Below are 212,243 nucleotides of genomic sequence, written 5' to 3' on the forward strand. Positions count from 1 at the left end.
CAGAACAAAAAATTAACTGAATAAAGATGCACGTTCCATTGAAGCAACTGTTATAAGGCGTGGCTGTTTATTAGGTCAGACACATGGATTTTTCTTCTTTATTACAGAAAACAGACTTTTCAAGGATTGAAAGAGGAAAACCAAAATATGTCTTACCAGGAGCAACATGTAAATATTACAGTGTTTAATAGGATGGGCATCCTGAAATTGTGTTTTAATTAGCATCATAGCAGTTACTGCAATAGAACAGGTTGTAGCTACTTTGTATTTCTTTCTTCTGATTTCTCTGTTTCGTATCTATGCTACAGGTACTCCATGACTTATAGCAGACACTGTGGCATTGTCATTTATAGAGGCTGATTAATACATCATTTACAATTGACTAGATTTAGGAACCAAGTATTAAACCAGTGATTTCAGTATTTGGATATAATAGTATCATATTTGAAGCGTGTAAAGAAAGAGTTTAAAAAATTTTAACATGCCAAGTACTAAATTTAAATTTTATAAATTGATGAAAAACTATGAATGCAGTGTTCTTGTATAATTATGTTTCTTTATAAACCAGTACTTTAATACTTAAATATTCACTGATTTAGATTGGGGTTTTTTTTTGTTCTAGAACTATATATCAATATGCTGGAAACATTCAGTGATTGTTGATCTTCAGGTAAAAGAAGCCATAAGCCATATATATTCCTTCCTCTTTGCGATTATTTATTTTTAGGATAATAACAAATACAAATTTTACTATGTGCATAAAATACTATACTAAATAAATGAACAGAAAGTATATTTTTGGGTAATATAAGTTTATTCCCAATATATGGCCCTGTAAGAGCCTCTATAGAAAGATCTATTGCAGATATCACAAGTGAACAACATATTTTTTATTACTGTAATATGCAAATAACATTGCTTTTGACAAAAGACAAAATGAAGATCTATATATGAAGGATACATATCTTTCAACAAAGAAGGCAAATGAAGGAAATCATCACTACAATATATATTTCACCAGTAAAAGATATCTCTGTTCAAATGAGCCATCAGCAGCATTCCCACCAAGAAGACATTTAATCTGTAACAAAGAACTGATCTGAACATTTGCATGCACATTTTCTCCAAGAACAAAAGCTGATTTTAGGAAGTTACTGTGTGTTCACACTGTGTGTTGCAGTTCAGTGCCACCTCAGTTGTCTTACGTGAATTTTAAAGGCCATACATAACTACCCTATATGACTGCACTGATGTAAATCTTAAAGTAATTCAGGGTTTCTTAAGGTTATATTTTTTAACTTGGCTCATTTCAGTGATCTTTAAGGAATACTTTAAATTATGTCCCTGACAACAGGTGTAAAAGTGCAACACTAAGAAGCTGGTGAATTGCAATATAGACCAATGCACATTCAGAACATTTTGTTACCCAGCCTTGCAGCTATAAAGAAGATAAGAATATTGATATTGTTGCATACTGAACTGCTTCCTAATACTTCTTCAATATAATTGAATAGTTTCAATTGCTTTTTAAGGAATTTCAGCAGCACATAGAAATATTAAACTAAGAACCTGATTTGTCATGCAAAGAACTTTCATAAAGCTAAGAGGATGAAAACTTACAGTGGTTCTTGTTTGATAGGAAAATTAGCATCAAACTCACCTCTCAAAGCTGAAAAAAATATGCCCTCAACCACCATACATCACCTTCTGCACTGGTTACCAGACCCTTAATGTTAAGAAAATTTATTTGAATATTTTAAATGCTCTTTAGCTATTCCATGTTCTGCAGTATCTAATTTTCTAGTAAATAAATTTCTCAAACATGATGAATCTTAGTCAGTTCATGGTGTACATTACAAGAAGCAACATGACTGTTCATATGTAACAGAGTTTGTGAACAATTAAATTAAATTAAATTATAATAAAATTTAGTGTGCTGTAGTAGAGTTCATTCCCATGGAAAGAGTCAGTGGCAATTATTAAATTCTACACTAACTCTAATTAGGTAAAGGGGCGAAAGAACTCAGACTGTTTCTGGAAACATTTTCCAGTCACAATGATAGTTTCCATATGTTTCCTGTTTCTGCATTTATGGGTTTTTTACTTCAGGTGCATTAAGTATTACAGCATTAAAATGCAACCTATGTATTGAGGATGGCTGCTTTAGATGCAGTTGATACTGTAAAAAAATAAAATTAAAAATCATTGAAGTAGAATCACAGAATATACTGGGTTAGGAGGGACCTATTGACTCCAACTGAATCATTTCAGAAATATACGAGAACTTTTCTTTAGATCTGCATCACAGAAATAGTAATTTTAGTGCACTGAATTAATGGACTAATGGAATTATTATAGTAGCATTTCTACAGTACTTGACTAGCTAGGCAAGTAACACAATCATTTTCTAAAACCCAGTAACTAATCTTTCATCAGAGTGAATACATAGTAGAAAGGACTTCTATAAATCATTCATGTCCTGACCAAATTCTCTCATAGGACTAGTGTAAATCAGAGTAACTGCACTGCAGTCAGTGGATTTTCACCAATGGTTAATGGTGAAATATTAAAAGAGAAGAAAAGGTAAGTGTTCTTAGCATTGTTCTAATATTGAAATACTAGCAGTGTGCTTTTAATCGCTGTATTTGGTAGTTCTAAAGTAAAATATCTTAAATAATTTTAAAAGGTAATTTTCAATAATTTATAAGCCTTATGGAGCACATTTGCTTTTCACTTAAGTGCAGCTAAATGGGTTGGTTCTATAAGAAAAACATCTCCATACTGTCACACAAGAGAAAGACAAAACCAAAAAAGTTCTGTAAAAAAATTCTGGAATTTGTTCTATACTTGTGCTTCTTCTGTAGATTTTTCTCTTGACTGTTTCTTTTGAATACAAGGTTGTATAAGTAAAAAAATTATTCCCACCATGTATAGCAATCCAGCTATGTAAAAAGAAAAATCATATTTTTGTGTGATGTCATAGATCCAACCTGGAAAATAAGGACAGAATATGTTTGTTACAAAGTTTGCCAAAAAGGTACATTTCCTAAGAAAATACAAAAAATACTTCACACTTGTTTAATAACATTTCTGTCAAATCCACAGATGCTTTTTGGAAAAACACTATTTTTCAAAGAAGATATCACAGGTTTAATTTTAAAATCAACACTTTAAATCCCAAACCAATTAGTTCTTCCTCCCTATCACTGCCTCTGTAAAATGTCCAGTACTGGGTATTTCAAATGCTGTGCCTTGTGCAAGCAAACACATTCCCCATAGCTGTCTCCAAGCCCCACATACCACTAGAAGACTGTTCAAGAGATACAATCTCAATACTGCAATGACTCTCATTCCAGCCTCAATTCCTTTGCAAAAGCACATTAAAATTACTTATTCATTACTTTGGGAAGGTTTGAGAACCCAAATGAGCAAAACTCCCTCACTCCCTGCTGGCTGCATTGCGATGCAATATCAGAAGCTCTCTTTACATCAGTTACTTGCATCCAATTTGCTTCCTAACCAAAGACCAAATACAGAGACAGGTTTAGCAGAGTAAAACTGCTGCTTTCAAGGGGCACTGAGTGAGCTTTCTTCTCGCTCATGTTGCTCACCCAGTGGTGGGGAGAGAAAGGGCTCTCACTTTCCTGGGCTGCTCATGCTGCTGCTGGTTTCCCTTCAGCCTGGAGCTGCCCCTGGCTGACAAGGCCATGACTCCCAAGATTTCTCACAGCTTTCTTCTCAGCAGCACTCTGTAAAAGAGAGCTGGAGTCTGATGTAGTACTGACAATCAGTACCCGTAGCTCTTCTGTACTCCCCTACCTCTTTCTATGAGGAAATTTATAATGAATGTCTGTTTAAACCTAAGTAACTCTAGGGATAGTAGACATACACGTCTCCCTTCTGCTGGGGATGGCAGTAGAGGTTATGAGCACTGCAGTCCCCAAAGTAGGTCAGCTTCTGGCTGAAGGAAGGCAAAGCAAAGTTAGTTAAATCAACACATCAGCTGGTAGTTTGGAGTGTGGACACCCAAACACACAGCACAGTCCTTGGGGTAATACTGTGATACAAACAGCTGCCTACCCTGACAACTAATTACCATTTCTTCATGTGGGTAAAGGAATGAGGATGTATAGTGCATATAGTATACAAAACAAAAAAAAAAAAATAGGTTACACCTTTCTCATTAAAAAAAAAAGTGTATGATAACTATTTTAAGGAAACATAAAAATTGTAAGGATAGGTTGTAATAGATTTGGGGATATGTCCAAGAACTGTAATTTGCAAAGTGAGGGTAGTGAGCTGGAACCCAGCAGATGTGACCTGTAAATCTGTACAATGTAAAGCTCGATGTTATGCCCATTCTGGAGCAGCTGTGATTATGTTAACTACACATGCTCATAGCATAAGAAAGTTTAATAATATAGAGAGTCACACAGTCATTACACAAACATCAGTTGGTTAGCAACTTGAACTTTTTACCTGCAAAGGGTGGTCCAAACAAAGCAGATATTCCATTGGCACAAATGATGATGCCATAGGCATTTGCAAGGTGTTTAGTTCCAACTAAATCTTCAGTCACAACAGGCATTAGAGAAAAATAGCCACTAGAAAATCCTATTAGAGCACAAACCACAGCCAGGCCAATGTATGTCTGCATTAGTGGCAAAGTAAGAATGCAGGTGACCAGGGTAAAGTTAGCCATGAGGAAGACATTCCATGTGCTGATACACGGGAGATCAGAGATGATTCCAAGGATCACTTTACCAAAAATATGAACAATGGCTATAATGGATGTCAAAGGAAATACATTGTCCTGCCTAGATAAGTTGTACTGCTTGACTATTTCTGGAAGGTGAATAAAGGGAATGACAAAGCTGCTATAGGCAAACAAAGCCCAAATGATAAAGGCCACGAATACTCTATTGGTAAACAGTGATGCAGCTCCAAAGTAGCTGGAGTACCAGAGTGCAAAGCCCTTCCTGACTGTAACTGTCAGCTGGCTCACTGTCTTAAAGAGGCGCAGTCCATACATACTCCTTCCACTTCCAGATTTACCTCCAATTTCTGTGTGCTGCACACTGCCAAGCACTTCTTCATTTGCTGCCTCTTCTTTTTTCTCTGGTTCTTCACCAAGGACTCCATTAGATTTTATAGTCTCGGTCGAATGGGACAGAGCTTTTGCCTGATTTTCTTCACTTTCATTTCTCACCATGTATTTTTCACGGAGGTCTTTGGGAGACAGTGGTCTCATAAGTGCCCCACAGACACAAAGGTTCAGGGAGATGGCCCCCTGGATGAACATGGCATTCCTCCACCCAAATTCAGTGCAGAGGTACTTCAGTAAGGCAGTCATTAGGAAAGCTCCAAACCCCGTACCTGTGGTACTGAGCCCTTGTGCAAGTGCTCTTCTGTTCTGAAAATACTGCCCTACCATGACCACTGCAGGCAGATAAACCATGCCACTTCCAATGCCTATAAAAAAATAAAATAAATCTGAGCTTGTTGCCAACAATGTAAAAAGCAGTGAAAAAAATCAGTTTTATTCCTAACTTTCGTGTAAGCATAGTAGTAACACCAATAATAAATATTCAATTCTGATGTTAGCTTTCATTTCTGTCTTGTAGTGTTTTCCAAAACCTGCACTACTCATTCCAGTGAGAATGCAATACTGATATTTATTGCTGGAAAAACTAAACACACAGAATATAAAACCTTTATCTCAGGTCAGCATGACAATACTGAAAAGTTATAAGTGTCCCACAACCAGTGACAGTTACTATGGGAACAAACATAGACACAGCCTATTTTGAAATATCTGCAATTATAATACCCACATCTGATGGTATCAGTGACCAGAACTGCTTAGTGAGCACATCTTGTTGCTTTCACCTAAGTTCCCCAGCAATGAAGATTCACACAGAGTCCCTGTCCTTGTTCCGTAACTGTGGAGCCACTGTGACTGTGACATGTATTTGAGGAGTCAGCACATGGGGTTCGTGCATGGTGGGACCTCAGGTGGCTTCCAGGTTGGTTCTCTTTGGGCAGTCCAGAGAGGGCCACACAGTAGCTGCTCAGTCTTACACGGCAGATCTCTAAATCTACTGAAAACTCTTCACCTGTAGTTAAAAACCAGGCTGGGTATACTCATGGCATATACTTCAAGCAGAAAGCAATGAGCTGTGCAAACACATCATTAGAGGTAACAGTTTGGCACTTTTTCTCACAGCCAATTCTTCATAGAGGGATTTGGATTGGAACAGGTATATGAAGAAAATGCTTCCCAACTCACTGTGATTGTAATTCAGAAGAGTTTTGTGACTTAGAAGTTTTCCTAAATAGGTGCTAACATAGCTGCATGCAGCTGCAGCATGATCTAGCTGCATCTAGGCCAGAGAAAGCCGTGATTCTAGAAAAGCATGAAAAAAGCCCTTCAACATCACAGCAGTGACCCTGGCCAGAGCTGACCCATTTTGCTTGTTAGAAGCATTTCTTTCCTAGGAAATACACGGATGGGCTTTTATTTCTGGGCTTTTATTTTGCACCAGTGTTGCTCCCCACGCCCAGCCACAGGCTCGGGGAGGCCTCTCTGCCCCGCTCCTGGATTCGCAGGGAGCCGGCTGCGAGGGGCTGCGGGTGGAAGATGAGGCTGGGATCGCAGGGATGAACTGAAGGCAGCAGCCATGAGCAGGCCCACAAGCACAGCGCGGAGGCCCTGAGGTGGCCATTGCAATGGAAAAGCAGCTTTCCAGGAGCAGCCATGAGAACAGGGAGAGACTTCCCTGGGTGGGCCGGGACTGAGGGGATGGGACTGAGCGGGCAGGGCTGAGGGTCAGTGAGAGATCCTGAGGCAGGGCACAGGGAGCAGAGGTCTCGTGGAGCTGGGAGGAACCTCTCAGGCATCTCTACACTGTTCTTCTGGACAGTTACTCCTGCAACATCTCGCTTCTCCATATCACATAAAAATTTGTCTCTTATTTTCTCCCCCACTCCTCCCCACCCCAGAAAATATGGTTTTCACCCCTCCCTAATTTCTCTATTGAAACTCTGCCATTTATTGTTTTGTGCTCTTTCAGAAAAGCAGCAGGGGCTGAAGAAGAACTTTGTAGATTCCTGGCTGCTTGATTATATTCAACATATATGAAAACAGAAATTCTGAAAAAGGCAGGATACCTTCTGTGATCAGGGTTCTTTGTTCAGGAATTTACAACATTACTGAAATCTATGGTATGGTGGTATAAAGGGTCATCAGAGTGATCTTTGCTAAGCTGAGTATTTCTCCATCCAAAAAGCTGGATAAAATTTTATGTCTAGAAATTCTGTAGATTTCTATGAAATTCTATGAAAGGACAGTTTAAGAGAATGCAGAGTACTGAAGCTATTACTGGTATTGCAAACAGTCCCTATTTTCCATAATGTTGCCTGCTGGCAAATGCAACATAGACAGTGCTTCATTTGCAAACAACTGTTATCTGTGGGGTGAGTAACGTTTCAAAGCCCCTTGAACTGCTCAGTGTTGTTCAGATAGTAATTAAAGCCCAAATTCTGCATTTCTTACATGGATAACTTTCACCTTCTTGTTTCATATCTATTAACAGTATCTATTTTCAGAAATGAGCAGCAAACAAAATGGAGTAGTGCTTTAAGTACTTAATACTGGGTTTCTCTGCATAACTTACTTCATATAACTGAATTTTTTCACAAGAAACATTGCTAGAAACTGAACATTCAGGCACTAAGGATCTGTTGGTTTTGAAAGAAGATGCCTAAACCCACATAATTTTTGTATTTTGATTGGGCTGTTGCACATGTCAAAAGGTTTTCTAGACATCTAATTTCATTAAAATGACAAAACATTACTTCAGTCATTTTAATTTTGAAAATAGTAGCAATATTAGTTGCTCTAAGTGGTTGTTGATACAATATGAATAACCATTATTAGGAACTGCATATGAAATACAGCCCCATGTATTATCCTAAGCGAGGCTGGGATAGGGTTAATTTGCTTCCTAGCAGCTCACCTGGTGCTGTGTTTTTGACTTGTGACCCAATCCCTGCTGCTAACCACAGACATGGTTTAGCTGTTGCTGGACAGTGCTTACACAGCATCAATTCCTTTTCTGTTTCTCACCCACTGTGAGTGGCAGAGCACCAGAAGCTGGGAGGAGATGCAGTGGGACAGGGGACCCCAGCTGACTGAAGGGACATCCCACACCAGGAGATGCTGTACTCAGCAATAAAACAGGAGGAAGGGAGGAGGAAGGGAGGATGCTTGGAGTTGTGGCAATGTCTTCCCAGGTAATAGTTACACAGGACCAAGCCCTGCTTTACTGGAAACAGCTGAGTGCCTGCCTGCCCGTGGGAAGTAGTGGATTAATTCCTTATCTTTGTTTTACTTATGCATTCAGCTTTTGCTTTATCTACCAAACTCTCTTTACCTTATTTTTACCTTTCTGATTCTTTCCCCATCCCACTGTGGGAGAGTGAGTGAGGAGCTGTGTACAGCTTAGCTGCCTACTAGCTGTAACACACTTCACCCTTTAAAATGGGTTTTGAAACAGTGCTGAATTATCACAATCCAGTATTTTATTAATGTGGAGCAACTTCTGGAGAAAACATTTGTTATTCTTTCCTGTGACATGGAGAGGAGTTAGCTAGATAGATATTAAATTAATCTTTTAAGTTTTACTTGTCAGAATTTGGGTTACAGTAACTTCCCTAATTAAAAATGTCCTCAATGTATTCATTTAGGTGAAACTGATAGAACTACGTGGCAAATTTAAACAACAACAGAAGTCACTGGGCCTAATCCACTGAGTAAATAAGTTTCCTAAAAAGATAACATGCTGTAAAAAGTGTGAAAGTGAGCTGGAATAACTTTACAGTCTACCTTCCTTATTTACTCACTCAAATAAGCTTCAAAGGAATCTAAAATAATTTAAAGAACCTTCAAACATTAGTGCAGCTCTCACCAGCTGTCACTCCAAAGGTGAGGAAGAGGTAGTGCACATTTGAGGCATAGGCACTCAGTATCCAACCCAGGGCATTCAGTATCCCTCCAATTATGGCTGTCGTGCGGCACCCACACATGCTGATGAATAAACCAATAAAAGGACCTGTTAAAAAACATGAAAGAACTTATAAACTATTTATTTAATTCTTTATGCTCTAATGATTTTTCGCCTTAAGTTTCTTAATGTTTTAAATAAAATGTTAAAACATCAGACAACTCATGCAATTCAGTTTATTTCTAATATTACTTCTTAAAATAATGGAAAGAGAAATACAACCAAGTGATAAAATACTTAACAAATACCTGCAAGACCTACAATCAAAGCTGCCCCATGAAGAAGGGACAATTTAAAGAGAGAAATAAGCTGAAACACTTGTTCCCAATGCTGATGCTGTGTGAGCGTCAGACTTTTTCACAAGTAACCAGAAGTTAAGCATTTTATCTTGTTTTCAGTAGAATAATTTAGGCGGATATAAACATAACTTTTTCAGTCTTCATTTAGGGAGTCATACAGTGTGTATGTACATATATACACAAACATTTCCTCCAGATACTATTTTGGGTTGATTCAACTACAACTAAAAAAATACATTTTCATTCAGCTGCCAAACTGAAATATAAACTGTGTGAATTCAACATTTTCTCCTCACACACAGAGCATGGTGAGGACTCCAAGTTTCACAGATCATGTTTCCCTAAATCTAGTCAGACCTGGAAGTCACAGGCTTCCTTTCCTGCTCATGCAGTCTTCTGGGCTGTCTTCCCTATCATCTTCCCTCTTATTCTCTTTCTCCACCTACATTGTAAAATTTGTCCTGGTGACTTTAAAAAGTCAGCTTGGGTCAACCATAGGAAAATACTTTATGGATGAATGACAAACATATTCTAAAAATATATATAGTTTCAAAATATGTGATGCTGGCACATACCTACAATAAGCGTGATTCCCATGCTGAGGGAGCTAACCCACGCTGTTAAGCCACGACTTTGATTAAACTCTTCAAGCCATTCCATGTTGAGTATTCCAAGGGCCATTTGGGAACCCATGATGAGAATGTGCACAAGGAAAGAGGAAAGTACAATCATCCAAGCCCATCCTCCATCGATGTTTGGATTAGGCTTAATTGGCTTATTTCCAACTTTTGAGTCATCTCCAAAATCATATCCAATATCCTCTCGACTAGCATACATTTTCTCCACAGGATTCTGAAACAAATGCAGTAAATACCTAAAAATACATACAAAATATTCACATTTTGTGGTTTGGTTATGGTAAATGCCATAAATTACTATCATATTTCACCACCATAGTTAGTGCAGTTGTAGTCAATCCTGTGACTTCCTTGTTTAAATGTAAAATGCTTAGAAAATGGTCCAATTAATTTAGTTCTTTGTGTAACTTTTTATCATGGCTGTCTATGCAGGAGTATTTACAGGCTGACAGTAGGCTGCATTATTTCCATTATTATATGTCGCTATAGGACACGTGAAAGCACAACGCGGGCCACCTGCTATTTGCAAGGTAAAGAAGGTTTATTTTCTGACTCCAACTTTTATACTTTTCCAAAGGTGACAGTGGATTGGAGAGTGAATGGGCCACCTCTCCAAAGACATTGGACAAACCACTAGTTTATCAAGTTTCTCCACCCCCATGAAGGAATGCAAAACAATACACTGTTTATAGAAATTGTGTGGGAAAGTTTTCTAACAGAATGTAAACTCAGAAAGCTTTAGAAAATCTTAAGAATTGGGGCGACAATTATATATTTTACTTACTTTTAGGTGGCTGAGAGCCCTCACTCTTCATGGGTTGACTGTAGTCACAAAAAAGATTGGTCTCTCTCTCAATCTTACTTCTCTGTGTCACCTTCTGCTGTCCCAGTAAGATGATGTGCCTTTGTGTTCAAGCTCAGAAAGCCTGGAGTGAAGAAGTGAAGTCCTGAAGCAGCAGGTAGATGAAGTTACCACATCTTTTCAGAGGAAACCAGTTTGGGGATGTAGTTCTTCCTTAGCAGTGGAAGAACAAGAATGAAGACAGCAAAAGATAAGGAATTCAGATTCTTAATTTTCAAAATGTTTTGCTTACATAAATCACAACGAGGCAATTGTTACAGCTTCTCTGGAAAGCTTTTTAATAGAGTCAATATGACAACAGTTTGTTATTATGTGTTCAGTTTCCATAGTACTAATCCTTATAATCCTAGTAAAAATAAAGAATTCTTCCAAGTCAATGTCAATGCCTATCAAAATCAAACTGAGTGACAGTTACATGCACAGGTGTAGATAGGTCACATTAACTTAGTTTGATTACTTTGATTTATTCTGTTGTTACTTTAAGTGAAGATTGCAACACAAGGTAAAAATAATGTCAAAACCACTTTTAATTGATTACCAGTCAAGATGCATAATCCAGTCTTTCCTCCATCTAATTTCTGCTGCAACAGATTCAAATCTTATCCAACTGTGGAGCACCACATAGGTTTCCATGGAGACTAGAAATGCAATGCTACGAATTACCAGAGATGGTAATTTCTTACCTTCTTTTCTTCTCCAGAGAAATTAAAAAGAAACATTGGCTTCACAACAGTGGAAAGGGAAAAAAGTTATCAAAAATTGTTTTTAAAAGCTCCTTATGTCTCCTGTGATCTCTCAGAATGTGTGCCTCTGGGCCAGCTCCTCACTGCTGCAAACAGGCAGTGAACAGATAAAACCAGATTCTGTACCAACTCAAAATTTGTCTTTTAATACGTGAGTACATTTTACTTCTCAAGTACTACCTTTACTAGCTTTCCAAACTGTTTTACTTTTTTTTCTTATTGCTAGATAAAACACAGAGAAGGCCCTGGGGCATTCCACAGTAATCCATATCTGGAGTCAGAGCTGGCCAGCCCAGTGAACACCTGTTGATACGTGCAGCCCGTCCAACCTGGCTGCTGCCTAAGTTCCCTTTCTACTCAAGTGCCACCTGAGCCTTCCTGGCAGTGCAGGTTATCATATGTAACTAATGAGCGTGTAGGTTCTTCTGAGCGTGCACTGATCTGCCTCATAAGTGAGCTGCAGCTAAAATATGTTGCACTCTTGGTAGTAAATCTTTCACAGATGGATGTTCTACAGTGACTAAGTTGTCATTAGCCCTAACTTGGCCATGGGAGATATGGATGATACAGTGAGGAAGAACAAGAACTGTGCACATTTAACACTTGCTGCACAGACAGATAAGCTGGGATCAATTGATGAGCTGCCAGTGGAAACAGAGACTGAAATGCCTTCCAGGCTGTTCCTTTCCAAACTGGGAAACAGAGAATGGGGATAGTGCTTAGAGGTCCTTCTAGAGGTCCTGCAGGGTGTTAGAGGCAGGACAAGCAGCAGGGGAACAAGTCAGAGCCATGCAGTGGTACAGGCTGGTATTTTTTGACCATAAAAGGACAGCCTGGTCACAATTATTGAATTATATTATTAATTAAAGAGGACAGCCTTAGTCATAATTATATCTCACCCTTCCTCTGCAAAAGATCGATCTTAAAGATGACATTTCAAACCTTTCCTAATAATGTCCTTGGAGCCAGATCCTCTGTTGCTGTAGGTTACAGGACTACTTACAGAGGATTCAGCCCACTCACAAGGCAGAGAGACTAGGTGCAAAAAGGTGATAAACACAGTGAATAATCATGCTAATGGGAAATAATAAGAGGCAGAATGAAGGAAAATCACAAGCTGTTGCACATGCTCTGCATAAGATTAATGAAAATGTATGAGGGATATTACAGTGTATCTTAGATAAAGGAATACAAAATTATGTAACTGGAGATTCAGAGTCAAGATTAAATGTAAAGCCTCACCTTTCTCTCTTATACTTTTGACTGGTTTTGTGCACACCTGAATCCTGAATACAAAAAATTTCTTCTTTGGACAGGAAATAGGCACATCTTTTACATATTTTAAATTATTTGAAGCTAAATAATTGATATTGAGCTGCAAAGTTATGACACTCCTCTTTGCAGTGCTGACAGAACTAGCTCAGATTGAGTAGATGCAAGTTAATGTCATGCTTGTATCAACCCCCACAAATCTTCAGAAAATGCATATATTTTCCATTTGAACTGAATTCTTGCTTATTATTACTTTTGTGCTATTAACTTTTCACTACGGTGAACAAGTTGAGAGTAAATACACTCAAAAGCAGAGGAGGTCATCTCCAATAACTGCACAAACTCTTGGTCTCTGGATAAAGGATTGGATGCCTGGATCCCCTCCCCAGGACAGCCTGATCATCCCATGGCCTGTTGCACCCAGGAGAAAGGCACATACCTGCCTTCAACATTCTTCAAAGCACTGCCAAGAACAGGCTCATGAAAGGCAGAGGAGCCAAATGTACTCTTTGCAATTGTGAAATCCTAGAGAAACTAAAGTGAAAATGACAGCAGCTGATGAAGCCAGTCAGCTTCCCCAACAAGCAAGACAGGGAAAGACCCACTCACAGTAACAGTGTTTGAGTACAGCCCCTCAAAAATAATTTGATTTAAAGGCAGGGGAATCTGGATTCTCATCTGGTCACCTGTAAAAAAATGAGATTATTTTTTTTTCCAGAAAAGCTTTTTAGACTATATACACACAAAGTATGCAGAGCTCTTAGAAAAAATGGCCCAAGCATTAGTGCCTGCAAAGATGCTGAGCTTTTTTGAAAACCTGACTCATGAGCTATTTTAGGGACAAATGCAGGTGCTGTAATAAGACCAAAGTTAGCAGCAAAACACCCAAGTTCCATGTACCGTCAGTGGAGCTATGGCTCTCTAGCTCGTAGCTCAACTAGATCACTGCAAAACATCTGCTCTTGCTATAAAAAGTCCATACAATGAATAATTTACATATATTTGGTCAGCTACCTCCAACATTTGGCTGCCTTAGTGTTAAAAATTATAGAATAAAATTGTACTTTAAAGAGAGTTCCAATGGATAACTCATAAATCTATTATAACTAGTAATGAGTTTTATTTTGTAATATTCCCAGTCAACATGCCACATGTAATGATTTGGTTGCTGAAGGCATAAAGAGGAAACATTGCTAAAAACATGGTTTATTTTGGTTGTCATATGTTCCAGTAGTCTGACTTCACCTTGCTAACATGCTGAGCACTTCAGCTGTCAGCAAGTTCACGGAGATGTGGACACCGGCCACCTCTGTCAGTCAGAGCCCCGGTGCATAAAAATGCATGCCCAGAAAGGAACACAGAATCAGGGAAATTCAATGCTTAAAAGGCTAAATTAATTGCCAGGATCACAAGTTTGCATAAAGTCGGCAGCAGCTCCGTTTCCAGCCCGGGGGCGCTGCCCTGCTGCCCCTCCCTGCGGGATGTTTCCCTGCTCAGGCGGCGTCCCCGAGACCCCTCGGTGCTGCTGTGCCCGGTGTGACCCACGCGTGGTGCCCCGTCCGCGGGCACCGCAGAACTGGCTTGGACAGCGGACAGTTTTCTCCCCTCGGTCCCAAGGGCGTGGGCAGCTCGCATCAGGCGTGCACCTCTATTTTGTACAGGCTTACAGCCTGTTTCGGGAGCAGCCCGAAGGCAGGGGATGTACTTATTTCTCCCAAGAGAACAGCTTTGGGAGCTTCACACGCGATACCTTCCCGGCACTCCAGCTCGGTCCACCTGTGCGAAGCAGAGCCGGGGCGGGGACGGCCGCCACGGCCGGGCCGCGGGGCTGCCGCGGGGACGGCTCAGCAGCGGCGGTCCCGCCGCCCGGGGCCGGGCCGGGGCCGCGGGCTCGCCCGGGGCTGTGGCGGGGCCGGGCCGGGGGCGGCGATCCGGAGGCGCCGCGGCCGCGGCACCGCCCGCCCGCCGAGCACAAAGGATGACCGCGAGTTACCCCGCTGCGGCAGCCGCGCTCCCGCTCCGCCGCGCCTCCGAGGGGCCGCGGGCCCCGGGAGCTCCGCGCCGGGACAGCCCGGGAGAACCCGGGACAGCACAGCCCCGCACAGCCCCGCACAGCCCCGCACAGCCCCGCACAGCCCGGCGCGCCTCTGCCGCAGGCGGCGCGGCCGCTCCGCGTTCCCCTCCCGCTCCGCTGCCGCTGCCGTGTGGTGGCTCCCGGTCCTCCCGAGGTACTCACCGCGTCGATTTCCACCAACGCCGCCGTCCCTGAGCGCCTTGGCACCGAGTCCCGCTGCCAGCCCGACCCGCGGCGCCGCTCCGCGCCCGGGACCCCGGCGGCTGCCGCGGGCTCCGCTGTCCACCTGCGCCCGGCTCCGCTCAGCGCCCGCGCCGGCTCAGCCTCGCCCTGCTCACCGCCCTGGGGCTTATTTTCCACAGGAGTGTGGCACCGCTCTGGGGCCTCCTGCTCCCCAGGCAGCTCGTCCTCTGCACCGCCGTGTCTCCATTCTCTGCAATTTCAAATCTCCACGCTCTTTCATTCCTGCGATACCGGCTAATTCTGGTTTGGCGGAGCAGATTTGCAATCTTCTCACATGCACACTCTTGTGGCTGAACGAAGTTTATTGCTGCACAGGTTATGGCCGGAAATTTACATCCCAGAGAGCTGGAGGATATGATCCAATAAAATCAGCCACTATCGAGATTTTAACGGCCATTGAATGTGTTGATTTCAGCGTGGCTGGTTGAATTTATGTATCCAAACTACCCTGACAATGCAGTTTGGGAAGTTTCACTGTATGGTACCTTATTTGCACTATAAATAATTTCAAAAATGTTCCACCCTTTTTACATTACTTTTTCAGAGCAGTATCTGCTCCTCAGTTGGATCTTTCTAAGTAACCTGACTAATGAGGTTTACATTCTGCAATTTGTTGCTCTATTTGCAATGAATATACCCAGGCTAAGGTATATTCCCTTATGCCACCACACATAACTTTCATTCTCAGAGATTCTTGATGTCCTAGCAGTGCACTGAGTAGTAGAAATTAAGGCTGTTCAAGAAAATATAAGAAATATCTTGAGAGAAGACAAAATGAGGAGAGGCCAACAGGAATGTTTTGTGTTACACATACTGCCTACGTGCAAAACGTGGCCCAGAATCTGTTAGAGAAGAAATGGTCAGAAGAGGGTTAAAAATATTCATTTGGGGCTTTTGAAATACTTTTTTCTGCATTTTTGCTTGACTCTTTCCTCCATCTACTGATAAATGCAAGTCTGAACTGTTTTTTTCATTAAAAATGTGCTGATCCATTATGGATCTAGTTTATCAAATATATGAATATGAAACACTTCTATCTGGGTTGGGTTTGAGTGTGTGGCAGACTATGAACCATTGCTAGGATTTCAATCTTTACATAAAATTTACACTACCTTGTATTGTAGTCTTCAAAAAGAAATCCTTTTACAGAATAAATAACTAGATTAGGATTAGTGTCAGAGACTTGTGATTAAGTTTATTTGTCTTCTTCATAAACAAAACTAGATTTCCATTTAAAAAGACTGTGATAGTTCCTTGCAATATGTGTCATTCTACAGTACACATGTTCCCTGATGATTTCATCTTTTACAATAATACCTTGCCCAACAGTGTATCCCAGAATTTAATTCATAATTTGACATTAGCTTTTTGACCGGAGTCTAGTTTCTTAAAAGGCTTAATGCTAGGGGCTTGGCACTTGAAATTTGCTGTTTATCAACTAGTGTTATTACTCAAGCTTGAGACACATACTCTTGGATTTATTAATTATCTAACATGCTAACATCCTTTATTAAGTCTGCTGCAGAAACAGATTTGACTGGATGTCAACCCAGTGCCTCCAGTACCTGAGTGCCACCTATGTGCCTAAATCCTTATGCCAACAGAGATTTGATCTGATGGAGAAATCACTCAGCTGTGTCATACTGCTTCAGCAGTTTTGGTTCTTACACCACAGTGATTCTGGGCTATTGTTTTGGATTTATGTTGTTCCTTGGGAAGACAAATGTGTAAATTGTAACCACTAAACTGTGCATGTCTAATAGCAAGAATAGAAATTATGTTCAGTAAGGAAAAAAGTCAATTTTGTAAGAATGGAGAGGACAATCCTATGGTATCAGAAAAAGTCTGCTGTTTTTAGCTAAGAATAAGGTGCCTGATCCAGTAAAATAAGAGGTAAACAAAGTGTGACAGACTCTGCTGCCTTAGAAATCTCTACTGTGTAAAATGCTTGGATGGCAAGCAGAGTAACCCCAACTGACAAGGAAGGATGTTTTACTAGTCCCTTAAACATAAAGGTAATTAGATGTCATAATATAACTTAGAGGGAAAGAGGAATGGAGGGAGAGAGGGAAGAAGGCAGAAGTAGGAAGAGCTGATAATTCAATTTCCTTTACTATCTGGGGGTCACCGGGCAGCATAGTCCCAGAAGCGGTGGTTGGAAGGAATCTCTGGGATCCATCCTGTCCAGCCTTCCAATTGAAGCAGGACTGTGACCTGTAGTGTTGCATGTCAGTCATGGCCTTGCTTAAGCTGCCCTTGAATACCTTCAAGGATAGAGACTGGCCAGCCTTTCTGGGCAGTATGTTCCTGTCTAGCACCAGCCATGCACAATCACATGCATCCTGTCACAACTCCAAGGACTCAGATTGTGACTTTTCCTTCTGGTTTTGCCATTTGCTACTACTGAGAAGAGTCCAGCTCAATAATCTTTGCCATTCCCCTTCGAGTAGTTTCAGGTTGTTGTCATATATCCCTTTATTTTCTTCTCTGCCAGGCAAACCTAGCCAAATTTATTCTAAATCTCTTCACAAGTTGTATATGATAGGCCATTTACCATCTCATCAGCCCTCTGGATGTCCCTCTCCTGTTTCTTTACATCCTTCTTGAACTAGGGAACCCCAAACTGGACACATTATCCCAGATGTGGACTCACTGTCACTAAATAAGGAGGGATAATAATCTCCATTCTTCTGCTGTCCGTGCTCCCTTCCTAATGTAGCTCAGGTGGTGGTTCACTTTATTCACAGTGAAAACACCCTGCTGGCTCATGTTCAGTTTAGCATCCACTGTGACCCCACATGCTCTTCAGCTGCTGCTCTGGCAGCTTGCACTGGTTCCTGGCACTATTCGACCACATGTGTTCCCATTGCACTCCTCATTTCACTTTGTAAGGTTTCTCTTGCCTCAGTTTTTACGTTTCCCAAAGATCCAACTGGATCTCCACTATTTGATTTGGAAATCACCCCTTCTAAGTTAGTATTATCTGAAAATCTGCTGCAGGTGCATCCTATATAATTATTCAAGCTAAAATCAAGGTAATGAACAATTCTGGCACCAGTATTGACCCTGCGTGTTCTGCTTGTACTGGTCACTAACTAAACACCCCATTGATTCCTATTCTTCAAGCCCAGGATTCCATGCAGTTTTAACCCATCTCACAGTTCATTCATTCAGACCATACTCTTCAGCTTCAACCACTGCTTAATCCCCTATGCTCAAAAGGGTAGCTGTGCTGTAGATCTCATAGACCATTCAGCCCTCTGGAAATGCGTACTTATACAAATATAAAGTGATATTTATCTTCCCAGCACTTTTCCTCTACTATTGCTGTAGTGCTGATCACTCCTCCCTAAAGCTCTCATTAAGCTGACACCCTGCTTCTCATGAAGTCACAGTGCTGTAGTGATTGATGAGGAAGGAAAGGTTTGAAATAGGAGCTTGGTTGCTGCAGCACCAAGATACAGAACAGAAAAAGAAATCCTTTTCCCAGTTTTGTTGAACCACTGAACCTTTAACCAGTACAAAGTATCACCAAATGACCCGGCCAATTCTTCATTACACAAGTTGCTGTTAAAAGAAAGATAATTTATGGTATTTACAGATTTTGCCTCCTCTTTCTTCCATAAGCTTCTTCGGGTGATAGAAGAATTCTGTATATTTTTAAGGGCATGCTACATTGGTGCTGGGTAAAAAGGCAAAAAGGAAAGAAACCTAATATTATCATTTGGCATAGAGACTGCACAGTAGTACAAATATCTTACAACACCTTAAAAGCTTGTGCCCTCTCTTCATTTTGGTGGGTCCAGACTCCCAAACAGAAATTATGCATATTTTCTTCTTTTCCCACTGCCTGTCTGCAGAGAATCCTTGGTCTCTTTGGTGGATTCAACCCCAAAACAACATTATCAAACAATACTCAGAGCAAGTATGAACATTTTCAGTAATTCCCCTGCCTACTCCCATGATAGCTGCAGAGTCTTACTCAAATGGGAAAGAATGAACTAATTTGCTATCTTCAAGTTCACCCAATAGTGAGGATAGGCCATGGGAATGGAATTCAAAAGTAGAGGAAAAAGCAACATTTTTATCATTGCTGGCATGGAGATTTCTTTCTGGAGAATAACTACTTGTCTTTTCTCTCTTCTCTCTCCAAGAGCGGATGAATTACATCAGCTACAGATATAGAAGGTCCTGTTCAACTTCCTTAGATCCTTTAGGAGGACAGTGCAGAATCATAGAATGGTTTGTGTTGCAAAGGACCTTAGAGGTCATGTAGTTTCAAACCCCCTCCTGTGGTTAGAAACACCATTCACTAGACTGAGTTGCTCAAAGCCCCATCCAGCCTTTCTTGAGCATTCAGGGATGATGCAGCCACAGCCTTTCTGGGCAACCTCTGCCCGTGCCTCACCACCCTCAGGGAAGAATTTCTTTGCACCATTTAATCTAAGGCTACTCTCTTTCAATTAAGTTGTGTAAAAAACACTCTGTGTATGTGGTGAAAAATGTGAGTTTCCTGGACTGTATTAAAAGAACCAAAGAATGTTTCTCAGCAGCTAGGGATGCTGCAGAGTAGTAACAGTCCTGCCTCAGAGTGGAGAGGCTATTTTATCAGTGACTTGTCAAGATTCATATTAGAAGTTCTCACAGCAAAATTGAGTATTGCCTCACATGAGAGGTTGGAGGCTCATCCTTCCACAATAAGTGCAGCAAGAATGAAGGGAGGAAGTGAGCAGTTACAGGATACTGAGTTGCAGAAGTCTAAAGAGCTGGCAGGGTACATTGTATGGGTAGGAGTATGTATGGTGACTGCTGCTTCAGAACTGAACTGCTGCCACCCACACACTTTTAAGTTCTTCAGTGGCAGCAGCACCAGCAAACCTACATTTCCACATTATAGATAAAGACATCCACAGGAAAATGTTTGTTCTGCAACTCATTATAGTTATTTCCCTAATTCAGAAAGTCACAGCACAGGAGGAATGACACTCGCTCACAAAACAAAAGAAGAGGCGATAAAACAGTCCCTTTATGTGGTGTTATTTAACTTCAGCTTTCTACTTTAGCAATCGAAGTCGCATATTGAGAAGGAAGATAAACTATCTTATCAGGAAAAATCCTAACTGCAATTGTAACTAACATGTTTTGCACATGGTGATATCTCGCTTTTCTGGTTTAAAACGTGTGAGCTTAAGGGTGTGGTTGCAGCTGGCTGAACATCTGAAGTACCGTGAGGACAGAGAGCTTGGGGCCTCCAACATGACTCACACTGGCACTGCAGTCACTTCCTCTGGGTCAGACTTGGGCATGTAAGAGATCTCAGAGAATGCAATGCATGAGTTGGTTGTGGGTTGCAAATATACCAAATTAACTGCAAATTCCTGCAAGGTCAAATTAGCACTGAACTAGTAAATATAAATTAAAGTATTTATTTCAGTGGTACCAAAGCTATCTTTGACTTTATGGAATTCAAATCACAGTGTTAATCTGTGTGCAGTAGCTTTCTAAATTTTTCCTCTTGAAATGTTTTACTATAGTGGGTATGAACTGAATGTTTTGCATGTGTCTAGTGCAAACCAATAAATTTGGGGTTGCTGCAGATTACACATAAAGTTTAGAATATATAACTTTGTTCTGTAGTTTTCTTCATGCTTATCTTGACAGACATTTTGGTAAAAATGTCTTCTGATTTCTAAACATTTTAAAAACATAATACAAAACAGCATTTGTTCTTTGTAAATATTGAATTTTTCTGAGATTAATTTGAACTGTGTTATCTTCCTTTCTGTTTCTATTTGCTGTAGCACCACTGTCATAGTATTACATTCTTTATAAACAGTTTGTGAAATATCGAAAATTTCATTAAATCCTAACACAACATTTTAATAGCTTGATTTGGGTAAAATCCCAAAGTAGCATATTTCCAGAAAATGTATTTTTTAAACACCAGAACAGCAATGGTGTTCCAATTCATGAGAACAGAGCAGGTAAACACTGATTAGAGACAGAAGGAGACACATACACTGTCGTCCATTGAATTGAAAGCTGTAAATGTTTCAGCCAAGTTACAGCAGGTGACTTCCTCAGCTCACAGCTAAGTTGCAGTGTGCCATTAGTGGCTCATATCTCATAAGGTCATCTGCAGCAGTACCTGAACCAGGGATTCTCACATTGTGTGAAGCTGCCAGGGTGTGCTGAGTGTTCTGCTGCTGTCCTGCTCTCCACAGCTGCATGTGCTGTTTTGGAGAGCTGGAGTGTGACTGATCTCTATTAGGCCAAAAAATCCCAGAGATCCTGCAACAGAGATCTCTGTGACAACTCAGCCAGAGCTGTTTGTACAAAAGCTGCCATTATGTGTCTAAGATAGAGCCATTCCTTCCTTCTCAGTAAGTGTTCCCATATCATTTGCCTGTTTCACTGGGGTTTTTTCAATCTCTCCATAGTGCTCATACTGTCAATAACTACAATTTTCCTTAAACAGAGAAAGAGAAAATGAATGTATTATTAACCTGCCTCTAGTTCCTTAGAAAACTTAAATAAATATAAACAGGACTGCAGAATAGAAATATATTTAATGGGATTTTTTTATCTGTGAGCATTTTATAAACTTCAGAATTAAATTCAAACATTGTTTTACAGTCTGGTTTGTGCTTCCTTGTTAAGTTTTTGATGTTCTTGAACCATAAACAGAGGCCTTCCTTTGAAATCTATATGAACACAAACCAAACAGTTGTTGCCTTGTGCTTAGTTTGTCCATGTCACAGTATATAAAGAAATATTTACAACTTTTCAAGGTCACTTAAACTTCCAGTGCTAGATTATTACTTTGACAATTGACATATTAACCATTCCCAGCCTTTCTTCTGTACTCTTTCTGCAGTGGATTTTAAATGAAAGTAGCATTTCAGCTTTTGATTACATGGCTGTCCTTTAGGTACTGTGCATCCTGTGCCCACTGTCCAAATGACCTTACAAATGCATCAGAAACTTGGTCCTGCTCAGTACTCTGAGCTAAACCAAGTGTCTCGTGTTTCTGTGGGCTGGGGCAGGTCCCACCCGTTCTGTGACACAGACAGCAGCTCTTGTTTTCTTACCCTACCTCAGACTGCAAACCAGCAGGGCAACAAGTCCAGAGGACTGAAAGTGACGGACACTTGTGTGGATATCATGGACTGGATCATCAGGTTATTTAGGTGAAATGGAAACATCGGCAGTCTGAAAAGTTGCTGTCAAATTGTCTCTGGGGAGGTGAGACTTCTCTGAGCTTCTGAGATAGAGGGTGACCTCTTGGGTGGAAGAAATCATGCTTTGATTTCTAAGGAAGAAGTGAAAACGATGCACTACCTGCAGGAATGTTCCTTATCCAATACGGAATGGAAAATACAATATAGGTAATTTTGTTTTGATATCAAATTAGTAACTATTATAATTTCTGTTACTTTTGCTATTTATTTCAGATGTTTTAATAAATATGTTAACATAGATGTCTAAAGAAATAAAGTTGGTGTAGTATTGATTCCAGAAAGTAACCTAGCAGCAAGGAAATTTTAGATTTCATGTCTTCAGTATTTTAGGAGTTACTTTGTATTTGATAATATAATGAACTAAATTGCTCGGGTTTTTTCCCCCCAAAACTTGACATCATTGCTTTAAATGGTGCAGAATGAAAGTGTTTGCAGAATCTGCCCAGCAACAAGAGCTGCTCTCTCTCCCTCTAGTGGAGGATAATAAAATAATTTTCTTTCCGTTTTTCCATATGTAAGCCATCAAATAATGCTGACAGAACTTGAAAGCTTTTCTGAACAAAAATATACGGTAATTTGTATTTAATGTATAACATAAATATTATATGACTAGCATTTTAATATATGTTTTCATGCTAATATTTTTCTGCAAGTGCACTGTTTTTAAAATTATTATATGGATTGTAAAATATTTATGTGTGTGAATATTTACATATATCTACACACTATTTAAAACAACAATAAAGCAGTAAAGATTATAAATAGCTCGATCTCAGAAGTACAATACAACATGCTGAACAGGACCAGCTTGCTTATTGGTATTTGCTAGAAGGATCCTCAGTGTAAAAAACATGCACTTAAATTATAAACTTTTTATTTTAATCCAAATGTTTTCAGCATTTGTGGTGTTCACCTTAAAAGAAGGAGAGTGCCACATTACTTGGATGTGATGTGTATCCTCTTTTTCGTAATGAGATGCTACAATCTACTTCTTTGTTTCAGTCTCCTAATAAACAAATTTTTAAAGCATGGCATAAACATCTTCCAAGTATTTAGTACTCATTGCATGTACAAACTTCTTACGCAAGTAAAGATTTATAGGACTAAATCCATAGTTAGGACGCTAGAAAATATTCCTTATGTATTACTGATTAAATAAGATATGCTTCCAATTATTCTACTTCTAGTTTCCAAAGTATACCAAGACCATTGCTTCTTGGCTAGATTCCTGTTGCTGTTTTCAGGGAAAGTTTTATTTCTAATTCTGCTGCTGAGCTTCTTTTTAGTGTATTTTTCTATGTTATGCTTTTGTTATCTCACTTTCTCTATTAGTACTTTTCTTTCCCTTCATTGTTGCCATATAAAACTTCCTACAGGTAGGTGGGGGAGCTGTCAGCTCAAGGGAATCTGAAAGACGATGCACATGTAGGTAACTTCAGAGTCTTCATCTTCCAGGGAGAGGCGCTTTCCCACCTGCAAGTCACTGTCTGCCACTGTGTCACTGGGAGCATTCCAGTTCCATTTCATTTGAGTTTGTGTATTTGTTGTTCCTACCAAGTCACAAAGGGGTAAAAAGCTACTTGAGAAGAAGTGTTGGATGACAGTTCTGTCTGGGTTGGCACCATCTCACTCAAATATCAGCAGAAAGTTGATCTCGTAGAAAAGAGGGAGAGCTTTTATTTTCTTGTATGGGGGAGTGACTCCAAGATTGTGGTGTATTGAGTCACTCGAGTTGTAATTGCTTTAAGTAGCACAGAGAGAGGGGGACGGAACGGTGTGCAGGGAGATGACACGGGAGAGATGGCAGAGATGTCAGTATGGACTCCTATCCGTAGCCATAATTCTCCCAGCGTGAGAGGAGCCACAGGGATGTATGGGACCTCTCGTGCTTTTGTGGCTGCTGCAGCAGCTCTGCGCTTCCGTTCAGATAGAAATGGGCTGATGAAAATGCATTCCAGAGTCTGGAATCTGACAAACTATTACCGGCTCAGTTTGTGTTGTTTTAGGGAGGGTGACGGAGAACAAAAAGCAGAGGAGCAAAGTGTGAAAGGGACATTTGTTCAACCATTGTTTTTATTATCAAATGTAGAGAGAGAAGTAAGAGATTGCTGCACAGGATAACATCGTAATGTCCTCCCACACACCAGCCTGTAGATGTGGTTTTCCCAAATGCTTATTGCTTTCCTTTCAGTGTAATAAGAATGCAACAAACATTGTTATTTGAGGAACAGAGAGGGTGTGGGCTCCCAGGCGTTCATTCGAGCCAGCTGTTCACTGCGCCCTGGTTCCAAAATGGTCTCGAGCTCCAGTGGCTGGTGCTGCCAGTGGCCAGGCAGATTTTGGAGTGCTGGTCCTGCTGTTCCGGCGGCTGCAACACAAAAAACAAACTAGTAAATGTTCTTTAGTCCAAATCAGCTGGTCGTCTGCAGAGTTGCTTTAATAAAAAAATCAAATATTATTTTACTACGACTTTATTATCTGTTAAAGATGGAAATTATTGTTAACCTCTACAATAATTTTAGAAGCAGTTCTTGTTTGTAGTCTGAAATGTTAATATGCTCCTGACACTGGGATGATGATGATTTCTGTCAACCAGGTGCACTACCTTTTAGGTTAAATATTGCAGACCCTCTTCTGAAGGTTTTATTCACAAATGGAAAGTTTATTCAGCTTATATTCTTAATGGCCGGACTTTTCTGCCACTTTTTATCTTTTCATGTATTTCTTAACAGAACTGTAATGCGGCTCTAATGAGGACCAATAATTAGTTTTTAATAAGGCTTCCTGCAAGGGGCAGTGACCACAACGTTTTAGTGTCCCTAAAAATAACAATGTTCCGCCGCCCTTTCCCGGCCACGCGGGTGTGAGGCGGTGCTCTGCGGGGCCGCGCTCGCCCCATCCCGCGCTGGGCCCGCCGCTCCCTCAGGGCGCGGGCCCGGGGGCGCCGCGGCGGGCCCGCCACGCCAGGGGGCGCCGTGCGGCGGCGGCCGGGCCGCCTGAGGCGGGGCTGCCGCCGGGGCGCCGCGGCACGGGCGGCTCCGGCCGCGCCGCGCGGAGCTGCGCCGGGAGCCGGCCGCGCCCGGGCCGGCAGCAGCCGCGGCTCCGCAGGGTTCCGCAGGTGCTGATGGGACACCTGTGGAACCCTGCGGACACCGGGATGGGACACCCCGGGCAGGCGCTCCCGGCGGTGCCGGCCGGGAATGACGCCGGTAGCGCCAGCACAGTGGCAGCGGGTCACGCTGGGGTCAGACCCCTTGTGGGTTCTGAAAGTTTAATTATTTGGCAAGTATACATTGAGGTTTTTTAATATTTATTTTATGTACTTTAACTAAGATCCATCTGAAAATACTGCTCCGTCAGATGTAGCAAATTAGATTAAAAATATTTTTGAATCCTGTATTAATTTCACTCACGCTATTGCCAATTTATTGAAGTCTTGATGGGCTATTTAATTAGGCCCGCTATAATGGGGGCGTATTGTTCAACACATAACTAGTCTATATCCTTGAAATTCTATAAAACTTTGCTGCACTAAATAACAGCTGTTAATGCTTTCTGAGTATCTTTAATATGCACGATTCATAGTACTTTGCAAATCATTAAAACATGACATTGTTTCACAAACAATGCCACGTTCGTCACAGAGGAGCCAAGAAGCATTGGGAGCAGACTGCCGAGAAGAGAGGAAATAATGAGCTCGTCCTCTGACCCCATTTTGATGCCTCTTTGACCCAAAAAGCGAGTAGCGCTTGATAGGCAGGCAAGGCTGATCATCTGGGCCTCTAAGGAGGTTATAAATCGCATACAGGAAATCTTAGAATCTCTGTTTTCACATCAGGCTCAGAAAGCTATCCATGGTTTCGATATTTACTGAAATACACCTGACATCTGTTAGAAAGGAGGGATCCTAGCTGTCAGCTGCACTATTCTGAGACTAGAGAATACTGTACAGCAAGTACATAGAAAGTCTGACCTCTGTGTCAAATTACCCTGGTGTCTCTTCGTGCAGTTCCTCTGGAGAGGTGGAGAAGCTGGGTCTCACCACTGACCTTATCCTCACCTTTTAAGAAAAAAATGTTGTGGGCTAACTACGAACACTACTAAATGGTGATGTCTTCATTTTCTGGAGTTACAACAGCCTTACAGAACCAAATCTAATCTTACTTTGCCAATAGCCAACTGCAAACCCCAATTACTTTTTGCAGGGTTAGCATCAAGGCCCTTGGCCTGATTCTGCCAGAGCTCCAGGCAGTTTTAGATAACTGCTCTCACAATATACTTTGTCAGACTAAGGTTTTGGCTTGCACAAGATCAAAAGGAAAAACAGTTATCAAATGCATTGCCAAGTCATGGTTCCAATGGGAGAATGCAGGGAAATAAAACTTGTTACTAAATCTTTCCAATTTTACATTATTTTAAGTCATTTCACCCTCTGTGTTCGTCACAAATTACTAAAGTTAATTTATAAACAGAAGGAAAAAACATTGTACCCATTAGTAAGAAATGGTTTTTGAAATACTTTAATTATAGTAAGTAATTAAATAAATTGGAAAGAAGCCTGTATTCTGTAAATGTGTGCACTGACCATGAAAAGTGCCAGTGTGTATATATAAAGTCTTGTGAAAGAGAGAGGTTTCAGTATTGCCCAGGACCAAGGTCATACCAAGTTAACACAGGACACTGATCCTGCAGTGTTAGACAAGTATGTGCTGAGGCAGTGGGCAGGACTTTTCACAGCATAGTGCATTTGGGACGTGCAGTAATTTGGGACATCTGGGGCCAAAACCATACAGGGCATTTTTCTAGGCCTTTTTTTCATATGTTTAGAGAGCTAGATTTGCATTTAAAGTTGCTGCCTATTTTAAGTTTCTTGGCTTTTAATATGTTAGAGGTCTTATGTCCATCTGCTTTGTTCTTTCTGAACCTCTGGCCTCTTTCAGGTGTTTCAAATTTGACACCTAAGCATTGAGATGCTAATGACTTCTGATGCGGTGTGTTGTGCTGTTAAATGTATCTTATTTGTGTGTTTCTCATGTAGTTAATAATTTTGCTTACAGGTACCTGGAGTGGCCTGCAGCTGCTCCCCTGAAATCTGTGGGAGTCTTTTAGCTTTGACGCCAGCATGAGCTGACTCTAACCTAGAGGCCATGCAGCTGACTTTTACCATACTTAGCTGGGTATAAAATCACTGTATTAGTCAGAACAATGAGAAGGCAGCAGCAAAGCTGAAATTGAAGCTTCAAGGATCTGACTCATTCTGTTTCTGGCGCAAAGAGGTGCAAATTGCACTTCCTGAATTTGCCGCACACCTACCGAACCCCAATTACAGCACACCCCAAATGGGCTGTGCTGTGAAAAGCCCTGCTCACTGCCTCAGCACAGAGCCATCAACTAATTTGCTGTTGGCAGCTGCTGTTTGTAGGATGTTAGTTGAAAGATAACTGTGTGTTGCTGCAGCTCTCCTTACCAGATCGGCAGTCTTAGCTCACTGTCACCCAGAGAGCTTGGCCTGTTGTAATGGTACCCTGAGAAGCTTCAGTTGGACAATAACATGACAGAGCAGGGCCCCCATCCTCTCTGCTGGCCATAAGCAGCATATTGTCTACTTGGTTTTTTCCCTCAGAACTAGCAATAATACAGCTTCTAAGATGTGTTCTATCCATCTCTATGCGTTCTATAGAATCAGAATAATTTTATTACCTCTAGTTCATGAAGTTATATATATTAAAAAAAAGGCCCAAAGCCTGCAAGCCCACTGTGGTCTTGCTGAAAGCATGTTGCAGCCTCTTCTAAGTCACAAGCCCTGTCTGAGAAGTATCAACAAAATGCAGTGGGTTGTAGCTATGTCAGTCTGATTCAGTAGATACTTGTGCATGGAGACAGCCACAAGGTACACTCAATATGAAGAACCAGCCAAAGGAAATTCTGCCTGCTAATTTCTGGTGGTTGGAGGAAAGGAGGAGCTTTCACGGACAAGTCAGAGAAGATGGGAGACATGTTTTTCCCAGTGCCATTACACAAAATGTACTGGTGCAGATATCCCTGGTTGCTACTGTTTTCTACCTAGGATACCTATTTAGGAATTATTGACAGCTAGTTTAGGGGAAAGGCGGTTGTCATTCTAAGGCTTGGGACCAAAATTTGCATGAAAAACATGAAGGGTTTTTGATTGGTTAACCCATTTTTCCAGGCCACTTATGTTTTGTTTCCACAGTTAAAATTCACTATATAAGTGAATTAGTTAATTAATATACATTAGAGATACTCAAAAGTGAAGAAGAGAGTCCCAGGAATGATTTTTCATTAAAGGTGAGTTCATTTTTCAGTTACATAATTATTTATATGTATTTATTTCTACAGCACATTGAAGATGCTCTCTTGACCCTCCCTGGTCTGGAAGACTATAGGACTCCATAAAAACAGCAGTGATTCAATCTGAGATGCAGAATTGAGTAATAAGCAGTGAGAATGGGTAGTGCTGATGCAGAAGGAGGGATGTTCTCTCAATCACACCCTTCATCTTGCTCGTCTATACTTACCAGGTATTGTTTTCATAAGAATCAATCTATTTCCTGTGGGCTATTATAGTCCCTATTTCTCATATTGCTTCTAATATTCCATTATTAAAGCATTTTAAAATATTTTATTTCTGAAATATTTTTAGGCATTTCTTTAAAAAATTTGAAACAATTTTGAAGTCTTGCCTTTGAGCTGTTTAAGTTGGCTGAAGTGACCTACATGCAATTAAATAGTTTGTACAGTTCATGCCTCAAGAAAAACATCAAAAGATCTTAACTTTTCTTCCTATTTTACCTGAGTGGAAGAAGGATTTTTGTAATGCTTTCAGAGAGGAATGCTAGAAAACATGTTGAGAACCCAAAGAATAAAATATCAGTGATCATAAATAACAGTGATGATAAATATCAGTGATAATAAAATAACAGTGATAAAATATCATTCCAAATAACAACAACAAAAAGACAATGACGATATATGTTCCTTTTTCTGTGAATCAGAGCAGCTAAATTGTGCACCATATGTCTTAGGCTATTAACAGGTATTCTCTTTACCACAGCTAATTAATTAGGAGAATTACATTCTAAGTAAGGGGAGCTGAGATTTGCTACTTTTTATGTTTCTGTAAAATTTTAGGCCACATTAAATCTATGGTTGCTGTGAGTTTATTGTATTTATTACAATATTTATATCTCTTGCTATTACTTTTTGAGTCTTTGATGGCGTAAAAAACTGTAAATGCCTCTAGAATGACTCACATTCTGAGTATATAATGACATTGTAGACATTTTGGTTTCCAAGTAACTTCTCTATTTTTGATTTTCTTTAATTTCTCTTGCTTCTTCTTTTACAATGTACAATGTTTTAGCAACACAGAGAAGGAAACATGCAAAAAGTATTCCAATTTGAACAAAGACAAAATACAAGGTAAGTTAACTTTCTTTGAAGACACAGTCAAGTTACATAATATTCCTTTAATTATCAGGGTTTGATAGGCATGAGTGTACTGCTGAAATGGATGTTTTATCTGTGTTTAAAATTTGTCTTTTCCAAATAAAAGTCTGGGTGTTCCTTACATGAAACTCTTATCAGTAAAGGGATGTATTTAAGACTACATGTTGTGTTACACTCAAAGAATAAAACTATACCCAGTAGTTAAACATCAAAAAAGTGGGGATACACCAGATTATTCTTCTCAGTAGTAAGAAAAAACTATTTCTAGAAAATACGCTTTCATATTTAAACTCTGCAAGACATATTTGAAAATCTTGATATTATTCAGTGAGGCTGTACACTAAGATTTGAGTCATATATGTCTCTAAATATTGCCTCAGTTCAAACTTATAAAATTTTCCTACTTCTGAATTCTTTTTAGTTCATCATTCTCATCCTTTAAGTTCCCCATGTTCCTATACTCTTTTTGTATTGCAAAATTTCTCCAAATGATATTTCTTAAATTTTGGAATAGATTATTGGTACAAAATCAAAATACATTTGAATATGTCCTATCTTCTTAACATTTCACCTATAGCTAACAACATTCTTTCTCATGAGTCTGAATAAAACTGCAACACACTAGAAAGCATTCAGCATCAGTTCCCACACTTCCACCTTAAACCAGTCCTGTCCAATCGAAACTAGCAGTACCCTTTGGCTTCAGTGGAAGAGAGCCCATTATTTTAGCTAGAATTGCACATAATTTTCTGTCATCATGTGGATATTTTTTTCAGAATAGATTCAGTCAGCTTTGTGGTGTTACAGACAGTTTAGAAATACCTTATCTGAACATCAGTCTGACCTGTTAGCAAGTGATGCCTTCCTAGCATCTCACACTGTAATCCACATTTTTCCTTGAAGTCTCTCTTATATCAGGATTACAGTTAGAAGCAGGCCAGAATCAGAGCAGCAGGCTGCTCATGCGGTGATATTTGAGGTGAAATTCAATTTCCTCAATGGAGGCTTCTAGTGCATTTTAAAACGCCCTGAGTTACCTAAGACTTCCATACGGGGCTATTGGATGGGATGGGGCTGTGAGAATAAGGAGACCCTCATTCTTCTGGAGTACAAAGGGGTTGAGGCATGTGACACCCTGGAGCTGCCATGTTTTAGGCACTGCCAGCAGACAGTGCAGAGTCAGTGCTGTCACAGCTACCACCTGCTGAATGCCACACAGCAGCAGCCCTGGCTGCAGGATGGGCCAGCCAGGCTCCTGAGACAGGGACACCAGGGCACAGCCTGAGCAGCTGGTGAACACGAGGTCCTGGATGCCAGATCCAACTGCCCCTCTTGATCAGGGGGAGTTTACTTCTGCTGGGTGTGTATTCTTTTTGATTTACATTACCAGACCACTTCAATCACTAAATATTTAAGTATTAAAAATCCTTTTGTTTTAGCAGTGACAAAATACTGCTTTCAGATTATTAAATATTTCTATAAATATTTAGTCAAAAATAGCTTGGAGTTTTGAAAGATAATGAATGTAGCAATGATAGAAGATAGTATAAGACATGTTAGAGTGGCAATCTGATTTTGATTTCCTTTAAATGTCTGCTAATTTATTTATCAATATATTATCATTGTAATGTCCATGGGCAGTGCCTGAAATAATACAACTGATATATTGTGGGTTTATTATTTTGTGTAAATGCTAAAATGAAAGAATTTTTCTTCCATGCAGTCTAAATAAAAACTCTAAGTCTGTGGTGCTTTTAAAATGAAACTTTAGCTCCATGTAGAAACATTGCTGATGTACAAACAATCTTCACTTCCTATCAAACATTCTTTAAGCTTTTGTAATATTGGAAAATCTGAAAGATGAAGACTTCAATGTGTTGTGAGTAAAGACTTAAGTGAACAGGCCCCATGACTCTGTTACAAGAACTGTAAAAATTCATAAATTGAAATTTTACCACATCTTGCACACTAACCTTAATCAGCATACAGATCTAAACTGCAGAGAAGACCCTTTAAGCACGTTATTTTTTGCCCATACATAGGAAACAACCACTGATAGGGGAATGACTAAGCAAAGCTGTCCTTGTTTATGCACATATAAAATTGACTTTCTAGAGCCCCTGACAACCACAGGACTCAGTGGTTTAATTCTACATTTAATTCTACAATGTCTATTCTGAGAATTCTAACAAAACCAATAACAGTTTTCTGCTTATTTAATGCATCCTTTCAATGAGTTCATCATTCTGCACAATAAATGGAAGACTGAGTGCCTACCATGCATATATATATATATATATAAAGTGGCTGAAGTAGCTAAATGCGCCATTTGCTAAACAGATTACAGTAGGAGACCAGAAGGCTGATTCATGATAATGCAGTGCACTTCAAAAATAGCTCCAGACACCATTATTGACACTGCTGAACTGCAGCTCAGTGACTGCACTGTACAAACAGAAGCTGGCCTGTGTGCAGCAGTTTAAAGCTTTGGAGCTGGAGCTCTGAAGTGATGTGTTAGTGCTAACAAGCTGACAGGAAGTGGTGATTCAGGCCCTTGGAGGGAAGCTGCAGTCACTGGCCCCTTTTGTTTAAACAAAAGAAAAATAATAGCATTTCTCTCTTTTATGTAAAGTTTGTACACATGCAATACCTGTGTCTGACACTTTCATAAAAATAAACTTCATATACTCTGTATTTTTCCACAGACTTTTTGCAGCCCATGTAATAATTTTAAATGCTTATTTCTTCTCCATGTGCTCAAAGGCTACACATGTCCATGGAGACTCTGTCACCTTTTTGAACCGTGCAGAGTCAGTAAGATACTGACTCTCCCCCATCCATATGTTGTTTGTATTCAGAAGTATTCTGGAAGAAGATGACTGTAGGTGAACTATGGAAAATCTGCTCTAGGGTTTTGCTAAGACAAATTAAGAAATGATATGTAGTACCTTCATTGTGGCTTGCTGTTACCCAACAGCCCAGCACAGGCTGGTTTTTGGTGTAATAAAAATGAGGTCACCAGGCTCTCCAAAGCAGCCTGGACACTTTGTCAGGAGGAATCCTATGGCTAACAGCTGAGTGACAGCTGGCCATGAGCAAAGTGAAAGCTTCCACCAAGGCTGTTATATGACTTTTGAAAAAAGGACTTATGCTCTGAAATTACCCAACTGCTTTGGAAGTGCTTAAACTGCAGTATTTGTGTACATAAGTACTTTCTTAATTGATGGTCACACAGACAAACCTGAGACTCTATAGATTATTTACAGCACCCTCCTTGCCTCTGAAATATCTTCTTTCGTTTTGGGGTTTTTTTGGGTGCTTGTCTCTGTTCTCAAGTATTACATTTCGTCTTTGAAGTAATGTGTACTTTAGTTAAATGCAGGGAGCATCTAAAGATGTCTGAAAATCACATAAAAATAAATTAAAAGTTACCTCAAGTAAACTCAGCATTTAAGACCACATTTAAAAGATTCTGCATTTATATAAAAATATGAAAATATTAGATGTTGGGGAGACATTGAAATATCAGAAATACAAGTTCCTGAGACAGCTAAACTTTAATGGAGAACTGATACAATAGAATAGTTCCAGAGATTTTGCGTACATAATATTTATACTTAAATTTTTTTTATATGTGAGTTTTTTAATTTGCTAGTGACAACTGGCAAATTCAATTTGTCTTTAAATAAAAAATCATATCCTGCTGACTAAAATTTTACTTCAAATACTGTTCAGAACTGACATCTGTTTGGATAGTTGAAAGCAAACATTCAGCACAGATTATGTCATACTAAGTGGAGATAGATACAATCAGGAATATACCTTGTTTTTCTACTAAATGTAATTCTACTTGTGAAAGATTCTGGAGTACTTTTGTAGGCTGATATATTTTAGACATTAGAGTTATTGTGTTGCAAGTTATTTCTCTGCACTACCCGTCTTGCCAGTTGAGAGACCATCAGGAGGGCTTGGTGAGCAGCTTAATCTCTTCATTTGTTCTTGCTTTGCCCCATGAAATAGCATGAAATGAATTGAGAACTGGTTAAATAGCAGATGTCAGACAGCCGTAATCAGTGGCACAGGGTCTAGTTGGAGGCCTGGCACTAGTGGTGTCCCCCAAGGTTCGATGCAGGACCCAGTATTGTTTAACTTATTGACAGTATTGTTTAGTTATTCATCAATGACTTGGATAGATGCCTCCTCAGCATGTTCACTGATGACACAAAGCTGGGAGGAATGGCCAGAGTCTTGTGCAGCCATTCAGAAGAACCTTGACAGGTTGGAGATGAAGAGGTAGGCAGAGGACCATCTGGTGTTCAACAAGGGCAAATGCAGGATCCTACACCTGGAGAAGAATAACCCCTGGCACTGAGCAAGGTGGGAGCCAGCCTGCTGGAAAGTGGCTCTGTATAGAAGGACTTGGGGTCCTGGAAGACAACAAACTGTCCATGAGCCAGAAGTGAGCCCTTGTGGCCAAGATGGCAATGAGATTCTAGGGTGCACTAGGAAGAGCATTTCTAGCAACTCAAGGGAAGTGATCCTGCCCCTTGACTCAGCCCTGGTGAGGCACATCTGGAGTGCTGTGTCCAGTTCTGGGCTCCTCAGCACAAGAGAGACATGGAGCTCCTGGAGCAGGTCCAGCAGAGGCTGCAAAGATGATGAAGGGGCTGGAGCATCTCTCTTCTGAGCAAGGCTGAGGGAGCTGGGCCTGCTCAGCCTCAGGAAGAGATGACTCAGAGGGGACCTCACCCGTGTACACAAGTCTGCAGGGAGGGCTCAGAGGAAGGACCAGGCTCTGCTCAGGGGAAGGACCAGAGGTGCTGAGCAATAGCACAAGATGCAACGGGCAGAAACTGATACCCAGGAAGTTCCATGTGAACATGAGGAAGAACTTTACTGTGCAGGAGACCATGCACTGGAATAGAATGCCCAGAGAGGGTGTGGAGTCTCCCTCACTGGAGATATTCCACAACCATCGAGATGTAATTCTGTGCCATGTGCTCTGGGATGAACCAGCTAGAGCAGGGAGGTGGGACCAGATGGCCTGCTGAGGTGCCTTCCAACTGTATCCATTCCAAGACTCTGTGAATCAATTTACCTATCAAAATGCTTTGCAAACAATCCTTATTATAAGGACACTTTTCATTTTCGTACTTTCTCATTTAATGGCCATCAAAAGGAGAAAGTTAAAGACATGCTTTAGAGGTTCTAGTATGATACTCTTTCAGCCATGAAAACCAATATATTACATGTTGCAGCAAAATCAGCTACTTGTGTGCAGGAAAGCTTGTCTTATTGTAAATAGCTGCTAAGCATGCTTAATACTTGGTTGTGGTAAAAAATAGCATCAAGCTACATGTACAAATTATGATACCTTTGGGTTTTTCTTTTTTTTACAGGACCTGGGAGCTCCCTTTAAACATCATGAACATGTTTAGTAATTCATCTGAGGGAAAATGCTCAGTATCAGTGCATATAGAAAATGTACTAAACCATTCCTTTAAACAGATGATTACATTGTTATTATTTCATTTAGGTTGCTAATACCAGAGATAGTTTGAGAATGCTTTCAAATGAAGAAATAAGTGCAGTATTTTCTCCTGTGCCATCACCTGTTCTGTTGTTCCCTCCTCTGTGACCATGGTGCAATCTGTTAAACAGTACAAGTACTTAATGTAATACCTCCAGAAGTTGTAACATGGACAATGTTTGGAGTACAAGGATCAAGTGGCAGAAGGCCTCTTGTTTTGATGGCACTTCACCAGTATCTTGCTGCATATACTGATCTCTGCAGTATTTACCACAGTGCACTCAGTGAATCATCATTTGTGCTTGGATTATAACAAAGCTTAAAGCTATTTGCCTATTACTTCCAGAAGGCAGAAAAGAAACACCTCAAGGTATACTCAAAACAGAACCTCATGCCCAACTCTGCCTGAAGCTACTTTTGTCAGAGCAGCTAGAATTGTTTTAATTGTAGTTTATATAATCATCATTGTAATTGACTACTGCCTCTTCTGCAGAGAAGAAAAACATGATGGCTATTCAAATATATAAAATAAAAAGCCCAGAAAAACTATCATTATGCATGGACTGCAACTGTATTTGCACCTTCTACTACTTCTTATGACACCTATTGGAAGACACCATAAAAGCACTGTTTTACAACCTTTCTTACTTTGTTATTTGCACTATGTTTTAACCCTGTGGTTTATGGTCAGTGAAACAAAGAGCTGCAAACCAAGCTATTCAAGAGGCAAAGACTTGGTGCAATTACTCACCACATGGCAAACATTATTGACACAGCAGCTATTTAGTTTGCTGAGGTAGGTCTTACATGTAAAATTTTAACTTTCCATGTTCTAAGAAATTAAGATCATCAGGACTGTAAAAAGAAGAAAATCTTGGATACTCCTGCACAAAGTGTTTTTACAACACTGACTGGAACTTAAGGGAAGTCGACCTGCTTAAATTCTTTAACAATTTTCATATTCTTGTTATTATGACCTTACTACTATGAAGCTGGCTATGAAACAAGATCAAGCAGAAGACAGTACAATTTGGAATGTGAGAATACTGCAGGTTTGCCAAATTAAATCTAAACCAGGATTTATTTTAAAATAAATGAAAACCTACTTTCACTGGCAGAGAAAAATTATGATTACAAAGAGTACAATGGATCTATCTGAAGGTAACTATTATTAGATAGGCAAGTAACAGCAGTAAAGTAAGTTCCACTTAACAGTCTTTCCAAATGGCAAATCAACTTGCAGAATCAAGTTTCAGAATAGGTTTTAATATCTGAAAAGATGTACACTATTTTTTCTTTACTCATTACATTTAGACCAATGAAGTTTTATTACAATTTTAGTGAACTACCTTTTTTTGGTGAATTTGTCCCTTTTACTGTTGAATTCTGAAATATATCAAAAAATAGGAACACAAATTCTTTTTGTTTATGTATTTAAAGCAATGAGTTCTTGATCTAACAATGCTGATACATTGTTCTTGTAGGACCACTAAAATTGCTATACATGAGGAAAGGACATGTGTATTTTCTCACTTCTTGCTTCCTTACGTTCACTGTATGCTCTGGAAAGTCTAGAGGTTGCCTTTTGAAGTAAGGTAAAGCTAATTAAATCCTTGGGGATTTATTTTGACAGAGGTTACCTAGACATAGAAATCCGAAAAACTAGAATAATTTTTAATTGAAAGTTTTTCCAGCATTGTCAACTCCAAGAGATCATGAATGCACACATAAGTACGAAATGCACACCAGAAAATTAATTGTCAGCTTTTAAATGATTATAAAACTGAAGGAAAGCAAACCTGGTGTTCACTTGCCTTTTAATGTTTAACTTTACAGGGTATGTTTGCTTTTAGCTTTGATATAGATCTGTGAAGCTAGAAGTTATTTTAAAATAAATGCTAATACACTTCCTACTAATTGAATCCCCAAATCCTATCCCATAATGCTGCAATGAGGAAAAAAATTACATTGTACTTCAGGGTAAATTTCAGTAGCTGCTGCATTACTGTGCCATTCACTACAAATTGACATTCACAACTTGTGACATTTAAATTTGAAAGCAGTGGCCTTATGTACATGGTCTTACTTTTGCAGGTGTGACAAGCAGATAAAAAAGGAGTAAAAACTTGCTTATTTAGCAGTGAGTTCAGATGAGCCAATGAGATCCCTCTTTGTAACCTGAAGAAAAAAAAAAAAAAAAGAAAGAAAGAAAAAAAAAAGAGGAAGTATGAGCCCAACCACTTGCCAATTTCTTCTGTGGTCAGGCAGCAGATAAGCTGTTTTCAGCTTAGTCTTTATTTTAGCTTATTACCATTGTCATACGTACAGCAGAGTTTGCACAGATACTAAAGCCGATCGTGAGTTCCACTTTGGAATGAGCCCTGAATTTTAGGCACGATGGGGGTGAAGGTTTCCTGCGTCGCAGTGTAGCAGAGAGAAGGTAACGATTTGGGAAGCAGAAGCAGCCCGAGCTCTGTGTGCGAGCCGAGCCCCGCCGCTGCCGGAGCCGCCGCCGCGGGCTGGGGCTGGGCCCGCCCGGGCCCGCCGCCCCTCCGGGGCCGCCTCGCCCGAGCGCTTCTTTAAGCCAAGAGCTCCGTGAAGAAAACGTCACAGGATGTCAAAAACAACACAGGATGTCTGATCTGTACAGTCACAACTCCTGAACGGGTCTTTTAGAAATGCACGCATTTCAACATCACTGACTTGCTATGTAAAAATAAGGAAACAAACTATATAATACCATAGCTGCATATTAGCAATGGAATCTAAAAATTACTCCAGACAAATACTGGAAAATAAAACAACTTGGAATTATTAATAGTTTTTTCACCATAAGTAATTTGAAATCTTGCTGCTTCTCGTATTTTACCTTGTTATTCCCAGGTTTGAATCAGAGCAGGAGAGATTGGAAGAGTCCTGCTACAGGGAGGTGGGGGAAAGTCCAAGCTGACAGGTGGAAAAAAGTGCTGTCTGTGTGAAGACTGGAGTAACATGGCCTGTTCTGAGTATCACTTAACTGCATTGCAAGTACAGGACCAGATTTAGAATAACTGCAAACTGAAACCTGAATAGTGGTGGAAACAGTCATCTCTACAGAATTCTGGTAACACAACTTGAGTGATCAATGGGGTATCTCTTCTGAGTGTCTTGTTCACAAGCACTTGTCCTGGCAAAAAGCCCTAGGTCCTGGATATCAGGAAACTGTTTGTGGTTTTTCCTGTCTATGACTTCTTTGGGGTTATAGCCCCAGGAGCAGATGGTCTTAAGTTCAGTCACTAATGCAGATTGATGGTGGCTGTTTTAACAGTAGTAATTTCGATATCTTTTAATGGCAGAGTTTGCAGTGGAATTAAATTCCAATTGATAAACCTTTAGATAATACCATATTTTTTGCAGTTTAATCATTGTAAGATGATTGTAGACCACAAGCTAAGGCAGCCACAGACTTTCTCAAACAAGTATGCTCAGCATGTTATATTTAACAAGACACTAAACATCCCAGAATCATCAAATTCTTTTCTCCAATACAGCTCTTTCTTACAAAAGTAAGAGAAAAGGCCAGTAGAATCTTTGTCAGGTAGGCATAAGCTAATGAGGGATGTAGCTAATTTCTGACTTTCTCCTTATCCCTTATGACAGCTCTAAAATGCTCTCTTAAGCTACTTTTGCTTTGTTATGTTTTTATGTTTTAAATGCATAGCATAAGATACACTATTTTGTCCCTGCTTTTCCTCTGCATTTGTAAAATTACATTGGTCCATTTTATAGTGGCACAGAACCTCAAAAAGCAGCAGCAGCCAACCTGCTCATCCACAATGAGTAACCACAGGCTGAAAATGGCTGAGAACTGCGTGCTGTGTAGAAAAGACACACAGAAACCAATTGTCCTTGTGGTGATCCTTCTCCCTTCAGTGGATTATGACTGGTATTGCTTGCTAATTTGAATATTCACCACTGTTAATGGAGAGGATATCTTCTGATGATTTATACAGAGGATTTCAGAGTGGTGACAGCTGTTGGTGGTTATCATTTCAGAGAATGTAGACAGAAACACCTTTGGAGTTTATCTTCAAGGTTGCCTTCTGTGGTGGTACATCCTCCCCCACTCCTTGGGCTGCACTGTCATCTCAAAAACACCCATTAAGCCTCGGCCTTGATGAACAGCACCTGACTAAGCTCTTGCACTTATCAGAAACTCTGTCAGCTCCTGTTTTTCAAAGAATAGCCTTGGAAAATTAGTTTTCAAGACTGAATAACAACTTGAGTGGAACAACATTTTATTATCAGACTTTCAAAGAAAGTTACTGACTCTCATTGTGGCCAGGGTGGAAAATTACTATGACTAAAGCCAACTCGTCTGCAGCCCTATAAACAGTTGTCCTAAGTGAGACCCTTTGAGCTGTCCTGGACCACAGCAGGCTGTGCCCAGCCTCTCCCCTGGAGTGGGATATGCTTGGAGCAGGTGAACTCTCAAGTTGCTATACTTGGAGTACCTCTGCCAAACGCTGCATGTGTACCAGTCATTTGTGACATCTTCATGACAGATGTTCTACAGTCCTGCAAAGCTTTTCAACACCTTCCAGGAAGGCCTCTCAAGCCATGTGTTTCTGCCCGCATGTAAAGATAGGTTGGGATATTTTATGTGGGTTGAAAGCAGTAATTGGGCCTAAATAGAGATTACACAGAAATTTAATAGGGCAGCAGATAAATTCTTTTCTACAGGAGCTGACATCTGCCAGCAGTAACTGCAGTCGTGTGATTAGTTTTCCAAATTTTAAATTTTTTCAGGAGAAAGCATGCTTTTACATGTATTTTTACCTTTTAGTGTTCCTACTCAGAAGTAAAGCTGGCATCAAGTATCATGAATATTCTCTCTCAGTGTCTTCAACTCAAAAGGTGATAGGTTTAGGTGATACATTCCATTTTCTGTATTTGCAAGCACAGTGAGTGGTCAGGTCTCTGTAAAGCACTGTGCTTATCAGTGCATTTTTCATTGATAACAAAAATTCTGGAAATTAAGTTATGCCATTGCTTATATCTGCTCAGCCTGGCTGCCTAGACCTAGAGCCTAGGATCATACTGACTTCATGGAATTTGCAGTGATGTAACAGTTTGAAATTCAGCTTGAGAAAAAAATGAAATATATTCTCCACTGAGTAAAGAGAAGTTGGACTTCCAACTTCTCTTTCTTATTACTTTCCAAAATAGATTCCCTCACAGTTAGATGTTTCTAACAAAACTGTTTTGCACATTGCTGGAAAATGATTCTGTGATCGTGTTCTTTTAGTATTGTTCTGTTTCGTCAGTGTGGTTCAGAACACAAAGGCTATTGTTTAAAAAAACCATGAATGTTAATTTGCATTCCATTGCTGGGTTATTACACAGAGTATGGTAAGAAAAAACAAGCTCTGATTTAAAAAAAAAAAAAAAAAAAGGATATTGTTTCCTTTTCCCTTTCTTCTTCCTTGTGACTGGTTCTCCTTTATTTTAATGTTTCTAGCCCATACTATGCTCTTAGAGACACTGACTCTCTTCTAATACTTTTAGGCAAATATAAGTTTATCCACAACTGTGTCTATAGAATACAATATTTCAGCTGGGAAGGACCCACAACAGCCATCTAGTCCAGTTGCATATAGATCATCAAGTAGAGCTATATAAATTTAAAAATTAATTCTATAATAATGTTTTTGAGCAGTGACACTTGCAATACACAATTCTTACATTAGAAGGTAATTGTAATCTGAAAATTCATATCTGTACTATTCCAGAAGATTCTGAGTGTAGTTTCGCAAGTGGCAGTGACCCCACTTAGACCACTGCCACATCTACCACTGTCTGTTGATTCTCAGCCCTGAGCACATGTTCCAGCCAACGCCACAGCACCAGTTCTGCTGTTCACACAGCAGTGTGGGGAAATAACCTCACCAAGAGGATTGGTTTCCTCCTGAGCTGCTCTGACTCCACATGCAGCCTCACAAGCGCTAAGCTAGAATGAGGAGGGTGGGAGGAACATGACACAAGAAGAGGAATGAGTAGAACTGTCTGGACCCTGATGACACTAATAAGCCTTTATTGGCCTGCCTCACAGCCCTACCCATGGGCCCAGAGGCTCTGTTTACATTCAATACCTATTTCTACCCTGTACAGCCATACCTGTGCCTGTATCTGTGCCTGTTGATCTGGGCATTGTGGATTGTTCTGGCCTCAGACCTATGACTGACTTCCCAGCCTGACCTTGGCTCTCTCCTCTCTCTTGTCCTGACTGGGGATCACAAGGCTGGACCACTCCTGGCTTGACCTCAGCTCTGCTCTGGCATCACAGACCTGCCTGTCAGTCACAGGGCTGTATCTGACCCAGACTGACTTCTCAGCCTGACTTGGACCTGCCTCATTGTCATGAACTTGCTTGATGACCTCTTTTGACCATGGCTACCACCCCTAGCTTGCCCTGTCCTTACTTCAGGACAGGTGGAGGGTGTCTGGTGAGCCACCTGCTCTGCTTGCTGCCATCTATTTCCCTGTCCCTAGGGAGCAGCCAGCCTTCATAAGGACCAGGCACTGGGAGCAGTGGGATCTCTGCCTGGCTCCTACCAGTTTAAACAAATTACAAGGCTGTGTTAAGAGGTGGCAGGCACAGAAGGTGGTTCCAGTTCTTCCAGGAGCTGCTTTCGAAAAGGGGCAGTCACACCACTTCCCCAGGCACAGGTATTTGTTCCTACCCCTTTCCCCTGGGCCAGCACAAGTGTTTGCACAGCAAGGCAGTGAAACAGAGCAAACAAAAGTGACGCAGTTGGTTCTTGGAAGAATGAATTTAACCCTTTACCTGGAATAAGAACAAACACCTCATGTTGAGAAGAGTGACACAGATTCAGCCTCAAGTGTTTGTGGAAACTTGGAAGATCAACAAAATTAGGGATTTTACTGATTCCACTAGGTCTGGGATCCCAGGAATTTGTGTGATTGGCCTAGGCTGAAGTGAGAAATTGTGTATCTTCCTTTCTGTCACTACTCAAATTAGCTCAGGTATTAGGGTGCTGCTGCAATTACATTCTGCAACTGACAATGTAGATGAATCTGTGGTTGTTTAGACCTTTCTTATATAAGTAAACAAAGCAACAAAATTATTCATCTCAACCCAAAGATCCTGGGCTCAGGGTTTACTTTCAGTCCATATTGAACACGGAGGGGGTCAAAACAGAAGTGTTCTTTGTCTGACCCTGCTTGTTCAGTTGTGTGAGGTTGAGCCACTTTAGTCCTGATTGCCTGGTTTGGGCTCTTCACTGCCCATCATTTTGACTGTTCTTTCCAAATGTCAACTTCTGTCAGAATCAGCATGGAAGTAATGTCATGACTGGTGTCATGACTGTCATATCTGCAGTGTTCAGAAGATGTTAATTTATGGAATCCTTAAGCACTAAGTGAAATCTCCTGGATAAAGCTCCCACCATTGACCATTTTGCTGGCAGGGAAGCTTGGGGTTAGATGGAAATGGAGACTAAGCTGGTGCTGCAGTTGATTTGCTTATGTCTGTACTGTTCAGCTTCCATGTTACAGTAATTTAATTTTTATGAAATGGGGAAGAAGGGAAATCTTTCATATAAAGTGATAGAGCCAGAACTGCTCAGCAAATAAAAGGCATATTCAGCATAAGCAGGTAAGAAACCTAATGAAAAGAGAAAATGGTAATCACCAATAATTTCTTCACTATGTTGTAGAGGAAAATACCTTTCATGAATTACTAGTTACTCCCTGTTGGATATTCATAAGAGAGCATTTCCTTTCTTCTGCTATTAACAATGGCAAGTATGTTAAGGACTTAATTAAAATGATTTTTCGGGGACTAAGAAGACACATTTGCATAAATATTCTAGAAACTGATAGTGTTTCAAAATGTATCAAATATAATGGAAATTAGGAATCATTTAAAAGGCAGTCTAAAACTAGAAAACCAAGCAGGCACATGAAACAAACTACCAGTGTTAAATAAGTAGAAAATTATGAATGGTACAAAGGGTGGAAGAAAGGCAAAGGATTATTTTTGTCTGAAATAAAGTCTCTGATGCTTGGCAAAGATGCAGCTTTGTCGTAGCTCTTATTGTGAGATACATTAAATCAGACTAAGATTAATGAGTGACAGACTAAGTGTTTTCCAGGACATTCAATAAGAAGAGGATGCCAAAACAGCTTTTAAATGTTTGGTTGTTGTTGTTTGTTTTTTTTTTTCCCAAGAGCTAAAAATATTGGAGGATACTGGAATGGAACTTGGAGAGATTTTTTATTATTTTAACTGTTTTGTCCTGATGACTGCTTCAGGCCTCATGACCATTATTCAAAATATTCTCCTACTTTTAGATATGTATCAGACTAAACAGTAAGAAATTCTTGGTGCTTATGAATGATCTTGCAAAGATCCAGTGAGAGTTTCACAGTAAATGAACAAGCCAAAGAAATTTACCTGCTGTACATCCACAGCAACACTTTGCCCTTGCTGGTGATCACTTCCTCAGAGCAATTGCATCATGATTTTGGGAGTGCTTTATAATGTTTGTATCTGACATTCCACTTGGATTAGTCTGTCAACAATTCTTGGTTGGGATAACCCCCTTGTGCACGTGGTGCTGGGTTCTATTCCTGAGTAAATCACTTAACCTCTCTGTCTTTTTCTCTTTCCATCCATAAAATTAGCATAATAATGCTAATTCATCACAGGCTATAGTTAGGCTCAATTAATGTTTGTAATGATCTCTGAGATTGTTGGATAAAGCATGCTGTAAAAGTGTATTATTATTGTTAATAGAGCCTTTTGTACTTCAGCACTCCAACAAAGCATTACCATTGCTCACCAGCTCCTAAAATTTCATTGAAACTCTGAAGGACTTAATGGGATACAGCTTTCTGTTAGTGTGTCCATTTATCTTCCTGGCTTATTCAAACCATCACAACAGTTTCAGTTCTGCAAATGGAAGAGCTGTGGAATTTGTGCAGAGAGAAATTATGTAATTTATTTTGTAAGTGATCTAGGACTGAAAGCTCTTTAAACAGGCCCTCATTTACACTGACCTCAGTTCTGGCTGAACTAGTTCAGACTGTAGAGAGCTGTGATTTGTAGAACAACTTTTTTTAAAATGAGGTACCTGTCTGATCAGGACAATAAATAGTCATAGCTGTGGAAATTATGGCAGTAGAAGAGAGTGGGAGTAGACAAATCTCACTCTGCTGTTGGAGGAAATTATCTGGGGTTCATTGTTAATGCTCTTGGGTGTTGGTTAAATATACCAGTTTAAAAGTTGGAAGATAAATGCTATGTCAGGAGCAGAGGAAGAAATGAAGGAACAAGCTTCACAACTTAACTAATTAGGAGAAATGGTTTGAGATCTACTGGCCTCAAAGAGCAGCCCACATTTAGCAGCATTTTGGACAGCTAAGCATGAGCATGTGAGCCTGAAATGGATTTCTTGATTGCATTGGTTCTACATTTGTAAGATTATTTGGAGCTGTGAGGCAGTAATCTCTACACATGGGTTTTAGGCAGTGAGATTACTCTGTCCTGTTATGTGGCATTTTATTTTATCAAATGCTAAACAGCTTTTGTGGGACTTCAATTATTTTCTCTCCTGCTGCCATATATCAGCTTCCTACCCCTACTTGTTTCAGTACTTGCATTATTCACAAGTGACTTCTTACTATTTTTAATAATGAGAAATGTGTGTTATTCTCATCTTGTTTGTTCTTTAAAATAGGTAGACAGTCCCTACTAAAGCTTTATGGAAAAAGAAAACCAACAATAATATTCACAGACTGGTTCTTCTGAAAGTCTTACATTCCAGAAGTATCTTTAATCATGTGTTATGTAAAATAGCTGAATGGATTTTATGTTGGCTTCTTTGAGCAACTTCCTTTTTTTCCAACCTATTTTTTCCAACCTAATTTTTATTGCCCTTCTTGTCTCTACTGTCTAGTATTACCAAGGATGATTCAGATAAAATTACTGTAATCTCTCTGCAGGATTTTATGTGACTCAGTGAAGACTCTTTCCATATCAAATCTTTAAGTCTTACTCTCTAAAAGAAAGGTTTGCTCCTTGAAACTGGAAGAAATAGGTGATGTGAACATGGTTGAGCTGATCAACACAAGCAAGTTGTGCTGATTTCTACACAGAAAAAAAAGTGGCAAGGACATAGTAAATTTGATAAAAATACAATACCTGCATTCACTAATCATGTGAATTAGCCAGGAGTGAGAAGAGACAGAAATTTGAGACCTTTGTCATAGTGTCTGGCATCAGTTTCGAAAGCAAGTAGTGCCTTAGGAGATAGAATTAGATGGAGAGACCATGCTCATCAGTACTTAAAGGACTATTCAGAGAAAAATCAAAACAAAGCCACTTGTTATTGCTAATTACTGTGAGTGTCATATTATATAGAAATATAACTTATAAAGGTGAGTGCAAATATATGTAAAGGTATCATTTTCTTGAGATTCCATGGATGATTCTACAGTGGTTTAAAACCTTCTCTTTGCCATTTGTTTACAGTGAATCTCAGGTGTTCTATCCTTAAAAAACTTATGGATTGTAGAGTACTAGACTGTAAGTAGCTCTTAGAAGCATTTAATGAAAAACCATCCAGCATCTCAGTGTATCTTAATACATGACTTGTCTGGGATCCTTCAGTGTAGGAAAGCCTATGCTTTTTCCTAATGCATATTCATAACACATTAATACAAGGGAATATCTGAATACATTTCATAATATTCAGGTACTTGCTATTTTTCTAGATTGTCAGTACTTGCCTTTTATAAAAGGAATTGCCTTTAATTCTCTCTTTAATTTCTCTCTTTTAAAACTGCTCTTTTAATTCAGCTAGAAAAGTTCTATCTGACAGGAACTGAAAAAGTCTAAAATTGCATCTTAGAGCACTTAGATATTATTTTGGTGTTCTGTTCATATGAGTGTGACAATTAAAAGTGAAGCTGTATAAATCATTCATAGGAATAACAAAGAACAACTGTTTTCAGTCCCAGCAAATAATGGAAGACTTCGTAGCCACACAGAGACACAGAAGGAATTGTGGGAAAGTCTGGGAAAACTGTCAGCATTCAACTGAGTTAGTCTGTATTCTTGGGGCAATTTAAACTGATGTGTACACAAAAGGAAGTCCAGGGTATGTTGGCTGGATCAGGCATAAATGTGCTTTACTTTGGCTCTAGCAAGGCAAACTCTGGAGTGGAGGTTCTACCATCAGTCCTTTTTTTTCCTCCCCCTGCCTTGCTTTCTACATCCCAACAACAACTAGTGAAGGTTTCAGTACTGAAGAAGGCAGCTTCTTCATGTAGGTTGTAGCAGCAGGAGTTTGGATGGAAGGCAGCTGAGCAGCAGGTTAATTACTAGGCTCAGTGTCTGGGTACTTGGATGCTTTCCTGAGTGTGTTAGGTCAGAGAATTTTAGTTCATGATAAAGGGTGTGGGTTTTTTGTTCTCCAAAATAACTCTGAATTTCAAACTAAGTGCTCATCAATAATGTGTTTTATGCAATAGCACTAGTGAAATGAAGAGACAAACATAATTAATGCAGCTAAATTCAGAGGCTGAAGGAGTCGTTCCAAGAGCAGGTTTGCTGATAGGCTGTAGCCAGTTCTGGAATGCCCTTTTAGAAACACCCACCCTGGATTCCCAGCTGTCCTTCATGTCCCCTTGTCATTGCTTTGCAGGGATTATATCACCAAACAGTTGACTACAGTTTCTTGAGGGTTGGAGCTGATTCTGTCCCTTGATTGCTATATGCTGCTCATTTATCTGACGAACAATTTTAAAAACAAAAGAAACAAAAGTACAAGTACTAAGGTGGGAATGAACCCAAGTGTGTGTGTTTGTTCATTTGTTCATTCACTTATTAAATCTGTTCACTACTATTAAGCAGAAGTCCTACATGCAGCATGTCTTCTGTATAGAAGGAGGCACAATTGGGCTTGGGCCACTGTCAAAGAAAGACAGAAGCAAGCTTTATATGACAGACACATATAAAATTAAAAGTGTTTGTCACTTTTTTCTCAAAGTCTCCTAGTCTTCCTCCGGATATTTACAAGGTTAGTGCTTGTAGAATTCCCAGACTATTAAACTGCCCATAGTATTTCCTTCTTAGGAAGACAAGGTGTGGCAATATTTTGAGATAAAAATCAGTACAGTTTAGGGACTTCAAGTGAGTCTTTGTTTCCACACTCTACCTCCTTTTGCCAAATGATTGATGTGGAGGACTAGGACATTTCCTCTAAAAAAACATATATCATGAGGAGAATGCTCAATATGAAGTGATGCTGCAACTCTTCGTTCCTCACCAGTTTTGATAAGCAATAGTATGTGAGAAGCGATAAGATGTTGTTGCACTCGAGTGGTGATAAATAAAGGAAGAGGAAGTGTGTTTACAAGTAGGATGCTTGAAAGTGAGAAAGGCTGCAGCACAAATAGCCTGTGAGATCCAGTGTGGATACTTGAAATAGGCTCACTTTAAGCTGATTGAATACAGAACCAATACAAGCCTATAGCATGGATAGAGGTAGTCCTGACCTTGCAGACGCAGGGAATTTGGACGTAAGGATTCAAGTGAGACTGTGCCTTGGGACTGTAAGTTTTGGCACAAATCATGTTAGACTTAAATCCAAGTTGCTGACTGAGAAGTAACATACAGTATTCATATATGTCAACCTTGAAAAATTGGACTTACTTTGTGCAACATACAAGTGCACTTTTTAAAATGTATTTATTTACTATGGCATGTATTGTGTAATTATAGAAGGATTTAGAGACTGATTTCTGAGCTGAAATGATGCTGAGTCTGAAGCAAAATCATTGCAAATCTAAGCCTACAAAACTATTACTAAGCACTGAAAGTGGCCCATTCAGGCAAGAGATACGCATAAAGATTTGGACAAAGTCACTTCCCTGTTCAGTGTGGAATGTTTATTCCTCTGCTGTGTTCACTTCCAGCAGGGTTTTAATGTTTCCTAAATCACACAACCCAGATCACCTTGTTGTGTCTGTCCCAGAGCACTTCTTATCTGAGTGAATGAGAATGCTGACTTCAAGAATGCAGCAACAGATATATTTATTGTGAGACTCCACTGAAATCGGTCTTTTGCTGGAAATCATTGTCTTTAAATAAAACTACCACTTGCTTCTGAAATAATAATATCATACTTTAACAAATGGCTCCATATAGCCCAAATCTTCTGTTTTTGAAATCTATAGGAACTTTGCCATGGTTTTAAACTAACATGACAATATACATTTGACTAAGAGATGAACATTAAACACCCTCAAAATTAATCCATATTTAACATTCTTAAATTTGATATATTTTATATATTTGATATATGGTGGCATCTATATAATCAGACAGCTCATACTTTAAAACCCTCAGAACAAACAAAAAAATCTAAATAAAGGCTTGCTAAAATCCAAACTTATTTCGTAATCATGCATTGGAATAGCAGTTGTTTTTGCTGGTCTGATCTGCCTTTCTGTTGGCTGGATTCCCTTTCTGTGACAGATGTGCTATTTATGGAAGGGGATTCTGAATATTTTAAAGCACTGACTGTTAGGAACATCTCATTCCCAGCCTTTAAAATGAAAGAGAGCAAAATGCCAAATAATTTCCCAAAGAAAAACATCCAAATTAAACAGATACCTATTTAATAATTTTTTAAAAAAGGTGTAGAAAAGCAAAATAATATTTTCTATTTTTTGAAAATAAGTGAATCATATGTACATCAGCCTAGTCTTTGCTGTGCAACATTTTCTGATTTAATACAATACTTGGTATTAGTCTCCCCTTTCAAAAAGAGGTGATTTTATGGAGAAAAAAAAAAATCATCATGTACACAGGTTCCTAGGGAAAAAAATATGTGTTTGAAATTTGGCTGCTTTCTTCCTCAGCCGTACTGGCAGGTCAAATGAAAGCTAGTGCTTCTCTGTACAAATCTGGCCTCACAAAGAGCTGCTTATTTCTGCAATTGCTCAGAAACCATCTAGATTTACTTATACATGTGGTAAACAATGGTTACCCAAGGAAATCTTTCAGTGGAATATTTTTAGAGCTAACACATTAATCTTCACAGTTCTGTTCTTGTGCTAGATATCATCTTGCGGTATTTGCAGGTAGAGAGATAAAGAGCTGAGAGAAGTCACCGACATAGTGGGGGGGACTTTACTCTCTAAACAGGTATATCATATGGTTTGTTTTACCTCACCTGATGGTTTAGACTTCTGGGAAGGTAACTCAGGTTACAATAAACTGCAGCATGGTTCTCTCATTCTCCTTCTGGAGACAGCAACAATGAAAATTTTGATTATTAGGCGTTTTTTTTTTAAAAAATCAGATTGGCAGTTTTTGATGCTTTTCTCGTTGCATATTTTTCATTATACATGCAAAATATTTTGTTGTATTTTTAAGTTTTCCAGATGAAAACCCTTTTTTTGACATTTACAAAAATCTAATTCCTACAATTACTCTTGCAGTCTCTGCAGAGGGTGATACCAATTTAACGTATGCGGCTGAAAAACGTATGTGCTATTAATCTCAGAGAGTAATAGAAAGACATTAAGTAGGTGATGTGAAATTTTTTATTATTATTATTATTATTATTATTATTATTATTATTATTATTATTATTATCTTTGCAGCTATGGTTTTATATTTCAATTTTTTTTCTTCAAGACGACAGCACTTTAGTATCTGCATTGACCTCCATGATGTCAGAATGTCATTGTGCAAACGTAGCTAAGAAAAGCTGCCGAGAAAAAAAAAACAAAGGAGCTTTGCGCCTTCCAATAACATGAGATGTGCATATACAGTACGTAGCATTTTGGAATTTATACTGTGCTAGTGAGTTGTTGCTTTCAGTTTGATTAGACAATCATTGTTTCGTTTTCCTTGCTTTGACAGTGAGTATGCTTGCACGCTGCTTAAGTCTTCTTAGTGTTATCTAGGTCAGTGTACTTAGGATAGCTTTTATGTTCTGTAGGTCTGACAGATACCATGCTTGACAGAGATCGGCAGCAAATTTTGTTTTATTTGTTATATCTGAGGATAGAAAAATATCTTAAAACTAATCAGAATTGTATACCACATAGCACCTACTGTTTCTGCATTGCAGATATATTTAGCTCTAACACTGCTTGTGGTTAACAGGGTGTAGCGTAGACACAGACAGCTGATCATGCAGTCAGACCCGGTGCTCGTGTGGTTTGTCAATACTGCTCAGGATTTTGATGGACTGTAAAAGAGAGAAAACAGAAAGGAGAGAAAAATGAATGTTTTATTTGTCTGAACATTAGATATTTAGCTATATTATTTTTGCTATCATTGGCTTTTAATTTTATTTTTAAATACTGGAACTTAAAAATTAAGAAAGCACAGCAAATGCATTCAGGATTTAATATGTGCGACGTGAAATCTTTCTGCATCAAGAGGATGTTGCTGTAGTGGATGCAGCGTTTCTCCAATAAGCAAGAAGACTGTTTTGTTTTCCTCGGCAGGCGACTCAGCCATTGCACAAGCAGATTTTGATAAGAGTTTGAAATGCCTACTACTGTATCGTTGTAGAATTTGGAGTTTGCTAACAGTGTTAGTGACTGGAGCTCATCTTGCATCACCAGTTGATGACAATTTTCTTTGTTCCCTCCCACCCAGTTGAACCAAGACTCTGTAGCTGATACGCAATGTCACTTACAACATTAATCAGATACTGCATTTAAGGTGAGCTGTCCCCTGCCTCCTCCCTTACCAGAGCTGTGCTGCAGTATGTATCTTACTCCTGCAAGCCTAAAATGGCAGGCAGGATTAACGTTGCTTGTGCTGTGTGCATGCTGTGTATTGAATTCATTATACTGTGCCTAGTATCTCAAATGTGAGTATGTAAATGGTCTGTGTGCCATGTCATGCAGTAGTGAAGACTGGTTTTTGCTTCATTACAGGCTTAGATATTTGAGCATCACCTTAAGAATTCTTTTTTCATTTGCAATGTGGTGAGCTGTTAGCTTGTCATCACATTCAAACTACATTATTAGCCCTTGGAAAGGGAAAAAAAAAGCAAACTGTGCTTCCAGATGGTGTCACCCTTTTTCTTCTTGCATTTACTGTAGTTTAAATAATGTATATTGTATTGTTAATTAATGTGAATATCGAATTAAAGCACTTGAAACTTACATATTTATTATGCAGGTAGGAGGCACGTCAAATCTATTTTTAACTCTTACGCAGTCCACGTTGTGCAATGGGCTTTGGTTGTCGAGTTTATATTTTCAGCTGTGATATCAATAGGTTGATTTTCAGTAAATGTGACAAGTGGCCTTTGCAGTGGTCAGCTTCAAGCTTTGAACCCTCTAAGGAGGAGAAAAAAAAAAGCCAACCTTGTTTTGCAGTTTTGGAAAACCTTGGATGAGGACTTTTTTTTCCCACTCCTGCTTTCCCTGTTGATAAACTCAGTTCTTCTGCTCACGGTCTATTCAAGCTGCTTCCCATGTGAATTTTGACAACTGCTGCTAAAAAATTATCAAGAAGACCACGAACAGAACTTATCTCCATCGTTTTACATAAAAATGGCTGGGTGCATTGCCATGTTAACACTGCTCTAAGTGGTACATGCAGGTAGGTTGAGATTTGCATGTTTTACTGTTTTCTTGGTCAGTGTTGCAAGAACATGAAATGGGCTTTGGAATGTGGCTTTCAGTTTTAAAATTCACTAAACTGTTAATGAAAACAACCTATATTAAATTGTTGGCTTCACATGTTGGCATGGCAATTACTCGTATCTGTTTTTTTTAAATCTGTTGTGAAAGTGGAGCAATCATGTCTGTTAAAATAATCATATGTACAAAGGGCGTGGCAACGCTTATGCAACAAAAGAATTTTTGAAAACCTTATTGATTCCATTACATTTTAAAGCTGACTATAAGCACTACTAAACTTGCAGCTAAAAGGCAGAAATAAAAATTGAGGAAGATTAGAAAAAAGAAAAATATTTAAATTCTGTCATAAGCGGTTTTGTGTTTTGTGCGAAATATTAAATAAAGAATAATATGCTTTAATGTTTATATTTTCAGTATTGGCTACAAACATAAAACTGCAGTATTTCTTGTTATTTAAAGGTAGGAGAACTTTAAAGAGAGAGATTGATATAGATGGCCCTGTCAGCTTAAACTGAGTATCAGTTCACTGAAATGTGTTTTACTACACACAAAAAAAAATTATTAAATAAAAACTTAACAGCCTTAAGTACAAAACCTTGAATTTGAGTATAAAGAATAACAATCATTATGAGTACTGTATTACTTACACCAACTCATAATATATTTCTTTCAGATTAATACTGGGCCAGAACCAGTTTCCTTGGCAACCAAATCCTTTAAAAAGGTTCAATGGTAGAGATGTAGAAAGATGTTATTCTCTTTAGTAGCAATATCACAATGCAAATGGAAATGTCGCAGTTGTTTCCTCTTAGTTCTAACTGAGAATGTGATCTCACTTTGTGTTTCCATGCGGCTATCAGTTCTTAAATGATGCCATGTTTATAAAGCTGTACACACAAAAACCTGTTTTATTTCTGGTTTGCATTGGTTGTTCTCAGAAACGTACCCTGGTTTCTTTTTTAATTTATCCCAGTCTTGCATATAGGTCAAGTTTGTACTGTGTGTATATAAAGTAACAGTTTTATTATCATCACAAGTATAAAAATATGACTAAAACATTTATCAGCTGACAAATGTAGAGAATCAGAAGCTTTAAACCTCCTTTCAACTTTGCTGAATTCAGCCACAGTAATGCTAATAAACCTTTCTTTAAATAGTGGAGCCAGTCTGAAGTTAAGGTAAAGAACTATGTTTAAGAATACTGCAAAAGAACTCCTGTCAGACCTTAAACAAGCCTTTAGAGAATAAGCTCACTTGTGGTTTGCGGTAACTTGCAGACCTTGTAGATTTTGCAAAATTTAAGAATTATAATTCTGTATTTTTATTTTTAGCTAATATTTTTTACTATGCCAGTAAAGTTAAACCACAGGTAACTGCCTATACAGATCAGATGTTACCGAATGTCTCCACTGAGCTTATAATGTAGTGTATCTCCTCGTCCATGCCCTTTGTACGTGACTTGAGAAATTCTCACTACTGCAATGAGACTTTTGCAGCAGGGAAGCCATTTTCCTTTCATGTCCTTGACTTTAAAATGACTGAGTATATTTTGTGTGGAAGAAGACTCAGCACTGAAAGTGAACACAGAGGAGGTATTTAGAAGCACAGCCAATTATCAATAATAGCCTTGACAGTATGAGTAATATTAAACTAATTCTCATTTACTTCTAAATATACCAGTTCAGTGCATTCCAAATGAGAAGAGTACAACTGTTCAGGAATATGACTTGTCATGTGTCATAATAGGCAAAGCCTTAATGATGACAATAAAACCATTAGATTCATAATTATAAAAATAATTTAATGCACTCCAGTATTCCTCTGTTCCACCTAAAGAAACAGAAGTGAAAATGTAACAGACAGCATCTCTCAAGTGATGTATTAAAGCCTGCATTTTTGTAATTTGATTTATCTCCAGTAGCTTGCCTCTGCAGATTATTTTCCTGTCTAAAGTTTTAATATGGAGGGCACCATTAAATGTAGTAAGAAAGTACATTTCTTTATTTATTTCTTGTGTGGTTATTTTTAAAGGAAATGCTGAGCAAATGATATGTCTAATCTATTTATTGCCTCTGATACTTATCTTTAGAAAATATGGGGCACTTAGCAATAAACTGTTTTTATTATATCTTTGTGTTTAAACATACCCACTCAAACAATTTTTAAAAAGCAGCTCCATTACATGAGCACATTTCCCTATGGTTGTTTTAAACCCATTTGCTGATTTGCTCTTTTTTAAGGGGTGCAAGTCCTCTTGTAATAAATACTGAACTCAAGTGCTTTCATGAGTCTGGAAAAACTCATTGGCAGCCATGAATGGTAATTTCTTCTAGCGAAAGAAACCAAGTTCTTTATTTAGGAGGAGTCCAGTAATTAGCAAGCTGTTTCCAGTTTTGACTGTTATATGTGGGTTGCTGTATGTATTTCAGTGGCACTTACATCCACCTAATGCACAGTGTCAGAATGTTGTAGACAGAGATGCCATAAAAAATCTTTTTTAAACTTCATCCATTTTATTCTTTTGCTAAGGGGGCTAACCAGGGCATGGAGGAGCAGGTGCAGTTTTTCCCACCTCCAGCACAGCCTGCAAATGCTATTGTCAGGGGGGCCTGTTCGGGCTTTTGGGTTTATTTTGTTGAGGGTTGGGGGAGGGGGTGTTTAGTTTTACCATAGAAGTCGGGTTGTTGATACTGAACCACCCTTTTTATAATTGGAATTTGTTCCTTTATCCATGCAAATTCCATTTCTGCCTAACAGAAAATCTAAACAAAGCATGAGTAAAAATTAAATCAAACAAAAAAAAATATTCACTTGGACACTGTCCTACTTGTTTTTCAATGGTCTTTCTAATCAAGGTTACTTCTGCCTCTAAACTTCATTCTGATTTGAAAGTGCAGGTCTCTCAGTGGGAAATCACCTGTGTTCAGATAATATTTGCCAGACTATTAAATAGATTCTGGTAGTAATGAATAGGTACCAATTAACCCTTTTGAGGTATCTAGTATCTGTTGTGCTTTATCACATAAATGTCTTCACTAAGTATTAAAAAGGATTTATTATGAATAATGTATTTGAATTCCACTATTATCAAATTTGGGAAATCTTTAACTTTGGTAAGATCTTTAACTGTTGGATTCCTCCAAACATAATGTTTAAGCTTCCCATTTATCCTATTTTGGTCATTTATGAATATGCCTTTATTGGAATTTGAGGTAATAATAATGACTTACTGCATTTTTTTTCATTCTGGCAGATGTGAGTTACAGATTTCTTATTCAAATTAACATATACTAAAAATGTACAAGGCTAAACCAACAACAACAAAAAATAATTAGCTCACCTTCTTACCTTTTCAAGTCAAAGTAATGGATCCTGTATTTCCTGTACGATGTTATTGCTAAGAGCATATGGTGTATTTGCAAATGGAGGATGGAACTATGTATTTTTAATTGCTGCTCCATATTTGCTGCTGTATGAATGCCTATCAGCTGAGTCATAAAGCCTTATCTGCATGATTTTGCAATTTCTCTATGGAACAATTTCATTTTTTTCAGTATCTTTGAAACAAAACCCTATTCCGCTTAATTTTTATACTGTTACAAGAAAATCTTTTTAGAATGTTTGATACATAATAATAAAATCAGGATGTTTGACAGTGATGAATAATCATTTAAGCAGAGAAATACAGGAAGTGTATTCCAGAGAACAAGAGCTGCCTAGAAATGTCATTATCACAAATACTGTGGTGATATCTGTGACAAGAGAGATCAAAAGAAAAGTGGTGGAAGAGAAAGAGAAGAAAGAAAATGTCTTTCAAAATAATTACTTTAAACTTGAAAACATCCTTGCATTTCTGTCTAGAACATATCATAATGTCCAGTATGCACAACACAGGATAAACCATAATAAAACAATGCAGCAGAAGTTTGGTTAATGCTACTGGTTTATTGCGAGTGTGTTCTAAAATTCCCAGATGTAGATTTGGAGCCCTATAGCACCCCAGGGAAAAATCTGATGAATTACACAATGTATGTGGAAATTAGTACTCATCTAATAATCAGTCATTAAATTTGGACTTTTTCCCTTTGCAGGCTGATACACTGTAGCCACACAGTTCACAAAATTACTGAGATGGTTTTGCTGAAAATACCTGTCAATACCACTTTTAAAAGACTCTAACAGAAGAACAACCTGATTTTAGGTGGGTAAGTTTATGGGGTGATCTCACACAGAAATAGAACTAAATTATTTAACACCATCACCAATTCATTACCTGAGTATATTTTCTGCTAATTTCTAATTTATTACAATAATTTAAGATTTGTTCTCACTATGGTACCACATTGCTCTATTCTAATGTCAATATTGTTGGATTTTTCCAGTTCCTACTGGATTTCTATTCCCATAGAGATTGGACAAACAGAATCAGACAGAACAGTTTTTGAAACAGGTTGTTAGAGCTTCCAGTGATCTGCACAAACCAAACATACTGGTATGCACACAAACCTCCTGAGCATGCCAGAATGTTAGCTCTGAATCCCAGTCACGAGTGTTCATTACAAACCTGTGCCACACAGGAAAGGCAGAGGAACTCTCAGTGCCACTGCCTGTTTCTGACACTCTTGTGTTGGTTAAGCTGGGTACAGTTCACAGAATCTCTACCTTTATACATTACTTTAATCAGGGACAGTAAAAAGACTCTTGATTCATGAGCTGGAAAGAGCAGTTTGTAGATTCAGGTATGGTATTGTGATAAATAATCACTAAGGATATTTCAAAATAACAGTTCACATTTTGCACGGTTTTTCCAAATATTAGCAGTTTCCTTTTATCTTGTTGTGAATGTCCAATAATAACCTTGGTTAGTATAAGTATGCCTGGTATCTGTGCTTTAGATTTAAGATATACTTGTATCGAATGAAAGAATCAGTGAAAGTCTGATTAATTCATTAATTTTTAATGTGGTCCTTGGTACCAAAGGGTATAAGAAAGGGAGAATCCCACTGATTTCAGGGACACTAGTTGCACAAATTTTGGTAGGAAATGCTTGGTTGCATTGAAGTCATTCTTGCTGTGGAATCTTTAAACTGAAATAAGTAATTAAGGTTACTAGGCAGAATGTATGGTAAGGAATCAAATTTTTAAAAAACCCAAAAAACCACAACCCCACAAGTCAAAAAGGCCTCTTCAATTCCTAGAATATCTCAAAATGTTTTCTGTAATTAAATTTACTTTTAATAAGCAATGTTGTGTGACACAGAAAATGTAAAGGATTTTCAGAGGCAATAAAATGGCATTGGTGGTTTAGACTAATCAGTGAAACATTACAATTAGATAAATTCAGGTTACCTGCATTTACAGAAGCAATGAGCCACAAAACCCAAGTTGTACCTATTTTAAGTAAATTATCATAGAACACTTGCTTAATACATTTTAGACAGAATACTGGGCCATAACCTGTTTCCTTGACAACCACATAGGAATAAAAGGTACATTAGCAAAGCTGCAGATGTGTGTCACTGAATGCTTATTAAGCAGCCCAATGCATTTACATACCATGTGCTCACAATAATGCATGCATCTTGAAAATCACCATATAAAAAGATTTCTGGGCATGGCCTAGTGTGGTTTCTTAATACTCAAAGATTTTAACCAAAACCCTTCATGTTTTCAATGGAAATATCTCTTGTGAATTTTTATTATTGCACTTTCAATTTGGCTTGCAGTAGCTGGATAAAATTGGCATGGTAGGCTTGGTCTGCAAATGGAAACTTTCCTCTAGGATTCTGAATACTTACAGGACTGCTGTAAGTATGGATGGAAATCATGGGTAATGGTGTCTTTTAGAAATGCTCAGGCACTCTCAATTTGAATCTTGTACCAGCATTCAGAAGCAAGCGTGATCACATTGCTTTACACAGTGACAAACTAAAGCCACCAAATAAGAATGAAGCTGGTGTTGCGTGTAGCACTCTGGTTCTATCTAACGTAGCCAGGCAAAGAGATACGACACAAGTGTTGTCTTCTGCCAGACAAGAGGAGAAGACAGGGGTCAAGAAACAGTTGTGGAAGTAAAAATAACAATTGATCATGGACTTTTGGAATAATATCTGGATGTAGCATTTAGGCAGCACTTACACTTTCTGTGCAAGTGTTCAGTCCCGGATTAAAAAGAAGCTTAGATAAGTAAGATCAGTTCTGAGAAATTTGTCTGCTGACTTCGGCAAGTTTATGTACAGGTTATTTTTGGCCTTTCTTCTTAAAGTATTAATTTATATATAAAATGAAAAGTGTGTCCAACCCTTTGGATTACCCCAAATTATATATTTTAGAGAAATAAGTCTAAAATCCTATTAATTAAAAAGATGGGGAAAATGGGAATCTGCAAATTTTGCGTTTAAATTCAGTGGGTGTAACCTGTGAAGTTGATTAGGTGACAAGTAGCCTCAATAAATTTGCCTTGAAATCAATGAAAACATTCCCATTTTCTTTTTTGGAGTACTTAGTAAGAGAGTAGACTTCATATATAACAATCAGATTTAGGAAATTGAGATTATCCTGACAATGTTCAACATTTCCCTTACTCTCAACAGCCAAGTTGAGAATCAGTACCAGAACCTATTAATTTCAGATAGTTTAAACACTGCCACATGAATCTTTTCATGATCTTGAATCATAAACAATGTGGATATGTACTAACACATGCTACTATTAAGGCTTCTAAGTGAACAAGAGTTTGGGAAATTATTATGGAGAGGCAAGCCAACTGCTGGTGTTTTTGTAGTAGTAGTAGTAGTAGTAGTAGTAGTAATAGTAGTAGTAGTAGTAGTAATAGTAGCAGTAGTAGTAGTTGTTGTTGCTGTTGCTGTTGCCCCCCACCTGAGCTGAGCTCAGATCTGAGCAGTTCACATTGGTGGCAGAGCAAGCAGCACAAACCAGAGCTGGAGCCATCAAGGTTTTCTTTGTACTGCTTTTGCTACAGTCCTTCTCCACTGCATGAGCAGAGGCCCTGCTTCAGCTTTTATCTTGGAAACATGCAGTAGATGGAAAAGGATGAGCAGGGTTTGGACTGGGCCCTTTGGTCAGCACAAAACAGAGCATAAGAATATTTAAGAGCATATGAAGTTCTTGCGTGTATGCTAAGTTGTCATAATATTGGCCACACTGAAGTGATAACTGAGAGCAATAGCTATCATTTGTATGTTGGTTTTGGTTTACCAAAAGAACAGCAAAACCAAAAATATTTTATTTTGCAAAATTTTAAGGAATATTGGAGGCTAGTGGTGGTGAATTAACAGCTTGAAGACCAGTTCTGATTTCCAAAATGGGTGTGTCCAGCCAGCTGGCACACCAACTGAACGAGGTGTTTGCAGGTGCAGATTGAACTCTATCTCCAGTCCATCGTGATTTGCTATATCAGCTGTAGTAAAGGGCAAGAACAAATGCACTGGCCTGGCCCCCCACATACCTCATCCAGAAGAACAGCAGCCTCAAGCCTGCGTTGTGGATGCTGGCTCCCATATTCATATGATGCTTCCTCTGAAAATTGGAAAATGGAGGCTGAACTCTAGTTAACTACTTTTATTTTACATTTCTGATAACAGAACAAGCAACAGAATACCACATAGTAATTGTTCTGAATTAAAAAAAACTAAATGTTTTGTTTGCTTCTTTTGTTTAAAGCTATTCAAATATATTAATTACTACATTTGACAAGAGTCATCAACAGAAGAATGTCTGTTGTTGTCACTCTGCCTGTAAACATACCTTCATGTTTGCAACTGATTTCTGTTCGCTAAGGACTGATATGTCCTACAAGTGTAGGCAGCTAGAAAATGGCTTGCCAGCAGCACATAAAAAAAGAAAGACTTAAATGGAAAATATTAATAATAAGATTGTTCAGAGATCGCAAGATGTAATGTCAGCTGATTCTTAGCAGCAGAACAACATAAACTTTTGTATTTTGTGCAAGAGAATATTAGATTTATGTTATTGTTGTTGCTTCATTTTCTTTTTTAGACTGGTGAAAGGTAAAAAGATGTAGTTACATCTTTAAAAATTGCTTGTATGTGTCCTGTTTAGTGTTAATGGGACTTTGATTAGGCCATGCCTAAATTTTAAGAAGGCATCATTTCTTGGAGAAAGACTTAGTTTGGTGCATGTGCAGAGCTCACACAGTTTGAGAAAAAGTGAGTTGTCCCAGGTTTCTCTCCTCTCCACCAGACTTGGAAGGGCAGAGGACTGCTGCAGGTGCTGTACCTGGACTCCTTCTCCCTCCACTTGATGCTGAGTAAGAGGAAAAGGGTTGCACATGAACTCTTTTCCTTGCTCATGGACCACAAAGGGGAACTGAAGTCTCTCTGGGCTGCTGGGTCTTTGCTGTGCCCCACTCCTGAGTGAAGGGTTGGCCTGCCTGAGGGTGCAGAGGAGCTGTTTCCTTCTCAGCAGCAGCCCTGGATGCTCTCCCCTCAGCAGGGAGAGCAATGAAGATGACAGTCTATCCTAGCACTTTTCTCATGGATAGGCTGGTCTAGACACTGAGACAGAAACCAGTCAAATCCTGGCCGAACTCCTGTTGCTTATGAGGAATTTGCAAGACTGAGTAATGCTCTATATGTTGTTTTCTGCTGTTGCTTAAGAACTGAAACTGCTTGGCTAGAGAGGAGTATTGGCACATTTTTTTCATTAAAAAGTCTTACAGAAAGAATACCATATGCCACAAGTTGCAGAAGTGAAATTATTCAGCAAAGCATCCCAACACCACCATTTCAGTAACCTTGGAACTGTTTTATACATTTTAAAGAGATTTTCTGAAAATTTTCACTAGATCTTGCAGATTTACCATATGAGTAATATTCCAATGCTAAACTACTTGGACTTCCTTCTAAAAGGAACACAGTATTTGTGTGCTGTGATGCACAAATATTTATGTTTAATAGGAATTGGTACACATACTCTAGCAAGATCACTGTTTCTAAGGTACATCATTAGTGTTGGGGATTACAACCTGGAATCAGGGCTGCAGAGCAAATGCATCTTGTCCAACTTCTCCCAGATATCACTGTTAGTGCTTTTACAGGTCTGGCTGTAGCACCAGTGCCTCCATTTTCTTTGCTTGCAGTTGGTTTTCCATGAAACATTATAATGATTATGTAAAATCTTGGATGAGGTCAAGACAGCTTTAAAATTACTTTTTCTGAAAAATATTTTTAACACACAATGAGCTGATGGGACTGTGAATTCCCAATAGATCCAATTTTATATATATATATATATATATATATATATACATACATACATATATATATATATATATATACACATACATAAATATATGTATATGGAAATTAGTACCTTCAATTGCACTACTAGTCACAGAAAAGGTGATTCTTTTTTTAGTGGATGAGCTAAAGTTACCTTAAGAAAACACCCTTTAAAAATGAGAAATCTTGATTCTTTTTTGCGTTCTCCATATCAATTATATTGTCCATAGATATTAAGACTCCCAGAGCATCCAATGTTTAAGTACAAATAAATTATTGTCACCAAGTTGGACGTATCAGCTATACAAATGATGGTTATGCATCTGATTTTCAAAACAATTTAAAATAACAAATTTTAATTAAGATTTAGGGGTAATTAATAACCTTCCTTAAATTTGTTTCAAGATGCTTGTTCAGTAAGGCATTTATTTTCTTTAAGGGATAATGACAGGTTTAATTTAATCCATTTTATTGTGTTGTTACTGACAACACATTTGTCACAAATACTTTTTATGGTACTTGTGTAAAAAATCTTCATTAATACATTTGATTATGTATATACATATCTAAAACAGTAATAAATGGAAGAAACAGCAAATAAGCAATAGGCAAAGTTCAATATTAAGAGTAGCCTACATGTAAGCATGAAATTTTGCTTATCCATTATATAGGTTGCAATAAAAATGAATGTTGGGAAAACGTTGGGACACATTCTGCCATCAAAACCACTGCGTTCTTCAATTGTTTGTTCCCATTCCCACAGCTCTTGGTGAACAGCTACTGGTCATCTCATCACTCAATTTGCCATGAGATTAAAGAAATCATTTTTTGGTGGCAGAGAGCCCTAAGGTAAAAACATATTCATTGCTTCAGTAGGTGAACTTGTAGGTAAGAATTCCAGTGATCCAGAATTACAGAAGGAATTAACTCTACACAGAAATGTTCAGTATTTCTAAGATGACTGTATAAGTTAATGAAAAATGTATGTATAGATAAATCATTGAAATTGTTACAATTTCCTGACAGGAAAAAATGTCTTTCCATAGTTTTTAACCAATTGAGAAAGCACTGATAGTTCCTAGACAGAATGCTGGGAAAAAAACCCCAAAAAAACAACAACGAACAAACAAACAAACACACCTCCCCCTCTTTATAGTAGATTTTGTACATTATGTTGATATTAACCAGTTTCCTGCAATGATAAGCAGCATTTATCATGAAAAGGCTCTACCAAAATTCTAACTTCCAGGCCCATCAAGTGTGACAATGATGAAATAGTTCATGCTTCTGGTTTGGTTGTGGTTTTTTTTGTTTTTTTGGTTTTTTTTTTTTTGGGGGGGGGGGGGGGGGGCTGGTTTTGTTTGTTTTTTTTTTTTTTTCTCTAAAATGAACCAGTTCCTATTATTCAGTGCTTTTAATGTGTAGGTTTAATATTTGAAAATAAAGATTCTGTCCTGTGAAGCCTTATACAGAATACTTTGAAAAAATAAACATAGGTTAGTTAGCCTTGGACAAAAGCAAGCTTTAAGACAAAACCCAAACTGTTCATTTACTAACAATGTTTTTCATCTGTCTCAAAGCCCAGATTTTCTCTAAGCTTTCTGATTTCTGGTTCTGAGAAAACGGACTTTGCTGACTATTTGCAGTGAGAGGCTGAGACAGTATCCGGGAGAACTGTACCAAATGTGTTGGAGCATCTGGACAGATGAAACCAAGTTCTGTCCTTCTTTATCTAAGGGAGCATTTGTTACTGCTTATGAAGCACTAATGGTAATGTTGTGCTTGTTTCCTGAGGCAGTTAAAGTATCAAGAAACCTAAATTATATTTTAGAATACGGCTTAAAACAAAGCCGTTATTTGAGTCTCTATATATGCTTTAAAAAAAAAAAAAAAAAACCATGATCAGATAATGAAAAGGGTAAATGTTACTATAATTCACTACTTAAATGTCATTTATTTCAGGTTTGGTTTTTTTTCAAGTATATGTTTCATCTCTGCTTTCTGGAGGGAAGTGGCAGAAGGTAGCACAGCGCAATCTATGCTCAGAAACACTTTCTTCCTGGCCGAAAGGCCTGGAAGGACGGTCAGGCATTGAAGTGCTGTGTTAGGTCATGAGGAATTCTCAGGGACGCGCTCAGCACTGCACTGATGGCCGAGGAGCAGGCGCCGGGCGCTGGGAGCGCGGCGCTCCCGCATCGCTGTGCGCTGACAGCGGCTGCCTGCGAACAGCGCGGCGCGAGGCGCCGGCCCCGCCGGCCGCGGAGCAGGGCCAGGGAACGCGCGGCGGCGGCGGAGGGCGCGGGCCCGGCCCTGCCCGGCAGACCTCGGGCGATCCCATTGCCGGGATCGGCACAGCAAAATGGCGGCCGCGCCGTCCGGCCGCCGCCGGGCCGGGATCGCGGCCCCGGCCGCAGCCCCCGCCCGCCCGCCGCCCGCGGAGAGCCCGCGGGCCCGGTGTTAATGGGGACGGGGCGCTGCTGCGCGTGGGCCGAGGCTGCGCCGGCGGGCACGGAGCGGCGGCAGGTCAGTGGCGGCTCCCGCGGGAGGGGCCGCGCGGGCACCGCGGCACCGCCATCAGCGGGCGCGATGCGGGGCCCGCGCGGGGGGGGCCGCTCGCAGACGCGCGAACAGCGCGAGGCCGCCGCGCCGGGGCCCGCGGGCGCGCAGCCGGCGCGGCAGGAGGCGGCAGGAGGCGGCGGCAGGCGCGCCCGCGGGCCGCGCGTTCCCGGGGCTGCGCAGGGCAGAGCCCGCACCGCGCTGCGCGGCACGGCCGGGCCGGCACTGCGCGGGGCCAGCGCCCCCCCGCGGGCGGCGGCGGCCGGGCCGGGCCGGGGGCGGACGGGAGCCCCGGGGCCGGGGGGAGGCCGCCCGCGGCGGGACGGGCCGCGGTGCCGGGAACGGAGCAGCCACGGAGCGCCCGGGTACGGGCTCGTCCTGCGTGTCCGAGCGAGGCGCTGCCGAGGCCGCACGGGGCGGTGGGAGAGGTCGTGGGACGCGTGAAGCGGGGAGTGAGAGAATTGAGGTGGGGATGCTAATAGTGGGGAAAAGTACCAGCTCTGAAAGAATGCTTCGTCGCGAGGCATCAGTGGTCTGTTAAGACTGACATACTCCTACGGTACATTCCACCACCCCATCCCAGCCCCCCCAGCTGTCTCAATTAAAAGAGGAAAGCGTGAGGCTGAAAAAAAACCATTTACAGTAATGCTCTTCTATAGCAACAGGGAAGGAAGGATGTGAGTAGCGAGATTCCAAAGAGAAAGTCTCTCAGTGCAGTTGAAGAAGTAACTTGTAGGTCTGTAGAGCGAGCACTGAGCTACGCACTCCTGCGAGCTATTGAAGGTGATTAGCCATCACTGACGTCGTTAGACACCGGGAACACGGCCCTGCATGCCCAAGGCTGCAGGGAGGCTGCAGCACCCTGGTCCAGGCAGCCCTGCTGCCGACACAGGACTGGTGAAATGATTCCATAAAAAACTGGGCAGTCACCGTAGCAGTGGTGGTTGGACAGTAAATTTCCAGGTAAGCAAGGATCAGAGCTGGGGCGATGTGGGGGTGGGATATACTTGTTTGGGGGTTTTTGTTTGTTGGTAATGCCTGACTCCATTTCGGCTCTAGAACAAAGCCAACATCCTTAAAGAGACTTAAGATACAGGTGAATATTCCTCCTCAGCTGGGGAAGCCAGCTGGAAACAAAACAGAGACTTCAGAGTACCTTTACAAGAGTGAGGTGAAACTGAACATAAGGAAGATATGGAATGAACATATTTCTGTAGTGTCCTGGTGGTTAATGCCAGAATATATTAGCGCTTTAAAATCTCAGTAGAAATTAATGGAGCAAGAAAACGGGGAGAATTCTTAATACAGTTCATCATTTATCGTGCTGGTTTTGATTTTACCTCAGTACTAGCAATTGCGCCTAATGCTTTGGAATTTTTTTGTTAAGCCACTAGCTTGTCTTTAAAATTTAGCTGACTGAAGTGGAATAGAAAAATCCTATATGTAATGGGGTACACTCACCTGGCAGTGGATTTCAAAAGATAAGCAGAATTTAAAAGAATATTCTAGATTGTAGTAGTTCTCTGTGGTAATAAAATATTTTTATTTGGTATTCATGGGCCAGTTAAACTTCTTCTCAACACTTAGTTGACTTCAGAGTAATGTTAATATAAAAATTAACAGTTGCTTCTACTCTCAGCTGTGTTCACATAAAGCTGGCTTCTCTGTTTATAATTAGCAGTGTCATCTGTGAGGCATAAGTAGTCAAATTTGTGTTTGGATGCATCAATCTCTGATCTTGACTTTTAGTACTACTTGCTTTCATTTGTGACTGTAGTCCTGGAGTGGTGTTCTGTTGATGTCAGAAAAGGTACTGTTACATAATTTAATAAACCTACTGACCATTACACTTACATTTCAGATTAGTATTTAAATCTGATTTTTCCAAGTGATTCAAACAACTTTTAAGGAGAGGTTAAGTCAATTACTGCTTTTGCAGAAAATCTGCAGATGGTACTGCTGTTCTGCTGTTCTGAACCTGAAGTTATTCATAGGTGTACCAAAGACCAATAGGTAATTCTACAAAGGTACTGTTCAGATTCCTAAGAAATTATTTATGTCTGGATTGAGAGTAAAAAGTATGAAATGAACAGACAGATTTGTGGAAAAAAAAAAAGGATTAGTTGGCTGAGGAGTTTTGTTGCTCTTTAATAGGTCAAATGGTATTTATATATGTTTTGGGAAATATTTACAATAAAACTAAATAAAAATTATACAGCAGAGTAGTTACATTCTGAATGGACTTTCCAGTGTTTTAATGAAACATGTTTAATACTAACACATCTGAAAAGTTTGAACTCCGTGTATCTTGGTTCTTGGAAAGCGAAGAGCAGGTTTTCATTTTACTGTATGACCTGCAAATGGAATGTAAAAAAATTCCTAAAATATTCCATTTATATGTATGTGCTAGGTAGGGCATTTTGATTTTAGAGCATTTCAGACATGTTTTTGCACATGCAAGAAGTGAGGTAAAATAGAAGACAGAGAATCATTACAGACATGAATAAATGGACTATTTGAAGTATGTGTAGGTTGAGATAAAGAAGGAGAAAGTGTTGGCTTTGAAAACTGATTTGCCCTGGAATTTTTCTGTATAACTTTCCAATGAGATATGTAGCTTATAGTTTAGCACACACACAAAAAAAAAAAAAAAAAATTAAGTGACCAAATAGCAAATGATCATTTCTGCAATGTTGGCACAAGGAATCTAGTTTAGTATTTTGCTGAGCATACCAAATTGTCCAGGACTCCAAAAGCTGGCAGTCTATGTACATGGCAAGTTGAAATTAAAATACTCACTTTTGTCCTTAGGAAGATAAATTTTAAGATAATTAGTTGAACAATAAGACTTGTAATAAACCCACTTGGGTTTGTATGCCTCTCAGCAGGGCATTAGCAGTCGGTCTGTCAGATGATGTGTCTTTGAACTAAAACCAGCTGTCTCCAATAAAGAAACAAAAAACACAGGCAAGTTCCTGTGAGGCAGTTCACTGGGAGGTAGAGTTGACATCATTTATTTCCTATACTCAAGAAATAACCCTATCAATAGCTCCTGTTGTGAAATGTTTTTGATGTCTGACAGTTGGTTTCTAATACCACATCACATGGTCAAGTCAGATGTAATCTCAGACATTGTCAATGAGAAAAAGGAATCAATTATGGAATAGTGGCTGCTTGCTGGAAGGAAAGAATTGTCAGTATGCTTTCTGTAGACTTCATACACCAGAAACTATCTACAGTTACATCTAAGTTTTCAGATACCCAACCAAAGCAGATAACTGTATCTAACCACTGTGATTTTCAGGTTGCTATTCCAAATTAATAAATATCACTTATTTTAAGTCATATTAGTGTCATAAACAAACTCATCATAAGCTATAATTTTAAGATTTCAAGGGATCTAGATTTACAGCTGCTGAGAGTGATCAAATAATCAAAATAATATTCATGTATGTTTATATCACCATTATATTGCTTAATTCATTTCCTGACATCCATGGCATATCATGGGAAACATCACAGGTATTTTTTGTGAATCACAACTTTGTTGTGAATTCTCTGCATTGAAAATTCTCAACCATCAGAGTCTATTAGAAATTTTGACTATTTGTGTAGACAACACCTTTCCTGATAGAAACAGCAACCATGCTGCAAGGTAAAAATTTTACTTCCAAGCTTCATCTGTAATCTACCAAATGACAGTCCTGTTCATATTATGTTTAGTTTGGCTTCACAGTAAAGTTGTTGCTACTTTTTGTGTAATTTGATTTGCAGGGAAGTAGTTTGTGGATTTGTGATAAGTGTCCTAAGTGTAATTAGATGAGGTAGAGCAGGGGTGTATGATTTGTGTTACGTAACTTTGTGATAAAGGTCCTATTTTCTAGAACATTATTTCCCAGTATTTTGGGTGAATGAGCCAATGTGTTCTAAATTCACTAGGCAAGCCTAGTGAATATGTGTCAAACCTTTATTTTGCCATTTGGATCAAACCCATCTTATATATTGGCATTCTTAAGATATTAAGTATTTGAGGGTAAAGGTCATAGTAAAATTTTTAAAGCTGAACATTAAAATTTGGAGCAGCAGATGGAGTGTTTAGAAGGTAAATCCTAACTTAAAGTGTTGTAATATTTTAGCCTGTCTTAGAAAATTTCTGCCAGTCATTCTATAAGGTGCATTTTACTTTTGTAAGTTTAAAGAAAAGTTTTTTACTGTTGTGATAAATGGATATGATTCATGCTAACTAAACTGTAACTATATCAATATTTTAGAAAATAATTGTTATAAAGTGATAAAGGAAAAGTATATGTGATTAGTGTTACAAGGCAGCTGGGCCCCTTTGCAGATTATTACACGTGAAAAATAGGATACAGGATGTAGTATTGAGATAAGCAAGATCACGAAATAGAATTGGCCTTGGGATGAACAAAGTTGGGACAATTCCAGGTATGGAATCTAAGTTGTGGTTTTATCTATGAAATAATAAGGCTTATTTTTGGAACATAATGCTTACTTACATAACACAAAGCTTAGTGCGCATGTGCAACCTGTAAGATTATTCAGAGGGCAGCGAGGAAGACAGCGAGCCTTCCTCTGGAAAGACCACCAAAAAGCCAGAAGACCCCCCTAACAACAAATGGAGCATGCACTTTGCAGTGTAGTGACGTAGAATTCAAGAATCAAAAATAGGAGGAGATTTACAGAAAAATACTGATGAATATATGTATTAGCATACAGTATATAAGTTTCGTTTGGATTCCTTTGTGTCGTACGTGAGGCAGGGTGAGAAGCCCTCTCCCCCTCCCCGTACTCTGGCCAGTTTTGCTTATACTTTATACAAATCTTAATCATACTTAATTAATCACTGCCGAATTTTTTGTATATACTTGATTATATTTAATATACTTGATTGTAGTAATTTATATAAAATTGCTGTTTAATTAAAATTGCTGCTAAATTAAATTTTGTTGTTTATTAAATTAGACATGTAGAACTTCATTCATAACAGTAGTGATAGGTAAGTTCCGCTAGCACAACTATTTCTTCATGACGTGAAGTCAGAGATGGACAGTACTAGTTCAAAACACTACTTCAGACGTGGGGAAAAAAGGAATAAACCTCATTTTGTGGCACAGATCTGAATTTGAGAAAAATCATCTGGTGAAAACAGATTTTCACCAGATAGAAAATTAGGTTGGCAAAAGTCGTCAAAATTCAAATTCAACTGGCAAATTAATCAATTTTTTCAGATTATTTTTCATTCATATTTTGCATATTTTTTCTCAATGGAATGAACCAGTATACTCATATAGTAACAGTGGCTAATCTAAGTAGTTTTTTGTCAGCATTAAACTTAATTATTATATATTAGCAGTTATTTAATGGTACTTATTATTGCAATTAAATCTTACTATTTGAAAGAAATTAAGAATACACTATCTAATTATAAAGTGTGAACACCAAGCATGAACTATAACAGAAAAAAACCTCTTATTTTCTACTTGTTATTCCATTCTTTTCTACTTGTTTTACTCAGAACTCTTCAGTAATTTTAAAGTAGTGTAAATTATTGAGTGAATTTAATCACTATTTAAAAAAAAAATCAATTCACATAAACAGTGTTATAGTTACTTCACTGTTGTCTACCAAATTGTATTCCTTGTGCATTCATTTGTTTATAAAGCCTTACCCTGAAACTGAGACTCTGTTGCTGTGATTTAAATATGAGCTTAGTAAGGAGGTCAGATGCAGCTGTGCTGTGAAGTCTGTGTCTGACAAACAACCCAGAAAGCAAAGTCCTTGTTCTGCACAGAACCTTGGCAGCACAGCCTTCTCCTTCAGTTGTGCCAGGTCCCTCTGTGGCATGCTGAGGAATTCCCCAGGCTTCAGGGAGTCCTTCAGGGTGACCCTGAGCAGCTGCACCCACTGGCATTGCAAAAGGCATCCAGTGGAGGCTCAGGAGGGACAGCAGGTTCAAGAAGGGAGGGAGTGGGAGGGATCCTCTGCCTCCCGCTGAGGAGCTACTGGTGCTCCTGCTTCCTTGATCTGGACAGACATTTCCTGCATAGTGTTGACACCAGAGAATAAAAGATGACTTAAACCTGAAATATTATGACAAAATTTTACTCATTCTTAAACTTTAAAAGTTAATAAACTAAAAAATACATTAAAATAATATAGAACTATAATTGTGTAAATTAAATGGATTAAAAATTCCTCCTTTTCTTTTTTTTCTCTTGTAGATGACAGTCATGTCCCATTCAAAGGACCTCAAGGACGACTTCCACAGTGACACTGTACTTTCCATTTTAAATGAACAGCGCATTCGGGGTATTTTATGTGATGTCACCATAATTGTGGAAGACACCAAATTTAAAGCCCATAGTAATGTGCTGGCAGCTTCAAGCCTTTACTTTAAAAATATTTTTTGGAGTCGTACTATCTGTATTTCAGGTCATGTACTGGAGTTAGATGATCTCAAAGCTGAAGTGTTTACAGAGATACTGAACTACATCTACAGTTCTACAGTAGTTGTTAAGAGGCAGGAAACTGTAACGGACCTTGCAGCTGCAGGGAAAAAACTCGGAATATCATTTCTAGAAGATCTTACAGATGTAAATTTTTCAAGTTCCCCCTGTCCCTATTCATACTGTGTTAATGAAAAAGGGACTGTCAAAGAGGAAAGGCATGAAAAGCGACATGAAGATTCTGCTGTGACAAATGGACCACGAATTACAAATGCATTCTCTATTTTTGAAACAGAAAACAATTTGTTTTCTCCCCTTGATTTGAGGGCCAGCTTTAAAAAGGTATCTGACACAGTACAAGCTCCCAGCATTGGCCTCGACAGAAGTGATGTGTGCAAAGATGCTGAGCCAGCCAGTACCTTGGCTGAACACTCCTATGCAGTTTCTTCTGGGGGAGATACATCACAAGGAGCCCCTTTTGTTGACCAGGACAGTAGCCCTTCATACCAGGTGGGTGAGGACCGCTATGAAAATCACCAAGCCACCCCAGTTATTCAGCAGGGAAAACAAGCAGGTAGTACTCCTAAGTCAGCCTTTAAACCCAAGGGTACTGGTTTGGCTGTAGCAAAAGTACCAGCCTCTTCTGTAACCACTACAGAAGCCCAGCATGAAGCAGTTACTGATCAGACAATTACTTCTGTTCCAAAATCTCAGAATAAACCAGGAGATCTACGTGTATCCAGAGAAGAGGAAAACAGTTCTGCTAATGTCTCTGCATCTGGGGCGACAGTCACTCCACCTGTTTACAGTTGTAACTATTGTGCAAAATCGTTCAATGACCGGGTGTTACTCACTGCTCACCTTCAGCTCCACTCAGAGCATCAGGAAACTTTCACATGCAAATACTGCAGCAAACAATTTGCAAATCTAAATATACTGGAAAGTCATGAACAAGTCTGCATGAGATCAAGTAACTTACCGGCTCATAATGGAAATGAACAGAATTTTGCAGATAACTGTACTGGTACAGAGGGACGGAGTGGAAGCTCCTGTGCGAACACAGAGCCTCTGTTGTCTGAAAACAGCATCACTGATTGTTCTAATGCAAACTGCACTTTACCAGAAACGGATCATTTGGTTAAAGTCGTTGATGGGCAGATATTATACACTTGCGTTGTTTGCAAGCGTAGTTATGTCACATTGTCCAGCCTTCGAAGACACGCAAATGTGCATTCCTGGAGAAGAACATATCCCTGTCACTACTGCAATAAAGTCTTTGCATTAGCTGAGTACCGCACCCGACATGAGATCTGGCACACTGGAGAGCGGCGCTACCAGTGCATTTTCTGTCTGGAGACCTTCATGACTTACTATATACTGAAAAATCACCAGAAGTCTTTCCATGCAATTGACCATCGCCTGTCAGTAAATAAAAAGACAGCCAATGGGGGTTTAAAACCAAATATGTACCCATACAAACTGTATCGACTCTTACCTATGAAATGCAGGCGACTGCCTTATAAATCCTATCGAAATTCTTCCTATGAAAACGTTCCAACAAGTACCCAGGCTAATGAAACTGCTTCTACTAACTGTTTCATTCCAAGCTCTCTCAGCTCTGAGCTACCACCGCTGAATTTTCAACATAGTATAATATCAAACAACAGAACTCTGGCCTTGGATACATCTTCATGTAATAATACAGCATCTTCCACAAATACTCAGAATTCTTTCTCTGGAGGAGTAGGTATCTTAAATTCTAACCTGCAGAGGGACTTCCTCCCAGCTGAAAAAAGAGTTTCCACTGCTGCAAATGACTCAGGTTCACAGGAGTGTGATTCCTCAGTTGTGTCTTTAGCTAACATAAATGAAAATTCAACCTCTGTCATCAGTTACAGCAGTTCTGCACCCTCTGTTATAATGCACAGTAGCAGAGTTTCATCCGTAATAATGCACGGTAAAACAGTCACTTCCATAGAAAACAGTAAGACAGAATCTTCAAATAACCTACCCAGTCAGTCAGTAAGTGATGACTGTAAGTATGGGTTGGATAATTATGGGAAGAGCATTACAAAATCAAAAACTATTAAGGAGAGAAAGAAAACGCTGCCATACAACAGAGCAGAAGCAACAGAGGATACGCAGCACGTGACAGAATCTGAAGGTTCATGTAGCAAAACTACAAATACTGTCCAAGAGTCCAGTAAAACTGAAACATACATTGCAAAGCCTGCCTTACCTGGAACATCTGCTGACAGCAATGTTGCACCTCTTTGTCAGATAACAGTAAAAATTGGTAATGAAGCCATTGTAAAAAGACATATATTAGGATCTAAGCTGTTTTGTAAAAGGGGACGAAAATCCAAACATGAGTCCAAACAGGACAATCTCACTGAAGAACCAGAAATGGAAGTAAAAGAAAAAAGCCCATCTAGACTCTACAGCTCAGAATGCCTGGAGCTGACAGAAATGTGTGATGATGTTAGTGACCAGGACTCCAGTGATAAACCCTGGAGACCTTATTATAACTATAAACCAAAAAAGAAATCCAAGCAGCTAAGAAAAATGAAAAAGACCAAGTGGAGGAAAAAACACGGAAGCAAGAACACTGGTATGGAAAGCCAGAACACATGCAGTCGAGAGTATGCACTCAGGAATGCTCCCGAGGAAAAGGTGGTCAGCCAGGAGGAGAACACAGAAATGCCTAATCTTCATTGTGAGCTCTGTGAAAGAGACCAGTCTTCCACAGCAGAAGCTCAAGAACATGTACACTGGCATGTAGCTGCTTCAAAGCCTTATATCTGTGAGTTATGCCAAAAACAATTTCAAAGTCCATCCACTTTAAAAATGCATATGAGGTGTCACACTGGGGAAAAGCCCTACACTTGTAAAACCTGCGGTAAATGTTTCTCAGTTCCTGGTAATCTACAGAAGCATGAACGTATTCACCTGGGTGTCAAAGATTTTGTCTGCCAATACTGTAATAAGGCATTCACTTTAAATGAAACACTCAAAATACATGAAAGAATTCATACTGGAGAAAAACGCTACCACTGTCAGTTTTGCTTTCAGAGCTTCTTGTATCTTTCTACCAAAAGGAACCATGAGCAAAGGCATGTACGTGAACATAATGGAAAAGGATACGCTTGCTTTCAGTGCCCCAAAATTTGCAAGACTGCAGCTGCTCTGGGAATGCACCAGAAGAAGCATCTATTCAAAAGTCCAGGTGCACAAGATAGAAAAGAACAGTTTTGCAATGAAAGCACTAAACTTTTGGAAAATCCACATTTCCTTGGCTCAGAAGGAAGTGAAGTAAAAAATACACAAAACCTAACTCCAGAAGTTATACTCTGAGTGACAGTTGAACAAAAGAGAAGAAAAATTGAAAACTGTATATTGGAGAAGATAAAGATGCATTGAATGGGGAAATGTATCAGTAAGGTCAAATTTCTTCATCTATATGTGTGTCAATATATGCAAAAGAAAAAATAACACAGAAAAACTAGTATTTGCAATAATACAAATTTAATTTGGAACACCCAAAATACTTTTGCCACAACAGACTCTAGGATAGAGAGAGAAAGAAGAATGGCCAACCCAAACCCTTCTACTTAACATTACAAGAAACTAGTCACTGAACTATTTTACAGTTATGGGTTTGAATCAGAATTGTTTGAAGCAAAAGTAATAAGTGGGTTCATGGTGTATTCTGTAGAACGAATTTTTGCTGCAGAAACCATATATTGCTTTTTTTTTTTTTTTTACAAAAGTAATGTGTTTATAAAGGAAATAATTGTAATCTTGTGTATTCTAAAGTGAAGGTGAGAAATGTTTCATGGGTTTGGATGTGCTGAAGTACATTTGCGTTCTGCCATGCTTTTCTGTAACTCAGCCTTTATAAAACATATTCAGGAGTTTAAACTACTCTTTTCCTTTCCATATTCAGTTTTGTAGTTACCATAATAACTGTTAAGTCTGAGTGGAGGTGTGAGGAGTATTCCAAATTTATATATCTCTGAGGCATTTAATAAAAGTTCAGTGGAACTTGCTATAGCCAGTCTTCCAAACTGCATAAATCCCCATGTCAGTGGCCTGGTGAACTCTTCAGGTGCATTGGTCTAAAGAAAATTGTTCTGATGAAACAGAAATCCGGTATAGCAATGTCCACCTCCTGGTGGGTCTGCAACTCTTGTCTTTTAGAAATACAGTTCTCCACAGAAGGACATATAGACAGTTTCCCTCCTCATCCTGGAATAATGCCTGGACACAAACAATAGAGCAACTCCCCGTAAATACTTTGAGTTTGAGAGGAGTAGGTAAATAAGACTCTTACTTCCATATATATCCCTGTAGCTATCCCTGTGTATAAACAAGTATAGGGCCAGTTTGTGGGGTTCCCTGTCATCTCCATGCCTTAAATGCAACATTTAACCTTCAGATGTCCCTTCTCAGTGATCCCACCAGCCATTCCAGCAGTGTTCTGTGGCCACAGTACAGAACACAGTTCTCTCCAGAGAACACAGCAGTGTTCCAGGCCAGGAGCAGGCTGCTGGAGGAAGGAGTGTCAGCCTTCCTGCCTCCCTCACCTGCCACACCGAAGAGTTATGGTGAGCCTGCAGCTGCACCGTTCACTAAGAACTGGAAGAATGGGCTTCTGAAAGAGCACCAAAATGTTCCAGTTTATACTTTTTTGTGGAAGTGTGATTCATTTTAACTGAGATGCTTAAAAAAGTCCAAGCAGGTGTATGTCTGCAAGTTGCATTTTATAAGATAGGGCTCTGTTGTACTGTATCTGCATTTCCAATAATCACGTATGTTCATTCCTGTGAAGTGTTAAAAAATTAGGTCATGACAAGGGTTAGTGATTCTCAACTTCATTCTCTGTTATGGTTCACAGTTTGTTACTTAACTTCGTCTTCTTGAATATTTTAAAAGAAACTATAGCTTGGGTACAATAAAACTACAATTGAAATGATACAGTATTGATTGAAGTAATAATACGGTCCACTTACTTATTCTGTCACTGGTGAATGCTATGGACCCTTTGAGAAATTCTGGTTTCATGGCAGCTTTGGTTCCATTTAAATAAGGATAATAGAATAATAAACACAGAAGAGTGTAAAGAGGTTTCAAAGAAAGTACACAAAGATATCTTCTAAGTGGACTTGTATGGTGATAAATATAGACCAAAGCAAATAAGGTAGAATATTTATAAATGCAAAGATAATTTTACAAATATTTTCTATAACTGTATAGTTCATAAAAAGATATTGTTAGCTTGTGTTAGGTTTGGGGGGGTTTGTATATTTTGATAAAACCACAACAACTTTGTAACTCTGTATATTCTCTACAGTTTATAGCAAAGCAGTTTTAAGATGGCAATGTCATGTTTATAGTTCAATTGTGGCACTTTTACTACAAGTAACATGTTGCAGTAATGAATCAAATATTAATGACCAAATTAGAATTAAAGTAAGTGTAAGAGAACGTAAATACTATAAGTTGTCAAAGACTGTAATTTGCTACATAATCACATCTGTATTTTTGTTTAGAAGAAAATATTAAATGCAGATGTTAAGGATTGATAAAGAGTCTAATTTTATTTTTAGAAAGAGTGATTATAACTCTGTTTTTGCTTAATTAAAATAACATATTCCTATTTTTCTGTAAGTCTCTCCATTTTTTAAATTGTTTTAATACTTACATAATCTATATGATCCACGGATACATATCTTCTAATAGTTATTTCAGTGGAAGATTAAGCAATGCAGTTACCAAGTAGTCTCTTCATTAAGGTCAGAACACTGAATTGAGAACACGCCAGAGCTCAAGGGAAGTGATGGTATCTCCTGGCATCATACAGGGTGAAAGCAATACAGAACAGAATCTTCCTGCTCAGTGTTTCAGAGGGCTGGAAACACAGGTGAACTGTGTTTAATTCTTTGCAACATCTTAAATGTATTCATGAGGACCTGCAACTTGAACAATTCTTTTAAATTCTGCTAGTAACCGTGTAGCATAGATTGTGTATTTTACACACACTACTCTTTTGGGCTTCTGTCAAGAAATATAGTTCAAAATGCAAATACCTAATTGCATATGAAAATATGAAGATAAATACAAAATAGAAGACCATGCATATTCAAAATACTTCCCCCTTCAGCTAGGTGTCACTCGTCTGTAACCTGCATTAAAAAGCAAACTTAAGCTAACTTATGCAGGTCATTTTGGGATGGTTGTCAGGAGAGATATATAAATTTAGAAAAGGTAGAAGTTTGTTAATCGTAATAAATACTTTTTTTCTCTATTTGAAATGCTAATTAAAAAGACAAGTGGATGATCATGAAACTTGTGCATCTAAACAAAAATTTAGTCAGTCCTCATTTATGATACACCCAAAGTTAGAGTAAATGTAGTAAATGATATTGCTGTCTTCTGTGGAACGAGATTGCTTGACAGCTAAACGACAGGCAGAAGCATTTTGAAGTAAGCCATTGTGCATTGTCATTACTGTTACTCCTTCTAAACTTTCGTAGCACTGCAGCTGTCACTGACAGTTCAGCAGCTTGGCTGTGAGGTTCTCTCACAAGAAGCAAAGATCCCCCATTGTTAGATGAAGAAATCTTTCCTGTAAGTTTGAAAATCAGCACACCAGTGTTTGTTATAACCATGTCCTATGCAGACCTACCTGTCATACAGATACTCCTAAAATGTAACTTTAAAAATGGCCAAAATAAATGCTATGCAATTGAAATAGTATTCTGAATATCATTATGTTAGACTAAAGCAAAACTTCTTTTTAACTAAAACTGTGTCAGGAATCAGTGACAAAACTTTAATTGATAATGCAGGTCAGTGCTGTAAAGGAAGCTGATGCTAAGTTAAAACAGTGAACCCCAACTGTAGTCATAACATTTGAGAGAATATGGAGGCAGTATAGTCACTCTATCTTCCGAAGTGTGGCAATGTACAGTTCAAGCACACATCTCCATTCACAGGGTGCTGCCCTGCTGCTTTTCCAGATCAAAGCTCTGACTCTGCCCAGGTGAGCCTCAGTTCAGCAGCCACCAGCCAGACAAGGCAAGCAGCCTAGACAGCCAACTGTAGATAATCAAATCCTCAATTTGTACTGTAGAGGAACCTCTCATTTCCAACAGGTTAAAATTCAACTTACGCAAACTCATGTCTTTGTCAGGTTCAGGTTTTGCATTCACATCCACCTGTTACTGGTGTGATGAACCAGTTTATTCCCCACCACTACCCTGCTTGCCTTGAAACACACATCTGTCCTTCCCCAGCAACAATGTAGAGTGTGGGGATGAGGAAGGAATATCACCACTGCTGAAGAAGCAGTGGGGGAGAAGTTGTATGCAGGAGAAGCCATGAAGAAATGACAACAGATTCTATGGCTTCATACCATATCATAAAGACAAGATTTGTGCAAGAAAAATAAAAAATGGCCAGAGCACCACAGCAGGGGACTTCAGTTGGAGACAATGACAGATGCTGGCCTGCAGCTTTCTAAACTTCGCTTTAACAGCAGGATAGACTGAAGAAGGCCTTTATGTGTAGAGTGAAGAACCCATGTCCTGCACTTGTTCCTGGAACAGCTTTAGCCAGCTGAACTACCTGTGGTTTAGGACATGTCAGTCATGAAAGGCTTTCACCAGACTGTGTTTACAGGGTCTGGGAACAGACGTACCCTCAGTTTGACCCAGAGTGACGTTGAAGCAGACGTGTCACGTGCAGCCGATGGCTGGGTGGATTGTGCAGGCCCAAGGTGAGATGGCCAGGACCAATGCAGGGCCGCGGTGAAGTCTGGGTGTAAGCCAGATCCCAGAGTTTCACATTAGGATTGCTTGTCTTCCAAGCATCCATGGTAGAAAACATGATGAAAAGGCTCTTTAGTTCTTGATGAAGGTGAGCTGCTGCAGCCTGCAAACACCTCTGGGTACTGACTGCATGACTCCTGAGGGAAGTGTTGCCTGCGGCATTCCACAGGCAGAGCAACATCTGCTCCTGGGGCAGCGCGGGCAGCCGAGCCATTTCCTACTTGTTCCATGGCATTTCTGACACGGCCGAACAGCTGCACCTGAGCTAGCGACAGCAGAGGAGATCCAGTGGAGCCCGTGCTTTGCATAGGGACAGGCGCTTGGCACACCACAGGCCAAAATGGCCAGACCTGCCACTCGTTCCATTTAATGTGACCACCTGCCATTTAAGGTGACCAGTCTGGGCATAGAGAACACAACAAGCCGGGCTGCCGAGCCCTCTGTCCCGGTGGGAGGCACAGAACCACAGAATCTATTAGGTTGGAAAAGACCTCTGAGATCATCCGAGTCCAACCTGTGACCCAACACCACCTCGTCAACCAGATCCTGGCGCTGAGTGCCACGTCCAGTCTTTTTTAAAATACCTCCAGGGACGGTGACTCCACCACCTCCCTTGGCAGCCCTTCCACTGTCTAATCACCCCTTCTGTGAAGAATTTCATCCTAATGTCTAACCTAAGCCTCCCCTGGTGCAGCTCGAGGCTATGTCCTGTCTTCCTGACTACAGAGCAGGGAAAGGGGCGGTCAGGGCCAGCTCCGGAACCGGCCGAGCCCCGCGGCGCCCAGCGCAGCGCAGCCCCAGCCGGCTGGAGCGCGGGGTGGCGGACCCGGGCGGAGCCGCCTCACGGCGCAGCGGGAGAAGCCGAAGCCGCCCGGGAGAAGCCGCCCGGGAGAAGCCGCCCGGGAGAAGCCGCCCTAGCGCAGGCGCCGCGCCCCCCGCCCGCCCCGGCCGGTGGTGCCCGCGGGCGGCGGGGGTGGGGCGGGCGGCGGGGCCGGGCCGCTCCCTCCCTCCCTCCCTCCCTCCCTCCCTCCCTCCCTCCCTCGCTTCCCCCGCGGCCCTGCACTGCGCAGGCGGCGGCGGCGGCGCTGGCGCGATGGCGGCGGGAGACGGCGGCGACGAGGTGCGGGTGCTGCAGAACCTGCGGGGGAAGATCTGTAAGTGCGGCGCTGCGGTGGGGCCGCTGCGCTCAGGTGTCGTTCCCGGCTTGGTCCCGTTGCTGCCGCTCCCTCCCCGCGGCGACGCGGGCGGGCACCGGCGGGGCGGGGGCGGAGGGGCCGCGGCCGGGTGGGGCCGGGCCGCGGCGGCCCCGCGGAGGGGCTTTGTGGCCGCACGTGCGGGCCGGGCCGGGGTCTGCGCGCCCCGGAGCGGGATGGGTGGGTGAGCGGGTGGACGGACGGATGGACGGATGGATACACGGACGCGGCAGGGCCGCGGGAGGCCCGGAGTGCCAGGGAAGCATCCGTGGCTCCGAGGTATCCCTGGTGGCAGCGAGCGAACAGAAATGCCCCCTCCCGCCCGGACCTCGGGCATCGGAGTCTGTTTGTCAGGCTGAAATTGCGAAATTAGCAATGTGCAGGAAGTTGGTGGTGAAGGGCTGTTCTGGAAGCGGTCACCAGTACTCCCGTGCCTCTGTGCAGTGTGTGTGCGAGCGGGAGGAGGCGGAGGGAGAGGCCGGTGGCCTTATTTTGGTGTCTGGGAAGTGCTGAGTGCCGATACCGATAGCCTGGGTAACGTGGGAAGCGGTCGGATGGGCTGGGAGGAGGGCTCGGGGAGGCGCGCAGATAGTGCGCTGCGGCCGGGGAGCGCTTCAAAGCGAGGGGGAGAAACAGGATGTGCGGCGGCTTCCTGAGGGTATCGGAGCGCATTCATAGCGCTCGGACGCGGCCCGGTTGTTTCCTTTCTCACGCGGCCGATCGACTTTTTTGAGAATGAAGCGAAACAAGTTGACTCGGGCATGGCGCTGGGGCTGAGAACCGGTTGTGAAAACGTGTTGAAGGATTAAGTTTGGTGGAGGAGTGGAGTCGTGTTTACTTAAATATCGTCATGCAGCCTAGATGTATTTACTGTGTCTTCAGTAAATAGAAGACTGGGTCATGAAAACAGGAGATGGCCCGGAGTGGAGCTGGAGGTGCTCGCAGCCCGAGGTGTGAGCAATAGGACGTGGTTAGGTAGGCAAGGCTGAACACACTGAGATCTACTGCTGTTAGCAATTAGCACAGAAATAATACAGGCCAGGTAGCCTTTAAAAAAGCATACTGTTACTTTTGGGGTTAAAGCATGAATTCATAAAATCACAGGGTTATGAAATGGTTTTGTTTGGAAATGACCTTAAATATCATCTCATTCCAATGCTGCTGCCATGGTCAGGGACACTTCTGCTACACCATCTCAGAGCTCCATCCAGTCTGGCCTTGAACACTTCCAGGGAAGAGGCATCCACAGCTTGTTCGGGCAACCTGTGCTACTGCCTCACCACCCTTAGAGTAAAGAATTTCTTCCATATATTTAATCTAAATGCTTACTCTTTCAGTTTGTTCCCATTACTCCTCACTCTGTCATTGCAGTTCCTGATACAGTATCCCTCTCTGGCTTCCCTCATGAGATATTGGAAGGTTGTGTGAGGTCTTCACACAACCTTCTCCAGGCTGAGCAGCTCCACCTTTCTTAATCTGTTTTCAGTAATCTCTAGCAACCAACATTTTATGTATTCCCTAGGAAGCAGGTCATAGTACTCCCTAAGAAGAGGGACTATGACCTGCTTCCTAGGAGTACTTAAGAAGTTGGTTGCTAAAGATTATTGAAGCTGGCTTATTTTTTGATACTATTCTGCTTCCTGTCTTTTATTGTAAGGTTTTGTCAACATTGAACTACACAACATTCAATGAGTTTTACATTTTGGAATATTGAACTTGATGAAAGTTTTCCACTACACATTAAAAAACAAAAACAAAGCAAAATGTCTTGAGACTTACATTAAAACCAGTTTTATTGTCCCATTTATGTGTTACGGATTGAGCCTGTGGTTGTATCAGGTTTGTGACCTTCTTCCTGGGGAATATATGAAAAGTTCATTGCTGAAGATGGACCTGTAAGAACCCATTTGAAAAATGAGTGCAAGTAGCAGCTGTAATAAAAGACATGTCTTGAAACAGTGTGAAAATCACTTTGTAAACCTACTTATTTCTTCTAAGAAAACAAAAACTGTTTAAAAAATCAATGAGTTAAATGCTGTGGAAGTTTGGGAATCCTCTGATGCCTAGATGCTCTTTTGGCTTCTTCACACCACAAATACTGTGTTATTTTCACTTCTTGCTAGTATTTTTATACTGCGTTTTGTAGGGGAAAACCCTCTGAATGAAGAATAATAAACAAATATAATAATGTAATCCTCCTTGATCTGGAGGGATTAACAATAGCAGACCTCACTTTGGAAAGCTCATGTTCATAGTCTGAAGGAATTCCTTAGCATGTTTCTTACAAGGAGAATACATTTTAGTGCCCAAGCTTTGCTGGCAATTAAAATTTGACACTTGATTACTTTATGTGTGTTGCATTAGAGAGCATGGTAGTTTTAATGAGGTAATGTCAGTTCTGTGTAATTCTGCATGTATAGAAAACACCATCTGCAGAAAGTTGGTATTTATACTGTGTTTTGCAACGCACAAATTGGTGGCAAAATCTAAATTTAGCAATGTTATACAAATCATTACACTGAATTTAGAATTGAGACATGTTCTTAAAGGTGGCTTAAGCAGACATTGCATACCTAGCAGTGAAGAACCTGAGTAAGGACATGTTTACAGTCCCTGGTACCCTGTTTTTGTGGGCTGTCAGTGTTTGCAGCCAGTCTTCTGCCTCCAGTTTTCAGGTGAGATGAGATGAACTGGTCTTGCCTGTTTAAGACCCTGTAATATTTTTGGAAAGTGTAGTGTTACTCTTAAGCAGGTTTTTCACCAAAAATCCAGTAAAAGACTGTCTTTCCTTTTTGACATGCTTTTGTATTGATGGCTCTATTTTATGTGCCACAGTAATGACCAAAATGCTTTACAAAGGTATGTGGTGTCAAGTTGCTTTAGGCATATCTTGTAGTGTTTCAGGCTGTGGCTTCAGTTTTCATTTTATGCTATACGGAAGTACAGTAAATGATTTTAGTTGCCTTGATTTTTGGAGTGTTTACTGAAACCTGCATTAATGAAGCACTTGGAAAAATGTCCCCGTTGTCTCCTAGAGCTTATTTGACAAAATTCAGGATGCATTCTTTTTCTAACTTGCACTATGATTTTACCAGTGTGTGGTTATCTTGGATAACCTGCACTCCTGGAGTGGAATTTATTGTTGCTATATAATATGTTTAGTTCTGTGAAGCAAATACTTCAGAGTTTGTGTGTCTAAATGTCTTCTGGCAGGGACCCAGAACAAAGAAATTTAGAAGATGGACACTAATTGCAGACTTTTACTCGACAGGATATTGCATATCTGTACAGAAAACGTAAACATTCAGGATCTAATGTTGTTAATACTTGATTTTTATGCAACCATTATTGCCTTAGGTTTCTCAGAAAAAGGAAGATGTAGTGTAATCAAAGACTTGAGCTTTTTTTTTTTAAAGGAAATAAGCTTCTTGGAAGAGTTGGGTCACTATATGGGTGAAATGTCTCCCACAGTCACAGATACTAAGAGGTGTTAGAAACTATGTGAAATCTCATGCTCCGTATTTCACCTGACAAGTGCTCTGAGGTTATTTTTAACTCAGGATTGAGGATCTTCTTCTTCCCAAAAGTTTGTCTGTTTTTTAAAGCCAGACACTTGGGCTATACAATAATGGTTTTTAACTCATTGGAAAATAAGATCACAGAATATTCTGAGTTGAAAGATACCATACAAGGATCATCAGTGTCAGCTTTAAGTGAATGGCTCATAGGGGGATTGAACCCACAGCCTTGGTGTTATTAGCACTGTGCTATAACCAGCTGAAATCAAAACTTGTATTTTGTGTATTTCTCTGGGTGGAAAGTTTCTTTTAAAACTGAAAAACTGCACTATAGTATACAGACAAACAGAAATACATAATTTTAAGAATTGGATAATTCTTTGTAATTCTTCTTTTAAGAAAATATGAAACGGTAATAACTGTAGTTTCCTTTCAAAGTCCACTGTACTGTGCCTTTACAGTGATGATTAAATAATGTTGTATTTTAAATACTTTATGGGGAAATAAGACTGTGCCAAGTATTAACTAAAAAATAAAGCTATTCTCAGGAACAGCTGACACATCCAGTTCATGCTTATTAATTGCAAACTTTTGCTATCAGGAGCTCTCCAGATTGGTGAATTGATTTTTATATGTCATATGTTTTATTAAATTAGCTCTTCCTTAAAAGAAGTTAATGCAGTGGTAATCTGATGCTTTCCTTGGTTCTCCTGTAATATCTCACTTAAGGGTAACTTGGAGTTTAATCCTTTTTTGGAGTCTAAAGCCATTAAAACCAGGTTCTGTTCATGTCTCTCAATCTGTCAACATGGAGTGCGGTGTTTAAAAATAATGTGTATACTTCCTCCTCTCCCACACCCAAGCTGATGAAAAGCTTGTTGATGCTTCTGAGAGCACAGGTTTTAACTGTGGAAGTTCTTAAGTATCTGTTCATGCTTTCCATCAGTGTACTTATCCCTGACCTGGAAAATGTCATGATTGAAGTTCAGTCTGTGTTCCTGTTAAACTGTCACGTTCTCTTCTCAGAGACAGTCGGGGCAGCCCTTCCAGTGCTGGGCATTACTTATTTAACTTCCAAGACTGTAATAGGTTAACCTGCATTAACCATCTAACACAAAAAGAGTGCGGAGGAGAGAGAAAACAGAACTTTGATTTTACATCTTACCAGCATAGAGAATAAAGTTTACTCACTGTGCTTCATATCTGTATTTTTAAAAAATAAACATGAATGACATTTCAAATGTAATTTCAAACTGTGCTTTTTGAAAGGTCTTATGCTATTCAGACATAAAAGTAATTAAAACTCAATACTTAGATGTACTTTTCATCCCATTTTTAATATCTTATATAAATAGATAATGTTTAGATAAAGCTGATTCCACATGTCATCAGGAGGGGTATTTCCAGCAGCAGGCAAGGATGTGAGAGGTACTGGCTAAGACCTAATGCAATTCTGGTTGCCCATGGTTTGGACAACCAAGTGGAAAAGGGGCAGATCACCTGCTTTGTTTAGGATCCTCTCATGGGAGAGAGTACCTGAAAAGCTTGTAATCTCTTTTAGCAAAATAGAAGGTGGAAAGGGTCTGTTTGTTGTCTTTAGACATTCAAAGGGAGAGGAGACATCTGGGCAGAAAGTCTCTGTTTAATATAGAGAACAGTGTTGCTGTAAATTAACGTAGATGTCTGTAGCACTTGGATTTTGGAAGAGCAACTTCAGCTGGTTTCAACTGTGATTGTTCAGAGGGAACCATTTCCTAACAGATCTGCTTTATGTCCAGCATGTAATTGCAGTGACCTAGATTCAATACCCAGCAAATCTTTGTATTCTTGTGCTGCCAGTCTTTCTTTCTTATTAGAAACTTGCTTTTATTCTTTTCCATGTTGCATTGAATTAGGAGGTGATTATTTCCCCCTTCTACTAGTTAGGAAAAAATGAACAGTACTCATGAGGGATATATTTTCAAAGGCTCAGCCAACTCACAATCTGCTGTTCATTGTGGAAAATGAAATAAAGATTTGATGGGCAAGTTCTTATTAATCAGCTTCCTTTAGCCAAAGTATTTGCAGAGAGAAAATGCCAAATGAACAATAGCTCGGGCAGATCATGTCTTGGTGTTATGACCTAATGCCATATGACCTCAGGCTGTGAGTGTCTTGGATTTAGCAAGTTGTGCAGGGTCAAGCCAGAGATGAGACCTTTCAAGGGAAAGTGCAGGTGCTGCAAGAAGTGGTGTTCACATGAGTCAGAGTCTGTCTCTTCCTGTCGACTCTCATTCCATGAGAAGCTGGGTGTAGCAACTTCTCTGCCCTCTTGAAGCTTATGAATTGAAAATTAATATCAAAATGCATGCTGAATGGAAAAGTAAATTTTTTGAACACACTAAAACTGTGACATTCTTGTACATAACATTTTGTTTTTCCCGTGCAATATTTACAGTAATTTTTTTAATTTACAGATGATGCCAAACACTTAATACCCAACAAAATGAGAGACTTTTTCTGTACCATAAACTTGGACCAAGAAGAAGTTTTTCGTACACAGGTAGTTGAAAAATCTTTAAGGTAAGCTCAGTTTTTAAATTGATATGATAAGCAAGACTGCCCAATACCAGTGTGTATGACTTCTCCTTGTACTACTTTAAAATGAGAACTGACGTGTGGCAACTACTCAGAGATGTTACAGCAATGTGTAAATCCTGAGTGTTGCAAGAAGTCAAAATTGAGTCTTGTGAGCTTTTAAATGAAATATCCTAGAATATATTTCACAATTACTCTCTTCTGTTCCAGTGGGCAGCGTAACGTTCTTGTTCTTGCTAGGTTGTTTTCTAGGGAAAGAAATCTACTTGCTACACACTTCCCATGTAATTTCCTTCTTCTGACAAGCAGTTGAAGTGTATTGGTGGAATTCTGCTCTTACTGTGTATCTGGTAAAACCTGTTTCTAGAATGAAGGAACCGGAACTTTGCCATGTATGAGAGTTTTCTGTGCTGTGGGGTATCCCCTGAACAGGCCTTGTTCTCTCCTGTAGTTCTTGTGGGAACTGTAACAGGATCCACACAGAATGCCTTGCTTTGCTTCCCTGAGCACCATTTGCTGTAGCTTCTGCTACTGTCTTAGAGGCTTAAAAAGAATCAAACAAAAGGTCAGGATGATGCAGCTGCATTAGTGTAAGGGCTTTCATGTCTCAAAACTCTGAAGTTCGTAGTGGACCCAAAAAGGCGGCACTGCAGTTCAGAATATCTGGGTGACAGTTTCAGTTATGTGGAGGTGACATTAAGCCTTCCTTTTAAAACGCAGACAGTCTGTTCAGATTCTTGAAAGTTTTCTTAATTCCTTTTTCCAGTGGTTTTGTTGTTAGTGTTTGTTCTTTAAGCTCTCTCTCCAGATATTTACAGGTCAGGAACAGCTCAGATGGCAAACTTAAATACGGAATTTAAGTTTTTCAGAACATCATTTCAGAGCCTCATTATGCTTCTACATGAAATGCAAATGCCACATAAGTGCAGGCAGGAGCAAGTATTTTCCTTATATTCGTAATCTGTAACTGCTGTATTTAGATTCATAAAATTTTCAGAATTTAACAGGCTGCAATTGATTGCCCAAACAAAATCAATTGAGTAATCCTGCAGAGAAAAATGTTGAGACTGTACTGATAAAGCAGAAACTTAACATTTCCTCTTCAACTATACAATAGTTTCATGGGCAAAAGACCCAGCCCATCTCTGAAAGACTTTGCTCTCTGATTTTGTTATTAATAATGGAAACTTTGGAAGTTACTACTATGTTTAGAAACAAGATCTGTTATACTTGATGTATACACAGATATTTTTATTATGTTCTGTTTAAAAATTATTAAATTTATGTGCTTTCATCACCTAATAAAAGAAGTATTAGTTGCATAATAAAATTTTTGATAAAGTTAAAACACCTTAGATCCATCAAAAAAATTTTAATAGTATTGAAGTTTTAACTGACATTTAGTTGCAATGTCTTTCATACTTTACAGAAGAAATGAAGTAAAAAATCTCACTATAACAAAACAGTTGGGGAGAGAGGAGTCTCAAATAGCATGCCTCAAATAGAGAACTTTTCAGGTGATGACATCTTTGTATTAGAACCTGGTGTTTAGAATTGCTCTTCTGTCTCCACTGACTTCATAGGTGACTCCCTTCATTCTCTGAATTAGGGAGCGTTCCATACAAACTAGTGAAATGTAATAAAATAACTCATCCTCTATCACCAGCGACTGGAGTTGGGTATTTATACTTGATTGCTACTGTATATGCAGTTATTAAGATTGACTCTCATTCCAGAAACTTAATTAAAACATCTTGTTTCTTATTGCTGTATTAAACTAGAGACCATACTAACCTAGAGGTACTGGGACAGGAGATGAAAGCTCCAATCTCTTACTAACTTGAAAACTTTATAAATTGCTTTTCAGTGAGGCGCAGTATAATTGTAGTCATAGATGCAACTTTGAATTTCATTATTTTGTTTCATATTTTGCTTGCTTTTTCTTACACACATAATTCACAGTCTTTGTTACTGTATTATGGGTTGCAAATATATACAAGTTTTAACCTAAATTTTAGTCCTGTGAATATCAACTAATTAAATGTGGAAGTAATTATCACTAGAATTAAAATTAGTTTTGACTACCATGATTGAAAACTATTAAGCAGTGTATTTTTTAAATGTGCAAATAGGTTTAGCTTTTCATCTCCCAGCACTGGGAGAGTTGTTGGGAGTGCAGATGTAAAACCATTGACTTTACAAAGTTAAAAAACTGTGAAATAATACTGAAGTGAAAGAGGGATATTTTGGCTAATGACTCAAGAAATATTTCCTGACATGGTGTGGGATTTCTGTGAGATCTGAAGAAAGAATTTTTTTTTCCCTTGGAAAGTTGAAAGAATATCTGTGAGCCTCCTCATATGTCTGTGGTCAAATATGAGGAATGGGGGGAAGAAGGGGTATTGTGGTATGTCTGTGTCCTCTTTGTTTTTTCAATTTAAACTAAGGTCATTTTCTTTTTTTTCCCAACTGAACTTTGTGATAGTGCAAAGTTATAGCAGAAATTAATTCCCTTGTTGGTGTAACCATTGCTTTTATTAATTGATGGACTGGGGCACTGGTTAGTGTCCTCACAGAACTGCCAGGTTACTGTACCAAGGAAGGGAAGAGCAGAGGAGTGTGTTACCCAGTGATATTTAATCTCCTCTACTACTGTAATCCAGTTCTTCCTGTATGGCAGTCTGGTCGTCCTTTGAATTAGTGCTATCTTCTAATTTTGTATCCATCACAGTCTTTAAAGCCCTTGCATCAAAGTCACAAATGAAAGTACTAAACTGACTGAATCCCTGAGAAACAGGATGAGTGAGTTCCCCATTTTAGTTATTCCTCATTGGTATAAACTGTTGTACCCCGCCAGCCTATTCAACCTATCTACCTAAGAATTCCTTTACTAATACATTTATTTACCTTCTTTACCCTAAATTTTCTCCCTTTACCTCCTACTTTGCTGATGAATCAACAACTGATAACCTCTTTTAATTTAGGTAAAGAAAAATACATCAACATAAGTAAAAGAATGTATTACCTTCTATTTATGCTCATATTATTGGCTTGTTCTTTATTGCCAAATAGGAGACTTAATGTAGTGTTGAGGTCAAAATAATAATAGATTTAATGGTTTGTCATCCTTTTGGGGCTAGGGGATATGTGTAGCTGCAAAGTTTGCTCTCTTAGGAGCAAGACAAAGGTGCTGGGTGCAGAGTCCCGTAGGTCCACCCAGAATAGGTGCTTAAATCCTTGGCACTTGTTAGTGTACACTGGAGTCTGCTGTTCCCTTAGGATGTCTGTGTGAAGCTGAGCTAGAGCAGGGTTTCCCCTGACATTAGTGCCATCTCATTCTCCCACTGTTCACTCTTTCTGCTGTAGCATCTCTTTGTTTGTACCACTGTAACTTTATTTGTATAGCTGTGAGGTGAAAGCAGATCATGGACTTGACTTAAGTTTAAAATAAGCCTTTGTTTCTTGCTTGGTTTTGGTCTGAACTATTGTGTCAATACAATTAAAATGAGCAGTGATGGTAATAAGGAAGTTGAGGCTGTTTAGGGCTGTACTGCTGCTAAAGGTAATGCTCATGAGTGTATTCAGTCATGATGCTGAAAAGAAGAACCCAGCCCTTGTAGTCAAAGCAGAGTTTGTTGGCTTTGAAATTATAAAAAAAGAGGGGAGCTGAAAACCACAGCTTAATTTTTCAATTGAGAATTCTGAAATTATTTCTCAGTGTAGTGCAAAGGCCAATACTGATTTGTTTGCTTTGAAGCCTGTGGTAAAAGGTCTGTCTTTAAACAAAAAGAACATTTTTACTTGTGGAATTCCTTATAATGAATTCCCTCCCTTAAAGTTCTTGTTTCTAAAAATCTATTCTAGACATTTGAAATACTGGATTTTTTAGCTGTGTTCTTCCCACTTTTCAAGTTAGTTATCAGCTCTTCTTTCTAATTTATTTAACAAGCCATTGTCCTTAAGCCTGGGGTGGCCTTTTTTCTGTGATTATTTTGGAGGGAGGAGAGTAGGGATGGTGCCCAGTTCTTCCTGGTATCCTTTGGGTAGGTAATAACATGAACTGCTTGTTCCAAACATAAGCATATTTGTCATATTTTTATTAGTTTAAGAAAGTACTGGAACAATAGGGTCAAAATGATACTTTGCTGGGAAACAAAAAAAAAAACCAACATTTGTTTCAGGGTTTGGTATAACTGATATCATAGTACTTTTCTGCATAAAAGTAGTTTCCTGAACATGAACATCTTTCTCCAGTGATATGAATACATAGTAACTGAAATTATTTTAAGAACCCTGTTCTAAAATAGTAGGGTTTTTCTGTGGATCTGCTTGACTTTTGGTATTCATCACTCAGAGTAATACAAGCAACATTGTGGTTTTGTTCAGTCTTGAAATACAGTTTTCTGACCGCTGGCTCTGATTACATCAATAAATACTCCTTAACTTTAATGAGAGTATCAGTTCTGGGAGTGAAGATACCAACACATTGTATGAAATATGTGTAACAGAGAGGAATCCAGAGTCTTGTTCTGTAGGGGGCTGTGCACATGGCAGTTAAATAGGGTGAACTGTAAACGTGTCATTGGACTTCTTTAGATGGAGAAATGTGGTGACCGTTTTGGCTTGAGGAAGATCATGTGGATTTGAGAGTAATGTTTCTCTTTTTCACTGTTCTGTCTTATAGTTTCTAGTGATAACTTTTTACAGGTCTGAATCTTAGAGCAGCAGTTTTGCCATGGAAGTTAGAGCTAAAAAAATGCCAGTTACTTAAGTAATCAATGAGTTTAAATTGAATTAAGAATAAATGTAGTTTAATCATGTACGGAATAAGAAAATGAAACAAAACTTGTGCATGTCTCAGGAAGTCTAGAGACCCAGCTAGAATAATTTCAAGACAGAAAAATATAATTGAAATTGCAGAGGAGACACCATTCTCTGTGTGCTCTGATTCTTACCTTTGAATAAACAAACTGAAGGCATTGCAATATTATTGTGTGTTCTTGTATTGAAACGATTTTGGGCACCTTTGATGACAGCTCAGTGTAGTGCTGAGGGCCATGGGCTGGGACAGCAGCAAAATGCAGCTTTTTGATGTTCAGCTTTGATAAAAATTACCTAGTGTTTCTCTATTTTAACTTCAAATCTTTCTTTTCAGTCCTTATTTTGGAGAGGAGTTTTACTTTGAGATTCCAAGAACATTCCAGTGGTTGTCCTTCTACATTTATGATAAAAGTGTTTTACAAAAGGACCTGCGTATAGGTAAGTGTTTATGAGGTACTCTCTGCATCTTGCAGAATACTTGGTTGTTTTCAGTAGCATTATCTGTAGGATTCACAGTTCTTGGTTCAAATCTTTCAAAATTGTATATAGTGCACTTAACTGCACCTTTAAACTTTAAAAAGAAGGATTTTGTTTCCTTGCTTCAATCTGTTATACTAAAATATGTACTGCTTTTCAGGTTAGTAGGACATTTTATGGTCTTATTAGGGTCTAAATACATTTTTTTAATTCTCTTTGTTTCTTCTCCACTTTTGCTTCATTGGAATATTTGAATAATTGTTACTACTTATAGATCTTTAAAGAATAAATTGTGGAATAATTCCACAATAATTGCAATTGTGGAATAATTCTTAAAATTATTTATATATGATTTTTTTTCCCCCGTTAATGCAACCTGTGACTTGGTGACTTAGAAAGCATTTGTTAGCAACTTGTGTAGCTTAAGTGAAAAATCACAGGAGGTAGATTTCTGTTACTCCCTCCACTGCATAATGACTTTATTGCAGCTGCTTTTTGGATACAGTTGCTACAAAGCTCTAATAGTCTGCTGTGGAAGAAGCCTTTGCTTTACTTGAATTGAGGAAGGAAATAATTTGCACCAGGATGTCAGATAATTTGATATAATAACAGCTTTCCAAATAGCAATCAGAAGAGTAAAAGGCATCTACTTCAGGTTCCTGTTTAAACATTCTTGAACACCATTTTTGTTCTCCCAAATATATTAATTCCAGCCTCTAGTGTGTTCTCTTTTTTAGCTTCTTATTGGTGATATCCAGGATAACAAATAATAATTAATTCCATCAGGCTTTACATAAACTATTTTCTGTTTTACATACCTCTAACATTCCTTGTTTTATGTTCGTTATATAGCATAATAATCTTAAAGAAAAATTTAAGAGAGTTTAGAAAAAAATCAAATTTCAAACATAATTAAATATTTGTTCTATTCAAATGAAGGTAATATTTATGCTTCTCTCCTCTTGCCTCCCTCCCTCAGGAAAGGTATCAATCAAAAAAGAAGACTTATGCAATTACACAGGAAAAGAGAACTGGTTTATGCTTCAGCCTGTTGATTCTAATTCAGAGGTTCAGGTAACTATTAAATTACACATTTATATTTTGAAAGTTAAGTACAGATAAGGATGTGATGGTAGAAGATTACATTGAGCTGTAAGAGATAAGGCTTAGAATCTGTATTCTTTGTGAGGCAGTTGTGTCTTCAGTTTGGTTAGTGAATAAGGCACTCTACACCTAAGCTGGTATTATTCCTCATGGTACTTAAAACTGGCAGAAGACATGAAACAACTGTTTGGGAAATGTCTTAACAGTATTTTGATGTCTGAAATGCTTGTAAGAGGAGTCATGTACTTGAGGCACATGAATGGATCCTAAAACTCTTGAATAACTTTTTTTAGTAATGTTTGGTGTTAACTGAAATAATGGCTGATTCTGTGACATTTGAAATGGTTAGTCTTCAAAACTTGGAGGTACTTGTGCTGTGTTTATGTACCTTACCTTGAAACACTTTCTGCATTCAGTGTCAAAAGTTGCACTTCACAGTGTTATTGCAGCCTGTGGTTCTGGCTCTTCAAATAGGATTGTTCTAGGAATAGGCAAAAGTGACATGGCTCTAGAAGTAGCAATTCTCTTTTTGGTTTCAAAAACAGAATTCTTGGGAATGTCTTAGCCTTCTTGCTGTCGTAAACTAGTAGATTTTAATAGGGTGTTTTTCCAGATTTGCCTGAGGGCAAAAGTCTTAGACTTGACAGTGTTTATATTTTTTTAGTAATGTGAAAGTCCCTTTGGGTAGGGAGAATCCTGGCTGCTTTTACAAGATCTGAATGTGTACAGAATTCTCCTGTTATTTCCACAGATGATTCATTTATGAGCCATAAGTTTAGCCTGAAGGTCTTGGGTATAGGAGGGCATGTGGTTGCTTTACACGAAGACAGATTTTCAAAACGTCTGAATACCACTTCCTCTTCTCTGTTGAAAATCAGTCCTCTTTCAGTTATGATAGAATGGTCTGTTTGGAAGGGACCTAGAGATGATGTAGTCCAGCTGCACATTGTCTTCTTTGAATTCTCTCATGTAATCACTCTGAAAATTCTAGAAAGGACTTCCCAGATATAAACTGAAAGGCAGTTTCCACTTTGACTTAAACATTGCCATGTTTGCTATGATTTTTCTGTCATAAAAATGTTTTGAGAAAGGTATTACTTTTGGCATAATACTACATGAGTGTGTGGAAATTCAATTAGAATATTCCATTAATAGAATTTAGTGATTTCTTATATATTGGAAATAAAAGTTTTATAGTTTTCTATGGCTTTGTGACTCTCAGCAGAATGTAAGCTCTTACTTTTCTATGACAGTGCTGTGCCATGCACTGTCCTGCATGACACTTCCATTAGGAAATGACCTTTTCTGCTTCGGTGTATGTTCCTCATATTTATCTTTTCTTGAATCATGGCATTTGGGTAGGTTTCTCCCGTCCTGCTTTATTTTTCTATAAAAGTCTTCAGAGCATAGCTGAGACACCCAAGATTGTTGGCTGGATGTGGCTGAAAGTAGCAGACTTTTATATTGAAAATGTGCAGAAAAAGTGCATGAAATGTTTTCAAAGGTAATCAGTTAAGAGACAAAAAAAATTATTTTCTTCTCCTCATGGCAGTATACATGTAGTTGATATTTTGTTCCTCTGGTTCCCTCCATGTGAGTATTTTCCAGAATTTATGATGGGTGCAAAGCAGTAGGAGAGCAGAGAAGTATTTTGTCTTCCATAACTATGCACATGCAGTTGCTTGGTTGGGATTATTTTTGGGATTTTCCATCTGCATTTATTTCAAGAAAAGTGTACTTTTTATGTACCAAATTTTTAGAAAGCAGTTCTCTGCTCTGTGCTTTGATATTAGGTGGTTTTTTGTTTTGCTGCTGTTCACAGTATTATGAGTTGATATTAATCTTGTTTTCTTGAAACTTTTTCCCTTCTCCACTAGTTCCTGAAAAATAAATACCAATGTGTGAATACTAAATAAATAAACCAGAACTTGAGAAGCTGGGTGGAACAGGCCACATTTAACTGCAGCTGGCACAAGCTTGTTTATATATATTAGCTTTAAAAAAATTTTCTTGTTTTCTAAAATGCAGATAGTGTCAGCATGCTAGTAAAATTGTTAGTATTGTTTGATCCCTTTTTCATTTATAAAATCTTCATTAATCTTGTTAGAAATTGGCTCATTTGATTAAAAGCACCTTTGATCCATATTATTCATAGCAAGACTGTTTTGTGGAGATTTATATGAATATATAGTTTTATATACCTGAATTTATACATAGTTGGAGCTTTTATAGAGAGCTGTACTTGAAAAAGACATTGGTAAGATCAAAATCTTTCACACACTGTTAGGGTTTTTGAGCATTCACTGTTCTTTTTATTGAAATTGATAGGATCTGTATCAGTTATACTCCATCTTCCTATAAGTACCTGAAAATTGATTGTTAATCCACCTTTCATGCCTTTGAACAACCCCGAGATCTACAGATGCTAAGTGCATTCACACTAAGTCACTGTTTGTTTATTATTTATTGTATAAGAATGGCTGATTTCCCTATTTTGAAGTACAAGCTTTCTGTACAGCCACATTTAAAACCCGGTTGCATATTTTGTCAGAAGTTCTCATATAAATCTGCAGATCAGCAACTTTAAGAAACCATCACATTGCTCTCAACAAACAAAATGACAAAAATGTTCTAAAACTCTCCATGCATGTTGAGGAAGTATTTTCTTAGAGCCATGTTAGTCATCATGGCACTGAGCTGGGAGCAAACTACATCCACAGGAGCAGCAATGTGCTGTTTTACTTCTACTGTTCAGTGTAAAACACAATTTGTGGGCTTTGGTTTTAAAAGCAGAAGGAAGATGTTTAGGTCATTCACAGCAAATTTTTTCTAAAGCAAATGAAGTCAGTTATTTAAATAAATACTAATAATGTTTGTCTTTTCATTGGTCATTCAAAAACTTTGCCTGGTAAGGCTGTTGCCATGATCCTTGGTATCCTGTTTTTATCCTGTAAATCTGTTTTTGTAATAGGGTTTCTCTGCTTGACAAATACTTTCTTAATGTACCTGTGTTCCTGTCCCTGTAGTAACAGTTTGCAAAACACCTGGCAGGCATCCCAAAGCAGTTAAGTTGGGAACTGCCTTGTAAAAAAGCTTCATTTCTCCTCCCATGTGACAGACAGAGAGGGAAACACAGCCTTTGCCCCAGGGGATTTACAATAAAAACATTGCAGTTTTATGTCAAAACATAACTGCTATAGAAATGTGTGCAAGGTCAGCTATGGGTTTTACTTCCATTTTTAGAACTTTCTCCTGAAGTACTCAGAAATTCCTGTCTTTGCAAGTGTTCATCCCATGCTTGGGACAGAATAGCTGAGACTCTTGCTCTCGGTAATTGCTCATGGCAGAAGAATTACTTGTGTGTGTTAAATCTGTAGAGGCTTGACTGATCTGCAGATGAGGTAGTGCTTCTCTATGGCATTGTCTCAAAGTTCAAGTGCATCCATCATGCTCTACTTGCAGGATATGTACTCTGTATGAGGTATTTTCTTCAAATGATAATACTGGAATTACCTTAAATAACTTCTAACTGTAATTATTCTAATTATTATTCTAATTCCTACTTTTTAAATAAATGCTTTTAAAACTTTCTCTCCTGTTTTGTTTTTCAGGGAAAAGTTCACCTTGAATTAAAACTGAATGAACTGATAACAGACAATGGATCTGTGTGCCAACAACTAGTAGTACAGTAAGGAAATACATCAATCCTTTAACATTTGATTGTTTGTTAGATTGTTATGGGATTTGTCTTTCCTGATACTGGATGTCTGCACATCTTAGTACCAATAGCATTTTTCTTTTAATATGACTTTTCTTGGAATCTGCCTTATGAGAAGATAAGTATATGTCTAGGGAACTCCAGCTGCTCATCTCTGCTGTCAAAGCCCTCACTTTTATTGGGACTACTAGGATTAGTGTCTTGTAATTCCAGTTGAATTTTTTCTGGTGAGAAGGCTAGGAATGGTGCAGTGCAGCTGACAGCCAGAATTTGCAGTACTGCTGTTACTGACCAAATAACTGCTGCTGGTGGTATTTTTTGGGGGTTGGTATGGTAAAGGTTATTGCTAGTTTTGCTTCAGAATTATTTTCTTTCAGTTAACCATGATAAGAAATTTTTACAGAAAAACAAAGTATATGAGTTGTGGTTCTGGAACAGCATGTTTTCACATTTTAGTAAAATTTCTTAGCAACAATTTGAGGAGCTTTCACTACCACTTAATTTTTGCTCTGAAGTGTAAAAATGCTACAGCATATCAAAGAGCATCATAGAAACATTATGCACATTAGCAAATACACAAAATTTTTTGTATATTTACTGAGGTAATTTTCATTATGAAGCTAAGAAGATGTTCTTGTCTCAGTCAACTCCCCAGACCCAGATGGGTAGTTGAATTGGAGAAGGACCCAGCAAAGTGGTCTGTTTGCTGTTCTTTAACTTGTTATGAAGGAGGAAGCTATTCTGTGGAAGAACTAAGCTAGTGAAACTGGTGATGGTTTAATGGCTTAGGCTTACAATTCAGGTAAGATGGACCTTGCTAGACATCGAGGTATCTTTATTACTTAAAGATAATTTGGAATGTGTCTGCTTTTATAGTGGGGTAACAGCATGGTTCATTGGGAGTCCTACTGCTCTTATTTTTGTATCCCACTTACAGTACAAAGCAGAACTAGAACAGCTTTTTCCCCATGGACTATTCACCACCAAAAGCTGGCTGGAGCTTTATGACTTCATATTTTATTCTCAACATTTACTTAATTTTCAGAAAATTTTCTGTTTTTATATGTTTATGCATGTCATGTTAGTTTTGTGGAGTTTTTTTTTAAACTTGCCTGGATTTTTCATATGATGAAGAAAAGTTGCATTAGAAAGTTGCTGTTGCAAACTGCAGTTTTGAGTAGGAAGTGGTTTACTCACTGTGCCCTCTCTTAGGATCTCTATGACGGAGATAAGTGATCAAAAGGAAGCCAGGGTTGTCTTTTGGTTGCTGCACTCACCCACTCACTGCCATGTGGGAGAGGATTGTGCGTTAAACACTGCAGTGTTACATCAGTGCAGTTGTCTGAGGTTATGAAATGCACTGGAGTTCCTTAAACTAAAAAGGTTTAGTAGAATTTTACCGCACGTACTGCTGCCCTTGAAATAATTTACTGCATTACTAATACATGGTACATAAATATATTCTGCATGAACATGTGAAAGTATGCAAAGTAAGAAATCACTCGCTGAATGTGGTATTATAGGAATGGATGTGAGGGCATTTTTGAGATACATTTGACCTTAAAGCATGAGGAATTTACCGAAAATAGATGTGGGAGTATTAAAGAGAAAATTAAACTCTTTAAAACCCTGCTTGTTCTGTAAATTTCCCATGATAATTAGTAAGTCATGCACTTCCTGCTATGTTTTTTGCTAGTCACCAGGCCATGAGAAGACACTGAATTAGTAACTTCTTTAGCAAAGCTGAAAGATAGAAAGGAGCAGAACTATGACAGAGTAAAAGAGAGACAAGGAATGGGCACAAATGTGTCTGTTTCTGACTCTTCTTTATAAACTGTTTTAAACTAGAAAATAATGGCCCAAGGAAAAAAAAAAAATTGAGAAAACAATTTATGACATGCAGGCTATGATTCTTGCCTTTCAGGAGCCATATTTTATTTCATATTCAAATTAATTATGTCTCAACGCAGTGAAAATTAGATGCTTTTAAAACTCCACCACTCAATTTTTTTTCTAGGATAGGAGAATTCTAGATACTTGTGCTAGCTTATTTGCATAGTTAAGTTGCTAATGGATTTTGACTGTGTATTCCCTGAGAGTCCAGAAATTCTACAAAGATGAAAAATGGTAGCTCCAACTTTCATTATGCAAGATTAAATGTTTTGTTAAGTGCACACACAATAGCAGGTAATTAAAAGGCTGTGATTCTGAGCATTACCGGGAGTCCCTGTCACCTTATGGCTAAACCAAAACCATGACTGGCTAGGCAGTGGATTCCTGTTGATTTGGGTCTGTAAACAAGACTGTAGAAACTTTTTCTGCTGATCTTCTAGATGAGTTTTATGATTAGGATTAATATAAAAACTTAATTCCGGTTGCTTTTTTTTGTCATAAAGCACAGTTAATCTTCCTTTGGTGAAGGACTGTCTTAGAGCTCATGTAGAGCAGGCTAAGCCCTGATTTTACACATAATTTTTGTATTAATTGCAAACTTGCTGTTAAGTTGGATGCAGATACACTCACAGACTGTGAATTAAAGCTTTGTTTTGTCTCTGATACTAACTGTTTCCTTTTCTAATGTGTGAATGAGGAGGGGGGAAAGTGCAAGAGATTACCTGCTGACACAGTGTGGGTTGGTTTTTTTTTTTAAACCACAGTGGCATATATAGTAACACATTTCACAAATACATGTTTGCAGCTCTTGCTGGGAGTCCCTAGAACCAGTTTGCATGGCCATTGTTTGCATATTTGCTTCTGCTGAAATAGATGATGCATGAACAGTTTCTTGGCAAATTAGGCAGTTGAGTGGTGGCACCTGCCTTCTCCAAGATCAACAGCCCTTCAGCTCTGAAAGAAGGTTTTGTGAATTTACAGTGTGAATATTCAAAGCCCAGAAATGGTTTATTACAGCCAGATTTTGACTTCATTGCACCTACCTTTCTAAATGAATTATACACCATGCTCTCTCGAATTGACCTGCCAGTTGTTACTGTCCTGTTTATACTTTGTTCGCATGAAGTTGTTCTAGCAAACAGCAATTTTTATGAAGTGTACATACAGATATTAATGGCTGCAGTTAGGGAGTGTCTTGATTTGAATGATGGAGGTAGAGTCAGTCATTGAGGGGGTTTATTGTGGGCTGGGTCTTTTTAAGGACTTACTTTCATCTTCTAAGCTGAATATATGCCGGTTATATCTGAAAGCCTCTCATTTCCTATATGAAACTCCTCTTGCACAACAAACTACTGAGATGAGGATTAATGAAAACTGAATCATGTCTTACACTGTACTGGGACAGGGCATCAGCTGGAGAAAAGAACCAAAGTTCTGTTACCTGTTGCTTAGATAGCACATAAGCATATAGAAGTCTAAAATATAAAATAAAAGGCTTCTAAGTTCCTGTCTACTACTTCAAACTCTATGCATTTATGCCTTTTGAATGACAACTGCCTAGCCAGATAGATGGAATGATTTGTCAAAGCTGAAATACTTTTACTGTATGTTAGAAATGTATTTATTATGGTTGTCAGAACAGGAGTGTATATTTAATGTTATTTTGTTTTTTTTGATTGGTCAAAATATTTGGCATTTTGTTGGTGGTGGTTTGCTGGGATTTCTTGGTTGTTGTTTTCTTTTTAAAGGAGACTGCAGTTGCAGCACTTTGCCTGATTCTTTGAGGAGAGGCAATATTCCTGTGAAATTTGCTGACTAAGTAACTGAGTGAGGTTTTTTTCTTGTTGCATTCAAATCTTCCATTTATGTTAAGTCTGCTCTAGTTTAGCCACTTCAAACATTTTCAGGATTTTTAAACATGTTTGCTGGAGGCTGTTTGTTTAGTAGCTTAAAAGTATCAGTAGTGATTCAGTGCAGTGTGCTCAGTCCCTGGGGAGGAACAATCTAGCTTGGTCGTGCCAAGTTGATTTAATGGCTTCTTATCCCTAATGGCTGCTTGCCTTTGGAGCTTGGGAGGGCTCCTTCATCAGCAGGGTAATTCAGTTTGCCAAACTGACAACTGGCTTTTAGGTTAAAAGCTTCCTGTGAAGAAGCAGAAGCAGCAGTTCAGCTGACCTGGCTGTGCTTTCACATGTCTAAAGCAGACTCCAGCCAGTACCTGTAGGATGGATGTACCTGAAGGGATGGATATGACTGGCTGCCTTGGGGTGAGAGATGGAAGGGGAGGAAGTGAGGTAAATTTGGAAGAAATTTTTGTGCATGATAGGTGTGGAAGAGAGAGATTTGGGGATATTTGGAGGTGATGGTCAGGGGAGGTGTTGGACCAGGACAGGCTGTCTAATAAACTAGGCAGACTGTACTTGCTGGCAGCAGAACTGAGACTTGGGCAGGAGGCAAAAATGGAGTGCTAGAGCTGCCTCCACAGGGAGGCCAGGTGGAGCATGAAATCAACTTGAGGTGGCAGATCCATGTGGTGAATCCAGAGATTCTAATTCTGCTGCAAGGTTGTGAAGTTGTCAGTAAAATGTTTTTCAATTCACAGGAAATCACAAACAAGCCTTTCTTTAGTTTGTGTATGTTATGGTCAAGAGAACAGAATGGGCTGTGTGACCGAGAGTACCACAGACTCATATCTGTTTGCTAGAGAAATCCAGGAGCTTGGTGATCATGTCAAAGACTGTAAGAACAGAAATTGTGGTGTTCTTGTTAAAACAGCTGAATTCTCTTCAGATAAGGTTGACATATCCACCTGCTATGGATTTCTTATGAGGTTCTGTGAGAACCCTGGGCTTGGTCTGGGGTCCCATGTGGTGGTAAAGTCTCTCCTCCAACCCATGCTTCTAAAGAAAAACTGCTCAGGCTCTTGCTGTTCGGTCTCAAGGCAGTTTATTGTCAGTTATCCAAAAGATTGTATTCGTGGGCTGCGGCTGCTTGGCCAGCGGCCTGGGCAGAGGCACACACACACCCTGACACCCTCTCTGTCTGTGTCTTCTTCTTCTCTCCCCCTGCCCAGGGCTGCTGCTATCTTTTACATGAGATATTACGTATTACATGTTTATAGTTTTCCCCCAATACCTACTACCTATATTACAAAGTGCTTTTCTACTCTAAACCAATCTATGAGTGCCAACATCACCAAGAACATGGAGGCAAGGAAGAAGAAGGAGGAAGGACAGGATCAGCCCACTTTCCTCCATCTTAGAACTTCTGACCCTCATGTACAAAGTAAAAACGCCCCTGTACAGGTGCTAAAACCCCCCTGTACAATACTAAAAAATTTTTCCCTCTACTTTGTAACTACTTTTAATGCACTATCTAACCCTTTGTGACTGCTTGTTCCACCTCCAAAGTTGGTAACTCATTCCATGGCTCAAACTCAATATCACAGCTGTTTCCAGCTACCTGCCAGGGTCTAAAATGCTTCTGACCAAGGCCTGGAACCTCTAAAAACGTCTGAGAGACATTTTGAGTTCCAACAAGGTTCAAATTGCAGCTGATTCATAGTTACACTCGGCACTTGCACCTGAAACTGCAAAGCCCGAGGAGCTGCAGAGGGTGCTTTATGCTACAGGATGCCCATCAGTCTGAAAGAATCGAGTCCTGCCTCACATCAGATACCCCAATAACTGAGAAGTCTAGACAGTTTAATTTTGTTGCCACTCTTCTGTGCCACTTATGTGTTGGAGGAGGAATCAATTAATGCTTATGAAACAACTGGATGTTTCAAGAACCCATTTAAATGGTGGGTTTGAAATCACTGTAGTGTTCATTGTGATTCAAAAATTATTGAAATGCTGAAGGCCGCATGCTTGATAACTGGAAGAAAAATAACAAATAATTGTGCAGTGGCTGAGCACTAAATGTTCCCTGAACTGGCTAAGACAAAGGGACTTTTGCGGGGGGAAATACCATCTGGTTTATAATTGTGCATACTCCAAAGAGGGTGGAGTTTTGAGGCAGCACAGGAGTGTTAGTGTCTGTTGTTTCCACTCTTGTGTTTGAATTTGCAGCTCCTGTTACTCTTTTAACACCATTTTTCTACAGTACATAAAGCATTTATTTTAAAATGTGCACAGCTACATAACTTCAACTTGATGTACACAACTTATTATTCCACATTATGATATTAGAATATTTACTTCATTGTTCATATAAATTTAGATGAGTTATTTTCTCCTTAAGTTGCCTAGGTTTTGGATTTTGTTCAGACTAGCAAATTATGACAATTGAAACTTTCTTGCATTAATTTAGTTAAATTCCTGCAATACAGCCAAAAAAATATATTATTTTATAGAGAACAGGAATGCAACATTCAGATCTTATGAAATTTTGTCATCTGCAGAATGTTTCTGGACTTAAATTACAGTATGGTTACATTAGAGCATCATTTTGCTAGAAAGTCTGGTTTCTGCAGCAAACTCTTCTGCTTCGCTTTTGTTGTTCCAGTTTTTTTTAGTTAATGCTCATATGTGGACAGCATTTGAAGGTTAGGCCACTTGCTGACCCAGCTCTGTGTTGTTGCTGTGGTGATTGAAAGATTGCAAGACTTCACAAAAGGTCCAGAAAAGGTTTCTCTGTCTCCATGATCATTAGTTGCCAACCATCCCATCCCTTTTGCATCAGGACTGGTGGACACTGTGCCTGTGTAACTGTTAAACACCAGTTTACCACTTACTCTGAATTATGGAAGAAAACAGTATTTTTAAAAGGGCCATTTAACCCTGAATATGGACTACTGTGAAAAAAAAAAAAAAACCTTAGGCACTATTTCAAAGATAGAGCTGGAACTATATACTATAATAGTTTTAGATGTTTAATTTTAGATATAATTTCAGGATTTGACTTTGCATTTCTTAGCATAACTCAGAATGTAATTTATCCAAAATTAAATATTTCAGTCAATTTTAATGCCTTCCAGATATAGTTGCTGCCATTGGTTGAGGCCAGATAGATTTTCGTGGGCCTTGAGAAATCAAATTTAAGTTAATGAAATCTGCAATTTTTCCTAACATATAGCAGTTCTTTTACTTAGGATTTTGTCATTCATGTGTGATACTGGAATTTCTTTATCAAAGCCATTCCAAGAGTTTTGTTCTCAGAGAGCCCCCCGAGTCTGACTGTATACTTGAGTATTATTTTCTGTTATCTGGAGATCTTCTTCAAGTACATGCAATGTGTTGGATCAGTGTATAGTTATATCTGTGTGTAATACAGCAGGACATAAAAAGTTTTCAAAAAGAAAGCATTGTTTGGATTTTATTTTTTAAAGCCAAATAATTGCTTCACTGATCTATCGTTTGCCTTTTCCTTGTAGCATAAAGGAGTGCCATGGGTTGCCTCTTATAAACGGACAGAATTGTGATCCTTATGCAACAGTCTCTCTTGTGGGGCCTTCCAGGTAACATTTTAGTATAAAATTAATAAATCTAAAAATGCTGTGATGTTGAATTGGAAAAGAAAGTGATAGGTTTTATGCAAAATCTTCTTCTGTGCTCTCACACGTACATCAAATCTCCATGGATACTGTTCTCTCCCTTCCCTGCCATATGCTCAAGCCTGGGATGGTGTTTGGTCTGTCTGAATTGTCTGCACTAGTCAAGAGTCACTTACGACTCAGTTCTTTCTTACATTTTGTATTGGATTTCTGCCTAGTACTTCCTGTTAATTTATGTGAAATTCCTGTATGTTGTGATAGAGTCAGTTGCTTACTCACCTTCCTCTCTTCTTTGTTTTTCTTAAAGTGTGGGTTTCTTTGCAGCGAATGTGTAGTAATTGGGAGGAGATGAGAGAGGAGAGGTTCTGGAACACCTTCAGGATGCTGTGTTCAAAGTCCACACAGTTCAACTATCTCCCTGTTTGGGATCAGTAATCCTCAGTAACTGCTGGGTTTTTTAGTTTAAGAAAAATCCCCCATCCCACACATTTGCTATGTCCCTGCCCAATAAGGAGGATAAGTTTCAGTTGCTTCTTTTTTTGCCACATCAGACCCTTTCCTTTCTCCGGTGCTGAGGAATTGCCTTAGTGAGCATAGTGCCAGGATGTGTTGTATCAGCTGTGCTTGGCTTAAAGGCTTTGGAAAGATTATCCCTGAGTAAGCTCTGCATCGAGCTTTTTTTTTTTTTCTCTTTGGTAATAAATTATCATATTTTTTTAGGTTTGGCTTGGGGTTTTTTTTTTGTTTTCTTTGTTTGGGTTTTTACTAAGAAGAGTAGGGAGGCTCACCCATTTTACTTAGGAAACATGGGGCTGAATGGCAAAGAAGGTAAATTGACATACATTTTCTGTTTGAGTCCTGTGATATGGATGGAAGTGGGAGAATGTTGGTCCTACCAAATATTTACCCTGTTAGTATGGGAATATCTGTGCAAATCTGACAGGAATTCCTGGTTAAGATTTTCCAATCTTATGCATGTGTGACTCAAGTACTATAACTTACTATATATCCAGTGCCTGAAAATAGGTAGTTGATACTTAGGCCAGTTTTTCTTCTTCCTTGTCTGTTTTTCTCACATATTTTATATTTCTTTCATTTGGAAAGCCATTTTATACTACTACAGCCCTTTGCTACATAAATAAATAAATAAAACTGTATTCCTTTATAAAACTTGTGAAATTAAAAAATTACCAAAACCAACCCACATGGAAGTGGGGACAGTTGTTTTGTTCAACCCTGTGCTGCTTCATATCTAACATGAGCAGCAGTTGCTTTCAAAGAAAACCTTCACTGTCTTGGCTATAAGCTTCTGTCTGTAAAGAAGCAGTGGGTAGCTCATCAGCAAAAGAGGGTGGGAAAAACAGAAAGTGCAGTTGGACGAGATGAGGAAAAGTGTGGTCATTACTTTCAGGCAGTGGTAAAGAAATTTAAATGCATTAGAAATTGTTAATATATTTTAATTTATATGTGTAAGTTTAACCTGTTTGTGAAATTAAATACAACCTTTGAATTGGATAGATACACAGTTAGCTAGATACAGCATTTAAAATTTTAGCTCTTTAAACTGTATTGTGAAGATGAACTAATTCTAAGATTTTCCTCACTGATTGAAGTGAATTGTAGAATAGCAAAAAATATTTTAACTTAAATGCATGGGTCCTTCTTGACAGTAGAATGTCTTTATAATTGTGTGTTTAAGTTGTCTATGGTAAAAATTTTACCACATTGGAACAGGAATGACCAAAAGAAGACCAAAGTTAAGAAGAAAACAAGCAATCCGCAGTTTAACGAAACATTTTATTTTGAGGTAACTGTGTGCTGTTCTTCCTGTTTATCTATTTTATGCAACCCTTCAGATATTTTTAAGCAAGCTGCATAGCAGTACCTAATGCAGAAAGCTCTCTTCAGGCAAATTGAAGAGCTTTAACTGGCCTTGCAAATGTAAGTGGATGACATTGTGAAATTTCTGTCTGACTGTCGCATTCCCCTCCAATTGCTCTGTGAGAAATTACTTTCTCACAAGCACATATATGTAGGTAATTCCCTATCTTGAATCACTTTATATATCGTCTGTTGCCATCTAGAATTCTGAAATAACTTTAACGTATCCCATGGACTTCTATTTAAATATTTTCAAGCTTGACCTAAAAAACCCAAACAACTTGTTTATTTACTAAATTAATATAGTGATTATACCCCAAAAAATTATTTAATTTAAAAAACTTAACTTTGTTGTTATTTAGTTGATTTCAATTCTGCATGAGTTATCTGACAATAAAGAAACTATGAGTTTAAATTTTCGTCTGATTTGTGTCAGTGTTAAAGCATGCTGTATTGAGAGTTGGAAGGAGTACAACTATTGCATGTGCCTCAAATGTATTATAATTTACTGGTTTTTTATAAATCCTGCTGGGACTCGAGTGAGACATTGTTTCATACCTATGCACAGTTTCAATGCATGTGTGTGTCTCAGTTGACCTGCTTAAGAATACTGAGTGGGATTTCTTAGGAAGTTAGGATAAAAATGTGATCCAAACCACTCTGGTAACTTTTTGACTTATGATTTATTGGAGTTAAATTGAGAATGCAGTCCATCAAGAAATGAGAAAAATGTAGATGAGAGGTGTCAATTGTGCTGTAACTAGGGAAAGAAGAGTGGGCTTCCTATTTGTTGTTTCTTTAAACATTTCAGAAATTACTTCAATGCGTTCATAGCGCTTATACTTAAACAAAATAAATTGTTGCCAGTTTCGTGTTGTACTACTTGTTGTTTTTTCTAATAGATCTATACTGTAATTCCCTCATTTATCAGCCTTCAGTAGGTTTTACCATGAACCCTTCTTGACCCATTTTTCTCCTGCTTTCTGGAAAAAGGCATTTTGTTTGGTCAACTGACCTTTTTCCTTTGTATAAGGAACAGTAGCTATTTATTTATGCTAGAGAGCAGGGTGGGCTTTCTTTGATTTTTGATATCCATAATACAAAAAATGTGTTAATAGGAGGAATTTACTTGCAGGTAACCAGGTCCAGCAGTTACACCAAAAAGTCCCAGTTTCAGGTGGAAGAAGAAGATATTGAGAAACTAGAAGTCAGGTAAGTTATGTAGATTAGAAAGTGATTACATAGAATCATTAATAAATCATAATATTTTATCATCCAGATGATAAATATCTGTTTTATCTTAGTGTAGCTCCATAGAATTACTGATCAGACTTGTAGAAAAGATGACCTAGCAAATTTTTCTTTTTTTTTTTTTACTTGTATTTCTTACTGAAGATGAGGGGTTTTTTTAAAGTAAGTAGTGGTTGAGTGTATCTAGCAGCCTAAACTTACTTCCTGTGCCTACGAGTACCTTCTATCAAATTATATTATTTTGGGCAGAATATTGGTAATAGAATTTGTACTGAAGATAACAGTATACCTGATCCTAGTCTATGGTCTCAAATATAGTTGGCTGGTTTCATAAAAAAAGAGGAGAAAGCCTCTTTTATGAGATTCTTACAATTTCACTTTGCTTTTTAGAGGGACATTCTTTCATCTTTCCTTGCAAATGCAAATACTCAAAGTATGTTTTCCTTTTCTACTACTTTACCCTTAGAGCAGGTCTTTCTGTATTTATGCAATGTAGTTAGAACTGCAGAGAACCCTGTACTCAGTTGTTTTTTTTTCTTGTGCTCCTGCACATACATGCACCAAATTTGCTGAATGACAAAAAGTCTTCAAGGCCAGCATATGTTTCCTAAGAGGCATCAGAAGAAAAATTTAGCAGTTAATCCAAATAGCCATTATAGAACTAACTTGGTAGGTGTGTTTTTAACTATTAGCTTCATTAATTAGAACTGTATATTTCGTTGTAGATGCAAATATATTTAGAAAAATAGTCATGCCCCAACAAATCTAGTTGTCTTTTGTTTTTGTTTTTGTTTTTGTTTTTTTGTTCTTAACAACTGCTGTCTGTCAGAAATGTCAGAGAGGTAAGAAGTAATAGAACAAACCCAGGGTGCATGTCTGGAGCCGGATCCCGTTTGAGGTTGTACGAGCTGCTGCTTGAAGAAACAAGCGCATGTGTTGGTGTGGCATTGCAGTGTCCCAGGTTCTAGCAGTTAGGTAGATATTTAAAGATACTGGTGAAAAAGTTCACTTGAATTACCTGAGAAGAAATGTGCACAGTTTTGGGGGTGGAGACTACACAGAACCCATACATTGTGCCAGTATCACTTTTATTTACTGATGTGAAATCTGCAAGTCTTAACTTTCACTGTTTGTTTCTTTATCTGTTCTTTATGGATTAATAAGACACTTGTTTGAGTCTTCTTGATTTATTTAGAATGGAGTGAGATTTCTAACATTTGCTGCCTGCATGCATGTGGATTAGTGCTGTAAGGCAGTTACTGTAAACTTGCTTATTTCTCTCTGGGAGAAAAGAAAATTAAGCAGTGTTCCTGTTTTCAGGGTTGACCTATGGAATAATGGGAATCTGGTACAAGACGTCTTTCTAGGAGAAATTAAAGTTCCTGTGAAGGTGTTAAGAAATGATTCCTTTCAAGCATGGTGAGAAATGGTGATTCGGAAGTGAATTTGCTTGTCTTGCATGGTTGTTTTTGGCAAAGGATATGTTTTATTCTGCCTATTCATTAAACTGTGTCTTCCTGTTCTAATCTAGGGGAAACATGTTTCTAGAGTTTCCCTGCTCAATAAATTAATACCTTGTCAGCAGATACATTTAGCTCTGCTCTTCCCCATGTCTGCACATAGTCACAGAATAGTGGTGTTTGAAGGGGAAGTGTGGAGAGCGAAGGCAAGATGGACTGTAACTGTCTTTTGCTGGATTTCAGTGATCTCTGAGTGCTCTTCAGCCTACCCAGAAAACCTGGCGCTTCTCAGAATTGCATCACTTGTAATTAAATTCCTAAGTCAGACTTACAGAATGAAGGGTTTATTTGATCATTTAGTATGGCTTTTTTTTTCTTCTTTGGGGAGACTCTGGAAGTATCCTCTAGAACCAACCCAACATCATATCAGGGGAGCAGGCACAGGAGCTGGAAGGCTAAGTATGAAGGGAGTTCAGGAAAGAAACACTTCTGCATGGGACATCTCAGCACCCTCCTTTCTGATGTTTTTGGAAGCAGGAGCCCATCTCTAGCTCCTTTACTGTCCCAAATGCTTAGCAGCAGGAAGGGATGAGTGCTGAAAAAGGGATTTGAATGCCTCCAAGTGTGAAAAATACTCTACTTTTAGTTAACCTTTCAGTACAGAGAAAAACATGGAGTAAGTGCTTTCATATCCACACAGAAAACACATGGGAAGGACATGTGTAAATAGGAACTAAATGTAACAAAGGTCTTGGCCAGGAACCATTATGGCTCTGCTCCATGTACCCACCTCGGGCTCCAAGTGTCTTGGATGTTGAATTCAGACTTCTGGTGCTTGAATGTGATCCTGTAGGTGTTTGTTTTGGAGTTTATGGTTTTTTGCACGGGCTTGTTCTGCCAGTGTCTCATCAACAGCTGTAGGACCATATTAACATAAAAACAGGCATTTGTTAACAGCCTGCAGAGAGAAAGATTGTATCAGCATGGGCTCATCAGCAGTGTGCTCTCTGTGTAGCTTTTTGAACCCTAGCTCATGTCTAATTCTCTTGAGTGTGTCTGCTAATATGCTTTGTAGGCACACCTTGCATTAAACATCCTCATATCCAAGTATGATCTGCTTATCAAAAATAGTTCTGTGATTAAAAATAACAAATCTTTAATACTATTGGTAATTTGTGTAATATGGTTTCGAATGCAGCTGAAGTACAGCAGAGAAATTATATGTACTACTAAATATTTGGAAAATAAGCCTAAGAGTAATGCTTTTAAGGAGAGGTTGTCCTGGTAAATCAGTTTTATTTTATGCTAGCATGCCTTCATGGGCACTGCATCTGATTATGAAGAAAAGTCTGATCTCCTGCTTGTAGAGGTCCAAATATACATGATTGTAAAAGAATATTTGGAGATGGGGTTTCAGTTTCTTGGGGTGCGTGTTAAAACTACTGTGACACCACTTAAAAGTTGTTAACTTTTTTTGCAGGGCTGCACCTCCTATTGGAATGCAGTGAAACTGCAGCCAATGAATTGTTCAATGTATTTTGTATTAAGAGTAGAAAAAAATCTGCCTTTTCCCTATATCTTGTTTCTCAAGAGTGGAGCCTGTTAATATTATGTGCTTTTTTTGGTGTCAGACAAGACAATTTAAATTCTTCACATTACCTGTTTCACCTGCAGTGTCCAACACACTAAGTATAAGCTAGATGTAAAATGAGATGGCCCAGTGTAATCTCAAAGTATTCCTGCTATTCCCTGTTAACTTACAAAAAGTAGATCCTATTCTACTGTTTGCAAAGATGTGAAAAAAATAAATATAAATTCCGTTATGTGTTACAGATTAATTAAATGTTGCTCATGTTTTTACTTTTGTGTTTCAGGGATGTTTTTTTATGAGTTTTTTGCCAGTTTTCAGATACAATGCATGTATACTGGAATAGTTAAATGTGATACTTTGCTTTATTATGGAATTAGTCAAATGAATGAAATAGGTATCTAGTATTTTTTATAATTGTCCTGTTGCTTACAGGTACTTACTTCAGCCAAGAGAAAATGGAAACAAGTCTTCTAAAACTGATGATTTGGGATCACTTAGATTAAATATCTGTTACACTGAAGACTGTGTACTTCCATCTGAGTACTATACTTCTCTAAGGAACTTGCTACTAAAATCTTCAGACGTTCAGGTATTTTTGTTGAAAATTTCATTGAAGTGAAAACTAAAGATAGATTATGCAGTTGTGAGACAATATGAATTACTCGTATCTAGATAATTGGTTTTGTTTCTTTGTGGTAATTACTTTTGTCACACCCAAATGAACAGCTTCTAGAGCTCTTACTTCTGTTCCAAAGTACCAGGATTTTCTTCTTATTTTAGAAGAACCAGTGGAGATAGAAAAATAACCTGTGCTATGTACCCGAAGTAGATAAAATACTTTCTTGTTATTGGTTGCTCTTTTCAATATTGTATTTTTCCATTGACCTCTATTGGCTTCTTGGATTTAGAGGCTTTCCAGGGACACTGATTCATTATTGGCACTGAAGGGCAGATAATTAACAAAAAATATCTACTTTAGAATTTATTTCAAATTCTACTTCTGAATTGTTTCTGCCTTCCCCAGGATGTTAATCAGCATGACTGGATTTCTCACCAGGACCTGGTGAGAAAGAGGGAAGTGTGGTAGAGTGTTTGCATAACACTGGGACAGGAATCAAATCGTAGTAACCAGAATTTATATTCTTAGGTCTTTTACAGCTTTTCATGTTAGTGAAGTACTGGCAGAGGAGAAGAAGGATAAAGGAGGCAGATGTGACTAAAGTATTTGCTGACCCATATTCAAATACTGCTTTGCTGGAATTCAGGGATAGCTGAGTATATAGGTAGCAGCAGTCAGCAATGGTCTGTTCTACTGAAATAATTTAGGTTTTGTATTGAAATTCCAACTGTACAGTGGCAACTAACACTTTAGATGGGTGAGAACTTTAAAATAAAGTTGTAGTACTGTAGTTTTATAAAGACACAGTCCTTTAAAGATACACGACATAGTAAAACAGTTGCGTTCTGCCTCTAACTTGGGTTTGTGACAAAGCCATAGTGTAACCCCTTTAGGGAGAATGAGTAGGATGAGTAGCTACTGAATTCCGTTCTTAAATGTATTTATAGAGTAGATAGAAATTAAGTAACTCTGTAATGGAAGCTCAATTTAAATTAATGGAAGTTTAATTGCCATGTTACACAGAAAATATTGAAATTTTCTGTTAACAAACTGTCCATAGTTTCATTAGATTTGATCTGTAATTTTTCAAATACACAAAGAACATTTAACTACTTTACTCAGATTTCATATTCTGCTTTCTCACAGCCTATTTCTGCATCTGCTGCCTACATTCTGAGTGAAGTGTGTAGAGACAAGTATGATGCTGTGCTGCCTCTGGTACGGCTCTTACTGCACCACCATAAGCTGGTTCCCTTTGTTGCAGCAGTGGCAGAACTGGATCTGAAGGACACCCAGTATGTATTTCATGTTTATTGATGGCATGCTTTCTAAAATTAATCTTGGAGTTTCACAGCCTTCATGATACAGCACTGATAAGTAAACCCTTTGGTTTCTTTCTCTCATGTAAAACTGACTAAATGTATTAATGTTTTAATGTTCATTTTAAAAAGCGTTCATTAAAATCACTTTGAAGCTGGGAGTCAGTGTTAAGGGTGCTGGGCAGTTTGGTATAACTTTGTACATAGAGTACATAGTATTTCTTAGAGTGCATAGTTTTTATTGCAAATGTCTTTATTTGGCCACTCTTCAAATTTTTCTGTGCGTTAGATCAAAACTTAGAAACTCAGATGGAACATCTTTAAATTGTTGAAAATCTTACCCTGTTTCCTTTAACATGTGTCTTAAATGAGGGCTGCTCTTTTTCTGCAAAGATACCATGTAATTAAGAATGTGGCCTGCATGCTTTGCAAGCTGGAAGCACAGGAGTTTTTCCAAGTAGCAGCATATGGTCTGTGAATTTGCAGCTCTCTGGTCAGGAGAGAAATAAAGCAGATATGAGTAGTAACCATTGCACTGCCAGGTCATGTGCAGTGGAGGTGTGGGAGGGATTTTGTCACCACAGGACAGTTCATTTCAAGGCACTTAGTCTTGATTTCAATAATGTGAGACGGTGTAACTGTGTAGAAGGAGGTGACTCATAGAAAATCATTTTCTAAACTGCATTTTAATACACACATTCCATTGTAATTGAACTGTAACAAAGGCAGTTTAAACTAAATCTCTCAGATTAGAAGGATACACTTTGCACAGCTGGCTGTCAGTTTTCTTCAACAGCTATAATGAATAAAAATATAACATTGGATTAAATTATGTTTTGCTTTAAGTGTCTGGGTTTAGTGGTGTAGTGTAGCAGTGTGCTGTAGCTCCAGATATTTTCACCATGACTACTGAAGGAGGGATTGTATATTGCTGAGATACAATTTTCATTATTTTGGAATTTTCTCCAGTTGTTCTTTCTCATGCTCCACACTGCACTATAACTTTTAATTGTAGAAAATTTCATAGGCTTTTTCTTATGGTTTTATTTATATTCCTGGGTTTGGTAATTGCTGTAATAATGTACTTGTTCATACTCCTTTTGTTACTGGGTTCCATTAGAAGCTTGGTATATGTGTTCTGGAATTCCTGATTAAACTGTATTACAAATACTTTTAAAAATAATTATTTAATAGCAAGATAGAGTATAAATTGAATTTTGTAACTCAACTTGTTGTTTCCCTGTTCAAACAAAATAATTTATTTTCTTACAGAGAAGCAAACACAATCTTCAGAGGCAACTCATTAGCAACTCGGTGTGTAGATGAAATGATGAAAATAGTGGGGAAGCACTACCTAAAGGTTACTCTGAAACCTGTTATTGATGAGGTATGTTACCCTACTGAAACTTCTTTGGGGAAACTCAGCCCCTCTGTGGTATCCTTCTCTGTTGGCTAGTCATTCTTGTTTCAGCTGTGTGATAGGAATCACTCATGTAGGGGAATCCTAGAGGAAAAATTAATTGAGCAATAATTGCTTAAGTTTAGTGGGAGGAACTGTGTTTTGTTATTTATGTTCCAGATGCTTCAAAATAAACAGTTAATGAAAGTGGTTGCAGCCTCTAACACATTGCAGAATTTGCCCATGCAATGCTTTATGTAATCAGTCCATTTGAAAATGCACAAACAAAAATGAGGATGATCATTGCATATTGTTAAAGATGGTTAGGACCCATTTAGAATTTTATTCCTAAATATAAGGATCTGTTTTTTAATGGGTGCATTTCCATACTTTGTCTGAAAATTGAACTCCTATAGTTTTGTTTGTTTCAGATATGTGAGTCTCCTAAACCCTGTGAAATAGATCCCATCAAATTAAAAGAGGGGGATAATGTGGAAATTAATATGGTGAGTTTTCCAACTGGTCTCAAAATCTGAAAGAAGCATTATTAAAAGCAGCTCTTTATAATGGAAAATTAGTAACTCATAGTAGCAATATAACTGTTTACAGAGTAAAGAAAGAAAAAGCTGTATTTTCTTACTCTTATTTATGAAGACAGCAATGGAAAAGTCCAGTGGAAAATGAGACGGAGAGAAGAAACTAAAGATGTCATTCTTATCAGTTTTTTTGGTGTTTTGATTCCTGATGTCCTGTACTCAGCATCTAGATGATGTACCTAATTAGAACTGCTGTAGCATTTTTCATTGAGGTTTTGCTGGCTGCTTCCCTCTTACCAGAGTATGCTGATGTTTAAGGCAATAGTTGCTGCAATAAAGTTAACGTTCACTTGATATACATGGGAAGTGTTCCTTCTATGTTATCATATGACAAAACCAGGAATTGATAGGTAGTTTAGGTTGTTAAGACAGTGTTTAGATACTTTAAGTAAATATCATTAAACTACCTTTTAACAGTAGAAATGCCATATAAACATGAGGCTTTTAAAATATGCACTGTACTAGAATTCAGTATTGAATAGTCAGACAGTCTTATGTTTGTGCCCAGGGAAAAGAAAAGGAAAAATATGAATGTTCATGGTCTGAAAAAATATCTTTTTTCATAATTGCAGGAAAACCTCCGCTATTACGTGGACAAAGTGTTCCGTGAAATAGTGCGGTCAAGTATCAGTTGTCCTACACTAATGTGTGATGTTTTTTATTCTTTGAGGCATCTGGCTGCCAAAAGATTTCCAAGTAAGTGTTCTCTAAAACCTTCTGAAAGCGGTGTTCAGACTGAAAACTTCTGCAGATACCTTATGGGGATTGTTAAAATTCTTGTCTTGTCCAAAGCTGTGCCCTGAACTTTGACAGGCATTTGGTTTTCTGTCAGGCTGTAAGTTATAGTGAAACTTTGTGGTCAGTCAAGAGACATTTTTTGTTTTCTGATACAAAAATATAGCAAGTCAGAAACTGCAGGACACCTGCAAATGAGGAGTCAGCAAAAAAAGTACAACTTAATAGAAAGAAAAGCACAAACAATACAGGAAGCTATTTATTTGAAAGATACTTAAAATCTTTAAGATATATTCTGTTTATTGCTTTTAAAGAAGCAAGATGTGAACTTGAAAATCAATTTAGCATTTTTAGCATCTTTACGTGAACTGTCATTCTGTTAGCGATGACCAGCACATTCACATTTTCTATGAAGTTAGCTTTAGTACTGCTACAGCTAAACTAGTTATGGGTAGTTTTGAGGAGGGTGGATAATAAAAATTATTTGATGGGTTTGTAAATGTGATCTGTATTAGAATAGCTTTATTCTTTCAGAATGCTTTTAATGTTGGAGTAATGTAGTGAGTCTGAAATACTCATACTTCAGTCAATTAAAATCTGAAATGTTCTGTAATAAGCTACAGGTGAAGAATATGCTCCTCATAATGTGGAACATCTCACTGATTCATGTTTATTACTGAAACTGAGCCATAAATTGCTCTGGTTTAGACAGTCCTTTCAGAAAAGCTGACTTACCAGATCAGATTGTAATGGTCATTAGAGTAAGAATGTGATCTCACTATATTTCCCAGTATAAAAGTAAATATACCCAGAATATTTAATGAGAAAATTCTCATTTACATAATCAGAATTATATAACAGCATTGTGGGCTTGTGATGCAACTCAGAATTGCAATTATATTTGTTCCTATGTGTTGACTGTATTTGTCATGCAGCATTAATGTATTTGAATTATCAGTGAGTAGCTTTCCAGGTGAATAAATGCAATAGCCCCAGAGTTTAGAGGCAGCTGCTTGCAGTGTTTTATCTCTGGGTGCAGCATGCAGCCAGACCTAATCAACTGTTTACATAAATGCTTGCAGTCATCTCATTTGTTTCTCCCAGTGGAGCTGATAAGCCAGTTTGGGAATAGAACTCCTTTTCAGACAAATAAGCAGTAAACACTCCACTATAAGGAGAACACTTCTTACCATGACCACCTTTCTCATTTCATGCACTTCATTGATTTTTCTATTCTATTTTAAAATATGAACATCTCCTCTTATGTTATCTTCTTATGGATTTTTATGTTAACTGTCTTCATGATTTCCTGTTAAGTTCAGTGCATGTTACATTTCATGGTTTTTCTCTGCAGATGACCCTCATGTACAGTATTCTGCAGTGAGCAGCTTTGTGTTTCTTCGTTTCTTTGCTGTAGCCGTAGTCTCACCTCATACTTTTCATTTACGACCTCACCATCCAGTAAGTCTTGTGAAGCTTTGTTCTGTTTTATTCATTCTGTCAGATCTGTTGGTTTGGGAAGGCATGACTTGCTTTCAGTAACTGGGAAATAAGATGACTAAATGTCTCTATGTTCAGTTTCCAAAAAACAAGATATTTGCAATTCTTTAAGCATCAGATATTTCGGTCTTTATGGGGTGTGTTCTCAAATGAGCTTTCAATATTAAAGATGCTGTGCTTTTTTTGGGAATGTGCTTCTAGGGTGAAATAGCAACATGACTGAGGGTCCTTTAAGGTATAGGCCCAAACTGCCTTGGTTCCTTACACCAAGGAAGTTAAACATCCAGACATGTATTACCATGTGGGTCTTAAGCAGAGGTTGTGGCATTATCCAGTAACTGGTTTGTGTATTTATCCACGGCTCCACTAATTGCAATGGGTTGACAAATTTTCTGTTTTCATTTGCAAGTAGCTACAGTACAAAACAATTTCAAAGACAGGAATATTACGATTAAAAACCTGTATTATTTTTCACATTAAATACAGAAAAGGTATGAAATCTGCTTCTCCAGAGGTTATCATTGTTACCTTATTTTATTTACTTAGGTGTGTTGTGCCTTCAAAAGATACACTTACTAAAATTCATTGTTTTGACATTATCCAGTTTTTAGAGTAAAAAAAATTACAGAATTTTAACACTTGAGCATTAAACATGTAAAAGGGAAGCAAGGCCACTTTTGGAGGCAGTGTTTATAATTCTGCAGCATTAAAATGCAATTGGTGCGGTAGCAGACAAATCAAGTAAAAGCATTAAAGACAGAGTTTTAAATTTCACTTTTTTTGTGTACACTTGGCCCATTTGCCCTGCAGCAGTTCATTTTGTTTATTGTTCAGAGGTTTGTTTAGATGTGTAGTAATGATTACAGGATTTGAGGATTTCCAGTGTTTTATGGGTAAAAATATTTCCCCAGTACTAATATTAAATTCTAGTGATAATGACTAAAATATTAAACACTATGCAGTAGCTAATAAACTAGGTAATTTCATACTTTTTCTTTTTTTCTTTTGGGGCAAAGAAAAGGAATGAAGATGTACTAGATTTACTGCATTGTGTAATATATCTTTCTTGACATTTTAATTTTTTAATCAGTTCTATGTGGAACTGTGAAAACAAATGACTTCTGAATTTTGTTTCATTGTTTTAGGATGCACAGACTTCTAGAACTTTAACTCTTATATCAAAAGCCATCCAGACTCTGGGGAGCTGGGGAAGTTTGACCAAAAGCAAACTTGTAAGGCTGTTAAAATTCTTTCATTTCAAACATTCTGCTTATTGAAAGTTCATATGAAAGTTTATTTATGTCAATATACTTTTCCTTTCAGTCAAGTTTCAAGGAGACATTTATGTGTGAGTTTTTCAAAACATTTCAAGAAGAAAAATTTACTGAATCTGTTAAAAAGGTACCTTTCAACTGTACTTTTTTTGGTTGTTGGTGTAGCTGATTAATCTTCATTATTAAAATGTTGAGTTAGTGTTCAGCTTTCTACTAGAGAGAAAAAGAAAAGTTGTGGTCTGTTTCAGACATAAAAAAAAAACCCAAACCAAAAAATAACATAGCAAAACTATACACAAGAGTTGTACATAGTGAACCTAAGCTAATTTAGTTTAAAAAGTAAAGTGTACATTTTTTGAAAGAGATTGTTATTGGGTCTGCTGTTTAGGAACTCATTAAAGAAAGCTTGTGTGACCTCTGGCCATCCCTTGTTACACTGTTCCAAGACCCTGCCATATGTTTTCATCTGTTGCATAAAATAACTGTTCTGCTCAAGGAGAAACTGATAGCTTTTGAGGTTTTTGTGTTTCTGAATATTGTATATTTCTATTCCCTGTGTTTTTTCCTTAAGTTCCTGGATGATGTTTCCTCTACTGAGAGTAAAGAGCCCAGTGGTGTGAGCGAGCCAGTACATCTAAAAGAAGGGTGAATACATCTTGAATTTTTATTGTCCATAACAGAATTTATTTCAGTCTTTTTTCATTAATGGCAGATTAAGATTAATGCTTATTAAAATGTCTGATATACTATAGAAATTACTATATTTGTAATTTAGACAATTCTTAGTATGTAGAAAATCATTTTAAAAGTACAGCTGCAAACTTTCATAACTCATCTTCTAAATACTTTAAAAAATAATTAAAAGCAGCTGAAAACATATTGGAGACTGCATTACTGTCATAGTTCAGTATATGCTCTGAGGATTGTTAAAGTGTATTTTAAAACAATGTTATTAACTTAGAATTATCCTACCTTCTATATAAGCCTGGCCAACTAAATGTTCTACCTTTAAAGTCAGGTAGAAAACTGCCCTGTAATTGAAATATTTAACATTTAGTGACAGAATGATGATTGAGGTGAAAGTCACTCTTCCTAAAGAATCAACTGTCTTGCTTGATGTTGATTGAGAATAGGTGATGATTTGAACAACATTCATAGGGAAAAAGTATTTTAATTTACTTGAGAAGCAGGTTTATAAGAAGAAAAGATCAAACTGGCATCCAAATTTCCAACAAGGAAGAAACATGTTTCTTATTAAGATACTGAATAGAAATGAAGGAGGAAATTGTACTAGATCAACACTTGGTTATAGAAATAAATTGATAGCTGTTATTCAGAAAAAAAGAAAGAGTTAGCAGTGTGTGCACTTAAAGTGTACTAAATGCAGTTTGTCTGCCCTTGCTGTTGAGCCATGTCCAGTGTAATTTTATTGATATTCACTTTCTGATCCATATAAGACCAAGTACAATTACATGGAGAAAGTGGCAGGAAAGAGAGGATCTTGTAGTTAGATACACCTTATTCCCTTTTGTGAAAATTTGGAATTCTAAATCTGAACAAGTTATGTATCCCCTCCAAATTTACTGCTACAAGCACTGGTCTGGACTGTGTGTTTTTCAAACTCTTTTCCTGTTTTGGAATCCTGCATGCAATCACCATATTGGGAGGTAATCTTGAGGATCTGTTGTGAAAAAGTAGTAGTTTTTTTTTAATGTACAACAAAGTAGATTTTTACATTATGAACAATAATGTCTTATGTCAAGAAATGGTTTTGAAGACTAATGGGTGCATTTCATTTGATTCTGTCTTTACAGAGAAATGTACAAAAGAGCTCAGGGAAGGACTCGTATTGGTAAAAAGAATTTCAAGAAGCGATGGTTCTGTCTAACAAGTAGAGAATTCACATACCACAAGCAGCAAGGTAAATAAAGCTTATTTTACAATTATTTTTATTTTTCAATATTGTCTAAGTGTTTGTAGCCTTTCTGTGCTTTTAAAAAGGCATAATTTTTCTCTTTTCCTAAAATACGTATGATTTATTTCAGTTACTTTTGCCTTGATTACTTGAGGCTTCTGTCTGATCCATGCCTATTTTTTCAATAATAAAAATGCATATTTTTAGAATATGAACTGCAATGTCAGTGCCCTGAGATTATAAAACAGTTCTTAAAGATTGCTTCACTCCTCTGTTTACAATTTTTTACAGATAAAGAACCAATTTTCACTATTCCAATCAAAAACATCCTTGCAGTGGAGAAACTTGATGAGAGCTCCTTCAACAAGAAAAATGTGGGTCAAAAGATAGTTTATATGTAATTCTTGATATGTTCTTTAAATTAAAAGATTGTAATTAGTTTACAGAGTTAATGAAGCCCCATTACTAAACACTTCAGCAAAAATTCTTTTATGGATCAGGAATAACAAACTGTGATCCCCTTGCCAGATTTCTGGAATGAAGGTTAAAGCTACACAGCCTTATTACAAAGCATGTTACCAAATTTGTATTTATTCCTTTTGGTGAGAACTTCCTACAATCCCTTCATCAGCTGAGACAATTGTCTGTGCTCACGGCCTCATTCTGGCCCTGAAACACATAGTTTTTTTCTGTTCTTACGTCAGTCCAAACATCTGAGGCAGTGATAAAAGAGCAGCTGTCACTAAGGCCAGTGATGGCTAAAGGAGAGACTTCCAGGAATCTTCTGTTGCTGAAGCATAATGTGAAATGTGGAGCCACACTTAAAGATATGTGGATGAAGAGGACAGAAGATGCATCCTGTTTTTGTTTATAAGGGTTCTTTCTTAGATGAGAGTACAGGGAGCTGTTCTGGTGGGGCTTTTCTCCTCTGTGTAGTTGAAAGAGGTGAAAAGTCTGCTGTTCTCCCTTGTCTCTTTCTGTCTTTAAATTACAGTTTGTGGAATTGCCTGAGCACTGAAATCTATTTTGACATATTTGAAGTTGCTCAATAACTGGATTTTTTTACTCAGCAGAATAACGTCTTTCTTCTACAGATGTTTCAGGTACTTCATGGAGAAAAGCCACTCTATATCCAAGCAAATAACTGTGTAGAAGCCAGTGAGTGGATAGAGGCTCTTTGCAGGGTAACGAGGTGCAACCAGAAGAGGCTGAGCTTTTACCACCCCTCTGCTTTCCTGAACGGGAGCTGGCTCTGCTGCAAGGCCACTGCGGAGAGCACGGAGGGCTGCGCTCGCTGCACCGCGTAAGTCCTGCCTCAGGAACCGGCCAGGGCTCCAGGGGCTGCGGGAGTCACTGCAGCCTGAAAGCAGGGAAGCAAGCCTTTCCCCATCTAATTCAGCAAGGGCTGCCACAGAGACCTGCCACAGAGATAAGGCACAAAGTACTGGATTGCTCTTATTACTTTGTGTGCCACCCTGTGTAGGTAACCTGCTCATCATGAAAATCACAAATATCCGGTGGCTGAGATCTCTTCATGCAGAATAATAGATTTAATTCAGATGCCAGGTTGAATGCAGAAATATGACACGTCTAGATCATCTGTATGAAATAATTAAAATACTTTCTGCAGAAAGTTCAGCCTGGAAGTCTTCTCTCCTTAATGACTTTCTCTTGTTTTATACAACCACTTTTTTATTTGGACTTCACATATTTTAAAGGAGTGCCCTAAGAAAGTCAGCTAAATAATCTTGGATGTAGATTCTGACAAATCATTTGGGTTTTGTGGATATATCAGAAAAATTAATAACATCTTAAAATGCTTTAATGTCTTTTTAGAAGCTGTTGATTTCTGAAAACAAAGAAATGCAGTGATTTATTTTAAAAATAAATTTATCCTTAACTGGGTCAGTTATATAGGCTACATACTAAGTTTTGTGAAACTGTCAATGAGTGATAAACATATTAAAAGGCTATGTATAATGAAAAAGAATCCATTTCTGCTTTCTTTCAAAAATTACTGATATTGATTACCTGTCTTTGTTCACCTTTTAGAGATGTTCCTGCTGATACTCAAATTGAGATTGATGGCGATAGAGAGACAGAAAGAATTTACTCACTTTTCACTGTCAACTGGTCTAAACTACAGAAGTTGGAAGGTATTCAGATGACAATTAAGAAGACTTACACTGATACTCAGTTCTAATTTTCTAGGCCAAGAATATGATTTTGAACAATTAACTGAATTTAATTATTCACCCAAAAATAATAGAAAGTAGAGAAAGAGATTGCATTTTTATCTTCTAAGTGCCTTGATGTCTGATACTCTTCAGTCATTTCTTTACAATAGATATCAGGCATTGTTATACTTGAATTTCCATGTGTAATATTTTTAATAGTTTAAACTGCGACTGTAGGTGATGCTGTTTTGCCTTTGTTGTCCCCTTCCAGACTATGTGATTATTATATTAGACATGGTTTTGCTGTAAGAAAGCACTGAACTTACCTTAATGTGAAGAGGAGAGAGCTGGATGCTTAAGATGCCGAAAACAGCTAGCAGAAAATAAGCTATAGAATTGTAAATATGTTTAATTGATACTGCCTCCTGCTTTCATCTTAATCCAATTTATGTATAAGCCAAAGTAACTTTACATTTCAGAATGTTGGAGTTAGCATTTGCATGGGAGTTAGATTTGTTTTTTAATTGTTGAAATTCTAAATGGGATGATTGTGGTTTTTTGTAGAGGCTTGTGGAAGTATAGCAGTCTATCAAGGTCCTCAGAAAGAACCAGATGATTATTCTAACTTCACCATAGAAGATTCTGTAGCCACTTTTCATACACTTCAGCAGATAATAGATACAGTAGAAAAGCTGAATGAATCACATGAAAAATACCAGAAGAAGAGATCATCTAGTGCCAAATATGGTAGTGAGTAAGTATCTTATGTAACTTTGATATTGATAAACGTGTATTTTGAAAAAAATAAATCATGGGGTGAGAACAGACTTGTTTGGGTAGAGGTAGTGAAGGTAAACGTAGAGTTAGACAACACAGACATGGAGAAAATAAGGTACATCATTTGTAGTAGTGCAGCTTTTTACCATTTGTTGAAAATCTGAGTTCTTCTGGTGTAGATTCATCTGTTCCTGTTGAGATTCCTATAAGTGGGTGCAGTGACTCTTGTTTCCTTGCAACTTAACATTTGAAGTGCACACAAAATTTATCCATAACAGTGCACCTGCCTTCTAATATTCTTTTTCAAATAATTGAGGTATCAAATTATATGAAACTGTCAAAATACTATTGCAGAAACGTATCTTTCAAGTAGCATGTTTACTGTTTGTATTTCACTTGCCATACTCAATGACAAATACTATTTCTTAGTGAAGGTAAAAAAACTGTTCTTTGGAGTACATTGTTATTCCAGAGTACATTCTTTCATTCTCTTCAATACTGACTTATACCTCTGGAACACCACTTAGCACGTTTTTAGATTTCTTCTATGCATCAATAAGGATTGATTGACCAGGAAAAAAAGAAAAACTCTCAAACCCTGATTTGGTTTGCTTAGATTAGTGTTTGACCCAAGCTGTTCAAAACAATTGACTGTGATTTAGAAGTCCCATGTGAAAGTAAATGAGGTTTTTGCAAATCACTAAATTTCACAATTAATGGTAGAAATGGTTTTTTTGCTTGATAAATTAAAGTTGCATGATGAGAACTAGAAAGCAGATGTTAATCTTAAAGGTATTTACATGTAATATTTTGGTTTTTTGCAGAGAAAATCCGATTGTTGGAAAGGTTTCCTAACCAAAACAAACTGGCCCACTTGGATGAAAAAAACTGGAAGTGTTCTAGAGTGTTTTGGTTTTTTGTTTGTTTTCTTTTTTAATTCATTATAAGCATTTTTGCAAAATATTTAAGAATGAACATAAACGCTAGTTGTGTTGACAATCTATTTAATATTTAATAGAAAAATACCTTCTTGGAAATCCGATCTTTAAGATTTATTCTCATTTTGCTGAAGAACTTGAAGTTCCAGGTTCTTGAGATAACAGATGTGAATAAATCTAAATGTTGTTTTGCCGTTGTTGTCTTATTGGAAAGAACTTTTAAACAAATAAGCTTTTTCATGGAAGAAAATCCACACTGCATTTGTTGGTTGGATTACATCTCAATACATACACTGCAAACTTGCCTGAGTTTACCATGAGTGCCTGCCCTGCTGATAAGGATCTCAAAATAGAAATCCCAAGATCTTACGATGTGGAAAAGATCTGAAGCTTCACACTCGATACATTTAACTTATTTTTTCCTTGTATTAGGTGTTGTCAGGACTTGATTTATCTACAGTTGAAATTCTACAGAACCATGCAGTATGCTGCAAATAATCTGGACAGCAGATACCAGTGTTAGTTGTGTTATTCAGTACTAAAGAAGAAATCAGGGAACTTACGTTGTACCTCTTGTTTACATTTGGAGTGAGTAATACATGGAGTGACATTACACCACTATCTGTTTTCTTTAGCATTTTTTAAGGTACATATTTTTCCTTTATCTAAAAAAGAAATGCAGGGTAGTAACATTCTTGTTAAATAGGTTTGCCTACGGATAGAAAAATTTAAGTGTGAAGAGATTATGGTTAAGTACTGATCAATTAACATCATCCCATGTATGATTTAGTTCCTTGGTTTTATAAAAAGTAATAACTACGTCCAGCTCAACTTTTGACTACAAATCTAATAAATAATCTCTATTATAATCACTTAAAGCACTTTAGATATCTGGACTATCCCAGATTATTTTTAGATACTTTGTAGTATCTGCTTGTTATGATCAGTTGAATGATCAACATTGTTTTGTCGTTACACAATGCTTCAGTGAATATTTTTGTATCTTTAGTTACATGAATTCATATTTGCCACTTAACACAATTTTAAACTGGCATTCCTGACTTCAGTAAGATTAATTTTTGCTCACTTTGACTAAGAAGTTAGTTTTCTGCTGAGAAAAAGTATATGTATATAACCAGGAAGAAGCAAAGGTATTACTGTGGCAACTTTGCTTCATCAGTATTAAATACAATGGTACTCCTTGGAGTATTATTTTTAATAAAAGTTGTATGTGGTACTTTTATTTTTAAAGCATCTTCTGTGGGGTCTTTTGTTTTGTGGGGTGTTTTTTTAGTTTTTGTTTTGTTTTGTTTTTCCAATCACAATTTGTCCAAATTAATTAAGAATGTAACTTGGAATAGAAATCCACAATGCTTGAAACAGTAAGGTGTTGAAATTACCACACATTTATTGTACTGTAAGAAGGCTTTCTATAATCAAAGCAAGGTGGCAAGACAGGATTGAAATTTCTTTGGAATGAATGTAATTGTTAAAATGTTAAAGTGACTTGTTAAAATGACTTCAGTTTAATACCAAGATATTTTAGAATATCTGGGATTCAGTACTAGGATCTGCATCATCACAATCATTTAATCACCTCAGCTGGTTTTGCCTTTTCCATTTTACACATTTGATGTGTTCAATGGGACTTTTATTTGCCAACAGTTAAAACTGAGGAAGAATACAGCAATGCAAATAAATGTGTTTTGCCAAGGTAAAGATTAATTGTTATTAATCAAAAACTGCCATTAAACAAAGTTGAATGTAGTTGAGTGTCAGAATTAGGTTTTGTTGTATATGAATTAACCCCATAGCAAACTCTCTTACTTGGAGCCATTTTCTTTTGTTATCAAAGTTAAAATTTTTGAAAAAAAGTCAAAATTTATGAAAAATTGAGTATCATACTCATGCAATGTTGGGGTTTTATAATATGCACTTTTTTTTTTGCTTTGGTACTGGAATATTGAGAAAAAAAGCCAGAAGGCCATTGAATATTTGTGACCATTAAGATTTGACTGTTCATTTTGTAATGTTTTAAAGTACAGTAGATGTTCTAGAATTTAATTAGGTACAAGTAGAATGATTAATAATAAAAGTTGCATTCATTTTGATTAGTCTAGAAAAGTGATGTTATTCAGTAATTAGTTCTGTTAGGATTGTAAAAGTTTTAATGTTATGATGATGTATTGTTGAATGTATTTTTATTTAAATTTTATTTTCTTATCAAGACATTAAAATGTTTTGTAACATTGCTTGAGAATAACTCGGAAATAAATTACAACAAACCTGAGAGAAGCTGTGTGTTTCCTGTGAGGCCTGGCTGTTTAATATGTTAGCTTACTGAATGAATGGGGGTTAATCTTGCAGCAGTGTTGCATTCTAAATGGGTGGCTGGAGAGATAAGTGCTGGTTCATCATTTTGTGTAAGAGCACGCAGAGGAGGTTTGGGAATTTGATAGCGCTTAAGAAGTTTGTAATTATTAGTCTGCTGAGTTGAAAGCTGGTACTGTGTTGTTAGGGTTAGGTGACTCTTTTTTTTTCTTTGTTACACTGATTTGTGTTCCATTACCTGTGCTGTGTACCAGTACAGGCTGTACAATTGTTCAGAACTATTTAAAATATATTGCGTATGGGGAAAAAAAAGGTTTACTTTTCTCAATCTGCTTTCTTGTTTTTTATGCCATGTGGGCACTTTCTTGCCACACACACTCCTCTCCTGTTCTTCTGGGCATTTTTTATAAGGAAGTTTTGTACAAGTGCTTTTCAATGTCCTGAGGTGTTTTGTTTCCTTGTGCAGAGAACTGACCTGTTGTCCTTTGTTGCCAGTATAGTTTTGGAATTAATTTTGATTAATCTGAGGTAAGATGTATTAAGGCCTATTATAAATGGTCACTACATTAATTTGCAGAGATTAGAAAGCAGAGGAATATTAATATGAAGTTGGAAGTACAGGAGGAAATTTTTTCTGTGAACATTAAAAAAAGGAATTGCATGTGTTCTGTAATGATTATATCAGATTGAGCCTTTCTTTTTTCTGCTAATATACTGCCTTCTCTAACCATTCCAGTAACCTGGGTTTTCTATAACCTGTGACACCAAAAGGGCATTCCCATTTCAGATCTGTAGATGTGCCACTTAGGGACATGGTTTAGTGGTAGACTTGGCAGTGTTGGGTTAACAGTTGAGACTGATGATCTTAAAGGTCTTTTCTAATCTAAATTATTGTATTAATAAATGTATGATACATACATTACAATAAATTATCTTTAATTCCTGGTCATCTGTATTACCAAGTTTGCAACATTTACTTACATGTGATAATGACAGATCCTGTATTGTGTTTAAAAGAGCTTACACATCAAATCGAAATCAGGTCAATAATATCCCAGTAACAAGCAACTTCTAGTAGAATGGACAAATGCTTGCAATTTACTTGAAGTTCTTACAAATACTTACAGAAGCATATTTAATGGAGGTTTATGTGATTTATGCACATTAAATAAACCAGAAGTTCTTTAATAGCAGTAAGGAGAGTATATTAGTGTTACTGTATCCAGCTGTGATGAAACCGTTGCTGAAATATTTTGTGTATTCCTGGGATTCATCATAATATAATAAACAATGTTAAAAAAAATTCATTTCAGAGTTGAAGAGCAGAGTTGTAAGAATTGGGAATATAGTCTATAATTCAGCTAAATTACTTAGAAAGGCACTTTATGTACCTAAATCAGGGACCAAAACATTGATAATTAGTTGCTTTACAATGAGAATAAGATTTTAAAAGATCCAGTAGCTACAGTGTTGAGGAAAGGCTGTGCTTTGTAAGCATTTAATTAGAGAAATTAAGAATTTTAATTACATATAAGAATAATTTGGGTAATTTTTTAATAAAAGCAAATATATGACCTTGCTGAAATGCTTCTAAAATACTATTTATGTTAATAAATGTTTATGATAAATAATAAAATTCATCCACCTTGCTTAACACAATTTTCCATAGAAAATCTTGTATGATCAAGATTTTTCAGTGTTTGAGTCCATTATTATTTTAGCATAATTACTATTGCAAATGCCATGGCAGTTGTATGAAGTCTAGTTAACAATTTCACCAAAGAGGACGTAAATAATTATACCAATTTTAGAAACTTTATTGATCCAAACAATTAGTTTGCTTTAAGGGGCAGTGAATTTGTTCCCCACTTTCATCTTTTATTTTTGGTCATTCCTCGTACACAGGGGGGAAAAAGCCGAGAGGATCATAGAACAGCCAAGTAAACCTACTGTGTGACTTGAATTCAAGACTTAAAGGTAAAAATCTCTTACCTGGTCCCTCTGATTTCTCCAGAGATCTGGGATGTGCTGTGCTTTGTGGTGGCAAAGAGCAGCAGGGACAGGCTGATGTGTGTATCCTGGGCTGCAGAGGCTCCAGAGGGTCACTCGCTGCAGCAGCTGCTGAGAGCTCAGCTGGAGCTCCTGGGTTCAGCTCAGCCCTCGCTGGGACACTGCTGCTGCAGGATACAGAAACGAGCCTGGAAAAAGCAGGGAGCAGAGACAAAATGAGTAAGAAGGAAACTCCCCTTTAAGAATCAAGTGATCCAGAGTAATGCAGTAATACAGACCTGACAATTAGCTGCAGCTTTCATCCACAGACCTTTAAAGTACTCAATGAAAGAAGGGGGAAGTACCTACAATTCAGTCTCCCCATACTGGGTAACAGAAGGCACTATGCTTTGTATAGCAATGCAAATTTGAAAAGTTCCAGAGGAAAGATAGAACATTTTGAAACACAAAACAATGATTTCTGTGACAGCCAAAATAATTAATCTAGTTTTCTCCTGAGTAACTCCAGCTGAGTTCTTCCATTCTGTCATGGTGTGACATTTATAACTGTTTGTTATTATTATTTTTATATATACTTGAATTTTAAATGCATATTTTTGTCACTACCTTGGCCAAAATCTAAAAATAGAAAAGTAGGTCAAGGTAAAAAAAAGTTGTGACATGGTACACAGGATATAACATCTGCAAAGGTGAATAATGAGAAGATAAAGTTCCCCTGTGCAACACCTTCCAGTAATTTAAATATGTGAGTAAAGGGAGTTTCTATAGGCAAGTTACATGGCTTCTCTTGGTAGTGTTTTTATTTTTGTGGTTTTAGGGATTTTTTTGCGGAGCGGAGGTCTGGTGTGGATTGGAGGGCTGGATTTTCTAAGAGTGGCTTTTTTGGGGTCCATCCTGATACTAGGCAGGATCCAAATATCAGGGATTTTAAAAATAGTAAGGCAAACTGTACTACCTCACAAATTTATAGGAAGTGTCCATATTTCAAAATAGATGGGGGCTGTGCCCCTGCACAACAACTGAACAACATCATTTGGTTTCCAGGTTTCAATTCAGAATGCAGGTCCATTCTCAAACAGCTAACTACAGTTAAAATAGGGAAAATTTTATCTTCATAGGTTTTCTAAATTAAAGAATGGATATGAGATAGACATCTAACCTGAAAATCAGCACTGCTCAGAGGTAATAGTAATAGCTGAGTTTTACTCCAGAGTAAAATAATTAGCAAACAAAAACACAGTATAGAATTTCATAAAGCAGTCAGGAGTCTTTGTGTCACTGGTTTTTAATGTCTGCTGCAGAAGGAAAGATGGATGAGCTAGGGTGTTGTGTGAAGAATGGAGAAGTTCCAAGGGTTTAGACTTGATTAAAGCAGCTCAGCAAAGTCAGGATCTCTTTAGTCTCTTGTGACACAGGGTTTTCCATTGAAGCAGAGAGGTTCCTGTGCAGAAGTTAAGGGGATTTTTTTCATAACTTCTGTAAGGATTTCCCTTCTGTGTATTATGTGTCATTAACGTTCTTTTGTTTCACTTGAAGAGTAAAGCACAATGCACTTAAGAATTGGAATTATTGCTACTTCTCAGTCTTTGAGCTCATTCCTGGACTTTTATGAAGTTCATGCCAAATCAAATAGATCTATAGGAATATGGGGATCCCTTTGCTATGCTGTGCAGCAATATATTTGTGTGATTTCTTCCCATCCAGTGAGATCCTCCCAGTGCAAAAGCAGGCAGTTTATTCCACTAATACATTGTTTCCCTAACTCCTATTGTGATTTCTGCGTATTTCTGCATGCCTGCTATATGCTTCTGTTTCATAGAAACTGTACCTGTCAGCATTGAAGTCTGTTTTCCATTTTGGCAATTGCACCTGGCAGATTCAGTAAAGCCTTAGGAGCTGCTACAGGTGGGTTTGTCACAAGCGGTGACAAACTGTTCCCTGTGCTGTCTTCCTCTTGCACCCCCACTGTAGCCAAGTCTCAGCCCTACTGGCCATTAGTAGACCCATGTAGCATATTCCTGTTGGGAAAGAGGCACAGAGAGATGCAGATAACCAGAGTTTAAGAAATAGTTTTGGTAGAGACTTAAGCTTAAATTGTTTTCTTTGGCAGATAAATTGACACGGTCCTCAAGTGTTTTGATATATGTTAATCTATTGACAGAACAAACAGTAAGTGGAATAATACAGTCCAGTACATGCATCAGTTGGCCAAGATAAACACATGCTTACATAACTGTTCTTTGCATTATCATAAAACTGACATTTTTGTCAAGGCTTTGTTTTTAATAAAAATAATTTTCACAGAATCATAGAATCACTAGGTTGGAAGAGACCTTCAAGATCATTGAGTCCAACCCATGCCCTAACACCTAAACTAAACCATGGCACTGAGAGCCACATCCAGTCTTTTTTAAACACATCCAGGAATGGTGGCTCCACCACCTTGTGGCTGCAGGGGATAGGTGAGTTACAGACTGCCAGAACTACTTCTCAAAAACGGCTTGGAATTTTTCTTACACAGCTCTTTAGCTGATAAAATAGCAAGAAAATAATTTTTAGGTAGGAAGCTATCACTTATTTCTCTAAGGCAGTATGGAGAGAGTCAAAGTGCCTGTGTCATATTTGCTCTACTTTCACAGCTAATGTAAATGGAGTTTATATTTGACTTTGCATCGTGTACAGCACATGTATGATGGTTTGACAGCACTCAAACACAATTATAATATCTGACATAATTTGCCCTTAGAATCTTAGAACTGAAGAATTGCATCATTTAGGGATACAAGGCAAATTGTATAAATCTAAAAGCCCCAAAACTCCAACAGAATTTTTTTCCCTTTTTTTAAAATCTCTGTTTAGAGGTAGTTGACATTTTACACAGCAGAAATGAAATGTACTTAATTTTTAAAAAAATATTTTAAACTTTCTGGATTACATCTAGTCCTAGTAATTGAAATCAGAAATGCCCTGATGGTTTTTAAAATGGACAGAAAAGAATGATGAGATAAAGGAGTGGAGCTGGCAAAGGGAATTGAACAGTGTGGATCGAGAGAAGTGTGATTCAGCCAGGCTAAAAGGCTTTATTAACATGCTGCTTAACAGTGTTCAAGGTGCTTCTGAATTGATAGTTGAGTAATGTGCAAACATGCAATCTTTAATACAATTTTTATTTTTTACTTTCTTACGAAGGTGGCCAAGGTGCACGCCACCGCAGAGGTGTTTCACTTGTTCTGTCAGCAGTCCTAGGAAACGTGTTGCGTTGGACGACTGGGTCTTCTCCCCCACACTCCCGGCAGCCCGGACCAAGGGTGAGGTCGGGATTGCTGCACTTGCGCTCTGCGAAGGAGAACATCCTTCGTCAGCAATGCCAGCCTGGCACTGCGGGTGTCCCGGTGGAACGCCAGCGGTGCCCGAGGGCTCCGAGGGCTCCGAGGGCTCCGAGGGCTCCGAGGGCTCTGAGGGCTCTGAGGGCTCTGAGGGCTCCGAGGGCTCCTCGCCCCGCGGGCCCGGCCCGCGCCGCCGCCGCCGTGCCGCTCCCGCCGCCGCCGGAGGGTGGCGCTGCCGCCCGCGCGGCCGCCGGTCCCCGCCCCTCCGCCATGGCCGATGTGGAGGACGGGGACGAGCCCGGCGCCCCCCACTCGCTGCCGGGCTCCGCGGGCTCCAAGGCGGGCGCCCCCGACAAGATGTTCTCGCTGAAGAAGTGGAATGCGGTGGCCATGTGGAGCTGGGACGTGGAGTGCGACACCTGCGCCATTTGCCGGGTGCAGGTCATGGGTAAGCGGCGGCCGGGCCGCCATGGCCGCGGGCGGGGGGCCGGGGCCGGGCCTGGGGCCGTGCCTGCCGCCCCGGGCACGGCGGGCGCCGGGCACAGACGCGGTTTCCGGCAGAAGGGGGGGCTGATCCCTCCCGCCTCCGCTTCCTCCTCCGCGCCTTCCCGGAGGAGGAGGAGGAGGGCCCCGCGGGGGCCGGGCCGCTGCGCTGCGGGGCCACAGGCGGCCCTGTCGGGCAGCGAGAGCCCCCCGGCCCGGCCCTGCCCGGCCCTGCCCGGCCCGGCCCTGCCCTGCCCGGCCCGGCCCTGCCCTGCCCTGCCCGGCCGAGCCCTGCCCTGCCCGGCCCGGCTCTGCCCGGCCCTGCCCTGCCCGGCCCTGCCCTGCCCTGCCCTGCCCGGCTCTGCCCTGCCCTGCCCTGCCCGGCCCTGCCCTGCCCGGCCCGGCTCTGCCCTGCCCGGCCCTGCCCGGCCCGGCTCTGCCCGGCCCGGCCCTGCCCGGCCGAGCCCTGCCCTGCCCGGCCCGGCCCTGCCCGGCCGGGCCGCGCCGTGACCCGTGCGGTGCCGGCTTCGTCATGAGGGCAAATCCGCAAGCACGGACTTAGAGCCCAGCTGAAGCCAGTGCTGCATGCGTGGGGCTGCTCTTTATGGGGTGGGTTTTGTTAAGGGTTTTTTTTTTTCTACGAAGCAGTTACAGATGTACGTAAAAATTGATTTTTCAAATCTGTTAAACCAGGGTGTCAGACTCTACTTCGCAAGCGTGATTGCTGGTGCAGTTTAACACACACAAATGTACTGAGAAATTTAGTGAGTAAGGGGTTAATTTACTTGGTTTTGAAACCCAGAGACTGTTTGAAAGCACCTTCATTGTTAACTCATATTACTGTTTTCTGACATCTTTGTCAAATATGAGATTTATCTTAGTTCTTCAAAAGCGGTTTAAATTCTTCCTTTACTGTGTGTGCAGGTCCAGCTTTTACAATTATTTTGGACTGAGTCATCCTAGGTGTAGCTGTCCTCGCAGTTGGGTCTGCAGCACGTCGGCAGGACAAATGACCCAAAGTTCCCGCCAGAGCACCTAGTTTTTGTAGGGCCAGGAACCCTGATACTGAAAATGAAATCAGCATTTGGTTTAACATAAATGAGGCAAAATATACCATTCTGTCATTTCTCCTAAATAATTTTGCTGGGAACTTTCTCTGGAACAGAGGAGGCAGAAGGGTGTACAAGTAAACAGAGACCACTCTGGAAATATGAAATTGTCTTCATTTGCCATTTAAACCATAATTTTAAAAATGCATTTGTCCCCATTGTAAGCTAGGCTGTTACAGAACACTATAAAAAAAGTCTTAAATTAAAATCTTACCCAGAGCTATTATAAAAGTTTAAAAAAAAAAAGTCTTAATTTTTTAATTGCTAGACCAAGGGAGTACTTTTAATCTGAAACTAGAAAAAAAAATCTGAAAAAAACTAGTAACCGTTTTTTGGGAACAAACCACATTGTTAGAATGTGAAATTTGATGATTACTGACTTCAGTTTAGCAGTTCTGTGTTGACCCTGCCAGAGCGGGTCTGGCTCCTGTAGAGCCACTGCGTCTGCAGTAACCTTAGGTGGGGGCAGTGCCAGACTGAGACTGGCACTTGTTGAAGGTTAGTTTGACTTTTGCAGGGAAGGAGGTGTTAGCTGGCTCCATTTTCTGCTGGTTTAACTCGTTCACCCAAGGTAGTTTTAGATGCACAAGAGAAAGGGACAAAAATGCAGGTGTTAGCTGGGAAGCACAGGATTGCAGCTGGACTGGCTTTGCTGTCCTTAGCCTTTCAGACTGACCCCCATCTGTGGGGTTATGATGTGGGAGTGGGGACAGGTTACTTTGGTGTGGTGGCAGTGATTTCTGTCCTTGGCTCTCTGTGCTGCTTCTGTCTGAAGCTGCAACTCTAGGGCTCAATAGGGCAGCTGATTTATTGTGAGTTTCTGCTGTGACCCTGGATCAGGGGGCTCCCACACACCATGATACGAGTTGAAGCACTTTGGCTGAATCCTCCCAGCACCTTAGCCCCTAACTGGTGTTGAAATACGAATTTTAGGGACAGACAACACAAAAGTTTTGCTTTTGTCTCAATGAAGAAAGGGCAGCTGTTTTAGAGTTCTCTCTTCTTTGTTCTCTATTACCTGAGAAAAGGAGGAATGTCTAGGCAGTTCAACCTAATATACAAATACTGGCCTTATCTGGCAGAGACTGCAAAAATACTCAAATCTAAATTCCTGTAGCACATTAGAGTTTTGTCTTTTGGGAGAATATGGTCCAGCCAGTGACATGTAAGCCAGATTCAACCGGCAGGACACTTGTTTAAGTGTCCACATTTCTTTGGAAGAGATAAAGATGTGTTTGCTCACATAACAGTTGAACATTTTCTGTTGTGCATGATCCGTGCACGTGTGTCTGTGGCAGCCCAAGTTGGGGCAAAGGAGAAGCAAAGGTACTTTTCCACTGCATTGTGTGGCACAGTGGGAAGCCTGGAAGTTGTCACTCTTGTATCTTATTGAGTCCTGGAGCTGCCATCCAATCTTAAAGCCACAGACTGGAGTGAATAAAGATGATAAATATTTTTAATTAGATATTGTTCTGTATTTATTAACATATATTATCAAATGTACCACTATATTTGTATGTGTGTGACTCCTGTGAAAATTAGATGCAGGTACTTGTCAAGGGAGGCTACTATAAAGAGTAATAGGTGGTGGGAGTTGTGGTGAGAGATGCACAGCCTAGAAAAATCAAAATTGTGAATGACTTCCTTAAAAGGAAATGCTGACATCTGAAAAACAAAGTCCTGTAATTAGGGTTTGGCTTTGTGCTTGCTCTGGTCTTAATATGCCTGAGTGCCTTGGCACAAATCTGCGGGCTTTCGTATCTACAAAATGGAGAAGGCTTTTTTTCAGCAAAAGTTATGAAAATACCAAAGCAATGGAAAATAAACAAAACACGCTGGAAAGTTCAGAGTCCTTCTGATCTCTTTCAGATATATATTTCATTGTCATTTGCACAGTTTTAGAATTTAAGGGGGCTATTTAATGTTAAAGGGCTGAACTAGACATCAAAACTTGAGATTTTTACCTCTGTAAATTTGTATTAGAGTTTATATTTCCCTCTGACAAACGTATTCTTAAGATGGAATCCTGAGAATCAAATTGAGTTTGTTCTTGTTTACTTTTAGATGCCTGTCTTAGATGTCAAGCTGAAAACAAACAAGAAGATTGTGTTGGTATGTAGTGACTTCATTCGCTTGTTTTTCAATTGAAGCTTCTCTCAGTATGGTGCATTTTAAAGTTTGAAGGGAATACTGATTTTATTAATGCTCAAAAGTAAACTGGTGTTTTGTTCTACATTGTATCATCTTTCTACGTTACTAATACTTTATTTTTGAGCAGTAAAAAAAAAAAATCAGTTTTCATGTCAGCTGTGCTGTAAAACAAAACAACTTCCAACTTCCTGTCAACACATACACAACAAAGAGGTTTAGGTTTCTTTCATTGTGAGCATATTTGAGATCATAATGTACATTTTTGAAGTGGGTAGGAAAAAGCTGATTTTTTTCTTCAGAGGTGCATGCCAGAAAGCACAATGGAAGTACAAGTAAAAATCCTGTTGTGAAATAAATGTGTGTCTTAGTTAGAAAGTGGTATTTTTCCCACTCTTAATTCAGAGATAATGGAGGCAACAGCTTGGTTGTTCAATTTTCATTTTCAAAAGTGGAATCACTTCAGTTTAAAGATAATCATACTTTCAGTGCCAATGTATGCAAAAGAAGGTCTTAATTCTGTGTGTTTGAATTGGAAATAGTGAAAATTATCTCAAAGAATTTGCTTTAAACCTTTATGACAACTTTTAAAGCAGTGGTAAACCTTTCCATACTGTTGAGCTTTGCATTTTGAAGTGTATTGTCTCAAAAAAACCGCTGGGGTTTTTTGATGATAGTTTTAATGGGAATAGGGTTTTCATGTTCAAGATATCTTAATTGGCTTGCTAAGCTTTTAAGATAGACAGGAAAAAGTATAATTTACAGCACTCCTTTGATTAGTACCCTTGTGCTTTTGTGAGGAAAATGTGAGCTAATAAGGAAAAAAAGCAAAGTAAGTACATTTTAAAATATTATTCAGGAGTAAATGGATAACAGATAACAATTTTTGTAGTGTTGGAACAACTGTAGCCTGCGAATAACTGCTGTTGTAAGGTCGGATTTTAAGACTATATACTGTGTCACATGTGCCTCCTTGCTATCATACATTTCAATTCAAACAGTGCATTCATTCACATGAGAATTTGGTGATACGCTCTGGTCTGATAGTGAGTCAGTAGTGCATTGGCTTTATTTTGGTACTGGGGAAGATTAAGGGAAAAACTTCAATAGTTACACTTCTTTCCTGGGCAAAACACATCCATAAATGTGTTTATACAGTCACAAAACCCTGTCACTTTATACCAGAAGGTGAGAATATATGCATTTCTTTTTTTAGTATTTGGAAGGAAGTAAAAGGCTTGATGATGAAACTCACTCATCAGGATGATCATAATAAACTATTCTCAGTGGATAAATCAGTGATGACCTGTTTTATCTCTGAAGTTTCCATCAGTTATAAATATTTGAGAGTGATAGTTTGAACCTTGCTGTAGGAGTTGATTGGGCAGCTGAGTGTGACTGCAACATGTTCTTTCTTCTCTTTCAGTGGTTTGGGGAGAATGCAATCATTCCTTCCACAATTGCTGCATGTCCTTGTGGGTGAAACAGAATAATCGCTGTCCCCTCTGCCAGCAGGACTGGGTAGTCCAGAGAATAGGCAAATAAAAACTGGAAGGATTTCTTTCTATTGCAGTTATTGGAATGGTGTGTGTGTTATGCTCTATGCTCATGAAGAACGGAATGTGTCCATCAGGACATGACTCACTTGGTTTATCTGCTCCAAGACCAGAGTGAGTTTGGTGCAGGCCTCTGCCTGCTCAAGGTGCAGCCCATGGTCAGGCTCACTGCAGGGGTTCCACAATTCAAACAGGAGATGCTACTTCGACAAATGTATCTGCTGTGATGTGAGTGTTGTCTGGATCAGAGCACAGAAACTTAGAGCATTTAATCTTTCTCCATTGATAAATTAATTAAATTCAAAGGATCACCTTACGTGGTCTGATACACTGCATAGTTTACTGCCAGGATAAAGAAAATGTTTCCTATGTACTATTGTATGCAAAAACACAGTCAGTGTGTTTTTTAAGAAAGTATTTTGAGTTTTAATCTAAAATTAATAGCGTGTAAAACATTTGTCATGTGCTTTTCCCATCGCACTGTATTAAACATTTCTAATTTAGGTCTTCTTTATGACTTTCGTTTTGTTGTATCTCTAAATCTGTTGCTCTATTATATTCTGTACATGATTTCTACAACTATAACATTAAAATGTTACCATGTTAATGACTTTTTTATTTGAATTTCTGTTAGTGACCATGGAGACATGTATTTTTAATCCCAAGATTTTTTGTACAAATGCATGTATTTGATATCAATTAACTAGAGGTGTAGACAATCATGCTGGTTAGCAAAAAAAAGTGATAATTTAAATAACCCAAGGAAAGGAGGCACTAATTAAATCTAGGGGAAAATGGTAAATTGTAATTTCATGAAAATTCAGTTAATAGAAATTTCTTTATTATCTTTTTATTTCTTATAGTGTTTTGGAAGCATTTTTTTACTTTTGTGGAAATCCTGAATATATCTTTGAAATTTTTCTTACAGCTGTGTAAGTGCTTGCCTGTGACTTAGTCTTTTCCTTAAGTATCCAAATTACTCTGAATCTGAACATACGCTGTGGGATTTTTAAAATATATTTAACAGAGAGGTAGAATTATTGCTTTCAATCTGTAACAAATTCAGGCTTAATAAAATGATCAATCAATATGGGTGAAATTGAAGCACTATATTATGCATTGTTTACTTCCAAATTATCATCTTTAATGTTTAATGTGTTTCTCAGTAGATGTATTTCTGTCTAATTCTAAGTTCATTTAAAGAGGTTTATCTTCACTGTATAAAGTAGTTCCAACATTTGTGTCATCAAGCATATTGCAGAGTTTACTGTGGTTTTGTTTAATATTGTAATCTTGGTTTTTAAGGTGTTGTGATTTTTAAATGTAGCTTTTGTTTAATTACACACTGAGATAAAAAAAATCCTGAGTCACTGTTACACTGTATCACATCAGTTGTTATTATGCCAGATGATGTCTGTCTTAAAACTCAAAACAGATGTAAAATATGTTAACAGTAGTGAGGTGCCTGTAGCATTTACATTGTTGTGGATTATCTCTCTTTGTGTAAAAGTATTCCCAAAATTCTTGCAAAAAAAAAAAAGAAGTCGGAATGGACATGAAAATAAATTTTAGCTGTCACAGTCTAACTGTATCTTACCTACCACCTGTTTTCTCTGTCTGCATTTGGACAGAGGCTCCAGCCTTTGACCTCTGGTAATGCCATCTAGTTTCATCAGAGGACTTTATTCATTTTTCTTTGGTTTATAGGTGAATATGGAAAGTACCAAGCCCTGCTTTTAGCTCATGTCGTGTGCATGGCAAGGGTAGCTGAGAATTACAGTTGTGGAAGAGTTTTTCCGAAGTGTCAGCTCAAAGGGGTGTTGACAAAAATGAGGTATTAGGAAAGTTAATGTTGAAAACAAACCAGCTGATCTTTTTGTTTATCTATATGCATATTATAAGTATCTTGTTGACCAGTAATTGAGGTTCATTGAGAACATAAGGTTTTTTTAATTTTAAGTTCTGCATAGTTTCTCTGTGATTTAGTGATTAGCACAAGTCCCAGTCTTTGAGCTCTACACCAGAGAACTTCTCTAAATCATACCCTGGTATGCCTCATTAGCATGGTTGTTAGTACATCCCAGTACATCCCTGTGTTCAGTTCTGTAATAATTCATCTCTTGTATATGCAAAATAAATACTTTTTTTGCTTCTCACTCAAATGTATGTTCTATGAGCAAGTAACGCTACCTTAAATAGCCATTATCAACTAATAGATTAATGCTGATCTACTTTTCTTTAGTGTTTAATAAACGCTGAGCAGATTTGGATAAGTCAGCAAGCAAATCTCAAAAGTGACTGGAGTAATGAGTATATGTTGAATAATCATATTGTTTGATACTGCTTTTAATGAAGTTATGTTATTTTAGAGAAAAATTATCCTCCATAGAAACTGGGAAATATTCTAATTAATTGAATAGAATTATCATTGAAGCTGTAAATGTGTCTGTCTTATGCAGGTGCCATAAACATAGGTATTTTCTTGATCTGCTTAGGCATGAATATACCAATAGCTGGAATAAGCTTGAGTTCAGCCTTAGGGCCCCAGCTACCAGCCATTTGTCCTGCTGCTCTTTGAGCTGTGGTGGATATTCTGGCCAAACATAAAAAAGATCCTACTGAATTTTAGGAAGTTAAAAGCTTTATTAAAAAAAAACAAAAAAACTGAAAGGCTTTGTTACCTTTGTTAAGCTTTGTTACCTCCTTTATGCCTTTCTCTACCCAGGGTATTACAGGAATGTGTTGCTTAAGGCCCCGTTTTCAGGACAGCCACCAGCAGAATTCCCCATTTCCCCCGCTGGCTCTTTGCAGTTGCCCGTGCTGTTGGCCGCTCCATTGAGCCCTTTACGTAACCTCCCACCCTGGGCTTGCTCACACCTGGCAGGACTGGCCAGGCTTTCCATGTCTGCCTTGCCATTCCCCCTGTTCTCTTGCACACGCAGCACTTAGCAATGGATGGCCCTCTCCATCACTCCTAGAAAAACACCTCCAAGGGAATTCTGTAGAGTGCAAGCACGAGTTTTATGTCAAATGGATTCAATGTGGACAGGATTAAGCTTGTAAAAATGAAACACTGCATGGTTGTAGAGTGGCAAAAAGCAGCCAAGAAGGGGTTAACACTTATTATTATAGGGAATCTTAAAGGTGCCTGTTATTACTCTTGATGTTTAGTTTTTGTGATTCAGCTCTTCAGCTTGCTTTAAGATAGTGAAAAAAGAAACTTGACCTTGACCTCAAAAATGTAGCTTGACCCCAGTGTTACTTCTTTTCTTGTTCTCATAATATCTTCCTTAAATTTAAGGAAAGTTTTAACAGCCAAACCACCTGACCCCACAGCAGAAGGGGGCTTAGCCTAGTGAGTGCCACACATAATTTTTATTCTTTTGAAGAGAAAAAAATGCCTCCTGGTAGGCAGCCAGCAAGTGCAGGTGGAATTTGCCTTCACTTGATTATAATCAGCTTTGTCTCTTTGTTGATGTCACCTTAGCTATATGTTGTTGCCACCTTCTTATCCAACCACTTTCTGTCATAAAGCTCAGCAGGGAAAATAAAGTGAGGCCAAAACAACATATGGAAATGTCTTGGCAAGATTTGGCTGTTCATTTGAAGTGTTTTTCATTTTTCTGTGGGTAGGAGATGAAGTCAGAGCTGTGTTGTTTCATATATAAGGATCATTATTTTTAGACCAGTGGCAGTTCTTAGCCTCTCCATGTAATCTGCTCAGACGGAGCCACGGAAGGTGGCAGGGTTTGCATGGACTGTCTGTGGGGCTCAGTCACTGATGTTGAATATAACTTGAGCTTTGGAGGTGTGAATGCTCAAAGCACTGAATTGTGTAGTTCATCTATGTCAAGGTCTTTAGGCATGGCAGCTTTTCATAAAACCAGTTGTTAGTCTGCTGGTGTTCGATGTCGACTGGGGGAGATCCAGGCCTGTCCTGCTGACTGTGGCCAAAGTGCCCCTGAGTTGGAGAGAGTGCACGTATTGCAGCCGTGCATCGCTGCATGTTCCCAGCAGCCAGGGCCAGTGCATGTAGAGGGAATCTTGCTACATTTAAAGATTATCAGGGCCCATTCTGAAAAACACCAGCTGAACCACGTGCGTTTGGTACTGCCAGTGGGAAGGTTTGTCTAGGGTGTCATCCCTCAGCTATACATAGCAAACTCAAAGCTTCTTACAGAGAAACCTCTTACCAGTCACTTTCCACAAATGGTGCCTATACCTAAAGGTACTTAGTGAAAATCCTTGAGAGGTATTTAATGCAAAAGCAGTTCGTTTCTCTGGTGTTTTTCAGAAGCCCTCACACACTAGCAGGGAGAAGTGCAGTGCAGCTACAGCACAGCTCCTGGGCCAGTTACTCATTTTGTCTGAACCAGGCTCTGCCACCCCAAGGGCTTGCCAAGATGTGTGACATGGGGGGGCTCGACAACCTGATTGCCAACACTGCCTACCTCCAGGCAAGGAAGAGTGGAGAAGGAGACACCAAGGAAATGCAAAAGAGGCGTAAGAGCCTCTCACTGCCCAAGGTTGAGGAGTGCAAAGAGCATAGAGAATCCATTGCTGGTGATTATGACAGCATCTGTGAACAGCAACCCATTGGCAAGAAATTCTTCAGAGACTTCTTAGAGACAGTGCCAGAATATTTGGTAGCTAGGGACTTCCTGGATGAGGTGTCAAACTGGGAGCTGGCAGAGGACAATCTCAAGAGCAGTACCATGGAGAATATTGTCACCAATTTTCTTAAGGAAGGCGCCAAAAACTATCTGTCTTTCATGAGCTCTGACTTGGTCAGCAAATGCAAAGCAGCTACTGCAAAAGACTATGAGAACATCATGCACCTGGCCAAGGAGGAAACCAAAGTCTTCTTTAAAGACAAGCCCTTCCAGGATTTCCAGAACAGCCCCTTTTATGACAAATTCATCCAATGGAAAGTGTTTGAGAAGCAGCCAGTAACTGATAAATACTTCTCTGAGTTCCGAGTGTTGGGCAAAGGTGGCTTTGGAGAGGTAAGAGCTTGCACTTTTAAGGATGTGAGTCATCTTTCCCCTTTCAAGACTAGCAAGTGGGTTTGCAAAGAGCAGTGGATTAAGCCACTGTATGAAGATTTGTAAGATGTGCCCCTTCAGATTGCCCTTTTTCCAGAAATCAGCCTGAGTTATTTATACTGTGATAGAGGCTTTTGTTAGTAAAAAGCTACTTTAATATTTTTGTATTCTGTATCTATGCTAGTAGAAAAGCAGGCTTCTTTACAAAAACTTGCATGAATGTTCATGTAGTTAACTATTAAGTCTGCTCCTTGACATCATATTAGCCTGTGCCATCTCACACACTCCCACATAATTCCTAGCTGCAGTTTAGAGAAAAGCACACATCAGTATCTATTCCAAACTACAGTATGGAGGTTTTTTGAGAGTCAAGCGAGTTTAACTGTACAGACATAATCTGTATATGCTGCTTATTCTCATGGTTACAGATTTTTGTTCTTGTCCTTGTTCCTTTTATTTGCTAATACACGTTTACTAATGGCATCCTCGAGAACTTTGCATCAGGGCCACGATAAACTGCTGCTCCAGAACAGAACTGATTGTGCATTTGTTTTTTCTTGTTTTCTGTGCTAATATACTCTTCATAGAAGTTAGCATCAGCAGCTACTAATAGGCATCAATTATTCCCCAGTTCCTGCCTGTTACTACCTTTGATATTCCAGTCTCTGTGTAAGATTCCTTCATTAGCTTTCCATGTGCGTCTTCTCTAGGTTTGTGCCATCCAGGTCAAAAATACTGGCAAGATGTATGCCTGCAAGAAACTGGATAAGAAAAGGTTGAAAAAGAAAAGCGGAGAGAAGATGGCACTGCTGGAGAAAGAGATCCTGGAGAAGGTCAACAGCCCTTTCATAGTCACACTAGCTTATGCCTATGAGACCAAAACCCATCTGTGTCTTGTTATGAGCCTCATGAATGGAGGGGATCTGAAGTATCACATCTACAATGTGGGAGAAAGGGGTTTGGAAATGAAAAGGATCATCTTTTACTCAGCTCAGATCACCTGTGGGATTCTGCATCTCCATTCCATCAAAATTGTGTACCGGGATATGAAACCAGAGAATGTCCTTCTGGATGACAATGGGAATTGCAGACTGTCTGATCTTGGATTGGCAGTGCAAGTCAAAGAGGGAAAAAGCATCACCCAGAGGGTGAGTACAAATTCTTTGAATGTGGGCAGTGGGAAGTGAAGCAATTCTATTTCTAATGCTTTATGAGACAAAGACTTAATTCCCTGAAATTGATTCTATGCTAAAGACCTAATGTAGTCATTTCATTCTGAGAGACAAGTTGTAAGAAGATTTGGTTTATTAACTCTCTAGCTGCTGCATGTGGTGAAATAACTTCTTTTGCACAGAAACAGTAGAATCTACTTGACCTTTTTCTCTTGACGTGAGTTCTTGAACCAATGACTTTAGAGAGGCAGATGCTTTGTGCCTTATGGAATACTGCATAGTCAGGGATTTAACCAATTGTTTAATGAGCAGCAATCAAAGATATGGCTCCTGTGTATTCCACTTTTACTCCTAGGAGAATATAGTTTCTTACACATTACTCTTAAAGTGATGCTACTGATTGTATTGCAGTTGTGTGTGTTGCTGCATAATAAATTATTTCCAACCCTCCTTCCCCCCACAAATTAATTCCTGAAACAGTTAGCAGACTTGATGGTTTCTAAATGTCCATGCCTGGCTACATATGTAGGAAGAAAAGAGGGATGACCAACTGGATTTTGTGTGAATTAGATTGTGCAACACTTCAGCTGGTGCAGCACTTCAGCTTTTTCTCTGGTCATCCCCAACTAACCTGGATATGTAAAAATGTCAGGAGATTTACACAAGAAATGTGTATTCAGATAGCTTAACTGTGAAAAAGACATATATCTCTCAATATCTCTCCTATATCTGGAGCTTTAAGATGTGTATAATGAGAGAATGTGTTTGAAATACACAAGGAAGATGAAGAAATGGAAGCAACATTATAAACTGGTCTATGTTAAATTCACCAAGTTCACATTAGAAATTCAGTAGAAGAGAGGACCCACTAATGGCCTTCTACACCATGTTTGAGTGCACATCTTTTGATGTTAAGTTCAGTAATTTTGAAGGATCTTTTCTTTCCCTGGCAATTGAAGAAATTTGTACTATGAATGGCTTTATTTCTTGCTGAAAGAAAATGTAGAAATGTATGTATATATTGTAAATAATTTTTAAAGTAAACTGCATAGTGTTTTGGGTACAAAAATACAGCTTCTGTGGAAGCTTAAGGCAGGCTTTTCAGTAGAGCTTATGTGAAATGAGAATGTTGTTTTGTTTGTAAAGATGGCATTTTTATCATTGAACCCAAAGGTATAAACTTTACTGGATTTTGCAAGTTAGAGAGGCATGCAGCTACTATGATCAGAACAAATAGTTTTGTCAAAGGGCAGTTTTTGATACTTGTGAATATGTGGGTTTGGCAGAAAGAAAAAACCTCAAAATTAAATGTGTATTTAGCAATATGTAACCACTTCTGTTGGTATTAGGGTAGAATCTCAAAGCAATATTGGACAAGGTGGTTGTTCCTCCTCACCTTCTATGACAGCCATCAAATTGTTTTCTTTTGTTGTTTTTAGAAGCTCTAGTCACTATTATATGGTTGCTTTTATTAGAACAAAAACTGAATGAATAATGTGCTACATGATTTTAATATGTTGTAAGGAATTTCAGTTAAAGACAGTTTTATTCATACATTACATTGAAATAGGAGATGGAAGAATAAGATTTTTTTTATTTTTGTCTATCATAACTAAACGAGTTAAATTAATAATTCCCATTTTTTTTCATTTTTGCAAAATAGTCATATTTGAAAGCTTCTAAAAAATGTTATATGAGAGCTGGATATTATTATTATTTATGCTCATATCATACACAGGAAGACCAAAGATCACATTTGCAAAACTTACATTAAGCTTCACCATGTACTCCTGTAATAAAAGAAAAATGGTGATGTTAAATTAATTTTTGTCTACTAATTGTAGTCACATTCTGACTTAAAATGATCTGAAAATTTACATCATAACATGCTTTTTGAGTGTGACTCCCAAATTGCTATCACTTAACCAAACCTATACATATCACATTTTCTTTTTTCACTCAAAGGAATGACTCCAAGACAGGTTTATCAAATGAAATTTAGTCAGTTGCACTATTTTGCAGACACAGTTTTATAAAAGCATTTTATAAGGGCATTTTTATAAGCTAAAGCAGAATATATATTCCTTACAGGCCAAATCTGTATTGTACTGATATCTAAATGCCTAATGTCATAAAGCTGTTTCTAGATTTTGGATGATGGTTTGAACTGACAATTTAAGGCTTACAGTTTTCAGTAACTAATTAACGGATATTGCTACTGACCTATAGTATGTAATATATGGATTTATCTGTGCATTTCATTAAAGATTGCAAAAAGTACACTATTTTAATGAATTCTGAAAGTTTTCTGCACTCTCATAGCTGTATAAGCTATTAAAGATTAAATTTGTTCTCCTTTCAAACACAAAAAAAGTTCCTGTCCTCTCATGTATGAATAAATGCACATCACCCATACATCAACTGGAGGATCCATTAATCCCTTTTGTAAATCTTATTAGGTGATTAGGTTATCACATGGCACAAGTAATAAGCTTGTTAATGAGTTCCTGTTTTAGACATTTCCCAAATTTTCATTTAGGGTTTCTACAAAATTATAATATTATGTACTGTTCATCAGCCAAAAAAGTGTTCTTTGTGGGTGGAAAGGTTTTTTGAATTTTAGATTGATAACTTCAACATGGTCTTAATAAAAAATCAAGTGTGTTTATGCTTCAAAAAAAGCATTGTGCAACTGATGATTCAATACTTATGTAATTGAAGTAGCCTTGGTATCCTTTAAGCACTGCTGTCACCTACGCTCCTTTTGAAAGCACTTGTGTGCTCCATACCAATAGCTCATAACTATTAAAAATAAAAATACCTTCCTTTCAGAAACAGTGCTCTTTACAAAGATCTTGAAAGAGTTGGATACCTAGCCTTAGTTTTCTCCCTCTCTTTTCAATTGCTAAAGCAGCAAGGAGAAACATCCAGCTTTCTGTGTGAATGTATTTAAAACTTACACTGTAGTTGTAAGTAATTGATACAGTAATAGTTACAAAATTTAGAAAACTTTAATTTCCCTAAGTGTGCTGATTTGCCTTTGTGAAGTGCCAGCTGCCCCGAGAAAGGAGAAATCACAAGAAAAAAATAAAATACACAAGTTTGAATAATAACAATCTTGAAAATAAAAGTAGAAAACAGTAGAAAGCTACTTACAATGTAATTTTCCATCATTAAACATACATGGATTAACTGGGATCTTCTCATGATAGCTACATAGACGTGCAATCTACCAAGAAATGTATCTGTGCACATTTAATCAGGCAGACCTCTTACTGACATCACTGGAAACAGAAACAAACTCCAGTGGTAATAAAACTACTCAGGACTTAAATGTCATTATGACTTCCTATAAATTTGCCTGTTGCATCTGATCTGATGTGTTGAGATCAGATCTGGTCTGATCTGATCAGACCCTGCAGGAAATAGTTTGTATCTTAAAATTTTGGCTTTTAAAATATTGTTATTTTCTCTGTATTACATAATTGCAATAGACAAGGAGAAACTGAGACCCTGCAAAGATGGCATTTACACAGGCAAAGTGTTTTGTCTGTTATTACTAGATTGATTCTAGAACTAGGGGTTTTTGCATATGAAATGAGGAGCTTCCATCCCAAGTTAATTCCATTTTTCCAGAAGTTAGTGTGTATTTGCTGTTTATCTAGGGAAGAGTTTTCTGCCCTTACTGGGTATGGCTTTTGTGAAAAGCAACTGTTGCATGTAAATTGTGAAGAACTTTTGTGCAGATGCATGTGCAAGCCAGAGAGCTTAAATATTGACATAATAACTGTGAAAAATAACATAAACATATTTCTGTAGTATTTATAAAAGTGCGTTCATATCTTCAGAGGTTTTGGGCTTCTTCACAGTTTTCCTGTGCTATGTTTTATATATTTGAAGGACATCATAATATTTTTATAGGAAAAACATGTTTTGGTTAAAATCTTACTCAAAATGTCCTTTTGCCCTCCTGTATGTTTGTTTATTATAAGATTCTATTTCTTAGGAAAACAGAAGGAAATCTATTTAGATGTTCCTGAAACTAGCAGTTTAATTTCAAGGCAGCTGAAAAGCAGGAGGAGGGTTTAGACTTGTGAAATAAAAAATAACTCAGCAAGCTATTTTACAGTTGACCTTTGTTCATTATCACATGGCATTCTTATTGGATAAGGTTCTGTAAAAATTTCTTCTTCCTTTGCTCTTTGAAGAATGACAGCTCTTCATTTGCTGAGAATTGGAGGAACTTGTTTTGCTTATACATTTTGAAGTATGACATATAAAATTGATGATGTTTTTACTAGCAGAACTGTATTCTTAAAAATTTTGATAATCACAGTTGTTATGAGGTGCGTTGTCATGCCAGGTGTTTCAGTTTTTTTTAATCTCTGAAATGTACTGTACAGGATGCAGCCTTACCCACAAAAGTCTGTGGGGCCAGTTGGACTCCATGCGGTGGTACTGAGGGAGCAGCAGAAGTGATCTCCGAGTCACTTCCCAGCATGGCTTTTCCAGCAGTCCTGGGAAACCAAGGAGGTGCCAGTTGGCTGGATGTTAGCAAATGTGATGCCCATCCACACAATGGGCTGGAAGGAGGATCCAGGAAACTACCAGCCTGTCAGCCTGACCTTGGTACCAGAGTGGAGAAGATCATCCTGATTGTGATCGTGCAGCACATACAGGACAACCAGGGGATCAGGCCCAGCCAGCATGGATTTAGGAAAGGCAGGTCCTGCTTGACCAACCCCATCTCCTTCCATGGCAGGGTGACCTGCTTTGTGGATGAGGAGGTGGCTGTGGATGTGTCTGTCTGGACTGTAGTAAAGCCTGTGTCACTGTTTGCTGCAGCATCTCCTGGAGAAAGTGGCTGCTCATGGCTTGCACAGCTGCTCTCTTTGCTGGGTGAAGATGGGCTGGATGGCTGGGCCCAGAGTGCTGGGGAATGGAATTCCATCCAGCTGGCTCCTGGGCACTGCTGGGGCTCCCCAGAGCCCAGCACTGGCACCAGCCCTGGTTTATGTCTTCACTGATGATCTGGACAAGGGGAGCAAGTGCACTCTCAGCAAGTTCACAGACAGCCCCACATTGGGTGGGAGTTGGATATGGCAGAAAGGATACTGTAGTAATCTCAAATTAAGAGAATGCAATATGTCCCATGAAATACTTTTCCTACACACAGTGGGCCATCCACTTTTTCTGTCAGGGAATGACATTGGAGCCCTTTATGGTGTAGCACAAGGTCTTGGCATGACTTTTACCATTGTTCCTCATTCAGCTTAATCTGACAGTTAATAAATGGTATGGCATTTTCTACAAAAAGCATGCATTCTGGAATGATCCCTTGGGTAAATCATCTAGTGGGCCATGCATTGACTCTTTGTAGCCAAAGATGTTTTTATTTTGTTGGATAAGAAATGCAACATTTGGCTGACACTCTAATTCTTTTAACTTTTGCTTTGACAGCTTTGACCAGAAGCAGTATTGCAGAAACAGTAAGCTGGGAGATGGTGAGGAATGTAGTACTTCTTTCTTACTGGACCACATGTGGCATTCCATTTGCTGTCATGAGTAGTTAAAGTTAACAGGCATGCAGTTAGCTTTTTAAGGAAGACAAAATAAAGTCCTGGAATTGCAGACATATCCAAGTGAAAACTAGGGCCTTGGTTTTGCCCATTATTCAAGTTTAAAATCTGCTAGTGAAAGGTAGCAGGTGGTGGTTCTTAAAACAGATATTAAACCAGAATGTAGTTAAGCTGCAGGACACTCTTTCAAAGGGTCTTGTAGGGTCTGCAAATTTATCTAGGTTCAGGGGGAGAGTGGACAATTAGTGGAAAAAAGTTTTGTTGAGAGAAACCATTTCTGCCTCTGGAAGCCCTTGAACTGCAAATAGTTGGAGTTTGGGAAAGTATAGGGAAGTCTCAATGTACACACCAGGCTCTTACAGACTTCCCTGTACATTAATTTGTTTGAATGTAGTTCACAGACAGTGAACTGGCCTATGGGCCATTAGTCTGATGCAGCCAGTGCCCATCTCCTTGGATTTACATTTTAAGGAATGGTACCTCCAACGTTTGTCATAATCCTGACAGATAAGGTGAATGAAATCCCATGGATTTCAGTGATCAGCACTCTCCAGGCCTCATTGACATTTGCACTGCTTGACCTACAGTGTCTGTACCTACACTGGAGGGGCTCTGCTCTTCACAGGGCAGCCTGCAGTCCTCTCCCTCAGTCACAATGTCATAGAACACAGACTTCTCTTTGACATCCCCTTTCTGAGGAATGAATTCATTATGAAGAGCTTCATAAAATAGAGCTAAGTAGATGGAGAGTCTTTTCCCTTATTAACACTGTTTATGGAATATTCTGTGGTCATTAAATAATGAAACCACAGATACCTCTGAAGTATTATTATTTTTACCTTATAGATGGGACACAATCAGGAGACATTTAAAAGGAAGTTAAAGGGGAAATCATGTTACAGGAAGACTAAAGAACCCTTGTAATCTTTGAATTCTAATTGTGTATTTCTGAATCTCTACCAAGTGTTCTGTTTGTCCCAAATGCTCCGTCCTATAATATCTGATTGCTTCCCAGTCTGTCAGTGCCTTCTCGTGTCTTCTGATGGCATGTCACTGAGGTGGGAGTGTTAGCAAGTTCTCTCTCCAGTCGGGATCTGAGGCAAAGGTTTATATGTGATCATGCAAGAAGAAAGCAGGGAGCTGCTCGTAGAATCCAAAGTTAAAATTGGTGCCCAGTTACTGGATTGTTGTTTCTCAAGCCCTTTATCCCTTTGACTTCCATACAGCATGAATCTAAACTGAAACCATGTTGTACCTGTGTCTATTCCTCTTCCCAAGGAGGTGCACACAAGGAACAGTCCCTGCTGCACAGAGTGGCTTTCTCTTTTGTTGTGCAACTTCCTTCATTTCAGTGATTACTGATGACCAAACTTAAAAGATTAAAAACCAGTGCTGGATTTTTTTACTATTCCAGTTAGTGACTTTGAACCCAGGGCCATTTTTTTCTTTTTTTCAAATATAGCAGAAACCTCTTTTGTCTCTTTTGTGCTATTGCCTGTGGGGGCTTTTTTTTAAAGCACTCAACTTTCCCTATGAAAATCACCTTCTTATGTGAGAATCAAAAAAAGTTTGATCTTGAATCTTACCATAAGCATGTGGGATTCACATGCTTCTGTAAGATTCAAGACCAAACTTGGGATTGGAGTGCCTAAGCTCCAGTGTTGACTTTCTCATTATCTTCTCCTGCTACTCTGAAGAGCCCTCCTTGTGTTCTTCTGAATCAGCAATTTACGATGGGCCATCCCATCAGAAGGTCCCTCCTTCTGCTAAGCATTAACAATACGCATATCTTTATTCTGTGTGACTTTTCCAAGTGCCTTTTGCCCTATTTAGATCTAGTTTTCTTTAAAAAAATATAGTTGCCTATTAATTGGGTCAGCTAGTTTCTTGTTACTGTATGAACATGTAGTGAGAAACTGGAGGAACTGCAATTCTGTGTAACTCAGTTAAATTACGCTCTGTTCCTCCTCACAGTGACTCTTGGGAGAAGAATTAAGATGGTGAAATGAGTGACAGAGGCAGATCAGTGTTGTTCTCCCCATCTAAGGCCTGTTAGCTTGTGTGCAGGGAAGAGATTTCTGTGGTCTGTTCCTGCATTCCTACAGGGTCTATTAAGGCCATTGCTGAAGGAGTGGAGGAACAGCTGGACAAGAGAACAAAGCAGGCAGTGGCACCCCTTGGAGGAAGGAAGGACCGAGCCCCAGGAAACAGCTGATAGAGCTAAACTCAGCTTGTTTTTTTTCCTCTGTTCAACAGTTCTTGTGCCATGGCAAACAAAAGATAGACATTCTGATTTGCTTTACTGTTTGGTTTGTTATATCAATGGAGTTTGTTTTGCAGAGATCTGTGGGAAAAGGTAGCGAGATCTCAATCCCGTTTCTCCCCATTTGCCTGTTTCTGTGCTGCTGAAAGCTCCAGAGAGTCGTGTCTCCTTCTTGCCTGCACCTGCTGGAAGCTGGCACAGGGGCAGTGTTGGAGGGGCTGTCCCCTGCCCGGACAGCAGTCCCAGGGATGTGTGAGCTGCTGCACTGCGGGCCTGCTTCTGCCCCGAGCTCTGCTGTGCCAGGTGCCTCTTGACTGCACTGGGATCTTGAGTGCACTTAGTGCTTCTCAGGATCACATCTTCAATTACTAAAAGATTATAATTATGTGACCTTTGAAAAATTTATGCAGGATCGCATTTCACAAAAGAAACATTTGTATACTTTCAGATGAGTCATTTCTACTATGCCTTGTCAAATCACACTCAAAGCAATAATTCCACTCAATGGAGCTTCTTTGCTAATGAAGCCAAGGACAGCATTTGCACATTACATTTTAGAGAGTTACTGAAAAATTGCTTTTTGGGTTGTTCTCAAGGTAATGAAATAAAGGGAAAGAAGATCTGTGAATCCTTTTAAAAAGCAGATCAATTAAAATTTAATTGACTGAAATATATTGACTATTTTTATAATTCAAGTAGCATATGCAAGTAAATCATCCTGCTTATCACAAAAGACCATATTAGATCGAGAGCAAGCAAAAAGTAGCTAGTGTTGTATTCACTACGCTTTAAAATGTTCTGTGCCTCTACAATGGCATAAATAGAAAGTTGGGATAATACAGCATTCTTCTAGTAAAAAAGTTGGGATAATATAACATTCTTTGTCTTCTTTGTGATGTTTTTATTAGATGTTTCCAGGTCAGTGAAGGTGCAATATCATGTGTTTGTGTCTCTGTAAGATCACTTAATTAGTTAACACATATGTTCAAATGGTTTCTTGTATTACCAGGAATTATACAGGAAAGAAGAGAATAATATGCTTGGTCTCAGTCAAAACCCAGTCAACATCCTAGTAGTGTAGAGTTGACAACAAAGGAATTAACTTTGAGTATGGGTATTTTATTTTCTCCATTTCCATTAAAATAGTGAAATTTATCCATGTAAACTAAGATCTAGTAAGAAATATAATATACAGTTTCTGAATTTACTTATAAATTGTACTGAATGAAAACATCTGCAAGATCATACAAACCAACTGATTTTTTTTGTATGATAGACATATTAGTATCCCATACTTGGAGATATTCATTCTGAGGCATGGTCAGATAATTCTAACTGAATTAAATATTCAGTACCAGCCCATGGGAAATAGACCCCTTGAAAAAAATAATGCATTTATCTTTTGTGGTTGTTTTTAATTTCTTTGCTTTCTGTCCTTTTTTTCATCTTTGCACTAGAATATACTTTACAGTATACTTATTTACTCCACACCTGCTAAAAGTAATTTACTTTCATTCACTTTTGCAATGGGAATCAGTGGATAAGTGTTCCACCTAATACATTATTTTTTGCTGCTCAGATTTCACTTCTAGCGAGAGTTGTACAGTTTTATAACTCCCTTCACAAAACTTCTGTTTTACCTCATTACATAAATCTCTCCTGAGGTTACTGAGGCTGCCTTTCCTGTTGCCCTAGGATCTCTGTTCCTGGAAAGATGATCTGATTTTTACATCTTGTTCTCTATAATGATTAGTATAGGGATGCTAGGTATTACCTTCCCTCTAATGCTGCCTAGTCTCCAAAGATAGAATTAAATCTTCATTTGAAGGATCTGTGTTCTTCCAGGTGCTGAATAATTCCTTTTTTGTGTTCTCTAATACAGCAAATTCTAAAGGCTTTAGCATCTTTCTTCACAAATCATTTTGCCAAAACTAAATATATAGAGAAATAGGTGGAAAAGACTAAAATTTAAGCTCTTTCTTTTCTTCCTTTTGTCAAATTCCTATTTTGATAAAAGTAGAGATTTATGTATTTCTCCCCTCTTACAGTTTTTCTTCCCCCTTAAAAATCCCCGTTCGCTTGTGAAATGTGTTTGCTTCTGCTGAAAATTGTCACGTTTTAATGGGTTTTAAGTCTCAAATCTTATGAGATTAGGTTTAGATTTCCTGTTTCTTAGGCTGTTCCTTCATTGTGAATAGAAGGAAAGCTTCAGGGTTGGGAGAGTTTTGTTTTTAGATTCAAGTTTGGATGAAATTCTATGAGAAAACCAGCTCTCATTAAATTCTGAATTGGAATGGTTTGGCATATCAGAGGAATGATATGTTTCTAGACTTTCTCAGATGGAGTTGGATCAGCTCAGTAACAGCTCAAAATCCCAGTGCTAGTAATTTAGTGTTGAAGTTTAGTTCTTGTTTACATTTAAGCTCATCCACAGCCTGTCACTTTAGCCTGAAGGGAGGCTGTTGTCAGTCAATTCTGTTTTCTATTAAGTTGTGGTTGTGCTGTCTTTTTGGTCTTTGGTGATGGCCTTGCTTTCTCTGTTCTTTAGAAACACAAGCACCATGTCAAAGCATGGTGTTATTCCAGATGGTATATCCTGCTGGAGGATATGTTGAAAATGCCTGTGAAGAAACTGAAACTACTTCTTTTGAAAAAACATCTGTGGAAGAGAAAATGCAAGTGGAACTAAAGAGACAGTCTGAAAAGATTTGCCCTGAGACACATTTATGACAGTAGATTTCTGACTTTTCCATGTCAGATGTATCCAGGTTCTGTATGATGATGCTAAGTTGCAGCAAAGTAATCTCTTATCAGTAAGACCACATTGTGCTGTCAGGGCACATTTTGATGATAATGTGACTCAATAGTTCTTCAAGGCATTAGTGCCCCATCTTCATCTCAGTAAAAATAAGAATGTTTATTGCTTCCCAGAAGGAGGAAAAAAAAAGCAAGGGAAAAAAAAAAAAGTTCCAGAAACCTATTTAGAGCTATGTTTACTAATCCACAGCGAGCTCTGTGTGCAAGCTTTTGTATCAAAATTTCTCTACTACTTTCAGCCTCTCCTCTTCTTTCCAAGTTTTTCTGAAGCCAGATGGATCTGGGGTCTGTGATCTGTGTTTGAGCATTTGTCCCCTTACTGGAACAGAGCAGTAATCATACCTAGAAATATAATACTGTCAGGGTATCTCTCAATATTTTTGTTAGAGAAACCCCATCGTATGCAGTACAAATTGCCTGTGGGATGATGTCAGCAGCTCCTCTGTACTTCTGTAGCTTTAGTGAGAGAGGCAACTGTTCACTTTCAACCTTCCATTTTGCTTTCAACCTGACTGATACTTTTGTTCTTCTCATCCCATTTATGTTTTTCAACCAAATGGATGATTTTGCTCTATATCCTTAAAAACAAAACAAAACAAAAAAACTAAAAAGAGAGAAAATAAAGTGGATTTAATTTTCTGTCTGTTAGGCTTATGCTTTAATTGATGCTAAAATGTTCCCTCTTGCACACATTGTTTACAGCAGAGACATTATATATCATAATGTGTACTGACACAAGCTGAAGCTTATGGGGAGACCTGACTTGGAAGTACTGTGCCTAAAATTGCAAAAATCAGAGGGGTTATCTAATGCCATAAAATAAAATTCATCTGTTGAGCTGCTCTTTTTATAGATACAATTTGTCCAAATGAGCTTAGCTTTACCTTTTTCTAACTGTTTTGCTTTGGAGTGAATCTCTGTCACTGATTGTATTCTGATATCAGTAATAATGACCATTTTGAGTAAGTTTTAGTGGGATTTTGCACAGGCACAGTTTGTTATTTTAAATTGTTATACTGGTAATATCTAAGTCCCAGTATTTAAAAAATATGTGACAGGTTCAAGCAGCTTCTGACATGGTTATCACTGTTAGGTGGATCTGCTAAATACGTAATACAGAGCATGAGGCGCAGCAGTAAATGTGGGTTCAGCGGAGGAAATGCTGTTGTGATTGGAATCCCACATCCTCAGTCATGTAACAGAGAGAGCTGATCCCTTCACTGCCCTCCCAGGTGAATCAGCTCCCTGGGGACAGAGGCAGCAGGAGCTATTTCAGTCACTGCAGCCTGTCCCCCAAGGGGCAAGTGGCAGGGCTGGGAAGAAAGCAAGCAGATGTCCCTCTCAAAGAGTGGCCATTTCTTCTCTCAGAGAAGGGGCCATTAGTGCTGTAAATAGTCTTTATTCAGGCATCTTTTTTTAGTCAGGAAGTATGAATTTGTTCCTGCACCCAAATGTGCGCAATTTATGAATTATGATTTTCATAGGTTTACTTTCTTACAGTGGTTTTTAAGAGTTTTTCTTGGCCCTTGGTGGAAGAAATTTATGCAGAAACCAAGAGGGAGGTGGTGAGAACTTCCTCATGGCAGCTCAGCTACTGGCTCGATGAGAATTTTCTCACTGGCAGCAGAGCCCTGTCTTGGACCAATTATGTAACTATTGCACAGTGACTGTTTAAATCTGTGACTGTTTTTCCTGGTTTTTGTATTTTTTAAAATATTTTCAAATTGACTGCTACTTGTGTTTACACAATAAAACTAAGAATATCTTCAATGAAAAAAAAAAAAAAAGAGGAAGATAGCAAGTTGCCCTGAATTTAAAATTAAAACACTTTTAGGTAGAAATTGCACTGACATTTCAACTTTGAAAAGCATATGTAAGACAGTTTTCTCACGTGCCAAGATGTTTAAAGAGAGATATGGTCTATGTTCTAAAAAAGTTGTACCTCACCGATTCTAGATTTTAAAAAAAGGTCAGGGTTTCTAGATCTAAAATATATCAGTAGAATTACTAATATTTTGAATAAATATAGAGTAGTCTGTTTAATTGTATGCATTTCACTACTGACATTGTAAAGTAAATCTATTTTTGTGTTTGCAATAGGCTGGGACAAATGGTTACATGGCTCCAGAAATCCTGAAGGAAGAGGACTACAGCTATCCCGTGGACTGGTTTGCTATGGGGTGTACTATTTATGAGATGGTTGCTGGGCGAACACCATTCAAGGATTTCAAAGAAAAGGTCAATAAGGACGAGGTTAGAAGAAGAACTCTGGAAGATGAGGTGAAATTTGAACATGCCAGCTTTACAGAGGAAGCAAAAGATATTTGCAAGCTGTTTTTGGCTAAGAAAAAAGAGGACCGTTTAGGAAGCAGGTATGCCTTCTCAATCTCAGTACAAGAGAAATTAAAGCTGCAAACAATAGTTTACTCATTGCACAAAATGGGTTGGAACTTCACTTTATACAGAGTAATGAATTTCCCCTTTCACTTCTAGAAAGAAGGAGGTGGAAAGTTTTGAAGATAATATGGAAATAAGGAATATTGTTGCAATAGTGTGATCATGTATCTTCACTCCAGATGACTCATAGGAGTTGCCTTCTTGTTATTTTCTGTGTTAGACTCTATATTGTTTTGGGAGAAAGGGTCAAAAGGATTTTTCTTACACATTCTTTCCTAAAGGTAAAAGATATTCAAGTGGATACCTGCATCCCTGCTAGTGCAGACTGAATGCAGAATATTAGGCTGTATTGCTTACTGGAATGATGTGGGCAGATATCCAGATTTGCAATGTGGATTCTCTTCCCTGCAGATACCTAATTTGCAAGGCTGCATCATTGGCTTCTTACTGAAGAGACCTTAACCTCTGCTTTGCTCAAGTGCTTTAAAAAGATGCTATAGAATTTCTGGTCATTCTGACTCATCTCAGGGAGAAAAAGAATATTTGGCACAAATTCCTATAATGCAAAACATTTCTGGGCACTTCAGAGGTGGCTTTGGGTTGATGAAGACTGGTAGATATGTCCATGACTTAGCAATTTCAAGGAACTGTTCAATAAGAAGAGAATTGCAAAGCTAAACCTTTTAATGTTTAACTTGTAATAGCTCGGATCCCTCTTAAATGATGTGTGTGTGTATAAATGATTTAGTGCATTTCCAATTAGATTGCAGATCTACATTTGTAATCCAGACAAATTAAAGAAATATAATAAAAATGTAAAAAATTAATCGGAAACTGATAATACCTATATTTAGTATACACTGTGATTTGAATACAAATATATGTATCCGGTAGTTTTCCAGTCTAAAGGTGGAATAGACAAAGGTCTCATTGAAAATGCATTGATAGTCTTCTAAATTTATATTTCATAACAATGTGGAACAGTTTTTCAAAATGTTAGGCAAACATTTGTCTGAAAGAATTAACTCTAATGAGAGATAATAGATCATTAATATACATATTCTTAATATTCTGTTGGTAAATGAAGACAGGTACTTTTGTGCCTGATGAATTTTCCCAGCAACTTTGCAAGACAACAGAAAAAAGTTATTTTCAGCAGCACATGGAGTATGTTTAATACAAAATCTATATTGTTTCACCATGTATTAAAAGCTTACTTTAAAAGTAATTTTAACACAAAAACATTCAGAGCACTCTTAACTTAAAGTCAGCATACTTTGCAGACCTATGGACTTACAGCACTTCGTGAAGTAAACAAATTTCAGAGTAGGGGAAAATGAAATTTAGAAATTGTGAGTGACTTGGTTGAGTTCATTCAGCAAGTCTGAAATAAAACCAACAACTCATGATTCACTTACTGTAACCACATTGCCTTTTCCAGGGGAATAATTTGCAATCTTTCTGTCTGCTTTTTGTTCCATAACTTCTCAGCAAAATGAGAAATGGACACAGAAAGGTTACTGCACATTGTATTTTTAATTTTCTGCTGTTTAAGATATCCTTCATCTGATGTGCCATACTTGGAGAAGGTGAACAATAAATAGGATGTATACCTTGAGCATGATCCAGAATAAAAGCGTACATGTACCTCTTAAACAGGGTGATACTATCCAGGACAGCTGTGTGTTATGTAAAGATTAGCACTGTAATTCTCCTAAGGACAACAAGAGCTTGGGTTATCCACAGCAGTGCCTGTTGCATAAGTTAAAGCTGCTCAAAGACAGCTTTATTTTGTACACCTGACCTTTTAAAACACTCCTATCTTCTACTGAAGATGTGATTTCACTAGCTAACTCAGGAAAGATGTAACCCCTTTTCTCCACTGAAACTTTTTGAGATAATATCTCAGATTCTGAACCTGTAAAGTGATTTTAAATTTTTTTTAATAGAAGAATACAAAATTGCCCAGCTTCATGTGAGTTCGTTTGCTCTTCCTATTAAAGTTATTGTAAAAATGCAGTTCACAGAGGATGAGCTCAAGTTCATCTCCAGCTAGTTGGAAGATGTCTTAGTTCCAGTAGATGGCATTCATGTAGCTTTACATTTTTTAACTTTTTATGGTTTCAGGACAACGAACACTGCAGCAATTCATTTTGCAGCCTCCACCAGCTTCTAGTGCTTTTTGGTTTATGTTACAGAAAGGAAAAGCAAAATAAAGGGAGATTTTTGTGAGCGCCTCTGCCCAGTCAGCACTCCTGGCTTACCAGTGTCCCAGGATACCAGTTAACTTGAACAGCAGCTGAAATGCATTTCAGGCTAACAGTAAATGTAAATAAATAATTTCAGCTTCTCAAGTACTTGGTTATCACTGGCTAGGTAAGGTAGATAATTTTGCAAGCCTATGGATATGTAGAAGTCAAGATCCTTAATCTGTACACTCATAATTTTGTTCATATGGTGCTTTGGGGTTGAAAACATAATATTTTTCATTGCCTAGCATGCCTGGATGGCAGCATCTACCATTCTTCAGGTTGTGGCATCCTGCTTATTTATGGTGGTGTACAGTGGGTAATGGCTAGTGGTGGCTTGCTCAGAGGAACTGGGCAGCAGAGGTACAAAGTGACAATTTTCTAGCAAGGGGCTGAAAAGAGCAGCTGGTGTTTCATCTCTGAGTTTCATCTCTGCTGTGCACAGGGAACACCAAGGCAGGCTAGAAGCACAGCAGGGCCAGCATGAGGAACGGGCGGTAGTGCCAAGGTAGATGAGTTGTTCTGCATGCATGGAAATTTAAGATTAAAAAAAATAAAGATTTTTCCATAATCACACACATCTACTGCTTCTATATGATGCTTCTGCACACTTGCAAAGATAAAAAGACTTGCCAAAGGTTTGCATTATATTTTATTCATAGAACATTGTCTAGAGATATATGAGGACTTAGACTTTGCTAAGTTTGGTTTTGTAAGGAGGTAGGAAAAGAAAAAAGCAATGTGTTAGGAAGTACCATTTTCTGAGGCCAAAACGCAGACAGATTTGATTCTCCTATATTACTGTTTTCAAGAGCAGTGCATCTATAAATACATTAAACAAAGAGTGCTTAGGTGTGGAAAAGACAGTGCTCCTCTCTGCTCCTCCTTTCTCTAGAATTCCAAATTCAGACTTTGCATGGCTTGACACTAAAGGCACAGTTCAAAAGCTGCAGGCTTTGGTCATGCTTCAGCAAGCACACATTTGTGGCTCAGATGATTTTTATCACCAGAAAATGTCCTACATGTCTCTCTACAGGTCTACAGTGAAACAATTCACTATTTTTTTTATAGCTGAAGTTCTCCCCGAGGTCTGCAGTTGGTTTTTGTAAGATTTATTTAACTTAAGTATTTACAGTGATTTAGTCCTTTCTTGTTTTCATTACTGGGTTTTAACTATATTAATAAAGGATTATGTTTGTGACAGTAGCACATCTACTTCATCTGTGAATATCTTGCCTAAAAAAATACTTGTTAATTTATAAGAGTAGTTACTTTGAATGAATTGTCACTATAAGTGGGAGTGTTTGTTTGAGTGACATAACTGAATTCTAGGCTGTAAATGTGTAGATGCTTTGAATTAAGATAAAATGAGAATTATCATTTGTCACCAGCTTCTGTTGCTGCACTGAGTCAGTCTAGAGATGTATTAACCCAATATACCCCATTCTAGAGTTTAATACTTATTCTTACCCTATAGTCAGATACTCTTATCCTAGAGATACAGAGCCAATCATTGAAATTCCCTTGTGGGACAGTAGATCCAGTACTCCCCCTCCCACCCTGCTGTAGGTTCAGTTCTGGTGGAAGTGAAGCTTTGGGTGGGGTATCCCGGATGCAGCACTGCAGCTCCTGCATGGCACCTTGCCTGGGCTGTTACCCTGAAGGTGCAGTCATGGGATCAGAATGTTTTCAGCTTCTCGGCTTGCGTTGTACAATGCAGCGTTCCTCGGTTAGGAAAAAAGGAATTGTGTTGCATGACATATATATACAATATAGACATCTATAGATCTATATCTATAGCTATATATCTAAAGTACTGACATGTACAAAACACAGACACCCTTATATCTCTCTGAGAGCAAAACACACTGATGAACAAACTTTTGCTTTATTGCAGGAATGAAGATGATGACCCAAGAAAACACAGCTTCTTCAAAACTATAAATTTCCACAGGTTAGAGGCAAACCTTGTTGACCCTCCATTTGTGCCAGATCCATCAGTTGTCTATGCCAAAGATGTTGCAGACATTGCTGACTTCTCTGAAATACGAGGAATTGAGTTTGATGACAAAGACAAGAAGTTCTTCAAAAAGTTTGCGACAGGTGCTGTCCCTATACCCTGGCAGGAAGAAATCATTGAAACGGGACTGTTTGATGAACTGAATGATCCCAACAGAGTTGTTTCTGGAGGTTATGCAAATGGAGGGGAAGCTAAGTCAGGAGTTTGTTTGTTGTTGTAATGATATCTTTACCAAAAAGAGTAGAATCCACCTCAGAACTTTCCATATTCTGACTCTGTTTCAGAACCTCAGTACACCTGTTTGAGAAGAGCCAGCCAGTGTAATGTGACATTGACAGGCTGTGTAGGACCACCAGCTGAATAGACTGTATTATTTTCCTTTGTTCTAAGAAAGGAGATATTTTTGTGTTATTGGAGACGAATCAAATGAAGAACCATATTTCTCCAAGAAGCTTAGATTAGAAATTCTGAAATACAAAAAGCAGTGATACAGTGAAGAGGCAAAAGCTTTTGAAAATGATTGTTACTGCTTTGAGTACAATGATTCACTGGGTTTTTTTCTTGTTATTTCTACTAACATTTCCTATTTGTTCCACAGTTTTCAGGAAGGATTTTTTAATTTTAAAGTAATCTCGGATAGTGGAGCTCATATACCCTGTCAAACTCAGAATCCTACTGGTTAGCCAGACTGTCTGTTAAATTCTGTTAGGTTTTGGGTGGTTTATTGTAATATGTTCAAATTGTCGTAAGATGCAAAGAAAGCTCTACATATCACTTGGAAATAAGAGCAACAGGATCAAACTCTGCAAAAGTTATTTTAATGGAGTGAAGATAAGATTGCACCAATTTAATGGAATAAAGCATTTATTAATTATTATTAAGTGTATTCTTATAAGTGTTAATAATATATACAAAGAAAATGTATTTACAATTAAATACACATTATTTTTGGCAATTTTAAACTTTTATCAGATTTCCCGATAATTTTTCTGTATTTTGGTGATAAATTAAGCTACAGATAGACCAAAGCAATTTATAATTGACTTCTTACAAGACATTTATTTCAGTGTAATGTAGATTTTAATTCAAGTTGAAAAATGCATTATATTGTTGAGTGCTGTAATGGTGAAAAAATTATGTATGCAAATTGAAACTATCTTCAAATGTTTATTGATTCTCATGCAAATTTTGAAGTGTTTTTATTTTTCAATTTTATGACAACCTAAATTGAATTACTTGGGAATATTGCTATGAATACTTGCTCCTGGTGAAGTGTATTACTCATGAGATGCCTCCTGCTGATTTTCTGTGATAAGAAAATAGGCAGTTGTTCTTTGCACAACTTTTAAAACTGACCCTGCACATGCTGGTCACTGTCATCTATCCAGCCATAATTTCCATTGACTAAAGTGGAAGTGGAAACTACTTCATTCCTTGGAGTCCTGGAAGCTGCAAATGCCCCATTTTCTGTTCTTCATACAGCAGATTTCCTACTGAACTCAAGGACTTCTTTTGGCTGGACACTAGTGTTAACTCACATGTCTGTTTTAGAGGAGGAAAACCTGTATATACGATGTCTTCTGTACTCAGGTCTGTCATGTGAAGCACACAGCATTGGTACTTATTTACAGCCTAATAGCACATCCCAAACTCTTAAGTTTTAAATACTGTAAGTGTTTTAGTCACAGTTAAGTAATACAATGGTAATACTTTGTGTTGTTCTGAGTAGAAAAAGAATTGTTCTTTTTTCCTTTTAAATTTGCTTTTCCGGTGCTTTATATACTTAATATTGAAGTGAAAACCAAGAACAATTTTACTTAGGATTAGTGGGTAATCCTGTTCATGAATTATGACCATAAAATTGTCTGCCTTTTGAATGGAGACTTTCTGTCAAATAATTTAAAACAATATAAGCTGAATTCTGATTTGGTCTTTTAATTGAGAAGGATGATCCTGAAAGATGGCGAGAAGCAGAGGAAGTTGAGAAAAGAGCAATGTCATCCTGGCATGGATTTACAAGAGTGCTTCCACTATTGTCATCCATTGATTTTATTTCTCATTGTTCCCACCTGCAGAAAGCTCTCACAGTGGTAGTAAATATACTAGGCTAGTATATTTAAGAAGCCAAAAGAGAAAACTTTTATTATTATATGCATTTTAAAAAACCCACAAAACACAAAGCGACACAAACACCACAACCACCACCTGATTACAGCTAGGAGAGACATGTTATTGCTAGTGGCATCAAACTTTTGTCCTGAATTGATACACCTCAAATCCATAGAAATGCTGTTTCAAAAATCCTCCAGAACCATAAAGCAGTACTCTGAAATGGCTGTAGGTTTTCCAGTGCATTACTGAGTTTCAAGTTGCCATTTGGAAAGAAGTATAGACAGAACCAGAATTTAATGTCTTATAAAAATCACATATCCCCAGTGATATTGGGTGCTGCAAGGCTGCATTTTGCAAAATGTGTTGCATTACTGAGATCTGTGAATTCAGGACACCATGTGTGCATAACATTGGATTATTTAGTTTTAGAAATGTTTTGGTGTCACTAATCCCATCAGGATGTGCATCAGTGAGATCCATAATATTAAGTGTTTCATTAATCATTCAGAGTAACACATCAGAAGTCTGATAATGCACAGTTTGGCAAAGTGTATGACAGAGAAGAATGTGTTAGTTTGAAATATTTATTTTAATTTTCTAAATTCACTTTTGACAACATGGACAACTTCTATTGGCACCATGGAGAGGAGGCAGGAGAAAGATTTTTCTGTATTCCTGTTAGCATTTTCCGTGACTCTTTAAAAAATTATTTTCAAAATTTTTAAGGAATCTGTGAAATACTTTGTTCTTTTCTTCTTCCTGCCACTGTAAAGTTCCTTGTTAAACTTTCAGGAGCAAAGTTATTTTAACAACCTGCTTCACCTTAACAAAAAGCCAACAATCCCAGAAGATTTACATGTTCAGTGAATTGTCTTACTGCAACCAAAGATGCTACTCACGTGAGTAAATTTAAATGAATATGCAAGTGTTGCAAGAGCAGGGCCCACGTCAAAAATATTGACTAGGTCACTGGATGTTTATAGTAGAAAGTGAGGGATGAGTGGGGGAGGAAAATAACCATGTGGTTATGGATTACTTGAGTTGTTGTGGCAAAAGGAAATTATGTAATTTGAAACTGTAATTTTTTTCTTCTAGCTGTCTCCCTTTTTTCTGCTTTGCCAATGTTGTGGTGTCTCAGTTGGCTGCCTCATTTTCCAGCAGATAAGATGCTTTTGAGTGCTAATATAATCTAAAAAACTAAATTGTGAACTCTATTGCGTTAACTGCCGTTTGTGACAGGTTACAGGGTGCCCTGGCCACTCTGCAGGCATTGTACAAACAGTGTTGTCTTTCCTGCCATGTTTAACTCAGTCCAGCTGCTGGAACTGTTTGGTAATTCTGACTGTAGCAAGCTAAAATGTGACATCCATACTGGCTTGATGTGTTCTTAGAAGAACATAATTTAAAGTTCGACAACACTCCTGCTGCTCTGAAAGGTGTAAGAGAAAGACCTTTCCCTTGTATCTCAAGTCCAGATTTTTTTGATACTACCTCTGTTCCTCTTACCATTGCTCCCCTCATTTCACTGAGCACAGAGACAAAATTATGCTTGTTATTAATATTAACCTAATGAAATCATTGTTCACAGAGATTATTTCTCGGTGGTACTGAGTACCTTCAGTTGTTTCATTGCAAAGGCTCATTTAGTCAATAAATACCTTGTGTTGCAGCAAGTAGTTCACTTTTTTATTCCAGTATGAAATAGATTTAGTAACAGGAACCTGTGTGCAGATTCCTAGCACACCTTCAAAGTGGAATCTTTATTAGGGAAGGCACCTTTACATTAAGCTAAGAGCATAATACCAAATATAATACTTGAGATAGTTATTTCTTCAACTATAAATTAATGCTAGTACTAAAGTAAGATGTGATCTGTACTTAGAGCAGATGCCTGAAATTGTACAGTTGTAATTATAAAGTGATGCATGGTTTTATATACTTTCAATATTAGCAATTTTTTAGAAACAAAATGCTTATAATACTGTATTGAAAATACTATCACTTTTACAGCTTTTAATGATATATCTGTAACATTTTTCTGATCTGAATATCCACATCTATGATGAGGATAAGTAAGTATGCTGACATTATTTACCTTAAGAAGTATAAATTGCTTATTTAATGTTGTGGCAATAACTTTTATCTTTTTATCATTTGTTTTTTAATACCAAAAGATTTAATCTCTTTATGCTGTAATGAATTGTAAAAGAAGTATTTTTATTATATACAGTGTTTTTTCCTCCATAATGGGATTTTAATTAGGATCTTAGCAACTATGGTTCATAGCACTATAGAAGCATTGAAAATCCTACCAGTTCTGAGAGTTCTGCTAAAAGCAAAGTGTACATTTTTCCCAAATCAAACACATTCCTTTTGAAATCTACAGGTGGAAGAAGGTGCTTTCCAGTATGAGACCTGATGTGTAATGTCTGGGTAAAGGTCCCCTGTGGTCAGGGCAGCTCAGGGAGGAACTTTGTGTCACAGCAGTCTTGGGGAGCTGCACAGGCACAGTGAGTACTGCATAGACAGAAGCTGAAAACCAGCTCAATTCAGCACAGGACATTTTATGATTTGGCCCTGCCTCATTACAGCAAGTAACACTCAATCTAGTATTTAATTTTTAAAAAACAGACCAAAAGAATAATGCTTCTTAGGAAGTAATTGCATGGTATTTCTCTTGAGTTTCACTTATATAACTGTCTGAACCTCAGCAGAGCTAGTATAAAATTCTCACCAGTTAGCACTCTTCGTGGGAGTGGAAATCTTTTTGGCATCTCTTGCCTGAAAAAGTGGAAGAGTAAGAACACAGAGGGTGTCACTGTGTCTCTTGGAATGCAAGTACCTTTAACCGTGGGAAAACATGCCTGGTGGTATCTGTAGGTAGCACCCTTCTCCTGAGTTCCTTTCCTCTTATATGGCATAAAAGATAGTCCTTATATTTACTCCATTGTGTACCCTTTCCTGTCACCTCCAGAAAACCAGCACAATTCTGAATGAAGCCATTTCAGTTTTCAGGAAAACTTACATTACTTCTGTATCTTGGACAGGCTAAAGGTACCATAAACAACAGCTGTCAACACCATTTAGCATTGACCCAAAGTGGTGAAAGGCTTTTGTGGGGAAAACCATGGGAAAAAAAACCCATGAGTATTTTTGAAAGGGCTTCTGGATATGTTAGGTCTATTCCTTTCCTTTTGACAATTTTGGGGCAGCTGCAGTGGTTAATTCCTCCCTTTCCTGTTGACCAAGCTCAAGCACAATCTGGTTTAGTAGTTCTTTTATCCTCTTTATGCTTTGTTTATGCTCTTCATCCATGCTTTACAATGTCTGAGCTTTGTTAGTTGGCCAGTCCTTCCAAGTGTGTTGTTTTCTGATTAATGTACATTGATATGGTGCTATTACAGTGTTTGGTAGAATGACTTACAAAGAAAGAAATTTTTCATTTTTCTTCTGTACACAAGTATTATTTGAAGTTAAACTTAACTAATGAATTCTGACATGTGTTTTATCAGTTGTGCTTTACCAAACTTATATGTTGGCCTGTACAATTCACTGAAGTTGTTCTGACAGTTACATTTTACAGAGTGGAAAGATACAGCCAGGCTGAACGACACACTGTGTACATGTCCTTATGATGGGAGTTCCTCATGATGAATGTTTCCGTGATTCGTGTTTTTATAAAGAATGCCAGAGGGATGACTATGGATATACCACTTGTCATAACTTGTAGTTCAGTTAACAATAGTGAAGTAACTGTTTAAAAAAATAGCTATTGTACAGGAATGTTCAGTTATGTTTGCTTTGCAAGACTTCAAGCAAGCATGACATGGGATGTGCTAGACATGTCTCGTGACTTTTGAATCGCTGGGGTAAAAGGGCTACTGCAAGTAAGAACAAATGTGTTAATGACTCCTCTCTGCAAACATTCCTACAGCAATACATTCTGTTCCCACTGCACACCTCTTGGACAGCGTTGGAAGCTTTCTTTTAACTCCAGTGCTTCTCTGCAGTGCTTAGTTCTCAGTCTGTGCAAGTACATCGATGGAACTACAAAGAGGGAGATTGTTCCTTTCTCTTGGGACTTCTCAGAGGACATAGAGCAGAGCACAGCACTGCTGTGGTATGGGGGCTTGAGCCTGCTGCTGCCATCACCAGCATGGAAGGAAGGAGTGGCTTTGGGACTATGAAAGTGGGCAGAAGGAGGTCAGGTTTCATAATGTATGGAGTCAGATCAGTCCCACTCTTAGGAATGGCTTCCCTAGATTGGCAGTAGAACTTCTTTGATAAAAATGGATGGTTGGAGTGGAACCAATGAGAGAATGTCTACAACGGGACCAAACAGGAAGGCTGTAAAGCATTCCTGTTTGTGCATTTCCTTGCAGGAAGGAATTAAATTCATAGTAAGAAGTATGGATCATTATTATAATTATTAGTAGTAATAAGACTGGGATCATAAAGAAGAATTGCTATCACCAGTTACCAATTTAGCCCGTTACTCTGCAGCAACTTGAAAGAGGCCTGATTTGCAAACAAGGCAAAAGAATTCTGCTTCTGTTTCTAAAACATAATACCTTAAACAATGAATACCATGAACAACGTCTTGTTCATGACAACAGGATGTCATGAACAAGAGGAGGAAACTCTGGTGAACTTGTACAGGACAAGTTGACAGAATAGTGATCTCAAATATGGCATCTGGCCTTAAATCTGTTTCATTCTATCCTAATCATGCAAGAACTGTGAATCTGGTTTGACAACAGTCATTAGGCAAATTTTTTTCTGAAGAATAGAGGAATATTTTCTTTCTCTTCTTTACAAGGTTTCATCCCTTCCTCCAGGCTAACTTCTGTCCTATTCCCTACTAGGACTTGATACATTAATGCAGTTTTACATTAATGTAACATTTTTGACTCCAGAACTGTGACAAAGTTGGTAAAAACAGATCTACCTTGAGAAGATAATGATACATCAGTAATTACCTGTTGTCCAAAAATATGAGAAATAGGAAATTTACATATATTGAAAATTAGGCTGTAGTTTAAGGAATGTTTTCTTAATCAAAAAGGAGATACACATCAGTTCCTTAGTACAACTATTGTCCATGTCTGTAAATAAACTGTAACATTGTTGCAGGCTATTTTAATCAGTATCCACATAGAAATATTCATCCTAATATTAAGTAAGGTTTGAAGAGACCAATTTAAATATCACACTTCATAGAGTGAAGGCAAAGACTTAATTCTGGATATTTGATTAAGACAGCTGAAAATCTCAAGTTTAAGGTATTGAATTAAAGAGGATGAACTCCCTGAGAGGCTGTGAAAAGATGAAATAATTCTACAGTTACGCATCTATTGATACTCAGATCTGGTTTGATTTAATAAATAGTAAAAGCAGCAACATTCTCAGTACTTTTTGAAGAAATGTGAGAAGCTGTGTTTTGTAGTTGAAATGTTCAGCTGCATCTTTTCATCAAGTACAGAGGAAGAAATCAGAAAATGTGCTTTTAGTAAATTGTAGGGATAGTTTGTTTGCAGCTTAAAACAATCTGAGAATGATACATTGTCTGATACGACCTAAGAATTTTCATGTCTTCATTTTAGTTTAAGACATCCTATAATGAGAGTTCTACTCTGTTAAGTAAAGAAATGTTCAAATACTGACTTCCCTAAATTCCACCACCCCAGGTGATTTTTCTCATTTCTGCAGTTCACATTTTTGCTCCTCTCCCCATCTTTTTGTTGTCAATACTAAATCAGGATGTTACATTCTTTTTGATGTGAATGAAAATGTGGTAAGAGATCCTGGATGAGAAGTCGTATAATTCATTAATGCATCACTCTAATCTAGGATCTACTACCCATGAGAACCAAAATTAAGTATGTATTCTTATATTTGGTCTTTCTAAAGGCTCTTAGGTTATTTCAGTTCCAGACAGGGAAAGGAATAAAGAAATGTACAACCTCTTCAGAATTTTCCATATGCTTTGTTTAGAGAATGGCAGATCAAGTGTTTTAAACAAAGAAAGGAAGGAAACTTTGATTTCTTGCCAGGAGATTGAAACCTCCTGATCTTTTGCCAAACTAGTTTATTTTGCTGCCAACAGTTCCCTCACCTTAAACAGCTCCTTTTCATCTGTAAAGCTAACGGCTGTGAAAGAAACAGGCTCTGCAGAATGGCAACACTAAGAATCTGCCCTAGTTTATGTAGGAACAGATTCACTTTCCAATTTTGATATGTACCTGAAAACACAATTCTAAGCAGTGAGTCACCTCAGATGACTAACCAAATTTTACTTTTTTCTCTAAGTGCATCAAAATTACTGGCTTTGTGAATGTTGATCTGTTATTGCACAGGAATTACTTTATTTCTTTTGCTATTGAATAAAATATGGCCCTGATTTTCAGGATTCCATATCTTCTGTCTTTTAAAAAAATGTTGAGATGTATTGAATTTAAGAAACTGAACTCCTTTGAAGTGAATGCATCAGTTCTGATACTTAATCTCCTTTAAAACTGGTGAGTTAGTTACTGTAGTTACACCATATCCTCAGTGGTTGCAGTTGTGATTTCAGTGCATTCTCTAAGCAGATATGCAGCACAAGTTCTTAGATATTTTACTATTCCTTTTTCAGTGAGAAGAGCAAGATGATGAAGATGTTTGGTAAAGTCTGAAGTCAAAGGCTGGCCATGGGTGCCATATTACAAGGTTTTTAGGTTTTTTATGCTAATAGACTTAAGACCAGATATGTGTGATGAAGTTATCTTTCGTGTAGTAATAGAGTACAAATCTTGCACACCCTTCAGCATGTTGTCCCAATCATTTTTATGCAGGGCTTATTAACTGAGGATTTAATCCTCTTCAGCTATCTATTTAGTCCTTAGTTGAGAGTAAAACAGAGGGAATGTTTCTAATGGGAGAACTGTAAATTAAAACAGTAATGAAAATTACTAATTTTGAGGGGAGAAGGTTGTAATCTGTGCGCTGTATTAACAAACATATTCCAGTTTTTGTCTGGATGGACACAGGGATAATTTGGTCAGTGTTCCAGACTCTATTGTTCTGAAATGACCATCATATTGGCATTATCTGAAAAATAGACATTTTGAAATCAGTTTAAAACAGGATATGCAGGACCTTAAATCTTCACTTTAATCAGGAGTGGCAGTAAATGGATTAATTGTGTTCTGTTCCTGCAATCTTCCGGTAAGGAGAAAAATAGACTCATTCTGTAAAAGCTATTATTTTAAATGAACAATGCCCTTTTTTTTGTTTTGTTTTTTACAATAGCAAGAGAGCAAATGCTGCGTGAATCTTTCTTTCCCCCTTGGAAATACTTTCTAATTTATAGTAAATCAAGTGAACAACCCTTTATAATTTGTTTTTTCCTTTATATAGCTAGGAGACTGTAATTAATGCTTCTACCAGCAGAATTGATAAATAAGAGAATGAAGAAATGTTTCATACTTTGACACACATCTCTGGGTCACCTAGATGATATGAAAATATTTGGACTGTTTAGAAGAAATTTATTTATTTTCTAACAGTAAGTGGAAACTCTCCTGAAGCCTACAGCCAGTAGGCAAAGATCAGGGCATCTAAAGTAATTGTACATGCTAAACCAACTGCAATGAACTTTTGTGTATCCATCTCTAGAGGGGTGGTTTACCTACCAATTTCTCAGTTGCTCAACTTACAATTTATAGATGACTGCAGAGTCATCTGTATTTCTAGTAACAACACAAATGGTTTTGTCAACATAAAGGGCTTTTATTTCACTGGAGAACAAAGCAATGGGGAGGGAGACACAAGGAGAGCCAAGGAAACAGCTTGAGAGCACAGTATATATGCCCAAAAGAACTCAATTTAAAAAATACTTGTTTTTTATAAGAGTCTCTGTGGTCAGAGATGCTTATCTTTGTAATTCTAAGTGATACCCTAAGGAATTTTTTGGCTATTCTGCTGCTTCAGCTTCAGACAATAGCATTTTTATTTACTTTATGCACAGGGAAAAGTCTTAGAGAAAGAAAAAAACCTATTTTTAACTATATGCTAGGACACACCCTTATGAAAAAACATTGTCCTTTTCTGACTTGAACAACAGGCATGAGTTCTAATAAAAGAACAATTCAGATTTCAAGGTGCCAAAAGGATTTATTCTGAAATTAGTTGTTGAAAAGCAAAACAAATAGTGTACTTAACCCTGCACTATTTGGCTCAAGCTAAATACAAACAGAAAAGTAACATGGAAGAAGAGATTTTTTTATTTAACAGGAATCTTAATCAGATAATTGTCTCTACAAACTGATTTATTATGTACTATTTGACAAAAAAGAAGTAAAAATCTTATGTCTAAGAAACAGTAGAGTATGTATCTCACAGGGTAGAAGCTCAGAACCAGCCCTGGAAATCTCTGTAAATGCACACAGACCCTCTGCATAAGCCAGAAGCAAAGCAAAAGCTAGTAAAAGAAATACAGTCTCTGTCCCATCATTAACTTGTTATTTTCCACTTGTGCATCAATCAGTCATAGGTTAAGAAGTCTGTCCCAAATATAATTAAAATGGAAAGACAACAATGAAAAAAGTAAAATATTTATACCTTTGTCATTTAATGCAATGCAGGAAATTAAAATTAAATTATAACTTTTGCATACAGTTACATGCTTTTTCAAAGTCAATGGCTGAGGAATTGCAAATGAGGGTTTGTGTCTTTCTGCTATGGAAATGTCACTAATTCAGTCAAAACCTGAATCCTCACTGGCTTCCACTGAATGAAGAATTTCTTAGGTCTGTGTTCATGCACATTACTTAGCAAGAATTGCTGACAATTCCTTATGTTGCATAAAAAATTCCTCCTCCTCCCACCTAAATACAGTTTCCTGTTAGTGGCTCACGTGTCTCCCAGTTTACTTAAGGGTATGTATACATAGATAAGATGAACTGGGTTTGTATCTTGGTAGTATGAATCCTTAATATTAAGTAAAGAGACATAATTTAAAACCAAGTTTTGAAATTGGGTCTCTTTCTAAAAATATTTTAAAATACAGAACACATACCTACAAGACACATATTACAGCTGCCTTACCTGGATTCCACTGTGGGTCCTGACAATGATTTAGCATCTAAAAAAAAGTCTGCTCTTACTGAGATCATCCCAACCACTTGACAATTACCAAGGAGTGGGGGAGAGCTCTAGTTGTATTTCATGGTCAAATTTAAGGCAGATGGTCAGTATTTCCTGGTGTAGTATTTTTTTGAACACTGTTTGGGGCAATACATATTGGATTTGAGTATGAATTCATTGCCTGTGATCTACACAAATAACTATTTTCTCTGCAGCCATTTCACTATTTTCAATGTGATTAACTCTGTATTTTTCTGTTATAGCTGCACACTATAATGGCTCTCAAGTATTGGTTAATAACCTTTAATAAGTTTGCTAATGATTTCTATGTGCCAAATTTGAGTAGTCCATCTTGACATGAAGTGCAAGGACAGCAGCTGTGCAGCAGCTGTAGCACTACACACTACAGGTGTGTTCAGTGCAGTGGCCAGCTGTGCTTCGTTTGTGTTTGAATGCTGAGAACACAGCACTGCTCTTCATAGCCCTTGTGAAATACAGTTTCTTCATCTGTTTCATAAATTATCTTCCACACCTGGAAGCTGCACTATGATTTCTGCCAGAAATCACAACCAGGTTTGCTCCTTAGGATGGCTGTAAGTACTTTATTGCATCTGTTGTGGAATTACTTTAAAAAACTACATTTCTATGGCCCCAGATTTGTTAACAAATAGATCTCAGGTGTAATCAATACGTCCTTGTCTGAGCATTAAAATGTGCAATTATATTTGCACAAATCTATGCAGATGGGATTTTATTATAAATGATCTTCTCTTTCTCATGTTAGCAAACAATTTAGCAAATAAATAAAAAATGAAGACTGATGGTATTAGAACAAAGTGCCCATTACAATTGTAGCAGCAGAGTAGCTGCAATAACAAGGATGTAGAACATTTCAGTCTATTTTTTAATACTCAAGATTTGTTTGTAGTTTAAGATTTTATTTTCTCATAGGCTCTAAGATTATATCAGACCACATTTTGACAGAGTTTTCTTTTGATTTTTCAGTGAACTAAATCCTGGTTCTCCTGCTCAAACACTTCCATTCATGTATGGCAAGTATCTCTCCCAGCATGGGAGAAAGATACAGCAGCTTTGCTGATTATGTGAGCACTCACGTGTGGATTTTTCTTGGTTTTGTCTACCGTATGAATCTGAAAAAAAACTTTCCCAAGCTACCATGTTTTTAAAAAACATCTATTTTCCCATCCTCTTGTAGTAACCACTGTTGCCCTTAAAGTAGATAGAGATAAGTTAAATGTTCTGTTTAAGTGTAGTTTCCTTCCTTTCAAAGGATTGCATCTGGCAACTGGAGGTAGAATAAACATTTTTCGATTGTATTATGATTAGGAAGCAATGGAAAGGGAGGCTGGTTGTATGTGCATGTTCAAATGTGAGAGAATTTGGAAAATACATGTAAAAATAATTAATAGCCTTTATTGGTGGCCCTGTTGGGAAAACCTGCTAGCATTTATGGGAGAGAAATATGCAAGAGCCTGCAGAATCTAAAATAAATGGGCACACAGATTTTATGTAACTCCAGTTCTTTCCTATAATACTAATAAAATTTTGCTATAGACTACAGTGCATCTACTGCTTTTCACAACCACAGATAGTTAAAAATCAATCAAAATCAATTGCTGAGAGTTTATAATTCTAAGATGATTTAATAATTTGCTGTAAGGCTAGTACAGTCTTACCAAAAATGCTGTAAAAAAGTCAGACCAAAAATAGATTACTGGAATTCAGACTAGAAAGAAAATGCTGACTTTAATTTTTCATTTTCAAAGTTCTCTTTTTTCCACTTTCCTTTTCAAAAATCATATAAACAAACATATTAACTTCCTAGCATGAAAAGGGGATATTATCTCAATTTGTAATCCTTGTGACTTTGTGTGGGCGTTCCACAATTGTACTTACTATAGGGATAACTCCCTACAAGTGAATTTATCAGGAACAGATGGATGTAGGACTTCATGGAAAAAATGCTAAGCATCTGCAGTATCATCTGTGGTTAATGAGAGAGGAAGGTGGTTGGCTTTTTAACAAATCTAGCTCTCACTGAGGGGTAGACATACTCACAGAGACTTGGTAAATAACCCCAGATAAAAATATCAGTCAGGAGCTGTTCCTGTGTAGCAGCTGGTTCAATATTTTTATAACTTCAGTTTGATGCCACCATCACTAAGGTGTATATCTGTAACACACACTATTGGATTAGGAAATAAATTGGAACATACCCAAAGTAAGTAGATTACAATACATTTTATTAGTTAAAGGGGGACTACATTGCAGTGGTCTATATAATACTGTGAATGTTCTGCTAAACAGTACATAAAAACTGGCTTGCTATAATTTTGTTTTGCTAATGTATGCTCAGAAGGACTAATAATAGGTCTTGAATCACAAGCTTTCATTAAGCAAGCCACCAGAGTTTAAAAAACATAACAGTTGAGATCTAGTCTGCTTGAAGTGAACAAGTAAATTAATATGTTTTAAGTAATAGTGACTCTTTTAAAAACACTATAATCATATGCTTCTAAATATTTAAGATTCTTTATTCTATGCAAAACCATCATGTTAATTACTGGATTAGCAGAATATATTTCAAGACCAAATTTGAACCCATCTTCTCAGTTTTGAAACACATTTGGAATGCTTGACTCCCTGCCGATAGTCCCAAGGGGAACTGTGTTACTTTCACTCGTGTCTGGTTACTGGGAAGGCGCACTTCAGGCCAGGGTTTGGTTTGCAGGGAAAGCTGCCTTCTACTTTACTTACCCCGCTGGCTTGATTCGGGTGCAATTAAATCAAAATGATTTGTTCAAGATCACTAAGGGATTCGGTGACTCAACTGGGGTAAAAAACCTGGACTGGGAAATCTGAAAATACTAGTTCCCATCATGGAACAATTTCTCAGTACCATTTAAGTAAATTAGAGCGGCAACCTATTGTATTTCAGAGTCATCTGCACAAACTGCATTGTATAGACTAAATCTACATCAGTAGGGAAATGCAAAAGGAAAACTGAATGAAAAAGATGAACACTTTAATGTGACAGATATCTTAATAGACATATCAGATAAAAACCAGAAAATTTTAAATCCAATTTTGTCTGCCAAAGATTTCTGAATTTGTAGGTATCCCTTTTAGAGGAAAAATGTGTCTTTCTTTCTTGTCTTTAGCCATGTATGAGTCAACCTTTAAAAACTGTATTTTGTAGCCTTACAGGTGTTCAAAGTTCCTTTGTCTTCTTTTGTTCTGTTATTGTTTAATCTTTTTTTTCCTGTTTTTTTAATGACCTAGAGACATGTCAGTACTATCATGTTGGTATGATACTACTGCTTTTATCAGTAAGATTAGATGATTGCAAAAAACTTCACTGCTGCATGCATTGGTTACTGATAAGAGTAAGGAGTTGTCATTATCTATGAAAACAGAAGGCAATGACATATGCACATTGGCTCATAATTTGCATCAGAAAATTTGGTGGTAAAGGAATAGTGAAATTTAGTATTTTCTAATGTATTTTCAAAGGCAGAAAATAACGCTGCAATGAGGACAGACTCCTGCAATTTCTTTTTATCCTCTTCCTCCTTCCAAACTTGACCTCACTTCTCCAGGCCTTTCATTCCCTCCAACATCAATTTTTCAACAGTGTTTTGTCTCCATAGACTCTTCATTTCAGCCTCAGTCTCCTGACTTAGCCAGTGCTGGCTTTCTCCTTGGCTTGCTGCCTGAGTCCCCTGCTGAACTCAGGATGTGGTTCTGCCAATCTAATTGTGGGCTGCTACTGAAAGGGGTAGTCCGTCCCGTTCCTCCTACTGTCTGTCCTGGTCTCCCTTGTGAGCTGAGTCAGGGAACTAAACTTGTATAGTTCCTTTTCTTTCAGTTCAGCTCTCTGAATCAGGTCATTATGGGGTAAAATGAGCACCAATGCTAAAAATCACAGCCAGGGTTGGAAGGGACAGTGGAATAGGGAGAGGAGGGACCACCTATTTTCAGCAGCACTTGATAATTAATGTTTGATCATTAAACTGAATTTCCGGCTCCAAACTCCTCACCCTGCCTCTCTTGTGCTTCATTTTCTCCCTTTAGCCCCTCTTCGTAATGGCTTCCCATTTGTCCCTGCCCTTTCTGCTCCAATCCCAGAGATATCCATGAACTAATGCCAGCTATCTTGCCCAGCTCCCTTTTTTCCTGTGTCAGACCTGTACTTCACTGATGTCTTGTAGACAGACTTTGCCAGTAAACACATGTGGTCCCTCACTCAGTTGCTGTTTACTAAGTATTAGCTTAAAGAGGATAGAAAATGCTTCAGCAATTAAGACAGATTCTTCATTTTTATAAACTCTTCTCAAACCAGCTTTAATTAAGAAGTGTTTTTACTTGTCCATGAAAAAAATCTGAAACTTAACTCTGACAATATGTTATAAAATGGATAAAACCCCTGATAGTTATGAAATTCCTACAAATTGAGCTTTCCTCACTTTGAACCCTTTGTATTAAAAATAAGGTGCGAAATAGTTTTCAACAATACTTAAGAGTCTCTCGTTCCTACTGTAATCAAATGCTGAATATCTGGGCAAAAACCTCAGTGTAATGCAAGTCAACACCCATTGACTTCACAGGAGTTATCGTGGTATATATGAGAGCAGAATCCTGTCTCTGTGAATAAAGGAGTTTTTTCCAGAGTGAGGGGGCTCTACACAATGAATGCATTTTTACCAGCCCTTTCTGATTCATTGGCAAACTCCCAAACACAAGAACTGTTTCTGTAGTCTTTCTACTCTCACAATGACAGACATTTTCTTTTTCATTTTTAGTGGGAAGTCTTTTGTACGTATTTTTCTCATGAAAACGTGTGTCTTGGTATTTTGTACAGTGAAGTAGAAAATATTTTTCAGTCACAATATTTTTGAAGTTGTTCCTTCCTAAGTTTATTGTGTATCTTCTAATTCAGTTTAAACTTAGCTGAAGATAAAGAAGCAGATTTGAGCCTGATGCATACGTCTCCTGCAATTCAAAAGCTGCTTTGAAATGAGACTGGGCAGCCCCTCTGGAAGTTCCAGCAGCCCCAGGGAGCTATCCAAGATGTGCCAAAGTTTTGTCATGCTGTGGTCCACCCTAGACCCAAGCTAGAAAACAAGGGGGTAGCTTTCTACTTTTCAGGAATTCTCCAATGGACCAAAGTGAAATTCCTTTTAGCAACACACACACACACAAAAAAAAAAAAATCCCAAAAAAAAACCCCAAAAAAACAACACCACAAAAAAAAAAAAAAACACAAAAAAACCCCACAACACAAAACAAAAAAACAAAAAAAAAAAAAACCACCACCACGCTTGTGCAGAAGAACTGCCCTCTACAGCGTTTCTGTATTGTTAACAATTACAATCTTGCCTCCTATAATTTATTTTTTCCCAGAGTTCTACATGACAATTTTTAAAAATAACTTAGCAGGTATGTTTAGGTAATATTTTTAAAGTTTGGAATTTTTTGTGATATATGGTTTACAGTTTAATCATTATCATACCTTATTTTCAGTGTCGTTTTCTTCCTGTTGTGCTCTGGAAAATAAGTATTACTCATGACACCATTACAAAGATCAGATAAAGCTGCCTCTCCAGAGAAGCAAGAAATTGTTAACTGAGGAGCACTCTTAGTACTAAATGGTCTGTGAGATAAACCTACACTTGACAATGTTCAGACACCCATGTTCAGAACCATCAGTACCATTCCCTCATTTCTCTCTGTGGAACCAGCTCAAGTATTTCAGTAACCACCTGACACACACAACTGTATTTCTTCCAAACCTGAGTTTAAACCTATCTTTAAAATGTGTAACTAATCTCATGTTTAAAACCCAGGCACATGTATTCCCACTATCACTGCTGATATAACCTATTTAAATGTTTAATTGCCCTCACGGTCAAGAAATGTCAACATTAGGTTTGTCTTGCTTCAGTTTCCAGCACATGGATAGCATTGCCCTTGTCAGCCAGGTTGAAAAGGTCATAGTATCGAGATCTCTTTCTTTTCTCAGTTTTTTTTTTCTTTCAGAAGCTAAATAAGCTGAAATGTGGAAGCTTCATATTCTATGGTGGCTGGTTTTCTGCTCCCTGGATAATTTTTCAGTACTCTTTGAACTATCACTAATATTTGCCTGCTATTGTAAATATCAGAGGTGGCTGCAGGTGTTTTTGTACCATTTCTTCACCAATGTGTGCAGATGTCTGCTTTCTAGAAGGCAGGTTTTTATGCCCATTAGATTGCATTAGTTCTTTTCCAGTTGCTGTGATGCAGCACTGCCAGGGCTGTGCTGGTGCCTGTGCCAGGCCAGGGCCCTGCGCACCCGGCCCCCACTCTGGGGCTGGTGTCCGGACCTGGGCACATCAGGCTGTCCTCAGTCAGCACTTTGTGTTCTCTGGAGCACGGAGAGACCCTTCCTTTATTTTACCTGGGATCAGTGTATGGCTCATCGGTTTGTATGCCCATGGGTCAGGATATTGACCCTCCTCCATCTTGGAAATATTTTGATTTTCAGTGCAGGTGAGAATCCACTGTTCTATTCAAGTCAGGCTGGGCTGCAGGAGACTGCTGATTTTAAAAATGAGCATAATAGTAGTGTAAAACTGAGCCTCTGACACTCACTGGAGCAGAGTACAAAAAGATTTCTATGTTTTAGGATGTGCAGACTGAAGCGTTTCCGTGATGCCGGAAAATACTAGTTCTTCTAATACTTTAGTTTACAATTTATTTAATTTAAAAAAATATATTTAGCTGTTGCTATTTCATTGCATAATGTAGTGCTTGGTCATTTGTTCCTTAGAGACAATCTGATTTTTTAAATCTATTTTAATTTCCACAGTTCTTTGCATCTAGTAAACTTTAATGTTATTGAATCCATATGGTGCCCAGTCCAAAAAAAATTGATATAGGTACATTTTGCTGACATGTCATTCCCTAATAGTGCAGGGAATTTATTCAAATACCTATTTGAATAAACTGGGAAAGATAATTCAGCAAAAGCAGATGTTAAAATGGAATGACAGTCTTTTGCTTGGTGACATTTAGAAGAAGAATAAAAATGGAGATGGCTTATTTCTGGCCTGAAATGGAATCTATTAGCTGAGCAGTATGACATGGAGTAATTAGTGAGTGATACATTATTTTCTGTTGTTATTCTACACTAAATAGAATGATTTAGTTGATGTACTGTAACAGTAGAGACTACTGGAATAAGACGTTCAAGAGGCAAATAGATTTATTCTATTTCATACTTTATATTTACTGTTTTCTGGCAATATTGCAGTAATTGTAATGATTTAAACTAACCATGCTGATAAATATGTCATTCCTCCTAAGATGTATCTTAAACTGTGTCTCTTACATTTTAAAGATGTAGTCTGGTGTAGCTTTTTCACGCGGGTTTTGTCTCTATTTTTAACAACTGCTTTGATGTAGGAGCTCTCCCGTCACACCCGAGTTTTGCGAAGTCCCTGTTGAATGCCCTCACTGACAGTGGCTGAGGGCTCCGTGCGGAGAGCGCGCTGCAGCTGGCCCGCGGGGCTGGCTGCGCGGGGGCTGCCGCCGCCCCGCTCCGCACCGGGCAGGGAATGCAGCTCCGGAGCCGTGCCAGGGAGGCAGTGGAGGCTGCGCGTCTGCCAGCCGGGAGATGGCAACGGCGGCTGTGCGCTGTGTTACACGGCCCTTCTGCAGCGTGACAGCAAGGGAGCTTTTCAGCCCTAATGCTCCAGGAGTCACCTTTCCAACCTGCCCTTCTGTAGCATCTTGACACATTCGTGTCTTCTCACTCCGTGTTTCGGGGTGGTGCAGGATCACAGCGAGGGCCGAGATGCGGGGAACACTTGAGAGCCCTTCCGTCCGCTGGCACTTCTCTAAGATGGTTGTGCACCAGGACCCGCCCCGGCGCTGCACGGGCCGGGCACATGCGGGGTCAGGGGTGCCCGGGGCCGGGCCGGGCCGGGGGTCAGGGGTGCCCGGGGCCGCGCCGGGCCGGGCCGGGCCGGGCCGCTGGAGCCGCGCGGGCCCCGCGCTCCGCCCGCGCTCGGCGCCGGCCGGCAGGGGGCGCGCGCGGCGAGCGGGGAGCGCGTGTGGGCGGAGCGCGGCGGGGCCCGCCCGGCGCGGGGGCGCGGAGGGAAGCGGGGCGGGACTGGGGAAGGTCCCGGCGTGCCCGGCCCCCGCCCGCTCTCCCGCCGGGCGCCGCGGCCGCAGTTACTTAGCGGTTGGGAGCGGGCGCTGGCTGCGGCTTTCTTTGCCGGGGAGGGTTTGCCGCCGGAGTGCGCGACGCGGCCGCTTCTCGCCTCGCCATGTCTAAGGAAACGAAGAAGCCCTTCCGCCAGAGCATGGCCGAGTGGCGGCAGTTCATCTACAACCCCAACAGCGGCGAGTTCCTGGGGCGCACGGCGAAGAGCTGGGGTAAGGCTGCCCTGGGGGACGAGGGCGGGGTGAGGCGCCGGCGGAGCCGAAGGGCGGCGGGGAGCGGGGCCGAGCGCGAGAGGTGGGGGGGCGCGGGGGCGGGATGCGGGGGGGCCCTGCGCGGGGATGCGGGGACAGGCTGCAGGGCCCCCCGCCAGGGCGAGGGACGCGGTGCGGGAGGGTCCCCGCGGGGATGCGGGGACAGGCTGCAGGGCCCCCCGCCAGGGCGAGGGACGCGGTGCGGGAGGGTCCCCGCGGGGATGCGGGGACAGGCTGCAGGGCCCCCCGCCAGGGCGAGGGACGCGGTGCGGGAGGGTCCCCGCGGGGATGCGGGGGCGGCGCGCACCAGGTGCGGCGGCCCGCGGCGGCGCACGCGCCCCGGTGCCCGTTACAACCGCTGGTCTAAAAATAGCTCCGTCCGTGACAGCGGGGTGGGGGTCGGGGGGAGGGGGAGTTCCCGGGGCGCGTCCCGAGATGACTCAGCGCCCGCCCCGCAGCCGGTGCGGGCCCGGGGGCTCCTCTGCCGGGGGCTCCTCTGCCGGGGGCTCCTCTGCCGGGGGCTCCTCTGCCGGGGGCTCCTCTGCCGGGGGCCGCCGCGGTGCGGCCGTGACCGGCTTCCGCCGCCAGGTGCGGGGCGGCCCCGCCCGCGGCATCGCCCGCGGCATCGCCCGCAGCCCGCGCCTGCCGGGGCCGCTGCCCCGCTCCCGCCGGCCCGGTGCCCCCCCCGCGCTCCAGCGGCTCGCGGAATCCAGAATGAATGAGCGCGGATTGCCCGTGGGCTCGGAGCTGCAGTTCGGGGAGCGAGAAGGAAAATCCCCAACCCCCCTCCCCAAAAGTTCATGAGCCCCAGTTCCAGAAAGTGATCGTTGTGTGTGGTTGTGCGTCATCGTGCTAAATTTGTTCCAGCGTAGGGCTTCTGGGCCTTTTATTTTCATAAAGGAAGCTTTAAATGAAGGCTCTCCTATAAAGCCTGTGAAGGCAGTGTTTATTTTCCTATTTTCAGGTAGTCATCTTATTGCTTTCTTCTGAGCTGGAAAGCATGTTATCGTAATGCGGTTGCTTCCAATAAAAATATTTTGATTTTCCGAGTGTGTTTTCTCATATTAAACAGTTGTACAAATGCTTAATATTAGGATGTTTCTTCAGCCCTCATGGGACATATTTACTGACTTCAGAAAATGCTGTGTCTCCTCCCAAAACTTGGATGTAGTTGGGATACTTAATAGTTGTGCTTACAAAACCAACAGGACTCTCAGCGTGGTGTTAAGGAACAGGCCAATACATCCTTGGCCTTGACACGATCTCAATGAATGCTGATGTTGAAATAGCGAAGAGGAGCTTGAAGGGGACAGTGCATGGGGTGTGCTTTCTCTGCCGTGCCAGCATCTCCTGTCTGTCGGGAGAGGGCCCGGGCTCTGACAGGAGTTCCCCTCCATTCAGATGGAAATCAGAGCCTTGCAGCTACTCTGCCAGTTGAATAGCAAGGGATAGGAAATTTCCACTATGCTGTTGTCTAGTGATCTTTCTGTACAAGCAGGTTTCCTCAAGTGCGTGGGTTGGGTGTGTGGATTGCAAAAGTCTGGCTGTGTCATGAGTCTGAGCAGCAAAGACTGTAGATATGTTAGGAATAGCTTGCAAGTTTCTTGTTTTTTTTTTAAAAAGGTGAAGAAGAAACCATCTTCTCTGTTTAAACCTATCTAGTAGGATAAGTCACTTGGAATGTTATTAGTCCATGTTAGACCAAGGCCCATAGATAATATTTGAGGTTGAGATTACTTGGTTACTGAGTTTCCACAGTTACTTGAGAAAGTAGCTGTAGGCAGTTTGAATAACTTCAATTCATTAAGAAATAAAATTATAACTAATAATAGTTATAATAACTACTCTAGTAGTTGAGGTGATTGGCATGTGGTTACTACTATATACCATTTCCTCAGCCTGGATATGAGGAAGTGAATGTTCACTAACACCATATTTTCAGTGTTTGGTTTGTTTTGGCATTCCAGATTAACATACTGTGTTTATATAATTTAATCTGACTATTTTGGGACATGATGTATGGCTTTCTGTTTGGTTTTACTTTTTAATGGCGGGACATTAATTGGGTGGCTCTCTTGGCACAGGAGAATATGCAGGGTTTGATCTCCTGCTCTTGCAGTCGAGGTGTGTGTGAGCTTAGAGCTCTCAGGAGTACAGTTCCTTTTCTGTTGCTGGTCTCTGGGCTGAAAGGCAGGACATAGGGGAGGAGAGCTCTGGTTGCCAGTCTGCTGGGTTGTCGTGTCTCCAGGGACAGCATGATGAGAATTCAGCTGGCTCTGGTTCTTCTGTGCGTATTTCTCTTGTCTCAAGACAGCTTCCTCACAGAAACAAGACAGGAGTAGTAGAGAAGCCGTTAAGTAATTATTCACAGTATGTGCATGTTTTGCCCTAGTCTGACATAGTCCGGGGGGTTCATGTAAATGGTAACTGCAAGGCAGTGATTGTGTGTGAATGCCAATGCTGTGGCATTGGAGTACTCCTCTATCTACCACATCCAGTTCAGGATTTGTGAAAAGATCAAACACAAGTGGTTCTGTACTCGTTTGTCATGTAACAGAGGTTGCATTTTAGAGTTTAGTCAAGAGTTGCATTTTACAGCTTGGTGAAAACTGTATGTCTCCTCCTGCGGAAAAAAAAAATGGAGACTTTCACCTTATTTTTTTCAGACTTGAGGGGTACTTCAGTTTGAATCTTTCACAAGTTGATATCCAAACCTACACACACTCCCCTCCAAACTCTTCTCTTTTTAATTACTCGGCATAATCATTTGTTGTATTAAAAGAGACAGAAAATACTGGGGAAGACTGCTGACTTGAGTCTGCTGTTCTCAGCAGCGAGGCGTGAGGGGTGCTGATAGGTGATGGGAATGAGGGCGGGTCTGGGGAGCACCCGGCGTTTAATCAGGTGGAGCAGGGAGAGGAGGATTCGGCAGTGCTGGGTGGGGCCTTCCTGCTAGTGAAAGGAAGATCAGCGTCTGTTTCTGAATGTAGTGGCAAGGTGCTGTGTCTGCCTGGAGTTAGCAAGGATGGAGTGAGATCATCATAAACGTCTTGTAATGAGATGCTCACTGCATACTCAGGTGTGTGCATTGACTTACAAGAGTTAATTCTTTTTGCATAAGGTTAATAAAGAATAATTTGCGCTAAAAAATAAGGGCAATATAGACTGTAGCAATACTTAATCTCTGATCACACTAGATGTCATGTCAAGTGTATTTAAGTCTTTCTGTAAAGCTGGTTGTGTCAGTGTGTTTGGGGTAGAGGTGGCATTGCCTTGAAGTGCATAGGAATTCAGACCTACTGAATTTTCTTTTGAATGCTCAGTTATATCCTTTGGTGCATAGATAAGTGTTTGTAATTACAAACAAAGACCCCACCAAAAAAACCCAACACCTTATTTCTAGGAAAGCTTTCCACCATGTCAATGGAAATACACTCCTGTTGACCACCATAGCAAAGGATCCAGCTTTGCTTCTTTTTTTGTCTTCACTGGATTCTTGGTTGAAATTCAGTGAAGACAAAAAAAGTGCTGTCAGACTTTATCTGCTTTTCTGACATTCTGTCTTCTTTATTGGTGTTTTGAGCAGGGATTTAGCTTTCTTCATGAGTAGTGTAACATCAGACATTCTGGTATCACTGTCTGCCATTGCAGTAGAGTATTTTATTTTCCTTAGCTCAGAGTGCTCTGAAAAATGGCATCTTGCTTTGTCTTGTAACACATATCAGTATGCTCTAGTAGTACAGTATGTGTATTTTGTGGTGGTGTCTTTTAAGTGCATAATCATGGCATCAGACCCTGGCTTTTGTGTCTCTTTGCAAGTATTGCACTTAACAGTTTTTATTGTCTCCTGAGGTATAGCCATGTTCTGTGTGGAGCCCTGGCTTATTGTGACATAAAATACAACATGGAACTGAGGTTATATTTCTTCCTAGTCTTTTTTTTCCTCCCTCTGCTGTCACCCAAATCTGGCAAACAGTAATTCTTGAGTGTCCAAGTAATAAGATTGAACCATGATTAGTGATTATTTCATTTGTATTTACGTTAAAGTAAGGAAATCACGGGTGAACTAAAACTTTGATGTTCCTGGTACTGGTAGTAGTCAGTAGGAACGTCACTTGGGTGCTTAAATCCCACTTGTTGACGATTCTGAAGGACGACCATGCAGGTGGTAGGATCAGTGCAATATGGAATCCAACAGACCATAAAAACAGAATTTAATTTTTGTTGTTGCAGGTAATGTTGAGTAGTTGCTACCCTGTTTGTGGGAGTGTTTATATTGATACCTGTATATATCTAACTAAGCACTATGTACAGGTAGATTTGTCAGTCTTGTTTATGCCAGAGAAACATCCTTTTCATTGCTTTTGCCATGTAAAGTTTGGAAAGCTTGTATTGCATGAAGATACTGGCCAGGCATGTGTTATCTTGCATTCACCAGAGTCAGAAATTCTAATTTTCACAGTGGAGAAGTAAGTGTTTTGATTCCTGTAAATGAATTCCAGCTAATGACAGTATTAACATGTTGGTTCGGAAATTGAAGTCTTCCAGATTGGACTTACTTGTCAATGTGGTTAGGATATGAAGAAGTGTTTTTCATACTGTGATGCCCTGCAAAAAAGAAAAGCAAACCAAAACAGCTAGGTAAATTGTAATGCAGAATTTTGGTTTTGAGTTTTTCTTGTGTTATTGTTTCAGTGTACAAGATGTTCTACAACAATTGAATTGGGTTGCTTGTTAGATGTGGAAGCTGTACTTTGTTTGGAGGAAATATAGAAGATAGCTTTCCACTGTTACTTGGGTACATCTTGTTTCCTGACGAGAAATCCAGTGTTATGTGAAGTTATTTTGGCAGAGTTTCTTGACAGGTTATGGCTTGCTCACTTGATTAGCTAAGGATAATTAGTACTAATAGGCTCACAAAGAGCAGCTTACTCAGTTTGGAGTTGTTGAAGTTGCAGAGGGGATTTTTGTTTTTTGTTTTTTCCCTCTTTTTAATGCAGCAAAGTAATGTAAATGGGTCAGTTCAGTGGTTAGCATTCTGCAGTGCATTTACAAGCTATATTAAAATAAAGATTAAACTTTGCTGAGCTGGGGGAGGCTAGTGGAGGTTCAGGGCTGTGAGTAGGAGCAGCCTTTCTAGCCGTGTTCCTGCTGCATATCCCCAGTGGTTGGGCTGCTGCTGGAAGGAGCGGGGCTGGGGAGGGTGCTGTTCTCATTGCGGGCTCCACCACGGGGTGGGGATCACTGTTACCCCTGTGCTGATGCTCTCTCCGGGCTGTGAGGGGTCCCCAGCTCTGCCCTGCAGCTGTCCGTGGTGGGGAAGGGGTCCCAGCGCTGCCAGCCCTGCTGGAGTGAGGGGCTGTGCAGGTGGGTGGGCACCCGGAGCTGTCCCTTGTGGCACCTGCCCTTCGGGGTCAGCTCCAGGCCAGCAGTGCAGGTGATGTAGTGGTGCTGGCCCGGAGCAGGAGAGCTGCGCACCGTGGTGCTCTCATTGCCCGTGTTATGCTCATCAGTTTTTTCTTTTTCCAGTGAAGTTTGGCATATTGTTTTAGAAATTAAATACGAGTGTATTCTGAAATAACTTCCCTGATTTTCTTGCTTTTATTCTACTTGCCACAGTAGCTGCTTGTCTTCTCTTACATGTCAAATTCTTCTATTCCATTGAGACTCTTTGATGAATGTCTTGGTTAATTGATGGAAAGTGTACTTTCTAGACACTTTCTAGATACTTGATGAAAGTATCCACTAGTTGATTAACTTGTATGGATCAAAATGAGAGCTTACCAGAGGTTTTGTAAGGGACCTTTTTTGTTTGGTTGGTTTTGTAATACCCAGAACACAGTGGATATTAATCAGAAGATCCTTGTTCTGTTTTAAATCCAGTTAAAGCAATTACAGGCTTGTAGGTAAAACATTGCTGCTGTGCCCAATACAGATCCAGGTTTTGTAATGGTTTTCATTAACTGGAATTTCTACTATTTGTTTTTATGTCCTCATTTTAGCAGCTAAATGGCTTCTAAATAACCTTAGCAATCATTCACAATGGATGTCCAGCTCTCTTGTTCATTATAGAGTAATCTTGTTTTTGTGCTTACATACTTTGCTACTTCTAATTGCTGCATAGAATCTTATATCTTGGTGGTTTCAAGTGTATTTTAAATAGCTGATAATTTTCAGGTTATTGCAGATTGGTAGGTAACTTCTTCAACATGTGAGACTGAAAACTAAAACCGAGTGGAGAATCCACTGACATTCAGCTGGTTGCTGTTGAGAGCTTTATTTACAGTAAAGAATTTGGGAATTTCTTTATTGTAATACATGTACACAGAATTCTTTTGGGAGAAGTAAAACAGGTACTTGGATTTTTAGCAGTCATGGCTTTCTAAGTAGCATACTACACTAGAGACTATTTCGGTGCAAAATGCAAGAATGGTTTCTGAGACAGGAGCCAGGGCTTCGGCTTCCTTCTGTCCTCTTCCAGTGGACAGTACACAGCACTGGGGTGCAGTTGTGTTTACTTTTGCTCTTTCCTTTTCTGTGAAAGATGAGAAAGTTCTGCACTTGATTCTTGCATGTAATCAAGTGTCAGTGGTAGGATGTTACATTATGGTTTTGAAGTGCTTTTCTTTATACCCGAGTTACATCTCTGGCTTCTGATAGCATCCTTATGGCTAGAATATCCAGTAAAAACTGAATTTGTGTCAACATTTGGTTATGTTTTTGCATTAGAATGGTTTTAAAGATGCCTCTCAGTCCATGCATCTAGTCCCCTCCTACTTTTAATAACTCCCTTTTTTTTTGACAAAGCCTCTGCCTGTGTTCTTAAGTCTCAGTCTTAAAACAGAATCCCACACATTTATTTAGGTTGGTATTGAGTGCTCAGTTAATGAAACAAGTTGAAGCTGGTAATATCTGTGAATTTGGTGGGGTTGCTGGGTCCCCAGGGTAGATTGATAAAGCAGGTGTGTGTTATGCTGGATAAATCTGAACAGAAGGTTTGGTTTGTTTTCAAAAACATGTGGCAGAAATCATTTTCACCTTGAGAAGTATCTTGTAACTGGACGTGTGTGAAGGACTACTCTGTGTGGAGTTCCCTCAGATATCAGCTGTCTTATTAAAGCACCAATTGCTTCCTTCCTGGTCTGGATCCAGTGAAATAATTTTATCTTTTCCCTCAGTTCTTTCATCTTCCCAACAACCAGATACAAAGCTAAAATTCCTGTAAATAAGTGACAGTTTATTTTTTTGTAATGCACTGCTTAGTAATTTTTGCTAGCTTTCCTGTATAGCCCAAAGAGTGTTTTTGAATGCTTCTCTCTTAAAAATAGAGATGCCAAAATGGCATATAAGCTGTAAGAATCAGAAAGCACTAAGAAAATCTTTGTATGCATTATTGTGCACTGTGCATTACATATGTTTGCTAGAGGCTTATTTATGACTACAAACATTGTATTGCTAATTTACCATTTCTGATTTTCAAAATAGGTAATGGAATTAGATGAAACAAAACTAGTAATTTTATCTTTTTCTTTACAGGATTGATCTTGCTATTCTATCTGGTATTCTATGGCTTTCTAGCAGCGCTCTTCACATTCACAATGTGGGTTATGCTTCAGACACTGAGCAGTGATATACCGAAGTACCGGGACCGGATTTCTAGTCCAGGTAACACTGGGTTTATTTTTCATTAACTTCTGTCTGGTTTAACAACTGAATTTCATTTGAGAGCTCTTTTGAAGTATGAACCTCTTATGGGAAATAATCATCATTATTCAGTTACTTGCAGGTTGCAAAGGTAAAACTCAGTGTGAGGCAAGTTATATATGTTTATAGCATAAATTCAGGCAGTAGCTTTTTTGTGTGGTTTTTTTGCTAAATTTTGCTGGTTTTTCCTTTAAGCACCTCTCAGTTGAATTTGTCATGCAGATCCATACAGCATGCTGATGTAGAAGTTGGTTTATAGTTTAATCAAATTGCCGTAAAGATATTTAAACCACTTCTCTTGGATCAGGTGGAAGGCCACCTTGATTAGTGTTTGATACTTTGCAGAAGGTACAGGAAGGCTGATCTGCTCAAGAGCATGTAAGGACTGTGGGACAGAGGCTTTTGCAGGATTTTTATTTACAGTATTAGATAGTTTCCAACTGACATGGTATGTCTGTGGATGTCAGGAATTGTAGACCTGTTAGGTGCACTAGAGTATTATCCACTAGAGTAAGGGCCCTGTTTATGATGAAGCTAAGTCTGTGAAACATGTAGTTGCTACTGAAAGTGGTGTCTTGCTTCCTTTGTGTACTGTCCACCTGTCTCAGTGTTGGCTGTTTCAAGGAACAAATTGTATGTTAAAAAAAAAATCCTGTACAAATAAGAATGAGTAATAAGGTGGTTGTCTTCCCCAATATAATAATATATTGATGGAATTGAGACGACGTTACTTTTTAAAATACTTTTTTCCTTTTGTTGAATGTAAAGCTCTTAAAATGGAACATCATCTTGAAGCTGTATACACACTTAAGATGGTACAGTGATCTTCGTGTGAGCAAGTTGCAATTGGGCCACTGTGGTAAATGTCTCTGGATTGTGAACAGAATTTGTTTTGGTGTAGTGTTCTGGCTTCTCTAACAAGTGTCATATTGTGAGGGATTTTGAGGATTTGTGCTGTTTTTTCAAGCTAACAATGGGCTAGATGCTCGAAAGAATAATAAAAAAAAAAGAGAAGGAAAATAAATGAGGGAAGAAAAAGGTGGCTTAGTTGACCATTTCTCCCCATTTCTATTGTGTCTGTTGTAGAAGTCAGAAGCATTATAGTGGATGGAGCTGTGGATAGCTGTGGCTTAATGCTGGACTTGAGTGACATTTCTTCTCTCATGTAGTTCAGAGTATTAATTTTCCTTGGCTTTGAAATAAGTTTTAAGGGATGTTTCTTTTTAAAAGTATGTATACCACAATAAGTTTTTAATTGAAGAATTCCTGTAACATTTCTGAATTAAATATCTTTATTAACCATATCTTTAGTAGCTCATACATTAAAGTTAACCAAGTTGCTTGTTTCTGTTTTAATGTTTCTCCTTAACTCTGTTGTTTTTCATTTACAGTGAAACATGTAATGTTCCTGGCTGTAAACTTAAATTATTAAAAAAAACCTAAAATCTACACACAAAACCTGGATGCCGTAGGTCAAAGGTTCTCCTCTTACATTAAATGTACTTGGAAATATCACAATTGATTTATTTTATAATTGATATCTGAATTGCTTTGTACACTGAGATACAATAGTATAAATCAAATCCAAATGATTTTAAAACCTTTTTTGAATCCCTCCTGGAATTGTAATATAATGTAATCTCTTTTACAATCCTAGATGTGATCCTGTGTTGAGGCTGTTAATTCTGTTCCTCTAGAAGAGCTGAAATCCTGCATCTCTCTGTCTGTGCATCAGTCTTTCAAATAGCTTCTTCTGCAGAATTTACACTCTAGTTTTTAGGCAGATTGTAATCCTCTGGAAGTGGTGCAATCCTCTCTTCATAGGATGTTTCTGACATTCCCCTGAAGCAGTTAATATCTTCAAATTATTTTTTCTTTCATTGATGACTAGTTAGTTATTTTGTCATATATCCTTTGAAAAATACAATTTAAGTACTTAATTTACATTAGAGTTATGTTGATAATAATCTCTTATTCCCTAAAAGCTCCTAATGTGTAAAACCCTCCTAGTGATTTTTCAGCCCTGCTACTAATTGCCTTTTATTTTGTTGAATTCCAATTCAGTGTGAAGGCCCAAAAATTACTGTAATGGTGCAAAGTAGTGTGCAGTCAAAAGATGGACTGTTAGTCATTAAGGCCTTTACTTGGTGGCTTCTATAGAAATAATTTAACTGCTGTTATTGCAAAAAAGAGGATTTATGGTTTATTTGGAATCCCATAAAAGATGTAGAATAAAATACATTAAATTTTATCTGGGTTTTCTTTTAAAGCTGAACAACATTTGTTGGTGATGAGTTTCTAGTACAGATGTTTATTATTTGCAAGTTGCAAGTATTTGTAAATAGTTTCTGCCTTTGGATGAGAAGCTTGGCCATTTCTGTAGGTAAATCCTTAATAGACCTGGGCTGCTGAACTACACTCTTGATATGCTTTACTAAACCTTATTGTGATGGCTAACTACAGTAACCTGACTTTATCTTACTTTCTTAAATGTTTAATTTTTTTTACAAAGATGGCCTGGGTTTTTTTGAGGGGGTGTCTTTTGTTGCCATCAGGTACCTGTGTAAGTGACAGCTCCTGATGGCACAGGCTGGGTGTATCTGCATGCCTTTTGCTTTCACCTGCTGCAGAGAAATTCCTGAGATGGAACTCTGCAAATTTCTGGGCCAATTGCTGGGAAGCAGGGGCAGTTCAGCTCTTGAGAGGGCCATGCTTACTTTATTCCATGTGTGCCTTGCCCATCCTCCAGCTGAGGCTGGATTCAGCCTTTGGTGGTCCGTGGCCTGGTACCTCTGCAGCTCTGGCCGCAAGTGGTTTCTGCCCAGCGCCCCCAGGCAGCAGCTGAAGGGAGCTGGGATCCCCCCACGCCCGAGGGGACACTGGTGGGGCTCCCCCACGCCCGAGGGGACACTGGTGGGGCTCCCCCACGCCCGAGGGGACACTGGTGGGGCTCCCCCACGCCCGAGGGGACACTGGTGGGGCTCCCCATCGGAAAGACTGGGGTAACTTTCAAGCCACCTTTGTATCATCTATTTTTTAAATTTTTTTTTTCTGGGTTTGTATGAGAATAATACAATCATAGCTTCACTTTCTATTGCCTAAAGCTTTGAACTGTTGCTTGAAGATTTTCTGGGTGTGCTTTTGGGTGTTTTTTCAGTTATTTTTAAAGCTTAACTTGCTGAGTGTGGAAAGTGGATTAATAAAAATCTTTGATTGAAAGTGATTAAACTGCTGATTTTGCTTTTCCTAATCACTTGGTTTGGTTTGTGAATTGCAGTTATACATTGGGTTGGATTTAAATGTTAATTAATGTAATGATGATTTTGATTACTGGCTTCAAACACAAAGTACCTTCCAGTACTGTGGAATATAGGGGTAACATTAATGTTTCTTTACAGATGATAGACATTTTCCAATTTATGGATGTTTGAGTAGGGGCTAGAGTGGTGAAGGAAAGATAAATTGCTTAGTTCCTAACTTGAACTTTCTATTTTTAAGGACTTATGATTTCACCAAAGCCAGACACTGCATTGGAATTTTACTTTAACAGGAGTGACAGCCAATCATATTCAGAATATGTTACTACACTTCAAAACTTCCTTGAATGTAAGTTACTTACAATTGCCCAAGTAATGTAAGAGTGTTAATGTTAAATACATTATTTCATTTTTTGCTTGTAGTTTCTAATTGCTAATGGAGACTAATGCAAGTCCAGGGTTATTGCAGATACATGTGTTATAAAAGTCTGTATGTCACAGAAAATGGTGAGTATAATGCCTGTATTGGACAGGGAGCCAGAGCATGAGGAATAGTGCAATACATAATGGAGAATTTTGGGTGATGTGGTTATTTAAAAATACTGTAAGGCGTAGAAATTGCATATGCCAAAAGAATTTCATTTAAAATAACATAGGGTCTTGTATTTGGAGACAAAGTTTGTCAGGACTTACCCGATTAGTCTTAATGAGTTGGTAACTGAGTGAGAGTATTTTAGTCTGAAGAACTTAAGTGCGTATTTGAAGAATGAGGCACACAAAGATTAAATTAATTGCAATTTATTGATTTTTCACTCTGATACACAGTATCTACATACAGAAATATTAAAACACTGTATTTAGAACATTGAGAAGGTAATACAGGTCAGATCTGAAGGGTGGAAAAATCACTGTTTTGTCATACATTATTTTATGTATGTGTCTATATGTACACTTCCTATAATATGGAAGTCAAGTGAAAATATTAATAAGTTTAACCCCTCAGAAGTTGTAAGTCAGAATGAGCAAGGTGCTGTGAAATCTCACCTGTGTGCATGAGTTGCTTACTTGACTCTCCATATTCACAGTTTTGGTGCCTACAAAAAGCTTCTATGAGTAAGCTTTTATTTCAGAGCTCTGCCAAGGGTTCCTGAGAGGAATGCTGCATTTCATTACTACCTGCCTCTCCTGCAGTTCTGTGGGTCTTGTATCGAGGATGAACTTTCCCTTTCTCCGTTTTACCTTATTAGCTGGGAGCTGGGGTGTAAGGGAGGAGAAGAAACCACGAAGTATCTTAAGGGGAGTTGTTTAGCATTTATGACAGTGTGGTCTGTGCACTTCAGAAGCACAAGAAAGTGAGAAACAACTTGAGATGTTAGTATACCATAAATTATACTATCTGATGTAAATGTAGAGGCAATTTAATATTAATTATTGAATTAATTTTGAATTTTCCTGTGTATTTGTAAAAGAAACGTGTACAAAGGGAAAACTGGTTGTTTCCAGATAAAAACTTTATTGTTTGTATTGTAATGTTATTGGTTTAGCATATGTAGTTAGTTTATATACAGAAATTAATGAGGTTGTGATTATTGTTACAATTTAAAAAGCAGGAAATTATTCTGTAATATCCTCATTCAAGTACACTGCTACTTGTCTGTAGGGTTTGAAAAAGTGTTTGCTAAGATGGATGTAAGATACAGTGCTCTGAAAATACTTCTTTGAGAAAACTATTAGGGAAGTACACAATAATTATTTATATAGGCATCTGCAGGTTTTGGCTAGTTATATTCTTTATACCATTGATTTACAAGCTGTTTTTGTTTCATAGCCTATAATGATTCAAAGCAGTCACAAAACATAGACTGTCCCCGGGGAAAGATCTTTGATCAGAGCGATGCTGCTGTTAAAAAGGCTTGTCGATTTAACCTCTCTGACCTTGGCCAGTGCTCTGGGAAGGAAGATGCAAATTTTGGCTATTCTAAAGGAACTCCCTGTGTGCTTGTGAAAATGAATAGAGTAAGTACCTACTTATTTTGTAGTTCTTAGTACAAGTGCTCCCAGCCAGTGCTGCATGAAAAAATTACTGTGGAAAGGACTGAAATACGTGTTCAGTTTGCTGCTTAAGATATTTGCATTTCTTGAACAGTGTAATTTACTGAAACACAGCAATTCCAGAGAGTAGTATGAGGTGACCTTTTTAAGCATTCTAATACTTACCAGTATCAGCTTTGATGACTGGCACCAAAATATCTGAATCTTGTTTTCAGAAGTATATTGTTCTTTGCTTTTACTTACTGTCCTGTGAAACAGATTCTACACCACTCTGCCAAGTAAAGTGTTGTTCTTCATGTCTGTGTCCCAGAACTCTAACATAGTAACTCTAATCTAATGAATTCTGTAACTCTTAAACTATGAAAGGTGAGGAAAAGTACAAAGTATTTGACTTTCCAGTGATGTCCTGTTACTGACTGATGAATGATGTGCCTGTTACTTGAACTAGTTTGAGCCATTAAAATTACATGCTAAATGTAAAATAAGAAAACAGTACTTTCTGTGACTACTGTAACTATTTTGAGTTAACCTGAGTAAACTATTTAATTTAACAATGCTTTAAATCTTATTCCTAGTTTAAAAATATGTTCAGATGAAAATTACACTGGATAAGCTTAGTCCCTGTATGAACTTATATTTAGTGAGGGAAAAATTCAAATTCAGTGTGTAGAAATGGAAAGGGGGAAAAAGATCTGTAAATATTTTAACTTTGTCTTCTTTAGATAATTGGATTAAAGCCTGAAGGAGAGCCACATATACAGTGTACCCCTAAGGTCAGTTCAGAATGTAAGAAATAAGTGTGTTATTGATTTTCCTTGTGATAATGATGAATAATGAAGTAGTTTATTTCACTCTTCCCTCCTTCTTACAGATTTTGTACTTTTATTTGTGTTTTTCATCTTACTATATGTCTAATTTAGTTTAAGTGTCTTTAATTTCTTCAGTGTACCTATAGAAACATTTTTTGGCTTTTCTTTCATCCTTAGATGTGTTTGAACTACCTGTTTTGGTTTTGATTTGAGGAAAGTGAACATGTGTATTTGTTGTCTTGTTTATTTATTGTGAGTTACATTTTGTTTTCCCATTTCATAACCTATATTTTTATTTTTTCTCCATGCTGCAAGTGCACCTTAGACAATTTTGTAAATGATGGGTAAGACAACTGTGTGTGAAAACTAATGTTACCGCTCAAGTAAAAGTTGCCTTCAAGTCAAGTATAAACTACTGATAATAACAGCTAATATTTGCATATTTGTTATGTACCAATGGATTTACACAGGCTGTTTTATTGCAATTATAATAATTACTTTGACCTATGGGTGTTTTTCCTAGACTGCTTGGGGAGCAGTGAAAGCGGTGGTAAGTCTGTAGCTTGAGCAAGGGGCAGAGTCCTGGCTTTTAGCTTCTGGTGACTGATAAAAGTGTAGGCTGGGAAATATTAGCAATTAATGAGGCAAACACTTGTAAGGGTTTCTGCCTTCATCCTAGATACCTGTGGTAAGCACAGATTTTAATACTTGATTTTTGTCAGTCTTTGAAAGTTTTGATCTCTCCAGGACAGTCCATAGCAAACAAAGGTGATTTCTCCTCTTACTCGAGACTGATTTATTTGCTTCCATTCACAAACCTCACATTCTCTTGTATATAATAAAGGAATTAAACTCATTCTACTTCTACTAGTACTCTTTTCTTCTTTGACTAGTCTAATTTATAATTTTGTTTTGCAATGCGATATTCCATACTAGATAGAAGTTTGCCTCTAGCTGAGGTATTGTTAATGACAGCATTTCTCCCTTAGTGATCACATTAAAAGCAAGGTGAATTTGCTGTTTGTAATACACTGGTCAGTATTTTAATTGTTTTACTATTGAAATAATTCTTCTGGTTATTTCCCAGTCTTTATTTGTAGATGTGATTTCTCAAAGTTTGAATTTTATTGGGCTATTTTTGGCCCTCCTCTGTCATTTTTTGGGATCATTTTAACAAGATTAAGGTCTTTGAAATGTTTTGCACTACTTAGCTTGGTGCCATCAATGAATGAACTTGGGTTTGCTTCACAAGTCCTTATTGAAACACAGAATAGGATCCAGAGCAGTTATCTTCATTTCCACCAGAAATGCCTTGTGAGGTGTTGAGAACTAATGTTCAAGTGATTTATAAAATATCGATGGCAGTCCTATTTTATGATTGTATTTCTTCAACTTTTGTGTATGGATGATCTGTGAGACAATAGTACAAACTGTACTAAACAGATGATACCTCTTACCTTCTTAACTGGTTTCACTAGCAAAACAGTAACCTTGATAATAACTTGCTTGATCATGGTGGTGGTTTTTGCTATTTTTTTTACCCTTTGGGATACATAGAAATGTGTGAGTTTTCTTGCATCTTCTTTCTGTAAGTACAAAGTTCTTCTATTGTATCCACTTAAAATTTTTTTGATCTACACAAGTGTGATGGTTTTGAATTTTAAAATTATTAATCTTACTAGTCTTTTAGTGACTTCCAGTGAAGTATTTGTCTGGCTTTGCCATTTTGAATGCATCTATTTTATCTTTATTAGCCTATTCTCATCCTAGCTCATAATGATCTACTTGCTTAGGAAAGCTTAGTTACCAGTTAGAATTCATCCTGTAGATTCACTGTTCACTGATTTTTATTTCCCTTTAATCTGTTTTTTAAATATTTCTTACAATTGTCACTGAGTGGATAAGGTTGGATGGGACCACAGTGGTCATCCAGTCCCACCTCCCTGTTCAAAAAAAGGTCACCCTAGAGCCTGTGGCACAGAGTTGTATCCAGACAGTTCTGGAATATCTCCAGTGAGGGAGACTCCGCATCCTCTCTGGGCAATCTGTTCCAGTGTCCAGTTACTGCCCAGGAAAAAGGTTCTTCTTCATGCTCAGATGGAACTTCTGTGCATCAATCCTACATGTATTGAGAGCAATTTGGATAAGTGTCTGCCTGGATTTAACATACCATCTGACTTTACATGGTATTTTTGCTTTTACAGGTCTCTCAAATACAAAATTAGTTCAATAGCTTCTGTCTGCACATCCTGCCAGTCTTGGCTACCTGAAACATAATTTTAAGTTTTTCAATGTGGAATTTATGTTCTTCAGGTATTCTCCGGCAAGGTGAATCTTCTTTATTTTCCCTGCACTTTTTATATGGGATTTTTTTAATACAGGACTTTTTTAAATGGAAAAATTTTAGATAGATGGGTGATTTCAGAATCAGCACACTTACAGCTGGGGATGCTTCCCCCTCTGCCCTCATGGAGTTGAAGCTGTCATCACTGTAATTTCTGTAGATGAGGGGTGTGAGCATTTGCAGTGTCAGACACTCTTTACAGCTGGCTCTTCCTCCTGCACTCTGTAGGAACTAATCTGCTGCAGTGCTGAGAATCTCCAGAAAGAGAAACAAACCAACGAAAGATTCTGTCTCCAAGAAGTTTGAAGATCAGAATTTTAGGTCTTTACTTTGGGGCCAGAGTTGTGCAGTTTCACATGTGCTAGAACGTCTTGCAGCAGTATTTATTTCAAGTTAAAACAACCTTTACTGAGAACTGGCAAATCCTATGGGTTTTTTAACTAGAGAAAAGAAGACTTAATTCAAAAATACATCTTTTTCTGCTGTTTATTGACCATCTTGACTTCATGTTAGCTATCACTTTGTAGTTGACAAGAATGAAGAATGGTTGTATGAATGACACTCTTATGTGCCTTGCTTTTGTTAGCATACTCAGGATCTGAGTTAACTTGCTTTTTGTGATAGAAATCTGTTGTACAGTTTGTACTAATGAATACTGCTCTTTATCGTCTCCATTTCTTCTTCTCAAGTGATTATAGATTGTTCCTTCCCAAATTCTTTCCTTGGGTCTTCATTATATTATTTCTTTAGTGTATTATTTCAATATCTGCTAAATTCTTCTTTCTAAACTACAGTCTTAAGTAAGACCAGTTAGAAGTGGAAGTCTGTCCAGCTGCATTGTCCAATTTTTAGATTTTCTGACTGTCAGTAGTTCTTTTTGGAAACTACATGAGAAGCAGAAAAAGTTACATTCGCCAATGGACTGATTCTTAAAGTTCTTCAGCAAATGCAGCTTGTTTAGGTGGTTTTTTTGTTTGTTTTTATTTAATTGTGTAGGGATATAAATTAGGATTGCTTATTCAAGATGATCTGGAACCCCCCCCCAGCAGTTGCATTAGATAGGCAGCTGCATGTCCCAGAACCTCGCAGCTATTGCACTGATAGCCTAATGCATATATTTAGTGTATAATGATGACTGCATGCATGCCTTGTATTTAGCTGCTCCAGAAAGCACTACTCCTATTTACTTTGCCTATGTTATTCCATATGCTGATTACTTAACCATTATTTCAGCAACATATTTGGAAAGTAAGTATTTTCAGCTGCATGAGCTTTAAATAAAATAAAGAAGTAAAAATCAACATATTCCTGCTTAATAGTTATATGCAAGCTCAAGGTCCGAAATACTTAATAAACTTATATTAATGATTGCAGTAATTTAGACTGCAAAGGAATGAGAATGTGGCCGTATCCTAAAAAAAATATTGTATGTTCTTTTGAGGAGGCAAAAAGAAGATGTAACCTTGAGCTGTGGCTTGTTCTTAAATATGTTTTGATCCTATTGCAGTTGTCTTCTGAATTTTGTAGGGATCCATTTAAAATTACAGCTGTTGTATATAGTAATAGAGAAACAACAATGAAACTTGCTAATACACTTTGAACTTGTGAATTACATGGAACAAGCAGTGATGTTCTGAACTTGCATTTAGCATTTTGAGGTGGTTGTCTTAATGACATTTCTCTTAGTTATGGTAATATGTTTAATTTATTATAGAAAGTTACAGATGTGGGCATTTCCTAGTGGTATGAAGTTGGAGCAGCTTGTTATTCTGCCAGGATATACAGTCTTGAAGAATGTTGTCTGTAGTGAGACGTGTTTGTGTATTGCTATACTGATAACCTGTGTCTGGACAGCTCAATCATACATACTTATTTTATGTATCTTATGGATTGAGTGACTCCTTTGTCAGAAATTAGACAGCAGCTTTGTAGGTAGCTTATTCCAGGATTTGGGGTTGCAGGGGCCAGTTGAGTAATAAGGCCTGCATCTGTATATATTGTTCCTCTGAGGTGGTGATATAACTCCAGCAACATCACCATTTTACCCATTTGGGTTTCTTCTTATCTGGCCTGTACTTGATTGTACAACATTCCTAATGTTAGGAATGACACTGTTGCAGAGAGGTGTCTGTGGTTCTCTGTGAAGGCTTGTATTATTACAAGCTCAAGAGGCTTAAAATCCTGGCTTTAAACAGCATATGATTCACCAAAAATACACAGGCTTTCTTGGAGATACTTGGGATTTTAATTATATATGGGGGGGTTGGGTTGTTAAATTACTCATTACAATGAACATAGCCCCCTTCCCCGTTTCTTTGACTCATAAGTATGAAGGCAGGCTGTCTTTGACTCGATTGCTAATTTAAGTGCTGCTAAGCCTTGCTGCAGCAGATGTGTGCAGCATGTGACTGTTTGCCAAAAGAAATCTGGTGAGAGTTATTTTACAAGTTTGTAAGTCAGTTGCCCTTTTCTAGCTATCTTGCAGTTCGTCTTTGGGTTATAATTTTAATTTTGTGTTCATTTTTATGCAAGCAAATGTTGACTTTACTTTCCTTGCTGTCTGCAATTACAGGATGAAGGCATGGTTAACATAAATTATTTTCCTCCTAATGGGGCAATGGACTTGATGTACTTCCCGTACTATGGGAAAAGCTTGCATGTAAGTTTCCCTTAATGATGTTCTTCACTTTGTGTTTTGCTTCTGTGTACATTTATAGTTGCTAGTAGCAGATTAATTCTGAAGTTTGAACTTTGTAATGAGGTACTGCTGAGGAGTATTGCAAATGCAGCCATTGCACAGCGCTCGATGAGGCTGGAGACGTGCTTTGGCAGACAGGAACAAACTGGGCATTGTCCTAATGGAGGAGTGGCTGTACACCAGCAGTCTGGAGAGTGACTGCTCTTCTTTGCTCATTGAAATCTTTTGGAGTCTTTCTGAGTGCCAGGAAAGGCAGGAGAAGTAATCTGTGTCTTTATGTTACAATACACTTTCCAGTAGTTAATCCTTGGCGTTTCTCTATAGGATGTTAAGTTTATAAGTCCTTATGGTGTTCATTATATTTCTTTGTGGCTCTGCATGTCATGCTTTCTATTTGCCCTGTTTTATGAAGAAGGACTTCAATGCAGCAGATAGGTTTGGGGTTTTTTAAAATCATTGTTGTAAAAACAATGTCACTACTTTATCAACACAGTATATATAGAATTACAACTCCAGTTTCTTTTGAAACTTGAATTCAACTTTTTTTTTCTTGCATCAGTTTGTGATCACTGTAAGCAGAAAATCTGTATGTTTTATAAAATAGAAAATTACATTGCCTCTTACTGCCCAAGTTATTTAGTCCAATAAATGCTGTTCACCATTGAAGATAAAGGTATTTTTTCAAACATAAATCTATTAGGTCCATAGTGTACCATAGTGGGTGGTTGTGATTATACCAAAGTGATTTTGGTGTTAAATTATTCCTTTCTCAGTTATTTTTCCAGTGTACTCTCTACTTGCAGCAGTTCCATAACCTTTTTTAACCTCCTGTGACTTTTACTAATGCAGAAGGAGCTTGTTTTCCTTCAACATTTGCTTTCATGTTACTTCTGGGTAATTCTATATTTTCCATTTTGTTGCCATGTTATGAATTAGTATCCCATCTATTCACTTAGGCATGCAAATTAAAGAGTGATTTCCTGTGCTTCAAACAGTTGGAGTCAGTACAGACTCTATCCTGTTCTTGGAATTAAAGAATAGGGAAAGAGAGCACTGCTTCCTTAAAAAATGCAAAATATAGTATCTGTGCACCTTGACATGTCAAAACCCACTTTGTACCAAGGATGGGATGAAGAACTTAAGTAACAAAATTCCCATCTTGCTGCTATACTGATGGGAAATGGAAGATTATGAAAAACACTGATGAAGATAGGCAAGACACAGTGCTATTCCTTGCTTGAATTAGGTGATTTGGAAAATTTGGGTTTTAAATATTATTTCTCCACCCCCAGTTTTTGGTTCATTGTCCTTTCATGTTCTTTGTCAATTTGGAACAGAGGCTATGGTTTTAGGGATTCTTGCTTATGTGAGGCCTAATTTTCCTAACATGAGCAGAGTGAGAAAAGGAAGAGAGGCAGTAGAAGAGTTGTGAGAAGTCTGAGTATTTGACTGAATCTCAAGGGTCTGGATCGATTCCTTGGCTATGCAACAGAATTTTTATATTATATCAGTGTGGAACTGTTAAATTACTTTAATCTGTAAAGGAGTTAAGTAGATTTAAATAAACTTGCTGCTCCTGTTCAGATAGGAGCCAGAAAAATACTAATGTCTACAATTTTGTGGTCCAGGATGGTTCTTGTTTTTTGCTGCTTAGTACAATAAGCCCAACTCTGACCATCTATTTCCATGACATTATCTTTTGTAAATGAGACTTGGAGTATTTTCTAGTGTGTTCTTTGGTAGAGAAGATAGCCTGAAACCAACAGAAATATATTAAAGAGTCTTAAGTTAAATGAGGATGAAAAAAGTATTATCACAAAATTTTGTTCAATTAAAATTCAAAGTTTATACTTATATAACACTGTAGTGTTGTATTTAGTCCACTGACTTACATGAATTGTTATATGGAAAGGAATTTTGCATAATCATCAGTCAGAAGTACTGGCCTAAAAATATTAATAAATGATGGAAATGGTTCATGAACATTGCATAAAATGCTGCCTTAACAGTGTATAATAGGCGCTTTACAAGAGAATGCAAGTTCTTATTGAATTGGATGTGAGGTACAATATGGGGTTGACAAAAGAATGGAACTGATTCTGCTCTCATTCTTAAATTTTAATTTTTACAGTAGTCACCAACTGTAATTGTTCCACCAAATATGACTGACCAGGAAGGAAAGTGTCAGGATGTTCAAGGAAGAGTTTCTCTATAAAGCTATTAAACAGATAACACCTTTCAGAATGGTTTGTTGCTAAAAAAGTAAATGGGATAGGGGAGAAGGGAAGCTGGCTTATTAGTATTTGTTGAGTCAGGCTTTTGGAAAAAAAACAACACTTTAAACCCTGCTGGAAAAGTTGTATTCTGTAGCAAATTACATGCACACTGCCAAACCAAACCCAAAACAAGCAGAAGAGTCAATAGAACAGGTTGGAAGACACTCATTTCTGAGCTTCTGTCATTGAAGGTTTCTAGAATAATGGGACCTAATAGAAAGTCTTGTGCGTCTTGAAGATACTCTGTGACCCAAATTCTGTTGAATATATTAGTTAAGAAATAGTATGAAGAATGTATTTCTAACCTGGGAAAATAAAGTGCCTTACCTGAATCAGATTGGACTTTGAAAAGTTGGGTTCCTAATTAGCTTTTTCTTAACTGTTCGTTCTGATGGATTAAATGTTAATTTAATGCTAACTTATTCTGGTCTCTCAAATATTTTCCCCATCTTTCTGTTTACTAGGCTCACTATTTGCAGCCTTTAGTGGCTGTTCAACTAGCAATTACCCCCAACGGTACCAAAGAAGAAATAACAATTGAGTGTAAGATCCGGGGCTCACCTAATTTAAAAAATCAAGATGACCGTGACAAGTTTCTGGGACGAATTGCCTTCAAAGTTCTGATGTCTGAATAGCTGGAGTAAGCACTCTCCACAAAGTAAATGTTGTGTTGTCTGTTTTGTATCAGCTGGACATGCCATTCTAGGATATGAGACCACCTTGAGGAATGTTAAGGTGGTTTATGGCGTTCAGGGTAGCATAATAATATGCTTCCAAATTGTATGTTTAAATTCCCTTAAAATAAATGCCTATCCTGCTTTTTGCCTGCCCTGTTGGAACAGTGTACAGACTATAGTTATGTCATAGGGACCTGTAAATAGCTGTTTTCAAACACATAATAATGGTGACCTTTGTCCTGCTCTAAAATGTGGTTTTATCCTCCAAGTGAGTGTCTCAAGCTTCATGTGCTGTGCTCTGTAAATATTGTATTGATTTAACACTGGTTTAACTGTCATATCTCAATGCTGACACAGTTTAGAGGGATAAATAATAAATGGTACCTGATTGACATAGTGATTTCTTGGTAAGAGTAAACACCTCCAACATAAATCGTGTGTATGGGAGTGGGTGGGTCAGTGGATGGGTGGCTGTGTGGCGATGCCTTAAATTGTAGACTGGGTGGTGTGGGAGAACTGAAGTGGATTTTAAGAGTTGGTATGAATACCTGAAAGTAAGTGCTCAACTAGTACTTTCTTGTGCTTGTCACTGTGCAAGTATTGTGTACATGTAATACTTGGTATAGAGTTTGGTGTTGTAGATGAGGAATTGAACCTTTCTTTGTGTTGTTAATTGCTTGTAATATGTGGAGCACAAATAAAATCTACAATATTTTGAAACTTTTTAGTTCAGAAATATCAATAGAAAACAATTTAAATAGTTTAGGATCCTGGTAACAGTTGTACAACAGAGCTGCTTGAAAGAAGTGGCCTCACTATTGTGGGAATAGGCTTTGATTTTTCCAATTTAAAAAATTCTGGAAGAAACTCTGTTTAAGAAAAAAAAGGAAAAAGAAAGGATTGTCTTGATTAAAAATTCTTGTTTAATTTATATATGTTTTGTCGCATCATTTTAACATCTCACATCTTCATCTGCTCTTTCATCTTGGACTTTGTGTGTTTCATCATCATCCATTTAGAAAATTGATGTCATCAACTGCTTTGTAGAAATACCTTGTTGACTTGGGGTTAATTACTTGCAGTGTAACATAAAGTGCAGCTGCTAAAATGACAACAACCAGACTGGTTTACTTGTGACTGCTGCTCACTTTGAACCAGGCTGAGCCATGCTGTTGGGCTGACTTGGGCAGTTGAAGTGACATGCAATTTATATTGCTCTTCCCTAAGGTTTTTGTGTCTTTCGGTCTGGGGGGGCTGGGCTTGAGCTCATGGTTCACATTTTGATGTCTTCCCAATATTAAAGACCACAGCAAATCTGCATTTGTGTAAATACCTGTATGTTGTGCTAGTTAGGCCCAAATTTGTTACTTAACAACTTTTATACCTAATTATTACAGTGGTTTTTAATATTTTATTTAAACAAAGTAAATGAAGGATTTCTAAAATTCAAGATCCAGTCTTAATGCCCTGCTTTAAGTTTGGGGCCAGTCTAAGCCACATTAGTGAAAAACTTTTAACAGCTGTGCAAGCCTACACTGATGCACAGTTGGAGGAAGCTGCTCTAAATGGGACTTGAACAGTGTCTTAAACCTCATTAAAAATAGATTTATATTGATCTGATACCATTCAGCATGCTTTTTGTTGTCTACAAAAGAAAGTTGTTGTTACTACAATAGGCAATGAATATTTTTGTAATAATGGCATGCGTTAATACTGAATGAGATGTTCTTTCAAAATATTCCATTACTAATGTTTTAAATGATGCACTTTTTAGAGCTGGGATACCTGGCTTCTTGAAGATATGACTAATTGCTTCTCCGTGTATTAATACTGCCTGAAAGTATTTTAATAGTTGTGAGGGACCTTAGTGTAGCTGTTGCATCTGACAATGAAAAGGACTAGCTTAATGTAAAAGCTTCTCACATTTGTGTTCACTTAGGAATGGTAAGAAGTTCTGGAGAAACACTCAGTTTTCAAATGAGCTTGGTTTTTGCAACAATTTCTCTTTTGACTTATCTTGTCTATAGACAAAGCATGAAATGGCAACTTTTCACCAGCACTTTTCAGACAGGTAAAACTCAATAAACTCCTGTTCTCCCTAGATTCTGTACAAGTGTTTTTTGTTTTTTAAATTTAAACATCTAAAGATTATCAGTTGGGGGAGGGTGGGGGGAGAAAGAAAAAAAAAATACTTTTGGAAGGGTTCAACTATCAAACTAAGCATGTAAATTGTATGTGGGTAGTCAGTCTAGTGTTAAGCTATTTAATTAAACTGAACTATTATTTTTATTTGTGTCTTGATTAGTAAAGGATACAGCAATTGTCTGTAAACAGGTGTACAGACTATTAGGACAGGATAAAATTACTGTTTTCCTTCATATGAGCTTTAGAATAATGGTTTCTTAGCCTTCATTTTAAATAATGAATAAAGATTTAAATTAACTACCGTGTTATGAGAAACCTGAAATGTTTAACTTCTATACTGGTAAATTCTTACTAGGTAACTTTTAGTGCCTTCAAATCTGGAATAAGGACTTTTAATTTCAAACCTGTAACATTGCCAGTGTGTGTCCAAATCAGCTGAGGTGCCTTTCCTTGCCATGCCCCGCTGCCCCTGCCACACCCCACGTGAACACGCACAGAGGGTTACAGGGAAAGCTGAGGTGAGGCTTGTCAAAAAACAAAATGAGCTGGAAGGCTTTAGTTACATCTATCCTGCAGTAGATAAGATGATCCCTTGAGGACAGATGCCATTTAGCACTGACTAGTAATTACTTTGAGCTGAGGATGATGCTGCTTGTAGAACAGCAGTAAAGAAAACTCCTTCCTTTTGTACTGAAATGTCTGCTGTAGTAGTTCCCCAGCAGTAGATAGAAAATCTGGATGCAAATGAAGAGCAGAAGGAAGGACTAAAGGAGTTGTGAATCAGTATGGAAACAAAAACAAGAGTGGGGAGGGTGGGTATTGTTTTCTGTGGTTTTAATCCCCTGCACCCTGCCTCTTTCTTAGTAGGAGATTTGGAAAGGAAAAATATATTTCTCAGCATCAAGCCCTGCTGAATGATTTCATACAATTCTTTAAATGCAGTGTTCTCAGGAACCTGGTACTGAACCTGGATTTGCCCTGTTTATCTCTCTGTGAAGTTTATTCATCACTGTTTTTGAAGAGATTGAATTAACTAGAGCTTGAAGCTGAACAAGAACTTTGCATCAGAGGGTATACTTTGGTCTTCTTAAAAAATGAGATGAGTCACCTGTGATAGAGCAAACTGTAATTTAAGGGTTTCTGGAAAAATCCTAGATGCTAAGAGTGTGTGGGAAGCTCTGAGTATGCATTTAAAAACCACAGAATGCTCAAAGCTTTAATCTTACAGATTTTTGCAGTTATTCAGAGCTTTGACTTCCCTGCTAGTGGAAGTGCTAATCATCATCTTGCTAGTTGGACACTTCGTTAAAACACCTCAGCATTCACACTAAGTCTACCATCAAACTACTGAAGCCTTTTAATGAATTTATATTTATAGCTTGTGTTGGTATACCTGGAAACTAGTGCTTTTTTTCTTAGAGAAAAAACCATTCTGTTAATGTCATCTACCATGACAAATCTGTCATTTAGACAGATTTTTTTTTTTTTTACATTGTAATAATAGAATATGTGAGGCATAAATGTGCTCAGAAACTACTGTTCAGTTTTGCCTGTAGGTCAGATCTAGCTCTGTACCTGGGACTAGAAAAAGCTTCACCTGCAATGGGCAGAAATCTGGTCTCCCTTTGCTCCAGGCTGATGCAAATGTGGGAATGGCCTGAGGTGATTCTGTGTTCCCCCTGTAGACTGGGGGAATAGAATTATTTCATTTAGTTCAGCCCATTCTCTACATCAATGCTGAGTTGTTTTTCTGGTTTGGTATTTATTTATTTTCTTTTAGGTAACACCACCTGGGGTTTCCTTCCTGTTTCCTTGTGAAGACCATCACTTTTGTATTGGAAGCTGTATTAGCTGTGCTGAGGGGAGAAATCACTGTAGTAACTTTGATCCTCAGCTGTTTGGTACCATGAATCTTTGTCCTGATGCTTGTTTGGTTAAAGATGTTGGCTACACACCAAAAATGGGACTCCTCTTTTACCTTAAAAGTTTCCTGACTATGAATAGTCAGTGTTGCTATAGAGGCCTCATTTTAGAGTAGCCTTGCAACAGAAGTTGCCCTTCAGTTAAGACATGTAAAACTGCCATTGTCTTGTTAGAAGCATTTTAATATAAATCAGAGTGAGTTCCCCTGTGAGATACTTGCTGCAGGTTTTCTTCCTGTCTTAATGAAGGAGAAAAAAACATCAGAGGAAAGCTAAGTCAAAAATTCAGGTTGCTGCAGTTTGAAGTATGTTAATTTGGTGAGTGATTCTTAACGTAAAATCATTAGCAGAACTATCAGAAAATCATTAACACAAGGGTTACTAGAAACTTGAATGTCACTAGTGTGACTAATGTGTAGTTGGGATCAAATAGCTCTAATAATTAATGACAAAAAGTAAGACTTTTTTTTGTCTTTTTAAATCAGGCAAGCACCTAAGAAAGCCAGTAAAGGGAATTTCAAAGTTTTGCTCACTAGCATGTACTTAAATCTTTTAATGTGGTCTGAACAGTAAGTATTGCATAGAGCTGTGGAAGCAGTGCCTCATCTTTGCATTACCTGAAGGGAAATGTTAAGAGTTTAATCTGGATTTGGCAACAATTCCTGTAAAAAGTTCATGGTTATCAATGTATTTGGAACAAAAGTCTTCATATTCAAGTTTACTTAGCTGTGTGTATTGTGTATTAGAAAGGATTATCTTCTTTTGAATTTGCTTTACAGTTGTATGGAATAAAAATGTGTTCTTCCAGTACCCAAATATTATGTGGCTTGCAAGCATATTATGCTATTTCTGTTTTTCTGACACAAGAGAGCTCCTACAGTGATAACTCCTCCAGGGTTTATTGTCCCTAACAAGGTCTCTCTTAAACCTGCTGGGCTGCAGATTCTTACTTCAGAAACTGCCACTTCACTCCCAATTACAAATGGGATAGATGCACTTAATACTATAAATATTTTAATGGCTATTATTATTTAGTACCAAGTTCTCTTAACATTTTAAAGTGTTCTTGTGAATGTGAAAAAGCATAATGCATGAGAGCATGGGTGAGTTTTAGTGTAAGGAACTGAGTTTTTGCTTAAAACTTTTTTTAATACTTCTTTCGCCTTTCAATTTTCAGGAGAGGCTAGCACATAATTTGCACATCCGTAATTATGCAAGTTCCTCTCTAAATTTATGTGGAGAAATTGCTTGATTTAAACATATTTTTTTGGGGTTTTTTTTGGGGTTTGTTTTTTTTTGTTTTGTTTTGTTTTGTTTTTGTTTTTTGAAGCTGATAGCACAGAAGAGTTTGCACTGAGGTTCAAGGTGATGTATTAACCTACAGGTGAAGCCTGAAATACTTCTTAATTTTTTAAGTTATCTTAAAGAACACAAAACAAGAATTTGGTGAGTAAGAGCATTACATAAAACCTGTTTCATTTGACAGAGAAAGTAACTGACCCCAAAGCAAGAGTATACTAAAATGTTTGTAGTTTTCAGTAGTAATAATAGCCTCACCTAAAGCTGAGGCATTGCAGGAAAACAGTGAAAGATCATTGAGGCACTGCAGTAGTAAGGTACAAGTTGGACTGGAATGGCAGGGCAAGAGTGATAACTGTCTATTAAAGAAACCAGGTAAAGCAGCTATTGGTGAATAATACTGGATGTCATTTGGCCTTAATTGTTTTTTCTGCATAGGCAAAGTCATGATGGTGTGTATGGTCTTTGCTTCAACCATGCTTAAAACTTCACTTAATAACAAAACTTGGGGGAGGGGAAAAAAACAAAAACCAACCTTTCCAGCATTATTCTGAAATCTACACTGCTCTGTAGATCTTGAATTGCAACATAGTTTGCAATGACAAGTGTCTCTTGGCTCACTCAAACAGCTGTGGTCAGACATCTTAATCAGATTACAAATTTGAAATTTCCACACAGTGAAATGTGTCTGGAGTCCTGTTTCTAATGGGGGAGAAGGAAGGGATAGTAATCCATATTTTTCCTTATTACTTCTCCTATATAAGGCTTAGTTCTAATTTAATGGTAGGAATTATTTTATATGCTCTGTTTCCTTTAGTAGTGCTAGGTCCCTCTTAGTAGTTAGGTTCACATTTAGTAGTGGAATTAATGAAAGTGTATCAAAGGTCCTCTTTGATAAAACTTAGTTCTTCAAGGTCTTCCATTTATTGGTAGAGTTTGGGAGGATGTGTAGAAGAGGACACCTTTCTTCTGAACACAGCTGGCTGGTGGGACAAGAGAGAAGATCCCTGGACTGCTAACCAGGTCGTGGTTTACCATCACAGTCACACACACAAGCTCTCATTGGAGGTGTTCTTCAGGAAGTGCAGCCTGGAAGGGCCAAGAAAGAGCCATGCAGGTCAGTGCCTAGGAACAACTTAGTCACTTGACCATTTGATCTTTTTGAAATAATGTGCACAGTCTCTAGCTAAAAATAATACATATGATGATTGATCTGGATGCTCCTAATGGCTTGAAAAGTACCTTGAAAATTACAGTCTGTCACCTGTATTTTAGTGGATCCATGTGTTCACCTTGTGCTTCCTGCTGCAGTGTCGCACTGTCAGGCAGAAAGCTGCTGCGGTGGAGCTCATGTTTCCAAATGCCCCAATGTGTTAAAGTAGGTCAGAAATTGCATAAGATGCCATTACTGGAAACTGCTGTAGGCTGACTTGCATATGAAAAGTCAGCAGTGCAACTGGCAAATGCACTCTGACAAAGAGAAATGCAGCCATGGCTTAAAACATGACAAGAGAGCTCTCTGAAATCTCCCTAGGATATGAATGGCTGTTGGAATGGTGAGATGTCTTTGCCCCTTCAGTTCATGTTCCTGCTATCTGCTGAGCCAGAGCTGCCTGCCTGGCTTGTCAGGAGGCTCACATTGTTCTTATCTGCAGGGAACTCAAGCACATGGCTCCTTAACTCTTTGTGCACCACACAAAATTCATTCTGTGTTCCCCTGCTGGCCAAGCTCCTTGGGAGCAAGCACAGGACCCAGTACACTGCCAACCTTGTAAAGGCAAGAATCTGTAGCAGCTCTTCCCCGGAGTGGTTGTGATCAGTAAGGGCCTGAGGGATTTGGGGGTAAGTGCACAAATCTCTGCCGGTTCTCCAGTTCAACACCACCAAGCCCAGGGAGCACTGAGCAGGTATGGCATGTGCATTTTCTCTCTTCCATAGCACTGTTTCAGAGATTTAGCACATTCCTGGGTATCCAATTCATACAGTATTTTACCCTCTATATAGAGTTACAAAAACGTGCTGATGGAGAAGGAAGAAATAATTCTGGAAGTACCTTAGTCACTCCTCAGGGTGCTTACTTGTTCTGCTGTATGTGCATCCTGTGCCCATGGAACCAGACCCACTTGGTTAGGAATGTCTCTTGGCCTGCTCTCTTCCATGCCCTTGTAGTACTTCACTACATTTTACTTTCAGGTTTTTTATCTTTAAAGAATTTGAACACAGGAAAGGACAGTCTCCTGTTTTTTTGGTGTTTTTTTTTTTTTTTTTTTTTGTTTTTTTTTTTTTGCTACTGATATTTTCATATAAACATTTCTAACACAGGTTTAAACAGTTGAATAAAACAAGAGAACTCTCAGCTGGGAGGATTATATCAATTTATAATTGGAATGAGTTATATTTGGCTGCAATTGTATTTTAAAATTATTCTTATGTTTTTAAATTATCTTTTAGTCCAGTGTATTTTTTAACTCTGAATGGCTCATTAGTCAGAAAATATACTGCTTGGTGATATGTTTTCCAAAAGTTTGAAATATGGGCACTCCTCAATGAAATGAATGAATATGCAGTTATTTCTGAAAAATCTTCACCATCCAGGACTGCTTTATTTCCTGGAATTGTTGCCTCTCTGGTGGTATATGTGCCCATTTGTCATCATGCCAACCACCCATTTCCTACAGATAATTAATAGATGGGTCAGTACCAGTCATCTCAAGAGCACACACACAGTTGTACAACAGTTAGATGTGCTGGAAGGGCCTGCAGTTCATGTACAAACCTCAGCAGGTCCAAATCCTTCTGCTGCTGCTTTTGCTGCTCGAGGGCCAACAAGTCCAATAAATGCTCTGATACAGTTGACTCAGTCATTTGGCAATGGCCTCTAGACAGAGCAGCCCTATCACATCCAATCTGAATGTAATAGACCTAATGCATTGCCTGATGACAGAAAAGAGTAGGCAGAAGCTTGACAGAACATTGAGTAGAAGCTTTTCAGCCTAGATAGGATGTTTAGAACTTGGCTTTAGTCGTGCTAATGAGATGATGAGAAAATATCAAAAGGTGAGAAGGTTTCAAAGTAGTAACAGTAAAATCCTGGGCTTTCACGGGGCTTACATTAGCCTGGCCATCCTGATTGCAAGGAGCCAGCAGCTGTGTTAACCTACATCTTATTAGCGACAGAGCAGCTTTTTCTACAATGTGGTTAATTCAGCATTAACTATACTTAATGACTTGTTTATGGTAATGTGGAAGTGTTATCTGAGTGCTCGGATGCTAATTCCGAACTCTTGAGAGCCGGGGGATGTTTACAGGCAGGATGGTCACGGCAGTGTCCAGCAGGCCGGGCCCGCCTGGCGCGCGGCGCTGCGGCTGAGGGCGGCGAGCCGGGCGGCGGGGCGAGCCGGGACCCGCAGGCACCGCGGGCGGGCCAGGGCACGGCACGGCACGGCACGGCACGGGCAGGGCAGGGGCAGCCCAGGGCACGGAGCCGAGCGCCGCCGGCCCGGTGGGCGCGGCCCGCGGGCGCTGGGGCGGGCCCGGCCGGTGCGCCCCGAGCCGCGGCGGGGAACGCGGGGCCCGAGCGGCGGCGGCCGAGGCGGCCGAGGCGGCTGAGGCGGCTGAGGCGGCCGAGGCGGCTGAGGCGGCCGAGGCGGCCGAGGCGGCCGAGGCGGCCGAGGCGGCTGAGGCGGCGCGGGCTGCGGCCCGAGAGCCCCGCGGGCCGGGAGCGAGCACACCGGGGCAGGCGTGGGAGCTCGGCAAATCCAGGCCGGGCCCTCGGGACAGGGATGCAGTTTCTTGGAAAGGATGGTAATGCGGGTTGTGGCCGAAAGCTGTCATTCCAAAGCAGTAGGTTTACAGCACGAGAACTGCCTCTTAACAAAACACACGAACATGCGAACACCTCTTTTCCTGATGCTGAACTAAGGTGTGGCCTTAAAGCATGCCGGCAGTTGTGGAAGCTCCACGGGTTTCTTTCTTGCCTAGAAAAGAACTCTCACCTTCTCCACAGAGCAGCGCGGGTGCGGTGGGCAGGCGCCGCGGGCTGTCTGCGCTCCCGCCCTGCCTTTCCTTGCAGGAACTCGTTCTCCATGTTCTGAGCCCGGTCCTGGTACTGGGAGCTCTGCTTGCTGTTTTCATTTCACTCTGCACAGCTGGAGATTGAAATTATACACAGGTCAATGCGAGGACGTTTTCCTGGGGTTTATTAATTTGAAACGTTTTCTAAGTGTGCCAAGACACTTATGTCTTTGTGGTGTTTATTTATTAAAAATAAGTATCTTGCTTATGCCAGTAGTTCCTGTAAAAATGCAGTTTGCTGCTTTTTACATAATATGGCATTCAATTTAACTTTTGCTATTTAATATTCGAAAAATAATGTTCAGTTAATGGTGGCAGATTAATTGAATGTAATATTTGTATGTAATATTGTCATTGCTGCATAATCTGGACTTTAATGTCAGGATGATGAAAACCTGAGTTAGCACAGGTCATTTGAACCAAGGAGAGTATTGGCTGTGTGGTTTCGTGTATTGTACAAGAAAGGTGCTTAGGCAACTTTGCCATTTTGCATCTCTGTCTGCCACCTTACGCTGGAAGAACACAAACCCTTCTGTTTGCTTACTTCTTCCTTTTGATGTCATCTCATTGTTGTAGGCTTTTCTATCACTTCTTGTGCAGCTCTGCCTGAGACAGTGTTTTCAGGTTTTTAATGGGTCTGTGAGTTGAGTGGCCAGTGAGAGATTCTTGAAATGTTACAAAACCGAGCCTTCAATGACTTGTCCAGGGGACAGCTGTAAGGACCAGTGGCCAGCAGTGCCTTCTACAATTTGGGACTTGATTTAACCTTTGTGACAGATGGGAAGTTCTGTGAAATATATAGGAACACTTTCTTCTATTTTGTTACCCCTGAACTGTGGTTCAGCAAGAAGAAGTCCCAGTGACATTAGGTTTTTCAGCCTTTTGAATGATTTCCAGTGGGAGGAGCAGAACAGGAATTCAGTATTCTGTGGGACCCCCAGGGCAGGCGGGTCCCTCCTCCGGCAGGCAAAGGACGCCCTGCGGCACAGCTGAGCCTCTCCAGGAGCAACCTACACGGATCACACGGCTCGGGGCAGCACTCGTGACACGGCACTCGGACAATGAAGTGTTGTGCACATTTATCTCCTATCCTACACTTGGGGTTGAGACAGAGTTTAATGAATAACAAACCTACACAAATTTGGGGGTTTTCTGGTTTTCCTGAATGTTTCCAGATATTTTTGCTTTCTAACAGAATGTGTGGAATTCAGCAAGATACAGTTTTAAATACTGTTATTTTTAACCAAGGAAAATATCTGTTGTTATCTTAATATTTCCATTATTAGCACAGAGCACTTTAATCCTGCAGCAGTTACCATTGCTTGATTCCTTTTTTTAGGAAACATACAGATTTACTTACCTGAAGAAAAACATGTTGATATGATGGTATCTGGTTGGACAGTCAGAGAAACTCTGACCAAAAGTATTTGTAATTTCAGAGAGCACTATTTGCAGACCTCTTAGAGATCCATGCTGAGTCCTTAGAAAAGATGAAATGGGCCTTTATGCTTTCACATCTCCTCAGTTGCTTTGTTGGGTTCCTGGAGAGGAGATCCCCAGCTGAAAACATAGCTCAAAGAAATAAGGATTCCTTAGAGGAGAATACTTACTCTAACCAGGTTCACCATCAGCTTAATGTTTCAGAGTCATTCTGGTAGTAACTTATGGAGCACTGACACAAAAGAAGGTAAGGATTTTAAAATTATTTTTTAAAGAAGCATAAATAAGCCCTGAATATCTTTATTGTTGATATAAAGACTATACCCTCTCATCCTCTCATTTCTGCAGTCGTGTTTCTTGCCCATAAAAAAGACTTTTTTTTAGGTGGTTATTTGCCAAATCTGTTAATGAAAATGCTTTCCCAAATATGCCATTGCATTTTAGATGAAAGGAATTTGTGGTAGTTTCTATTTATTACACAAGAATGAACTTATAATTTTGCAAGTCTTCTGCTATTGTCTTTAACCTTTACTTTCAGCTGATTATAAATAGTGAGTCATGGGTCCTCTCTGCATGTGGAGAAAAGCAAGCTCCATGACATTACTTGATGTTTTCATATTTGGCAGAGTTGGAAAACCAACACAGAGGATGAAGAGGGACTGCATCTAATGCTGCCTAAATTCTTGTCATTTGGATTCTTGCTATCAAAATAGGACGGTGTTTGGAAGGATACATGTTCAGAGTCTTATAGGTGTTTGAAGGGTGTTCAGCAGGATAGATCTAGCATGGGGGAACACACCCTGTTTCTGGGCCTTCTCTTAGCTATAAATTAGGTGTGTGTCTTGAATGGATAGGGA

At 38.7% G+C, this 212,243-nt stretch overlaps 6 protein-coding genes and 3 long non-coding RNA genes across 28 annotated transcripts; 6 read left to right on the forward strand and 3 right to left on the reverse strand.

Annotated features, from left to right (window-relative positions):
• Positions 1 to 696: 696 nt before the first annotated feature.
• Positions 697 to 15,506, reverse strand: SLC16A14 (solute carrier family 16 member 14). 6 transcript variants are annotated; one of them, XM_021536969.3, is made up of 6 exons: positions 15,116 to 15,506; positions 10,787 to 10,928; positions 9,940 to 10,238; positions 8,970 to 9,113; positions 4,480 to 5,472; positions 697 to 2,990 (listed from the first exon to the last, which is right to left on the reverse strand). In XM_021536969.3, the coding sequence occupies exons 3-6, from the start codon at positions 10,199 to 10,201 to the stop codon at positions 2,842 to 2,844; spliced, it is 1,548 nt and encodes a 515-aa protein (XP_021392644.1). In that variant the 5' UTR covers positions 10,202 to 10,238; positions 10,787 to 10,928; positions 15,116 to 15,506; the 3' UTR covers positions 697 to 2,841. The 6 variants fall into 6 exon arrangements, with proteins under 6 accessions (XP_021392644.1, XP_021392643.1, XP_021392641.1 ...); XM_021536968.3 differs by having other exon boundaries at positions 10,787 to 10,980; XM_021536966.3 differs by having other exon boundaries at positions 10,787 to 11,013.
• An 8,975-nt stretch (positions 15,507 to 24,481) lies between these two features.
• Positions 24,482 to 38,411, reverse strand: LOC110473891 (uncharacterized). Its single transcript, XR_002465986.1, has 2 exons — positions 38,307 to 38,411; positions 24,482 to 24,805 (listed from the first exon to the last, which is right to left on the reverse strand). It is a non-coding gene; the product is annotated as an uncharacterized LOC110473891 (long non-coding RNA).
• On the forward strand, positions 25,609 to 36,006 carry LOC110473890 (uncharacterized). The gene is made up of 4 exons (XR_002465985.3): positions 25,609 to 25,719; positions 28,798 to 28,979; positions 29,822 to 29,880; positions 35,307 to 36,006. It is a non-coding gene; the product is annotated as an uncharacterized LOC110473890 (long non-coding RNA).
• An 11,556-nt stretch (positions 38,412 to 49,967) lies between the features above and the next one.
• ZBTB38 (zinc finger and BTB domain containing 38) lies at positions 49,968 to 76,068 on the forward strand. Of its 13 annotated transcripts, none has more exons than XR_013340512.1 (5): positions 49,968 to 49,996; positions 50,151 to 50,286; positions 51,126 to 51,191; positions 51,857 to 52,082; positions 56,215 to 62,140. XR_013340512.1 is itself a non-coding variant. In XM_077785655.1 (5 exons), the coding sequence occupies exon 5, from the start codon at positions 70,185 to 70,187 to the stop codon at positions 73,761 to 73,763; it is 3,579 nt and encodes a 1,192-aa protein (XP_077641781.1). In that variant the 5' UTR covers positions 50,168 to 50,286; positions 51,126 to 51,191; positions 51,857 to 52,082; positions 56,215 to 56,324; the 3' UTR covers positions 73,764 to 76,068. The 13 variants fall into 13 exon arrangements, 12 of the variants coding, with proteins under 12 accessions (XP_077641781.1, XP_021392630.1, XP_021392631.1 ...); XM_077785655.1 differs by lacking the exon at positions 49,968 to 49,996 and adding an exon at positions 70,185 to 76,068 and having other exon boundaries at positions 50,168 to 50,286; positions 56,215 to 56,324; XM_021536955.3 differs by lacking the exons at positions 49,968 to 49,996; positions 56,215 to 62,140 and adding an exon at positions 70,185 to 76,068 and having other exon boundaries at positions 50,168 to 50,286.
• LOC116183955 (uncharacterized) lies at positions 50,630 to 55,721 on the reverse strand. The gene is made up of 3 exons (XR_004148674.2): positions 55,472 to 55,721; positions 51,642 to 51,817; positions 50,630 to 50,709 (listed from the first exon to the last, which is right to left on the reverse strand). It is a non-coding gene; the product is annotated as an uncharacterized LOC116183955 (long non-coding RNA).
• Positions 76,069 to 79,287: 3,219 nt separating the features above from the next.
• RASA2 (RAS p21 protein activator 2) lies at positions 79,288 to 124,763 on the forward strand. Of its 2 annotated transcripts, XM_021536952.2 has the most exons (24): positions 79,288 to 79,395; positions 85,409 to 85,514; positions 90,685 to 90,788; positions 91,807 to 91,901; positions 95,543 to 95,619; positions 102,917 to 103,000; positions 104,771 to 104,843; positions 106,053 to 106,129; positions 107,489 to 107,587; positions 109,652 to 109,808; positions 110,985 to 111,133; positions 112,430 to 112,544; positions 112,988 to 113,062; positions 113,725 to 113,848; positions 115,242 to 115,348; positions 116,533 to 116,619; positions 116,711 to 116,788; positions 117,233 to 117,306; positions 118,476 to 118,582; positions 118,868 to 118,950; positions 119,671 to 119,879; positions 120,629 to 120,732; positions 121,318 to 121,507; positions 122,355 to 124,763. In XM_021536952.2, the coding sequence occupies exons 1-24, from the start codon at positions 79,335 to 79,337 to the stop codon at positions 122,383 to 122,385; spliced, it is 2,466 nt and encodes an 821-aa protein (XP_021392627.1). In that variant the 5' UTR covers positions 79,288 to 79,334; the 3' UTR covers positions 122,386 to 124,763. The 2 variants fall into 2 exon arrangements, with proteins under 2 accessions (XP_021392627.1, XP_077641782.1); XM_077785656.1 differs by lacking the exons at positions 79,288 to 79,395; positions 85,409 to 85,514; positions 90,685 to 90,788; ... (2 more) ...; positions 102,917 to 103,000; positions 104,771 to 104,843 and adding an exon at positions 106,998 to 107,010 and having other exon boundaries at positions 104,925 to 106,129.
• Positions 124,764 to 130,371: 5,608 nt separating this feature from the next.
• On the forward strand, positions 130,372 to 137,587 carry RNF7 (ring finger protein 7). Of its 2 annotated transcripts, none has more exons than XM_021536950.2 (3): positions 130,372 to 130,583; positions 133,792 to 133,839; positions 135,302 to 137,587. In XM_021536950.2, the coding sequence occupies exons 1-3, from the start codon at positions 130,406 to 130,408 to the stop codon at positions 135,418 to 135,420; spliced, it is 345 nt and encodes a 114-aa protein (XP_021392625.1). In that variant the 5' UTR covers positions 130,372 to 130,405; the 3' UTR covers positions 135,421 to 137,587. The 2 variants fall into 2 exon arrangements, with proteins under 2 accessions (XP_021392625.1, XP_021392626.1); XM_021536951.2 differs by having other exon boundaries at positions 130,372 to 130,576.
• A 109-nt stretch (positions 137,588 to 137,696) lies between these two features.
• Positions 137,697 to 160,892, forward strand: GRK7 (G protein-coupled receptor kinase 7). Its single transcript, XM_021536949.2, has 4 exons — positions 137,697 to 140,437; positions 141,187 to 141,624; positions 154,408 to 154,679; positions 158,851 to 160,892. Exons 1-4 carry the CDS (start codon positions 139,691 to 139,693, stop codon positions 159,191 to 159,193), a joined length of 1,800 nt encoding a protein of 599 aa, XP_021392624.1. The 5' UTR covers positions 137,697 to 139,690; the 3' UTR covers positions 159,194 to 160,892.
• Positions 160,893 to 178,434: 17,542 nt separating this feature from the next.
• ATP1B3 (ATPase Na+/K+ transporting subunit beta 3) lies at positions 178,435 to 201,226 on the forward strand. Its single transcript, XM_021536948.2, has 7 exons — positions 178,435 to 178,650; positions 186,226 to 186,354; positions 189,892 to 189,999; positions 191,479 to 191,666; positions 192,425 to 192,475; positions 197,428 to 197,514; positions 200,294 to 201,226. The coding sequence occupies exons 1-7, from the start codon at positions 178,542 to 178,544 to the stop codon at positions 200,462 to 200,464; spliced, it is 843 nt and encodes a 280-aa protein (XP_021392623.1). The 5' UTR covers positions 178,435 to 178,541; the 3' UTR covers positions 200,465 to 201,226.
• The last annotated feature ends 11,017 nt before the right edge of the window (positions 201,227 to 212,243 follow it).

This window comes from Lonchura striata, chromosome 10 (genome assembly GCF_046129695.1).
Source record: "Lonchura striata isolate bLonStr1 chromosome 10, bLonStr1.mat, whole genome shotgun sequence".
Lineage (NCBI taxonomy): Eukaryota > Metazoa > Chordata > Aves > Passeriformes > Estrildidae > Lonchura > Lonchura striata.

What these genes read in the sequence shown, in the direction of transcription:
- SLC16A14 (XM_021536969.3), bottom strand. Translation starts at nt 10,201, where the DNA reads ATGTATGCTAGTCGAGAGGATATTGGATATGATTTTGGAGATGACTCA. An exon ending in GGGAATCACGCTTATTGTAG is followed by an intron (nt 9,114 to 9,939) that starts GTATGTGCCAGC and finishes GTTTTTTAACAG; the next exon opens with GTCCTTTTATTGGTTTATTC. An exon ending in CACCTTTGGAGTGACAGCTG is followed by an intron (nt 5,473 to 8,969) that starts GTGAGAGCTGCA and finishes ATTTTTTTATAG; the next exon opens with GCATTGGAAGTGGCATGGTT.
- ZBTB38 (XM_021536953.2), top strand. Translation starts at nt 63,847, where the DNA reads ATGGGGACGGGGCGCTGCTGCGCGTGGGCCGAGGCTGCGCCGGCGGGC. An exon ending in CGGGCACGGAGCGGCGGCAG is followed by an intron (nt 63,910 to 70,184) that starts GTCAGTGGCGGC and finishes TTTCTCTTGTAG; the next exon opens with ATGACAGTCATGTCCCATTC.
- RASA2 (XM_021536952.2), top strand. Translation starts at nt 79,335, where the DNA reads ATGGCGGCGGGAGACGGCGGCGACGAGGTGCGGGTGCTGCAGAACCTG. An exon ending in TGCCAACAACTAGTAGTACA is followed by an intron (nt 95,620 to 102,916) that starts GTAAGGAAATAC and finishes TTTTCCTTGTAG; the next exon opens with CATAAAGGAGTGCCATGGGT. An exon ending in AATGATTCCTTTCAAGCATG is followed by an intron (nt 107,588 to 109,651) that starts GTGAGAAATGGT and finishes TGTTGCTTACAG; the next exon opens with GTACTTACTTCAGCCAAGAG.
- RNF7 (XM_021536950.2), top strand. Translation starts at nt 130,406, where the DNA reads ATGGCCGATGTGGAGGACGGGGACGAGCCCGGCGCCCCCCACTCGCTG. An exon ending in TTGCCGGGTGCAGGTCATGG is followed by an intron (nt 130,584 to 133,791) that starts GTAAGCGGCGGC and finishes GTTTACTTTTAG; the next exon opens with ATGCCTGTCTTAGATGTCAA. An exon ending in CAAACAAGAAGATTGTGTTG is followed by an intron (nt 133,840 to 135,301) that starts GTATGTAGTGAC and finishes CTTCTCTTTCAG; the next exon opens with TGGTTTGGGGAGAATGCAAT.
- GRK7 (XM_021536949.2), top strand. Translation starts at nt 139,691, where the DNA reads ATGCAAAAGCAGTTCGTTTCTCTGGTGTTTTTCAGAAGCCCTCACACA. An exon ending in GCAAAGGTGGCTTTGGAGAG is followed by an intron (nt 140,438 to 141,186) that starts GTAAGAGCTTGC and finishes CGTCTTCTCTAG; the next exon opens with GTTTGTGCCATCCAGGTCAA. An exon ending in GAAAAAGCATCACCCAGAGG is followed by an intron (nt 141,625 to 154,407) that starts GTGAGTACAAAT and finishes TGTTTGCAATAG; the next exon opens with GCTGGGACAAATGGTTACAT.
- ATP1B3 (XM_021536948.2), top strand. Translation starts at nt 178,542, where the DNA reads ATGTCTAAGGAAACGAAGAAGCCCTTCCGCCAGAGCATGGCCGAGTGG. An exon ending in GCGCACGGCGAAGAGCTGGG is followed by an intron (nt 178,651 to 186,225) that starts GTAAGGCTGCCC and finishes TTTTCTTTACAG; the next exon opens with GATTGATCTTGCTATTCTAT. An exon ending in ACTATGGGAAAAGCTTGCAT is followed by an intron (nt 197,515 to 200,293) that starts GTAAGTTTCCCT and finishes TCTGTTTACTAG; the next exon opens with GCTCACTATTTGCAGCCTTT.